This window comes from Parus major, chromosome 5 (assembly GCF_001522545.3).
Source record: "Parus major isolate Abel chromosome 5, Parus_major1.1, whole genome shotgun sequence".
NCBI lineage: Eukaryota > Metazoa > Chordata > Aves > Passeriformes > Paridae > Parus > Parus major.
This window is the reverse complement of record NC_031774.1, coordinates 829,830-1,074,064: the sequence shown is the minus strand read 5'-3', so window position 1 is coordinate 1,074,064 and position 244,235 is coordinate 829,830. Positions and strand designations below refer to the sequence as shown.

Genomic DNA, 244,235 nt, shown 5'->3' with positions numbered 1-244,235 from the left:
AGGCGCCGTGCCCGTGCCCGGGCAGTCCCAGGGTCCTGCCCGTGAAGTGCGGCCAGGGCAGGCGGAGCGGGGAGGGCGCTCCGGCCAGGGAGGTCCGGGCAGGGCGGAGCGGGCAGGGCGGTCGGAGCTCGGGTCCCGCCCGCTCGGCGGAGGGAAGCGGAAGCGGCGCGGCCTGGCGCGGTGGCGGAAGCCGCTCCGCCTTTCCGGAGCGCGGCGTGCTCGGAGCCATGAGCGTCCCGGCCTTCATCGACATCACCGAGGAGGATCAGGTTAGTGTCCCCGGGCAGCGATCGGCCCCGGGCAGGGGGGGCCGGACCGGGCCGTGTCGGGGGGCGGCAGCCGGGGCCGGTCCTGCCCCGCCGTGGGCGCTGCGGCCGCTCCGCGAACTCGTCTGGGCTCTTCCCTACAGAGAGCGAGCAGACGATTAGAGAAACTTGAACATAAGGGCTGAAAGATAACCCTGTGTTCGCTGTTCCCTCTTCAGTGTTCCCCCTCTCCGGCACTTCGTTTTCATCGCTCCTCAGCCCTGCTTTTAATTTAGGAGGAGAAAATGAGTTCACACATGGGGATTACTTGGGTTTTGTGGAATTCTCGGTACTGCGGGCACGGGAAGTGGGAATTCTGGCTTTGAGCTGCTGCTTTGTTGTGCCTTTGGATTTGGGACTGCTTGTTCCCAGTGTCGTTGAAGTATTTATGTGCACATACATGGGTATGTATACACAGTGTGTATACAATGTGTGTGTATACGTATTGGAAATTTGCAACAAATGCACACATGGGCCTTCAGCCCAGTTTTCATTTGCCATAATGCCTAGTACAGCCCCATCATCCTCAGTACAGCAATTTGTCCCAGGGCGTTTAGCTTTTTCTTCTGGTTCCAGAATGATTTGACACTAAACAAGATGTAAATGTCACAGCGGCCTCCTGGTCAGAAGTGCCAAAAGTTATATGGCTTCAGATTGCTTCTGAAGGGTTATGGTTCTGCTGGTGGAGCCCTGAATTTTAGTGAACAGGTGTGTTGCTGAGGGAAAGGTATTTTCTTGGCGTAGGTTTATGTCCTAACAGTGTAAGGCAGCTCATGACATTGTAAGGCTGGGTTGGAAGGGGCTTTAGGCAGCCTGGTTTAGTGGAACATTCCCTGCCCGTGGCAGAGGAGTGGAACAAGATGGAAAAATCTTTAAGATTCCTTCCAAGCCATTCTGCAAATAGATTAGAAACTGTTGTTGTAAAATCGTGAAGACCAAAGTTCTGCCCTCTCTAAAGTGGCTTTGTTTATACATTTTTTCTTTTCTGGTGAAGCAACCAAATGGTTTTAATGTTTGAAGTTTGCAGAGGGAATAAAAATTCTTAAGAAAGTGTCTCTGCCACAAAAACTTGCTAGGCCTGCAGTGCAGTACCCAATTGTAAGGGACACAGCAGCAGGTACAGCATCTGCCAGAACACAAATTCACAAGAAGTTTAATTACTTTGACTTTGTTATTCACAAAACAATTGTTTTGTTTTGTATGTGTTGTCTTTCTCTTTTTTAAGGCTGCAGAACTGCGAGCTTACCTGAAATCCAAAGGAGCAGAAATCTCTGAAGAAAACGCTGAAGGTGGACTTCATGTGGACTTGGCACAGATTATTGAAGTGTGTGATGTGTGCCTGAAAGAGGATGACAAAGGTTTGCATCTCTAAGTCTTGTTGGTTTGGCTAAATTTATTGCCATCACTTTTTTTTCAAACAGTAAGAGTTGGCAGAATTTAGAAGTGTGTAACATTAAAACACAAGCTGTGCATCTTCTTAAGACTGGAAGAGCTTATTTCCATCATTGCCATGGAATATTTGCATGCACTCTGCCCCTCCTTTCTCCAGACATCCAGCGTGCTTTGAAGAAGTCAGAAGCTGAGCTAGACTCTGCTTGTAATGAGGGCGTAGAGACTTGTATGTAAAATAGAGTTTTTGATGCTCAGGTGTCATTTTGGGGAAGAGATTATATTTTCCATATGTAATGAATTTTATTCTTTGCCTTTGCTTGACTGATAATTGGGCAGACTGAAAAGAAAACACAAAACTGCTGTGGTTCTGTTTGGAAAGGATGGAACAACACACTTAAAACAGGAGCTGGGGAGGGTTTGTAATATGCTCCATTGTTCTTGAGGACATTTTCCCTGTGGTCTGGGTATCCCTCGTGCTCCTGGTGAAATGTTTTACTGTGCTTGAGCACTAGGTGTTACTGTTCTCACTGTAGAACTGTGGGCAGTTTCCTGGATGTGCAGGAGGAAGCCACTGTGTAGAACCTCGAGTTCCTCTGATTTCTTCTGTGTGTAAACAGAGAATTCAGAACAAATGTGATATCAAATACCATGTTCTGTGTTGTCCTTCGAGTGGTAATTCTTGTCTTACATGAAGGTGTGTTGGTGTAAGCCCACATGAGCCAAATCTCTGGTACATTCTGCTGAATATCCACCTTGGTATCTTGGCATTTTCATTCTTTTACAATTCTTGCTCATGCAAAGTGGTAATTCATATCAAAAGTATGAATTATTACTATTATCAAAAGTATATCCAGCACAAGGTAGCTACTGATTGCTACTTGCAGTTTCAAAGAGCTGTATGTTTTGGTTTCTGCAGATGTGGAGAGCGTGATGAACAGCGTTGTCTCTCTGCTTCTTATCCTGGAACCTGACAAACAAGAAGCACTGATTGAAAACCTGTGTGAGAAGTTAGTAAAATTTCGGGAAGGAGAGCGCCCATCTCTTAGACTGCAGCTGTGAGTATTGTACAGGGCAAAGTGAGACAGTGGTGGACTTGGCAATGTAATTGTACCTCTGAAGAGGAAGGATTATCTTGCATGTCTTTAAATCAAAGTGTGGGGTGTTGCAGGAAGCACTTTTTAAATTTTCTTTTCTCTGTAATAAAATTGAAGCACCAATATTTTTTTTCCCTTGGGTATTACAAAATAAAATTAATATGCATAGTTTTCAGCTTTGCTGAAGATGACTACAACATTGGAAGCTGTTACAATTAACAGATGCAGGGTGCTGCCAGATGCTTTGTGCTAGCATGTGTCTTAAAAGAACATTTACATGCACTCCAGTAACATTTTTTGAAACCTCTGTAACTCCACTGTTGGTTGTTTGTGGTTTAGCCTGAGCAATCTCTTCCATGGCATGGACAAGAACACTCCTGTGAGATACACAGTGTACTGCAGCCTTCTGAAAGTGGCCTCGTCCTGTGGTGCCATCCAGTACATTCCAACTGAACTAGATCAGGTAATTAAGTGACCCTTCAAGTTGTGGCCTTTGCATGATCAGTGTTGCACCTAAGCATTACTCAGAGCTGATAGAGACCATCTCCTAGAAATTCCCATGAAGCTGATTAGAGAGATGCAACACCTCTCCCGTAAGAGAAAGCTGAGAGCGTTGGGATTGTTCAGCCTGAATAAAAGAAGCCTCCAGGATGCCCTTATTGCAGTACTTTAAAGGGGGCTCATTGAAGAGGGAGAGTGAATTTTGACATGGGCAAATAGTGATAGAGCAAGGGGCAATGGAAGCATGAGAATCAGAAGGCTTAAAAGAGAAGTTTCTGCAAGACATTTTTAATCCTTTTCTGTTTGGGAGAAAGTGAGAAGTATTTGTAGTGCTATTTTAATCTTTTCCTGAATGCTTCTTTTTCACTTGTATTCTACCTAGGTCCGAAAATGGATTTCTGACTGGAATCTGGCCACAGAGAAAAAGCACACTCTCCTGAGACTGCTCTATGATGTCCTAGTAGACTGCAAGAAAAGGTATAAAAGACAAGTTATATATACTAGGTAACTCTGTATTTTGATGTACTCTAGGTGATCTGTAGGGAAAGTATTTCTCACAGGACTTCTAAAATTAATATGTAGCCATAATTCAATCCAAGTGTAGTTCTGGTGTTTTTTAAAATATTTTAAGCACTCTCGTATTAAACCAGTGTTGCCAATAAATATTAATATCAAATTAGCTGCAAACCACTGACTCCCAAAATAACACTATTTCTTTCTATAAATAATCATCTTAGTGCATTGTAGCATTATGCCAAGTTTATTATTTAATTGTACTTTTGACATTTTGGTGCATGGTAGTGCTATCTCTTACTTAACGGTGTGGGAAGGCTTATCAATCATGGCTAACAGAATCAGTCCTTTTATGTAAACATTACCTTCAGGACAGAGCTTTCCACTAGTCATGGAAATTAATGTCCACAGACTACCTGCTTGGCCATTTTGAATTATTATCCTGGATCATAAGAAGCATCTTTGATCTAACAAACTTGGCAAAGCACTGTCTTCTGGCATGTAGAAAAATGCAGAGTGTATGGTGCCTGTGAATTAATGCAGGTCTGAACTGAGAGCTGTCATCAGTTTATCTTACAGAAATGATACAGTGGATTGACTGCCCTGGCCAGGGCTGCAGAGATGGGCTGCTGTCCAGTGGTTCAGGGTGTGCAGTTCCACATCAGCTCAAACTTATTTAACCTGTACTTCAGTTTGGAATGGGGATGTGGGGGGTGTGTGTTGCTTCCCTGCCCTTCCACTCTGTTCTCTGAGTTACTTTTTCAAGGTTTTTTTTATTTTCATCATGAGGCGGCATCAGGCCCCCTCCAATTCTGACTCACAGTGGTACCAGAACTGCTCTTGCATTTTCAGCATTTGCATAACCTGGCACTGCTGCAAAAGGAAGGTCTGTCCTGTACCCTCTGTTCCTGTCCCTCCAGCTGCCAGTCTGTGTGTTTGAGCTGGTGCAGGCATTTGTGTGACTGCACAGGGGTTTGGACTGCGGACATGACCTCGCTGGGGGTTTAGAAAGGCAAGTGTGAAGCTGTCACAGGTGGAGAAGAGTTCCTTCTGTCAGGAGAGCTGGCTTATTCTGCCCTGCTGGAATTGTAACCTGGAAATGCTGCATCAGCACAGCAGGATCGTTTTTAACTGACCTCAATTTAGGAGTGATTAATCCTCATGGAATAGTTCCTCTGTGAGCTACATTACTGGGAATTCCTGTTTGTAACACTCAAATGCTTTTGCATCGATGGTTCTGTATGGCAGATTTCAGATGGTCAAAACAAATTCTGAAATATTAGTCACAGATACTTTCCATGGCTTAGTGCTTATTCTCTTTCAGAAATATTACACTGGTAGCATTCCTGCTTTTCCTGACTTCCCATCCTGTTGATTTATTGTGAGCTTTTAACTAGTTTCATTCCCAAACTTCATAGCCAGCTATTTTTAGCTAGTCTTGCTATCAAATCAGTGCATTAAACTTCTAGTTTTTGTTTCCACTGCTACCACTAACCTTGCTAAATGGTTTTTGCTTGTTAACCGTAGGTGATTTTTTTAAGATAAAACCTTCCTCAAACCCTGTAGGAGATGACTCCTGCACTCAGTGTCCTCACCATGGGTTGCAGCAAGCTGTGCACTGAGCAGGGCAGTGTTTCAGAGCGCTTGCACTTCTCTCCAGAAAAGAAAACAAGAAGTGACCCTGGCACCTTTGACCTGGTTCACTCTCCTGGATCAATGGGCAGTGTTTGCAATAGTATGGGAAACTCACAGCAGCATTCCAGCTGTAGCACTCAGGAATGTTGCTCTATCTAGCAGCATGGGAAGATAAGTGGGAACTGAAAAGTACGTGATAAAAATCATACCTCAATTACCATTGTTGATTTATAATCAAGGGAAAATAACTAGATTGTTAAAGACAATTGAATTCTTTCATTTGCTTGATTTATGTTTTAACTTTGCTCAGTGTGAAGAGATGGTTTTCTGTAGCCTGTAGACTTTCTCCCAGTGGATCAGCTGGTAGTCAGTAGATTGGTAGTTCCTAAAAAGTAGATGTACAAAGGTTGTGTGGTGTCCCTTTTGCTGTGGTGACAAGTGAAAGTTTGTTTTCTCAAACCTTTTCCAAACACCTTGATGCAGTTTAAAGCTGGTCTCTGCTGGCAGCATTCAGCAGCTTTGGCCCTGCCCAAGTCAAATTCAAACAGGTCTGGCAAGTCTGGCTATTAGTACTTCTACCAAAAAGCTCAGCATGCCAGGGACCTGCAGAATAATTATTTAATTTAATTTTAGTTCAGTTGCATATCATGTAAAGTAGAGGGACTCAATTCCAGCCTCTCACTAAGTCTCTAAATGCTCTGCTGTGTTTTTTTCCTTCCTTTTATCTACCATCACTCTTAAGCTCTCCCTGGCATTTTGTCACATCTAGACTGGCAGGTGGAGCCAAGAGCACTTGTTCAGGCTGTTTTGCTAGAAAAAATGTTCACATTTGTACCTTAGGTGAGACATATTTAACAACAAGCTCTGGTAAAATACTGATCTGTATTGGTGCTTGAAACAGCCTAATTTACAGTAGTAATCTGCCACTGAATAGAATATGAGACTGAAGGCCTGCCATATCTTTGCTGAGGTTCACAAGAATTTAACACACAAAGTTTGGGAGTAATTGTCATGTAGCATTCTGTTGTTTCCTAGAAATACAAGTGAAAAATTCCACTCCTTCCCCACTTAAAAATGAAAAAAAAAAAAAAGGCAGGGAATTGGAAAGGAATGTTTGAAATTAGTTAAGTGACAGTTTTCAATTTTTGCTGCTAAGGGAAAGGTTAGGAGAGGAAAAGTGCCAGAAAACTCTAACGCAGCTCTGAAGTACACAAGAAACTGCTGAAAAGCTTTTATTAAATGAGGAGTTGTGTATTCTTAGGGTGAAGAGCGCATGAGCTGAGCTTTTTGATTTCAGTCCTTTGATTAAATATCTGTATATTGCCATTCCTGTATTAAACTGGTGCTTTGTCTTCTAGAACATCTAGTTCTGGTAAGATATTACCAGTGCTAAAATCATAGTCACAGACTGATTTACATGCAAATGCTTCTTTCATATGTAAAGCTGCCTAAATTAATTTTTTTTTTGCTGATACAAAACTGTCAGTTCATCTATGTCAATGTTGGTTACCAGGGCAAAACATAAGCTGACGTCTTTAATTTTAAAACAAATGTTTGATTAAAGCTTACATTCCTGAACATGGTTCTGGAATGCTGGGATCTATAGAAAATGTCCCTGCCTGGGGACAAATGTACTTACAGATTCTGTATGCTATTTGCTGTTGCCCATGATGTCTTAATATTTGTGCTGCACATCTCTCAGATCTGGTAAATTCTCTGAGAACAAACTTCACCCTATAGAGTGGCTGTCAAACAGTGGTGTGGTGAGATTTCAAATAAATACCCATATAAAGACAGTGTTACTGTACTACAAAAGCAAAACAAAACCAAAAAGTGTTATTGTAAAACAAAAACCGTGCTGCTGTATGGGTTAAACCTCTGTCACAGCACAGAACCTACTGGGCATGTTGTGTTGGTTTGATCTTCCTTGTGTAGTTTATGCCAATGGCCTAAGTCATTAATGCAAATTGAGACTTTATTCTTGCAGTGTTTTGTTTTAAGGAAGATTGTGTTTGCTTTTAGACCACATGGGATAGCTTGTTGTAAATTTTGCAACAGCCATCAGCGGTTGCTGGCCTTGTTGGTGGTAAAACTGTTAAGTGAAAATAAATCAAAATGTGTTAAAATGGCACAGTGAGGATCTCAGAGCTGGTTTGCAGTAGTTCTGATGTTGTTTACAGGATAATCTGGGTAGACAAGGTTGTGGGTTTGCTCAGCTTTCTGAGAAGGAGCTGCTTGTCTAAAAGCTGTCTGTCAGAACAGTGCTGGAAGCTGTTTCACGGCAGCCTCAGTCTCATTGCTGGCTGCGTAATTTCATCGTTAAAATGAGCAGCTCTCACTCAGAACACTTGAGGAGAGAATCTGTGAAAGAAGAGAGCAGCTTTTATACAGTCATTTTCCTGTCAGGAAAATAAATATTCTTTAAGAGATGCCATTTTACATTTGAAATAAACTCTGCAGCGCTACTTATTGCGCCATGATTAAATCCAGATGTGCATAAGAGGAGCATTCTAGTGAACCATATAAAGCTGTTCCTAGCTCAGAAAGCTTTTTCCATAGCCAGCAGGTAATTTATCAGTTTAAGAGAATGAAATGAAGGGTGAAGATAAACATTTCGTAGAACAAGAACTGAAAGAATACATCCAGTTAATTTATTCTCTCCACTGGAATTAAAATGGATCATCTACATCTTTTTCAAGTGTAATTTAATTTGGCCTGTAACATCATAATGGAATTATTTAAATATTTGAGTGTCTTGTTTGAACTATATTTTTAGCAATCCTGAGGTAACTTTATTTTTTTTTCTATAGTGACACTGCAGCAAAAGTAATGGTGGAGCTATTGGGGAGTTACACAGAGGACAATGCTTCCCAGGCTAGAGTTGATGCTCACAGGTAATACTGATTTCCCAGTTTCCTTAAAAGTAACTTTTCCTCAGTTGCCAACACCCTTTGATCCCCTTACTATTAAGAGTATTGAATGTCCTGGCAGGCCAGGGGCCCTGCCAAGGTCTCTTCTGTAGCATTGCTCAGTCAAGAATTTGTCTCTGCAGTCTGCTGTAGGTCTGGTTGTAGGCACAGCCAGGTTTATTGCAGTGTGCAAGTGCACAGGAGTGTTCCTGCTCACTGCTGAGAGATCAGCCTTGGGTAGGGACTTCTTTACATCATCTCTGCACTCAAAATCTGTCCTGGAGTCCTTTATTTCAGATTGTTTTACTTTTTGTCTGTTTTATTATCAGCATTCTTTTCAAATAGCACTTTCTCTTGAAAAACCATTGTTGCTGTCTTCTCTCTGAGCAAGTACAAAGGATGTGAACTGCACAGAAATAAGCTTACCTGTTGAACAAGCTGGGACTAAATTGATTCATAACAGTGCATTTTCCCCACTGGCCAAAATGAGTAAATACCTGTGTTTTGATGTTCTAACTACCATGATTTTTCTTAGGAATTAGTTCTTTAAGTTCTGCCAGATGTGCACTACCAGTAGTTCTCAAGGGAGCTGTTTATACTTAACCATGGAGGAAAATCAGCATGACTCCTTTGGAAAATTAGTGTTTGTGCATAAGTGGGAAGTTCACTGGCTACCCTAGAGCAACCTGCAGCATGTTCCCTCTGAGAGAACTCGTGTGTCCAGGGCTGTGTCCCTGCAGAGCTCGGGTTCTGCTGGTGTCCTCGTGTGGCAGAGCCAGCCAAGGCTTCTCGTGTGCTGCTGAGAAAAGCTTTCATCTGGAGTTCTTTCCAGCCTGGAGCTGCAACTGATAAATCCTGGGCTGTTTGGTGTTGGGGATTTCTCTGTTTTGTGTCACATATTCAAGTATAATTAAATCTTCCAGAACAACTTAATTCTATGAAATTTTAGGAGTAAAAGTACGTCTAGGAATAAAGGCTGTGCTGGAAATAAATGCATAGATGGAAACTGTAGGGTGATCTATGGTTTGACCACCTGACACATTTCATTTGGGATAGTGGACAAAGTACTTAATGCTTCCTGTTCCTTGGTTTTTCCACCTGTAAAATGAATTTTAAAATTGGAATGTGACATATGTTACTTCTAATAATAATTGAAAACCCTTATGTGTTTCCTAGAAAGCAAGGAACAACAAATTGAGCTGCTCTTGGTCATAAAGATGTGTATTGCTTTGAAAATAATAATTTTCCTTGTCTCATCAGGTGTATTGTACGAGCATTGAAGGATCCAAATACCTTTCTCTTTGATCATCTTCTTGCCTTAAAACCAGTGAAATTCTTGGAAGGGGAACTTATTCATGATGTAAGTAACTTTGTTTTTAGTGAGATGGTTTGATAGCAGTAGACTGCTCTGTTTCAATGTTTCTTTTGAAATCCATTAGAATAGTTATCTGTGTCAGTAATCCTGAGCTGCAATGTGCTATTTCTTTTACAGCCTTTAAAATGAAAATTGCATGTGAAACAATTTCCCTTTCAAAGTTTCAGAAACTCAGTTACAAGTCCTGCCCTCACCATAAGTTCTGTAGCAAATCTAAAGTCTGGGGGAAGGAAGTAAGCTCAGCACAGTCTGCCCACCACTATTGACAGAAGACAGAATTTCAGCTCTTAACAGCTTATTTTTCTGTTCAGTATTCATAGTTTCTATCTACATCTGTCCAGCCTGCAAAGAGGGAAACCAAGATAATATTTAAACTGTTTTCATGTTTGCTTTCCATCTTCTAGCTTTTGACAATTTTTGTAAGTGCTAAACTAGCATCCTACGTCAAGTTTTATCAGAACAACAAAGACTTCATTGACTCCCTGGGTGAGTTTTCAGATCATTACATTTCTGACTATTTACATGGCTTAAGGTATGGAAGCCTCAGAGTAATTCAGTTTGAATCCATGTATTGAAGCAAGTTAATTTCATAACAGGTTAGAGTTTGTAGATGATAACCTCTGGTAAATAGTGAGGGCTATCTAACTGTGGTTTGTTCTTTGAAAACAAGCTGCTTTATGGCTTTGGAAGAAAGCTGTGGTTTTACCCAGTGTTTTTTCCTCTTAGAACTCCCCTCCTGCAAGGTTTAACACATTCATACTCTAGGCTAAGCCAGAAATCACAACTGCATTGAGGAAACCACAAACTTGTATAAATCTCCTATATTTTTTTAATGATAAATAACTTTATAACAGTAAATACTTCTGAGCAGCAAGATAAAGCATGCAAATTGTGTGAGTCTGCATGTGCTGATGCATTAGACCCAGCAAGCCACAGTCTGTCCCAGTTAATTTGTTTCATCACATGAAGCAATGTGATGGAATGTTAATGTCAGCACCCTCTTTATTTACACACTGTGGAAAAAAGGAGTAGTAATTAACACTTTGACACTCCCCCGTTGATGTGTAATTGACTGTTTCAAAGGAGCACTGGTTCATAAGCTATTGCATGCATTAAAATTACGTTTTTTATATTCCAGCTTTTTAGGACAGGGGTCAGTGACAATGCAGAAATTGCTCAATGATGCAGATTTTTTTATTACTGCATTAAGGTTTTGACATATTAGTAATGAATAAATGTTTCCATAAAAATACGATTTTTTTTTTTTTATAACTTTGATTTTCAAATGACACTTAAACACTGCCTTGGATGCATTTGAGGAAAGCCATAGTTTTGCTAAAACAAGAGTTTAGTGCAACTTTTTTTTTTTAATTTTATTTTGTTTACTGGAGTGTGACACAATTCTTAGAATAATTGCCCTCAGAGCTTTAAAACTGTGGTATTTTGGGTATTGAGATGATGGAAATACCAGTGGGATATTTTGGTGGATAAAATTAGCAGCAATTTTTTGGTAGCTTGTAAATGATTGTATAGGATAAGTGTATCTTTAGTCACTTGCATCTGAACATCAGTTATACAGACATCTTATGGTTTTCTTTCTCAGGGGAAAGTGGTCTGGGGCTTATCTTTTAGGTACTTGTTCACAGAAGTATTTGCTGAAATTGCTGTTACACCAACATTTGAATAAATTTATGGCAGAGCAGTAATTGTTTTATACTCAGTTGTTGTGGTTTCTTTTGCCTTGCTTACCAGTGTCTGTGCTTCCCTCCATGAATTAATTCAGTGTGTGAACTTTCAATATATCTAAGATTCATACAATCTTAGTAAAATCCTTAAATACCTGTGTAGCTGTTTTGGAAAGGCAGTCTGAACTTCCACTTACACTGATTTCTTTGTGCTGTGCTCAGAAACTCTCTGTGTCTTTGAGCAGTGGACAAGCAGAGATTTGGAGACAGCAAGGATGGAAATGCTGGGAACTGAGTGGCTCAGCCATGGCTTTGAAAAGCAAGGGCAGTTTGTTACACAACAACAATGCAGTTATTAGATGAACCAATCAAAAACTATCCGTTCCCAAAAGCAATGAGGCTTTTAACCATACTTTAGATAATTTTTTTTAATAACTTGCCAAAATACCTTTGTTTTAAAGGCTGTTTAGAATAGAATTCCAATGGCAGCAGAAAGTTGTAAGCTTTCCTGGACCACGACCAGTTAGAATTGGCCCAGGAAAGCTGTGGCAGCATCAGTTTGTTACAATTTGTTGTTTTATTAATGCTGACAACTTAGGCCAGCAGTAGCATTATCTGTGTCAACTGCATCGCCCTAACATGGCCACAGTTAATCTGGTATTATCAGCAGTCTTCTTCCAAAGTTCATCAGCATCTCATTTGCATTTGTTAATTAGGGTTAATGTGTGCTAATTGATTTCTTGATGCTTGTAGAGTTCCATTAAACCCAGTTAGGTTTAGTTGCTGGTGCTCCTCGTTGGTGTGAATTATGGTGATCGTGTTTTTGTTGAATGGGTGCCAAATAGGGAACCTGCATCATAATTACAGCTAATTAACACAACATGATGTCCTGCACTAATGTGCTTCCCTGCTAGTGTATGGGTGTTGTAAATTCCAAACTCACGTATTTACTGAAGCTATGGGAATGTTTATAATGTCATTTTAGAACACAAAGATTGACACTCATTTTTAAGGAACTTCCAGTGGATTTTGGTTGGTATCTCATGGACCTTGGGATTAAGACAATTGATGGTTTCAATCATCTTGGTTGACCTAGATGTTTTTCCAGGAAAATGGTCTCTGATTTAGACATGCAAGGCCTTGCCTCAGTTCCTTGTGTTGGCATTTATGCAGTCATGTATAAATGGTTGCTTTTCTCAGCCACACTGGCTGCTCACATGGGCCTCTTGATGCTTTTTTTTTGCTGTGGACAAACAAATTCAGTAGCAAAATGCTTTCTTCTGGCACCACAATGTTCTGGCACCATCACTGTGAGAGGTTTCTTTTCCAGAAGCTACAGGAGAATGAGTGGTGAGGCTTTAAGAAGATCTTTGGCCATAACCAGCTATTTTGTTGCATTGCTGTTCTTCCAGGTGATGCAACTGAAAAATTCACTTGCACTCTCACCACCTCAAATTCTGTTTAGGTTTTACACAACTTTTGTAGATAATACATTCTTGCTAAAAAACAACTGAGTCTTGATGAATTCACAATGAAACTTGCTGTTTTAGCAAAAGACAAGGCAGATGCAGGATTTGATATTTTACCTCAAAAAGACTCTTGATAAGGAAAAGTAGAATAGATTTCAATGTGAAATAAATTTTGAACAATTGGAAGCATATGTAGCAAAAATAACACGAAAAGCAATTTGTATGAATTGTAATTAAATCATTAATTAAACTATCAACACTTTTCCTCAGGCTTGTTGCACGAACACAATATGGCCAAGATGAGGCTCCTTACTTTCATGGGAATGGCTGTAGAGAATAAAGAAATCTCATTTGACACAATGCAGCAGGAACTCCAGATCGGGGCTGATGATGTAGAAGCGTTTGTCATTGACGGTAGGAACTGTGGTTCTGCACACAGTGCTCATCAACAAGACCTTTATAATCTTCTAAGCTAATGTTGAATATTAAGAACAATATTAATTTTAATTCCTGTGCTTTATACAGGCTGCACAACTTCATTTTTAAAGACAGGCCCAACTGTTGTGTTTTAACCAGTGTTTCTCTTCTCAGTGACAGGGACTGTATCTCATGTAATTCTTTACAGAGCTAATAAATTGTTTGCAGGTTTAATTTGTCATCTGGTTTTGTTTGCTGTCACTAAAACAGGATCTGTTTGTAGGGGAGAGAAGTTCATAAAATCTGTACAGGATATTGCTTTAATAGATTGGCACCAAACAATAGGATTTGTGCATGACCTTCATCTTGTTACATCATTTTGCTTTTCTGCCTGCTAGGCCATTAAAACCAACAGCAAAACAGATTAAGTGAACTGCTGTGTTCTTATGTTTGTATTGATCTCATTTTGAACCTTTTTTTGTGCAGTTTAATGCCTTTGCACTATCAGGAAAATGTTGCTCAAAACAGCATTGGTTTTTTTGCAGCTGTAAAGACAAAGATGGTGTACTGCAAAATAGATCAGACACAGAGGAAAGTCGTTGTCAGGTAAGACAATTCTGCATGGCATTTTGCAGAACTTGGTGTCTTCTAATTATTTCACTTACCTTTGTAGAATATTCTAAATAGAAGCAAGGTATTGTTCCTATCAGTTGCTGGTAGTTAAATAGTTGCTATTTATCATAATTTTATTAAAGCTCACACTGAATGTGATTAGCTTATTTAATGAAAGAGTCCTACTTTCCAGGACATTTCATTTAATGACCTACTAGTGACAAGAATACTAATGACTCTTGTTGCTTTAAATATTTGGGAAGGCTACAGAATTCACTTCACTGGTGAAGTGCAGCCCTTTCTGGAGAGAAAATAAGAATTTTCCTATTTGCTCATGAGAGTAAAGTAATGCTATAGAAGAATGATTGATGTGTGTGACATCTCCAGTAATCTTCTGCCTGTTTTGTTTTACTCCTCCAGTCACAGCACACATCGGACTTTTGGAAAGCAGCAGTGGCAGCAATTGTATGACACTCTAAACACCTGGAAACAAAATTTGAATCAAGTGAAGAACAGTCTCCTCAGTCTCTCAGACACCTAAGAACTTTTTTTTTTTTTTGACCTAGTAATATTGCTATAGATAAATTTTATTCAAAACTTTGACAATTTGTGAACGTTTCCAAAAAAAAAAAAAAATGTATGCAATTGATTTAAAGAAGCTAAATATTCCAAATTGCCCAACACCAAAAAAAAAAAAAAAAGAGGCAATAAAACTAACACAGGAAAATGTCTTCTGTTTATTTTCTTATATAATCAACAACAACAAACTGGAAATATTGGTTATGCTTCTTTTGTTTGTTTTACAGTATGAGGACTTTCTTTGCAAGAGGTGTGGGGAGGAATGGGAAGGAGGTCAGAAAAATGATAGTGCAAGTATTTTTAAAGTGAGAGAAAATTTCCCTTAGACACAAGGGAGGAGAAACATGACCCAATAGAAGGGAAGCTTCACAAAGCCAGATCTGCTGTCTTATCTCTCTAATCATACCTGATCCTTCAGTGTTGAAAGAGACCTCACTGATGCAGAAACTACAACAGATATATTTAATTTGGCAGTAAAGGTAAGCAGAAGATTTTTCTGTTCTTCTGCCACTTAGAACTGCTGGAAGGGGCTGTAAATGTTTGCAGAACCCATTGTATTCTGAAACAGTTGGAGGTGAATTTTGCCTGAAAACTGAGTGAACAGTCTGTCAGAGAAAAGGAATTGAACTATTTCAGCCAAAACTCCTGAGGAGCAGGAGAAGGGTACAGTTTAGTGATTATTTCATTTTACTAAACATATATAAAAACATTAACTTAACAAACTTTTTAACTTTGGGCAAAGCAAATAATAACTTGAATTTGATTGCAGAACCTGAACTAACACTAGAATTAGGAATTGTATACATTTTTGAACATAAGAATTGTTAATATGTCATATTAAACATGAAACTACACCTATATACCAAGTTCTGTAGGAACACCTCTATGAATCTGGGTTAGGCAAGTGATCTGTCTATGCCTACAAGAAATCTGATGTCCTATTATCTTCACTGGCCTTCTTCATATTTTCTCTTTCTTGCTGAATGAAGTCTCTCCAAAGTCAGCAATTTCTCAGTTCCTCCTATTTGGTTTTGTATGATGGAGTTCTGAAGAGAGCAGCTGTCATCATCTTTGAGTGCTTTTTCACTTGCTGGAGTGACAGTCATGTGAGGAGACTCCTGCTTGTTCTGTGAAGCAGCAAATCCTTCTTTAACCTGACAGAATACAAATGTTAGCAGTTGGTAACTCAGTGAAATTCACGTACAAAGGTTCAGATTGTTGGATTTTGCCGAACATTAAGCAAGTGAGGAAATGTTAACAGAAAAATTAATCAATTGGAAGAAAACACTTTAAGTGTTTGCATTGTATTTCATTTAGAAAACTTTATAATGACAATTACACTTTTATAAACCAAACCTTAACATAAGACTCAGTACAAGAGTATGATTTTAAAAGGACAAGCTTGTATTAGAATGTAGATTAGCAAAAGAAATAGCTTAATTAAAGAGTTTAATGTTGCAATTGACATTTCTATTGCTATGCAAGCATTTGATTAACAAAACCCAAAATCATGAGGAGGTTTATAGTGTTAACTCCCTCTCCACTGTATAGATTGAAAAGCAAACATCAGTAATGCAAGGTCTGTAATAGGCTGGCTTTTTATGTTAAAGATCTTTTTGTTCTTTTAATAGTTTTAATTACTCTTTGATATATTGCTGTTAGTTACTTCATATCTATCCAAATCAAAGACAGATGGCAACACAGTAGGGAAACAGGTTTTTTGCCTGATGAGCAAAAACCTTGCATTTGAGTGATGAGTTCTCCACTTGTAATGTGGGATTGTGTGGCTCTTGGGGAGCAGCACACAGCAGCAGCAGCAGCCACCTGCCTGAGCAAGGTGCAGCACAAAGCCAGAGCTGCAGGGGACCTGCAAGGTGACCCCAGACTCTGCTCCTGTGCTCGGGGACTCCTCTTGGAAGGATCACGAGATGAGACCTTCCCCCTCTGCTCATCAGGCAACTGTGGCCCAGCCAACTCTAAGGCTTTGTCAGGCCTACATTAATTTAGTGCTAATGCTTTTCTTCCCTAGTGTACAAGCATTTCTTAAAATTTGAAATATGAACAATAAAATTCAAGCAAATTGTTCATTATTGCGTTTGTAAGGATGTTGCTGCTGTGCAGCTGAGGTGATACTCCAGGTCAGTAATGACTGGCATCTCCCTTTCAGTGAGGAAGTAACTTTTCCATTTGAGCAGTGAAAGTTTCAATCTGTTAATGCTCTCAGCAACAAACAGATCAGACTTCACTGCAAGCCAAAATCTCTGGAATATCATGTGGGAATATGGAATGAACCTGTCTGGTACTGAAAACTTCATGTTTAAACTGAGCTGGGGGGCTTATTCATCCTTCCTATGGTACTTTAGCATGGACTGACTGATGTCTAAACAGTTCTTAGTATTTTTACTAGAATTGTAAGCATACCTGTAGCATTTGTTTATAATTTTTACCCCTTTTTAAGATTACTGTGGTTGAATGAGATTACCCAAATTGCAGAAGGCCTAAATCTGCTCTAGTTGCAATCATACATGTTAGTCAAAGCAAACAAAGCAGAAAAAAAGACTGTTGAGCCTATTTTTAATCTCCCATCAGCTTGTTGCATTAAAATGACAAAGTTGAAACCAGAAGATATTAGAATGACACCAACACAGAAAGGAGGGAGTGCTCTGCATTATTGCAGGGTGAAGTTTCATAGATTAAGGATTTGGAAAACCTAAGGGGAAACCAGCAGGGCGCTGTTCTTATCCATCTCTGCTTTTCCTTAGCTAGCAGGAGCTTTAGTTTGGAGGTGACAAAGCAGACACAGCCACACCCAGATAATGAAATACAGCTTTGCTTCAGCAAAGGTTACACAGTGGAGTTCACTCAGCTCCTGGCTCCACCTCTGAGAAAAAGCAAGAGACACACAGTAAATACCACCACTGTGTTTGGTGAAAAATCCACCTCGGTGTCATTCACAAAGACAGAATTAGAAAAGTCAATTAATTTAAAACATCCGTCTTGTGAATTTCAGGGAATGTGGATGCTGATGACATCAAGACCTGATTATCTGCTGAAGTCAGCCAACTTTGTCACTTGAAACCACTGTACACCTCATCCAGAGACAGCCCTAACTACCTGAGAAATACCTCTAGAACCTCTTCTAAAAATGAAAGGTGAACTGCAGCTGTAAATTGCTTATCACTTTTGAATGATACATTCAGCATTGGGTCAAATTCTAATAGAGCAGTTGGAGCTGTTCAAGCTCCAGAGTCTAACACAGATCTGAAAATGCTGTGATGAGCCATTGGGAAACAACAGGTTTTTACATGTTTGTGTAAAGTTACCCTACAAAAGAATAAGATTACTCTAAATAGGGCATCACATAACTACAGTGTGTGATAAATGAACAGGCTCTAATTCATGGATGTGCTGAATTTTTATTATTTCATGGATTCTTTTAAATGACATGGTCTACCAAGTAATAGAGGAAATAATGTTTTTATACTTTTACATACTACTGTTTTCCTTACTCTTTTTTTTCCTTAACTTCTACTTTTACTGTAGGTGATGATTTTTATTAGGGTACACAATGGACTAGCCTCTTCCTCCCCTCCCAAACAGACTGGTTAGCATCTGTTTGATTCATATGCTGTGACTTTTTCCTGCTGCTTTCTATCAACCTTAATTGTGAAAAATGGTGTCTTGTTGCCCTTTTGATATTATTTTGGAGATTGACTCAGCCTTAAAGTATCCAGATGGGTACAGTTGTACAAATATCTGTGGAATTAGCTCACTGAGGTCTGGTCTGCAATATTTTTAATTGACTTACATGTTCTGTGGGAAAAAAAGAATCATAAAAAGCCTTTGCTGTAGCATTCCATTCCTCACTAGGCTCTCCCTGGGGCTCTCGGTGGATACCAGAGGTATTCAAAGTGTTGGCAGCTCTGTTCAAACTGCTAGAACCTGATTGACAAAAAGGAAATGGTAACAACTGCAATTTAGTCTCCAGGCACTAATTGTGAGTAACTAAACTGGTTTACCTCTGATCTTAAAAAATCAAATATTTTTGTTTTAAATCACTGGATCTTTGTTGTAGGCTTTTGCCCTTAGTTTTTTTCCTTTCACATGCTTCATTTCTTTTTTCTCTAAATATGAGGTACTACTTTATCCCTACTCTGATTAAAAATGTTTCTTCTTATTTTCACATATTAAGGTAATGACAGAAAAGTGATTTATAGAAAGCATATGCATTCTAAATATTCTAACTGAATATATTTTTCAAACACTATTACTTTAAACTCACCTTCTGATATCACTAATAAAATGCATAATTAATGCCTTTATCACATGATATTGCAGGGTGACTTGTAATAAAAGAAGACATGAATACAAAGCTTTTCAGACAATCAAAAACCATTTTAAATAAGGAGTTTTTGTGTTAATGGCTACATCTGATGTTTCAGGTGGTCAGGCAATAGCCATCTATCAAAATTAGGAAAGGCAGGTGAGTAAATTAATCTTTTTAATTAATACTTCTAGCCAAGTATAAGCCTCCACTCCTGCAGCAGCTTCATGCAGCACCAGTAGATTGTGTTGAAACCAGTATCAAATTCCTCACAAGATGAAAATAAAAGCATGCTTTCACAATTCCTCACAATGCAAACAGGAGTTGTTTTGTCATTACAGTAAAATCTTGTTTTGCTATGAAAATGCATGTTACCTCATGGTTGTGTAACAGTTACTCCAGAATAGTGACATTTTCTTTTGGGAGGAAAATGGTTATGTGTTTGTTTTCTTTTTTAAGCACCTGCCAGGAAGATCTTGCCCATTCCCAGTTCATTCCATCATTTACTGATGTGGAGTGTCTGCTCTCTGGGAACCTGAGCAAATAAATTTACTATTTATTATTTAAATAGTAAATTGCACTGTGGTGAGGCAGGAAAAGGAATTCCCTCAGACAGATTTACTAAACTCTTCCACCAGTTCTCTTCACCTCTAGGTCTTCTATATGGCTAAATGGTTTGTGCTACAGTCAGTAAAAAAAATATATAATTTCAAATGTAGGTCTGGTATCCACATGGGTTCCACTGCAGGTTTGCCATTTGGGAAGAGATGTGCAGATAAAACAACACAAACCCCAAGCACAGCAAGCACTGGAGCTGCAGGGCTGTGCACCACCATGACTTGGAGGAGGAGGAACTCACAGGGAAGAAATTCAGATAGCACTGTCTGTTCTTACAGAAATGATACATGCAGAACATCATGTAACTAGGTGTTCAGTTTACTGAAACACACTAAAATTCACATTATTAAAAGAAATAATGTGCCATCTGAGATCAGGGTTCTGCTACCTTGCTGCCACTACTACTGTTTTAGGAACAAAGACATTTCTGAAACCGAAGTTCAGAAAATGTGCACCTGAACACAAAGATCCAAGGACAGAAACAAAATTGCCTGTAGAGCTAAATTCATACCAACAGAACAATGTAAAGAAACCAGACTGCTGGCTTTGTGTCTGCCACTGGCTGCAAAACAAAGGATGGGAGTTCACTCTGCTCTTGGTATGTTCAAGGGCCAAAGGTGAAAACACTGCACCAACAAAAACTCAATAGACACAAACACCCTGTCCTGTGGATCCTGCTCTTTGGAAAACATCCAGGGCCCCAGTTTTGGGGGAATCTACCAGCTCATTTTACTGCAAAACAAATCTAAAATACAATTTTTCCACATTTCAGTAATGATTTAGAAACCCATAGAATAAAGTTAACGTTTACTATTTTGTATGTGCAAAATATTGCTCAACAAGTAATAACTTAGTGTCAATAGTAGATTAAAAGGTTCCATATTTTCCAATCCTGACAGAATATAAAGTCCTTTCACACACTCAACACATTCAGATTCAGTTGGTTTTAAGTGTCCATCTAAATTAGAGATGTACAATAAAATAAAATTTCTGTAAGCCCCATTCAAATTATGTCAGTATTCTGGCAAATGGTTCCAAATCTACCCTTATTTTGGTGCAAAAGGAGAACACTGCATAATTTGCAAAAGCTCCTCAGTGCTTTTCAGATCCATGCAGAGCCCTGATAGAATATGCTCTACATTAGGGTTAGAAATGCCTATCAAAATTCAGTTTGTAATTGCACTGCTATTAATTCACAAAGGGAAATATGAGAAAAAAATCTTTAATCAACTAATTGACTGATAAGCTAACAAAAGCTGTTTAGTTACATTTATAATATACAGAAAAATCCCATCTTTTTGCAATATAACTAAAATGTCAGGTTTATGTTTTTCTACACTAAGCTTAGATATAGAAATTTCACATTCACATTCATGATAATTTTTCTCAGCACTACATGGTTCAGAACATTAATGCTTGTATTTTCTTACCTTGTCCTGTTCCTTCACTGTGCACATTCTCACTGAGATTTTGACTCTGTGTGTTTGAAACAATGTTTGTGTTTTCCACTAAGCATGGTGGTTTGTCTTTCAAAAGGGAAGGCTCCTTGGAAGCTGAAGTCCATGTAGCTTGACCTCTCATTTGATTTATTCTTAAACAAGAACTGAGAGCTAAAAAATTCAAGTATAGTGGAGTTTTCTCAGCTTTTTTATCTGAGGTTGAAAGATCAAAGGATGACCTTACACTTGTGTTTACTAAATTTCCAGATGTTCTCATGGGTAAAGAGCTTGATTCTTTCAGGTCACCCTCAGCAAACTTCATTCCTGGAACTGTACTATTCAGAGAGTCCTTTTTCTCTTTTAACAATGTGTTAGTTGTTGAAGTATTCATCTCCAGGGAATGTCTACTTTTGATGGAGTGTACCTGAGCACCATTGTTAACATTTTTACATGGAAGTATTTTATCTATACTTGCCCTATTTATTAGGGGGGTTTCAGGAGCAATTTTGAGACCATCAGCCTTTACTGGAGATTTGGTTTCAGCATTTGAAGTCCATGTATTTGCAGCATTCTCTGTTTGTTTAGCACTGCCTTGTTCAGGTTGCTTGCTGGGCATGTCATTTGCATTTATTCCTCTCTCAGATTTTGGGGGGAATAAATTAAAAGTACCTAAGAGAGACTTAGTATCTCTGCATTCTTTTGCAGCAGCATCATCACCACTTGCATTATCACAACAAACAGCTGGTGGATGTTGAGCATCAGCTGCCAGAACACCAGTGCTGTTCATGTTTCTGGCATTATCATCATTTCTGCCTTCAGCATCTATGTGTGTCTGTTCCAGGGGAAGTTTATCTCCATGTAAACCACTCAGATTTAAGGTTTTTTCTGTTTTGTGTAATCCACTGCTTACAGAATTGTCACTATTCAGCAAATTACATTTTTGGTATTCTGCTTGAGAATTACCTTTAGTACAAGGCAGAACTCCAAAACTTAACTCCTGCAGAGCACTCTTCTCAGGGCAAAGAACAGCTTCAGACTCGGGGTTGGGTGCTTCAGGTGGAAGGACAGGTTTGTTGTGCTGTCTGGTGTCTGAGTTTGCATCTGCCTTGGCACAACTTGATTCATCTGCAGTATTGCACAGTTCTTCCTTGCCAGTGTTGTTCTCCTGACTTCTGCTTTTCCTGGCAGCACCTACAGTCTCAGCACTGGCTGAAAAGTCCTTCCTTGTTTGTGTGTGGTGTGCTGCCAAAGGCTCAGCACTGTCCTGTGGCTTTTGATCTAAATTTGCTTTGTTTTCATCTGGTAACGTCCTGTGTGTTGTTCTTGCATCTTCTGCCTCTCTGCATCCAGTGACATGCATTTCTGAGGTGTGTCCTTGGGTAATTAAATCAGCATCTGTGCAGAGGGTGTTCCTGGGAGGAGCCTCCCTTTGCTTTACTTCACAAGGGCTAGCAACATTAATTTCACCCTTAAAACTGTCTTCAAGAACTTGTGAATCTGTAGAGTGAGTGTATTCTCTAGTTAGTGACTAATAACCCAGAGGTTATGGGATGCTTTATTTTTACAGTTTAGAATTTCCAGAGAGAGGGACTCAGCATATCTTATATTATCTGATATCTTATATTACACACACAAGCCTGTCAAAAAGTTACTGAAGGTAAGTACTGCACTATGGTAACTTGAAAAATATTTATAAACTGAGAGAGCAGAGAATATATTAATGTTCTGTAGATTTTAGATATGACCATTTAATTCAGGATTTAAGCCCTCTCTTGTCATATACTGTATCTGAAAACATTCATCCTTTCTCAACAATACTACTTATCTCTATTATCCATGGAAGGTTATTACTTTGTTCCATCTTTAATTCCTCAATGCTTGAAGACTGGTCCTTTGTGGTTTTTACTTCAGTTTCTTCTTTATCTCCACAATTACCATATTTTCTTATTATAGACTGCATAAACTCATTTTCTTTCTGAATAGCCTGTATTTCACTGTCTTTTGAGTGTCCTTGACCACTCTAGCATAAGAAGGAACAAAATATTATAGGCATTTTATTAATTTACTATACTCATTGATTAGGTAAATAGTTCAGGACTGAGATTTAAAATTATTTTACAATTCTGACAGAAAACAAAGACCTGAAGTATAAGAAATAAATGTAAACAGAGAAAGAGAAAAAAGCAGACTAATGCCCTAGAAGAGTAGGAAAGAAATCAGGTCCTGCTATATTACAGTCCACAAAGTTATACATTTGACAGAATTCCTCAGTGGAAGGAATTAGTGTTGTACATGTGGTGACTGGATCACTCCCTCTCTCTGCTGGCCCACTCACTGACCTCTCAGTAATTCCATGTAAAAAAATACTGCATGATTGCTGTTCACACCCAAACACATACACACATAAACAACACATCCACATATAAACAACATTTTTTTCCTAGCAAACTGCCCAGGACTTTTGAACTTCATTTCACAAGCAAATAAGGCTTCTAAATTTGCAATCCCTGACATTCACTTCCTCATTCCCCCCCAAATAGCTTTTTAACATGAATTTGAATCAAATTCAACAAGAATAGAAGCCTGAAAGATTCATCTAAAGTCTAAATCACTGGTCTGTATTTGTGTTCAGTTTTGAAAGCTGCAGTCAAGTGTGGAAACTAGGGCCTGAATAGTGAAGATAGTAAAATCCCACCAAAATAAAAGGAAAAGGAGATGCATCCTTTATCATCATCAACTGTTTGGCAGCTGAAGACAGGAGCACGTGCTGGCTCTTGCCCTAAAGATAGGATATTAAAGTAGGCAGATGTGGGAGGGAGCTCAGTCCATAAAAGATGTGGGAAAAAGCTGAAGATACTTGGGTGACTGGAGGTGTTGCAGAAGGAAGGCTGGGATGTGGGAGGGAGGTACAAGAGCTGTGCTTGGGCACTGGGGGTGTGGGGAGGACAGAGAATATTGCAGGGTGGAGGGAGGCAGGGAGACAGCACTGCTGAGGAATGGGGCTGTTGCAGTGCTGGCAGAGCAGGGGATGTAGAACACAAATCTGCCAGAAACGCTTTCCTGCAGGTCACAGAAACATCCTGATGCTCCCAGCTTTGCTGATCTGGGGGAGGGAGGAGTCATGGTAAATAGAGGAGGGTCCCAACATCATTTTTCTCTGCCAAATATTCCACCCTCCACTTGAAGATTCAGTTGAAATTTCTTGCTCTTTTACTCATGCTTTATCATTATTTTCCCTGTCACTCTGACTCAGAAATTGTATATATTTGCACCTTTTTCTTTTCTAGGTTTTGAATTAATTTTGCTTCTTTGCTCTATATAGCCCTGGCATCACATTTTCAAGTTTTTGAATGCAAATAGTAGAAATTGCCTTTTTCTTTCATGAAAGCTGTAATTATCTTACAATCTTTTGTTTCTAGGAGCTCTTTTTTTCAGACAGAAACACCAAACACCTCTCTATAACCATGGACATTACCCCTTTGTACAGTTCTAAGACAGCCACTGCAGTAAAACTTACCACATCTGTTGGTATGGGCTGAGCTGGTGACTGCATCTGAAACAAACAGGACAAAGTGTTCATAGAAAGGCAAAAAGGTTTCATGATTCCTTTCCAGATTTTGAGATGGGCTGAAGAAACCTACTTTTCAATAAATTCAAATGGCTGTTCAGCTCTTAAAAATAGGTCCAAGGTGGATAAACTAAAATACCTAAAAAACAATACTTTTAAACTTGGATTTTAGTTTTCTGCCTGTGATTTAGTAAGAAACACATATATCCCTAAATATCCTTTCCCTCAACAGACTATTTCATAATATGAAATTCAAATATGAAATTCAAAACCTTCTGAAGAGAAGATCTCCCTGTACATACACCCACAGAAGGATTACAGCAAGCCATTGCTGGGTGTAACTCTATTCTAATACTACACAGCTGAATTACAAATGATATCAAACTAAATATGAAGAATTGTAAGGTTAAATTAAATTGCAATCCAAGTCTGTAGTGAGGTCTGACATTTTACCTTTCTTTTAAAAATGTCTTTTGTTTAATTACTGTTCCAGAGGTGATCAGTGTGAAGTTTAAGCACATTCTGAATTTCATGCCTCACAAATAACCACATGGACTTCAGATTGCACTAGGAGTAAAAATCAGTATAAGCATATTTCCTTAGAACACTTGGAACCACAGTTAAGTTCTAAATCCAAGCCAACACCTTTCCCTTTAATGTGTCACTAGATGCTGACTCATTAGTGATACAAGGTGAAATCCCACAAATCAGAATAACCAATATGATCAGCTTCAGTTTCTTGGCAGTGTTCCACTCAGTCCAACCTGCCTAGCTTTTGGAAATGTAATGATTGTACAACACAAAGTGGTGTGGCAATTTGCCATAGGATAATGTAAGATGTATATTTGGAAGACACCTGACTTCTTCTGCATTTATGAGCATATCCTTTAAGCTTTTCTGCTTCCAAACCCACGGGGTTATCTTAGTAAGCACCAGTATTGTTTATCATGAATGCCTGATCACTTTGATTCTGCATCCCAAACAAAATCAATATTCCATTTCCATTCAAGGAAATGGAATTCCATTAAAAGATATACAATTTGCTTTACTCCTTGTAGAGTTCAGCTTTGGCACAATAAGTAATAATTTCAAGTCTAATTTCCCTTGCATTTTTAAGCCCATAGCACAGCCATGTGTATGTTTGAGTGTGAGCTATAAATATCCATATGCATGTGCATTGTGAAGAAATTAATTTTAAGTTCTTCCAAATCCTAAAATATTTTTACTGTTTGTCATTTTATTGAAAATTCACGGACTAGTTCTAATATAGTTACCAGTCTTTATAGTTCCTAGTGTCTTCCTATTTTCTTAACATTAAAACCAGATTGTACACAAGAAAGATGAGTTTTCTGTTCTTTGAAGGCTAGATCATTACTTGTTTGGAAAAGTTAATGGGAAATTGGTATAACCAATACTCAACAGAACAACAGAACACAATGCACAGAGAAGATTTTTTATGGTTTCTGACTCTACCCAATTTTTTCAATCTTATAGAAGCCTGGAATACAAATTTGCAATCCAGTTTGATCACACAGAGCTGCAGGACTACTTCCTTTTGCTCCAAAACCATCTTTGTGTGCTTAACCACTTGCTGACTTCCCACATGTGCCCTGCACCTAGAGCTGAACATGGATTTGGTTCACCCAACAATCCAAGCTCAATTCTAGCTCAGCCTGTGCTCCATAAAAGTCTTTTACCTCCTGCATTCAACACCTGATGAGCTTGCTGTGCCAGTCATGACTCTTAAAGATGTTATGAGACATAATGGTTGGTGTTTCTTAAACTAAAACTGAAGAACTTAGGTAAGCTGTGTATTGATAAAAACAACCTCCTGATCTGTCCCATATTACAGATTTTAGAGAAGATGAAGTTAGTTCCTCTGAGTAGAAGTGGACCTACTTCCACACCTCCAGGGAACTTATATACATATAAAGGCAATTGGATCTGCCCCAGAATTTGAGAAATACCCTTGGAAAATATGTCTGTGAAATAGGATTTAGTTAAGATAAGTTAACAGCTGTCTGTTAGGTAAAAATTTATTTAGTAAGTACTTTGTCAGGTTTCCATGATATAAGCAACCCTCTTGATGAAAGGAGGACATTCTGTGGGTAAAATAATTTTCAGTGATATTTAGGGTCATTGTCACATAAATTTTTAGGTTAAGCCATGTCAAAGGAGGATCACTGCTCATGACAGACAAGATTATAAAAACTGTTGTATCTTTAGTTCTCTGGCATTTTTACAAGACACACTGCAGCTAGTAAAGACACTTACCTGCAGATTTTCCACTTGCTCAGAACACTGATTTCCTTGAGGAGGATGATAATCTTCAAGATGTCTGTGAAGTCCTTTAAGGGAATTCAGCTCATTTTTAATAGTGTGTATTTCCCTTCTCATGTTTTCCTCCTGAAATAATTGCAAGTACATAAGGCACACACACATACTTTACTGTATGTTCAAATAGGTAAACCAGCATTTTTCAAAGGCATCAGCAGCTTAGGAAATGAAACCTCATCCTTTAAAGAAAGTATGCTAAGGAATTTCTTTGTACAAAGCAATTGAGCTCTTTCATTCAAACCAAAATTTTAACCATTATTTCCATTACAGATTATAGCTTTTATTAACTGATTTGGGATTTTTTTTTTCAACATTTACTGCTAGTAGTGCTGCTCCAAAAATATGAGATTTGTATTTGTAGCTTTCTTCCTTTTTGGCTCAAAGATAAATGTAGTATTCAACATTCATCCTTTACCTACACTGTCAAGACACCACGACAGCAAAAAGTTGGCTTAGCACTTTACTTCTGTAAATAGCCTCAGTAAATATGTAACAACTAAATTTTTGTATTTAGAATTAACTGAATGGTCCAAAGTACAACTTGTAAAAAGAAGCAAAGGGCAATTTTAAAGAAATACCTTCACTTAATTTACAAAGATTTCCACACCAGTGTTAACTTTATCCTTGATGATTTACTTTAGGAGACAGAATTTCTAGTTAGCCATAGCAGAAATATGAAAAGGAGTAACAATTATCTTCTAGAGAATAGATGCAAACTTTCCTGAGAAATAGGCAGGGCAAATGCCCATATCTGTAGAGGAAATGGTATAAAATTCTCCAAGGAATCAGGGAGATCCAACCTCAGGGAACTGAGAACAGTTCAGCTATTTTGTAGTCTCATGATTGCAGTCATCCTCATAGTGGCTGCACTCAAAGGAGTCAGACAACAGGATAACAAGCACAACTTCACATTATTTCCCCACAGCTTCCCTGGAAATCTATCTACCAAAATCAAAACCTTTCTGGCAGTAGGTGCCAAGCACATAGAAATAAAAAAGACAGACTATTAAACAAATGCTGCTTAGTGTCTGGTTTCCACACATTAAGCAGATCTTGTCTTATTGAAGTGCTATTAATCTTTCCTAAAACTAAACATGCATTTATTATTGCAGACAATTTTTAAGGCTACCATGTTTTGCTAATTGTTTTGGATTAAATAATTACTGAAGTATTCTTTAAAAGTAATAGAAAGAATGTCAAATATAGAAGACAAACTATTGTTTAGGCGTCCACAGAAGTGAATTCACTAGAGGGACATACCAGACACCCTCAGTCCACACTGAAGAATTCTTTTCAAATCAGAACTGCAGAAAGAGCAGTGACCTTTTAGAACACAGAAGTCTACCTAAATCTACCTTTAAAAAGTTTTCATTTCTAGAAGTGTCTGTATTACTGGAGAAGAAATGAGTTGTTTTTATTACATTATTTCTGCAATATTTTCTTGGCTTTTAGGAATTACCTGAAATGCTTGACAACTATTCCAAAAAAACTTTTCATACTATAGCATATAATTTAATAAACCTACATCATTTTTCCAAGTTCTTAGTGCCTTGTCGTGCTCATTCTGAAGATTAAGGAACTTTTGTTCATTTTCCTTTGCCTTCTCCCTTTGCAGCTCATTATCTCTTTCAAGGGCCTGCAATAAAATTAATTATCCAAAAAATAATCAATACCGCATTAATGAATTTTGATGTGTTTTATGTTGCTTGGACCTTTGCTTCTAACATGCTGCAAGTGCCATACAGATCAGTGATAATGTGCTATCTCAACAATAATTTTCATAAATTAACAGAAAGGTGCTTATAGTTTAGCTAACAGGAAACAGGGGGAGGTTATGAAAAAAGAAATGGCTATAAAAGGGCATAAAAACACTTGCCATTATTCAGTTTCACTGCATAAGTTTTAATGTGCTGAAAAAGTAATATAAAGTCCAGAGATGAGAGATATGAAATGTAGCATAATCCTGAGCCACTGTACTTAAAGATAAAACTACTGTATATTGACAGGAAAAAAATATTTTTATAATCAGTTTTTCTGTCCTAAATTGTTTATTAACCTCTCTTATAAATTATACAATCATTGCATTTTAAAACATATCTACTGCAACATGAAGTATATATCTGATTATGCTTTAATTTATTTTTATTAGGTCACTGAAATAGGAGTGCATTGAAATAACAGTAATATTAAGTTTTATACTACCATAACTGTACTTGCAAAGTTTTGGGGTTAACTCTTTCAGCTTTCCTGTGCTAAATTAAAGGAGTCTTGTGTAAATCAACTTCACACATGTATCAGGTACCCTTGGAATTTTTATCCTATCGTATTTTTATGGCAAACAATGTGGAAGATAAGACTCACTGCATTCCATTACCTGCTGTATAGATGACAAAAGTATATTTGATAATGTAAGCATAACTTGAATGCATGAAGCTGAATGACCAGCTAGATATTTATGATTCTGCTGAGCTTCTTTGAAAGTCCACTTGAAAAATACTATGGAGGTAACACTCCAAAGCAATTCCTTTTTACTAAATCTTTTAACCAAAAATGAGTCCACTTTTTGATTCACTTAGCACTGATTTTAAAATGCCTAAGTTAATTTAGCTCCACTGTTAATAAAATTATATTTTATAGGTACTAACACTAGGAAAATTCAAACCACCTTGCACTTTTGTAGACATGGGAAAAGTTGTGCATAACAATATAATGGATCTTCTCTGATAGATTATGTATTTCAAAAATGGGACAATTTAGCAATACATTGTCTGAATAATCCCACTCTGATGTAGCATCTTTCACCCAGTTGTATACAACAAAAATGTAAGACCTCTCTTCAGTGAACCTGCTCTTAACTCCAAGGATGCTTTCACTTGCACCTGAAATGCCAACTCCTTGGTGATGGATTATTATAGTTATTCACAGCATAGCTCTTAGGGCAAAAAATCAGAAGTAGCAGATGCATGGAATTGATCACAAGTTAAATCCAGTTGTACAGACAGGGGAATACCTGAATTCCTTGCATTCACAAGCATTCTGTCATCTGCTAAAGAATATTTTATTTTTTTTTCAAAGTGACATACTCAGCTTCCCATTTGCTAAGTTCCATTTGATGTTTTAAAAAAATGCAAAATAAGAAGTTAACATTGTCTCATTCCTTGGAATATCATGGTAATTGTATCAAACTGAAAAAGAAGAAAAAGGTCAATTTACATCAGTTTAAGTAGTGAAGGTTGAACCAAGGTCTTATTGGTTATCCATGCCTTGTAAAACCCATTTCATCTGAAGGATTTATGCCTGAAGTTACCTTTGAGGACTGCACTGAAGCTTTGATGACCAGCAGTGGTTTGTGCTGTACTTAGAACAATAGAAAACAGTGATACATTCCCAATGCCTAATATAATCAGACCCAAATCAGAGCAGACTCTCATCAGAATTAGCATAATTGCAACCAGAAATCAACTTTTGGCCTTCATGGGCTGCAAAACAGAGACTTGTCCTCCATTCATACCTTAACAAGAAGAAAACAAGGCATACTTGTAGACATTTATGTGCAGGCTTCAAAGAGAAGATTCACAGATACCATTTACTGTTTGAGCTGGAACTTTAAGGCATACTATAAACTTTATCTGAGAGGGGAAACAATAGCTCAGAAATACCATCAGAAAAAAGCACTTTAAAATAAAATACATTTGCTATTCAATAGTCATGACACAAAGCACTAAAGGGTTCCTGTATTATGAAAGTCATCATCAGTAAGGTTATATATGAATTATCTCCAGCCTCTATCTTAATCTACAAAGCAATTCCAATTATCTTAAAAAATTTAAATTACCTTACCTTATTACTTTAACAAAACCCAGGATTGTATGAATAACAAGTAATCCAGCTGTTTCACTGGCCCCAATATATAAATAATAGAAGCTACAGAAAATCATGCTACTTTAGGCAATTCTACAGCCAAAGGGTTATTCAGTTAATCTTTGTGAAAATTGTTGCAGATGTTTTAATTCCTAGGGAGATTTTAGCCACTTTCTGATGGAGAGCATAGCTCACCTTCAACCTTATTTGTTTCATCAAAATACAGAAGTCCTATATTTATATTGTGGCAGAAGGCAGACTACTTAAACCTGTTAAGAGTAAAGTCTTAGGGGAAGTGAATAATTTCAAATTAGCATAGAAGCATTTATTTGGAAACAAAAGTATTCATCCACACTGGAAGCTCAATTTGCAATTAACTGAAGTCCTAGTTCAAAACCTTGGCTTCAAAGAGTGCAATATTTGTTATGTTTGGGCAAACAGTAGATGATAATTTTTTAACAGTCCAGTCAGTGGATGTACCTGAACTCTGCATGGCACCTCTGATGGGAATGGATACGACCTTAATCTTCAGTGCACTGATTGCTATTGAAATGTGGAATCTGAACTGTTCTGAGCTGCCTTTATATGCTGCAAAAGTGTCCTAGAGTGAATTTATGATGCTTGTATCCCCAATCTTCTGTTCTGTTTACACTGGATATTAAATGCTACACCTTTAAGACTGGTTCTGGGAGCGCAGGTGGGGAGAGAAGCGCAGTCTGTTTTCAGGAACTGCACTTGCTCCCCTGCATCCCCCGCACAGACAGGGAGAGAGCTTTCCTTTGCTTTTAGTTAGGGGTTTTTTTTTAGTTAGTTAGCTGAGGCCAGAAGTTTTTTGGAACTGTTCAGCTATTGTTTGGTCTGAGAACAGCAAGACTATTGTCTGGGTGCCCTCCAAGCTACACTGCAGCCAGGACAGCAGACCTGAGTCCTGGGGAGACTGAGAAAAATACACACCCACAAAAAGGACTCTGAACTAGAGAAAGACTTTCTGAATTTGCCATCTCTTCAGAACAATGAGAACATTCATTGTTTAATATTATTCATTTTTTCATGTTTGTGAGTGCTTTGCTTGTTAAATAAACAGGTTTTTTCCACTTTTCTCAAAGGAAATTTATGTCTCCTGAACTGATGGGAGGAGAGGCCACTTAAATTTGCTTCTAAAGGGACCACTTCAAAAGTTTCCTCCCTGAATTTGCTCCAAACCAAGACAAAGAGGAACTAAGGAGTGCTGCAACTCCACACTCTCCAGCGTGACTACTTCCCACCTCTAGCATAAATCTGATGCCAGAAAACACAGCAAGGAAGGGCTAAAGGTAATTCTCTTTCTTAGGCCTTCTGCTTTAATAAAACTGAGGACAAGCTCCAGCTATGAATGAAGATCTGAAATTTGAAATGTTGCCCAGAAACATGTACCTGTATGAAAATTACAAAGAAACAAAATTCATTAAATAATTTGATTTCAGTATTTGAAAGCAGCCCTGTTCTGGTTTTGCCCTCTAGAAATGGCTGCTAAGAATGGCAACCATGATTTACTTTAGGGGGAGAAGAGGGAAAGCACAGCCTGCGCTTCAAGGTTTGTGCTGACAGTTAAGGAGCTGAGGGAGCAATGGAAGTGAGGTCAAAAGTTCTGAAAGGCACACAGATGTCTTTAACAGCCCTGGACTTAAAAAATACATAACAGATAGTAACAGCTTGTCTAATGGAGAAAAATCTGACCTGATAGTCTTCTTTCAGTGCATTTAATTCACTTTCCATCCTAACATTCGTTTGGGTTATTCGCTGAAGCAGCTCCTGCATGCACTGAAGAGAGCTGAGAATTTCCTTATTAATACAAAGAGAACAGAATATATTGAGCAAGATTTTGTTTCTGGAGTTCAACCATTAGATATTTATCTCTTTTATATTAATTTTTCTTTTTAGTCTGTCAGTGTTTACAAAATAATGTCTGTAAAAAAAAAAGTACTCCAACCTCAATATTGGGGAAAATTTGTAGGGAGAATCAGAACAACACCCATTTTTTCTGACCCCTCACCTTGGAGAAGTTATCATTATTATAAGTCATTATAACATTCTTTGTCAGAGAATTTTCCTATCATTAAAATGAAATCCACCCAAATTTTATACATTCTTCAGTGCAAATTGGGATAAAATATATTAAATCCAATGCCACTGTGATTTCAATTCAGGACAAACAGAATAACAAGGTATTCACAGGTCTGAAAAATATGGAAAATCCAAATGAAATGATTCCATTAATTGACCACCCTAACATGAAATTATTCTGTCTCCTGAATTAAATCCTAATAGATGTGAACTACCACCCATTAGCTTTGCATCATATGGTGATATGATAAATATAAATATAAATAAAATTCAATATTTTACTGTCAGGGTGTGAACTTTTGTGGTACCTTCCTCAACACTGTATTATTACTTCATGAAGAGGAAGTTTTAAAAAAAGAGCCACCCAAAGTGAGCTGATTTGAGTTGATGAAGGTGATGTGAGTGCTGTCACAAGGTGTGTTGAAGTCTGCTGGAAACTGAGCCATTTTTTATTGAACTCCACAAAACACATTTCCAAAGTTTCAAAGACTGAGTGAATGACCCAGACAAGGCAATCATCTCCCCCTCAACACCACTTACAGCAGTTACTAGAAGACCTGAACAGAAAAAATCCTTGAGTTTCAGGCAGAAAGGAATCTAAAATGTGCTCAGTTGCTTCCAAATACATTGAGAGAGGAACATAATATTAAAACAAAGTACTTTGCCATCCTTGCAAAGTATTTTCAAATCATTCTAGCTTTAGCTCTACTGGACACACAAATACAGTGATCTAATAAAAATAAAATCAATATTTTAGTGTACTCTCATTCCTTTTCATGCATGTATAAATAATATTTTTTCACTGAAGCTTAATTTATTTTTAGTTCAATTTTACATCCAGAAGACTGAACTGCAGAGCTGTGGAATGGCTTGGCCAGTGTCATCTGACAGGTCAGTAGTAAAGCTGGCCACAACTTTTTAAATCTAGGACAGTTTTCTCTCAAATAGACCAGACTGTTTCTCTATTACAGTTTAGTACAAATCAGCTCTAATTTAGATGGTATTTTCAGCCTAAATCCAAGAACCACTGAAGCCAACATTTCAGTTAATTGAGAAGAATTATTAGTGTTCCACAACACAGAAATCCACATCTTATAACACAAGCACTTGGAGGAAACATGAAGCTCATCTCTATATTAGAGCCCTCCCCAGACTATACCAAACCTACCAAACAAACCCCAGAAATTCACACAGAACAAGAGAGACACAATCCAGAATCCTTCTCATTAGATATTCCCAGCATTCAGGGCTGGGAGTGTCATGAGGCCTGAGTACATCTCTCATTTTTTGTCATGTGTTTATTGGCAAGTATTTTTTAAAAGCAATTCAAAATGCAAATAGGCTTTTATAAATTGGAAGAGTGCTGCTGGATAAGTGCTCTATGGGCATGCCAGCAAGATTTTGTCCCTCCCTGGCACCAAGAGTGATAGACTTCTCTGACCTGTTCCCTTTTGTGAACTGCAGAGTGAAAATTCCCCAACTGTTCGAGAAAAGGAAAAAAACCAACCACCCTTTTCAGGCTTAATATTCTGCCAAGCAGTGAATTATGCTGTTATTAGGGGGAACAAATTTTTTTTTCTGCTATGTTTGATACTTGATTCCATAGCCACAGATTTTTTTCTGGAACATACATGAATCAGCAAGAGAAAACAGTCCAAATTCTGTTCAGGGATGTAAAGGTGTTGCTTAATAGTCCAATTTAAGTTCTGTATGAATGGAACATCATTTTCATTGTCTATCATTGACACATTATTCCCATTTACCTGGTTTCAATACCAGCAATGTTAGAATAAACTGGCAACCAGAAAGCAGAAGAGCCAGCATGTTCTGGCAGCCTCACTGCTTATTTGTACTGAACCCAGAAGTAGGCAAGTGTTTCATGGGAATACCAAATTTCTCACATCTGAATTCAAAGACAAAATGTAAGATGTGGAATAAAGTGTCAAACAATGGGCTTTGTTCTGGTAATACTTTTTATAAAAACTGAGCAGTAAGATACCACTTATGCCAGTATTAAAATATTTCTGAAGTGTAAATAAGTGAAATTAACTAGTTTTTGTAGCTTAGTATAATAAGAAACCTATGTATGTATGAAATATTGCACCTATATTCTTAAGTGACTTTTAAATAGCCCTGTATTAACAACTCACCAGCTTTTCTTCTTTAATGTGAGTGTTTTCTTCTTGAACTTTTTTACTGACTTCTGTCTCCTTAAAATAAGGAAAGAGCATAAATAAGAAAAGAGCACAAGGAATAGTAAAAAGCATTTAAAATGAATGTCTATTTTCTTTAACAATATTGTATTAATGTGATATAGTGAATCATCATGAGGCTATTTAATGAAATTGATTTTTTTTTCTTACCCATTTTTTTTTTACTATGAAATTATACTGACATTCACAGCACATTTATTTCCCTAGAAAACATTATAGTGGAAATAGTTTAATTATATTGTATATGCAATATAGTAAAAAGGAATCACTAATTTGTATCCATCAGAGATCATTGCCAGGAGGTTTGCTGAGTGAAGAACAGAAAATGTTCACCAAAACTTTAATTTGTTTAAAATCCAAAATACCATTCTGATTTTCTGTTGCATTTCTTGAAACTGTTTTTCCTTCATTGCAAGATTGATGTTTTCTTCTCCCACCCTGCACTGAGAGGTGACCTTGGACCTTATCAAGTCTGTAGTTACTTTCTTCAGTTCCTTAACACAGGAAACACATATAAATAGTTCATCCAGTATAGGCATTGCAATTCAAAACAGAGACAAATCTTTTAAACTATCCTGGTCATGCCCTACTTCGAAATAATGTATGGAAACAACAGCAAAAGTGAGAGGTACTGAAATGTGTTAGTAAACTTCCAACTTGTCATGCGTGGCTAAAAGTTTATTTTTACAGGTAAAATGTTACTGTTCCAATTTTATTCTGTTTGAAGTATTTAATAATTTTGTTCTTTTCTCTTCCAAGAGGTATATTAGAAGTGGACATTGAGTTGATATTGGTAAAACATGCTTTACCATATATACAATAGGAATTCCTATTGTAACCGCTGTGAACATTCATGGGAATGAGGAGGGAAAAAAGGGAGAACAGTGATTATCTGGTAAAAACAGGAACTGGCTATAAATTTGGAGGATCTTTGCTTTTCCTGAAACATTAATTACTTAATCTCAAGAGAATGCTAAATTAATTTTATATTAGAAGTTTCTACAACATGATGCCTATGTTTTTATCCTCTTTTAAATATCCTGTGGCTATTTTTTTGAGGGGGGGGAGTGATTTTTTATTTTTATTTTTTTTGTATCTGTTTTGTAACCAGTTTATTCAGAGCTCCTAGCACAGCAAATAAACAGCAAACGCTTTGATCTCATTAAATTACAACTTATAGTTCCTGGAGCCATAAATATTGTGCCCTGCTCTCCCCCTCCCCTCCCATCCTGGTGCAAGGTAGTCTGTTTAATATCGCTCTCTCCTTGAGCGCTCTGACGTTTACTCAGACAAATAGCAGAGGTTATGAATGCTGCTCACAGATAGCATCAAGAATTCTCTGTGATGCCATAGTGGTGAACCAAGAATTCAGAATGCTCATGGTTTTATCTAACAACTAAATTTGGTCTGTTTAACTTTTCTTCACAAAACTGGAATTTTGGTTATCGCAGACAGAATTATCACAGGCCGGTGGTTTAACCGTTCTGGATAAAATCATACAACAGTACAAAAGAAGAAAGGAAGATTACATTGTAACTGAAATTCACAAAGTTTTATGGAAAATACTAGGTATTTATAGAAAATTATAGGTAGTACTTTTAAATAAATCATTTTTTTGCTAGAGGTTTTATTTCTAAAATCTAAAATCTATTTCTAAATCTAAAATGATTTAGTAAGTCCTAAGTGTAATTGCAGAATCAATTACAGAACTGAAAGCTTTACAATTACTCTATTCCATAAGCTAGTGAGGTTTTTCCCATCTTTTGCAATAAAGACATATCTTAGTTGTACTAAGAAGGCTCTGTAATGAACCATGCAAGGAGAGCTCCTGCTGTTAAGTGGCAGAAGGTGCAAGCAGCTCCAACTTGATGAAAGTGCAAAGGTGCAATGTGCCAGCCTGCAGAGAGCAGCAGATGAATGGGACAGAGAGCACAGCTCACAGGCTGGGGGCCACACCAGCAGGTGCAAAATCCTGCCATGGAGCTGATGCCAGGGGTTTTCCAAAATTCAGGCTTTATATTGTGCAGAAAAAACTTATTTTGTCATGGAGAAAGCATGAGTCACACAAAGTAAATCATGCCCTTGAGGTAGAAAAGTTGACTGTATTTTCTTCTTTGTAATGGCAGGTGGGTGTGTACAATCCATCTGGAAGCAAACCCAAATCTCCTAATGCAAAGATGTAGGCAGGAAAAAACAAAACCAATAAACAACCAGAACTCAACACAAACTCGCCAAAAAACCCACAGATAAAACCACCAAAAGTAAAGGCAAAAATTTTCATGGTGAGTAAAATCATAAGGTTTGAGGCCACCATAAAAAAAAAATTTAAACATACATACATGTATTTTCTTGTACTCAGAAATTAATTAAAATGTCACCCCAGAGCTTTTGCTTTTTTTTTTTCTAGTAGCTTTATCTCATTAGTAAAATCACAAGTAGTATCCAAAAATCTATAAAATATGTTGAATGTGGAAAAAAAATTATCAGTTCTGGGGTGTGCTGAGAGAATGATAAGGCTTTAAATCCATTACCTTGATCTGAAGCTAGCAGCCAATGCCTGGGGACATGACTTCAAAAACACTTCATGCCAGTGTAAGTCAAGAGTGTCCCAAAATCCCAGTCCTGCTCCTTAAACCCATTTTCCTTCTCTGAGCTGGTCTAAGCTAAAACTTCCAGTTTTTTGGTTGGGTTTTTTGGTGGGTTTGGGGGGGATTTTTGTTTGGGTTCTTTTGTTTTGTTTTTGTTTGTAAAATCTAGTATTGTTCAATGCAAAATATTAATTCCAATCTCTCTTGAGGCCACACAAATACATGTTCCAGCATAAAGAAGTGGTGTGGGACTGCAAAAGCAGCCAGCAGAGGAAGATGTAACCACTTCCCAAGACTGATAACCCTATGAAAAATTTACCTGTATTCAAAATTACACCTATATCTGTTTTCTCTCTTCTGAAATTGCTGCAACACTCTTGTAGTCTTTTGGGTCTTGAGCAGCAGAGTTGTTTTTTAAGCAGTAGAATGACATAAATCTTTTTCTTGGCCAGATATCAATGCAAGCATTTTCACAGTGGTTGAAAAGAATACTACCACACTGAATATCAAAATGTTCAAATCCAAAACCAAATGTTACTAAAAGGAGATTTTGCCACAGTCCATTACATTACAATTTAGGAACTGGACTTGAAGCAGGCAATGTTAAGAGAAAATTATAACCTCCTAAATAATATTTCTTTCCTGAAACCCCAGAAGAATAAACCTGTGCAGAACAGACCTTAATTTCACTCAAGTTTACTGTTGGACATATTTAACACTCCCATAACACACTTGCAATTTCATTAAAATTGGAGATTAGTTTCCTTTTATCCATAAATGTTAAACAGCATTCACTAACTTCACATTCCCATTAAGAACAAATGTGTGAGATCATCCAGGTCTGAGTGAAAGTAATGGCTGTGATAAGAGCTGACAGCCAAATTAAGATTTTTAGTACCATGGATAGTCATTCCCATTCCAGCACTGAGGCTACAGAGGAAAGAAGTTTGAACCCAGAAATTGTTAGAGGTCAGTCAAGCCTCCAAGGCAGATAAAACCAGCTTTAGAAGTTTAGAAGTTGTCCCAAATTGTGCTGTTGATATCATGACTTCTTTCAGCTATGTAGCAAGTGAAAACAGCCTGGTAATCCCTTTTCAAAACTCTTCTAAATATCCCATCTCAGATTGTTCAGAATAGCTTGGTCAAATGCTAAAAACCAATAAGAAATTCAGAAATAACCACAGAAAAGGCATTTCCTCCTGGACTGAGGAAGACAGATTAAGTTTCAATTTGCCTCCTTTTTCTGCTTATCTAACAGTATTTTATTTAAAATTCATAACTGTTCATGACCTTAAGAATCAAGAGTACACCTGAAAAAAAGAGTGGATCAAATAACATGTTTGATTGCTGGAGTACATAAATCTCAATTTCTCTCTCATACCTGTGTTGCTCACAAATTTCACTATGTAAAACTTCCTTAAACACTGATGTTTTACCTCTCACATTACTTACCCTCAGAAAATGCTAAGTAATTAATTATTCTTGGTTTCTCATCAAAAGCAACAAATCCAAATTACTGTGATGCTGAAATATTTCTAAAATTCTCTCAATTTTTTATTTACAATATACTGCAGGAATGATATGCACCATTTTAGATGAATGCTCCTGTTTCTGCCACATACAAATTATTTCCTATTTTTTTAAAGGAATTGCACAATTGGAGTATTCACAATGCACAAAGTTGCTCTCAGTTATGATGATATCAGCATCCTAACAAGCATGGCTTTCCTACAGAGGAAAGTTTTTACCACTGACACCTTCCAATATTTTTCTCTTCCATCCATCAAATATTCCAGATAAATATATATAATTTTTATATATAACCTATCATTTGAACTAAGTAGATAAATAAACATTTTTAAATACTGTAAGACCTAATTGTGATATAGAAATTAGATATATAATATATATTTCTATCTATAGATATATATATTAGATATATATACTATATACAATATGTAATATGTAACACATATATAATATATATATTTATAATTATGATATATAAATTAATTTTAGAATTTTTCCAGTGTTCTGCTTTACTGTTACTGTGGATTTAAGTCTGCTTTTATGATAGTAAGAGTTCTGAAATCTTTGATCACTTCAAAACTTGATCTTTTTGACACTGTGGTTTGGTATGTTAGATTCTAGTATGTGACTAAAAAAAGCCAAATTGAATTCCTGATTGATTTTTACTGTGGCTGCAATATCTCCATGTAATAAGTATAAAAATTAAGTAAAGCACTAAAGAAGGTAAGAATGAAAAAAAATAAAAAAAACCCTAAAGATATCTGTATTTCAAGATAAAACTAAATTTTAAGTCTGACTATTAGTGGAATCATACTCCAAAGAACCTTAACAATAAGAGGCTACATGGTCTTAAGAAGCAAAGAAACAACAGTAGATTCAGGGAGAATTTTTAAGAACTTTTGTACCTTCAAATCCCATTTTTCAGGCAAAGATAGGTAAACAGGTAAACATCCATTTTTTTACCAATATAACCTAAATATAAAATGGTCATAGTCCCTTATCCTCATGTATACATTATCTTCTTCCCCTGTCCCTTTTTGTTTTCAAAAACATTCATGAACTTGGCAAGGATTCCATGGTAATTCAAAGCAATCATCTGGAAACTGGGAATTAACATTAGGCCAAGAAGTTGAGATAATCATGCATTTGATCCCTACATAAAATCATTACAGAATCTAGAGGAGTAAAAAAAAAATTAAAAGGAGAGAAATAAAATGAAAAGGAGATATAGAAAAGAGATGTAGTGTGGAATTCTGACTTATGAGTGTCCTTTTGTTTTTCTCTTGTCAGCTCTTAAGAACCCCAAAGGGAAAAGAACATGATTCTTCTCATTATTACCTATGTTCAGGAGTGCAACCCAAAAATGATCTAGGCAAAGAGGAGTTTCTGAATAGAGGCAGGAGAAAAGAGCTCAGTGACAAGTTCCTTGTAAATAGAATCACCATAATCTGATTTCTCAGCTTCCTTGTCACAGAACTCTCCCACTTCAGGGATTCAGTTACACATTTTATCCCATGTTCAAGCTGGCTTCCATGGCAACTGCTCTTCATGTTGTATTTCTGACTAAACAGAAATCATCACTGCTACTACCTTCCTCATAGATGGAGAAGAGACAGCAACACAACCCAGGAAGAAGAGAGGTTATTAATAATTAGCAAGAAACAAGGAGGATGCTGTAGAGGTAAATAAAAATTCACAGGTTAAAGAAAATTCTCAGAGCTGCTCCAGTTTTAACTGAAGTGTCTGTGGAAGCTAATTTAGCCATTAGTCATAGAATGAAAAACAGTTCTGCTGCTTGTCCACTACTTCTGTTAATACATCAGCAGCTGTTGGAAGGCCCAAAGAGTCACAGAATTACAGAATATTCTGAGTTGGAAGGGACCCACAAGGATCATTGTCCATTCAGAAATGTGCACTGTACTTACTTCCTTCAGATTACTTATTTCAGTCTCTTGTCTTTTATTCACTGAAGCTAGTTTCTTATTGAGCTGTATGGCTTCCTGCACTTTAAACAAAAACATGTTAACAAATGATTTCACATTTGAATGAATATTTGATTTATAACTGCAATATATGTGCATATAATTTATTTTTTTAAAAAAAAACCTAAAACTGCAAATATGATTCAACTACATTTTCTGTATAGTTTGATACCACACTGGAGGATTATAACAGGTGGTACCAGTTGTCTATACCTCAAACAATGACTTAAAACTTTTTTCTATATGTTGTCTTGCCTTTTTTAAACTGTAATTTAATTACTATTATCTGTAATTAACTGTCATTTTATTATTATTATTATATCATAGTGTCTTATGATGTCATTTTAGTAGAACTTTTAATTTTGGTTTTATTTTTTAAAGCTTTGTCTGTAATTTTCTGATTAGTTTAATTACTTTCAGACTAACACAATACAATGGGCACAAAAAAATTAATAACTGAGCTAACAGATGTACAGAGTTATATGTATGTAGGCCATGGAAGACAGAAAAACAGCATTTTTAAATTAAAATACTGATTAATGTAACCACTATCTTCTGACACAATTTAGGAAAACCCACCAGAAAAACAAGCAGGCCAAAACTGGTAAAACTCCAATCTTTCAGCAAAACTCATGTGCACAGTCTCTAGCTTTGTAGTACAATCAGCAGATATTGGTTAGCCAGTAATGTTCTGGATTTAAAATTTTAAGAATTGAATACAACAAGTAACTTGAGGTACTCCACAAATATACATAGAATATGTTACCAGTTTACTCAAACTAGATTTCAAAAAAATTTTTAGTTTCAGGCAGAAATAAAAAATTGAATAAGATTCAATAATTGAAAAGGGGGTCTTTTTGTGTTTTGGGGGTGGGGTTTTTTGTTAGTTCCTCAATATAATTTCCTGTGAGGTCACACACCTGACAGTAGCAGTGGATCAGCAAAGAGCATTGAGGAACCTACCAAGATATTTGATGCTTGGCATTGGATATCTGCTATTTTTCTGAGTTTTCAAGTATCTCCAATTCGGTGTTGTCAGAGGACAGCAAAACCAAATGCTGGAGGACATTTAAGACATACATACCACTGTGCTCCAGTTTGCCATGAACACCTTTTACAATTCCAAACCGAGATGTAATAGTAGCATAACACCTCTCAACTTCGTTCAGTTTCTTATGATGCTCCTCTTTTGCTGTTAAGTGCATCTGCAATTTTTGATCCTGGTAGGAACATAAATGAAGCACCCATTTAATGACAGTAAGTAGTTCTCCAAGAGCTTTTGAATATAAAAGCATAAATGTAAAATGATTCCCAGATTTTTTCAGTTGTCTGTATCATATCTGATGATGTTTCACATTCCCAAATAGCAGGAGGAGAGACAGAGTCATCATGATAATCAGAGGATTTGAGCACCTGATGTTTGAGGAGAGGCTGAGGGACCTGTGACAGTTCAACCTGGAGAGGAGTTGATAAATGTGTAAATACCAGGGGAGGTGTGTGTGTGAAAGGAATAAAGAAATCACAGCCAGACTCCTTTTAGTGCTGCTCACTGACACAAAGTGAAAGAGAGGAAATTTCACTTAAACTTCAGGGGAAAGACATTTATTGTAAGGGTGGGCAAACACTGGAACAGGTTGCACAGGCAGGCTACAAAAGCTGTTCATGGAGATACTAAAAACCACTGGACATTGGCTCTGGGACACTGATTCCACTGGCCCTGCTTGACAGCCTCCTCCATTCCAGTTCTGGGCTTGTAAAAAATGACACAACCAAGGGCAATTAGGAAAGAGTTGATGTATCTGACACATCTTAATAAATGAATTTCAACACACTTGCTAAAAATCAGAACTGTATCAACTACTTCTAGAGTAGAGGTGACTTTGATTTAGGTGAGTGGGACTAATGCAGATTAATACCCCATGCTTCCCAGAAAAATATAAATAACCTTTCAATGAGGAATTCTTAATTCTTCAGTATTAATTAGCTGTTCTAGTATCTTGAAATATGATGAAGCCACTTTGTGTATCTGTAGGGGAAGTTTCTAACTACTTCTGTAAGCATCTAACACTTTATTTTACTTCTATTCTCATGCTGGCTTAAGTAATACCACAGAAAAACCCTTGTAGTAATTAAGTACAATATATTTAATGAATTTTACTGATCTCTCTCATTTTGTGGAAACTGTTCAGTGATACATTTTTTTAAAGCTACTTGTTATCCTTGTAACAGTAAGATTTTTGTGTTCTTCTTTTACAGTATTTTTGTTAACAGTTTTGTAGGTACTATTTGGTGAATTTTAATTTTCTCTGAAGAGAATGGGTTAAATTACTTCCTCAGAAAGGATAACGATTTGTTTAGATATCTAATCTATTCCTAATCTACAGTAGAGCAACACAGCAATTAAAATGAACTGGGCCAAATTGATTCCTGTGTGTAAATTCAAGTTACACCAGGATGCATCTGGCCCAGTCTGTTTGGCTTTGGCAAGGCTCCATTTCCACACAGTAACAAATGCAATACATGTCCAGGCATCAGAGGATAATAAAAGCTGATAGTAATCAAAAGAAATGACCACCATAAGACTAGCAAAACAGGATATACAATACAAATTTCTCATGTTTTATAAGGTATGAAATTAAACACACTACAGCAAATGGAAAGTCATAATGGAAGCACTGGTAAAGAAACACCACTACTTACAGAAATCACTGCAAGGAATGTAGGTTGAAAATGTTCTTGTACTTTCTCTTTTTCCTAATCACAAATTAACTGTTGAAGATCTGTGTTTAACTGATGCTAGCAGGGGAATTTTATAACAAAAATATTAAAAGGAATTATTTTCTTTGTTTTTCCTGGTAGCTTCCTCAGGTATATTTCTTCTAAGAGACTGATGGACAGGGAGACAGCCCTAATTTGAGACTTGAACAGCTTGTGGCAAGATCTGAGGGGTTTGCAGTTTTCTTAGTGTTATCCCAACTCCTTTCTTTAGTCAGCCAGATAGTGTTAGTCCCTCCTCCTCTTTCATAAAGTTGAAATATGCTATTCTACTTCACAGGGCTCTTTCCAGAGGAAAAAAAAAAGGACTGGCCTGCTCTATCTGCAAGAGTTTTATTAAGAGCTTAACACTTGCCTAAATGTGATTTTTGATGGCAGACTGCTCACCAGGTTTAATGTGCATAGAAATAAAAGCCTGAGTATGTGATTCGTCTCCTCACAGTGAAAAGGTTGTAAAACATTCCTCCATAGACAACAATCAAGAAACACCAGGAGACACTGCAGGATAGGGAGTGGATGACCCTGGAGTTGGAGTAAGACCCACAGAATCTTGGTTCTTCTTCCTTATGTCTGATACTGCAAGAACAGGAATTACTGCCTTGCCCTCCACCAGTAATAAAGATAAGCTGGGATGGGGAGTGGAATTGATTGTGGCCATATGGCTTGTTGAGGCACAATGATTTCTTGGTGGAACTAGACCTGAGAAATAGCTCAGGGTCAAGTGGGTGACTGGGGAAACACAAAGAGGGAATTGCTCATATCTCAAAGATATTCTGGAAATGGAGTCACTAGTCAGAGGTACTCAGTGATGCAGGAGGTGGTAACTGGGAGGTGAAAGGGTCAGAGAAAAAAAGGAGATGTAGTGGCACAGATCACGTGAAAAGGGCTACCAACTGTAGATCTTTGAAATAGGAATTTTTTCACAACAGTTCCTCCAGCTCTCAGTGTTTTTCTACTTAAAAATAATTTGGTTTAATTTATATTAAACCTCCTCATTGTGTTTTAAAACCACATAGTATGATTACAGGCAAACTCCTAAAAGACACAGAAAGGAAAAAACAACATTCCTATCTTAGATTATTAGGAACAAACCAACTTCAAAAGTTTATTTACATTTTGCAGTAATTACTTTTTCATTAATTTGATGACTACACCTGTATTAGAAAACTAAATGGTGGCAGGGAAGTTCTCAGGAAATACCTGTACTGTTGTTAAAATATCCCTGACACATTTTGGCCTGTGCCAAGTAGGACTCAAGCAGTTCCTTGGCACAGTTCAGGTGACTGACTGCTGAGAATGATGTGGGTTATTTGAATCCAAATTCCCTCTTTTCTGAAGAGTGGTAGGGTTTAATCAACCTAGACCATTTGACTGCAGCTTCACTAAATGGTTTCACATACATTTAGTTTCCAATAAAAACAGTAAGGGAAGACAAGAACACTTGTCACACGCAGAGAGTTCTGGCATTCTCCATATCATCTGTCAGGAAACCAACACCTGACCATTTCCCTCCAGTTACTTCCTAATTTCAGCAGCAGGAAATCAAATACAATTCAGAGCCCACACTCAAGTGCATTCTATCAATTGTAGTATCAATTGTAGTTTTGTAGTAATCCCCCTGTAGCCTCCTGACTGCATGAGTGCTGCTGTCCATATGCAGTGAGGTGCAAAACCACTGAGCCACATGCAATAATCAACACTTTGATTGTGGGGGAAAAAAAAGACAATAATAAAGACAAATAAATAATAAAAGACAAAAAAATCCTTTCTTTTTTTTTTGTCTCTCTACTGTCTTTCAGCACAAAACAAAACCTGTGGTAAGAATTATATCAGCACTACAGTTTTTGTCTAAATTTAACTGGACAGCATGCTAAAATATGGTGTTTATGTCAAGTATTAACATTGCATGTACTATTCTAAAAGAACAGAATTAAAGGAATGAAAACAGAATAAAAAGCTACATCAGTAAGGCACACCCAGTCCCCAGCACACACAGAAGCTCCATCACTGACTGGCAGGTTTTCTAAGGTGCCAGATATAAACTGATCAACACATCTGCTCACTCTCAAAACACACAACAGAGAACAATCTAATCTGTCTTTAACAAAAGTGAAATAGAAATGGGTCTCAGATAAATGATTGGTGCAGAATTTCATCCATTTCATTTTTAAACACTTTGCCATTGGTGATGACCAAGAGCCTACATGGATGGCTACTCCTCTGATCCCTTGAACATACCGCTTATTTCAGTGCAACCACTCAGGGAGTGAAGTCAGTAGAATTTAACCTGGTGTAAAACTGCATTAGCCCTACTACTGCAAAGGTTGTAAGAAAGAATTGTTTACTTTGTGGGATATTTTGTTTTTATCATTTCATATCACAGCATTTTCCATAAATAAGTCCCAACTGTAGGTGTTCTGTTTAGTGTTATATGCAAAAGAGGATTTCTAGTATCTTGCCCCCACTCAATGCCATTTTTGTATCAAAGCAAATGCTTTCAAAATATTCAAATGATCAATTAATGAAAAGTTTATGAACATAAGAAATATATTTGTTTAAGCAGCACAGATGCATTTCCAGCTTACAGAAAAGGTGTTGTCCTTTAAATATTCTCATTCATATGGAAGACTGAGCTTGTAAGTTATGAAAGAAAGATAATATGTGAAATGACCTAAATCTAAGTCCAATTATTCTGTATATTTTCAACACATTTTTAGATCAGTTGCATTTTAGGAATAAATACAAGTTAAAAGTGAAGTAAGACAAAACACATTTTATGTTGCCTTTGATCTTTAACTTGTAGCCTTATCTCCCAGGTCAGAGGGCACATTATTCAATTTCACCATATTTTGTGTAAAACCACTGTAGCGTTGAAGATGACTTTCAGTACAAATGTCATGGTACTTAAAGCTAAGCTGGACTCTAGTTTTTTGAGCTTCTTAATTAAAATCACAGTTTGTAATGGTCTGACAATATTATCTTTATTCTTTCCAGTTGAGCAGCAGCAGAATTTTCACAGCATTTATTCAATCAAGCCTAGCAATGTTTCTGTGGCTCACTCTTTCACTTCCTAAAACAGACAACAGGGTTCAGAGCCACTATGCTGTCACTCTGGGTAAATTTATTCCCTGTGTCAAAGGGAGTAAGCTGCACTGGATGAAATCTAAACTGTTCAGGGAAACTGATGTTAAGAACTAATTCTGAGGAGTAAAAAAGAGGGAGAGGAAAACCACCAGTTTTTCTTAAAAACAAACCCAGGAACTGCTAAGAATTCTCTATTACTTTTTGAGATTATTATGCTAGATCATATCAGAGTAATAAAATTACATTATTTAAATGACAGCCTTTTAAAAAATCTTTAATCTATAAAGAGAACAAATGTACCAATTCTATTTCAATTCAGTGAGAAAAAAATATCACACGCTGAACAGTAGCTATCAGACTATCAAAACCTAAAAAACATTGCATTTGTAATATTTTCAGATTTGAAGCTGATACTTCTTTGTGTTACTTGTAATAATTATCATATATCATTTAAGTATTAAAGCCAGTTAGTAGTGGATTACACCCTAAGCATACTTTTCTCATTGAAGCTTTTCCTTCTTTTTTACTTTTATTATTTTCTTACCATTTCATTCAGTTTCTTTTGTAAAGTGTATTTTGAAATCTGTAAAACAACAGAGAATTATTCATTAAATGGTACTTACATTTTTTCTGACAACAAACTGCATAATTAAGTATTGTTATAACTAGGATTTAGTTGCATTTGTTATTAATCCATCCAATACAGTAATGTCAGTTTTTAATTAATGATGGCAAAATTTCAGTTATTATTAGATTCACCTTTATTCATAATTTTATTTCAATATTTAAATTATGTAAAACTACTTTACACTGATTTGTTACTAGAGGAGTTTTGGAAAAGTGCATAAATAGACCCTTATAAATAAACAGAGAAGAAGAAAAAGATAGAAATGAAAAGTATTCTGTCAACTCCTACAGGAATAGAAGTGTGTTCCCTGTTGGAAAAAAATCCCAAAACTATCTGATTAGATATTCCAAATGGTGGCACTTAAAGATAAAATGCACCAATCTCACGTGCTTTAATAATATAAAGCTGACATTAGAAGATATTAATGCTATTTAATACCCCACTGACAGAGTGTTTTGATTTGCATAACACTGAAGTATAAGAGGGAAAAAGAGAGTAAAGAACCCAGAGTGTACAAATCTTGGAAAATATTATTTCTAGGAAAAAACCATTTTAAGGTAGGGTTCTGACTCTACAGAGAAGAAAACAGAACTGGATTAAAAATTCTTCACTCTTGTATTAGGCCATTTCCAAACAACTTCCCTGGGGCCATATGTCCATTGTGACCTCCTGCATCCTTTAGCTACAGCAGAATTTCCTAGATCTGAACAGTACTGTGACACAAATGCTTGCTCTGTGAATGTTCAATATTTAAGATAATTTTTTTTTTTCAAATTTGTGATTTATCTTACAAAAGAAAGGCCAGTGGGATCTTTCATTACTCTTGCTGTCCACATACTATGTTCAGCAGACCATGGAGGGATGGATATTCTACATCATCTGTGTTATGCCAAGGTTTGAGCAAGGCAACAAAATCCTTACAGCTATTGCTCAAAAGGCCAGCCATGGGAATCAATTTCTAGATTCATGGCAATCTAAAATATATTCACTGTTAACTAAGTGGTTAAACAGACTGCTACCAAGTAAATGCATTCCATTACAGGAGAATGTTAATAAGAACCAACACAAAGTTTCAAAATCATAGTAAAAATCCATTATAACCATTTTGTTTTTGATAGAATTATTTTCCCACTCAGTTCTGGGTAGAAAAAAAATTAGTTCCTGGTAGTACCTGAAATCTGGGAATGCATTGCAATACTAGTGATCAATTTTCAACATTTCTGCCTTGGTCTGAAGCCATGGATCAAGTGCAAATACAGAAACCTTCCAGTGAAACAGAGGAAAATAGTGAAAAACACAGGGAGCACTGGAAGTTGGAGGCCCAGGGTGAATACTTAGTTATTTTTAAGAATCCAAAACTAGGGACCCCAGACAGGTGAGAAGTAAGAAAGCAAGAATTTGAAGGAAGAGGAAGGCTGTATAAATGAAAAGAAAGTACATTTCACACATTATTTGGACTTTTGAGTCTTCTTCTGGAGGAAAAGAACATTAGACAGAAAGTTAACTTAAAGTAGTCTTGACACTGAACACTGGAACAGAAACTCAGAGTTACAAAGTGTCCTAAAGGATTAAAGGTGTCCTAGACAAGGAGGTGTCCTAGAAAGACTAAACAATAAAGCCTTAAAGATCCTCTTAAAACCAACAATTTTCTTACTAGTAAAGAACCTAAAACCAAAACACTTGCATTCCAAGAAATGTTATTTTACAGAAGCAATAGTTTACCTGTAATGCTTTTAATGTTTCTTTCAGTCCATCAATTTCTTTTTCTCTTGTTTCTGCAGCAAGTTGGTATTTTCCCTTTCAACAAAAGCTGTACTTCAGGATTTGGGCAGAATAAATGCATTTACAATAAGAATTTATCAAAAAGAATGTTACAAAAATAAAGTGTTACTCCGCTATGACAGAACAATTCATTGGTGAATAATTCAGCTACATAATTTTAAAGTGTAGCTATATATTGCTATAAAAAGGGAAAACACAATAGTATCTTTTCACTACTTATGACTCTATTCATCAAATCTTAAAACTGGCTGTTCTGGGAGAGACAAGTGTGATAAATGCAGAACTAATCCATTATTTAGAACAAAGATACTAAATTTTAAAACAGAATGTATCAGGTAAATCCACTTTCTTATCTGCAGTAGCAGGATCTTTACAGAAACAACATGCTTAGTTTTCCTAGCCCACAAAGAGTGAACTGAAACCTGCTACTGCTAGAATCACTAAATACATGCAAGAACATTTTATATCTATATCTATATTTATATATGCATATGTGTGTGTGTGTGAATGCACAGATAGACAAACATATAGAATGTGCACATGAGAAAATGAAAGGACTTCAATAAACAAAATCTGATAAGAATCACTGGCTGCAGTCAATCCAATGCAGACCAGAATTGAAATAGCAGGGAATATGCCAGAAAACACAAATACACCCATTCAAGCACCCCTGCATGTTCCAGTCACTTCCAACATAGTCTGGCTCTGCAATCTTCCAAATCCTGATCACTCATAGTACATATAATCTAAATTGGTGCAAAAATTGGTCTTTCAACTCTGTCTTGACTTTAATTTACTCTTTCAGTTACTTTGGTATAAAGTACTGGAAGTACTATCCAATTCAATGGAAATAGAAGGAAAAATTAATCAGCATACAGTTTAATTCTGAAGCTGTCATTGAAAATACAAATCAGAGAGTAATAAATGGATATATTTGAACAAATGAATTGTCTTAACAAAAAACCTCCAGACTCCAATCAAGAAAATTACTCAACCAGAAAATGAAAAATAAACATAAAATAAATATCAATGCTGCAAATATAGAGTTTACTTTGATACACTTTCAAGCCATTTAACCAATTTGTAAATTTCTGTGCCAGTTCTTATGCCACATCCAGCACATTCATCTGCTCTAAACCACTGGGAAATTTAAATTAAACAATTGAGGCCACATGCAGACATTCACTGACTTCACTGTTTGAAACAGGTTCACTGTAAAGCAAATGTAAATCCTTCATTCAGAGGAAGAATTGAGCATTGAGCCTGGTATATAAAGACTTATGTAGCCAACAAAATCCACATAAATTCAGGCCAAAATTTATCTTATTTCAGATTAGGTCAATTACTTTAGGAAACTAGCCCAGCTAAATCAATAAAATCCCTATTAAAATCTGATTTCTCTAAGGTAGTTAGAAACGTTACTTTTCAGTACTACTTGTAAAGGCAAATTATCCCAATTTATCCCAATCCTCTAGAATAAAGTATATTTTGTATAGCTGCAATATGGAGCTATCAAAAAATACTCTTTCCTCAACTGATTTTTAGCATAAGCAGTGATACTTCACAAGTTCTACAGTCTATGAACAAAAAAACAGAAATAACAAAATTATTAAGACATTTCTTTTGCAAAGGCAAGAAACATAATGTAAGTGTAATATACTTAGTTTATATTTAGGAAGTGTTTGGTAATTTGGATATCATTATCATTTTCTTATTTTCCTCTTTGGATGACAAACAGCAAATAATTGTAGAGTACCTTTTCTTCTTCCATGGCAAACATCCTTGCCTGTAACTTGGTTGTCAGTCACATAAAAATACAAAACAGACAAATCAGAACAGCACATGGTAATAATTTCATTCATGCAATTTAACATAAAAAATATGGTTATATTAACCTGCATAGTATAGCTCCTGCTTTTTTGTAAACTATAGAAACTGTAGAGTTACAAGAAGTTTGTGATTCTCAAATTATTTTTTCAAGGAAGAAACCTAATTGCTTGATGGTTTCTTTTTTGTGTGGCATGATTGTGATACAGCATTAATGACAAATTCCTCATCACCATGGGCAACAGTTTCAGTTCCTATGAACGTTCTCTGAAAGGTCTCTCAGCATTTGTGTGTGCTCACTTTAATATGGAGAATAAAATGCAAGAGTGAAACACACTTTCAAATGTTGAGCAGGGTAATTTGTGTGGCAGATCTTTTACAGAGGTTTATGAATCTACCCTTGCAGAGGTCATGCTAAATTAGAGGGAAAAACCAAACAAAGCAAAACAGAATAAGGAAAGTATTAGAAGAAGCATTATTTTCTCTAGGAGGTTTTTGAAATATAAAAATTAAAAATGCCAGGAAGAGTGGCATCTGGAAAAAACTGCCAACATACAAGTATAATGCTGTGGCCAGAAGAAAAAACATGATTTTATTATTTTTTTTTTTTGAGCTGTATATTCTAACATTTTCTGGCAACAGAAAAATATTTTCATACCAACTGATAACTTGCTATGATGCCATCATAGTTTAAAATCCTGCAGTCAAAGCCAAAGGCTTCATTTTGTTACCTGTTTTTTAAAAGCTGCCATAGCTTCTTTGTTTTGTTGTTGCAGTGTGTCAATCTGATGCTGCAGAGTTTCCTGCTCATGTGAAATAAACAGTGTGAGTTAAATATTGTCTTAGAGAAAATCATATATAAAGTATTTCATGAAAAGGCTGACTTACTGCTAAATATTTTTATAAAGACACAACTGACTAAAAAGACACATTTTTTTAACTGGTAATTGTCTTTTTGGTAGCAGCTTTTCTCTTAACAGGTAACAATTCTCCTCTCTGGAATACAGACCTTTTGCTAGGCCTTCTGCAAGGAACTGCTACCCATCCCATCAGCCTGCAGAAACAATCCACATCCACTGTCCTCTTACGACAGCACCTTCACACTGGTCCAGATAGTTACAATAGAATTTTATTACTCATTAAAAATAGAATCCCATTGAAAAATAACTACCTGTTATTCTGCTTTATAGTTAAATCTTAGTCATTTAACAAGCTACCTGAAAGAGCTGAAGGCCAGCAGAAAAGACTAAGTGTAAGGCAATAGTATGAGATTTTTATTACCCTACTACCTGGCTTTACTCTCATCCATAAAACAAATGACTGAAGATGTATTTTCTTTTGTGGTATTATTTAATATCATAATCTCATAGGCTAACACAATTCTCTACAAGTTGGAAATCTCCAGCATCTTTAAGCATCATGCTTCTCTATAAGATACTTCACCTTTACCATGGAAGGTAGATATGGAAGACCAGTTTTTTCCAGTTCTAAACACTGAAATACATTAGGTAAAGATAGTTAAGAGGCTCTGTCCTTGAACAGCTATCTCAAAATATAGGTGGTTAGCTTAGAAATATTAGTGTGAAGCAGGAAAAAATCCAGTAATGACCACAGAAAAATAAATATAATTTGAGACTATTAAAAAGAATGAATGGAAGAAAATAAATTGAAAATCTGTTTCACACACAAGGAGTCAAATGTCTTCTTCTGCCTTAATAGAAATTGAGAGGTTTTAAGCATGAAGTCCATTCAAAAATTGCTGTTTTCTCCAGCAAGTTGGTGTTGCTTTCACACTGTACAAGGGAGAGGCTGTTGCCTTTTGATAGAAGACAAGAATCCATGGAGATAGGGAGCTCCATATCCATTTACATATTAACTCATCATCAGATGAGCAGAGAAAGTTTTGATTTGTGTGTAACAAACAATGAATGAATATCATAAATGAATATCCAGAAGCACATAAAAGTCTAGAGAAATGTTTTCCTCAGGTTGTCCCTTAGCCCTGTGTCCAAGGACAGGTTCTCCAGGGGGTGACAGCACCAGTGAGGCAGAGGCAGGACTGCAGGGACAGCAAATCAACTATTCCCACTGCAGTACTCCTGCTCACCACAGGAATAAAATTTTATATCCACAGCACTACCAAATTAAGATGGCACTATAAAATACAAGAATTCAAGCCAATATCATGGAATGAATTATGCATATATCAGTCTGGTTTCATTGAATAATCATCCTTTATGCAACTTTATCATAGATGTAATGGAAAAAAAAAATGAACTCTTTATAACATACCACTTTCTTGTACTGTATATTCAAGTGAGGTATTTTACTTTCAAAAAGACAGGAGAGTGTCTACAAATACTCATTTTCTAACAAGCCTTGCATACAAGACTAACAGATAAAATTATTATATTATCTCTGCCAGAAATTCAGGCTTGGAAGAAATCTGCCATATATGCCATGTATGTATGGTGCAGGGAGACTGAAAAAAAAAAAGCAGGGTTTTTTTTTAATATGAACAAAATCTAGTATAGCCACTAGATTTAAAGGAATATCTTCTCCAGTTATTCTGTTTTCCCCGCTTGAGTGTATTTTTTTCAAGAACAGCAGCAGTATATTTATAAAATGCAGACTAATTGTAATATGGCTTAGCTGAGGTAATGTCTTTATTTCAAACTAGCTTGTTAAATTTAAGGTAAATGAAAATGAATGACAGAAATGTTGACTGAAAGGGACATCTATGAAGGAAATGGTAAGACAGAACCTTTGACAAGCCAGAGGAAGATGTCTACTTATTGAACTGCTGCTGTGTTCAATATGATCCTGCATCTAGAAACAATCAGGTCACAAATTCAATTTAAATGTCATACTTAGAATTTTCATCTTACTGAAATCTTCAGGACTGGAATGTCATATTAGCTTGTTCCATTGAAGTTCCCAAATTCTACCACTCATTATTTACATCAGCTCTGTCATGTGCCAATGTTAAGTGCAAAGTACAGAGTTTGCCTCACTACCTATAAGTCCCATCCTTTTATGAGTGGTAAATTAAATTGCTCTTAAGGTCTTAGAATGGTGGAAATTCTCCCTTTTGAACCCAGAATATTAAGCACTGCAATGCTAGGTTAAGAAAAGCAAAGAAGGGTTACAAATGGAAAGCACTCTTGCTTTTACAAATATAAAACATTTCCTGTTTCTGTGTGCACATATATATATCTTTCAAGAAAGAAAAGCACAGAGTTAGGATTATTAATTTAAGATGGTTAGGATGAACTCCAAGATGAAATAGCCTTCCTTTACAACTAAGATGTTAAATATCCCAAGATCAAGGATAGAAATGAAATTATTGTTTTTTCTGGGGTCGTAAAATATACGGAGTGAAGCCTTTTATCTTGTGCCCTAGTGACAGGGGTCATAGGTTTGATTGTATTAAAGAAGGGAATGCATTTCCTAGGAAAGCATAACCTCAGGAGCCCTAACTCTGAGAAGAATGTTAGACTTATGTTGCTGAATACTTCATTCTCAACAGTCAAAAGCTGACAAACTACTTCTGAGTACGGATAACATACAAGCTAATGTTCAAAATAACTTTTTGGAAAAATTACCCTTTCCAAAAGATTGCAAGTGAAGTTGTTTGCTGCACTGATATTTGCACTTGCTAAAACCAAGCACCACACAGAGAAGCTGCTACACAGCTACCCCCACACTGATGTGCCAACATGCCTCATATTCAGCTAAATGTCTTCTTGCTTCAGTATTTCCATCTCTTTTGACTGAAGATTGCCAAGTCATGCCAAATATTATTATATTCTCTTGTTAAAAACATTTCTAAGCTGGGCACAATCCAAATCAAAATAAAAGCTACAGATGTTCATGACTAAATAATAAGCTACTGGCTAGCACATATTACTACTGAAATAAAAATAGCTCTAAAAAGAGGAATTGTAACAAATTGCAATTTATATTAACATATTAAAATTAAATCTCAGCTGGTAAAACACTAAAAGCATGCAGGAAAGTTACCTTCTGCCATTCAAGTTCTTGTTTCTCTATAACAATTTTATTTATTTGGTCTTCATAATTAGATTCTGTTTCCTAGTTAAAAAACAAACATAAAAAAAAGTCAAAACACTGAGATGAAGAGAAATTCGGTGAGATGCAAAAGTGCTTCAAGTATCCATTTTAGTCAATGATACAGATAATCATAATTAATGACTCAGAATCTTTGGGACATCTTAAATATTCAGCTCAAAGCATCTGAATCTTTATTCTTTGTGACATTTCCTAGGACTACTGAAAAGTTTGTGTCAGCAATTACTGCTGTTATTATGGAAAAAGTGAAATATTTATCATTATCTTCTGTGCCAAGAAGCCTTCTGACCTACTAAATAAATTTAAACAGAATCATGGGTAATCAACACATATTTCTGATATGATGAGCTACCAGAAAATCAGAGAAGACCATTGCTGAAGTCCAAAATTTCCTCAATGATCCACAACAGGTACTAATAGAAGGAAGGTTTCTTGCAGTTCTTGTTCTTGCAGAAGCACTTAGTCAAGAATCAAACTTTTGATAATAAATGAGAGTTACCTTCTGATAATCACATTTGTTAAATATTTATGAGAATTTTCCGGAAACATTCTGGTATTAAAGTTAAATTTTCCCAATAGGAATTAGCTTCCCTTTGGAGTCCAATTTTTATGAGCATTGGCCTTCCTTCACAAATCCAGTAATTATTAAAAAAGGAAGAAAAAGGTTCCCTTTTGAGGAGCTGGAGAGTTACACTGATGTGCCACTGAGCTTCAAAAGGCTGCTTTCCTGCCTTTGTTCTGCACACTGATAACCAGCTTGGAAAAGTGACCACTTTAAGGTAAGCCTGACTTCTCTTTGATGAATCGTTGCATTAATAACATTTACTGAGGTCTTGTGTTGGACACACTTCAGCAAGGGCCAAACTGACTGTGTGAGGGTAAAAGAATATTCCCAATACTTGAACTGTGCATTTTGATATATTATGTGCAAATTTATGCTTTAAGTTTAAAATTTAATCTTAAAATTTAATCTAATTTAAAATTTAATCTTTGAGTTCAATTTCACTACAGTTTAAATCTTGCAATTTTAGTTGTTGAAAAATTAAAGCACTGTCAAAGTGACTCACCCCTCAAAAATTGGTTAGAACCTTTAGGAAACAGTCAAAATGTGTAAAAAAAGACCATGGATCTCTCTAATGAAAAATAAAACAAGGCCTCAAAAGGATCATTCTCTTAATACTGGGGTTTAAGTAAAATTCTACTGAATTGCAATACCATGAACAACTGTTATTTGCCATGAGACTAAAAAGATCCCACATCTGGATGAAGCAAAACCTTTTCTGACCACTGAAAGAGCAAATGGAGGCTCTTTCTCCTTCCCAAGTGAAGGAGGTAACAAGTTTTTTTGGCTATAAACATACTGCAGCTTTAAAAATGCAATTCTTTCTGAAGCCAAATATGAATAAGGGTTCCAAGTTTCTGATTCAAGGATAATTACAACACTTCAATAATTGATGAAAAACAGTTTTGACGATTTTTGCAACCCTTTCTCAGTAAAATATTTGATTGATAGTCCCACTATTTATCAATAGAAACAAAAGAGCAAAACATGTCCCAGCTGATTCAAAATAGCTTTTTGACATTGATACCTTTTATAGGGTTTTAGGATCAAAACTGAATTCCTTGATTAGCAGAGTTTACAGGCACACATGTGGAGAGAACCACACTTCTTTCCATAGGAAGCTACTCCCAAACATTTCAAGATATTCTTGCAGGTTCTAAATATATGCCTCAGCACTCATGTGAATTTTACATATAAAATACAAAATTGGCATTTAAAATTTAAATTAAATTTTAAAATTAAAATTTGGCTGACAGAGAACTACAGTAAAGTTCTTTAGCTTTTGATTCTCTGACTTGTACTGGTAGAATACAGATGGAGAAGAGACCTAAAGATTTCATATGACTTATAGTAAAAAAAAAAAAAAAAAGAGAGAGCTTGAAAGGTTATCAATGATTTCCAGTTCTTCTTTAACAAATAGTGCTGCACAGTTGCAATGACAATTTTTTTTTCTGGTACTATTCTATAAGTACTGAAGGAAAATACACCCCCCTAATTTCCCTGGAGTGATAAAACCAAATAGATTGGCTTGGAGCTTTTAAAAAGGTGTAATTATTAGCCATTTCTGCCATTAACCAACAAATGATATATTATTTCCAGAAGTTTTGCTCCAAATTGTAAGAAAATGGGATTAAATTCCATTTTAAGCAACCCTTTGCTGGGAATACTTTAGAGGATAAGAACAAAAGTTCTGTGTGAACAACACTCCTGCAACTTACTCCCAAATTATAAAGGTGTATCTGGAAGCTATCAAAAATGTGCATGTATGTAACTACTGTTGAAAAAAATAAACATCATAAATACTTAAACTGAGAATGGCAATTACATGATAAAAATGTTCTCACGTGAAATCACTAACAGTTATAAACCTTATCCATCATTTTTACATCTTCCAAAGGACGTTTATAGTTTACCCATTTGGAATTGAAAGCTTTTAAAACTTGTGTGAAACACATTTTTTTTCAGAAGTTCTATCAGCTGTTTAATAAGACAAAAACATTTTTGTTATACTTAGGAGAATGATATTGTATATAACTCTGATGAGGGATCAAAAACCCACAAAACCTTAAAAGTGTTCATTTTTTATTAGATGCCTTAGGACTACATGGATTTAAGTGTTTTTATAAAAAAAGACTACCATAACAATAAAAGAGGAGTAATTTGATGGTTTATTTACTCGTTATAACCTTTCAAAAGTGTCAAGCCTTCTTTAAAGTGTTTGCTTCAGGCTGTAGTTTTACAAGATGGGCTGTGGATTGGTCAAGCCCCCTCGATTCTTGACCCTGAACAGATTTAGGAACAGAGTACAGCTGGCTCATGTCCAAGCAGCCAAAACTGCTGCTAGGTACTTTTATTATCTTTTTTTGAACTTACAGTCTCCCTCCTACAAAATTGCACATCCAATTTTCATGCAGGTCAAACAGTACTCACAGAAACTACTATTTCTGATTGTTTCATACTATAATTAGAAATTCTTTCATGAACAAAGCAGACCACTACAATTTTTAATCGATCTTATGGATATTGTTCTTAAGCCTTGTTTCCAGGACAAATGTTAAAGGAAAAAAAAGGTATTTATAGCAGCATTATTGTAATTTTAGTTCCTGATAAAACACTGTTGGATTTTCATAGTTATGACAGTTAACAACAAATAACAACAAACTATAATCGGAATCTATTCTCAAAAAGTTTCCTTTTTCAGATGCAGAGACACAGAAATTTTTTACCAACTGTTGTATTTCCTTTGGAAATTTTTCACTTGTCTCCTTGACTCCACTGCATAGCTACAATTACCCTATATTTAAATAAATCTCTTATATCAAAATATATTCCCAGAAAGGCCTGCACTGATACTCACAACACTCTCCTCTCCAACTGCAAGTAATTGGCTCCTAATCAAAAGCCAAGTTATTCACTAACACAGAAATTACCATTTAACACAATAGAGAAATTACCATTTAACTCACTGCTTGCTGGCTCAAACATCACAGGATGTCAGTCATGAGATCTGAAACTTCAGAGCTGTTTATTGTCTTAAATCCACAAACTTACTTTTTTTTTTCCCAATACTCAGCTCCTTGCTTCTGTCATTTTACTAAAAAAAGTTTCTCGTTTCTTTGTATAACAATTACCCTAATTTACATTTAGGTATAAAATCCAGTTACAAGTCTATCAGGAAGAAAACACACTGAGTTTACTGCAGAGCAAACTGATAGACATGGCAGTAAGTGAAGGGGATATCCAGCACAAAAGAATCACTGGCTTGGTCACTGATGAGTGGCCTGATGAGTGGGAAAGCTAAACTGGAAAAAATAGAAGACATGTAACTATTGGAGTGTGAAGTAATCACTGCAGGGAAGGGGAAAGAGAATTTTTTTGTGGATTTTAATTACTTACATATTCATATTATGTCAATTCCTATGGAGAACAAAGACCCTGTGAATAGCCAGAGGAATAAAGTGAAGCTGTATCAAGTATAATCATTTAGAATAAACTTGCAGAGCTATCAAGGACTGGGATTTCCTCTGGAAGACGAAACAGATGAACAGTCCCTTACTCTGAGCAACTCTGCTAAACTATTTTTGAAAGTTTAACTACAGCATGATGACACTGAGTAAGGATTGCAACAAATCTCTCAAAATATTATCATTTAGGAGTTTGCTTTTAATTAGCTTCACACAGATAATTTCATCCACAAATTTATTTTTATTGATCTGAATTTATACTGCAGCTTAACCAACCATTCCAGGCAGTTTATTAAACTCAAAATACACAATAGGTCCTGTCCCAAAGAGTCTCCTGGTGAAGTGACAAGACCAAGAACAGGAAGAAAAACAGAATCAAATAGAGGTAAAATAATCTCATCTGAGGCCAAGCCAGAGGTGAAAGACAAAACTGAGAGTAAAATCCATGGTACTGGCTCTGGTGCCTCCCTCAGGTTATCCCTCTACTGAACCTCAAAAGCAACCTGGGAAGGAAGTGGGAAAAGTAGTAAGAAACCTGCAAAATTTTCACTTTTACTCCACTTTCTGATGGAGCAGATGATGGAGTTTGTGTGTTTCATTCTTGGCCATGGAAAAATTAGCATGGTGCAAGACAAGCACTGTAATTCTTCTCTGAGTTACCCCTGTATTTTGGTCTATGGACTACCTTTCTCTCAGGGCTGATTAAAAGTTTACAGAATAACCTCACATTGACTGAATTTGTAAGAAATTCATAGCTAAAATGGGAAAAGGGTTTTTTAGGGGTATTTGAAAGCAAAAACATCCATACAAAATTCCACTTAAAAAGATAAAAATGAATGCCACTAGGCACAAGCCACATTATTACAACTCTTGCTTCTTCAAAATACTAATGTTTTCTTCAAAATACTCCAAACTTCAAACATACTAAGCAATCTGCCCTGAACTGATTGTTAAATCAAAACCAATCAAAAATGCATTCAAGGACACTCTAAGATTTCAAGTTGGCTGTCTTTAAAATGCTTACTATTTTTACCTAAATTTCTAACTTAACAGGTGAATATATATATATCTATATATATTTTTAGGAAAAAGGAAAGCACAGCTATTTTAGAAACTAAGGCATGGTCATGTCTTAACTGTGAAATTGGCTCTTAGCATTTGCATCAATTTTGAAACTAGAAACAGTTTTAAGGCAAAAAATTACTCATCCTTCTGACACAGCTTTTACAAAATCACAGTCACAAACTCTTGTAGCACAGCAGACACAAAACAGGCATAAAAACCCAAAGAAAAACACCAAAAGATGAAATTCCCTGGCACTCCATGAACACTTTAGGCTCTGACCAAGTGCATTAAAAATGCAACATCAAGTTAACCATGTAAATTCAGTTAAATGGTCTTATAAAGAAAAGTATTCTGATTATTATAATAAAAGCTAAATGATTCAGTCTTTACTTTTAATACTAAAATAGTTTGGCTAGACTAAACACTACCATTGTAACACAGGTCTGGGGGTCACACCATGCACCAAGAAAGTAGCATCATGCAGCCTTTCTTTTTTTTTTTTTCCTTCTTAATGGCAGTCATTCTTTTGTTTATGGCTTTTAAAGAGAGGATTATAGCATTTCACTTAGATCAAAATAAGCATAAATCAAGCATGTCATCAATACTAATATTTTAAAAGTAATAATACACATCTTTTGAACAGGTCAAATTCATCAGATGAAGAAAAATACACTTTAGGTCTTTGAATACACACAACAGTTCAGAAACCTTTCTCCTAAGGGGAGAAATAGACAGAAATGTTTACATATACAACTGAAACAGTAACCACAGAAAAATACAAGTGAAACATTACCTACAAGAAAAACCAGCTGCCTTTAGCAGTACAGAAACAATTTTACCTTGGTACTACTACAAGATGATTTCATCTCATGATTCAGCTCATTTCAAAAACAAAACACCCCCGCCCCCATACTCAATACACTATTATTTAGGGGTCTAGCTTCATAGCTCAGCAATGTAAAAATAGTGAAATAAAGTGGTTTATAGTGGTATATAGCTCTTTGCCCTCATAAGTAATTCTGAAAAGCACAAGTAAACAGCCCCAGTCACCACTTTTCTGGCCAATGGCAAGTCAGTTATGAAATGAGAATGACTTAGGGACTTGGCAAATACTTGGATTCTTTCTTTTCATTTTGTACCAAAGGCTGCTCTTTAAGAGAACACCTGTAATGAAAGATAATATTTTAACATAGCTTATTTTCTCAATAGCCTGATTATCAACTCTAGCAACTTCTTATGCTGTTACAGAAAAACCAAATTCAATCCCATACAACCCTGTTGTCTTTGTGCTGTCTACAGGGAAATTTGTAATATACCCAATACCTAAACCCATTATATTTTTAAACAAAACCCTGGTTAGTGAATCACTTAAAATAAGAATAAGGTTTAGCCACACTAATGAAGCATTTTCCATGATTACCTACAGAGAGACAGAAAAAAGACAAAGACCAAATCCAAGATAAACGAGTTTACCCTTCTTATACGCAGCTCTTCTATTGCCTCCAATAAACTTGTTTTAAAATCTAACAGTCGAATGGAAAGTAAAGTCTCTGATGGACTTGGAAGAGTAGAGTCAAGTGCCTGTGCTTTAAAGTCTTCATCCATCCTTTGAGCTTCCTTCTGCAAAATAAAGACAGGCATTTCCTCTCCAGTTTATCTGTAAGAGAATACTCAAACTGCAAAACCTGTAAATATGGGGGCATTCTTTTTGCAAAGAGTAAAATTACTACTTATAGACACTATGTAATTACTAATATTTTCATTTTAAAGTGACATGCAATACTGTAGAAAGAAAACAAACAGATTTTTAAGTAATTCACAATATTCCTCTGCTTCTCCTCTGTATTTCTTGGCTTGGTTTTAGTTTTAAGCAAAAACTTTGATGAGCAGACAGAAGTAGTAGAGCTTTTTCCCAGAATTACTGCTCTGCACTGACATGAAGGTGCTGCAACATCATCGTGCCATGAAAAAGTTGCTGCCTACATGTCAAAGACCACAAGGCAGGCTCAATTTTAAAAGAGATCTTTGGCCTGAAATTAGGGACTTAAGGTAATTCTTTGTCTCTGCATCTGAATTTTTACAAGAAGTCTTTCTGATTCTCTTCATACAAGATCCTGTATCAAAATGTTGTACTCTGAGCCAGCTGCATCAACTGCTGTCAAGCGAGGGGTTACACAAACAGGAGCCCCAGGGGTCCCTGTGAGGACACAGCAGGTTTGTTAGAGACACCAGGGGTGACTACAACACTCAGCATTTTATTCACAAAAAAGTAACAACTGTACATATTTCACCTGTTTTTCCCAGATAATACTCTTTTAATCCTTGAGGCTGAATTTTCAGCAGTGCACTGGAACACACGATGCTGTCCCTGTCAGACACACCCTGTGTGTGTTTCTGCACTAAGAATTACTGAGGCAGGGGTAGAGCACAGGAGTTATGACTGACCTGGCTGCTGCCTCAGAACCCTTAGGAAGGAATTCCTGCAGGAAGAGCAGAGACCTGGTCTGTATCATGGGGCCATAACAACTACAAATCAGGGCTCACCACTTTTTCTTCTGTTGTCTAAATAAAACCCTAACATAGATCACATTTAAGCTGCTTGCTCATGGATAATAGATTGACTCCTTGCTTAGCTGCCCCACCACAAGTTATTCTGTTAGTAAAACAAAGGTTTTGCTAAAACCAAAAAAAAAATCAGGCTCATTTTTGTCTTTCATTTTAAAACACACAACTAATACTGAGCTGTTCAATATGAAGTATATGAATTCTTTTGTCAGTGTCAAAATGTGTATATTTCAAGGACTTCTGAAGAGGCAGCAAATAAAGCCTGAATAAAAACCATGTACAAACATGTAGCAAATCAGGCAACAAATCTGTTGTGTCAATGTGCCAACATGAATCAGGCATTGTGCAGGCAATCTGCAGACACTGTAGACTGAATCTGGATTTTAGACTATTTGGATTTTTTTTAAAAATAATACATTAGGATAAAAAGCCACTATTTATATTTTAGACAAAGAACTTAGAATAAATGAAGTCCAACTCTCCCAAAAGCACACTAAAAAATTTTGTTTCTTTCACTCAAGTTTTCAAAATTGTTTCCTTAATGATACATGTTGTACCACTACATGAAAAACTACCACAAATGTTTGATATCAAGTACTGGGAGATGACCATAACCACAAATCTAATGAAAATGCCAATATTATGCACAATAAACTAGTGGCAGAGCCATTTGATTTCACCGTTCATCATGCTAAGGGTAAGATTTTTACAAGCATAATGTTAAAACATCACAAACGGTCTAATTCTATTGCTGTCAGCTGATGTTCCAGGTCTGGAGTTGGCAGAATCCTACAGTGATGAATTTCTATGAGACTGTGCCATTATCAAATGAAAATCAAATGAAAATCAAATGGCAGCCTGTGTTAATAAGGGAAAAAATAAGGGATATACTTGATTCAGAAAAAGGATTCATCCTACAAGGACAGGAGTGCTTGAAGAAGTGCACTTCAGTTAGGAAATGATTCCTATTCAGGCCAACCAGTAGAAGAGTGTACATTAACTGATACACACTGGGGCTTGTGATTTTTTCTTCCCATCACAGAAGCAATCTTTTGAATTATTTTCCCAAGGGGATATTTTCAAACCAATGCTATACTCCAAGGAGCAGAAGCAAAGGGGCTGCAGGCATCCAGGGCTTTCTCTCAGCTCAGTGATCTCAGCAGGAGCACTTGACAAACAAGACTTTCCCTCCCCATCACGGTGAGTGTGGATAACCGCTTTGTGAGTGAAGCTCATTGAGTCTTCACCCAGCCCCTCATGGTGACAGCGCTGTTTTCTCACGGGCAATTTGCACTCAGACTGCTTTGCCAGGACTGCCACAAAATGCTTCCCAGCCTGCTGCTGAACCCTGCCAGGTACAGGGGGGTCACACACACTCCCCCTGCCTTCCTCGGATATCAGCACCACACACCCCTGCGGTCTCTTCCACCTCTGAGAGCTCAAAAAACTCAGTACCTGCCAGCAAGTTTACACTGTGCCTGACTGGAAACAAAAATACACAACATATAATAAATATAATAATAAATAATATTGTGTGTATATATATATAATATGTAATAATAAAGTTTATAAATCTATTAAATTATCTTTCATATCAATAAAATACTTACTTCTGGTATCATATATTAATACAACAATCTGGAGCTACTGTAAAGATACAGGATAAATAATAAATGCTCTTCACCACAGAAAATACAAAAAAAAATCTTGTATAATCCCAGGCATTTCCAAATAATGCATTTTTGCTTTAGCAACTGGTATTTGTCAGAATACCTATAAAGTAATTTTTAAAAAATCTAAAGCATACATGTGATAATGTTTTAAAAGTGAAAGGCTGAAGTTCCTATTTTGAAGCATTTACTGTGTTTGCTTTCCTATTACTCGCTTTACATTTAACAAAATAAGGACAAAAATTAATTTCTAAAAAGCACATTAAAAAATCCATTTTAACACAATTTTAAGTGCCATAAAGGGCTTTATATCTTTGAAAAGCACTTATTAAAAATTACATCTTAAATACCCTACACTAGAAAGTAAGTTAGCCTATAAGCCTGATAGGGGTCAGGGTAATAACACAGAATGAACAAATTACACTGTCATTCCACTTAAATTATTTAAGTTATTTAATTTGACCTGTAGATAGTCTCTTGTCTTCTCATCATGCCTGACTTTTAAGTGGGAGGTCTTCATTCATGATGATCCTTTAATGGAAGCAAAGCTTTCTCCATTTAACCCATGGTGTTATCAATCATGTACAGGGATAAATGAGGCTGTAAGATTTTGCCAGTATCACAAATGACACTGTGACCTGAGGCCAACATCTTTATTTGCTTCTCCAGTGATTCACTTCAGCAGATATTAACCAATTTTATAATCCATGAAAGGCAAAATTAAAGGACACCATCCATAAAACAGAATAATTCCTATCAGCAACAAAGTGATGTCTGTATTATCTTATAAATTATATGGCCATACAGTGTGGTAATGTAATGAAGTAAAGATGGTAATAATCAAATGCCTAGGGCAAATGCTAATATGCATTTAATCACACAGCATGAAGCCATTTGTCACTACAGTTGAATGCATGTGTACATAAAATACATGAGTCACGTCCTTATTGTTATAGTATAACAGCATCAATTTCACACTATCACTTTACCACAATAACAACTGCAGGGTTTGATATTAACTAAACCATTCAAATGCCAGAAGTGCGACCGAGAGCAATATCTTACAAAAACTGCTTGGAAATATCTTCCCCCTACTATTTAACTTAACACATTCCAACAGTGCATGTGTGCAGAATTTGATAGTATTTCTCTAGAAAACCCCCTTCAGGTACATTTTTGCAACACTCTCGAGTTTCTTTTTAGGAACAGGTAATTTTTGGCATTTTCAGGCTGCATCAGTTTTTAAAACTGTTTCTACCTTAATAAATAATAATTGATTTTATTTGTTTGTTTATCAGTACTTACCTACACACAAGGAGACCAAACATCTGCTCCAACATAACCTAAGGTGTTTGCAAATGTTGCCTCCAGAAAAATTACACTGAAGCATAAGTATTAAATTCTGTGCTAGGTGAAACTCAGGAATGAAAATATTAATGGACAAAATTTACCTGCTTAAGTCTAACAACTTCTTATTAAAAGGATGGCAATAAAAACATATCTATCCCCACCAGATGCAGACACTCCAGTTATAAGAATCAACACTACCACCTCTGAATTTCAGATCCAGCCCACAAAAACTGATGTTTTAGCTGAAAGAAACATTTCTATGACTATCTGTGAAAAACAGTACAAAAGTTTATGCAACTGAAATGAATTAATCCAGGCACAGTGTGTACCTAATACACCCACATACACAGTTGTGTCCAGTCAAGAGCTAGGATTTAAATCTAAATATACTGAGTTTCTCGATGGTCAAGATGTTAGTGCTGCTGTGAAACCACCAAATCAGATTACTGGGCAACAAGTATAATCCAGGTTTTTTGTCATGTTAAACTGAAGAGTATAAAACATTGTTTGCTTTTAAGTAAAATTATTCTTAAAAATATTTATGCACAAAAATGGCACAGTATGACTGAATTTTATACAAGACCTAAGTATTATAAGGAAATAAGTAATCCCCCTACACAGGTTCCCCTTATGATCATTAAAGGCTGAAATACATTTGGTGGTTCTGCCTGTTTGACAAAAAACAAAACAATAAGTTTTACATACATTTTCACTTTTCGAGGAAATGTCTTTGATACTGCTCAAACATCTTCTTGTATTGGAGACAACTAAAAGCAGATTTGTCTAGAATCTTAAATCCTTAAATTCTGCTGTAATTTTCTGAAGTTATAGCTCAGATGCAAATTTAGGAATTAGAAAACAAGCAGCCAGCTGTATCAAAGGAGCATAAAAGCCCAGATCCCATGATTCTTCTAGGAAGAGCTCACCAGAAAGAACTCGGAAAACAAATCAGATGTTCACAGTTTCCCAGATTCCACACATCATGTCTGTCTCACATAAGCCAGGTGGGATTCCTGAATGATAAGAAAATCTACTGGCACCCAGTGCCATAAAATGTGGACTATGAAACATTTTGGTACGTGGCCTCTGTAAAGACAGCTACAGAAAAGACATCTAGAGAAAGCTACATTTTTTAAGAACCATTGCTAAGAGCCTGTATGTAAAGGTTTAGGTAGCCTAACGTGTTTTACTAGGTCTTAAATTTCTTGGGCTCAATTTGATTTAAAAAAATAAAAATAGTTTTTGAAGGCTGCTTTCTCCCTATCACTATTGGTGTTTGGGTTTTTTTCTGCTTTAAATGTAGAGATTTTCCACAGGTAGGAGTATTTATTTTTAAACTCCTTAAGTTTATTTAACTTATTTTAAACTTCTTAATTTTATTTTTAAACTTCTACAGGCTGAAAAATATTTAATGCAGTTATGTTTGATCTTACCTGAAGTTGGATCCTTCAATTTAGGGACTGATAGACAAACACTATTTTTCATTTTCTCCTTTATCCCACATCTTCCTACAAGAATTATAGCACCCTTGCTAGGAAAAGCAGCAATTTGTGTGCACCAGACATCACCCAAACCCACCCAGATCAACTGGATTTGTCCATCTGTACAGCTCCAGAAGTGCAACTCTTCAGAGCTGTGGAAGAGCCACCACGCCAGGAGCTGATTTGGGGATCCAGAGGGGTAAAAGTGGTACCCTGAGGTGCACACACCAGACCTCGAGGTGTAACACACCCTCCTCAGTGAGCTGTGCTGGGTTAAATCTCTGGTTTCCCTCTTTCGAGGTCATGTCTTTTGGCAGCTCTTTTGGGTTTTAGTTGAGAGTGGCTCCATTCACACATACAAATGAAAGCAAACAAGTGAAGCCTTTCAGGAGAATGAAGGTTCTCAGAAAGGCAGTGATACCCCCAGCAATTCCAGAAATTACATTTCTGTATACAACATGGGGCTATTTAACAAAATTTCTTCCTTCCTAAATGGGGATCTGCCATGCAACTTATATTTTAAAGATGCTTTCTACAATTTTATTAAATAAATCATTGTATTTACTCATTGTCATCTGTAATTATGATGATCTACAAATCATTATAGAATCACACAAGACAAAAAAAATTTCCTTCACACACCTGAAAAACTTCAGAAGTTCATCACTTTTCAAAATATCCCCAAAGTTTTCAATTTTCAAAAATATATTGCCAATCCTATAAAACAATTTATTCTAAAAGTTAAGATCAATACACCATTGTTGTGGTGTTCATTTATAAACAATTATGTTTTTCCTAAAAATAGAACATTAATATGTGGACTCTGTAAAAAGACTTAAAACCAGAAGACAATAAAAATCAAAATTTTTATTTTTGTAGACCAACCATATAGAATCAAAAAACATTTGAAGGAGAGACAAAACAGACTTGTGGCTTTTGAATGCAGACGATTATATTATTTTTTTTTAATTTTACAGTAAATCAGGAAGCATTGTCAATGCAAATTTCTTATTTTAAAGGACTGCTTTATATTGATTTTACTATAAATTTCGTTTCATAATATTCATTCCATAGAATCTTTTTTTATTCATACATTATATAAGCACACACAATGTCAGAACACATGTCCAAGGTCTTTCTACCTCACTGTCTGATCAATAACAAACAAAAATCCAGTTAAAATTCTCTTCTACTGAATTAAAGTGAGCAGTAAATCTCTTCCTTACCTTGCAGCTACAGGATTTTTAAATCTGTCCCAAGCACAAATCTGGATAATGTGCTGCTTTTTATCCTGTAAGAGTCAAGTACAACATGACCAGCAGTGTGCAATTTATGTTGGGACAATACACCTTTGGAGACTGCTGGATCCAGACTGGTTCTTCAGGGCTTTTCTGGAGAACATTCTCCAACCTTTTACTGGTGCATTAACACTACTTTGCTGCACCTACTCCTATTAAGTAGCTCTACCTTTTCCATGTTCTTCACAATATTTTGAGTTTATATTTTTATTAGCTTACCTTAACAACACAGGACAGAATCATCCAAAGGGCTCGTGACAGAAATTCTGAAACAGAGCATAAAATACAAAGCCTTTTAGTAAAGGAAGCAAAGATTATGTTCTTTGCCACTCTAGCAGCCAAAGATTTTAAATAACAGATGTACTCCATATGATATCCTACAATTCAGCACAGTTTATCCAAGGAAAAGATTTGTGAACCTGCTTGTTTGTTGTTTTCCAAAAATAAAGCAGCCCTAGTCACATCAAAATGTCCTTATCTCTGGTACTAGCAGTTTCTGATCCTAAAATCAATGGCATTTGTTTAACTTTTAGAAAAGTGTAAAGATTTTAAGTGTGGAAGCTGTACACTTGCTCTAAAGTTACCTTTCTCAAAGCCTAGGAAAGCATTGTGTCCTTTCAGGGTGGGAGACCAACATTGGACCCATAAGAGAGCAAAACAATTGTCATTAGAAACCTGCTTTGGGATCTTTGCTGACAAAACTGTTGTTAGATAGCAGCAAACTGAAACAATCTGCTGGATGACAATGCTTTTCAAAGTTTCAGACTTTAGCAGAATTGTGGGAAAAGTATTAAACAAAGAACTCTCAGCTGCTAGAACCCCCAGATTTTCATTGTCAAGAAGCAATGGGTCTTGGTTGGCTGCTCTGCTTTTCCCGATTTCCTATAAGGTTTTAAGTGTATTTTTTACTCTTTTTTTTTTTTTTTTTTCCCTCATTTCCAGGTCTGTTTCAACATGTGAATTTAAAAAAAAAAAAAAAAACCAAAAAAAAGGAAAGCTGAANAAAAAAAAAAAAAAAACCAAAAAAAAGGAAAGCTGAACAACACATTCCTGAGAAGAGCAAACTGATGATCCAGAAAGCATATGGGAAAAGCCCTCTGAGAGGCCTTTTTTATTCAACCTGTAATACTTCATGTTGATGTGATAACTGGGGTTCCAAGCAATTATTGCACTGCTCCAAAACAGCTTCTGAGATCATAATGCAGTAAAGATTATTTCCATCAAATACAGAGCTACAGAAAATGTAATTGAAGGGTGAAGTTTTAAAGAATTTTGTCAGTTGCTCCAAAGTCTGTGTTAGCTGCCTGTTGAATTTTGGATGAAATTTAAAAGACTGGAGCTGCTGACCCAAGTACTGCATTGCCTGGGATCTGCATTTCTGCCTCCACTACAAGAGGCTGCCTTCAGTAACCTGAATTCTTCTAATGAAGACATATTATCTTTCACAAGTTAGCCAGCATGTTCCAAAAATGGGTGATTAAGTTTTTATATCCTATAATCTGGTTAGTAGGGCAAACACAGATATATATTATCAGGATCCTTACTTTCTGTAATCAAAAACAATTACATATTATACTGTATTTGTCTATTATAGGATGTTATTATAATAGGACCATAAATAATAACTGAAGGTTTTTTTCAACCACAAGTAAAAGATTACTTATAAACTAGAAAAATATAACTAATTTCAGCTGAAATTGAAAGAGGAAGCCATAAGCAGCAGCACTCTGATTAAGACTATAAAACTATTTTCTTCTTGCAGCATGTTTGTATGTGGGATTAATTCTCCTCCCTAGCCTTTCCATCCTAACACTTTCCAGTATTTAGTCAGCATCCTCTTAACTATTAGTACAGAGATACTAAGTGTTAAAGGGATTAACATTAGTCAGGTTTACCCAAATTTTACAGGCACAGAATGAGACTGGAGGTGTTTTAGCGAGCCGAAAAGCAGCTTGTGTCCTTTTCAAACACCATGCTGCCACCTAGTCGACATCCAACTGAACTGTGCTGTCCTGGATGCACTGTGCTTGCAGCCACAGCCATGGAATACAAATCAAATTGTTTTCCAGAAGAGATCAGTGCAAGACTAAGTTACCAGAAGCACTGAGAGCTTCATCTGAATTCCAGCACAAAGCAGGCACAACTGCAACGCTCAGTGCTCACATTTGCAACACTGCAAAAAGCGTGCGTGTGTTCAGGGAGCACTCCAAGCTGCTGCTTGTTTGTAGTTATATTGTGAAATACCTCTACCAAGTGTAAAGAAGGAAATAATTAATACCACCAAGTAGGGGTTCAGTCCAAAATAATATAATATGAGCAATTAACAGATTTATGCTGTGCCAGCAAGTTCAGGCACTACTGATCTTTAACCTCTTTCCAATGCTTTGGGAGCATCTACTTTATATCCAGATTTCCCTGAAGGCCGATTTGCTTCCTTTTTTTATCCCTTCTCTTCATTTAAATGTGTCTGGTTTGTGGAGGAAAAAGTAATACTTTTGTCATTCTTCAACACAACTTATATTAACTTCAACATAACTTATACTAATATTGCTATTAAATATTTGGTATCCCTATGATAAAGCTTCAAAAGGAATTATATTATTATCATCTCAGTGGGGCATAATGTATGAAAATTGCTTCTTTGTTGCCTGAGCATCATAGATAAAGTCAATATTAGCGACAAAAAAACCTACTCTCATTGGAAAAATGTCCTCATTTTTTGCGTTTGCATCTCACTCTAGGTTAGGGTAAGGATGTCTCTGCAGCACCAGGTTTGGAACAGCTCCCACAGGAGGCCAAGAATGGCAGGAGAAGGCGAGGAGCAGCCTTGCACCAGAACAAAATGTTTTATGCCTCCACTCCATGCCAGAGAATCCCCAAAATCCCAGAACAGCAGAGACTGCAGAGAGCAGGCAAGAGTTCTCCTCTTTATTTGGGCACCCAGCCTAATACACGATCAACAGGTACAGGATTTTTGCAGGATAAAAGGCAGGATGTACGAGCTTTCTGTAAAAATGCATTAGAAGACCATAATTACATTACACTGTGATAAAAACTTGAATGCAAAAGGCAGAAAAAAAAAATAACCAGCAACACTGTCAAGATGACACAAATATCCTGAACATGGTACTTTTAGAGCTCTTTTTCATGCCAGCCTTCATCATGAACATCAAAGATATGAATGAGATCTTACTAGGAATCATCAGTAATTGTGGATGTCTTACGTATTTGTTCTAATTCTTAAGTGAATGACAAATTAGAACTGCCCTAATTTTGCTGCTCGAAGCACTCTACTATTGTCTACACATTTAGTTTGAGGAATTTTTTAGATAAAACATACATTGCAACAGCGGTGGCAAAAGATGTCCTGGGCGTCCACGTATTTTCCTCACAGCCCTGTGGCAGGATGAAATTGCTCATATGCCCAGAGGCAAGCAGCATGGCTAAACTCAATTAGTATTTCCAGACTCTGGATGGGGCATCGCATAAATAATCCATATGGCAAACAGACACTAAACCCTACATATTAAAAAGAAAGAAAGACACCGCCCCCCTCGGGGCGGGATCAAAATATTAAGAGCGCTGCGGCTGCCCAGACACAGCCGGAAAACAGCTGTTTTAGTTTGGGGTTTTTTTTTAAAAAAAAAACAAATAAAACTACACACACCTTGTTTTCCCCAGAACCAAGGGGGAGGTTGTTCTCAAGCAGAACCGGCACCGAGCCCTTGCCCCGAACCCTGCGGCTTCAGCGCGACGCTCTCCGGCAGCGGAGCCCGCTCCCCTCAGGGCCCGGCGGGGCACGGGCAGAGACAGCGCAGGGCTGTGCAATGCCAATTCCCCGTTGTTCCAGGACAATTAGAGCAGGACGCCTCACCCTGCCCCGTCTAGGCGCAAATCTCCCTGGAAAAAGCCGTAAAGTTCCCTATTTCCAAGCCCCCGCCCCTCTCCTAGGCCCGGGGCCGGCCGCACTCACGCGGGAGCGGGACGGGCACCGTGAGGGCTTTGAGCTGGGCACGCTCACAAAGTATCAAAGTACTAAAACGCAGCTAAATATTCCCCACATCCTTCACTCTGCCCTCTGCTGACACCATGGAAATTCGTTTTAAAGTGTACAGAAGCCAGAAGACCACTTGTTTTTCAAGACATAGCAGACACTTACCTCACACGCCCCACCACACAGTTATTTTGCCCCAAGTCTGTATTACTTTTTCCCACACATTTTTGGGTTCGTTCTTCGGGTTTGTTTTGTTTGGGGTTCAGGCTTTTTGACATAATAAATTAGATTTGTCTGTTTGACTTTGTTTAAGCCATGACAACATCGCTCAATTTCATGTCTGGTTAAAATGCACACAAAGCTAAGGAGATTTGAGTTTTGGGCTGTACACAACCAAACTTTGCTGAAATACACAAGATAAAGAAAATGCTTCATAATAAAATCAACATTTCCAAAGCACTCAAGTTGTAAAAGACATATTTTTTATGAGTTACCTGAAAGAACATCATTAAAATGATAAGCAGAATGATAATGATGATGTTCAGAACCGTGCTTTTGCTCAGTCCAAATAATTTGCAATTAAAGTTTTGTTTTCTTGGCTGGGCAGCATCATCAACACAGAACACCAAAGGAATATTCTCAGGTTTGTCAAACTCTGCAACATTCACAGAAAATACTAAGATAATTAATACTCCGAGTAGTATATTTAAAATAGCACTATATAATGAAACACCACAACATTTTAAAGTTTCATTCACAACAATTTCAAAATCATATGCTGTTAGTTGTTACCATAGTGTCAGCTTATGATATGACTTTACCAACTGAATAGTTCTCTGCCAAACTTAACATTCATTATCATAATTATCAACATATCATTAATAAATCAACACTGAACAGCTGCATGGAAGAAGGCCTCGACATAAGAGGAAAAAAGGGGATACAAAGTCATACAAGTCAGGCAAGGCATAAGAGAAGTATAATGTGAAAATGAGTGTTATAATGAAAAATTATGCAGCAACTTATTTGTCAAGGATTTGTATTTAACATGGACTGTAAGCTGAAGTTATCTAATAACTGCTTGGTAGGTTACATTAATTTTTTTTGATCAAACTTAAAAGAGGTAAAAATAAATGGGATAAAGAACATGATAAATAAATATATTTCCAGCAATTATTTCCTGGACAACAGGGAATAGAGCTGACTTGCAGAAATACATATGCTACTTTAAAAAAAACCAAAAAATATAAATTTGAAGGCAATACAAGAAATTTTTACTTATTTTCCTCTTTGTGATAAAATTCAAATATAAATAAATTCAATATAAATTCAAATATATTTTTTTTTAATTTTGTTCTTATTTAAGATGGTTTGTACTTCACTGGATTATTGTCATCAACAGCAGCATGAAAACATCATTTCCTTAAGTTTTATGTCCTTCACTAAAATCCATAGCAAATAATTAAGCGTATTTCATCTTCTACATAAATCACACTTTATGAAAACGTAATAGAGTCACTGTGGAATGAGTTGCCTTTTTTCCCCCCTGAAATCCTGTGATTTACTCGGCAAAACCTGAAATATTAATTTGACACAACAGTACCTGGAAACATAACATTTTCCAAAGCACAAGTCAGAAAACATTCCTCTGCAGAAATCTTTAAATAGGTGATCTGGATCTCCCAGACAGGGACAGAATTTGGATTTCCACCAGTAAAATGAGGTTTATTACTGGCAGGAAATAAACAGTGTGAGTGGATTAATATACGAAGCAGACCTTTGTCATCCCTCTAATGGTTTTCATCAGGAGTTCCAAGTGTTAATCACGTAAGTGTATACTTAAAAAGAAAAAAAAAATACATTTTTTTGAGGAAAAAACAAGTTAATTTTAAAATCTTCAGATGTCATCTCAAATCTGCATCCATCTTTATTGTACATGCCTGCTTTAGATCATGTGCCCATTTTTTGTCCACAGTGTATACTTGATAGTGAAACATGCCAACCAAATGCTATGTTTCAATAAATCTCTTTCTCAGCAAAATGTTATTGCTAAATTTAACCCAAATAGAAATGATTTATACTTAAAACCAACAGTATCATTGTTGAGGTATTTCACACAACAGTTACTTAGCAATTTTGGACTCCATCAAATCTTATTTTTAGGAAGTAACATTTGCAGTTATTTCAGTTTATGTTGCATGGGTTGAGTTTGCTTGTTTGTTTTAAAGTTCCTTATGTACAAATATATTTCTGTGGTAATTTGAACATAGTCCACCAAAGAAAACTTCGTATTTGCACTTTAAATTATTTTAAAATTAGAGAATGGAAGCACAAATTCTTATAGATAATAAGAATTATCTATAAGATATAATTATTATTATTATCAATCGGTGTTTTTTTTAGTTTAATTCAGTAACAACCAGATACACTTCCAAACTTTACATGTTAGTATCTCCACATTCTTGAAGTTGTGCTCTGATAGGAGTTTCCCATATAACTAAAAAAAAACCCCATACTGAGATGGTATTTAATGCTGAGCTTCCCTTAATGTGTTATACAAGCAATTCAGAAATGGTGAAGCCATCCAAGTAAGAAAATGGGAACAGTCCCCCTATTCCCCAAAAATTTTTGCTATGTTTCTCCAAATTATCAACTACTGCATTTAGACTGTTGCTTCTTAATTCAGCATCAGTCTTTTTGTGATGGTTTTTGACTAAGTAAAAGTAAGTGAAGTATATTTACTTACAGATCTACTTTTACTCAGTAAAGTATATCTGTTTGACTAAGTGTATCTATAGAAGAAAATACTGAAGCATTTATGAACTGAAATATTGTGAATGAGACCTACCAGAAGTATTAAAAGAATTAATCACTGGGATTCATTTTTGAAAACAATTAATACAGCTGCCTACAAATATCAAGATGATAACAGAGGAAAACCAGGAGTACAGCCCTGAAAGACATGCTGCTCCTCTCCTGTTGAATATAAGAATCAATTGTTCTTATAGATAATAAAAGATAAATACTGAGCCATTGTGCTGCACATGATATGGAAAAAGAACAAAATAAAATATTCCCTTCATGGAAAGAATAAAAACTTCTCTCTTCTTCCCATGTTAAATGAATCTGTTACTTTTGCTCAAATCAAAACATGGAGAAAGGAACACAAGGGAGGGAATTTTATTCCTTTTCATGATCCCTACAGACCAAAAACATGTTTGTGGACTCCTGTCTTTGATTTATAAATCAAATTTCAGTTTCTATGGTCTCAACTCTTCCCAAAAAGCTTTATGTATTAGATCTCCTTAGAGCAGCTGTATTTTCAATGCTTCTTGCTCTGGACATCTCCCCATTTTCTGAATTATGCCACATTCACGCCAACCAACCAAGCAGTGATGGATAATAAAGCTCCATTGTTCTGCCTGTTGCAGAAGCATTCCTGATCAAGAAATCAATTAAATGTATACTTACCCTGTAGCTTTTTGCTATCAATGATGCTATTCACAAGCTGTGTACACAATGAGCTGCTTCACTGAACATTACTCACCATCAAAAAAAGATTAACCCCCCAAAATATCTGCTACAAGTGACAAGTTTCAAAATAAGGGGTTTTTTATGTGAACTGCCTCCTTAATGGAACATTTACATCACCTCATGGTTTTCTTACATTAAGGACAAACTGCATTCACATTCTCACTTGTGCAGGAAGTGTCATTTAATAAATAAAACAATAAACCTGCTTATGTGGGTCAAAAATCTGTCTTAAGAACATAATTCTCAACACCTATCTCTCAACTACCCATGTCCAGTACCTTAAAATAACATCTTGACCTCTATATCAATTATAAAATTCTGTTCACACATATTCCTAGAATTACAAAATACTATTAGTTTTTTAAAAATTTAAAGGAACATAAGGAAATACATTTATTCTGTATTTAGCTCAAATAAAATGGCTACTTTTTGATTACACAAAACCCCACAAAGGTATATAAAGCCTGTCACAATACTTTCATAATATTTTTCTGGCATTTTTTTAAAATGGGTGTGGGATTAAAAATATATATATTGTTATTATAAACATAAAATTTCTTCTTCTCTTAAAAGAAAACCAAAACTAGCAAACACCATCAAAGTCAACAGATGATATTACTAGAAATAACAACAGATCTAAAACTAGCATGTAATGAAATCTGAAAGACTTAAAAGGACTTATGTCTCCTCCAGTTTTGTTTTTCAGAACTGTGTTGTACAAAATAAGCCAGTGTAAGAGATTAGGGGGAGGGGAAGACTCAGAGACTCTTTGGCTGACTGGATGCGTTACATTAATTTCTTAATATGTGAAGGAGTGGATTGCCCCTCTAACAGCAATGGGAAATTAGTTCCTTTATTTCTTCATTAAGACTGTGGGAGGGAAATTAATTTTCTACTCTGGTTTTCAAAATTAATTGAATATATCTTTATTAAAGTGATAAATATATACACCTACTTTTTGGTTGAAAGGATTCTCTAAATTAATCCTAAACAGACGTTTTCGTAGCAGTTTGGTAGCACATGATCATTTTTTGTTTCTCAAAAAACCTTGAAAAAACAGATCACCCAATGTAATAAAGATAGCGATAAAAAAAATCATCTGAAAGGAGTTTTTATAGAAGAATTTTAGTTGCATTAAATAGCATATTGTTTAATTTTCCTTGCTTCCTACTCTGTATTATTTTTTTTTCCTATGTTCCTGCAAGTTTTGTTGTGCACTTCAATGTCAATGCTTTCCAACATATAGATAAAAGCATTAAAAAATTGTTTTGATTGCTTTTACAAGAAACCAGTTTTTAAAAGCATCACCCACCTAGCTTGAAGTTGAGGCAAAGTGTCTTGAGGTGCTTTCTTCTGTGTATTGGTTCTTGGAGGAATTTACAGAGCATCCAAAAGTTGCTCACTTTACTTCCTATACCTGCAGTTTTTACACCTGTTTGGATTGTCAGTGTATTTCCTATGGTGTACTTACATCATGCCATCATTATTTTCTTTTATTTAAATGCTTTTCTTTTATTTACTATTTTTTACTTTTATTTACTATTTAGATCTGTGCAAAATCAACCACCTCAGAGTGACCTTATGCCAGCAATATTTTTATTCAGCCTTCCCTTACATAATTGATATAATCATTTTTGTAACATCTTTCTTATATAAAAAAGTAAATTATTTTTCTGGAGAACTCAGACAGTTAAGCATTGGGGAAAAAAATCAAAATCTACTCTTGGCAATGGTGATTCCATCCAAGCAAAATCTAAGAGCTTATCAAGGAAAGTCAAATTTGCCAGGCCTTTAAAACCGTCACATCCTTCATGTACTTATGGCCCAGAGGTTCAAAAGAGTAAGAAAATTCATAACAGAATCCTAAAATTTAATTTTTCTTGTGTGCCTTAAATGCATTTAAAAAGAACAGAATTTCTCATCTCTTGTTCAATGACAATTAAAAGTCCCTCCTATTCCATGGGATATCTATCAACTCTATCAACACAGAGGTTATTTAAATTTCTTTTTTTTGTTGTTTTTAAACTCAAATGGTCAACTTTTCAACTTCTACCATCTTTCACATGATTTACTGTATTATTCTTTTCTTAGAGAAAAATCTAAGAAATAAATCAGAAGACCATAATTTCTGAAATTGAACTGCAGTCACTATAAACGCAAACTTGTGGTATAAAAGGAAAAGTAGGATACAGTAAATAATTAAACAATGGGGGGAAATTCAGCTGATTTCCTTACTAGAAGTTAATAGTAGTTAGTTGTTGTTTGTTAATTAGTAAAACAAACAATCTTAATTACAGGCACAAAGGGTATAGGGATTAAATACGCAAGATTTATGTTGAACAAAAGCGAGACTGTCTCAAAAACATTCACACACCATGATTCAACCCACTTGTTTATTAATCCATTCCAGTAGAATAGCTCTTCTCTTTCAAAATTGTCAAACAAAAACTTGCAAAATGCACCTGGGAAAAGAGGAAGAACAAGTTATTCACTTGATTATATAATTTACTGCTTGATCACTAGCTTATTAAGAAAAAATTTGAGTGAGTCCACAGAGCATCTTCATGAATACGTTAATCATAATTTACAAAGACAAAATAAAATGCATCTTTGTCCAGAGAAACAATTTAATATTAATGTGTAGTGGCAAAAAAGTTTCAACTCCAGCTCCTCTTTAGGGGATCACGAAGAAGCAGAACAAAAGGAAGTCTGGATAAAAATTAAGTAGCAGACAAGATCTCAGGTACTTGAGGAAATGAGTCAATGGTGAAATAATCAAAGAAAGCAACACCAAAACCCCTGTTCATTAGAGAAGAAAACGTATGAACCACACCATGATTAACATGGCCCCTTCTGTTGTGGAAACCCCTTCCAATGTGAAAGATTGAAGGCTCTTCCAACTGTTTATTGCTGTTTTAATTGCCTCATGCATTTATGGAGGAGGCTGTTGAAGGCCCAGCCATCTTCCACATCACACAGTAAAACCACGTTAAGTCCCTTCTTCCAAGACATCTTTTTAAATTAAAAAAAAACAACAAAATTGATCCCCAAGATCCAGAAGCAAGGAAACTCCAGAAGACTTTTCATATTCAATTCTGCAATCTCCAGACAAAAAAGAAAACAAGGAAATAAAGACTTTTATAGAAAGCATCCTCAAACCATCCTGAGCCAGGGCTCAGTAACCTTCTCCAATACACACCAATAGCTTTGTATGAATGGGACAACAGATTCTCCTAAAGCACAGGTCAATTAATTGCTTGTTCTCCTGCCCAGAGTAATACTGATTATATTCCCAAGAAGGGACTCTCACTAAACATTAGAGTTTGGCATCCACTGTGAAATATTTTGCCTTTGATAGAAATGTCAAGAATTGTATGAAGACCTGAGATGTGGTGACTAAAACTAGTCTGCTACAAACAAGGAGGGATTCGTAAAGCAAAAAGGGACAGAATTTGTATCACTACTCCTTGCTGGAACACTCACCATAGGGAGACTGCTTAACTAAATTTTCTGCATATTTTCTTAGCCAGAGAGACTATTTAGGCAGCTTGTCATCACTGATCTTAATAACATTTTTCAGAAAAACTTCTGTCTAGTCTACAAATGTTTTTAGAACCAGGTTTTACAACACAGCAAAAAATGACTGCATCCTCAACAGAGCAGTGTTGGCTTTTCCTCACATGTGGAATTCTCTCATTTGGACTAAAAATCCCAAAACTTTCATTTGATTACTTCTTCAAAATCAGTAATATTCACTTCACTCTTTATATGTGTGTTATGTTCATTTTTGGTCATTTTCCAGAAACTGTAATCAATATAAAAAGAACAGCACAATATCCAGGGAAAAGAAATATGCGTGGAAAACAGTAAAAACGTGATCTATTATCAACCCTAGTAACCATTCCATCTGCTTAGATAAAAGCACCTCTCTCAGTTAAAGGTGTCTTCTACTCACCACTGCAAATAAGATGAATTTTTAAGATTACATATCTAATGAAAACTTTAAAATCCCTTTCTCACCGTAAGTCTTCAAGCAACTCTCCCACAATCACAAACAAGTTCCTTGTGGATCAGCTAAATCCATACCAAATAGAAACTGCCTGTATCACAGCAACAAAGTTTACAAATATATCTCCACAGCTACCAGTATAAGTGCCAAGCATAATAGAAACATCAATATCTTTTGCATTAGTGCACGTCAGGAGCTGCATCGCTGCTGCAGCTGAGCAGGATTAAAACACAGCCAAAGCTGCTGCTACATCGCTTCACCTACAAACAACTCACAAACTCAATTTTGTTAGAAGATGAAACCTTTCCAGGACATGGCTTTGTCTTCTCTGCTTTGGTAACAGACCCTCAGTCGGAATGTTCCAAATTTTAAATGAAAATGTTGCAGGAGAAAGCTGAGAGGCCACCACACAGCTCCCTCTACTGAGGAGAGGAAAATGGTTAAATCCAAGATCTCAGCTCCACAGAGAAATGGGTTACTGAGGGAAACAAGGGAATGCAACAGAAGTAGCTAAGGAGCTAAATAGAAACCTCAGAAAATTGAGATAAAGTGGAAACATCAGGGCTTGGGCTCTGCTAGAAGACAGTATCACAGAATGAGAGGATGGCTGAGGCTGGGAGGAGGTCACTCATTGAGTCCATCCCACCCCCAAATGGGGACACTTCTGTCAGCTTTGTGTATCTCCACCAACAGAGACTCCACAATCTCTCTGGGCAGCCTGTGCCACCACCCAGTCACCTCCTCAGCAGAACAAAAGAGTTTCCTTACACTCAGAAGGCACCTCCTGTGTTTCAGTTTGTAGCAGCTGCCTCTGGTCCTGGCACTGGGCAGGGAGCTCCTCCACATCCTCCCCTCAACCATGGGGCTGTTCCACCCCTGGAGGCCAAGAGCCCTTAAACACCAAACCCAAACAGGCTCCTTTCACTAATCAAAAAGTACCTCACCAAAACACAACAAAGCAATATCAAGAAAAGCCAGAAGCAGATTTTCATCACGCTGCTAGAAAATTTTGACATTTTTTTTTAACCCTGCGTGTATTTGGGAGCAGAGCTTCAAATGAACCAACTTATGGTCACCAGAAACCATTTTGTGGAAGTCTCACATGGAGAAGGAGTCTCACATGGAGAAGGAGTCTCACATGGAGAAGGAGTCTCACATGGAGAAGGAGTCTCACATGGAGAAGGAGTCTCACAACCTAATAGTCTTTTTCATGGCAAAAAAAAAAAAAAAAAATTGGTCTTATTAAACTTGCTGCATCTAAAACAAATTTGAGCAAGTGACAATGCAGCATTTTAATCCTGTTAGATGAGCAGCATTCTCAGTGCCTGCACAGGGAGCTGACAGCACTGGGCCAATAGAAATCAGAGAGGTGACATTTCTGTTCACTTCCAAATAAATACAAAGGCAATTGTGTGTGAAGCTAAGCCCTGAAATGGTTTTACCGACCCTCTGTAAGCATTTTTAGTTGAATAACTTTCCCATAAAGGTTCAAATATAATGACAGTAGCCAACATTATTAATTGCATGTATAATTACTTTTGTTATTTATGGGTTATTACAAGTGTCTATGGTTACTTCTGACCAATACAAATGATCTCACAGCCTAGTGGTTAATAACCAAATATTTAAATTATGTGTAGGCTTTCTTAAAATATTTTTGAAAAATCCTGCCTGAAACTTAAATTTCATTCTGAAACTTAACAACTGACATTAATCTATCAACCTGTCCCTAAAATCCTAGTTATTTTAATACTAAATCACTCTCTTTTTTTCATGTTTCTTGCTTTTCCCCTTACACTGCCATAGGTTATTTGTGCCGGAGTTTTATTTTTTCAGTTGGAAAAATCACTGGCAGTCTTCTGAAGGAGAAAAGCAACAACTTCAGCAGAAGTTAATCAGCTAAATTCAACTTTTTAATTGTAAAGAATCTCATGATGAACACTTAAAAGACTCCATCCTGTCTTGTTGGGATGAAACAATAGCCTTAGCTAAAAATTAAGTGATTTGTGTATCTGAATTCAAGGCATATTTAAAATACTACTATAACATCATTAAAATATTCCAAGTGATTCCAAGTACAGATTTACTTGATGATAGATTTGTCAAACAACATAATTTCTGATATCTTTTATTAGGCCAACCAATTTAACTGAAAAACCAAGCATTTTTACAGGAAGATGAAAAGGACACCAGGGAGTACACAAAAAACAAGATGACCTGGTCTAGAAAAACCCTTCCCTTCTGCATGTAGTGTGTGGAATGGAACACAGATTTCTTCAAGATACTTTCTTCAAGATGGTTCACTTACTTGTTGACATTTTATTGCTGAATATGACAGTCAAAGCCCTTTGATATTAATTGTAGAAAACAAATAATTAAAATCTGTTGCATTCAATTACCTCTAGCAAAAAAAACCATTACTCTTAAATCAAGCTACCTGGACAGGATTTCAAATAGTTTTGTATAAAGGACAAATCTATGCCATATGATTCAGGATATCAAATAAACCATTGCAGAGAAGAGACCAGATACACACAGCTCCACATGTCCTTGATGAGAGGATTTGTAATTCTCAATTACATATTTATGTCATTTCATTATCAGATCAACTGATAAATACTGCATGAGAAACTGAACAGTAAGGAATTTATTACTTGAATTATAATAGAATATATTTACATCCAAAGTCCTCCTAATCAAAAATCAGTTAAGTCTATTATTCTTTACTATACTGAAGTGAATAACTGAAGAGTAAAAATGAATACAGCACTATTTATTTGCTGCAAAATAATCAGTATATTCAAAATCAAATGATCAGTGCATGAACATCTTAGATTGGTATCATCCTCCTTTTGTGAGGAATCCACAGTCCTGGTTCAATTCAACAGTGCAACATTAATTTCTCCAACAAAATTTTACCAAACATCATGGCAACAAGTGAAGTTCTAAAATACAGGTAAATAAGTGTAGTAGCTAGTATGGCAAATAATTTAGAGATATTTTTAGAAATATGAATTATATATTCACCCAATGTTAAAACCAATGATATAAATTAATTTCCTATTTTCCACCTCTGAGAATATTTTTAATTATATATCTACTATAATACATACTGGCATTTATCTGAAAAGGTTGATGAAATAATACCTTATTTGATGTTTCCATCCTTCTGAGCATCTTCATCACACAGCTTGCTAAATCAAAGCTATTTTACCTGAAAAAATACTTCACAAGTAGGAAAGTTACATGCAAAAGGCACTTATTGCTCTGCCATGCTAAAAACTGCATATTCATGGGAAATACTCTATCTCAAACATTTGCTGCACCCTTTTTCACTTATCTTTATATTTTCTATGATCTGCATAGCACACTTCTAGTCATTATCTATAGCAGAAGTCTTCACACATCTGTTTACCAGTGGAGCCACCCCAAGTGGGGATTTCACTGCCAGTCCTCAAAATAAGAGTTGGAAACCCAGGCTGAGCTCAGAGGGACACACAGGACAAAGTCACAGTCTTCTCTAAAGCAGGACTGTGCTGTCCTGTTTTCTCAATGCATAATAACTTGATTTTTTTTGTTACATCTCAATAATAAATCAGCTATGGTGGTTTTGTGTCACATGGTTTTGAAAAACCTCCACCACACCTGCACACACACAGACAGAAGACCCTTACAAATATTTTGCTAAAAGCTGCACAGTCAGAAACATTTGGATAACCACTGGTGAGTGTTAAAGCTCTGAGGGCTTCTCCCAGTGGAGTTCTGCATTGCTCCTCCATCTTCAGAGCAGGGATGAGTTCCAGCAGAGTTTGGATGGGGCTGATCCATCACTCCCAGTCCACACCTGGAGCCTTCTCCTGGGATATGGGCAGGGCCAGGGGATGGAGTCACATCCACTCTCCAGGAGGCATACATGAACAATTCCAAAAATCTTTTTCCCCTTCTATTAACAGTGATTAATTAATTAACAATGCTGACATAACACAATGGAGATTACCTGCTACTTGTACAGCAGTTTCCTCACACAAAGCTCTTGTTACGACACAAAAGAAGTTCCCACAGTGGCATGCAGGTATTTTACTTACACTTAAATGCACCACAGACTCCTTGTACATTCATGCCCTTGCACTGGAGCTGTCAGCAGCTATTTCACAGCTGGCACCACCCTCTGAGACACTCAGCTTGGAACTCAGGGTGAGGGTTGAGTAGACGGGCATGACACAAAGCTGGAAGGTCCTTTACGAAGTAATGGTAGTTTCTCCTGCCTTCCAACAAGAAGCAGCTAAGTATTCTTGTTGCCTTTGTATTATCTAGATAATAAACAATCTATACTGCTTTCTTCTAAAATATTCTTATCTTAGTTCTTCACTGTCTTTATGAGCACATACACAATCAGAATGCAGAATTTTCTGTTGAGATCTCCAGCAGGTAGAAAGCATTAGAGTCATCCCAGCTTGTAAGTTATATTCATCAAGTACCTCTTAACTACAGCATGTTGATGTCATAAAGTAAATATTTAACTGCAGACATCATTCCTCCAAACAGTTCTCCTTATTTCACACATCAGAAGTTTCTGGTTTTCTCCAGGGAGTTTCTGATCACTTCCACTGGTGTTATCCAATACCCCCTCATTCTGCACTTTCCTGCTTCTGTATATACAAGTCACTCCAGCACTTAAATGAAGAATACAATCCAAAATCACTACTGGAGACACACAAGCACAAATCATTGTCAGTCCCTGGATTTCCTAGTAGCAAAAACATTCCGCTCATGTATCCCGACAGTTTCTTTGGTGTGCAGCTTTTAACCCAGCCCAGCCTATCCCAAAATTTTTCACATAGTTAAGGTTCCCAGCACGCAGTATTAAACAAATCCTTAAAGCAAAAAAGCACTTAATTGTTTCTATTTAGTCCTTTGGAGAAGCCTGAAGGGGCACAGATCCATGTGCTCAGCCTGGCCTCTGCTCTGGGAAGGAGAGTGATGGGAGTTTCTGAATGGGTGTGTGCTGGTACAAACCAGCCTCATGCATCTCAGGAAACCACTTCTCCCCCTTCTAGCCTGTAAGGTTAAGGTTTACCATCGCTGACCAAAAACAAACAGACAAACTCAAAGAGTAAAACGCACAAACAAATCAAAAATCCAAACAAAACAAAAAGAAACCAACAAAACTATTGTTTTCACACGTGTAAAACTACTGCTGGTCCTTTCAGCTGCCTGGCTGGGAAAGTTTGGTGGAGATAAGGCTCTGATAGCTGGGTAAATGCTTACTTCATCGTGGAGCAGCAGCTGGGGAGGCACACCCTGCCCCGCTCTTGCTCAGCAGGCAGCCTGCCATCAGCACACCGTGCGCTTTCCTCCGGGGGAGCAAAACCCCAACCAGCCTCTCAGCACCGCGATTAACCCGGGCCACGAAAAGCCAGGCTCAACAGGAGGGACTTACAGGAGCAGGAAGAACCTGCTGCCTACGCACCGGGGTCCGGGCGGGGGCTGAGAGCTCAGGCAGGTGTCTGGAAACAAAGCGCAGAGCAGTGTCCGAGGGAGAGCCCGAGCAGCGCCGCTCCAGCGCTCCCCTGACCCCGCTTTGCCCTGGCCCCAGGGGCGTTTCTGCCCCCGCCCCAGGGCGGCCCCAGCCGGGGTTCGGGTGCAGCCCCGTGACTGCACCGCGCCCTTCCAGGAAGGAAGCGCCTGGGAGAGGCTGTCCCGGCACCTGATCCACCGGGAGAGGCCGTCCCGGCACCTGATCCACCGGGATCCCGCTGGTCATCCCGGGAGAGGCTGTCCCGGCACCTGATCCACCGGGAGAGGCTGTCCCGGCACCTGATCCATCGAGATCCCGTCTCTCAGCTCGGGAGGGGCTGTCCCAGTACCTGATCCACTGACTGGATCCCGCCGCACAGCCCAAGAGAGGCCGTCCCGGCACCTGATCCACCGGGAGACGCTGTCCCATCACCTGATCCACCGGGAAAGGCTATCCCAGCACCCGATCCACCGGGAAAGGCTATCCCAGCACCCGATCCACCGGGAAAGGCTATCCCAGCACCCGATCCACCGGGAAAGGCTATCCCAGCACCCGATCCACCGGGAAAGGCTATCCCAGCACCCGATCCATCGAGATCCCGTCGCTCAGCCCGGGAGGGGCTGCCTGCCCCGTGAGCCGCTCCGCCCGGGTCGCAGCGGGACAGGTAGGGCAGCGCTGGGGAGCGGGATGAGCTGCTCCTCCTGCACGGGCGCTCCCCGGGACCTCGTCCTGCTGGCCCGGAGCTGCCCGGGCCGGGGGAGGCCGAGAGCTGTGCCCCGGGCACGGTGGCACAGCCCAGCCCCCAGTGGCTGTCGCACGTCCCCGCCTCGGGCAGCCATCGAGTTTGGACCTGTGTCGGGTGACACCGTGCCGAGTTACAGATTTACTCCGTGCCTCTGACAAAACGGGTTTTGTAGCTGTTCCCCTCGGGGAGATTTTATTACCTCCTCTGGCAGCAAAGGCGTAGCTCTGCAGTTTCAGAGCCGACCTGGGGCACCCTGCGGGGGCTCTCTCCCCGTCGATTCGCTCTGTTTGGCCGGGAGAGGAGAGCAGGAGGCGGCGAGAGCGGCCCCGGTGACTTTGTGTGGATGTTACACAACGAGAGCTTCGCCAGAGACAGGCAGGACCAGTTCGGCTCGGTGTCTCTTCAAGGGACCCATCAGCCTGGAGTGCGTGTAGGAGCTTGCGCTGGATGACTTCATTGCCAGGATTCACTCAGGGTTCATCGCTGCCACTTGAGAGGATTGCGCTGTCATTCTTTGTTAACTCACCTCGGTTTCTGTCTCACAGATCCCGACCATGTTCGCGATTTTGGTGGTGCTGTGTCAACTCCACGTGATGATGTTGGCGTTTCCTCACTGCCCTGGGAGATTAAGTAACTTGAAGCAACCTGAATGGAAAGATGGTAACTTACTTCTAACCTGTGCTTTCCACATTTGTGGAAATTTGTGCTTTCCAAAATTGCTTCTAACTTTGCTTTGCTTGCTTCTTCAATTGTTGTTTTGGGTTTGGTTTTTCTTTTTGGTGGTTTTGTTGTTTGAGTTTGTTTGGGTTTTTTTACTTTATGTAAAAAATTAAGCTCTTTTATGCTTAATTTCAGATTATTTTAATAGCTTTTGCTGAAATTATTGATAATTGACTTTGGTGTTAATATCAAGTATTTATCAGATCTAGTGGCAAGTGCAGATTGGGAAAACTGAACTTTTTCCAGGCCTCTGGGATTATTGTGGTTGATAAAACCAGAATCCTTAAAGTAACATTAAAATTCAAGAAGTACAAAACTTCTGTTAAGACAGTATTGTTTTGGTACTATTTGAGCACATCACAGTTGTGTTTGTATATCTGAAATTGCTTTGTATTTGAAAGGGTTTATTTGGTTGTCTTTTGAAATTCATATTTTCTCGCAGTTCCTGGAATTTTTCTTACAACACCTGGAAAGATAAGCATAGTGCTGCTTTTGCAGTTCTTCCTTGTGGAGGAAGAGGTGAGGAGCTCACATAAAAACAAATATGTTCCCCAGAGGAACTCAAGTGCTTCGAAGCAAAGCCATGTGATGCTAAACATTTTAAAATTCCTTCAAAAAGGAATTTCTAACTTAGCTGTGTGGTCTTCTCAATGGCCAAGGAGTGCTGAAACCTTAAAACAGACTTTAAAAAGTCATCACATCGAGCAAGAGGCTCCTTCAGGGCAGTGTGGAGCACAAACCATGGCTAGCAGAAAAATGTTTGCTGTGATGATTTGTTAAAATCCATATTGCTCTGGGCAGAAAATGTCAGGCTGCCTCTTTCCTGTGAGAATTCTCTCCTCACAATAGGCCCAAACCATTCCTCATTTAAAGACAGAGTTGGAAAGAAAGGACCAAACCCTTTATCCAATAATTTAGCAAGTAGAACAGTTACCAAAGGTTGGGGTAACTGCATTGAGAGGTCGTCCTTCAGCATTTTCTGAACATCCTTTACCAGCAGAGCTGCTTTACTGAGCATATTGTGTGGTTGCATTTTTAATTAAATGCTGGGCATCCTAAAACTGTGTGGATCATTTTATCAAACCAAGGACTGCAGAATTGCATCCAGGTCCCTCACATTTAGGATACAATTCAAATCCATCTGTTTCATTCTTCAAATACTGTTTGAATCAGCAGGTAGCAAGTAAGTTGGAGATGGAGATACAGAGATACTTGACAAACTGAAAAAAGTGCAGATAAATGGATAAAAATTCTTGATAAGAAAAAAATGATCCATGAATTCCTAGAAATTGAGGGTTCTAGGCTCCAGGCAGCTTGCTTATGCATTCCATTTTTTTTAAAAAAGGCATGAGTTCTCTAAGTTAATTCAAAGGACAGCTAATACTACTTTTCATGGTAAAGAGTGAAACGCTACTTGACAAAACTGAAGATCTCTGCTTCAGAAGACTGAAGTTATTTTTGTAATTTGCACTGAGCCAAGAATATTGATAATATTTTTCTTTTCCATGTAATCTTTTTCCCTTTCCACTTGTGGATTTGAGGGAATTTTGATCTGGTTTTGGCTTCTGGTTTTTGGGGTTTTTTTGTTGCTGTTGTTAAGTCCTTTTCTCTGGTTATTCTTTAGATATATATAAATATTTTAAGCTTAGATTTTCTTGCAATTGCTTTAGAATAACAAAAACAAATGCATGTGCACATGTGTAGCTACTTCAGTATGCAGTGTAGCAGTATGCAAATTATATAAAATATATGCTGTCATATTCCTTAAATATACTATAATACTAAAGACATAATCAATATGTAAGTTATGCTGCAGTTTTCTCAGTTTTCAGGGAGCAAAGTGTTATGAGGTACCACTGCAAGATCTAACAGTAACTATTAGGGTGAAAATTCCAGAGCAATGTGATAATCTTGCCAAACAGGCTAACAAGAACACAAAGCTAATTTGTAGCTGAATAACTTTATCCTGAATCTCATCTCCTTTTTTAGCCATCTGGCTTGGTATGTAACAATGCTGTTTCTGCATTACACTTGCAAATATAATCCTCTAGTCATTTTGTTTAAGCAAATAGCCTGAATTTCATGGACATAGATTAGGCTTTCACTAGAAACCTAGGTTTACTCTATAACTTTTTTTTTTTTTTTATAAGAAACTGTAGCAAGAGCAGGCTAAAACTTGAATATGGAAAATGCCTAGTGAGGAAATACATTCTGTATTCCAAAGCTTTTATAATTTCACTCACTGTTCTGGAATCTCACCTCACAACTTACTCCATGAGGCCTCATAGAACATAAACAAGAGAATAAGTAAATGTCTTCAGAAATGAATGTTGTCAGTAAAATTTATATCATTTACAACAAATCAACTTGGCAATATGGCACCTTTATGTAAAGTTGGTGCCACAACTGTGGAAATAGAACAATTGTAGAATGAATAGGAATCTGGTGATGAGATTTAAAAACTAAATTCTCTAAATAAAATTTGGTGCTCACAGATACCAGAATACTGATAAATGTATATTTTGGTTTTACCTTCTCTCATCCTTGCCTCCTTCCTCCACTAGGTCAGGGTGTTTCTTACTTTAGGTCTGACTGAATTCTGCTTTATGTGACAATTACTTTGTTGTTAAAAGCTCCAGTAAAAACTGATGCTCACATCCCAGAAGAGCTCACACCAAAACTTGACCAACAGTTCTCATCTCAAATTCTCTTGGCCAGGATAAGGAATAGCTGAGATGGCTTATGAGAAAGGCAAATATGTTTATTTTATGTTACATAGAAAAGATAGTAGTGAAGAAGACATTTTAGGAGTAGACTTTGATATTTCTGTCCCTTGTAGGTAGCCGTGAGATGCTAGGGAAAGAAATTATCCCAATGTGCTCCTTTAAGATCTTTACCATTCTTTAAAAATACCGAATTTTGCCTTCCTAACTTGTTTTAAATCAACTTGTTTGGTTGTTTTTTTTCATTAGTGTTCACATCTGCTAGGGAGGCCAATTTATTCATTGGACGACATCTTCTGAACAACAGATTTGATTTTGAAGCATTCACAGCTGATAATCTGGAAAGGGAATGCTATGAAGAACTGTGCAATTATGAAGAAGCAAGAGAAATTTTTGAAGATCCAGAAAAAACGGTAGCAGTTCAAATTTAATTTAATATAGTGAGGGAGGTTATTGGCTATAAAACCTTATTTTTGTACACAAATTATTCTAACACAAATTTTTGTACACAAATAATGTAACTCCTCTAACAGAGCACTAAGAAATGAGTACTTAATTTGTTCTAAAAGTAGATATCCCAGTTACATGGGATTCTTGCTTTAGATGCATGCACTTGAATATGTGTTATTGTCTTAAAGACTTTAGATGTGGACTTTAATTCTGCAAACAAATAGAAATGAAGCTTCAGAAGTCCTGCTTGCAGATATTCCTATATTTTCAGACTTCTGGATTTTATAGTAACTTCTCAGCATCCAATTTAAATGTTTCACATGCTCTCTGTATTAACTCTAATATGTAACTAATATTACATCCTTGTGTCATGGCAAAGAAGTATTTTTGTAAGAGGCCACTATGGAGCAAATCTGCAGTTCAGCTATTGCTGAGTATTCCTATAGCACCATATTCTGATTCCCCCCCTAGACTTAGCTGTGAAGAAGCCTGAGATATATATATATAGATATAGATATATATAGATATATATATATTTATATTTATATGTAAAGAAACAATAAGAAACCTTTCAGCTCAATAAAGGAATGTGAAGATTATCTGGATATTCATTCTTGCACATGCAGCAAGACTTTGTGATTCTAGGTGTGCTCTGTAGGAAGAGCAAGGAATAACACCCCTGTTCTAAGGGTGGAAGTGTTAGCTTGCTGTTGCTAACACTCTCCTAAGAAAAAGGTCAAATTGCTGAATTGAAATCTTCCTGCAGTCTTTTCCTAGGCTGCAAAAGTGAAAATTGTTTCTCAACAATAACTCATTTCAGGCATACAACATAAATGTTTTTCTCTTAAATGAATCCCAATTATTTTTCCTAGCTGATATGAATTCAAATGCTGTTCAGGCAAATGTCAGAATCTTAAGAACTTAACTTTGTCTCAAATACTGTTTTGTAGGGATTTGCAAAAAAATAATTATAAGCATTTGTTTGGTGTCAGAACATACCCTAACTTCTACTGTAATCAGTCAGAAATATGAGGTAACACTGGATGGTTAAATACACTTTTTTCTTTTAATTTAATTTTTTAAAATTTTAATGCAAAGTTGTAGAAGAAAAATATCATAGGATGAGCAAATACAAATCCCTCAGCAGGAGTTATTTCTGTTTATGCCATTGTTAAATTCTGCCCAAGGTACCCTATTAAATAAGTCAATAGGCCTGTCACTTATGTATCTTATATAAATCTGATTCTTTTTGGGTTTTATAGATGGATTTTTGGAAAGACTATTCAACTAAAGGTACTAAAATAAAAATAGGTAGGTCATCTTTTTACTTTTTTATTATATTGCAATATTTTCTGGTTGTTATAATAATACATTCTTAATAGATCATTAATCCAGTTAAGGAAATCAGAAATTATCTTTTTACTGAAGATCACTGTGAACAATAAAAATATGTTCAATTACCTGATACTATAAAACTGTAGCATCTTAAAGTGGGATCCATTATAGGTCTGTAGGTGAAAACTATAATTTCCTTGACCATTCCTGTATCACACAATTGGTAAACTCTGCAGTAATTCTGTGGCTGCTCTCTGTGGTTTAATTTTGTTTTTTCTCACCTTCATTTCTTTAATAGTAATATATAATAGCCTGATTTAGGCTCAGAGTAGTCTGATGCCAGATGTTTAATAAAAAGTGGTCAGTTAGACTTGAGGAAAGAACTACAGCCTGATCAAGGTCACAAATACATGAAGGAATATTTGGAAGGCATTAGAAGACAGGCATCTCAACAGTTTCATGTAGAGAAAAGGAGACATCGACTCCCTTTTGCTTTAAGCTGCTTGTGAATGATACTTTTGGGTTGTGTTGTACAGATTTACAGCAAGTTAGAGATTTGTGGAAGGAACAGCTTTATAGCAGTGCAAAAGTAGTATTTTACAGTATTTACAATATTTGACTGCAGGCTGGATGGAAAGAACACATAATGAAAATCACCAATGTTTCCTCTCCAGGTGATGAGGCACTACAGAAGATCAACGTCACGGGACTGCTCATCAGCCTGGTTGCTGCTGGAGTGCTGCTGGTTACAATTACACTGATTATCTTCTACTGCTGCAAGAGCAGATGCAAATCAAGGCAACCACCAGGGTAAGGAATTTCACTGCTTAAAAAATCCAAACACACACCAAAACAAACTCTTGCTTAAGAGTGGCATGTAAAAATCACTGTGGGTTGGTTTAACTCGGAAAATCCAGTGGAAGTTCTAGTTTTTACTTGCCCAGAAGCAAAGTTAAGTGAGCACCAACAGTAGTTTTGCTGCAGTTAATAACACAAAAACATAAAACAATATTGCACACCCAAACCTTTGGGTTTGCTTTTATTTTATTGCATGCATGTGTGTTCTTGGTTTCCAAATAGTCTTACTAAGATGATGGAATAATTTTAGTAGGTGGGGGCCTGCAGTGGGAAGCCAAATGTGTTCTGTTGGCACTTTCAAATAAGCTGTGTGCCCTTCATGGCATGTGCTCCACCTCAGATCTGAAGCAGTTGTAGTAGTAGATGGTGAAGCAGTTTGGAGTAAATGCTTTTTTACCAACTCTCTAATCCTGAGTACTCCTTTGTCCCAAACCTGAAAGGAACATAAGAGGATTCTGTGCTTTCTCTTCACTATTAATTTCAGTTCACTGAGCTATTCTTACCCTGTGGTTTGAAGAGAGTATTTGCCTTCTGGTCTTTGTGATCACTGAAGGCACGTTTTTTTCTCTTGTGGGTATTTTTGGGTTGTTTGGGGTTTTGGGTTTTTTTATGATCAAGACTTTATCTTCTTGCTTCCCTTTAAAGCAGAAGTTTCCACTTACCTGCTGTTACCTTTGTTTAGGTACTTGGATTATGTGAGAAGCAGAAGACGTAATTCAGCCAACATCTTCAGGAGGCACGAAGAGTTTTCTTTAAACCCCCTTCCTCTCCGAGCTGATGATTCAGGACTACCCACTTATGAGCAAGCAGTTAATTCAGATGGACTACACCATGTGCCCCCACCCCCTTACCCAGGGCCCCCCAGAAATGCACGAGTCTTTCAAAAGTCCATGTCTCTTCCTGGCCCCTAGGCACAAACCTCCTGCTGGGGTCAGGGAGGGGATCACTGGAACATATAACATACTTTTGAAAAAGTGTGTGCTACCTTGCATATTGCAAGATGATTTATAAAAATGTGAAAGATCTTTTGGACAACTAGGAACAAGTGAAGTTCCCATTTGGGAAGAGAGGTCATGTGTTGGAAAGGCTGCAGGACTGTTCTCTGCACAAAGTCACTGTGCTAAGAGGAGAGAATGCATAAAGAGCAACTTCTTGTACTGCTGCCCTCTTCCATATGAGCCATCCCATCAAGCTATTGATGTTTTATTAATAATTTCATCTTACTTTTTCTTCAGAAAGAACAGTATTTTAATTGCTCATATTGACACTAAACATTTTTTGTGACTTTATACTTAAAATTACCATAAGAAGTCTTTGTTGTTTTGACATATTCACTTTACTGGGTGATTTTTCTATTCATTCTTGTAATAGATTTGAGTGTGAAAATTATTCCATGACTTGACCTTCCAAATACATATATATAAATATATATAGTACTGCTATTGGATTACACTGGTTTGTTTTAGACATTGCTGATGACATGCCTTCATTTGTTGTATTTTTATGATCATAATTCTGCATCAAAAGAAGCATTCATTACATGGTACACTACCAATTCAGACAAAGTATGCTTGCATCAAATTGTCTTGATGTTCAACAGTAAATTCCAGGTCAAGGAGAGCAAATAGAATACTGTGGGCCAGAGGATGTTGAGGAGAAAAATAGAGATTTGTCCCTTTTGAAAAGCTACCCAGGTTTCACAGCTAATGTTTCTTTCATAGTTTAAAATCTGAAAAGTAGAGAGAGACATTTAACTTTCAAACCAAAGCCCAAACTGCCCCCTAGAAGCACTTTAATAAGTGTGTTGGCACTACAGGGATGACAAAATGACCCCTAAAATAGAATGAAACATCAGATCAAAAATCAAACATCAACAACTTTTGGGAGTTATTGGTGTCAAGACAGTTTCTGTATTTACAGCTGTAGCCACCATTAATTTTACATCTTATTAAAATATCAACCCCAGCATTATGCAGCCTATAGATCTTACTGAGCAAATTGCTGTTCACCACTGGTGTCCCTTGTCCTCCTCACCACAGGAAGCTGTAGCAGAGGGTGTCACAGGAAACATGTCAGGCTCTTTTCTTGTTTGACAGTGGCTGTATGGTTAAGGCACACACAATTCAGTTTTTTAAGAAGAAACAACCCCTCCATTTTTCCCCCTCATTGAGTCAATGCTGACAACAGCAAATTATATTTCAATTTGGTGCCTACAATCCACTTTGTAATATAAGTTAAAGGATTAAGGGTTGAGATGAACATGTAATATTTCACTGAATCTTACTGTTTTTAGCACACTAGAAGCTACGGTGTTGTTGACTGAGATGCAGAAGATTGGTCTGAGATTTTCAATCTGTAAATGTCTTTGTAATCATGAAAACACTTCAAAACTTGGAATCTGGAGAGGGTACACTGACAGTGCTACACAGTGAAGTCTTGCACTTTGAAAAACAAATGCAATGCAGTTGATAGCAGTGCCATTGATGTTCCTGTTCACAAAACTTCACCATGGAATTTGGCTTTTGGCGAGTCACAAATCGCTCTCCAGCTTCTTTTTTCGTTGAGAGATGGGGGAATCCCCACGTTTGGGGTGTTTCCATTCACTTTTGCCCTACTTGTAAAAGCATTTTGAAGTTTTTGAAGTTCTGTAAGACTGAAATAAATGAACTGTGCGAGGTCACTATTAACAATCAAAAGGTTACAAGAAGCTATGCAATAATAAGCTTGCAAAAACATTCTCCCATATTTCCCTTTCATTCAGCTAACAGTTTTTAAATTTTTTAATTTAATTAAAATAATTTTTTAATTTCAAGCTGTAGAGCACACTTATACCTAGATTTTTCCTGGGATTCAAAAATTATTTACTAATGGAACTGACAGGAACACTTGCAAGGAAAGGGATTTCACAGGGCTTGTGAGCATTCAGAGATTTTTTAATATTACCACAGACATCTGGCAAAACCACATTTTAAATACACTACTGAAATTGTATAGAATCCCATTCAATCACTGCAAATTTGCTTTTTCTACTGTTCCTACAAATTATTTGCAATTGACTCCATGCAATACAAGCAAAAATCTCATCCTTCATAATTAATCAAAAAAGAGATTGATTAAGATTTAGAAGGTATAACTGTGAAACATCAATGGTGTAGTGCTTAGGGCAGTAAAGTGTCCTTTCAGTAGAGTAAAACACTCAAATTTAATCAAGGAGTCTGCACCTTAGACCCTAAGAAAAAGTGCAGGGACTGACATTCACACACTGGTTGCACACAAATGATCATTTGGAAGACACATCCTGCCTTTTACAAAGAAGGAGCAAAGTTTAAAATTTAGTTGAATACAGTGTAAGTTTACCTCTCCTTGCAGAGGGAGAAAATTCCCTTGAATGGGAGTTTTTTGGGTTGAGTTTGTTTTCCTTCCTTCATCCACTGTCTCCTGGCCCATTCTTACCTGGTATCTTGTGTCTTTTTAGAACTCATGATTCAACAGGGTTAAGAGAGGGAAAATCAACAAGAGACAGACTATGGGGAGTTATTAATTTACAAGTGTTGCCACACTTTCTAGTATTACATGCAGCTTCTTTTGAAAATGGAGTTGCTATTAGAATATATAAAGCAGCAAACAATTTGTACTTCAGAGGCTTTTACAAGGCCATGTGATAGGACCAGGGGAAATGGCTTTAAAATGACACAGGCCAGGGTTAGATTGGATATTGGGAAGAAATTCTCATTGTGAAGGTGCTGAGGCCCTGGCACAGTTGCCCTGAGCAGCTGTGGCTGCTCCATCCCTGGAAATGTTCCAGGCCAGGTTGGATGGGGCTCTGAGCAAGCTGGTCCTGTGGAAAGGTGTCCCTGGCCATGGCAGGGTGTCTGGAACTGGATGGTCTTTAAGGTCCCTTCCAATCCAAAGCATTTTGTGCTGAAGTAGGAAGAGGGAGAAGATTTTTGAGGAGCAAAGCAGCAGCAAGTTAACTTGTGTACAGATGTACATTATCAGTGTTTTCATTTTGGTGTTTCTTTCCAAGACCTTTAGGACACACAGTGGATTCTAAGTGATTTAAAGATCTACTAAGAGAGAAATGAAAACAGAAATGTCTAAACAAAACACTGGTAAACACACACATTCTGTTTTAAACACTCTAAGTGCTGTTAGCCATTGCCTTGAACAATTTTCCAGATCAGCCTTTTCAGCATCACAGAAGATTACAACATACAAGTTTTAATAAAACAAGACAGTTTATTAATTAGGGCAAATAATAAGGGTCAGGAAAGTGATCTCTGTGTTAGTTGAAAAATAAATCATTGAACCTGCTAACTGCTGCAATAAGAAACTCTGCTGTGTGATCCATCAATTATGCATTTATAAGTTGGGGGATTGTTGGGGTTTTTGTGAATTCATTAGAGCAGCAAAACCAAAATACCACACAGAAGTGCACTTCCTCACCACACTGATGAAAATGTGAGTTGTGAAGCATTTGATTCTGGTCCTGTCAAAATCTATGGCAAGGTTTTTATTCCCTTCAGCTGAACTGGGATTGGATCAAAAAATGAGATAACTGATCACTTCAGGTAATAAAAAGTATAATGCTCTGCCAAATTATTTACCACAATGCTGTTGCCAAAGCCAGTTTAGACTATTCTATAGTTATAATGATGCCCACTTCTGTTAATTAGAATGTTTCAGTCTGATCTGCCCTTAAAAGTTTTATTTGAAATTTGAAAAACCTAGCAAAAATCCTTATCATTCCTGAGATTACCAGCTGTCAATAAGATTAATTTATTACCTGCATCTTATTAGCAACACTGCTTATAGCTTTTAATAAACCATCAAAATAATAAAAAAAAAGCCAAAATACAGCAACAAAACAAACTTTTCTATCCACAGTCCCTCCAGCCATCAAAAGTTTTACTGCTGCTACCCTCACTTGTTCCATGTGGTAGAGAAAAGGAAGGAAATTCCAGATTTAAAAGCCATTTTCAAACATGGTCTTTCTATACTGTAAACATATTTCAATTAATTCCTATCACTGCAAATTTATCACTATCATTTCCAGAATCAAGAACTTGCATGTATTTTCCTCCCAGGAATCTTAAGCAGAGCTTCTCAAATAACCTGCTCTTTATTTAGTTATTTTTGACTATTTCCAGTCATTTCTGAACTGTATAAAAATTTACTTAAGCTTATCAACATATTTCCTTCTACTCATATGTGAGAATATTTTGAATAAACTTGTCACTGGCTATATTTAATTCTAACTTTGATGTTAAATGCTGTGATATTTTTGGGTGATGGGTAGCAATATTTAAAGCTCTGCTAGTCTCTACCTTATTTTGTAAAACTATTTCCAAATAAATATTTATATAAATTAATAACAGCAAAAGAGAAAATGCTAATTAAGCCTACAATTAAAAAATGAAAAAACCTCAGACCACCCTTTTGATTTCTTTTAAATGGAGTTGGTAACAACATGCCCTCTTCTGAAAGCATTTAAAAGGAGTTTACAAGAAAAATGGAGACAAACTTATTAGCAGGGCCTGTTGTGACAAGACAAGTGGTAATGGTTTTAAACTAAAAGAGGGCAGATTTAGATAGATACAAGGAAGATTATTTTTTTTTTTTACCATAAGGGTGATGAAACACTGGCACAAGTTGCCCAAAGAACTTTAGGATCCATCCCTGGAAACATTCAAGGCCACGTTGGATGGGGCTCCATCCATGAAGGTGCTCCTTGGAATTAGATGACCTTTAAAGCTCCCTTCCAACCCAAACCATTTTACTTTTACATGATTCTTCATGACATATAGGCATTTATTGGTAGAGAAAAAGGCCCATGGTCTGTTTTCTTTAACACTGACAATTTCTACTCTGGACAAAATCTTCCTGCTCCACTTCAGTTTACCTGAGCATCTGAGGTCCATGAGCTGCAGTCACTGAAAATGAACTCTTCAAGACAAAAACCAGCTTAACCAGTGTTAACCCTTCCATCTGCCTTGACTTTTGTCAGGCTTTTGGTGAGAAGATTTAACACAATGGTATGGCCAAAAAAATACCACTTTCCTAGGGGTAGTGAAGTAAGCAAGATCCCTGCAGTGAGGACCAGAACAGGCATGCAAAAGCAAGGCAGGAAGCAGGAGTTCCTCATTTGGTAATGGCAATTTCAATCTGGAGGCACACGATGCAGTGTGAATGGACTTCCACAGAGAAGCAGGAGGGCAGCTAGACAGAGCAAATATGGAGCACAGCAATTCACTCAATTAAGCCACTCTTGATTTACCCTCTGGAAAAAAATAGTCACAGCTGTGCTTTTTCTTCCAAAAAACCTGAGCTCCTCATGGAATACCTGATCTCCTCCTATATTTGAACATCCAATGAAGCTTTTTAACCAGTCAACTGAACTGATATTTGAAATACAGCTGATGGGACAGATGATTCATTAAGTGTTTTGGGATAACAATTCCTTCTTTCACTTCTGCTCTTTTCCACAGCACCTAGACTACTGAAACACTGAAGTGGTAGGGGCCATCAGAAGCAGGCATCTTGCTGCCTACATCCTGGGAGCCTCCAGGAACTCACACTTTAAAGAGAGCAAACAGATTTCAAAGCACCTGGAAAAATATTTCAGTCTAGAAACCGGTGGAGTTATACATAAGTTTTGAAATGGGCTCATTTTAGTTTCTGAAGCAGTGCCTACTTCATTTAAGAAACAAGAAACACCCCTGATTGCTCAGTAATTCAAGCTTCAGTTTAATTTCTCTAAAGATCAGCAAGTACCGAACACATCAACATCCAATATTTCACGTTAAGCATCCAGCATTGATATCATACAAAGGAAAATATCTTCTAGTAAAAATGAAAATAAAATACTCCCTATTAAAAATACGAGTTTGTTCAAGATGAAAGGTTTTGTTTAAGAGGTTTTTTTCCTACATGTCGTTGCATGTTTCTCCCACTTACCTTACACTAGTTCTGGTCCTTACCAGATCCCTTCATAAATCATCCAGTGAAAACACAGACAGCTTTCTCAAGAGTGGGTGAGTTGAGACAACACAAATGCCTGTGGTGGCACATTGGAAGGAGTGGAACTACAGGACCAGGAGGAGGACTGGGAACATAAAGGAAACAAGACTTTTCACCTCATTGCTGCAGTGAGCTTTCTACCAGCTCAAGATGATCTCAATAATCTTTTGTCATGTCAGAAGTCAAGCTTTCATTGACCAACTTTAGTTCAATAAAATGAATTTGGAAGATTTTGCTTCATTTATTCGTATATATACTCAAGTTTTCAAATAAATGCAGAGAGCAATGTAAGGGAATTCAAAGGAGAAGAGTTTTTGTTGTCAGATTTCAAGATAGTGCTCTTTGAAAGGCAGCACTCTCTTCCCTATTCACACTTCAAGCTTAGCTGTATCTTAATGCTTAGCTTTATGTTTAAAGAGGCCATGTGCCAAATTAAATGCAAAATCTAATCTGTTAAAGCAACTGCAATTTTCTGCTTTGGTCAGAATCACAATTACAACAACAAACAACGCAATCAGTGATTAATAACAAGCCTAACCAAGATTCATATTATTACTGCCTATCTGATCTACTCACTCATTCCTGCTCCTGCAGGATACCACAGGCTGGCAGCAGCCAAAGCCTGCACAAAGGTGCTGCATCCAGGATGTGTAGCTGTCCAACAGTGCTCAACAGAAACATGTGCTGCAGAAATCTGGTTTTGTACACTTTTTACAATGTGTTGATACATCAGACCCAATTCAGCTTTGGCCTGAACCTTCTTCAAACTTCATCTGATTAGACACATTCAAGTTATTTGATTGTTTTATCTTTGAAACATAAATTTTTGAAAAAGAATGTCCCCACTGTTTCAAACTATTGTGAAGATTCATTCTCTCAGCACAAGGCTATTTGTTAAACTTATTGCTAGAGCTTTTGTTGACAAATGGTTAGTCACTGAAAGCTAACCACTAAGACATTTGTGTATGTTAGCAAACTATGATATTGTGATAGTTCTAAAATAAAGTACTTTTATGTGCTGAAATACAATTATTTTTATTCACTTGCAATAACCAAGCTCTAATCTTAGACCTGCACCATTACCTGCATGTTCTGGCTTTAACTACTTTCTTCCATCAACAAACAGCTGATCCAGCATGTACATCTGACTATTCTTCCATGATTCTTTTCAGCCCATCAAAAATTGCCCTAAAGCATACTAAGAATTTTGCTGCAAAGCCCAGTTTACAGGATTAGCTGAAAGCCTTTTAAAGGAAGAAGAAAATAGTTTGGCACTAAAATACAAAGGAAGAGCCAGAACAAGACCAAAACCAGGCATCATCTGTTATGGAAAAGCAAAGTACAGGAACAATGCTTTCTGTGAAAGAAGAGGGTACTGGGGATAGAGAGACATTGGAAGAAGAATGTACAACAGGTTTGCAGTACCTGCAGTAAAAAGGATTCCTAAAACACAGGCAACAACTGCTGGCCCTGTGAAGAATCACCACATGTTGCCCCATGCACAAGGACTCCCAGTGGTGCTGTCCTGGTATTTTGGCATCCATGGCACCATTAAAGCTGTAACATACCCTATAGCCTTCTGCATGGCCAGTCTTGTACATCCCATCCTTTAGTGGAGCAGCTGACACTCCTGAAGGATGGGATGACATCCAGAGGGACCTGGACAAGCTCAAGAAGTGGGCCCATGGAAATCTCCTGTGGTTTAACAAGACCAAGGGCTGGTGCTGCACCTGGATCAGGGCAGCCCCTGGTGTCAGTCCAGGCTGGGGATGAGCAGATCCAGAGCAGCCCTGGGGAGAAGGACTTGGGTGCTGGTGGGTGAGAGGCTGGACATGAGCCAGCAATGTGGACCTGGAGCCCAGAAAGCCCAGACCATCCTGGGCTGCATCCAGAGCAGCGAGAGCAGGTAGGGAGGGGATCCTGCCCCTCTGCTCTGCTGAGACCCCACCTGCAGCTCTGCACCCAGCTCTGGGGCACAGCACAGGAAGGACAGGGACCTGCTGGAGTGAGTCCAGAGGAGACCACCAAGAGCAGAGGATGGAGCACCTCTTGTATGAGGACAGGCTGAGAGAATTGGGATTGTTCAGCCTGGAAAGGAGAAGGCTTTGGGGTCACCCAATTGTGGCCTTCCAGTATCTGAAGGGAGCCTGCAAGGGCAGTGGAGAGGGACTTTCACAAGGCCATGTAGTGACAGAACAAGGGGGAAGGCTTTACAACGAAAAGGAGTAGCTTTGTACCAGATTTAGGGGGAAATTCTTTGTTGTGTGAGTGGGGAGGCCCTGGCACAGTTGCCCAGAGAAGCTGTGGCTGCCCCATCCCTGGAAATGTTCAAAGCCAGGCTGGGTGGAGCTCTGAGCAACCTGGGATAGTGGAAGGAGTCCCTGCCATGGCATAGGAGTTGGAACTGGATCATCTTCAAGGTCCCTTCCAACCCAGGCCATTCTATGATTCTGTGATCTACAATATAAAATACAATCACATTCAACTCAAACTGGCTGACATTTTTCTGTTAACACATGTAATAATTCTAGTACACTAAGCAACAAAGAAGCTAATAAATAAATACATCAGTTACAAATAAATACACTGATGCCAATCGTGGACTGGAGCATGATTTTGGCCCTGGATCTGTGATTATATATTGCTTTAATTATGATAAAAATCACAGAAAACTGCCAACTTCCCGTTAGCTTGATTCTGTATTTCATTTGGTATATTCTAAACATGTAAGTAGACCTCAGAAAGCAATATTGCCTTTCTGCATCATGTAACAGTGAGTGATTTAAAGAGGAACCAGGTAAGTTTCTCTAAGGGGCAGTGTGTATTAGCTAACACAGTTCTGCAACAGAGCTGGTGTGATGCTGGTTGAAGTCTCACACAGGCAGAAGGGCCCATCACTGTCTGCAAGTGCACTCTTAGACCCTAGAGATTTCCATATGGAATGTACCAGGAGCCAAGACAACATCTCATCATCAGAAGTACAACTTCCCTGTCATCTCCTCTGGCTGCACACCACTGCTGCTCCCCTGATCCAGCTCTCATTTCACACAAAGGCAAGCTGACTCAGCAAAATCACAGAAAAAATGACCTCCAGCAGAAAAAGGTAAACATGGAAAAGGTAAGCCAGTGGAGCGAATTCATTACTCACCCTGTGGCCAGAGCTCATCACTAGAAGTGAGAGGGTGAAGCAGGGAAGGAGGGACAGTCAGGCTTTCTCCTTTGGGTGTCAGCAAGCAGCTGAGGCAGCCCAGCCCTGCTGCCACACATCTGGAGGCAGCAGCACATGCTGCAGCACTGGAGAGCATTCCTCGGACTTTAAGCAGATGATTCCCATTAAAGTGTTACCTTAAGTACTTATATCTGTCTCCTAAATATCAAATGACATTTTTGAGTCTATAAATGATTGATTTTTTTCCAAGTGGAAACTCTTTGTTTAGGGAAAGAAATGAGAAACAAAAATATCAGTACTGCTCCAGGCTGGTATGCAGCACAGATCGTGTCACAGTGCTTCAATTTAAGATTTTGGTCTTAAATAGAGAGAAAAATTGTGTTAGCTTGTGTTTCAGCAAGGTATTTTTATTATATTAAATTCTTGACTTCAGAGAGAAGCACATACAATATCACTACTGGCTACAGGCACTAAGTTATGAACTACAGTTCTGAAGGCACTTTAGCCCATCAAAGCTCAGTTCCTAAATAGCAGGTAACAGCTGCATTTGAAACAAAACCATTCCTTATTAAGACAAGAATCCAAGTTTCAGAATCATTAACACACCTAACATGACTTCTAAATATACATTTTAATATGTTCACTTTAATCTAAACATTAAAAAGAATCTAATCAACTTTCTAATGATAATTACTACATTACATTACTATTAATTACTACTATTACATTGACTAATGATTAATGATCTATCAAAGGAATTTTTCTATCCCTGAACAGAACCTTCAGAAAAGCTGCTCATATGTATCCTAGATACCAGGATACTGTAAAAGCAGTTACTCTCAACATACTCCTTTGTTGTCTTAGAGAAAAGTGTCACAAAATACCATTTGGTTACAAAAAGATAAAATGCACAAACTTTGAGAAAGATTTCCTAGACAGAGGACAGCAACGAGCAACAGGGGTCAGTTTAATGAGAAAACTGGAGAAGTCTCACAGGCTGATATCAGGATAAGATTTATCTCATACACAGGAAAAGCAAATCACTGGATAAACTGACTTTATCTGATGGTTATGGACATTAGTGATTAAGCTTTCAGTCTACTCCACCTCTATTAAAACCATGTAAAAGAAATTAAGCTTAACAGCTGTCACAATTTCTGTTTCACTCAACTTCATTGTTTGATTGCCAGAAAAAAGGATCTACTCCAGCAATGTTCGGGGAAACACTGTGTCTGTGGTTCATTTAGTGGTATAAAAGCATTGTCTATATTTCCCTGCCTGTAAATCTGGACGGGTGCTTGTGATTTCTCGTGTAACATGATTTTACAGCCATGTACCCACCCCCACACTCTCTTTAGAGCGGTTCTGTAATGGAAATAAACAACATAATGGTACTCTTTACAGTTCATGTTGCCATTGCTTGAGAAAAGAAACAAACAAGACATTAGCAGTTTTACAATTTATTAGTAAAATAATCCAAATCTGGGACAAGAAACTCCACAGCAACACATTCACTCTAGAAAACCAAACTAGATGGAAAAGGCATTTCATATCAGTTTTATGTATCGGCCTCCTCTCAGGCCCACTTGAGGGAAACAATGTGCTCTAAGTGTAATAAAATAATGGAGATTAGTGGAGATCCTGCAGGGAAATGAAAAACTGTGGGTCCTTCCCCACTGGAAATGGCACTTTCAACAGTATCAGCAGGAAAACGCTTCACTATTAGCATACAACTGGAGTAATTTTCTGTCATCACGCCTCGTTCATATGTAAAACAGCAACCCTCCTGTTTCCCAGGGAAAGGTCTCCCACCCCCCACATGTGCTCCTCCAGCTGCAAGCAATACAGGTGCTAACTTATGCAAACACAAGGAAAACTCACTCTGCTGGTTTCTGGCTTTGGTGAGCTGCTGCTTCTCCCTCCGCCCTCTGCCCTGGCCTCTGGGTGACTTCGCTCCTCTCCTCAGTGCTGATGACTTTCACACTTACCTTTCTTTCCCTCCCCATCCACGGCTGCATTTCTTCCTGCTGCTTCTTGAAATTAGGCATGAGAAAAGCAGAACTTCACTTTTTCCTCCTGAAGTGTCTCATACCTTTCTGCTTTCTCATTTAATACTGATCACTCCATCTTTTCATTCCAATGTTGAGGCTTTTTGTAACTTTTTTTTTTTCAACATCTAATCTGATTGGCTGTAGCCAAGTTTCTAAATGCATTTCACTACAGAATTCATTTCACTCTGTGGTTCAGAATTGCCTGGAGTGCTACAAACTGAATCTTCAAAAGACTTACTCGCTCATTAGCATACACCTTCCTCTTCTGAGCAATGCCTTCAGGTGCAGTCACCTTCTCTTCAAGAGTGTATTCCTCATCTTTACCTCTGAGGCACATTCCTCCTGCTCATCTTGGCCTGCCTATCTTCAATCTGCAGGAAAAGCAAGACACCACAGTTCATCATCCCCCTGCACAACGCTGATGTCTCCTTTGCTCCTACCCTGTTCTCTGCAGATGGTGCCCGTTTCCCTTATTCTTTGTTTTAACAAGCATTCAGCGAAAGACATGAATTCACTGTCTACAAACCAGGTGGCTTAGACTGTTCTAAATAAAAATAAACTGCTTTAGCTAGTCCTCGCTAAAGTAGGCCTCTGGAATCTCTCTGGAGTTTTACTTTAAATTTAGACTAAATAAAAATAAAAAAAGAATAAATAGATATTCTCTCTCTTCTCTTGCTAACTGACTTTTGGCATATACAAGAAATCTGGAAAGAGACTTTTTACAAGGGCGTGTGACAGGACAAGGGGTAATGGTTTTAAACTGGAAGTAGGTTTAGATTAGATATTAAGATGAGATTATTTAGTGTGAGGAGGGTGAGGCACTGGAATGCATTGCCCAGAGAAATTGTGGCTGCTCCATCCCTGGAAGTGTTCAACGCCAGGTTGGATGGGGCCTTGAACAACCTCACCTAGTGGAAGCTGTCCCTGCCCATGGCAGGGGGGATCGAACTGGATCATCTTTAAAGTCCCTTCCCATCCAAAGCATTCCGTGATCCCATTATACGATTCCATCCAGGCCGCAGGCCTGCAGTCACTTACTGATGGGGAATGCCCGAGTCTTTAGGAAAGGTCTAACATACAGACACACAGAAGCGGAGGCGGCGGGTGGCGAGCCCCGCCGCGGGGGGAGGCGGAGGGGCGCGGGGATCGCCCTCAGGGCTCGGTGCCGGGGCCAGGCGGGCGGGCCGCCCTGCACAGCGCCCTACAATGGGGCGGCCGTCGGGCTCCATCTTGGCGGCGGCGGCCGCCCCGGAGCCCGCGGCTGGCGGCGCTTCCCCTCCGCGGGAACAACATGGCCCCGCCCCGGTTCCTCCAACAAAGCGCCAGCGCTTCACTTCACCGAGGAACCGGCCTCCCCCATACCCGACACCGCCACCCCGCCCGTCCCCGCCTTCAGCCCCCCACCCCGCCCCGGTGGCGGCTACCGCCCCCCGCCACGCTCCGCTCCCGCCGCCGCGCTTCCCCCTCGGGCCGCGGCCGCCCGTCCGCGAGTCACAGACCTCCTCCTCTTCCTCCTCCTCCTGCTCCCGCTCCCCCGGCCGCCGCTGCTGCCGGCGGCCCCGGCGGCCCCTCCGCCGCGGCCTCCCTGCCCCCGGACACGGAGCCCGCGAGCCCCAGTGCGCTGGCGGGGGAGGAGCATCCTGGGAACGCGCAGCCCGACATGGGTCCGGCGGCCGCGCAGCCCCCGCCGCCGCCCGCAGCTCCGCCCGCCGCCCGCCGCTGAGCGGGAGCGGAGCGCAGGGGGCCGCACGGGGCCGCGGCGCTGCCCGCCCCGGATGAGGCGCCGCTCCCCCCCCGCCCCGCTCGGTCCCCGCCGCCCTCTTGCGCGCAGGGCCCCCGCGGAGCCCCCGCGGCCGCGGCCCCGATGATGGACAGGAATTACCCCACGACCCCCGGCTTCGCCGAGCCCCTGGCCCCGGGCACCGCGCCGCCCGCCGCCTCCTGGGCCTACGAGCGCGGCGCCGGCAGCCTGAAGCCCAGGTGAGGAGGGTCCGCCGAGGGGGCTGCGGCAGGAAAGGCCGGGGGCCGCGCCGGGGCCTGGCCGAGGGCGGCCGAGGGGGGCCCCGGCGGCGGGGCAGGGCAGGGCAGGGCGGGGGGCGAGCGGGGCCCGGCGGCCCCGGGGCGGCCGGGCCGGGCGGGGCGGGAGAGGCCGCGTCCCGGCGGGCGGGGGGCGGCGGCGAGGGCTCCCCGCTGTCCCCGGCGGCCCGCGGCGGCGGCGGGGCGGGCGGTCTCTCCGCCCCGGAGGCTCGCGTCGGGCTGCGGCGCGGGTTCAAGAGTTCACGCGTCCCTGGCCGGCTCCCGGAGGGAAGCGGGGCCGCGGGCACCGGCGCTGCCCGCCCGAACAATGCTGCCCGCCGGGACACCGGGCCGGCGGAGGCGGCCGCGCCGCGCCAGCATCCCCCCGCGCCCTTCCATTTCTCCGCTGAGCCGGGCGAACCTCGTTCCTCTAAAGCGCTGCTCCGGGGCGTGCGGAGCCTCCTCGCAGCCAAAACTTGACTGGAGCGATTCAGTCCCACGGAGAGTTCTGCAAAGTTCCGGGAAGTGCGGGGAAAATACAGGATATCTTATTGGCTTCGGGTTGCTTTTAGATTGTGTAACTCTGCCAACTGAAACGAGTATTCTCTAGGCGATGGGATTTTCGTTATCGCCTGCCTTTTATGTCTCTAGCTTGATTTATCTGCGGTTCCCATCTCGACGACGTTTAAAGGTAAAAGAGAGTCTCGGGCTAAAAATATCCCGTCGAAATAGGTGCGCTAATAGATGACTTTGCACTTGCTTCTGAAAGTAGTCAGACATGTCTGATAAGATTAATAGATTATCAAGTCAGAAGGACTGTTGCAATCTAGTCTGACCTCTTCATAATGCAGGCCATAGAACTTTTTTTTTTTTTTCCCCAATCTGTGTTTGAAAATAGAGCTTATGTTTTAGGAAGGTGTAGTTAAAAAATTCCAATGAAGCAAAATTCAGCACAATTCTTAATAAAGTATACAAGGGACTGACTTATATATTATTTCTGATATCAGGAGGGCTACCTTTAGTTTCTGGCCACTGAGTCTTGTTTGTAGCCTCATCAACACTGAAAATCCCATTATATGTTGAGTATGAATTCTTAAATTAATTTCTTGCTTTACTTATTTTTCTTAATAAAAAGAACATGATCTTTTGAAGTTTATTACCAGAGATTTTTTTCTTTTTCTTTTTTTTTTTTTCTACTTTAGTTTATCTCCCAGATTTCTTTTAGATTTCCTTCAAGTTATTGTCACCCTTCCTGAATTGTGCACATTGCATTTGAGGGACAATTGAGCCAATGTTCAGTGAGAAGATCACAGGACTTTTCTGGGATGTGAGGCTGTATATTCCCTGTTTCACAGAGAATTGCAAGGACAGGTAGCTTTTTGGCCAAATGCTTTTTGCCTCATGAAGTTTTTTTCTCTAAGGAGTTGCCTGCCTGGCAAAGTAAGGTCTCCGTATTGTTCTTTCCAGTTTTTCTTCCTAATCATTGAACAGCTTTTGGTCATGTTGCTGTGTTGATTTCAGTGGAAGACAGTGACTTGTCCTTTCTATATTGCTTTTTCCAGTTCTCATCATCTCTTGAGGGTCATGCCAGCTATTCCATAGGGCAGGTTTGGATTTCCCAGGTAATTTAAGAATAGGTAGTGCAGAATCAGAAGTGGATTTCTCTTGAATTTTACAAGAAACACAACTGCTTGATGATTTCTTTTATTTTTCTAAGTATTTAAAAGAGTCCTCTGGTTTTACAACACATCCTTCAATTTTTGTTTTTTTTTAATAGCTGCTATATTAATGCCATCTTAAATGTACATTTTGGGAGTTCTTTAAAAGAAATGGCATGGAGAAAAGTCCCAAGACAGGTACCATGCAGAAGCTCATTAGATTAATACCTGCTGCCTATACCAATCAAATTAGTATTACTGCATCCATGTATGATATGGCAATATTTATGTTTTGCTTCAGGAAACAATGTGAAGAAGACTTTGTTTTAATTCTTTGAAGTTTCATCTCCAGGTCATGGAGAGATATATATCTTCTCTACACATGGTGACAAATGATTAATTTAAAATTTGTTGTCTGAAAACGTGTAAATTTTTTTTTTTATCCCTACCAAGAACAGGGAAAATGCTATGAATCATATTTTGTACTTGAAATTCTCCTGAACTGGCTACTTTGGGTTTGTGTCATTTTAATCAGAATTAGTATACTCTGTCTTTGGCCAGATTTAAAGAATTGAACCATGTTGGACACAGTGATAAGAAGAGTCTGGGTTTTAGGTGCTTGTGGTTTCCTCTATTGCTGATAGCATTTGTCTTTATATGGGTGGAGTTGCTGAGGAATTGGGATGGAAGAGTCATTCCTGTCACTGCCAAGGCTTGCACCAGCCTGGATGGAAATTGTGAAGGTATAGATGTACTGTAAAGGAATATGCTGTCCATGCCCTCGACTTGTGTTACAGCTCACATCACATTTTTCAAAATGGTGTTTTTGATTGTGGTTGACAGGTAGTCATCATAACAGTTGAAGCTGCATGAGCCTGATGTTAAATTTAAAAATGTGTGTCATTTTCATCTGGTACTTTCTTGAAAAGAATTCAGCCTTTAGGTGATATAGATAACAATATTTCATTCAAATTTCATATTTACGCTGTTGCAGGCTATGTTCCCTTTGTGTGGAGAGCCATGTTCACAGTCTCAGCTCATCAAAATGATTTCTTCTCCCTACAAGCGTTGCTCCTGTCTTCCTGCGCTTCACTTCAGCCATCTGGTTTTTATCCTGCTCCTTATTTCTTGCAGGCACTGTTTTGTCTGTTCAATGGCACTATTCTTATCAACTAAAAGGAAATGTGTGGTGAAGTGTTACAAGGACATGGCTACCAGGCCTGCTGTGCCATAATGTTCCCATGGAATAGGAGAGGATGGGGAACTGGGGATGGGAGCTGATGGAAATCGCTGGGATCACTGCATTGACTAAGCAGGGACCGCTCTGCTGAGCAGCATTTTGGGACAGTGCAGCCACTGCAGCCTTGTGACAAGTGGCTCCTGTCCTCTGCATCCCCCAGACCCCTTACACAGCCTGGCAGCATCTTGAAGGAATTTCTGGTGGTTCTAGGAGTGCACTGCCACTTTTGGCCTTTTACTGTAGCTGTCAGAAAACCTTACCTCCGTGCTTAACCCTCTTTTTGTCAAAAGCTGTTGAATAGCAGATAAGGTATGTCATGCTTACCTGCTACTTGCTCAGGAATTACTGAGTATTCAGAAAACAGGTGATGTGTAATAGTGTGAGAGACTGTTGTAATTGCTTAGAAAGAGACATGGAGACAGGTGATAATGGATGAGGTTTCTGATTGAGTTTCTCTGACTTGGGGGTACTCCTAGGGTTTCATTTAGAGAAGAATTTTTGCTAGTGGAAAGATCTCACTGTTCCTGTTATTTTTTTTACCACAGCTCTAAGACTCACGTTTTTTACATGTGATTAAAAGTCAGTCACAATTATTTTGTTGATTTAAATTTTATGGTGCTTGCCATGGTGTCTGATGTTCCTTTTTGCCTGGTAGTCTGTATCCATCTCTGCCCTACCCAAGCAGTTGGGGTTTTATATCATTTAAAGCTAAGATAAAGTGTTAGTTACTGTGGTAGTTCATTTGCAAAGTTACATAAATGAGAGACTTATACTTTTATGATAAATTATTATGATGGGTTTTTTAACTCATTTTTGCATAGCTGTCAAACTAATGCATATTGTAACAGCTGTATGGTAATTGTGTTTTAGTTAAGGCTCAATTTTCAATTCTAATGGATTTTTGCATAGCTATAGGAACTCTGTAAGTGCAGAGTGTTTTAGAAAAGCAGAGAACATTTTCTTTCATCAAAAGAAATTGTTCTGAGAGGTGAAACCAATGTTTGTTGTTAAACACATTCTACAGAAAGTTCCCTATGGCATAGTATTTCAAGTGTTGAAAGGAAAGCTCATAATCTGGGAATATACTTAGAATTTTTGTATTAAAAGGCACAGAAAGATTAAATAAATTTTACAAACATATAGAAGGGCAGGTCACTTTTAAAATGTTACCAAATTTTCTGTCATAGTTTATATCTGAAACATTTTTACATGCAAAATATACACAGGTAGTCTGTGGTATACCACAGATACCTTACAGGGACTTGCTGGCCTTTGTTGGCCTTCTATTCTTTTTCTTTTTTTCACCTGCATTCAGCACACACTGAAATCCCAGCTGTGGGGAGGTCAAAGATTGACTGAACAGAGGCTGAATACATTCTTGCTCTGTCCCCTGTAGCTTTCTCCTGGTGCAGATGTGTGGTCATCTTGCAAAATCTTTGCTAAAGTTTCAAAACGAGCCAGCCAGGCTTGTTTGGGTTTATATGCTGCTTACCTGTGTAAGATTTAATGCCAGCTTTACATGAAAGATTTCAAGCAGCGTGTGTCATTCTGCTGCGGTGAGAAATGGTGATAAAGAGCTGTGTGCAGAAGGAATGAGCTGAAGCTTAGTCTGAAGTTACCTGAGAAGGCTGAACTGGCTGCTCGGGCTCACTGCTGCTGAAAGGGGCTCCCTTCCTCTCCCCTTGTCTTGGCTCTGGTGTTTGTGCAACTGCACAGGGAGCTGCTCTCTTTTGTTAATCCATGAGAAAACTCTCCTGGCCGAAACAGTGAATGGCTTGAGCTGGGTAGCCGTGCTGCTGTACCTGTGCTGTCATCCTGGAACACAGAGGTGGCACCTGGGGGCAAGCAGGGAGCAGAGCTGTAAGGAGTGAGCTGTGTGGCCTTGGCAGGGATTCTTCCCAGGAGATTCTTCCCATCTAAACCCTTCCCCTTCTGGACAGGGTTTAGATGGGCTCAGTCTTGCCATGTCACTCTCTTCAGTGAACATCCCATAGAAATTGTGTTGCCTGCTTCCCTGCCAGGAGCACTGGTGACTGTCTGTTTTCTGGGTGCCAGATCTCTCTTGAGATCACCCACAATGATATTTCAGATGTGAGCCCTTTCCCATGGAGCCAGTATTTTCAACACAAGGTACAGAATACATTGTTCTGCAAGAAAGAGGGGTTGTGTTCCACCACCTATGTAAAAAGTGTTTCAGTCCCATGTGTGTATTTTGCCTTTCATCCTGTTAACTTTAATCATAGGTGTGTTTACCTTATACCAACAGAGAGCAACCTTTTCACCTTGTTTCTCCTGTACTTTTGCCCACCTTTTATTTTTTTCTTGGAGTTGCTGCTGATTCTGGTATAATGCTGTCATAGGAAGGAGGCTGTTTTTAGAAAAATCTTTGTTCCTGTCAGGAAAAATGCACCTATGCCTGAACTATATTAATTCTAAACAACACTAGCGCTCTTATAGAGTGGGTGTATTTTGCATGGATATCTTTCTTTGTTGTATTTTGTCAAACCTTTCACAAATTTGCATGTCAAGAAGTTACTTTGCATAGTGAGTGCCTATTCCATACATTAAACAAACAAAGAAAAGGCAAACCAAAACAAAAAACGGTTAAAAGGCAGTACATTAATAGTTTCACTTCAGACTTTCCTTAGCAGCCTTAACTGTGACAAAAATAACTTTGAGCAGCGTGCAGAGTTCAGCCTTTCCAGCACAGCATTTCTTGCTGTACCATGCAAGTGGCAGAGAAAAGAAAATTCTTTGAATTTTTAGGCAAGGAGAAATGCTTTCAGAGAGGACAGAGTGCTTGGTTATTAAGTACTGGATTTACTTGTCTCACTGGGCAGATTTCATAGTTTTTGAGTTTACTTCTGCTTGTTATTCTGTCATTATTACATGGCTTCTTTTGTTTCATTGCCCTGGACAGACCTGGGACTAGGTAGTGAATTTATATTCATTATATTATATTCATTAGAGCCTCCTCAGAACCTCTGATGATGGGCTGCAAAAAGGGTCAAGTCTTTATTTCTATCCTATCTATATCCTCTTATTCCTGGATTTCTGCATACTTGAAAATTTCTTATTCCAAAACAATTCAACAAGAACCTACATATGTTTAGACAAGCTTTTACTTTCCCATATTGCTTTTCTTGCTTTTCATCTTCCTTCTACATGCCTACCTGTGTTGCTTGCTTAGGACTTGGAAAAGTGCAACCAATTATGCTCAGCAGGAAGAAGGCACCCTTAGGCATCCTTATCTTAGAGAAATAGTGTTTACACAGCAGGATACTAAGGAGCATTTATTCCTTAATAATCCTGTAGGAGTTATACTTGGGGCACTCATACATTTAGATTTTGTTGGAGATATCCCTCATTTTTCAGCTGGCAGTGTTGTGTGAGAAGAGTTGGAGGGCTCTAGCCATCCGTCTAGCGTTTCCAGATGTCTGGCAAGTTGTTCTGAGAGCTTTTGGTCATCCAGAACATGCCAGACAAAGAGTCACATACATGGGCAAAACTGAGTGTACCAGCCTGTGCTGCACCTTCCACCCTGCCCTTTTTCCTGACCAGGAAATCCCTCTCAGAAATATGGCAGCTTGGTGTTTCACACCACATCCTGTTTACTTTCTCTCGTCTTCGTGTCAAAAATTCCAGTGCTAGACAGTGAATAATCCTTCAATCCTGATGTTCATCCCATTTCATTATGTTCTGCCGAGTCTGCCAAGAACAGGATTTCTAATAAGTTTTTCTTGAATCTGAACATTTGTTCATTTGCTGTGCAAAGAGTGATTGTGGAAAGCCAACTCCTCCATACACTGAACACAACCATGTGTTAACTACCTTCAGCTGCTGGCACTGGTGAGCTGGAGTTTGCTGATAGTCAGCACCACTGGAGAGAGATAGGATTTTCATCTTTTTCCCTTCAAAAAACTACTTTTTGATATTGCTTTTAAGAGAATTTGGGTGTTTTTTACCATTTAAAGGATTTTTATTTTTTTTTAGTTCGTGTGTGTACGTCATTTTGATCTTTATTAATACTTGGTTTTGTTTAGACATTTGTATGATCATTATGAAAGCTCAAATCAATATCTGGGGCATATTCAAGGAATTTGTTTAATGTAGTGTAGTTTTTCAAACTCTCTCAAAGTAAATGCCACGTAGCTGTAACTGCATTTCTACAGTTTCGAAAAATGCACGTTTTCTGGTTGAAGCATTCACAAGCAAGTGGGTTCATCTGGTATTTTCAGCTAAATAGTGACATGTGACAAATGAAATGATAGCCAGGGTCCCCTTTGCAGGATTAAAAATGTAGATCTAAACCTGTTTTAGGATAAGGAGAGCACATGTGTAGAGGTATAAGAACTAAATTCAAGAGCTATGCTAATTTCCCTTATAAACTTGGTTAATAACACCCTGTAATGCTTCCTTTAAAGTAAAGGACTCTTCTGCTGTGTTTTATGATGGACTGCATTGTTAATATGGTAGATCTTTCCTGGGCACACCTCCTAAATTGGGATGGAATTGGAGTTAGTCATAGGGATGGATACCTCTTTTGCTTTGAATCTAAAATAGCTCATAAGAGCAGCTTAGCCCTTGCAGCATGTTGTGGGATGTGGAAAAAAACACTGTGTTGGACATGTGGACATGCTGCAAGGCTTGGAATCCATTGAATGACCCTGAGTTTTTGGCTATAGGGTGGCAGGGTGTGTGATCTCAGATGTGGTCCCTGGGTAGATGCCCCTATTCCATGCCAGTGGCTGTGGGCCATCAGGCCACTGCTCTTCACAGGGCTGCATTTTAACTTCACAAAACCTTGAGAAGTTATTTCAGTACTTATTGAGTGCTTATTTCAGTACTCATTTGAGTAGTTATTTCAATACTGAGACTCAGTGGTGAGGGCTGTAAATCAGAGTGGGTTATTATTTGTGCCTGGTTTTCCCTGGAATGAAGCTCAAGGTATTTCATGAGTTATGGAACTGGCAAGTGCTTCAAGGTTTGGTAATGAAAAGGAGCCCACTGACAGCATAAGATGACTCTGTTGGTGTACAGCACACATGTATTGGCATTTCTTATCTCCTGTGATGAAAATCTTAACTTCAGCATCATCCTTTCCATATAAATGGAAAATAAAGGGCTTATTAAGAAATGGGATATCAAGTGTTCCTGCAGTACCCTAAATGTAAGACTCAAGCTTGCCACAAAATACAATGCTGTAATAACTGTAGGAGGATGAGGGTCCAAAAACATTTCAATAGGTAAAATGAATTGTAATTTTATTAAGGCTCTGATGTGGCTGACCCACATCTTGAGATAACGCTCTGCTGATTATTATATTTTGAAATAAAATTTTGTTATTAAAAGTAATGGAATCTTTTTGTGTGTATTTCAGCTGTAATAGAGGATTATGCTGTGTGTTCAACCATTAATACTGGAATGATCTTGAGAGGAGTTTTGAGCATGCCCTAAATGCACTTTTGACAACAGAATAGCATCACATTTCAGAGAAAAAGTGTTATATTTCCATTACTGTCTGTTACAAAAATCTTTTGAAATTGTAAGTAAAACTCTAGGAGAGAAGTATTTATAATTTTAAAAATCACAGCTATTTTCTTTATGCTGGGTAAAGCAAAAGTTCTTTCATAGAGGGAAGATAAGAGAAGAGGATAAGTAAATGCAGTGACAAAATAATCCAGTGTCTCAAAAAGCAAGAAAATAAGATTGCAGATCTTACAGTGATGGAAACTACACAGACCATAATGGTACTCCTGTTTCTGCAGGCACTGATAGAGTAGAAGCTGTCAGGGAAGATGTATGAATCCCCAAAACACTGCTTGGCAAACAAATGTCTTAAAATTATTTCTGACACTACATTATAATGCAAATTGGGAGGAATTTGTTACAGTGTCTGTTGAAATGATACTGTGTTAATAAGGACATCAAAGTTAGTCTTGAATATTCAGAGCAGGAAAGCACTGAAACCTCTTAAAACATGCATCAGGAGCTCTACTTGTATAGTCAAATTGTTTTAGTTTCTTTTTTGTAAGCTGCAAAATTTTTGTTAGAAAGTTGTTTTGGTTAAGTTACAAATGTTTTTTGTCAAAGGTAAGAGAAACGGCTCCAAATTTACCAGTTCTGATTTTTTTAAAAAAATATTTTGTTAAATGTACTGCGTTTCAGCCATAAATAACCTCACAAAGAAAGCTGATTTAGGTTGTATGTGTTTAAAAATGACATAAAGTAGTTTGTCCAGTCCTTTAGTAGTAACTGAAGTTGAAGTTTATAAATAGCTCATTTTTATCTGAATATTAGTTTTCGCATAGATATTTTCAAGACAGAGTTTAACTGATTTTTTTGAAAACAGAATTATATTGTCTTTGTTACTAAGAACTCCACAGATTACTTAATCATACAAGCCAGCACTTGCACTCAGGTATTGAAGTCCCAGTAAGAGTATTTTTGCTTTCCTGTTTTTCATTTTTAAAAGGATCGAGCAGGAGGAGTTCAGACATATTAACATAGGAATAAAAGGGAGATGGACCTTCTGTGTCATAAAATCTCTTTATTCCCTTAAGATGTGATATCTATTCTGGTGAAGAATCACAGGAACAGCATGAACTTTTGCTGATTGAGACAGCTCCCTGCATGTATTTTCTACCTCAAAAATCTATTTCTTAGAAGCTCCTTATCTCTGCTCCTAGAAAGCGAGGATGTAATGAGTGTTTCCTCTTGCAAGTACCTCCAGGCAGTCCTTGGCCCACATTGTGACAGTCTTAGCCATGCTCTTGGTGGCTCTGCCTTTGAATTGAAGGGGGAAATTAACATTATAGCTTCATTTTTAATGAAAGAGTGGAGGATTATTGCCTTTGGTGTGCTAGGATGGGATATATTCTCCACTGGCTATGTAGTGTGTGATTGCATTGAAAGGGAGAATGTGCCATGACCAACAAACAGTGGAACTTGTCAGTAAAATGCTACTCCTCTGTGGTTTACTCTCTTACCTTTGTACTGGAGTCTGATTCTGTATTTTCCATCTTCCCAAAAGTCATCTGTCTTGAAGAATAATGTTAATAATACTTAAAAACATTGACATCCATTTTTTTATTTGCTATAATAAAAGAACAGGCTGGGCAAAATGCTAAAGATGTATGCTATTCTTAAAAAGAATGCATTATGTACCTTGAGGTATTAGCTTTAGAGATGATTTTCTTTTGACTTTTCAGCAGTGAATTTCATTTTTCAAGCAGCAATTCGTTTTTTTCTTTTGTTTCTTGGTAGCGTGGGGCAAACAGATCTGTGAAAAAATTCCACCCCTTTCCCTTCTCCCCCGCTTCAGCTCTCAGAACTAAGTTTAAAGGCACAAAAATGGGGGTACAATTCAGCATCATAAAGTTACCCCAGGACACATGGACACTGCAGCTGTTCTGGATTGTTAAATATTCTTTCTCTTCGTGCAAATACAGTGTTAAGGTTTGTCTTGTCTTGTATAATCTAATGAGAGGATCAAGGGAATTAGATGCAGGGTGTAGGCTGGTTTCCTATTTTTCTTGAACCTGCCAACATTTTCAGGCTTCAGACCAAATTTGTGCTTGCACTGTCTTCCACCTCCCCCCAGTATGTCTGTGGCTGGGAAATAGAAATGAAAATTGACATATTGTATACATTTTAAAAATATTTTGCACTGAAATGAGTTTCTGGGCTGAGAAGGCATTTGTTTCCCATTAGAATTAATTTCTGAAACATTATTGTTTCTGTTTTCTGTTGGCTTTAAGGGCTTTCTGTGCTTTTAAACTTGCAGAAGTGTTTTGGACAGGAGTGACTTGGTGTTACTAATGGTATTGAGCTCATTTAAGTAGCAACTTTGTTCCTGGGCAACTCCCTCCTCTGCTTCTTAGAGTAATGACTTTTTTAAAGTACAAAATTAAACCCATTTCTGGATTGAAGTAATCTACCTGTAACACTGCTTTTAAAGCTTAATTTTATTAAAAATTATTATATGTTATAAAATTATTAATTTTATCTGAAAATAGCCCGTAGGTCCTGAATTACATTCTAGTTTGACTGTGGCAAATGGGGAACTCTTGCTGTTACAATGGGCAGCTGAAAGGCCATTTACCCTCCATTTAATCTCTATTAAATTCAAGTAATGTTTTCAAGTAATACTCTTCCATTCTTTCTTTACGAGACATTTGAGTAAAGGCAAAATAACAAAGATAAGTATTTAAAGAAAGTAATAAATGTTGTATCTAATATTAAAGCAATCCTAACTGTGCACTTGCCAGCGAGTAATAAAACCTGGAACTGCATTTTACCTGTCTAAAAATCAAATACAGTGGACAAAAAGAGACGTAAGCTGTGTGTCAGCTTCTACATCTTATATTTAGGATGACATTTTTAATATTTAGAAGCACATTTGTTGGGTTTATGGCTTTGCTTTCTGTCTCTGAGTGGAATTTGCTATAGCACAGCTGGGTAGCTGGTTGGAGAGAGACTTCTTTGCCAAGTGTCTGAGCTTTGGGATAGAAAGGGAAACCTGAGTGGTATTTCCCCTATTTCACATATATCTCAAGTAAGATAAAATGCAAAGTGTGAGTTTAAAGGTATTTTCTTGCCAGTACGAGACTATCACTGTTCTTTTTAATCTCCTTTCTGGTGATTTAATTAGAAGGGGGCTGTGGCCGAGTCATCTTCTCACAGGAGCTCTTGTTTTCAGTAAGGCAGTACAGACAGACAAAAATGAGATCAAATTTCCTGGTCTGCCTCAAATCTGATGCCTTGTGTGCATGCTGGCTTGTTGGCTTTTGTTGTTTAGGTTTGGTTGTTTTGGTGTCAGACTTGTCAGCCTGTGCAGGACCCCGGTGCTGGGGCACTGAGTTCCCTTCTCAGAGTGGTGGGAGCACCTCTGGGATCTGGAGCCAGGAGTTTCCTGGGCACCCACTTGTCCTGCAGGTGTCCAGTTTCACTTGGAGCACAGCCCACACACCATTTGAATGCTTTAAAAGTGCTCTGTGATTTGATGTGGGGGTTTCTGTAGTAATTTTCCTATTTATATGAGAGGCAGGAGTTCCAAGTGCCTAAGAATATGGGATTGCCCCCAGATGTATCCTTTGATCCTGAGGAGTTCTGGTCTGCTTTCCATGTAAGCATTGTGAGTTTCCCTGGTACTTGAATGATTGCTATTACTAAACTAAACACAACCCAAACACCTCCCCCAGAAAACACCAAATGCAAAAAAAATCAATCAATCAAAAACTTTAAAAATTGCTGAGTTGTAATGAAGATTTATCTGGAAAATAAAGTAGAAAGATGAAAAAAATTACTTAATAGTTAGTAAAAGGAGTATCATAACATGGAAAGGGGACAAAAATACTTATGTAAAGTGCTTATTTTCCATTTCAGTGTTTTATTCTGTATGGATGTCACAGAGAGCAAGGTTATTGGAAAAAAGTAAAAGAAATAACAGTACTTACTTGTATGTCCAGTGTTTATTGCAGCTAAATTTTGTTTCCATGTAAAAATGATACTTCCATCTGAGTTTGAAGCTGCAAAATGCTTCCCTTGCTTGTGTGAAGCATAAACCTGATAATTGTCTTGGCAAGTGAGGAGGGTGGTGAGTGCAATGGGTCTCGATAACCTTTTGCAGATGGAAACCTGAATTTTTACGAAGCTGTTGGATTGAAGAACGCTTTGGAAAGAAATGGTTGTGATAATAGCAATGCAAACAGATGTGTGAAGGGTCAATTCCTGACAGACTTAATCTGGGCTAACAAAAAGGAGTTGTAAATCAAGGTTGAGGCATTTTAGTAACAGTGAAGTGCAATGACTACAGTTTTCTTCCAGAATTTTTACTGGAGAAGTAAAAATCTTCTATTAGCCCAGTTGATGTAGCTGGAAAAAATCAGATTTCACTTACATTGTCATACACTTTTTTTTTTGATTGCATTATTACAGCAATAACAAATAATGATAACTTTACAGGCTATCTCTTAAATATTACTCTAAAATTAATTGTATCTTTTCAGTGAAAAATACTTTGTGAGGAACTATATTCCAAATTTGTGTGTCAAATTAATATTATTTCCTAGCAGTAATCACTCCATTGTGCAATTCAGTATGAGAGTGGAAGTGGGGAATCTCTGTGATAATCAGTGATAAGAACTAAGTGCTTTGGGAACTGAGTAATGTGAATGTTTCTTCAGTAACTTATCTGACATTTCAATACAAGTAAGAACTTGCCCAATTGTAACAAACTTCCAAACAAGAGCACACAGAGCTTGGTAGCCGTAAGGCTATTTGCCATGCTGGATGTATTTTTGATATGTGAATTACATGCTGTGTAAGTTCATCTGTTTAAAAGTTAAATTTTATAAAAAGAAACCCTAAGGCGGTAATCTCTCAGATTGCTGTGCTTGTTTAGGATAAGCTTATGTAAACTTGAGGCATATATGCAAGGCTTTTTGAGATAAGAATCTACATTCCAGCAAGCAGTAATTATACAATAAACAACTGCTCAAATAAATACAGTGTTTTTTATTGAAAGACAGATTCATTTTTGAGGTTGTGGTTGCATTAACTATGAGCTAGGAGTCTGTATTAAAAAAAAAAGGCACCATCATATATTCACAGTGTTTTAAGATGTCCATCTTTACTAGAATTTTGAGGTTCTAGTAATTAACAATGTTTCTGAGTGCTGCTAGAGGTTATTTTGTATCCAAGTGCTAATTCTAGTTCCCTCTTTGTTACACAGTTTTGTCCAAGTTTGTTTTACGAGTTACTTTTATCTTCCAGAGCATTCTGCCTTTGGTGTGCAGGCTTGTGTATTAGGCTGTCTTGTGGTATTTGTGTGTACTGTACCTGCCCTATACAAAAAAAGGTGTTTATTGTAGAGGAGTGAAGAGGGGGGAAATTAATCACAATCATCACTGAACTACCAGAATAAATAGAAATTTAAAATAAATAATAAAAAACCCAAACAAACAAAAAAACCCCCTCACAACAAATTTTTAAATTTCCAAAACTTTTACGTGGTTAATTAAAGTTCATTCAATTTTTGCTGGTGACCTTTTGCTTTTACAATTGAAGAGGAGGAATGAGGTGATATTGCTTGATATACTGTACTGGGTTTGGGGGTCTTGCCTCATATGGAAGAGTTTTTGCTGCCAAAATAGCCCCAGTTGCCTGGAACACCACCAGAGTGCCTCTCAGCCTGAAAATACAGATAAAAAAAAGGAAGCTGTGCTGCTGTAGGATTTTGGAGTTTGCCTTTAAAACATGTATGAAAGAGAAGTTAGCATCACATACCTTTATATAGGTAAAAGCTTAAAAGTAAACTTGCATGAAAACCTAAATACAACCTATTGCTGCTGCAGGAAAGTTTTCAAAGGTCAGTGTTTTTGTGAGTGAAAATAATTCTTGCCAACAATGCGTGCACTGCCGTGCTTCAGTTTAGAAACTTATTTTTTCATGTAGTGCTTCTTTATTTATTTAAAAGACCTGAATAAAGCTTTATGTCTCTGAAGTTCTGTATTTGGGGCTTTTTTTCCCTGCTATGCAAGTTTGTTCAAAAACACCAAACCACCTTAACTTTAAAATTTTTCTTGTGAAAATACTTGCATTTCAATTAATTTTTTTACTTGCATAATGTTTTATGTGCAGAATAATGTTGCAATTCCTATTTTTTTTTTTTTTTGTCTGGAAATAATAGAAAATATTTAATGCTGTAAATAACACAATTACCTACAGTGTCATGCAATCATGTCTGCCAGTTGTCCATAGCTGTGATGCAAATAGTTAGATTTCAGTCAGCATATAATAGAAATCAGTTGCTGATGCATAGTGTTGAACTTCACAAAGATCTGTCCTCTACAGCATGAGCACAGGGATCTGCTGACTTTGAATTTAGGTTTGGCAATTCTCTAAATTGCAATTATTGCTGTGAGAGGTGTTAAAGTGCTAGACAATGAGCACAACTGGGAAAAGCAGTAGCTGAGGTTCTTTGTTTTTTCAAAGGATTTTGGTTCATTCTTTAGGCTAGTGCTGTAGCCTGGCATGCTGACTGTAGAGCATTGCTGAAGTGGAAAATACATCCCCTGTTTGTGCATCTCAGGCAGGGAAGTGCTGCACAGACAGGCTCTTGCTGGTTCATGATGTGTGTGGGTCACAGTGCTCTAAGAGGCTCGTCTGGCTCCTCTCATCCTCTTAATGAAAATGAAGCAAACCCAGCAATGTTGCCAGTTTTTATATTATTTGGTGTGTTCTATAAAAGTTTCCCATGATGTCATGATTCCTGGCACCGAGAATTCAGTTTTTCCTTATGCAGAGTGACTGCCCCTCATCCCCAGGGATGAAAGATAAGGGAATTCTCCCTTGCAGCAGGCAGCAGGGAGGGCTGTGCGTTTCGTTGTTTGGGTTGTTTTGGCATTTGTTTACATTTGAATTTTGAAATTAAAGCAGTCTCACATGTGCACTGGAGTAAGTAGCAGCTACCTATAAGCTTTGTGTCCAAAAGGCAAGAAAAGAAGAAGGTAAATGGTTACTTGGTCATGCTGGCCTTCATTTTTTTCCATTTGACAGGTGCTATGCAGAGCCTAGTCTGGGGAAGCTTGAAATTCTGGGGATTTTGTTTTGCTTCCCCCTGTTTTCTGCTTTTTAAACTGGAAATCATTAGGGCTTTTGGCAAGATCTTTAGGTTGCTTGATGTTTAGATTACATTTATTTGTTTTCTGCATTATTGGTTTTACACAGACAATGTATATTTTCAGTTTGCTTCTATTAAGCCTGATTGCAACATCATGTTCATTTAGGTGACTCACTTAAAAATGTTAAATAAAAGCTGTGAATCATTAACTTACATTTAATGCTAGGAGGTCTGAAGATGGATTTGTCCCTTGGTAATGCTTTCACTGTCAATTTTATTAAATCATACCAAAAGTACCAAAATCCTTTTAAAAACTGTTGCCCCCACAGCTTCCTAGTCATTTCAGCCTTTGAAGTAAATGAGGTCCTGTAAGTTTTAATGGAATTAAAAATGTAAATGCTAGAGTAATGTATTGATAGTTATGTGCTTTGCAGACTTTATATCAGTAAATCATTACAAATAGTGTCCAGTGTCTCTTACAGTTGAACTCTGTCTTTCTGACCTAGTCCTTTATAAACTTTTCTGTGATCAGCTCTGATTTTTGTAAGGTTTCCCCCTACCTCCACCCTTTGGCTTTTTAGGTTTCAATAGTACTTTTTTAATCTACTTAACATTTTTTGTAATATCCTAGCAGAACTAGATCTGTCTGATTTTAAGCTTTTGTTTTCTTGTATTTCTGTAACTTTTTGGCTTGTTATTGAAATTTCATGATTGTTCTTTGTTTCTATAGCTGTACATTTTGTTAATAATATTTATTCTTTAAGTATTTATTATTATTAATATTAATTATTAATCTTTTCCTTAGTTTAAGCTATGGAGGAGGACATTCATCACATTCAGAAACAGACCTTCACAGACAGACATACACAGCTTCTCATCAGCTTCCTGGATACTCAACTACGCAACATCCTGCTGGTAACTGTCCTTATCATGAGAATACTGCTTAAGTAGCTGCAGAGGAAAAAGAAAAACTAACTGTTCTGTAATTTAGATGAAAGTTAATGTATTTTATAATCAAAGGGAGTTTGTCATATAAGTGGTGGCAACTGTTGTTAGAAAAGCTGAGTGTTTAGCAGAAAGTTAACAATTGTTTGCTTTTATCTAAATGTCTTAACTAGGAAGGAATCTCGTATCTTGGTATCTTGTTTTTTTGAAAAAGCTGCACTTATTCTTTAAAATACAGATTTTTGGGATTTGGCCTATGCATAAGAGCCAAATGTTGTGTGCCTCCAAGCCAGCACAGAAATGCTGCCAGCTCCTCCAGACTAAAGCAAACAGCAAAACTGGTGTGAGCTGGAGCCCACTGCTGCTGGTACTTCCATGTGCACGCTCAGGCCATGCTGGATAGAAGTTAAAATTAATTTAAAATGCAGCAGTGGCTTGGGGTGTGTTACATCTGCACTGGGGTCTGTCTTTGAGCCTGATATCCTGTCTCTGTGTCAGAAGATGGGGCTTGACCTCTTCATGCTCACTTTGCCAGTTTCCAAAGGTGATTGAACTTCGGAGTGTGTGGTCTCCTGGCCAGGCCCTTGATCAGGATGATGGAGGGTCAGAATTGCAGGCTTGACATAATCTCAGTTACAACTCTGGATCCCACCAGTCCTTCCCATTGAAATCCCTGCTATTGAAAGGTCTGAGCAATGGGAAACACATAAAGGTGTTTCTTGGAATGCAACCAAAACCCCATTTCATGTGCCAGTCCTGTAGAGGTGTCCAAACTTCCATAAGCTGCCTAAAAGGGAGAAACTGGATATAGAAAAGTTGAACATGTTTCAGGAGGAATTCTGAATGTTTAACCAGGTGAAAATAGAACAGTGAATCTTCAGAGATGCATTTTACTTGTGTACCTAAATACTGTTATAAGCATCAGATTTGACATACATTTAGTAATGGGTTTTAAAATGTATACCGAAGCTTCAATTTACACTTCTAACACTGCATAACAGTTAAACACAGAAAAATCAATGTACTTGCTAATATTTCTTAAAGTGGGAGTTTTTTAGTGAATTATGAACATATATCTTTGTTATTTGATTTTGCTTTTTTGAAGGTCATCTGAATTATTTGTTTTGTTTCATCATCTAGGTCTTTCAGGAATATTTGATACCAGTATGCACAGTGCTGGAGGTAACACTAAGGAAACTTCTTCAGTTATGAATTTTCTCTCTGCTATTGAGTCTCGTACTGCTCAGGCAGTCTCTTCAGGATCTACCCTTTTACCACAATTCAGGGCTCCTTCCTGGCAGACAGGTGAATATTTTCTCTTGAAATAAAATTTTGTCATTGTTATATTGAGTGTTTTGGAGCATTTGAAACAGAAATATTCTGAGTAACTGAGAAGGCTGCATGTTTTCTACCTCTTTTACATCTCAATATTTAAATATATCAAAATCAATGAAGTTATGTTATCATAAGATTTATATGAGCAGAAGTTCTGGTTGTTTAGGAGGAATTTAGATGCATAGGGTATTATTTAGTCTGTTGAGTCAAATTTATTTTCCCAGCTTTGTTTGGAATTAGTCTCACTATCACTATAAGCATTTTCAGGCACACTACCTGTACCTCCTAGCAAATCTTTCACTCTCAAACTCTGTTCCCTGTGATAATTTTTTCTGTGATATTAGTACTAAAAGTCTATGAGTAGCTTTGGCCCCTTTGTACACAGAACTAATGAGCAAGGTGTTCTCAAAAAGAAGGTGCATGCCACATAGAAATAAGGGATCTAATTTACAACTAAACAAATGTGCCATCTCTTTTGGCAGACTGACTGCCTTCAACAAACCTCCCCCATCTGTCAAGCCTTCTGTGCAGAGCAGGAAACTGCAGATTTTGAGCTCACTGTAGACAGTCACACCAAGATAAGTGTTGCTACTGCATCTGTGGGTAGCTTCAAGTTCTGGTTAATCTTATGGAGCGTTTGTGCAGCTGTGCAGTGAATTGGATCCATTCACTGATCTGGCAGAAAATGTTTGAGTGGCTTTTTTCCTTTGGTGGGATGGTTTTCCTCTGTATCAGCAGGCTGCTGTGTTTCTCAGTGCAGCTGTATGATTGCTGTTCTGATTTGGGGAGGAGGCACAAGGTAGCAAGAGTGGAGCAGTTCTTTTGTTGACAGTTTGCACTCATTCTGTTAAGGGTAATGTGCAGCTGCATTTTGTGAAGAGCTGCTCAAAAAGTTGAGAATAGAGACTGGCTTTTAACTCACCATTGACAAAAGCAGAAATGTGGGAGCACAGATGAAGATGCACACTGGTAACCTGGCAAACAATATAAATCAGTTATGAGTTTAGAGTTATGATGACCCATCCTCACAATAGAGTGTCAGCTGGGAAGAAATCTTTTTTTCTCTTCGTCCTAGCATTTTCTCCATTGCAGCCTGCCTAACAGTGAATTGTGAAGAATGGGGAGACATGCTGTGGGTCGGGTTTGATGTTGGTACCAGTGATTGAGAGACTTCTCAGTACTCATTACTAAGAACTCATCAGTAAGCCCATTTTTCAATATTACCAGTTCTCTGAGCTTTCTGTTGTCCTTAAGTACTTTTGCTGCTTTTCTGTAACCCTCAATCCTCCCAGGTGTCTTTGGAGAGCTTTGTCTTCTACAAACTTTTTTGATGAGGGAAAGCAAAAAAAAAAAGCTTCTCTTTTTTAGAAGGGTTTCTTACTTTGGGCTTTTTTTTTCCAAACCCCACAAGTGCTGATTTTGGGGGAAAAAAGAAGAACATTGTGTTTGTTATATTTGTCCTTCCAAGTGTTCCTTTGATCTGTGAGTTGTGTTATCAGTGTTCTGATTTCTTAGGGTAGTGAGGGTGTGTCTGTGCATGCAACTTAGTACCTTTGCCATACCTTTTGTCTGCTCCTGAACAAATATTAGAATATAAAGCCCAGTTCTGCCCTAGTGGTGCTCCTGTGACTGGCTCTTGTCTGGTTTAAGAAGTCACGGGTGTGTTTGGAAGGGTTTTGATTTATGGAAGAGAAAGGTAAAATGCAGGTTAGATGAGAAATGAACATCTGCAGTTAAAACAGGTTTAAATTCTTCCCTTTCTTTAGTGCTTCTGGATGGCCCTTCCTTTGTGTTAGCAGTAGGGATCAGTAAAAGAGAATCCAGTTGTACATGATGTTGCAGTTTTTTAGAATGGGGGGGGGGAAAGTGCATTAAAACACTGATTTTGCTTTCTCACTCAGAAAGACCTTATTGTTGACTAAGGAAAAATACCTTGGCATTCCTTCACTATCACATCTCTTCATATCAGCTTGTCTTGGATTGAAAGAGAGAAACAAAGAATTTATTTCTCAGCTTCACCTGAAACTTCAAAAGCAATTGTATGATTAAGTTGCAATCAGCTTAAGAAGACTTACTGTATTGTAAAATGAAATATTTTTTTTAACTGAAGTATTTGTTTCAAAACAAGCTATATTTAGTGAGAATTTTTATTTATTCTTAAATGATGCTAAGCTAAAAACTGTTTTAAGAGCGCAAGAAGAACCGAAAAAAGTCAAATCATTCCCCTGATTTTATTTTTTTCTGATTTGCATACCCTGGTAAATTTCCCAGAGGAAACTGATTCCCTTACAAGAATTTTAAGCTTCTCTGGGAATAAACTTACCTTCTTAGCATTTCTTGGTAGACTTTGGAAACATTACACAAACTTCACCAGTGTCTGCAAGTTTACAGGGTGAAAAGCACTGAATTCTGTGGATCACTGCTCTGAGCCTCAAAGCTTGCAAGAGAATTTCATACTCCTATTTCAGCTGGAGTAGTGTATTCTGGTGAGAAATCTTCTTTAAGCCAGGATGTCATACCAATGGCTGGATACAAATAAGAAATACACTTTTCAGTTGGATAGTTGCTACTGCACCGTGCAGATAATTGCTGTCTGTGGATATTTGGGACTCTCACTTCAGAAAGCATACAAATTATATTTATTGCTTGTACTGAAAGTCAAACCACTCCTTTAGGAAAATGAATTACAGAGCGTATAGGCCATTAGCTATTTCACTGTATGCTCTGAAATGTTTCCCATAAAGTGAGTTATAAAATTATTGGTGAGGGTAAATCCAGGAGATGGGATTACTTCTTAAATTATGTATTACAACTGCTAAGGTGTAATTTTGCCTTTTTACTGTTTATTAAAGGTGGCCAGGGCTTTTGATCAGTTTACTAAATTTTGATAAGTTTGTTTCTTTTTTCAACTGAAATAAAAACTAATAAAGAGCCTTCAATTTCAAAGCAGAATTAATCTTGTACAATTTTTTTTAGCCACAATTCGCATCTTAAGGATATGAATTTTTCCCTCTGCAGTTCACTGCAGGTATAGAGTTGGGCATTTTAAAAAAACCCTGCCACTTCCATTTTGAAAATGACCCTTGATAAGTGCCTCCCTATGTATGTTTGGGTTTTTTTAAAGGGTGGTGATTCTGAAGAACCTTATATTTATAAATGCTGTAAGAGCTAGCAGTTAAATGACTTACAGAAATGCAATGTTGTAACTTGTGAAGCTCCCTTATGCTCCTTTTTCCTTCTTGTTTTGTTTTTGTTTTTTCCAGGTATGCATTCCTCGACAGCCACAGAACTATTTGTTACTGGAGCTTTGCCAACCTCTGGAACATTTCCACCAACCTCTGCTTTATCAGCGTATCAGCATCCCAACACCTTCAGCAGCAGAAACTTTGCTACTGCCCCTTCTCTTACTCTTCAAGATGCTACTTTCAGTGCTACATCCAACGGTCTCTTGACTACCCACGATCCTTTATTACAGATTAAAACATCCCAAGGCACCGTTCCAGCTGCTTTGACATTCGAGCGCCTGGGCAGCTCTGTTCTGAGTACCAGTGTACCCCCCCAGTCATCAACATATCGTTCTGCTCAAGAATCTGCACCCCATCTTTTGCAGCCTCAGTTCAGTTTGTTGCCTTCGACCCTTGGAGGAGCTCAGCAGGTGTCTCAGGCCTACAGCACATCTGTCTTCACTGGTTCCACTGCTTCCATGGATAGAGCACTTCAGCGAGAATGTAGTGTTATTAAACACCACCAGCGGCCTTCAAGTACTCAGTCTGTCCAGCCTCAACTGACTGTTTCACAGCATTCCTTACACAGCTATTTAACAAGTACAAGTGGAGTTAACTTTCAGGATACATCTAGGCACTCAGCATTATCCTGCAGTCCAGTTGGAGATGTTACTCAGGTGAGCAATGGAGGACCACAGCAGAAGACTTCTCAAGTCACAGTGGAACTTGCTCAGTCGTACACGTCTGCAATTCCATCACCTGGTTTTCCGTCTGCTTCCACAGCAAAAGTGAAAAACTGTTCCATGAAGCAGCCTCCGAGGTCAACAAAGACCCCCAAACCTCAGAGTGTAGCTCCCACTGTGCAGACACAGAGCTATGCCAAAACTGCACAAAACCAGAGTTCTGTCATTACAGGCCAAGCACAGATCTATTCTACAGCACAGCTCCCCAGCCTCTTGTCAGTTAGTCAGTCCCAGAATTATGTTTCATGCCAGGCTCAGAATGTGCCACCTGTCAGCCACTCACAGGATTTCTCTTCCAGCAAGGTTGAGAAGCTGCCCTCACTGTATAAAACATTGACTTTTTCTGGGCAATCACAAGCTATTACTTCTGACAGTCAGACTCTAAATTACTCCTCAGAGGAACAGGTATTGACCTCGGTTCCAAATGAGAACTACTCTGGGCAAATGAGGGAACTTACTTCAGTCAGCCAAGCTCAGAGCTACTCTTCTAGTCACTCTCAGGGTTTATCTCCAGTTACCCAGTCCCAAGTTAATTTTTCATCTCAATCACAAGTTTTAGCAGCTGTTAGTCCTTCAGAAAGCTATTCTTCAGGGCAGTCTTTAACGTTAACATCGCCTTCTCTTTCCTTTAACGCCTCTCCTCGGGTACAAACTCTTCCAGCCTCGAGTCCTAATCAAAGCTATATTTCTTTACATTCTTCTCAGAACTCTCAGTCACAAGAATCCTCCTCTCCGCAGTCTCAAAAGTTTTTGCCATCTGTCCAGTCTCCTTTTGCATCCCCAGCTCACTCCCAGACGCTGCAGAACAACAGACCTTCCTCAGAAACCAAGTCCTACGTTAAAAGGAAGTCTGACTCTAACTTGTATGCCTCATCAAAACAGGAGGAGGAATTATCGATGCAGGACATGCAGGCATTGCAACAGCAAGCCACTCTGGAGTCTTCCACTCAAAGCCTAGCGGAGGACGAGATCAGTGCTCAGGATGCATCCTATAGGGTCTCAAAAGCAAATGACAGATACTCTCAAAGCGTAATCAGAAGCAACTCTCGTCTTGAAGATCAAGTTGTTGGACTTACTCTTCAAGGAGCAAAAAAAGATGAAAGAATGGTCAGTTCTGTGGAGCAGCTTTCCCAACACATTGGCCATATCAGCAGCCTAAGCCATGATATCAAAAAGACAGCTAATTTAATGCGAACAGCACAGGGAACCGTGAGTGCTAAGGAGATAAACCAACAGCATTCTCTCATGCATAAGGTACATGAAAATAAAGCTCAAGAGCAGCAGGGCCAGGTCATTAGATTCTCTCATGCATAAGGTACATGAAAATAAAGCTCAAGAGCAGCAGGGCCAGGTCATTAGCACGCCACCACAGCCTCATGCTTTAAGACATGGTCATCAGCTGTGTTTGCCAAGTGCACAGGTACTGCTGGAGTCGACCTGTGACTTGCAGATTCTTCACCAGTCAATCCTGCAGTCGGGTTTAGCGCAAGCAAAGGCGTCGCCGCAGGTGCAAAGAATACAGAGTCCTCAGCAGGTGACACATCCCTTCCTTCAGATGGATGGCCACATTGTTCAAAGTAATGGGGGTCATTCTCAGCAACAGCTTCATAGTCAGAATTCAGAAGTAATGAAAATGGACATTTCTGAGTCTTCAAAACCACTACAGCAGCATTTGACAGCAAAAGATCATTTTACTCAGACAAATCAACACGATGCAAAAAATCAGTTTGTTTCTCTTAGTTCAATATGCTTCCCAGAATCTATACTTCTCAGTGATGAGAGGAATATATTATCCAATGTAGATGACATCTTAGCAGCAACAGCAGCAGCCTGTGGAGTGACACCATCTGACTTTGCCAAATCAGCTTCTAATGAAGAGGAAATCCAAACTGTTGAAAATAGTGAGGAGTCCAAAACGCAGTTCCGATCGTTGGATTCCAGACACGTGTCTTCTGTTTTCAGTGCCTCACCTACTGTAGTTGGAAAGCCAGCAAGCAGAAATAATATTTCTCTGAATGGAGGCCAAATTACTCTAAATCTTACCCCAGTGTCAACAATACAGACAAAAACTGTGAACCTGGATCAGCAGCACCTTGAAACTTCTGATCAGAGTGTACCAATAAGAATGACCTCTCCCACCCTCGGTCCTGGTCAAGAAGAGCAAGAGGCTGTTCGAGTGAAGAAACAATCCAGCATCAGTCACGAATCTGAAGAAGATAATGATGCTTCTGTTGATGGTACACTGAATGCAAGGGACACAGAGTTTGTTTCAAGTGGTAGGAGCCTAAGTGAGGAAAGTGCTGCTTCAGAGAATGATTTTAATATGGGTGGTGATGATGGTACAGTAGCAGGGAGCCAGTCAAAGGTTCCATTGCAGCCGCTGTCTGTGCCCCAAAGTGCAGATGGAGCCATTAATAGAACTGAAGAAGAATGCCAAGATTTAACTCAAGGGAACCTTCAGAAGAAAAAAAGCAAAGGAAAAAGCCAAAACAAAAATGCTGCAGAAGATGACAGTGCAACTCAGAAACAGGTAAAAAGAAGTGGACAGTGTAAACGTCAAAATTCAAGAGGAAATGATTCGTGTTTCACATACTCTTCTCCTGTTTCTGAAGGTTGTTATGATACTTACCAACATCAGGAAAGAATGAGGCAAAAAATTAAAGAAGTTGAAGAAAAACAGCCTGAAGTCAGAACAGGATTTATTGCATCTTTTTTAGACTTTCTAAAGTCTGGGCCTAGGCAACAGTTTTCCACTCCAGCTGTACGAATGCCAAACAGGACTAGGAGACCAGTCACACAAATAGTTCGTACCCCTTGCCTGCAGCCCTCTGCCAAGCCTCAGCCAGCAGCAGCACCACCTGTGGCTGCTGAGGTCAGTGGAGAAAGTCCAACCAAAAAAGCCGATGAGGAACTTAAGAAAAATTTAGAAACGTTGCCTTCGTTTTCTTCTGACGAAGATGATTCTGTGGGTGGTAACCATGATCTTCAAAAGAGCATCTCTACTGCATTGTCAGCCCTGGATGAAACATCTGACAAAAAGATCAAATCAGGTAAAATGGTTACTACAAGTGCATATGTTGAAGGAGATTTTTGTAGCTGATGGGGCAAAAAAAAGAATAATTTTATCTCTCTTCAGGTAAAGGTTTTGATTTGGTTGGTTTTGGCCACAATTAAGAGTTTTCTTCAAAAGGTGTATTGATTATGGACTACAACAGTGTTTTCCACAATTAGAAAAGGTGTAAATAAACATTTTAATGCTACTTAAGTAGGACTAATGCCAAAAAGTTATTTTAGCCTGGAGTTGGAATAATGTGTATGTTCTCTTTGATTCTGGCTTGAAATACTAAATATGATTTTCATCTGGTAACATCAACAAAACGTGTCAGAGGCTCTAAACCTGTTTTTAAAAAATTCTAGCAGGAGAATATATTAATAATTGTCATCAGCAGGTAATAAGTTCTTTTTAGGTAAACAGGAATTTTCTCTGACGATGAAGTTGCACTGGATATTTTGTGAAACAACTTTTGCACTTGTAAACTGCACTCATTTGGCTGGGCTGGTCCAAGGTAGGAGTGATTTGAGCCACAATGATCAGAATGTTTTAGCTCCATGTGTGTTGCTAGCTTGCTAACAGAAGAACAAAATCTGGGAAGGATTGATTTGGGAAGGGAGGGGCAGGCAGCAACCACTGATCACAGTAGTAATTAGCTTTTCACACACTTTGGAGTTCCAGTTGTGTTACATCCACGTTGTACATCCATGTTCAGAGCTTTTAAGTGCTGCTGCTTTATTTTGGAGTATTATCAGCATATAGAATGTTTTTGCCTAGACAGGTCTCTTCAGTAAAGATTGGTTTTTTCCCCTCTGGTAAGCAATTAGAAACTATCCAGCCAATCACATAATTGTACTGATTCCAGAGAAAAGCCATTGTCTTCCAAAATAATCGCAGGGAGAAAATGAAACATTTCTTTAATTCTTCTCAGGATTCAGAATCCATGACCCGTAAGCTGATTCTTAACAAGAGAGAATGAAGTAATGGTTTCCCTTTTTAGATTAAAGGAGAGAGAGAGATATTTTTTTTCTCTAGGTGTGACATGATTTACTGAAAAAATACATAGCAAAATTAAACTTGAATTGTAATAATCACACCTAAGATGCTGGAAAAATATTGCAGAATACGTGAGATGCTGAACAATACTTCATCTTAATTACTATTCTATTTTTTTCTGTGGCTATTTCTATGTAATTATGTTAAGTGCTTGCATTTCAAAAAGGCTGTTACAGAGGATGAAGTTCCTTCCCTGTCTTTCAGTTGAATATATATTTAAAATAAGTAGTGATTGTTTTTCTTCCCAGAAAGCTGAAATCTGGACAGTGCCATGGTGTGAGCCTATTGCTGAAGTCTGTTAATTTTAATAAGCCATCTCTATTTACAATGTCCAAAGAAATATTTCAAATGGTTCTTTTTGTTGGGTGAGCACTTCCATGAGTGTTTTATTTGCAGTGATTTCTTTTACAATATTATTGTGTCTTCTTTGTTATCCATGAGGATTTAATACATATGTCACCAGTTTCTTGAGTTCACCTTCCTGTTTTGTGACACACGAGATTGTTTGTACAGGATGCTTAATAATGAGTTATTTCTTTCTTGCTGGTGTTCTGCAGCTTTTCTAATTCCCTCTTCTGTCTGTTTTTGCAAATAAGTATAGACAGGCAAATACTAAAATATAGTTTTTTGTTGATAGTATTAAGTAGTACATGTACCTTTATCTGCTGTTCTGACAAATATGTAAATATACCTGAGCAACTAATAATGGTGTGTCTAATTAAAGCTGTCAGAGCTCTCTCTTACTGAAGAAATAGAATCTGTTTGCAATAATGTGAGGTGATGTATCTGGAAAAACACATTTCACATTTCAAATTAATAATTTTACTGAATGGATTTAATGAATCTTCACTTACTTGGTACGTGGCTTTTATATTGACACATTAATCTGACCTTTAACTCATTTGTTTGGAGTCACTTTTGTTAAAATATGTTACATCATCTTTTTTATAATTTTTCAAGTCAACAATTAACAGTGAATGTAACAAAACTGTAAAGTGGTTTAAAGTTTCCTGAGTGATATTAGTAATTGTGTTATAGTTAATTTAATTTGATTTCTTTTAGAGCAGCAAGTGACTGATTAAACTAAAATGCATAGAAGACTGTAAAGTAATATCTAAAAAAGATTCTAATTTTTTTCAGGTGGGAAAGAATAATTTGGAAAGGTGGGACCTCTCTTTGGCTCTTTGGAATAGAAGAGGAAAGGAATGTTCTTTTCCCTTCTTTGTTTTTTTATCATCAGTTCTCATTGCTCACCTCTGTTAATATTAAAAAATAGGCTATTAAAATAAGGCTGTTAATAAAAAAATATGGCTATTGCTAAAGTTTTAATCTGGAACTTCCTGTTACATTATCACAAGATATAAATGATAAATGTCCAAAAGTCACACAGAAGATGTTTTCATATTTCATGTGTTTTTCTCTTTCTGCAATCCAATTTCAAAAGACTTGACTTATCAGCAGGTAACAAGATTCAGTGTTGTAACATTTACTGTTGTATTTGCTTATTGACACAAAGTACAACAGTATTACCTGGTGATCATGTCTCTAACTATCAAATTGTTTTCTAAAGCATCCAGTTTTATTAATTCCATATGCTAACAGATGCAGAAGTTTAATACAAACAGAGGTATATTAGCTACAGTATTTTGGTTTTGTTTAAGATTTAGCTGTGGTCAAATACTGCTTCTGTTTTAACTCCTAGAACAGGTGTTTTTCCTAGAATAGTTGCTTTTAATATAAATTGTAACAGAAAAGAAGAAAAACATAGTTCCATATTACATTGCTAATCCTCGATAATTTAACTAAAATTTGGGGTTTTTTTCTTCAGAAACTGAAAAAGTAACAGTTGTTACTGCTGCTGCCACCACCACCAGTGCTGTAATAAAGCAGGAATCTCCACAGACAGCTGTTCCTGTAGGCAACGTGCAGGAGAAAATCAACCCAGCTGACCCCTCCAAAGTAGCTCAGCAGGATGCTGTGACTTCAGAACAACTGGCAAAAATACAGGAGACTGTTGCAATAGAAGGATGTACTGATGAGGAGAACATGGACAGTGAAGGAGAGGGCATGTACAGAGAACGTGATGAATTTGTAGTGAAGATTGAAGATATAGAGACGCTAAAGGTAATCTGAATATTTGCTGGGGGTGAAACACAGCACAAAACACCTGCATATGAGTTTAGCCTCAGGAAACTACCAGAAGAGGAAAGGCTGCAGATTAGTTTTCTCTTTCTATTCTAATATTCCCTGATTGCTGCCAAAATGCCTTAAAGGTGTCTTTCTAGTGAAGATTACAAACATGTTTTGAATGTACATGACCCATTTTATGCTACATACATAATAAAGTAAATCGGTGTGCTAGTAACCTCTGTAAGAACTTGGAATTACCTGTTTTAATATTAAAAGGCATAAATTTTTCAGAGGCAGTTGACTACATTTTTTTGAAAAACAAAGGAGTAGACTTTTAAGTGTAACTTTGCAAAAGAACTTGAATGGAGTTGGCATCTGGTTTTTTGTAAGAAGTTCTGCTTTGTATTTCAACAAGAAATTATTTGCATAAGCAACCAGTACAACTCTTCACATGAGTTTATGTGAATTTCCTTGTTGTCTTGGATTTTTTTGTTTTGGTTTGGTTTTGTTGCTTCACCATTTTAATTCTTCTGCATGTTAACCTTTCCTTTTGTGGCTTTCATAACCAGCAATATTCTTACTGTTTGAGAATTTCTAGTATTTTTGATTACTTGTCTCTGTGCTCATCCTCTCAAGCTGCAGTTTTAAATTAATTAATGCAGCTTTGTCACATAAGACAGGTGTTATCAGTTTGAAATATTCCCCTAATTGTAACTTGTAAAATGGATTAGTGTATGTTAGGAGATATTTTGAATTTTAACTTTGTTAGTTCAAGAGTCACGAAAAAATAATCAGTGTTTGATGACATTTTCCAAAAGGTTTATTTGAGTGAGTAATTTGTTTGTAGGATCTATAGAAAATTCTCATTCAAGCTGATAATTGCAAACAGGACTTAATAAACTATAGTGTTGGAATTTTAAATGACTTATTTACATTTTATTCTTGGGTAACTTCCTTAAAAAATATGACGTACAAACAGATTTCTGGAAGAAAAATAAGCACTGTTTTTAGCAAACAATTTTATGTTCTTCCAGGTTGCTTTGCAGACAGGAAAAGAGCCTCCAGCTATCTGGAAAGTACAGAAGGCTTTATTGCAAAAGTTTGTTCCTGAAGTGCGTGACGGACACAGAGAGTTTGCTGCTACTAACAGTGTGAGTCTTCAAAATTCCTTGGGAAGCCTCATGGGAGCTGCTTTCCTTAATGCAAGTCTAGGAAACTAAATATGATTCTGGCATACATTCTTAGCAATCATCCTAGAGGGAGGAAAAACCCCTCCAACCCAAACTCTCCCTAAATACATCCATGGGCTGATTTTTTGCTTTCCAGGGTGGGGTCTTTGGGATTGTTTCAGCTGCATAAAGGACCAAGTTTTCCTGACCAGGATAAAATCAGTGGAGGAGAGAGGCTTGTGTAACAACTGCTTTCTGCAGTAGGAGTGATACAGAGAGGATACAATTTTAACAGGCAGATAATGCTTTTGGGATAACTCAAGTGGAGAATGAAATAAAGGCAGAAAAAGATGCCCAGAGTACCTCCCCTTACCTTATTGTCTTTGGTTTTAATTATTATTTGGAAATCTGATGGAGAATTTTGCTTTAAATATAAATGCTGTAGAATATCTTACCATTGTATTTAAACATGGGGGGTTTAAACTGATTTTTTTTTCTTTAGCATTGAAATTTTTACTTGTTAAAACAGACAAATTTTGCTTAACAGAAACACTTGTGATTTGGTTTGTTTGTTTTGTTTTTTTCTTTTAGTATCTTGGGTACTTTGGGGATGCAAAGACAAAATACAAACGAGTGTATGTGAAGTTTGTTGAAAATGCAAACAAAAAGGAATATGTCAGAGTATGCTCAAAAAAACCACGAATCAAGCCTGTCCAGTCAGCCAGGTATTTTATTTCAATTTGTTTTCCAATTTGCCATATTGTTTTCATATTAAGAACACACCTACTTAAATAAACAGGAGTTATAACTTGGAAGTATATTAATTGTGCTTTAATATGGAAACTGAGAACTGTCTGGTTTGCTTTAAGAAATTAAATATAAATTACTGCTTATCTTCCCTACTCTATTCTGTTCCATAATCAGTTATTTTGAAGGTGTTAGGGTTCTACATGTTATTTCTATGTTATTTGCTCTACAAGCCTGCTAGTGTAATGATTTTAATTTTCTGTTTATTGTTTTCTCATGTCCTGTGGACTTTGCTAGTTTAGGTAGTTTTCCCAGTATAGTGCAAGTACCATGCTTTCTTCAGAATCCTGGAAAGTAAATTTAAAAACATTTAAAAATGTTCATGACAGTGCTTTTCATTCAGGAAAATACTGGAGTTTTAAGTGTAGTTTGTTCTCAAAGAAAGCAGTGCCATCAGATAATCAATTTTATGAAATAATCCTGCTCTATTAAAAGCAGCTAGGATTTGGATGCTCCTTTTTTTGGGGCTATGGAAGACTGTTCCTGTAGCTTCTTCCAGTGCTCTGAAGCAGCCCCCTCTTTTATCAAATCACGATTGTGATGAGCTTGTTATGCTTGTACTGATCTCTCAACACTGCTTTTGGCCTTTCTTTCTGTTTATACTGCATGTTGTATTTCTGGAGAAGTCAGATCCCACCTCTGTCTGTGTTTCACTGAGCTCCATGAAGTGAGGTCTTTCAGCTTCCTCCTTTGGGGCAGACTTTCCATTCCTCTCATCCTTCTACTGTCTGTTGTCTCCATCCGTTTTGATTTGAAATCTCCATTTATGTCAGATGTCTAGAATTATTCTGTGTTCCAGAAGATTCTGACAGTGTTTCTGCTGTACATATCACTGCTTTGATTGAACATATCACTGCTTTCCCATCTTGACAAAACTCTTCTCCAGTACTTTTCAGGATTGTGTTCCCTGCTATGCTCTCAAAGCTGTATTGTGTTATTAGTCTTGAAGTAGAGAACTTCTTATTTCTGGTATTAAAATTCCTGTTTTGAGAGGTGGGAAGAGAAAGGGGTTGTCTGGTTAAGTATTATTTCAAAAATATAGTAGTATGTAAAGGGTGTACAGCCTAATACCCAGTTACAGTGAAATAAGTGTATATAATCAGTGGGGAGTATATTCTTGTTAAAATAAGATTATAGCTATTTTATTACTGCCAAAACTTGTGTGGTCATTATATTCATAAACATTTTATTCATAATACTGCAGGACTATTCACTGCAAACCTAGTAATAGCAACATCAAACCCCCTGATCCACCAACACCAAAACCAACAGCAGCAAAAGTCTCTTCTGTGAAACCCAAAGCTAAACAGCCAAAGGTAAAGGCTGAACCACCACCAAAGAAAAGGAAAAAGTGGAAAGAAGAATTTTCATCTTCCCAGTCTGATTCTTCACCTGAGGCCCAGAGTGAAGAAGATGGTGAGTGAGATACCATTGCTGGCACCTAGGCTCGTTTGAACTGAACTGAGAAGAGTATTATAAAATTACACTGTTTGATCTTGCACATCTTTCTGCACAAGCCTCAGAAAGAAAACAAAAAATCTGACAATGCTGTGTAAAATGAGCTGCTTCAAACTTTTCAGTTGCTGTTGGTGTATAAGCAAATGTGTACAATTGATTTCAACTGTAGCTTAACTCCATAAATACATATTTTTCCCCTTGCTGTCTGTGAGGAGTACAATTGTAGAAGGAGAAGCCAATTTCATTTTTGAATACATCTTAAGAATGAGATTCCTCATTAGTTTTCCATTCCAACTGAATGTCACATCTGAAGTAACATTCCTGTAATGTTTGCCTGCATGCAGATGTGGGCAGAATTTGGATGCTGCTGTTTTTTCAGAACCCAAGGAGAAAAAGCAGTTGACTTTTTGGCTGCTGCATTGCTTGTCTGAATGCCTGCTGTTCAAATGTAGCCTGCTGAGCAGATTTGCTATTATGACATCCATAGAACATTGAGGTTCTGGAATTCTCCAGAAGAGAAAGGGATTTCTGGAGCTTACAGTGTTGATAGGGGTTATCTGTGGTAGCAGATTTACCATGCATTTTGCAGGGTTCTTTTTGTTTATTTCCATTGTTTATTTATTATTTTTATTTCATGTTTGAAGCAAAGCTGTGTATTGCTCATACTTAATTCTTGCTGCATTTCTAAAGCATCTTGGTGACTTTTAAACTTAGATAAACTATCACTGATGTGCTGGCACACTTCCTCTGTGAGGACAGCACCTTTCAAATATTTTTCAAGTGAACTTGTCCAAGGAGCACTGTCCATTTTTAAGATCTCAAGTGACCTGGTGATAAAGGTCATCCCTGAGGAAATTTAACAGCCTTGCTGGCTGAATCACTGCAAAACCCTGGTGTCAGACATGGAGCCTATAAAAAGCTGCAGAATTCTTACCAGTACTGATGGCTGCTCTGTGTGCATGTTAAAATTGCTGTCTATGAAAAAATAAAAGCTTCTTTAGAGTAAACATGCATATGCCAACATTGCTTCACTGATAATCTTGTTTTACTTTTTTTTTTTTACTTTTGTGTGAGTTTAAAAATTAGCTGTGATTGAATTCAGTGGTATGCAGGCTCCTAAGTGACATAAGTACTTAGATATTCTTTTTCCTATTGGATGACTTCAGATTTTGCAATTTTGGGAGGTACTTGCCTTGATGTGAAAATTAGGGCATTTCACTTGACTGAAGTTATTAATTATCCTGTTTCTCTGAACTTTCATCTACAGTAATAGAAAAATGTTTAAATTCCTTAAATATATAATCTAAATGCTGAGAGTTAAAAAAATTGAACCATTTGTACCATATTTGATTGATTGCACTGAATTTTAATCTCTTGGGGTACCAGTAGGGGTCACTTGTGTTTTAAGAGAAACCTTCAGTTTTGCAAAGCAAAAGTATTTTTAGGATATTGAAGGAAAAAAATCATTCTATCCTGTTTATTTTTCAGAGGTTGTACCTCCAGCTCCACTTGTTACTCGCTTTTTGAATACAAGAGCTATGAAAGAGACTTTCAAGAGCTACATGGAGTTGCTTGTTAGCATTGCCTTGGATCCAGACACAATGCAAGCCCTGGAAAAGAGCAATGGTACAGTATGTTTAACATTTGTGTGTTCTTACTAGATTTTAAAGTTATTAAACAATAAAGCAAGTGTTCTTTTAAAAAAACCTCACAAACCTAACAAAATTTGAGTTACATAACCTCATCTGAAGAATCTACATATACTGTGAGTGTGTATATATATATATATATTTTTGCATTACCTCTTTGAACAGTCAAAGTAACTTGGAAATATTGTTTTATCTTCTTTGCTGAATTAGAATTTTGCTGTGAATTTCAGAATTGAGCTATTTGTTCCTATAGTTACTGTACTTCAAACCTTAGCAAACATTTATGGAAAATTACAGTTTCAAACATGTTTGCCTTCTTATGAAGAAATAGGCAAATAACTATATGTAGATATGATTCCTTCTACTATTAAAAATTCTGCTTTTTAAACTATGAAATCTTGAAAGAAAATTATATTAATGCACGCTTTTTCTTTGAAGCCAAAATATTTGGATTTGTTTATCCTAGTAGACTCCAGGGTACAAGTCAAAACTCCTATTCCTCAAAATTTACTAAAACACTCACATTCATAGATAAAAGTTCCAATAGAAAAATTGTTTCATGTATTATTTAGTTGCAAGCTGTTGGTTTGTACTACATTCTGTTTGCTTGTTTAAAAAAAAATCTTTTCTATCCTCTCCTCTCCTGCCTCTCTTGATTTGAGTGTGCAACAGTGCACACTTCCCTTAAGATTTCACACCCATGCATTATGTCAGTAGTCCCACTAAAATCAAAATAATTGACTTTATAAATAAAAGGCTCCATACTGAGCTGTAAATTTTCATTCCTGGCCACATATCTATGTTCAGCTGTGTATTGTGCAATTCACAGTGGTTTATCAGATAACTTTTATCAGCAAGCACTTCCCTCAATTTTTTTTTGTTGTTATAAATGCCAGCAGGATCATTTCTTGTAAAATGGAATAACAAATGTCAAAACCACATACTTGTCTTCATAAAACTGCCAGATGTGTTGCACAGAAGAGGATTATCTAGGAATTGGTGTAAAATTGTCTCTAATATTTATTCTTTGTATTGCTCTATCTTAATTTTTCCTTGCAGCAAAGGAAGAAGAGAAGAGAAGGAGCAGGATTGCAGTCAGCAATTAAATTTCATACTATCTACACCAGCTTAGTGGGCTGATCAAAAAACAAAAAGATTTTTCTCTCACGTTTGAAATTAGATTATGTGCCAATTGCTTTATTTATTACTTTCCACATTGTATATTAATGGGTCAAAATAGAGAATGCATATGAATCTCATTATTGTGTGTCTCTTAATAATCATCTGCTGTGGGTTTTTAATGTGTCTTTTAGATGAGCTACTTTTGCCTCACATGAGAAAAATTGATGGGATGCTGAATGACAATAGGAAAAGGCTGCTTTCCAAATTGCGCTTGGATCATGCTTTCAAGGTATTCTCTTTCAAATTCCAGGCTTTTAAAAGTGGTGTTTTAAGTAAATCACTGAATTCATACCATGCAGGAACAGCTTAAAACCCATTTGTAACAGAAGTGAATATGGATTTGAAAGAGATGCTGTAAATTTAGTGCTTTTGTATGTGGCATTTGGAGAACATTTTGGGATGGAGGAGTTTATACTGCTAAGGTAAAGTTCTAGTTTTACTCCCCTTGCTTTCCAGTTCATTCTCAGGCATTTTTTCCTTTAATTTTTTCAAGTTTGCCAAAAGAAAATCTCTTTCCTATCCTTCTAGAACTTTTGGTTAAGCGATTGTGTTGCCTAAAAATAAACTTTTACATGAAATAGCTATGCTGTGGAGCAGATGTCTGAACCTCTTTGAAGTAGAGAACATGATCAGAGGGTATAAAACCAGGACAGAGGGATGCAAGAACAACTCATTTGTGTGCTCTTTCATGTATCTTCAGCATGGAAGGTTGAGAAAAGTGTGGATAACAAGCCCATATTACAGCAGCTTTGACGTGGTAATAAAAAAACAGGTCTGGATGTGGACAGGGAAGAGAGAAGCCGTACCATCTCAGTAGAGAGAAGGTAAACAGGAGGATAATCACTGTGCTTCCTACTGTTCCCACTCACCCTCCAAGCAACAATGCAGAGCCTGCAAGTACAGGAAGGTTATTTTCACTCATGGAGACACGTAGGTTAGAAAAGATAATTCCAGCTGTTAAGCCAGCACTGCCAAGTCCACCACAGAACCCCATCCCAAAGTGCCACATCTGCTGCAGATGTCATCTTTCAGAGACCTCCAGGGGTGGTGACTTCACCACTTCCCTGGGCAGCCTGTTCCAGTACTTCACAACCCTTCTTGTGCAGAAATCTTTCATAATATCCACTCTAAATCTCCTCTAGCACACCATGAGGCCATTTCCTCTTGTCCTACTGCTTGGGAATAAAGTACCCTTTTATCAGTGTCTGTAATCAGCCTGATGATTTGTTCTTGTAACAGTTCTGAGGCCAACAACAGTAAAGCAGGCCTGACTATAAACACCCATCACCAAACTTGCTCTTTGCCTCTCTTTTCCTGTCCCCTTACACCACAGTACAGAGACACTTGGAGAATTTGTGCAGTTCTTTGTACTGCTGTGATCTCATTTTTGAGAACTAGGTGAGGAGGGAGAGATAATAACAGGCTTGAAAGTTCTTCTCTTTTCCATCAGGAAACCTTTTTCCCCATCCCATTTCTAGTAAATTTTGTGGGACATAAGGCAGCCTTGATTCAGGGAGGAGACCACCATCAACCAGTGAAACAGCTCTAATTCACATGCTTCTTGAACTTTTTAAATGTTAGTTATGCTGTTTTCCCAACAGCTGAACAATTTGTACCTCCTTGAACAGAATTTCTTGTGGCTTCTTCAATTTCAAATGCACTGAGTCTTAGAGGGATAGCATGTATTAACCCTCCATTTTTGTTTTTCTGTTGTGGTAAGAATTTTGTGCTAATAATTATTAATATAGATACCTCTTTTTGGCCTGTCTGTTCTGAGATGATAGACCAGTTAAGGGAAGATAGAAATTTGTAGAATTTCAGTTACATTCACAGAACACAAAAAGTGAGAGGTAGTCACACTTGATTTTTTTTTTCCAGTTTAAGAGGAAAAAGCTGCTATAATTCTCTGTAATACCAACATGTAATTCCAGCTGCTGATTAAGTTGGAGTTCATAGTGAATACAATAGCTCTGCTGTGTGTTCACTTAGAAGCAGATTATGTATCATATCTCTAAAGTTAACTTAAGACTGTATTCCATCATGTCATCTGCAAGACATTAATGGAATTCATGGATGTGAGGAAGGGATCTGCTTGTGATGTCATCTGCAAGATAGAAAACCTTTTATGTTTTTCTTCTGATGTGACAGTGCCAACTTGTGCCATCCTTGGGTCAATGTCTTGGACAAAAATGAAATGCCTACTTGTCATCATAAGTGTTTGTGTTGGTTAGGAAAATGTGTTTGGTGCTCTTAAAGATACAGGAGGTTTCTGTTCCACCTTTAATGAAATAACTAGTTCAGATATAAGAGCTGAATGAGGCACTGAAGAAAGCAGTAAGTTAAAAGTATCATTTGGTTTGAATGATTTTACTGTTCTGCATTGATAGGCATGGGTGAATTTAATACTGTTTTCCACTGGATACAGTTAGCACTGCAATACAAACCAAAGCAATCACCAAAGTTAGCAGTCAGTGTTTGGTAGTTTTGCCTGTAACATTTTTTATAGTTCTAACATTGCATTCTTTGGTAATAGTTGTTAGAAACAAAATTATAAAATATTATTGTTGCTTTAGTTGAAGCTCAGTAATTGAAGCATCTCAGCTGAATTGCATAAACTTCATTCAAAAATAATGATGTGTCTCATGCTCCCAAAGATGCAGAAATCACTAGTATATACTTCTTCATTCCAGTTCACATTTGTCTGGTGTAGGTAAGTGGTGTGGCCATGGAACTGTTCTTAGGTTCTTAGAATTCTTAGGAATTCTCCAGAGGTGGCCAGAGCCCTTTGACACTCCAAATCAGCATTGAGGAAAGCTGTTATAATGGATAGCAAAACTAAATGATTCCAACCTAAGTTGTTCCACTTTGGAAGTATTGCAAGAAAGACTGGATATGGACAGATTGGCTGTCAAGGTTACTGCTACCACTGTGCAGGAGATTTAATAGCTCTTTACTGAGAGGTTTGTTTAATAAAGTAAAAATGGCTGATATAGATAAAGAGCTAATAAATAATAGGCTGGGGAGGTTGTTGTAGTCAGGTACTGTTTTTTAAAAGAAAATATAAAAAGAGTCAATTTCATATTTTAACCCAATAGTCCCAGTAAGGTCCTTAAGCTGCAGCATTGATTCATTTTTTCCATATGTGTATTTTTCTGCCTCATACTGGAGTGTAATACAAAGATGCATGTTTATTTAATGTGAAACATTTTTTTCAGGGCTAGATTATGTAGCAGAGCAGCTACTCTTTCAAAGCAGCTGCTGACATAATGCTGTATTTGTTCAACAAAATTGTACTCAAATTTACTCATGCAAATAATGTAGAATTGAAGCAAACAGAAATGCAGTTCACTCTCAGGAGTTAAAATGTCTTAAACTTGTACTTTTTTGAACCAGCTTTCTACTTCACTGTGCCTAAGCTTTTCTATCTTACAGATCTGATAAGATGCAATTGTAAGTTGCAAAATCTAGGACAAAACCTATGAAGATATTTAGGCATCTAATCCCTGCCTGCCTGACTATGCAGGAAGCACTTAGAGAACTTCAAATAACTTATCCTTAGAGATTCTTGGGTAGAAATGGAATGGAAAGCAGTTTAGAAGTTAAAAATTGCCCTGTGAAGCCTTTTTTTCCTCTCTCTTCGTAGAGATAGAATCATAGATGTTAATCTGACATACAGTGAAAGGATGTGCTGATCTTGAAAAATTACAGTAGTCAAGAACAGGTGGTCATGATTTCCTAACCAGATTTGGTTGTATGATATGATTAAGATGCTTTATCAGGTCTGTGTGGAAGAGTATTTTTTTGCCTGATAGGCTGCACTCTCATATTTTCAAAGAAATGCAGCCAATTTATCATCTTGATTTTTTTTTCATAATCCTTTGTCTTTATACTTTCTGTTAAAGAACGCTTTGGAAAACTTCCCTGAACTGACAGTGGTCACTCGGGATTCCAAGACAAAGTGTGGAGGGACATCTGTGTCTAAGATCAAAATGAATGGTAAAGCTTACAACAAGAAAACACTGAGGGCTTCTAAATCAACCACTAAATCAGCACAGGTGAGTGTTCACAGGGATTGTTGCTGCCAGCATCTGACTTGTGCTGTGATAACCATGTTTATATAAAACATTGCTTCGTGTATTAGCTGGTTTGGTTGGTTTATCAAAATATCAAATCTTTTGAGAGAGGTGTTTTTAACAAGGGAATGTTAAATAACAACATCTAAAAGGAGTACATTACATCATTATTATATGTGAAATATAGTTTGTCAACTTCCTGGGCTGTTGCTGGAGCAGCAACAATTTGCCTTCAGCATTGCTGATGTAGATCATAGTAATAAAAGTTTCTTGCTCTTGCTGAACTGATCTAGAAGCACTTGCTTCTAGATCAAAAATTTAATAAATTTAGATTTAATGAATTTAATAAAATTTATATTTAATTTTGATAAAATAATTTTCTATTTATAATAATAAATTTAAATTTAATGCAATTTAAATAAATTTAATAAAAATAATTAAAAGAATTAATAAAAATAGTGTTAATACTGTAAAATCTGAGATCAGATAACACTTCTTTAAAACTGAGTTCTATCTTGTACTGTTCCTCATTCTCAACAGCAGAATGAAGCTGTTTTTAAAAAAAAATTAAAAACAACATGGAAAAAATTTGAGAAGCACATATTGTTTATTTCCATAGAATTCCTGGGGAACTAATTCTAACTAGATTTGCCTTGCTTGGCCCCATCTCTCTGCATTAAATAGTGGCTTGACAAATGACTTGTACATATAGCTCACACTCATATTTCTTGCCAAATTAACCTAATTTTTGGGTAAGTATAAATCAGCCTTCTCAAGGACCAAGTCTGTGTCTTTTGCAATGTCTTGGAGTACTTCTTGAGAAGGGGGTGTTGTACCCATTTGGGGCTTGCAGTGCATTCAGGATGACTGAAAGCATTCTCACACCTGGTTTTGATAATAAAACAACATGGGAAGTGGAGCTGGGAGATAATTATGATATAATGGGAATTACAGTTTGCCAGATATGTCACAATAATGGTTTGAATGAAGCACTTCATTTCTGAATTGTTGAAAAAAATGGTTTACAGAAGAAAATGTCTGTCATGTCTCTTGGTAAATAACATGAATTTTCCTAAAATAATTGTTCTTTTTGCAGGAGTTTACAGTAGATCCAGAAAAAATACAGTTGTATTCTTTGTATCACTCACTCCATCATTACAAATACCACATATATCTAACATGTAAAGAAGAGGTAAGTATTATTCTCATTTTTTGCATTCCTTGAGGGAATTTATTGAGGGAATTGAGTCCAACTTGAGAGATTGTTCTCTCATTCTTGGTAAATGAGTATGGATTGAGGCCTCCTATTTTAATTAATTCTTTATGGCAAACACAGGCTACACTGACCACATGGGTTGCCCCTAATGGGAACTTCTGCTCAGAACATTCAGATGTGAGGCTTGCAAGGTTTGTGGGATTCCCTGAATTGTTCTTCACTGTTACCCAAAATAAACAAAACAAATGTTATCAGTGAATTTAACTCCTTGGATCTAAAAGGTGGTTTTTTGCCTTAGAATGCCACACCTTTATTTCTTCTGCAAACCCTTGGTGGAAATATTTCAGGTAGCAGAAATACAAGAGTTGAGCTCCAGCTTAGTTGTTAAGAAATGCATTTTAGGGATCATTACCCTTATTTTTAAAACTTAAATGTTTTCTGGCAGACAAGGTTCATATTTAACTGCAGACTTTTATAAAAATGAAAATTCTCCAATTCTGGCAGCCTAACATGTGTGTGTGTGCATCTCTTTCTCCCCCTCCTTCTCTTTTTTAAATAGATTTCTTCTGTTCAGAAGACGAGTGCAGATCTAGGCCAGGAAGAGATTGTGCAGCTGTGCATGAAAAACATAAAATGGGTGGAGGATCTTTTTGAAAAGTTTGGTGAACTTTTGAATCGTGTCCAGCAGAAATGCTCATAACAAAAATGTATCCCAAATCCCACATTTTTCTACGGCACTAACCTGATGGAACAGAAAGCTCAGAGAGAGGCTCTGATTTCTTTTACAATGCCAGACTGCATTCTTGTTCGTAGCCATTTTTATTTCTCTTTATGGAACTTTGTGCCTTGGCTCGTGCTAAGGAAAAGTGATGCTGCCAAGGAAATCAGTCCTTTGGAGATGGAACTAAACATAAACCTAACCACATTTTTAACCTGAAGAGTTATTTTCTATTTTGTAAACTATTGGATAACTTAGTTTTATTTTCAGAAATGTTTTTGACAAGTGATAAAAGCATGCACTACATATACTTTTTTCTTTTTTATTGCTCAACAGATAACAACACTTAAAATACTACAGATTTTTCCATCCCTGACTAAGTGAGAGAAAAGTCAGCGTTGGGGTGAACTAATTTTTACATGTCTGGCCACCAAATTTAGAGTTTTGTACATTTTGAGAACAGAGCCGGAGTGACATCAGTTTCTGCATACATATATTGCCATCCTAAAAATCCAGAAATTTCATTATGCTTTATGGACTCCTTTTACTATTGTCATGCTCGGGAGACCGAACATGGAGTTGGTGCAATCCTATGACTGCTTTTGTGTCAAATTATATTGTAATGAAAGACAATGACCTTAACTATTTTCCCTGTTTTGAAGAAAAAAATATTTTCCTTTATACTGTGTTTCGTTTTTTTTTTTTTCTTTTGGAAAAAAAAAAAATCAATTGTACATTTTATCTCACTAATAGTTGTATTTTTCACAGAGGAAATATTGTGGTTAAAATTGTTACATGTATCTTTGTAATACACTTTCCATTGTTTTCAGTAAATCCTATTCATTTATATGTTGATTTTATATTGTAAACTATGTATCTCGAGGTAACCCTTTTGTTTATACAGGTTTGCTTCAGTGTTAACCAGAATAATGCATAATGCATACTAGACTAGTTTTGCTTTAAGTGTAGTTGTGTTAGACACTGCAATTATTTTCTGGTATGTGAAAATAAATTTCTTACTAAACTAGCACTTGATTAACTGAGAGTTTAAATGAAGAGCTACTACACTTTATCTTGGTCAACAAAGATTGTTGATTGAAAAATAGAACTATATGCAGTGTTAAACACAGCTTACATAATTGTTTGTAGAACTGGCAGTTGCAGAGCTGTTCTCTTTTCGGTGCCTTTCGAGTCTTCAGACATCTTTGTAGCTTTTCTCCTCCTCCAGGTTGTTAACACTTTGTAGTGCCACTAGTCACACTCAGACAATGAATGTAATGGGCTCTAATCAGGAGAACATTTTCTTTAAATTTGCCAATAGAATGCCTTACTGAGTCATTCAGAATAGAGATGTACTCTACTGGCGTCCTAAAAAAAAATAAAGTCACGTTGGTCTTTTTTCAGATAATGTCGAAAAAAAAACTTCATTCCTTTATCCTTTTACTGCCACTTAGTGCCTTAATTTCAGCCAAGAGAGCAGGGTTCACTATTCATTGGCCAAATGAAATAATGTTCATTGCCATGTGACCTTTCCCCCATGTTTTGATCCTATTTAGTTGTTAAATATTCATTAGACCGTAGAACTATGAAGAGTTTAATGAATAGATGTGAAAATGAAATTATTTGATCTTGAGTAAGCAGATAGAGGCTTGAATATTAAAGTATGTACAGAATTTTAGCTGATTAGATTTAGAACCTTGTAGGATGTTTACCATATTCCCAAAGCTTTTCATCCTTAAAAAGCAATAATTCTCCTTTACAATTTGTGTGCAGACTACGATGAACAGAAATGGGCATGTGCCCTTGCCTTTCTTAAAGCCTCTTCCTCGTGGTTTTGCTTTAAAAAGGGAGGTCACTGTCGTGTTAATGACACATTGTGCTACTGCTCTGTCTGCAATTATCAAGGAGAGCGAGGTGGGTTTGGGGTTAGGCAGAATGTGCAGATTGTTAGAGCAATCATGGAGCTAATTAATTCCCACATTGAAAAGAAGGGTAGCCGTGGGGGTAAGGAATTTCTGTCGTTTCAGTCCTGCTGGGTCTGGTAGAGTTTATAGGGTGAAAGCAAACACAGAGGAGTTACCAGCCTTGGCAGCAATCAGATAAAATGGTTTTGATGTAAATGTGCACACTGGAGGTGCAGTAGAAACGTGCCTGGCACGCTCTTCAATCACTAGTGGGCATTCCCAAATTTACTCAGTGCATTCTCTTGCTGGGATAGATTCATGACAGGGGATTACTTACCCAGGCAGAGATCTGTAGGCACACCTTGGAAATTCCTAGTCTGTGGTTTTAAAAGTCATTAGGATACAGACTGAGGGAACAAATGGAATGGGCTCCTTGATGATGTAGTGAAGAGCTGGTCAGACTTTGTCTCTCTCACACCCCTTCCTATTCAAGCAGAGAGTTGAGAGAGTTGTCAGTGCTTTCTAGAAGATTACCACTACTGTGTACTTTGGATTTTTCAAATCTAGAAGTAGCTTTAGAAAGCTGCTTTCAGTCCTTAGAAGCTGAAACAAAAACAAACAAAACAACAAAAAAAAAAGAGAGGCTTTTGGAGTAGCTGATCCCTATTTAAAAAGGAAGTAATTTTACCAACAACCATTAAAAATAAAAGGGGGTGGGGGGGCCAGGATGCTCTGCACTGCCATAGAAAGTGACCTGGCTTATTTTTGGCTGTTTTGTTCCCAAGGCCAGCTAAACAAGCACTGTGCCTGTAGAAGACAGGAAAAAATTGTCTTGAATAAAAGTAACTGCCCCAGACTATTAAAGATTAATGTAATGGAACTTCCATCTTTGTCTCGGGGTGCAAAAATGGTGGCTGGATTGTTAATTTACCAAATTAGAATAAGTAAAAACATGGAACTCTTTGAGTGTGTTGAAGGGTCATAAATCAAAGCAAAGCTTTGTTAGTAGGATTGAAGAGGTTTTTTTATACTGAAGCAAACTTAATGAAAAAAGTCAATGTACAAATTACTTTTTTTGCACAAATACTTTGTTTTGTTGCATTTTAGATAATGAAGTCTGCACCCACACCTCATTTTTTTTCCCCTTGGAGTAACAGGGAGGTCTTCATCCCTTAATATGACAGTGGAAATTGAGCACTGATTTGACTGGAAGAGAAGATGCACTGGGAAGGAACAAAGCCCTCCTTAGACTATGAATTAGCAAAACAAGAATGAAACAAATTGCATAATCTGTTATTTGGCTTTTAATTCCACTATTCTTTCCTTTGGCATGGCATCCCAATTTACACTGGGTTTGGTTTTATTCAAATACAGCATTTCTCTTAAAGGCAGGTTTGCTTTGAGATGCTACTCCCAAAGTTTTGCTAGCAAAAAATCAGAGACAAAATTGGATTGAGAAATGGTTTCTGAAAACAGCTAAGGACTTTAGGGTCTTTGAGGTTCTGTGGCATGTATTGTATTCATATATTGTCCAAATGAAATACTACTTTTTCAAAAAAAAAAAAGTCAGATCTTACAGGCTGTCTTCCAAGTAAATGATTTCCATAGGAAATATATTTTAAATATTATTTAAATATTTACTACTATTTAAAACAATTTTAAAGCAGAAAAGCTAATACTATGGTCACAAAATGTCAGTGTGTCATCAACCATTTCTTATTTCGTTGCCAGCACTTGACATTTGGTCTCTCTTACCCTATTATGAGCCTGTGCATTTCACATTGCACATGCTGCCATATTTTATTATTTAAGCTAATATTAACATGTCATTGGTAATAAATGCATGTTTTTCTGCATATCTGTTCTACATATGGCAAAAATGAAGCTAGGGCTAATTAAGAGACACTATGCATTCTTAGTCCAGATTTTCAGGTGGTCCATAATGCAATGTATGGAAATGTGAAAAAGGACAGTTTTGTACCATTCATGATGTTATTAACTAAACCCATTAAAGTGAAAACACTTTTTAAACAAAAACCTTATAATGCTTAGTCATTTGTTATTAAAATATTATGCCTCAAAAAGTTAAAATTGTTGGAAATAAATTGGCAATTTGGACTTTATTTTCTGCTTGAAACATGAAGAAATACAGTTCTAGGGTTTGGGGGGGATGTTTCCATTATGTTGCCTGAATTGAGGATGTCTGGTTGATCTGGATTTTTTAGTTCTGGGTTCTAAATGTTCTGAATTAATTTGTACAATACAGCTGCCAGATCTTAAACTGCTGTGGTGAGTGAGGAGCCAGACTGTTGGCTAAGAGAGAATCTGCTGCTGTGATTTACCTGAATTTTAGTATTTTCATTTGTTCTGTTTCTTGCCAGATTAGAATGTCATCTCTGTGTACCTTAGGGGAAGAAATGGTGCTCCACAGAGTTTTGGAATTTTTTGCCCCCCAGCTAAAATTAATTACCCTGGATATTCTTACACTGTTTTTCCCTCAGAGGGCTGAACCCCCCATGCTGTGGATATTGTCCATAAAATCCACAGCAGGCCTTCTATGAGCAACTTATTTGCAGAAAAAGGAGACTGTGGAGGCTGGAATATATTTTTTTTTAATGGCCCTCTGTTTAAGCTTCTTCCCAAACCAAGGGAATATAAAATATAATATAAATATAAAATTAATAAAAATATAAAAATTGATTATTTGTATTTAAAATACAATTTATATATATATATATTTATAAAATATTTTACCATGAAATTGATTATTGTTTTCTCAAAAAAACACTTTGGAAAGCAGGTAGGCAGAAAATGTCCTGTTGCAGTCCTGAAGATTTCAATGCTGCGTTTCAGATACAACTTTTGATTTCTGAAGGTTTGTGGTTTTTTAAAATAAAGAAAAAGCAAGGCAAAAAGCTGAATGCACACAGCTTTTTAAAAGGAAAGCAGCTCCTACTATCAGTAGTTTGTGGGTAAGTATCTTAGGCAATCAAAATCAACTTTCTCTGCATTAGCCTTTTCCATAGATAACTTAACAAATCTTTGTTTAATTTCCAGAAACAGATTTAGAGAAAACCATCTTAAAATTCTTTCTATTTGATCTCTTACAAGAATACACTAAGTACAGAGAACAAGCTGTTTATAAAAGAGAAAAAATAAATGCTGAGTGAGGGAAAACAACAAACAGAATTTCAGGGCTGTACCATCTCATTTGTCCTGAATGTGTCTTAGGTTTTTGCTTTTAAGATTCCACTGGGCATTTTCTTTTTTTTTTTTTTTTTTGTATGGGCTTCATTTTGGTTGTTTTTTGGGGGCATTTTTGGTTTTTTTAGCTACCTGATGCTCAGAGGGTAGAAGGAAGCAGCAGTAACAGCAGAGCCCATGAGCAGGACTGAAGGAGCAGCTGAGGTCCTTCATTTTAGTTTTTAGTTCAATTTATGAATAAATGAAGTCCTTTATTCTACACGTGACATTTGAAATCATAAACTTTATAATTGGGAATACATGTTGTAGCCTTCTCAGACTTCCAGAACATGTGATAGCAAGACCTTTTAAGTAAAATTATGTTGGTTTTCATCACCCTTTCCTTTCTAACCGTGGTGGCTGCTAGTGTGATTTGTCTGTGCATTATTTATGTATCTGATATTTTTGCTGTGGCAACAGAAGGTAAGTGATATGATAATTGAATAAAAGCTGGAGCATCAATATTTTATTATGTTGTTAGGTCAAATGGGCAACCTGTTCAAAGCTCTGGGAGAATGAGGATTTAGAGCTCTTCCCTAAGTAAATCAGCTTGGGTGGCTTCTGAAACCTCCCAGATTCTTGCTGAAATTCCTGTCCCTACAGCTTTCCTAACAAACTGCAGTAAAGGAACACTTACTTCTTCCAGTGCAGCATCCAGCAGCTTTGTTTGGAGTTGGTTTGACCACAATCAATGGACTTTGCACTGAAGGGAGTTGAAGAGAGTGCTCACGTGTTCTGGGAGAAGCCAAGTGTTGCAATTCCAGCTGCCTTAAATAAACCCCAGAAACCAGGTAACAAGAAATGCTTGGCCAGGGACTGTCACTTTCTTTTTGATGTGAATTGTGTAAGTTCCCTTTGAGTTTAGTGGGGTAATAAAATTCTGCAGGACATTTTCCTATCCTAAACCGTGGGCCTGGCAAAATAATTGAGTTAGGTGGGGCCAGCACATTGTACAGTCATATAAAATATAAATTATAGATTCCTGCTTTTAACATACATAAACAATAAGCCTGATTCTCTGCCCTGGAGGATAAAGAAAATTAAGAAAATTTAAACAAATGGTCAAAGTCAGTCAGTGTGGGAAGAGGAGCATGGAACTTGTCCCACAGAGAAGTTACCACCTCAGCATGCTTCAGGTGGGCATCACTGCTCCTTCAGGCTCTCCACAGCTATGGATTGATGAGAGCTGCTCCCCTAATTCTTTCTGAGCTCACCTAAAGCCCCGTTCAGTAGTGACAAGGTCAGTGTTTGCTTTTATGGTGCAAAATAGCGGCGTTACCATTGGAAATGGCACCTTCCAGAGTGACTTCTGCCACCTGAATTATTCCAAATGTGTGATTGCACTCTGCTCACTGTGGCTGAGCAGGTTTCTGGTGTGCAGAGAACACTGAGCCCTCACTGTTCTGAGAGGAGTCTTCATCCAGACAGCGGTGCCAGGGCCTCTGTGCCAGGACTCTTTGGACCTGGTGGAGTCAGGCTCTGGTTACGGTGTGTAATCGTGCTTGAAGTCCCAGGAAACCTCCACTAGAGGGAAAAGCTGGAAAATCCATGAGACAAAATCCTTTTATCTTTATGAAGCCTGAGAAATGGGGGCTTGAGATGCCACGAGTTGTGTTTGTGGTGAGGTTGCTCCACTCCCACTTGCTGTGGGCCACTTTGAGGGATGATGTCTCCTCATCCTCATCCTGCATCCAGAAGCTTCTGTCCTGAGAGCTTGTTTATTGTTCCAGGCTCTTCAGAAATTCCAGGCTGGAATCCTTACACATTTCACTTCACCTTTAAATTCCAGAGCTGCCCTCCAGGAGTAAACCATGCCCTTCCCAGGCCAGGTGCACTCTGCAGCAGCCGCTCCTCTCCGTGGTGGAGCAGCTGCTGTGGCTTCCACGGTGCCAGGTGGCATCGCTGTATCCCACAGAATCCTCCTTTTTAGTTCAAATGTAGCTGGGAAATGGGACTGAGTGTGAATAACCTGCTCTGCATGCTCAGGGAGAGTGTCTGTCCTCTCCAGCCCGTGGAGCTCAGCCCTGAGCAATCCCCATGCTCTGAGCTACAGATGGCAGAACCTGTTGGGCACTACCAGGGGAATTCCCTGTGGCAGCTCTGGAATCTGCCTTCAGAGCCTCCAGCTTTTCAAAGCCCTCTGCAAGCTGATACTGTGTGAACAGCTGTCCATGCTCTTAAATCTGACCAGAAAAGAGAATTTTCCAATTTTTATAGGTCCATTTCATCACTGAAAACCTTTTGCACTGGCCTTTGTGTCTTCAGGCATCCAAGCAGAGCAGATTTGATAATGCCATGATAATTGTGGCAATTTCTGTAAGAGGAGCTGTTGATTTTCCCTTCCATGAGGATCTCTGTGCCACAGAGAGCTGTATGCTGAACTTTAATTTGTCTCGACATTTGTGAATGGAATGGAGCAACATTTTAAGGGTTACTCTTTATAATGTTCTCCTTTCATCAACTTCACCACTGCAGTGAATACAGGCATTGTTGATATTTAAGTGGGGAAAAAACAGAAGTGTCACTGTTCTAAATAACTGGAATATTTTTCTGAATTTTTATGGTAATTATTAATTGCTGTGCTGTTTCAGAAACAGGCAGAAAGGTTGGGTTCAACAGATTCTGATGATAATGGTGAAAAATTGATGTATTTATACATTTAAGCTGTGTTGATATACACTTAATCTTTAAAGCTTTATTGTTATGGGAAGACATTTGAAATCTAAAGAATAGTTTGGTAGAGAAGAGAGAGCCTTCTGATGTGTTTGAGATGTAAGAGAAGCATTTGAAATGCAGAGTTTTATGTTAACCATTTGAAAAAGTCTGCTCTAAATTCGTTTGAAAGTAAGAAATTGGATGGTATTGTTCTGTAAAAATCCCTCTTTATTACCTAGTCAATTTTCAGTGACAAGTATCAATGTTGCCATTAAAAAATTGAATAATAATTGGAACAGTGAATAATTCTGGGTTTTAGAACAGCTAATGCTCCAGTTTTGGTGTCCTTCCAGTTTTTTTTAAAACTTAAAAAATTAAAACTTCTTCTTGTGTTTTTTTCAACACATTTCCCAGTCACTGAACCAATCATTGATTTGTTTTAGATATAACAGCAGCACCTCACCTTTTCTATTAATATACTTTCATCTCTTTTGGACAACACAGCCTCCAGCTTTTGTCTTTTTGAGAGTGATCATGAAATACTTAATCAAACACTCATGTTTTTTACTTTGTAAGGTCTTATTGTGCTTGTAGAATTTAAATACTGTTTCTGCTTTTTTCTTCTAATTAAACCCTACAGGTCTTACATGAGACTCAGAATTTCTTGAAAACTGAAGATTTGAAGTTCTTCAAAACATAACCACTCTTGATCTTTTTGTAGCTGGTAGGAGAATTTCTAGATGACCTGGAAATAAATGAAAATAGATTTTTATTTCGCTGTTCCTTGCTATTAAAGTTCTTTGTAACAGTTGCAAAGAATCTGACATGACTGTACAAGCTAGGACTTTTGTTAAAAAATACATTGGTCTCTTTATTTAATGAATAAATTATGTTAATTTTGTCTTGTAATTCAGATTGAACTTGAAAATGTTTGTGGCTTTAAATTCTCTCAAGATGAGGTGAACAGCTGCAGGATGATTGACAGCATCATTTTATTTCAACTCTGCAAAAATATATATTCAGAAATATATTCAGCTGTGCAAAAATAAACAATTGTTTAAAATGAGAACTAATTTCAATGTTTACTGATTTGCAGTAATATTTTGGCAATGTATCAAAACTCCTAGCATCAAACTGCTAGGAAAGGGAAATAATAAAATTATAATCATAAATATAAATATTATAATATTTATATAATATTTAATCTATATTATATAATAAATATGTAATTTATTATAGACTCACATATTAAATTATATAATAATATAGTAATGTATAAATATATATAATATAAATAATATATATTATATATATTATATATTATATATAATATATATTATATAATATATAATACAATAATATATATAATAAATATATTTTTAAAATAAATTGCTATAAATGTATAATACATTTATATATTACTATTTAATATATATTTTATGTAATATTATATAATAAAATCAAATAATAAAACAGTGCATCATGGAAATCCCCACTGACCTATGCATTACATGTTATTTGATTGGGTTCTTATTGGCACCTGTGAATGAAAACTACTTTTTTTTAAACATCTTCCTGTCTTTCCCCAACAAATAAATCTCTGTTAGTCACTTCCTTTGGTTCAGGAAACAAGATGAACTTTCATTTTGGTAGGCTGGCATTTTGCTACAGCTTGAATGGTTTCCTTTCTCTGTTCCCAGGGACTTAAGACTTCCTTATCTGAAAAACTTCACAAAAACTTCCACTTTTAGAACTCCCTTTATCAACTACTTTCAATATTTTCCAATATTTTCATTTCAGGCAATGAAACATGAAGAAATGTTTGTCTGCCACAAGTCTGTGGTACCTTAGCTGCCTGTAGTAATTTTTCACAGCTTCCAATGAAGTGTATTGTTTATTTATTTGCATATAATGAACAAACTTGCAGTGTAAGTGTGGCAAATGAGGATAAAAAAAGGCTGCCCTGAGCTTCAGTGGATAGCAAACATGCTGCATTTGCACCTGCTAGCACAGAATTTGACATAGAGCAGGCTGAAGTTCAATAATCTGAGGATTTAATGTGAATTTTTAAATCACTTGTAATATTGTATTATTTGGTCTTTAATGTGCATTACATCCTTCTGTGTACCACGGAGATCCTATGGAAATCAATCCAAAAACCATGATTTTATGTTGTTCTAATACACATCCACTGAGTAGGAATATCAAAATACTCAATTCTTAGTAGAAAATTATACTTTCTAAAAGTAGAAAATGATGTTGGATCTCTCAGCAGTTTGCTGCAGGCAGTTGAAAAAACATTTATTACTCTGAAAATGAATTTATTATTTCATTTCATTGCAATGAGAAATGGCAGCTGCTGTAATGAGCAGCTCATAGAGGACATAAAAAGAAAACTTCAACCACAAGGCCTGTGCTTAGGTTAGCCCACAGAAACAGATCTGACCTTTCTGGGCTTTTAAATGACACAGTAAATACGGGGAAAATAAAGAGAATTGTTTAGGAGAGACATGAAGCTCCTGGAGTGGGTCCAGCCGAGGACAATGAGGATGATTTGGGGACTGGAGAATCTCTGCTCAAGGAAAGGCAGAGGGAGCTGGGTCTGTTCAGCCTGGAGAAGAGAGCAGAGGGGATCTCATCCATGTGTAAAAATGTCTAAAGGCAAGAGGAGGGAGCCAGGCACTTCTCAGCAGTGCCAAGCAATGGGACAAGGATGGGCAGGAACTGATGGACAGGAGGTTCCAGCTGAAGCTGAGGAAGAATTTCTGCACTGTGCAGTGATCACAGATTGCCCAGAGAGGCTGTGGAGCCTCCCTGGCTGAGACATCCCAGATCCATCTGGGCACAATCCTGGGCCACGTGCAGGGAGGCTGGAGCAGGGGTTCACTGTGGGCCTCTCCAGCCTGCCCCACCTGGGATTCTGTGAAATCCAGCATTTTTTGTGCTCTGTCACCAGGGACACCCCAGTGTCCTGCTGCCAGGAATGCAGGTGGAGCTCCCAGTGCTGCAGGAAGTGCCAGGGCTGCTCTCTCCCGTAGGTCAGAGCCCAGTTCCCCATCCAGGACCTGTGGTGTTCTCACACCAGGCTCCTGACCTCGAGTAGCACCAGTCCTGTGCAACATTTCTATTCCCTATGGATACTGCCAACCTTATCTGGAATTCTGAGTCCAGTTCTGGGCCCCTCAGGACAAAAGACACACGGGACTACCAGAGAGAGTTCGGTAGGAAGGTCACAAAGATGATGAGGGGTCTGGAGCATCTCTCTTAAGGGCAGAGACTGCAGGAGCTGGGCTGTTTAGTCTGTAGAAAAGACAGAGAAGGGATCTCATTAATGCATAAAAACATCTCAAAGGCAGGTGCCAAGAGGATGGTGCCAGACTCCTGCTGGTGGTGCCCAGAGACAGGATAAGGAGCACTGGCCATGAACTAAATCACCACAAGTTCCACCTCGATATGAGGAAGAGTACACTGAAGGTGGCAGCGCACTGTCACAGACATTCCAAACCCAGCCGAACGCGTTCCTGCGCCGCCCGCTCCGGGTGACCTCGGCAGGGCCATCAGCCTGGCTGCTCTCCAGAGCTGCCTTCCCTCGCTGGGGATCATTCCGGGCTGGCTGGCAGCAGCCGGGGCGGTGCCGGGCGCTCCGTGCCCGCTCTGCCCGGGCCCGCCCAGGGCGGGGCGGCGCCGCCCCCGGGGGCTCCGAGAGCCGCGGCCGCGCCGGGAGCGGCAGATGTGCCCAGCGAGCGCTCGCCATGGCCACGGTGCGGGAGAAGGCGGCGGCTCTGAGCCTCAGTGCGGTCTGCAGCCCCGCCGCCAGGCCACCGGGTACGGCTGGGGAACGGGCTGGGGAACGGGAACGGGAGCGGGAGGAGGGGGCTGCCCGCAGCCCGGGATGGCTCTGCCCGCTGTGGGATGCGGGTTCCGGGCGGCTGCAGCTGCGCTCGGCGCCTTTCCCTGCTCCGGGAGCTTCAAAAATTGGCCGCGCTCCGGGAGCCGCTTCCGCCCGGGAGCCCCGTCCCGGATCCGCCAGCGGCAGCTTCGGGACCCGCGGGTCTGCCGGCATCTGCCCGGTTCTGCCCGGTTCTGCCGGCATCTGCCCGGTTCTGCCGGCATCTGCCCGGTTCTGCCGGCATCTGCCCGGTTCTGCCGGCATCTGCCCGGTTCTGCCCTGCCCAGCCCGGCCCGGTGTCCCTGCCCAGCTGCCCCAGCGAGGCTCGGGCAGCTCCGTGTCCCCAGCGCGGGTCAGGAGCAGGTGCCTCGGTAGCGCAGCCTAAGCTGTAAAAAGGCGCTCGCTGGGAACTGGTTTTGCCTTTTCCTTTTTCCTCCCCTACCTTGAGCACCTTAACTCTGTGGAAATTTGTCTTAATGCCACGCTTAATCCCGCTTCCTTTAGAAGCGATCCGAAGGCTCTGTGTGTGTAAGGAAGCGGTGATAAAGCCGTGAGTAGCATTAAACACATTGTACATGTTGGTATTTATTCTAGCGATAGAAACCAGCCTTGTTGCATGTTTGGTGGTGTCGGGTTTGGGGGTTCTTTTCTCCCAAAGAGCATAGCTGACTATTGGAATGTAGGGCTGGAAACAAATTCTGTGTTGGTTGTGTTTGTTCTGCCTTCCTGAAGGTGTCATCAGGTTAAAGTATCAGCAGTTGTGTTCCTTGTCTGTCTTGTACTTCTAAAGCTTTGGAAACTGGAGGTTCTGGGAGATTTCTACCTTGGCTGGTTCAATGCTGTATATTAAAAAGCTGCACTTTTCTTCTTGTTTTGTTTTGTTTTTTTCCCTGGAGTGAATATTTTCAGAAGGATAACTGTTGCTGTCTTTCTGAAGTGCTGGCGTGTTCAAATGGTATTGTGTTCCTTGCTTTCTCTCCCTCTTCCCAGTCCTTACTGCCCCTCTACCTTTCCTTTTCCCCTTGCTTATTTGCCAGTTTGTGGGTTTTCTTGCAGCTGGGGATCAGCTGAAAACTGGTTCCCCAAATTGGAATACAACTCTCTGACTAAAGCCACTTCAGACTAAACAGAGCAGAGAAAAACACCTCCTGCATCTCTGGAAAATGCTCATGGTAATATGTTCCAGAAGGAGGTGCATGTTGTTGTTTTTTTCAAACACTGCATCACACTGTTAATTCATTTGGTTTGAGGTCTGTCACAATCCCAGCTGGCTTTCTGTAGGATTGCTGCCAGCTCCTCCTTCCGTATTTTGTCCTTCAGCTTTTGATTTCTCTCTTCTTCCCCTGCTTTCACTCTTGGTAAATTATTCATCTGACTAAGAAACATGTTTTAATTCTAGCCTCTCTGCTGGCTGCAGCTCTCCCCAGTTAGGTGCCACCTGTAGACTTGGTGTTGTTTTTAAGTCCTTGTGGAGGCTGAGTGCAGCCTCAGGTCAAACTGTTGGCTGCTGGCATTTTGCTCTAATCAGACTGGTAAATGAGTAATAGTTCAGTGGTTTCACTGGGGAAGGGAAGTGCACAGAGCTGAGGTCTCTGCTGGAGCCGAGGTGGTGAAGGGCTGTCTGGTGGGATAAATGTGGAGTGAGCATCCCAAGAGAATCCGTGGACTCTTGGTGGTGTCAGGTAGCTCGTGTGTGTGCACATTCCTGTAGCAAACAGGGTTCTGATGTGTCTCTTCAGCCCTGTTTCCCTTTTTCCTGCCCAGCTGTGTTGCTCTGTCAGTGCTGGTGGAGGAACCGGGGTGTTACGAGTGTGTACGGCTGGTTTGCGGCTGTGGGAGCGGGGTGCTTGGCAGTGGTTCTGCAAGGGTAACCAAAAGGTGACCGAGGGACACACAAAGGACAGTGCCAAGGTGAGAGGCTGAAAAAACAGGAACTCCTGGTTGCAAAGCTTTAGGCTGGTGCAGTGAGAGGAGCCACCAAAGAGAGTGACAAAGAGCAGACAGACTCGCTGAGGAATTAACCAAGTGTTAATGCCTGAGCAAGCCAAGCCAAAGTGGAAGTCTCAAAGATTTTTAAATCCTTACGAGGTTCATGAAAGCTAGAAGCCAGAAAGGGGGCTGTTCTCTGTGCCTGCAGCATGAATTCAGTCTTTGTCTGCGTTCTCAGGCTTTAGCTTGGCGCAGAAGCCGTTCGGAGCGACGTTCGTCTGGAGCAGCATTATCAGCGCTCTTCAAACTCAAGTGGAAGTGAAAAAGCGCCGCCAGAACCTCAAGTGTTACCATGACTGTTTCATCGGTTCGGATGCAGTGGATGTTGTCTTTGCCCACCTCCTGCAGAACAAGTATTTTGGGGATGTGGATATTTCCCGGGCTAAGGTGGTGCGCGTGTGCCAAGCGCTGATGGATTGCAAAGTGTTCGAGGCTGTCTCGACCAGGGTCTTTGGGAAAGACAAACGCTCCGTGTTTGAAGACAGCAGCAGCAGCCTCTACAGATTCACAAATGCCTCGAACCAGCCAGAGCTTGAGAAGGATTACCAGCAGTGTACCCCACAGAGGTTAGTACACGGAGGTGAAGAGAGGAAATATTCTAGGGGAGAGAAAAGAAAGCTTGTACAGGGTAAAAATAGACACTGCATAGATGTTTGTGGGTGGAAGACAGGTAGGAAAGAGCAATTTGAAGAGAGTAAATCACTCAGCCTACACGGTTACTTGTTTTCTCTGTTATCACATTGCCTTGGGGAAGGGAGGGGAGAGAGTAGAAATTAAGTGGATTTACATACTGATCTAAATCGATACAACCAACTGGAATTCAAGTGCATCAAACAGGGCAATCTTTAGTCACTGCTTGTCTAGCTTTGGCATAAACCAACCATGCAACTTCTAAGGGAAAATTGTTTTCTCCTTTCATCATCTTTGCTTCACTGTGCTTCCAATCTAGCTGTTTTTCAGCTGTTTCTTTTTGCATGTCTGACTTGTTCCCAGGCAGGGTAGCAGGCTGTTCTGCTGTTCTGCTATTGCACTCCATCCTAGAGCCAGAGGGAAGTGCAGTGGTGAGGTTTTGTTTCCCTGTCCCTTCAGGAATGGGCAGAGAAGACCCTGGTACAAACTAAACCCACACAAAGCAGAACGTGTAGATGCCACTTCGCCAAATAACTTCCCTTAAATGGTTTTAGTGAAGTGTTCATCTCCTCACTTACTCTGACATATTCTCACAAGAAACTACGTGTATCTCACAAGAAATACGTTATGTATTTAATGCAGTAGTTTTAGCAATGTGCACTTTTGAAAATTGTAGATGGTGTTGACCCAAAATGGAAATGCCTTATTTGATTGGCACGTTCAGGTGAGTAGCAAATGTGAACTTGAGTGCATCAACCCTGATGAAAAAAGTAGAGGAACAGAGATTAAAAATATTTCCTTTGTCCTGCTTCTCCCCTCTCTCCCATTAGCTCCTGTCCTAAAGCAAACTGTCCCAAGTCTTTCCTTAAAAAGAGAATTCATGAGAAATTAGAACCACTTTAATTATATGTGGTATTTAAAAATATTTTCATCACAAGGGCTGTTAAAGTAAGACTTAAAATATATTGAACAAACAGTCAATAAACAGGATTATTCCTGTTTTATTAGTGTAGAGTGAAGGTGTTTTTCTTCTGGGCAGGGCACAGATCCATCTGGTTATATTTCTTCATTTAGTAAAAGGAATGGAGCTATGGATACATGCAGTTTGTCACATCCATGTCAAAGATAGTGGGCATCAAAAAGATTTTGCAGTGCTCTAAAACGAGGAAGCTCTGGGAATTTAAATCATACAGCTATGCTTGGAGGAGCAGTAATTTTGTGGCTGGAGTGGTTCTGTTACATGCAAATAATTTTTGGAAGTGCCATACATTTTCCTGGGTGACTTGGACAGAGGAAGTGTCGGGCAGGAGAGACGAGGGGGAAAATTATGTAAATATCTATATAGGAGAACGTTTTTGATCTTGGGACAGTTATCCATATCTTTATGTTCCATTATATGTTTGGTTATCCATATATATGTTAATAGATATTTATAAAAACTCTTTTTAATCTCAGATGTGAGAAGAGCACGTTGTTCCACTCTACTCCATTCAAGCCAGAAAACTTGGAGGATCTTTGGGAAAACCTAAGTCTAAAACCTGCAAGCAGCCCTCAAGTAAACATCTCTGATAGCTTGTCCCGTCGAGGTAAGCCAAATAATGTCATTTGTCTGTGGCAGGAGGAAGGAACATCTGTAGGACTGGGAGGACTTGTGCCCCACAGGTTGGAGAGGGAAGCAAACTGACACTCACAGTATTTTGGTTTGAACACCAGGTCATGAAAAAGCAAATTATATTTGTTGCAGGCTTGCCTTTTGCCTTTTTATTTCATCAGACAAGAGGCATTATCTCTTGATGGAAATAAATCAGCGTTGACTTTTGTGGAGAAGAATACCCAATGTACAGAGCTTGATTTGAGTTAGAAATATTCATTATATTCAGTTACCTGCATTACTTGTGTGCTTGTTTTAGTCAGGGCAAACAGTTTGCTGTGAGCCAGAAGGGAATTGTGTATCTGCACTTCCAGCACTCCTTCGGTATTGTGTGAAACTATTCTTGACAATTCATGGCTTTTCTTTCAGACCATATTATCATCTCATGTTTCCTTTAGTTAAAAGTGCTAAGGCATCCTAGAAACTGTGGTTTCATCATATGGAAATATTCAAGGAAGCTGTGATAAGCAGAGTGTCACTGTTGTACTTTTTTTTCCCCCATCCCTTATCTAGAACAAAGATTGTTTGTAAATTAGAGCACAAAGAGTGTAAGGCACTTCAGACTTACCGAAAAGCAGTTCTCCCACACTTGTAGTTAACTAAACAAGTGGGTAGTTCTTGCCTTTTGTGGCGATAAAAGCCACTTCAAGCTGATAAGAGCCTCCTGCTTTGCTACTGCAAGTCTCTGTTTTGGTGAAATCAATCTGCTGGGTTAGGCCTGATGGGAGGAAGGGGAGTTATCTTCCTTGTGATCGTGCCCATGCTGAGTCTCCTGTGCTTTTTGTACCCACCCTTCCCAGTTATTAATGAAGTGTGGCAAGAACAAACAATTGCTCGCCTGCTGCAGCTGGTGGACCTCCCTCTCCTGGAGTCTCTGCTTGAGCAGCAGGAGATCAGACCTCAGCTCCCAGAGCCCAGGAAGGCAGCTGGATATGTCATCACAAGTAACTATCTGGACAGAGAGATCCTCAAGGCTTTCAGTGACTCGCAGTAAGTAATCACTGCAGCTCTGAAGGACTTTCTGCTTTCAGGGGAATGTGCAGCACAGTTGGTCTTTGGGTAGAAATGTAACAGTCTCAGTCTGGCAGAAAGGAGGTGAGCAGGCACTTTTTTCCATGTTGGACTTGACTGGAATAACTGGTAAATAACAATTGTTTAGTGAGAATGTCTGCTGAACACTGGGATGGTTTTTGAATGCAGTGACAGTAGTTAATGGTATTCAGAGGGGAAAATCATTTGCTGCAATAGAGGTTTTATAATCATCATGAATTTTTCCTAGAGACATCACTTGTGAGGAAATAGTTTAGTTCCCCCTCCTGTATTAAAAGAATGCTGAGCTTGAAACTGTGCATAGAGTTAAAAACATGCTCTGAAGGACTTGTACCGGTCTGAATCAGATCAAGGTTCATGTTTCTGTTTATCCAGCGATAATTGTGTCCTTATCTAACAGCAGAGGACATGATTGACTTTGGGTTTTACTGCTTGTGACTGTTTACTTGTGGGTTACTAATTTTTCATCTTGATTAAATACATAACAAAGAGGCTCATGACTGTGATCTACCCGAGTGTGTCAGGTGGAGTGTCTTGTGTGTGAGTTTCTAATGGGTTTAAGTGCCTCCACATGCAGTTTTCCCTGTGATGAAGGAACCAGTTTACCTGCTCTCTGTGGAAAGCCTTGCAGCCAGCTCTGAAAATTAAATCCACAATTAAATTAGATCCACAATTAAAGCTGCAAACTCAAACCCCTGTCTCTTCCAGGACAGATGAATGGCTCTCAGCAGCAATTGACTGTTTGGAATATCTTCCCGATCATATGGTGGTGGATATCAGCAGGAACCTGCCTGATCAGCCAGACAAAGCAGATACCTGGAAACTGCTGCTGTTTGAAAACATTGGTAGATACTACAGCCAAAAAAAGGAGCCACTCTTAAGCCACGCATCTGAAATTCATTTAGGAATTGCAGAACTATTAGGTGAGTAAAACAGAGCTGTGTTCCAATGCTTATGTGAGACATGTACTAAGAAACTGAGTATTTACCTCAGGAGCCAAGATGAAAAACTTACTTCTATAAGTGAGGGTTTTTTGTTGATTTTTGTTTCTTTCTTTCTTTGGGGGTTTTATGTATGTTTGGGGTTTTTTTTTAATTTCTAATTTCAGTCATAGAGACTGTTGTTTGACATTTTGGTTCTTACTTTATGCAGTTCTGTAATTTTTGTTCAGGTCTGTGTAGAATGGCTGTGGAACCACAGTGCTATAATTTGGTACTAGCTGGTATCCATGGAAGTCAGATATCCATGGGAAATGAAATGTAAATATAGCCTAATAGTAAATATTTAGGCTGTAAGAGCTAAACTGAAATCTTTGTGAGTGCTTGGTACCCCATTGACAACTTTTACTTATTTACATAGAAATGTTTCTTAAATTTTCTTTGGACAGCATTTTAGAAAGCTTTTGATGTTTTAGTTCTCAACATTTTATCCTGGCTCTGCTTATTTTTAATAAGTTCTCTGCCTTGATTATTCTTCTTGCTTCATGTTAACTGGAATACTTTGCATTTGTATCCCATTCTTCCTCTCTGCATGATAAAGGATATTAGTACAACTTGCTTCATTTAAACAATTCACAAATCTAAAATGGCTATTCTGCATACTAAGGTAAATTAAAACTTAGCAAAGGTCTACAAAGTAATTTGCAATTAATTCATCAAATTAGCCCATATTCCTCAGTTTTTGTGATATTTTTATTACCACAAGCAGAAGTCATTCATTTTTATTTTTTTTTAATAGAACCATTTCCCTTTTTCAGTATTTCACATCCCCTTTAAGATGTTTGAACTGTAATTGAACTTAATTACAAGGGAGCTTTAATGCCAGGCTGAATGCCTGTGTGTGGGATGTTGTCAGAGTGTCTGCAAGCAGCTCTCCTCAGCCTGGGAGAAGTTTTTGTGAGAATGAATGGCTGTGTTTGGCTGGTTCTGTTTAGAGAGATGGGTGGATGGGTGTCTCTTCAGTGGCTAACCTAGGTGTTTCATGGTGACATTAATTTAAATGAATATGGCAATAAATACCTTTCTCTCTCCCCAGTGAATGGGAAGATGGAGCAATCTCTAGAAGCTGTTCAGCTCTATTTGAAGCTCCTGGACAGCCAAGTCAGGGAGGAGTTCAGGAGGCTGTTGTACTTCATGGCTGTTGCAGCACATCATTCTGAGCTCAAGCTACAGAAAGAGGTAAATCTGCATTCTTAACAGCTGTTTGACACTTTCTGAAATCCAGAGGTCCCAGGCACTGGTCAGAAAATGCCTTTGTAGTTTGAATCTGTGACTGCAGGAAAAGCAGCGTCTCAGAACTTCTTAATGGGGGAGACTAACTCTCCTCTTCTTGTCATTCTTTCTCTTTATTCTTTAGAGTGACAACAGGATGGTTGTGAAAAGGACCTTCTCTAAAGCTATTATCAACAACAAAAACTTATCCAGAGGGAAAACTGACCTCCTGATCTTGTTCCTTGTGGACAACCAGAGAGATGTGTTAAAGGTAAGAGCTTTTAGAAAAGGGCCAGGCTTTGTTTATCTGGTATGCTCATGGAGAGCTGCCTTCTCTAAGCTGCTGTTGCACTCTTTCTGTTCCAGATCCCAGGGGCACTGCACAAAATGGTCAGCAATAAACTCCTGGCTCTGCAGAAGGGCCAGGATCCCAGCAAGATAACAGGTAACGCTTCCCTCTGAGCTGTGTAATCGTGTCATGCCCCAAAATGTGGTGCAAAAAAAGTTTGCTGTAACAGGGACAGATTTGATCTAAAGGAGGGTGGCTCTGTAGAATCTCCAGGGCGGGTGGAGTGTGGTGATAATCCTCTGAATGTCTCACATTTCCTTTCAGGTTATACCTTTTGCCAAAAACTTGATGAAAGAGAGTATCGATCCAACACGGAGAAAACCACAAAAGATGAGCTGTTATCTCTATTGAAAGCTATTGATGAAGATTCAAAGCTCTCTGACAAAGAGAGAAAAAGGCTGCTAGGTCAGTTTCATAGTAGTAATCCGAGTATTTTTATGCAGTATTTTGGAGACAGAGTTACTAATATGTGTGTGTGAGACTTTAAATATTGATTACATTGTATACCCCAGCAGTGAAAACACTAATATATTTGTAAATCTTTTATATTCATGTATCTGCCTAATAAAATTATTTTGTGGAAATGGATGGAATTTATGCAATTATTACCAAAGTCAACAGTACCTGAGTTTAATGTGCATTTATAGTTTAGCTTTTCTCATTCTTAAGTGCTATATCACCTTTTAAACAAAATAATACTTTTCCTCCCCAAAAGCCAAGTCTGTTGACTCCCTCTATTCTATATCAAAATCACAGAGATGGAAGACACCATGAATGAAATCTCTCTGCCACCTTTTGCCCCAGCACTGAATTTTATGCTTTTATTTTTTTTTTCCTAATTTGCCTTGGATTTTGTGATTATCACATAGCATTGATCTTTGACTTGCTGTGTGCTGGAGAGAGCTGAAAAACATGTTCTGCTTGATATTGCACAGCTTTTCTTCAGGCTTGCCAGCTAACTAACCTATGTGTGTGACAAATTACTGTGCTGTTTTAAGCTCAAATGGCACCATATTGAGGAATTGGCTCTCCTGGGGTGGTGAAGTCAGTCTGGCTTTGATTGCCACAGGATGTTCTGATTGTGGTTGCTTATCTTCATCCCTGCAGTGTTTTGCTCTGTCTGTAACTCACTGATGGCACCAGCTGTAATCAGAAAAGTGCTGGAGCAAATGAAGGGCCTTTGGCTTTTCTTGTGGCATTTCTTATCCATGTGTGGTCTACAGTGGAAATACCAAGATTTGCAACACAGACAATCATATATATAGATATATATATATGTATGTAACATGATCACACATCTAATTTTGACTCTTGTGGAGTTACCTTTGGACTGATACCACCAAAACTTTATTACAGCTGCTGTTGGGGAAAAAAAAAACACAAAAAACCACATTTTGTTCCATTTAAAGTACTGAGCTCTGTTCTTTTTAGGAACAAAAGCTAATTTAATTATGACAACGAAGTGTGTTACTGTCACAGGTGGTGACTGTAAAAACACAATCCTAGGTCAGACTCTCATGATTTCTGGTGTCTGATGCCAGGGGCCAGAGTGTTTGTCTGAAATGGAGCTGAGGGACTTGGTGTGTACAGCAGGACAATGTTTTACTGTGTCCTGATGGGGGATGGAAGACAAAAATGTAAAAAGCTTCTTCCAGTTAATTAGAAAGGACTTCTAAAAATAATTGGTTCCTGAAGACTAGCAGGGAACTATAAGCCTTTATAGTAGTCATAGTTCTTAGTTTTAACTGAAAGCTTTTTATTATAAATGCACTTCCTCGTAAAAATTAGCTTAGCTCATACTTTAAAATGTGGGGTTGGAAATCCAAAGTTAGTGGTGGTGTTGGATTGGTTTGCTCTTCAGCAGAAGTATTTTCCCTTTCTAAGGTTAATGGGATGAGGTTCCTATCCTGGAAATGAGCTGCTGCCTGCGGGTCTCACCTGCTACAGCGAGAGTCCCGGGTTAGATCCCCTGCCCTGTGCCTCACTGGGCTGGCTCCGGTGCCGAGTTTGTGTCCGGGCCCCGGAGGAGCAGCCTGGGGCAGCCGAGGGTGGCACAAGGCAGGGCCAGCCCGCTCCTTCCTCTCTTCAGGGCGATCCAGCTCCTCTCAGAGCACCTCACGCTCCCCCTTGGAGCAGCTGGCGGTCACAAAGTGACCTGTACAAGGTGCCTAAGGACGGCAAGGACAATCCGGGACTGCGTTCCCAGGTTCCTGGTGTGGTTAATCTGAATCAGCGTTGTGTAATGGGGAAGACCCCGCTCTGTCCATTGCGGTCCGGGCGCGGGCTGCGAGGGGCTCCGGTTGGAGTCGGGCCCTGCTCCTCGCCCGGCTGCAGCGGGCCGGGTGCGCTGTCCCGGAGCCGTCTGTGCCCCCCGGAGCCGGGCCTGCAGTGCCCCGGAGCCGTCCGTGCCCCCCGAGCCGGGCCTGCGGTGCCTCCCCCGCTGTGCCGCCGGCCGGGCCCGGTGCCGTGCGGGGGCGGCAGGGCCCGAGCCCCGCCCCGGAGCCGCCGCGGCCCGCCCTGCGCTGGGGCTGCGGCGCCGGCCCAGCCCCGCTCCGCGGCCGCAGGAGGGGCCGGGCCCGTCCGAGCCGGCGGCCGCGGCGGCTGCTGCGAGGGCGGTAAGGCGGGGCGGCCCGGCCGGGGGCGGCCCGGGGCGGAGGGCGGCGGCGGGGCCGGGGGCGGCGGGCAGGGCCCGGGTGCAGCAGCGCCGAGCGGGCGGCTCTGGGCCCGGGCGGGCAGCGCTGCGCCGGGGCCGCCGGGCGGGCTCAGCACCGCATCCTCCGGTTCGGCCCAGCGACCCACAGCCCCCCGGGCTCGTTTCTCCCCTTAGCCCACTGATGAAACCCGGAGCTCCCGGGCCTTGCGAAGGGAAAGCGTGGCCGGAGCGGCGGCGCTGCTGCCGGGCCGATGGGGATGGGAACGGTACCCTGTGTGCTCCCGGTAGCGATGGACCTGGGAGGGCCTCACGCAGAACAGGAGCGGAGGGGAAACAGCGGAATTTCATAGCGTAATTCCCCTTTTAATTTGGAAGAGGGACGGGGGACAGGCTGCGGCTTGCCTGCTAGCGGGTTACAAGGGAAAGCAGGTTGTGCTGTGGCAGGTGAGCAGAGGGAAGAGCTGAGGAAAGGCAGCCCGGAGTGCTGGGGCCGCAGGTCAGGGGAGCTGCCGGCTGCTGTCTCATACAGTGGGATCCAGGAGCAGCTGTTCCAACCTTTTGTGTGCTCCAGGTGAGCACAGCGAAGTTTGTTCAGTGCTCCTCACGTGATTCGAGGACCTGTAATGAAAAGAAGATGTGGAAAAATGTTGTGTCTAAATTTTAATTTTCTTGCATTTCTGTTTTCATTAAAAATAAACACAAGGAAAGTGCCAAGAAGTAGACTTTGCTTTATTAAGAATCAGAATTGCTTTTGTGAAAGGAGGGATGATGATCATCCTTCTGGAAGAGGTATTGTCAAGCTTATTTACCCGGTGGAAAGAGGGTATGTTCTAGATGTGTTCTACCAATAATAGCAGTAATCCATCAGAAAAGAGCAGACTATTGCAAACTAAACAACTAAACCAACAAGTGTGCCTGTTTACCTCATCTGCTGAACAGTCATTTGGTAAAATGGCCCAGGAGTTCTAATACCTGCCCCTCCATAGCTGAAATAGGATTTTCCTAAAACAAATGGTAATGAAAATGAAACTTGGGCTGGGTTTGAGGCTGTAGCTCTTGAGCTGAGATTTTATGGAAGGCAACACTTTAGGGTGTAGACTGTGTGGTAGGAATGATGGCCTGCTGGGCAAAGCTGGGGGGTAAGAATCATCAGACTGATGTCCTTGTCCCTGTCATTTATCTTCTGTGAGTCCTCAAGCAGCTGAGCTCAAACCTCTGTTTCCCTTCTGCAAGTAAGATTTATTACAGTTCTCTGCTTTTCTCAGGGTAGTGAGGATAAAGTGCAGTGAGAGATTGCAAGGTACTAGGAAGTGTTGTGTGCATTAAAGACTTAAGTGGGGCTTGCTTGAGTCATCTTTGTGGCTCAGATTTGACTTCAGGAGGATGCTTTGTGGAAGAGAGACCATCTAGTCTGGAATGAATGTGGAAGCCTGTATGATAAAGCTTTTATCCTAGCCAAATTCAACAACAGGTTTCTCTCTCTCTCTCTCTTTAACCATCCTATTCTATATTTTATACTTTACATTGCAACGGTTGCTATGCTCTTCTCTGTGAACAGCCCCTTTATTAACAGAGCTCCTCATCCTTCATCTAGAGCTGGAGTGAGTCTAACAGTACCTGTGCTGATGCCTGTGTGCTGAGGGTGCTCTTCTGTGTCATTTATCCCAAGCTTTTCATGCTGTTTTCACTTCTAAAATAGAAGTGACACAGTGCTGTGGGCAAGTGTTGCATGCTGTTGTCTCTCATGCATCGAGCAAGATGATGATCCTGAGTCATTGCTGTAGAGCAGAACTCTTCCTTACATGCCCTGAGCTTTCCAGCTGTCCTGAGGAATCACACTGTGCAATCAATTTCAGCACTGGTGGAGCAGGGTTAGTTATTACAGCTGTTGTACAAAAATAAATCCCAGTGATGCATTTTATATTTCTACACTGTTGCTGGCTTCTGCTGCATCCTCTTCAGTGCAGTTATTGATGATGTATTTTCTCTCAGTAGCTGTGAGGTGCCCCTGGAGAGTGTCTCTCTTGCTGAGAACTTGGTTTATTTCAGAATATGAATGTGGGGATGGTGGGATACTAGGGGAAAGAGGAAGTTTTTGTTTTTCCAGGAGCTTCTTTTTATTTTGAATGCACACTCTTCTGGACTCCCACTTCACAGAACATCTTAAGTTATTCTAATTTAAAGACATCATATGCTTTCAGAGAGATTTCTGTAAAATTAAAGCCTGAGCAGCAGCTTCCTGCATGATAGTTTTCAGTGGTGGATGCAGAAATTACATTCTTTATAGGGAAATCTGAGAATGAAATAAGTGAAGATAAGGAACAGTGAGACTTGCTTTTCTACTGGTAATTGTTTCAATGTAACTTTGCAGGTATCTGCAATGTGATATAAATATCCTGTAATATGTAATGTCTAATAAAGCAGGATTTTAATTATTCTAATTGTTCTTTACTGTCTAAAAAAAAAAAACAACAAACAACTGTGATATTTTATGCATAAATTAGGACTCTTGAATAATGAAAACATGCGAATATAATTTTATATTAATTTCTCTCTAGTTCTTTTGCTGCTTCTTATTGCTTTTGGATGGCTCAGAGGGAAGTTTTTAAGTTGTGAGCAGTTGGGGCAGGCCATAATTCAGGAATATGTTATGTTCAGGAAGATTTATTGCTGTGTAGTAAGGAAATGTTGTCTCATAATCTTTTGTAAAACACGTTTGTAATATTGCTCTGAAGGTGTTTTTCATCTTTCTTCTAAAAGCAGTGCTAGGAAAGAAAACAATATCTTTGTCTCTCGTCTCTATCATTGTGACAAGGGAACAGTTTGAGATCTTTGAGAACTGACTAGGACTGCAGATTAAATAAATGTTAGCTGTGTTGAAAGCATCCCATTTTGTGGAAGATGGGAAGTGAGTCACTGAGTCCAGGTCCCCTGCCATTAAGGGGATGACATCATACAACTCCTCATAAGAATTATTCTAAATTATTCTTTAATTCTTAATTTATTTTTTTTCTTAATCAAGAGGATTCCTGGTGATGTTTATCCACTCAACCATGTCAGAAAATTCTTATTCATTCCCTTTTTCATATTTTTTCTTTTTGTAAAGAACCACCTGAAAATGTCTCAGAATCCTGACAAGCTAAATTCAAGTGAAGAAAAGTTGAGTGGTTTGGAGGATGATCAGGACGAGAACTTGGACAACTCGGATCAGTCTGTCCGAAAAAGAATACGACAGAGTGCTCCAGGTTCACACAGAGATGATACACCAAAGTGTAAGCAAAACTGCTTTATGAAATACAGTAAAAAGATGGTAAATTCTGTAATTGTTGTTGGAGGCAATCCTAGTGTTTTATAGCATTCTGTGCAAGTTTGTCTTGCAGTTAATTGCAGTGTGACTCTTGATGATATGCCTTGAAACTGTAATACTTCTCTCCCCGTATTCTTTTTATTTCCCTAATTGTACACACAGTGTGTACATTTTCTTAATTGTACACAATGACCACGTTGCTCTGAGCCACATATATCCTAAATATCCTGGTGTGTTTGTGCTCTTGGAATGGATAAACACAACCCCAGTGTGTTCCAGCTAAACTGTCTCTGCTGTTTGCCTTATCAGCTGAACCTTCTGCATTGCTGCAGCCCCTGTTCCTACTGCAGGGCAGAAAAAGCTGTCATTAACAAATATAAATTGACAAATCTTGTCAGCCCCCTCACAAGATAGATGGAAAGTTGTATATTTAATCCTAATACTACTTCCATGTAAGCAGGACTGCTTATTTTTCCTAAGGCATATTTTTCTTTGGCATTCTGCTTTTAACATGAAGGTCTGGATGCAATATGGGAGCCAATATTTCTGGCAAATCTGTAGATAAAACCAAGGGGAAGTTTTCTGGCTCTAGGGATTCAATTCAAAGAAGCCTAAGTGCTCAGGGTTCTAAATTTCTCTAGGGAGTGGCTCAGCAGTAACATTTTGTTGCATTCTTTCTATTTTTTAATTGTGTTTGTTATGACTTGAGGTTTAGGGCTGTGTTTAGTGTCGTGTTAGTCAGAGGAGATGTTCTGAGGGAGTTTCTGTTCCTATGCCTTGCTGGTTGCCTGGTGGGAAATGGGATGTTTGTATGGAGAGAGGCTCTGAACACGTGGAACTAAAAAGCATGGCACAGTCTAGCACTGCACTGTACCACAAAGAAGTGGTTTGGTCTCAAGCCCTTTCCTCGTCTAAGGGAGCAGGTATGAGAATGAAGTGATGTGATTTAGGAGCAATCTTTGGCCAGTGAAAGAGTCTGAGCTCTTAGTGCTCCCACTGCTGGAGTGAAGTCATTTGGCACTTGGACAGGAGCACTGTGAACTTTGCTGTCTGCTGGTTCTTCTCAGAATATCAATCCTTGCTGTGTTCCCAGAGTCACTCTGCAAGGTTAAGCTCCAAGCAGAAGGAAGTAAGGATTTAGGAGGGCTGCATGAAAAGAGCAAGATGTTAATGAGAAACAAGCACATTGGAACCCAACTGTATGAACTCAGAAGGGCTCTGCATGGCAGACAAGTGGTGGACACTTACTTTTTGAAAGACCTTTTCTATGTAATTGCTTAAATCCAATCAACATGGATTATCAAATGAGATGGTCATAATAGTTTGCCCAGAACATTTCTCAGGGAGCCCAGCCTATGAAGAACCCTGCTTGGTTTCTTTCACTTTGGGATTAGTATGTTGCTCCTGTGCCTGAACTGTAGGTGAAGTGAATGAGCTACAGAATGGAATGGATCCATCAGGGCACCAGCCTTTTCACTAGCCCAGGGCCCAGTTTGAGGCTGCTGGCTCATCCTAGTCAGTCCCAAATGCATGCCAGGGGAAGAGCTCTTTAAGCATTGGTGCTGCCACTGCTGCTGTCCTCTGTTTTTTCTGTGATGGCCTCTGGGGGGGAAAAAAGAGTTTGGAGGGGTGCCATTTGCACTGGAGTAGTGAGAATAATTAGCTACTGGTGTGCTGCTGCTTAACAGTGATGGTGATTGTTTGTTGACTGCTTTAATGATGAAATCACTTCCTTGAAAAATGTAAAACTGAAATGGCAATATCTACACAATACTTGTGGAAGTAGTATGGTGAAAATGCTGCTGTTTGTAATTATTTCTTCCTACAGTGTAGAGAAAGATGCCAAGATGTTACTAAATCATCCTAAAGAAGTTTAGGGTTGGGGGGGCTTTGTTTGGAGATGGTTTTTAAAAGAGCTTGATAGAAGCAATTGACATACTGAACCCAGAATATCAACTGGGGTCCACACCTTGGTTTTTTGAAATACTCCAAACCTGTGTTGTCCACCAGATGGGGAAGGAAGGGAAGGAAAGAACAATCTTCAGCTGATGTTGTCACTTGACCCTGTGTATTGTCAATAAGGTGGAAAGGATCCAAAAAGACTCTTTCTGCAGGCTTTTGCTGAGAACTGTCTGACAGTGAAATTGATGTTGCAGCCAGTCCCTCTCGGCCTGTGTCAATAGAAGAGCTCATGGAGACAGCAAAGGCAGTCACCAACATGGCACTGGCACATGAAATTGTGGTGAATGGAGACTTCCAGATAAAACCAGCTGAATTGCCAGAACACAGGTAAGGTTGGTACCAAATAGGTACCTAAATAAAATTGTGTTTGTAGAGCTGCAGAGCAGGTAAAGGCTCTGGCTGGTTCTTGTCTGGCAGTGCCTGGGAGGAGCTAGGAAAGAATATAAGAAGAACTGTACAGTTCTGCTTCCCCAGATATGAGTGTGTGAAAGCCTCTTGGACTAATTGGACATGTGTGGTGCAAATCCCAGAGTTCTGTGGTATCTGATGTGTCCCTTTGTTCATCTGCAGCTTTCCCAGTGTCCCAGCCTGGCTGCAGATGTAGGTAGTGCTTTTAGCAAATTTGAAACTTTCACTGCCTGTGGAAGTAAGATGAAACTGATTATTTTAGCTTTTCCTGTCTGTTTCTTCAGGGATATTTTGGGAAGAGATTCCTGTGTTTTATTAGGTTAGTCCTTGCTCCTTTCAAGTTTGAAGTCTTGCCTTCTCTGTGTGAGTCTACAGAAGTTGTGTGCCCTGCTGAGAGGGGAGAACAGAGGAAATTTCATCTTCTGTTCCTCTCTCTCACACACAGTGAGGTGTGGCTGAGAGCCTCCTGGCTTGATTTGGGAAAGGAGGTGCATATTTCATGGAAGGAACTTGGTCCCCATTGTGGTCAGTGCTGAAGTGACACCTGGTGTGAACAGGAGCTGTATTTTGAATTAGGAATTCATTTATTTTTTTATACAAACTGATCTGGGCCCTTATCTCAGAGTAGGTGCAATACTTATGTATGAAACAGAAGATTTTGTGTCAGGGAAGTTACTTAATTTCTGTTGTGTTTATTAATGAATTTTATGTAGTGGAATTGATTCTACTTAGTGGGGCCTTTAAAAGGAACATGAATACTGGTCTTTTGAAGGCAAAATATATTTTTTGCCATTTTTGTTCTCTTCCAGTTATCTAGATGTAGCACGTGATAAATACTTGGAAGGATTTTAATTTGCAGCCACCTTTGCTCATGTGTAACCCTGTATTAGGACATAAGCCATTCCAAATCCTGTGTCCAGCTTTTCTTGCTTTTCTGAGCAACTTTAAATGACAGATCTCTGTTAATCATCACATAGTTATTATTACATTATATTCACATTATTACGTGCTGTGCTTCAGGAGCTGCAGGTTATCTTTGTGAGGTGGTGCAGAGACCAGTACCATTGTTTTTAACATGTTTATTCACAGCTTAGAGAAGAAAGTCAGAGATATTGTGCATAAAGCTTTCTGGGATTGTCTGGAAGCTCAGCTAAAGGAAGACCCCCCGACATATGATCATGCAATTAAGCTATTGGGAGAAATTAAGGAGGTAAGATGATGTGATATGAAAGGAAATGACTGAATTTGAGTCGCTGCACTGATATGACTGGGCAGAAGTGGTTGGAGTTTGGCTTTTCATAAAAAATCCTCTTGTTCATTTTCATTACTGTATCACTGTGAACATATACAAACTGTATAATCCTAGGGGAGAAATTTGAATGTAAAACCAAATGCAAAACCATGTAAGGTGAATAACAGGTAAGCAATACCAGCTCCATAATTCCAGGCTTCCTGCATCTTATGGCACTGGTATTATTATGGAATCAGTGAGATGCTCCAACACTGGGCTGATAAAACCAAGCATAACAGTCTGAAGTATGATCTGTGCCACAGAGGATTTACCCCTCAGTAACTTCAGTATCACTCAGCATGAGGTGAAACATTTGGAGTTGGTGAGTGGTTGGCTAAAAAAAAAAATAAAAAGATAAATTAAATGATTGAATTGTTTAGATAAGAATCCCTGGTAGTGTTCAAGGCTAAGTTGGATGGGGCATTAAGCAAAATGGTTTAGTGGGAGGTGACCCTGCCCATGGTAGGGGTTTGGAACTGGGTGATCTTTAAGGTCTCTCCTGACCCAAACCATCCTATGATTCTATAATTCTGTAAGAGGTGATTCAGTAGCTGTTTTGATCCTTACAGTCTTTGAAGTGTAGAACTAATGCACTGTTAAAAACTTTCAATTTCAGAGTCTTCTGTCTTTCTTGTTGCCTGGTCATACTAGACTGAGAAGCCAGATTACAGAAGTTCTTGACCTGGATTTGATAAAACAGGAGGCAGAGAATGGGGCCCTTGACATTTCTAAGTTGGTCAAATTTGTTATTGGGATGATGGGGACTCTCTGTGCTCCAGCTCGAGATGAAGACATTAAGAAACTGAAAGATATTCATGAAATTGTTCCTCTTTTCAGGTACTGAAATGTGTTTAGCAGTCATGTTCAGAGTCCCTTAAATAATTTTAGAGGTGGGGGGCGGAGGGGGCAACTTGCAGCTCCTAGAAGAAAAAGAGTGATGGGGAAAAGGGTACAGCTGTGGTGGGAAGGGGAGAGATGCTCCAGGAGTCATTAACAAGGACCATCTCTGACCTGGTGAGTTGGAGTATTTGTCTGGCTCCTGCATGCCACTGAAGGACATTTGCTTAAATGTCAAATGCAAATAAGCTTTAAAGTAGCAGATGAATAGTCAGTTTGTATCAGAATTGAATGTCAAAAGCAGAAGGTGAAAAAAGCACAAGGGGAAAAGCATTATTGGTTTCCAACCAGTTTGTCCTTTCCTCCCAGTTTGAGCTCTCTTTACCCCACTCCCTGTGTAATTCCCTGTCAGTTCCAAAGGGAGTGTGTGTTCCACATCTGGGAGCATCCAGGCTTCTGCTTTGCCACCTTGTTCTCAGTGGCACAGCTCAATAGCTGGGAGAAGCTTCATTAACCTTGCTGTTTTCTAATTTGAAAAGCTTCCAGGAGTTCAAGATTGACTTGGCAGAAATATTGCCAGCAGGAATTAGGTTGCTTTGAAATTAAAATATTTTCCTTTGGTGTTTGTTTGTTTGTTTTTCCTTTTTTGCCTCTTGGGTCTGATTATTCACTTCCCACCGAGGCTGGCTTTCCAGGCTGCCAGCAGCCATGGCATGCAAGCTTGGAAACCCAGATATCTTTTCATATACAGTATTGCACATCCTGGGAGATAAAAATCTATGGAGCTAGTGATGTTAATTCCATGGAGGCATTTTTACAGGAGAGCAAGATTTGTTTCCCACTTGGAAGAGACACATGCATGCATGTACATGCTTGCTCCAGCTTTCTCTGTCTCATGCTCTGAAGTTGTTAAGCTGTTACTGTTTCCCATGCATGTTTTTGCTCTTTCCTTAGACAATCTGTAATAAATCTTGTAAACAGCACCTCTGAAACATCTGCAGCCTTGAATAACTTTTTCTGTTTGTTTGTTTAGAGCAATTTTCTCTGTATTAGACCTAATGAAAATGGATATGGCAAACTTCGCTGTCAGTAGTATTAGGCCAAAATTAATGCAGCAGTCTGCTGAATATGAAAGAAAGAAGTTTCAGGAGTTTCTTGAGAAACAGCCAGGTATGACTTTGTTCCTTTCTTTCTTCCCCTCTGACCTCCCAGTAAACTGCGTGTCTTTGCTTGTAGATCATGAAAAGAGCTCAGATATTTTTATAAGTTCTAGAATTCATATGGTAAGTGACAGCTTGTGCCCCAAAACTATGGTTAGAAAAAAAATCTGCCACAACAATAGTTCTGCCCTTGGTACATTCAGTTTAATTTCAATACAGCATAGGGCATGATTACCCAGCATCATCTCACCTCTGATTTCCTGTAGCTGTGTGGTTTTGTTTTAGACGTTCTGCTTGATGCAATAAATGAAATCATTGTCATACCTGATATCATGGGCATTAGTCATAGTAACTAATGGGATTGTTTGGAAATTATTGGTGGAAAAACCTAACTTTGGAAAGGAATTTTCTTAACAAGATTTTTTCCTCTGCTCTTCCAGATTCTTTAGACCTTGTCACAAAGTGGTTGCAAGAAGCAGCAGATGATCTTGCAAAGCTGGGACATGAAATGTTGCCTCCCCACTGTAGAGATGGTGCCACTGGTGGAGCTTCTGCCTTGTGCTTCACTGCTGTACAAAATCAGGCCTATCTGAAGCTCCTGAAGTGGGATCACGTGAACAGGCCTTTTCCAGAAGTAGGTATTAAACAGAAAAACTGGTTCTGTACTTGTTCCACTCCTCTATTCCCAGGACACACCAGAAGCTCTTTTGATTTGCAGCCTTGCAACATGTACAGTCCTAAACCATTGATCTCTGATTGGGAGATCTGGCAGCTCTCATAGGTGCTTATCTTTCAGTGCTGGAACCTGCTTAGCTGGAAAAGAGGAGTCAATGCTTTTCATTGTGCTCCTGGTGCTGGCCTGCTGTTCCCTGTGCCTTTGCTGCTGCATCCCAGTGTCCCTTCCCAGCCCTGCAAACTGACTCCATGCTGTGCTGGCTCCCTCCCTCCTTGCAGACGGTGCTCATGGACCAGACACGCTTCCTGGAGATCCAGCTGGAGCTGGAGCAGCTGCTGCTGGTGGGGACAGTGCTCCTGGTCACCTTCAGTGCAGCAGGCCCAGCACTCGTCGATGTGCCTGGATTCGCTGAGAAAATCAAAACCATCGTCAAGGTGCTGCTGACGGGAATGCATCTTCCGTGAGTATGGCACAGTGCTGCTCTCAGGGACAGCTGGAGCTCTGGTGTCACCCTGGGAAATGATCAGGTTATGCCTCTTTCTGGCTGGGGACTGCAGGAAATGCAGAGGAGGTGATGAGGGCTTTTCTATGAGCCCAGGCTGACAGTTCTTCAGCTTACACAGAGCTGTCTTTTCTTGCTCTGCTCTTCCATGATTTGTACAAGCTGCTTCTTCCAGAGAGTGCTTTTCATGGTGCCAGGCTGGCACAGGAGAGTGCCAGCAGCTGCCCCTGCTCAGTTTGGGCCAGCCTCTCCAAAAACCTGAGTGTGGCACAGTGAGCTGCCTGCAGATTTAGTGATTACACCTACGGGTTTTGCTTTAGTCAGAGCTGTCCTCAGGCAGAAAGTCAGCTCTTACATGTATGGATTGCTCAGGCTTGAAGTATTGAATGTTCTCCTACTTGCTTGCTTTAGATCCCAGCTTTATTTTTCATGTATATATAATTGTATTAATCTTTATAATTGGCTTTATCTGTGTTATGCTTTTTCCACTACATTTGATAAATTAATTCTAATTGAATGGTTTCTTTTTTAAAAGTGGGAAAACAGTGAATAACTAATACAGCTATGCTGTATCTCCTGTTTTCTAGCTCCTTTAACCTGAAGGAATCCCTGGCCACTGTGGGTGAGAAGGTGTGTGCTGAAGTGAGCAGCTGCCTTTGCCAGCATGGCTTTACCCCGTTCTCAGCTGAGAGAGAGGCTGTGCTGAAGGGACAGATCCAGGCGGTGGCCAGCCCAGATAACTCCATCTGCAAGCTCATCGGTGAGTCTGGAGAGTGCTCTGCTCTCCCTGGCTGTGGAACTGGGGCTGGGGGGTGTGCAGGGCTCCTCTTTCCATTGTTTCCACGTTGTTTCCACGTTGTTTCTATGTTGTTTCCATGTTGTCTGTCCAGCTTCAGGCTTGTTGCATTTTACATGAGGTTACGCTGTTTCTAATTCACCCTCTCTTTTGAAAACAAACCGAACCCATTTTTTTTTTCCCCTCCAGATTCTCGAATTCAAAAGTTTCTGGAGAATTATCTTGCATCCAGTCACCAAAAATCATTGCCTGCCATTCCTGGAGGATTAGGCCCTATCCAGAGGGAGCTGGAGGAGATTGCTGCCAAGTACATTCGTCTTGTCAACTACAACAGAATGGTCTTCAGCCCTTACTACGATGCAGTCCTTGGCAAAATACTGACTAAGGAAGAATCCCAAATTGTAGGGAAGTCAGAAGAATCATAAAACCAGTCCTTGTGCTACCAATACAGTATTGTCAGCTACTAAATAAAACTTGTACCAATATTTGTTTAGGAAAACAGCTTTCCGTGTAAATACTGGTTCCTTTTAACCCACAAGTGGTGACTGGTGAGGGAAATACAGGAGATGCAAAAAGGGTCCTGAGGTAAAAGATGAGAGATGCATTTCTAATATAATTATGCAACCTGGGGGGTGGGAATATCATGGGAGTTTTCTGGCTGCAATTTTTAGATTTTTGAGCTGATGATAGATAGGACAAGTTTAAGAACCAAACTTTGTATTTAAGTGGCTCGTTTTTAGGGCATTTAACTCTTCATTTACAGTGAATTTAGTTGAATTTATCCACAGCTGATTAGCAATGGTTCTTCCCAGAAAGGGTGATTTGTTTTTTAAAAAAAATCTTACTTTAAAGAATTAATAAAGCTAAAATTCAAAAGAAGAACTTTACCAGACAAAACACCAAGCCAAGCAGCACTTTACTGTAACATTATGGTGAGTATGGTGGGCTTACTGGCTTTTTCTGTATTTTACTGCATTTTTAATAGCATTTTTTTGCTGTTTACCTGCAGATGTTACAAAACATAATATATTTTTGTAGCAAATTTTCTGGTTATTGGGTAACTGTCCTCTGCTATGTACAGTACTACCAGAGGTGGCAATCTTATAGATTGCAGCTGTATTTATATCTTGTAAAGATTTCAGAAAGGGCAGAGCTAAAATGTTTTGATAAAAGTGGTATTTCTTACCTTTTTGTTGCTAGTAATTTACTCCTTTTTAGGTGAAACACTAGTTTTAAAGTAAATTGTCATTTGCAGAAAGTGGATTTAAAGTGTGTGAAACTTTAGGTGAAAAATTTGGGGTTTTTAAAAAAAACTACAACAGGAGATGGTTGCATATTCAATCATGTCTTCAAAAATATCTGGGAAGTGCAGAGCACTGTGGGCACTATAAGTGATTTTAATGTACTGTGAGAGGTGAATGGTTTGATGTTAGTTTGAATATACAGGGAATATTTTAGTAGATTTTTTTTCACTTTGTAGATGTGTTCTTGAAACTTAGAATATTTGTATGTCTTGAATTTAATGAGCTACTTGTTGTATAGAGGAGAAGAGCCCAGTGATCTTTTACATTGCATTCTCAGGCTCAGCTGGGAGGTAAGTGAAATTTTCCTCTGGTTGAGTACAACAGTGTATTACAGTAATCAATATTTGATGGCTTTATGAAAGCAAAGTTTGTAGTTACACACAGTAAGTGGCCCAAGCATGAGGTTGTCCAAACCAGAACATGCTGTCTTTAAAAAAAAAACAAGCAAAAAGGTATGTGAAATAAATGAAATAAAGGGGCCCTTGTATTGCCAACAGGCAGGTTAATTTAGGGATCAGCCAAAGTAACAGAACTTGTAGAAGCACTTGATTATGATCCACTGTTGATGCTTCCCTTTCCAGTTTCCTTTAAATGTCAGTGGGGATAAAGATGCACCAACTTTGTGTTTGGAGGGGGATGGAAGAAATAAGACATTTTTTTCTATATTAGCCTATGCAACTCTAAACCAAATCTTTTCTCAATCATTACAAACCCCTTCCCCAAGGGGAAAACCCAGCAAAACCCTGTGAAAGTTCATCAGCTCAGACAAGTGATTTTTCTCTTGGCCAAATGTACTCAGCCAGCAGAATGAATGTCTGTCATCGAATGCTTCTTTGAGAACTCAAGAATGAGGTTGGTTAGCCTGAGAAAAGGGTTCTGAATAGGTTCTATTTCATTGTTTGGATCAGCAAAGGATTCTAAAATCTAAAAGAGATCTTCAGGGCTTGCTGGGCTTTGCTATTAGAACAGGTTCTGTCTCACCACACAGCCTAAAGCTCTGCAGCTGCACAAACTCCCTCAGCCTGTGCTGAACAAGCCACCAGAGCCAAGGAGATCGATCACCAAGGCAAAGCTGGGTTCAGTTTTCTTAACTGAGAGCTGCACAAGTTAGAAATGGCTGCTGTTACTTTATCTCTCAGCAGTGCCAGGAGATTTGCCAGGAGCTGCCTTTGGAGGCAACGGTGCTGCCTGCACAGTGGTAGGTGAGCTACAGCACAAGGGTGTGGGGAGGAACATCGTGGTGAGACCTAGAAAAGCCCTTGAAGGGTGTGTGACTGATGGCAGAGTGCAGGGCACTCCTTTAGCAGTGGCTGAAGCTGCAGCTGAGGAGATGCTGCTCCCAGGGCTGGGAGTCAGGGCCCATGAGGCCATGGCAGCAGGGACTGTGCTTGTATTGCTTGCAGGGTCCACACAGGGAATCCCATCTCTCCTCTCAGGGGGGCTTTGAGCCTAAGCCTTCATGTAGCAGAAATATCCTAGAATGAAGGAACAGAGTGCAGTACTCACCTGTGGCTCCCCTCTCACCTCCAGGGCCCACACAGAAGGAACAAACGCTCCTGGCACAAGTGCTGGGGGCCTTTCAACAGGAAAGATCTAAAGGAAATGCAATAAATGCCCACAAAGCATGGTAATGGTTTTCCCAGGTTGTTCTTTTTAACCAGTGTTTGACAAAACACTCTACATCCTCTCTAAAAGGAACAGGGAGCTGCAATTGAGTGGCAAAGCAAGGAGGATGCTCCAGGATGGCAAAGGCCATCTCTGTGTGCAGGTGCTGCTTCACCCCCTGCCCTGGCAGAGAGGAGCCCTGCCTGAGGCAGCTGGGCTGGGCTGGGAATGGCTTTCATTTGCCCCAGGCTCTGACTGTCCTGTAGTCCAAGGGATCTTATCAGAGTGCAATTCCAAACAGCCAGTTCCAAGTTAAAAGCTGAAGTACGCATAGAAACTGCTTGGAAAGCTCACATAGTGTTTTTTTTTAGCTTGTTTGAAGATAACAAGTGCAATGATGTAGCTGATTATTAACATTTAGCTTTGTACATTACGTGGAAGACCAGTGCAGGTATCCAGGACCAGGCTGTGTGAGCCAGTGCTCCTGGACTACCCACACTGAACTGAGTTAGTCTCACGGTGCTGTCTTCAAACAGTCCTGGAATTACAAGCCAAAGTGTGCTGTATCCTCTAGAAAATGGAAACCAAGCTCATTCTAATATGTATGCTCTGATCAATTTCCTGTGACGGTATAATTAGCATTGCTTTTGAAGTGGCTGAGTAATATTTAAGAAGTATCTTGTTGTGTTTGAATAAAATCAGAATGAGGCATGATGTTATGGATATCCTTTTATTTTAAAGGAATGATGTTTTGTTATTGTTTTTTTTTTTTTTCAATTTTCAACTACAAAACAGATTCCTTACATTCTGCCATAAATAAAAACGAACAATAAGGCAGGACACTACATGAACAAACTGAGAACAACTGTTTTCCAGAAAAATTTGAATTAAAAATGCTTCACAAGTATAAGCCATCCAGTTTTTAAAATAAAACTGTTGAAAACCCACAAGAGTTCAAGTGGTAGATGTGTACACCCTTGAAGAACAAAATACAGTTTTGACATTTTGCACTTTTGGTTTTGAAAACCGAGTTTTGTTCAGAGCACATTCTAAGGTTGTTCGGGCTGTTTTCGGATCAAGAACCATATGGGAGAAGAGGCACCACAGTAACAAAACCATTTTCAAGGATTTTTTTGTTTGCAGCTGTCCCTTTTAAATGCTTGACTTTTAAGAGACTGATTCAATGCAAGTCTTTGTCACAGCAGAACTCCAAACTTGTTTCACCGGATTCTCTTTTGCTGTCGTGCTCTGTAAATGTCATGTACAGGGGGAACTACAGATCCTTTCTCCTCATCGTCATCAGAATCCTCATGTGATCTCTTCACAGCCTTGTTGAGAATGGTGTTGTTTTCCACAGGTCCATTGCCTTCCACAGCTATTTCAGGCAGGCCGCCCGTGATGATCCGTACGGCTTCGTCAACAGCTTCGGGAAGAGACAGAACCGCTCAGTGTGTGCAACCCAGAGCCCTGCCCAGCCATCAGCACCCCAGCAGGGACACCCAGAGACACCTCGGGGACACTTCTGCAACATAAGACACTTTTCCTGTCCTGTTCTACAAATACTAGGCTTCAGCTGTCTGAAACTCAGCTGTGGTGAACACCAATTATAAAGGAAATGCTGCTGCTCCAGCTCGAGCCCTTTACACAGGAATCGAGGTCATTTGTGAGCTTCAGTAAAACAGGAAGGCCTTTTGGGAATCAGGGTAACTAGTTCATGATTCACCAGAAAGGCTGCAGAGCAAGCCAGTTTCTGCTTCTCAACAGAGGAAGTCTCAAAAATACTCTGTGTAATTTAAATAGATATTTTAGTTTCACTCCAAGAAACTAAATCCTACATTTCTTTATGATCATTTTTTCCCTTAAACTAACAAGGAGGGGTGAAGAGGAACATATTATCATCTGCTGTAGGATCTGTGCTGTTTCTCTGTTGCAGAACTCTGCTTCCCTTCTTTGCAGAAGCTCAGAAAGCCCTGCCTGCAGCTTGTGCCCAGGCACTGCAGCACTCAGAGTTATCCCCACCAATGGCCTCACCATGCTGCAAATTTGTGTTTTCATCTTACAGCTGCAATGCTGCTGGAAATGCTGCCTTTAAAGGGTATTCTCAAAATCTTCATTTCTTTCTTTCAATTGATACCAACATATTAAAAGAGCAGCTGGTGATTTGAAGTTTTTTGACTTTTTGTTACCTCCCTCCAGGTAAATGTGCAAACGTCTCTATGCAGATTCCTGCCCAATCTCTCCTGCTCTTAAACACTAATTAGAATCTGTAAATGAGGGCTGGGTTTTAGACAGAAATATCCATATGTAAACCCAAGTCTTATGCAGCACTAGCACAGCCTCCAGAGAAGACAAGTAACTTACTGTCTGGCAGTTTGCATCTTCTGAATATCTCCATGAGCTCATCCACTTGAACAAAGGGACCCTGATTTGGTACCAAAGGGGGGAAAAAAAGAGTTTAGAAGGTTATTTTCAATAGAGTGATAAGCACTGTGATTCTGTCATCACAGAATGTCTTCCACAGCTTTCTGAAATGTTCAGAGTTCTTTAAAACAAACCTGAAAACAAATAGGAGGTGGCAGGAGCTTCATGAGAACTACAGCTGCTGGTGGAACAGGAAATACCCCGCCTGGGACAGGATGTAAACCTGGAGCTGTGGGAAGAAAAGCTGGGTGAAGCCAGTGCAAGACAGCTGGACCAGAGCTGCTTTTGCACTGCATTGTTATTTGATACAAGTAATTAGTACCCTGTCCTCTTTGCCTCTACTAATTCCACATTGTTCACTCAGATCTGCTCTGTGAGCAGTGTAACAGATTATTACCATTTACCAGACCCCAAACTCCTTGTACTTATTTCCATGTGACCTTGGCATTAATTAAAGCACACATGCCTTTAGCAACCCAGTGAAATGACAGCCTAAGAGTTAAGTACAGCTTTAGATGACTGAGGAGTAGGAAAGCCTCTGATTAGGCTGGCTGAACCCCCAGGTTCCTGACTTGCCACAGGTGAAAGACAGCACCTCCCAAAGCCTGACTTACGTGCTAAGTGCCTTGGCTGGAATGGAATCATCTGCTGAGTGTCTGGTTTGGGATATTCAGGTTTCCTGTCGACTTCATCCTTGAGAACAGGCACGATGGAAGGTGCAACCACAGGGTCTGGAATTATTGCTGCTAGCTTGGCACGGGAGACATCCTGTGAAAGCCAATTAGAGAGCGCTGAACTTGGCAGGATCACATTGCTTGCTTCAATTACAGAACAAAACCTCGCTCTGCACCAGTCGCTTATTCTCACTTTGTCTTCATTATCATTTCAGATGTCCTCTCACAAGACCATCTGGGCAAAACTTGCATGGTTTCAGTTAACATTTTAATCCTACAGTGTCCCAGCTGGGCATGGAGACACTTGTTTCTGTTACTGAATGGGACCGTGTTTGTCATTTTCGAGCGGCTCCTTTTTTTAGGTTAAGAGGATTTAGGTGAACAGGTGCAGACCACTAGGCCTTCACAACTATCACTTCCCCCTCATTTCACTCCCTACATTGCTTTAGCTGGAAAAGAAGTAAAGCATAAGGCAGTCAGCAGGCATTCAAAGCATCAGTTCAAACAGGATTATGTTTTGGCATGTTCCAAGCAGCAGGAATCAGTCCCAGGGCTGCCCCATCTTAGGTACACACTGCCCTGCATGCACTTAGCAAAATGTACTTGTTTGTAAGCTCACATCTAACTTCAAAATAACACTGCCCCCACTGCATTCAAAGGAAAGTGTTCAGTGGCTTAGTGTGAATCTGATTTCCACCAATCAGATTATTTTACAGCTCTGTGATGGTCAACAATTCAGCTGCTTTTTAAACTTTGATGGCAGCTGTATTTTTCATAAATTAATTTTACTGGGTAAGAAATTAGTGGAAGCTGAGGCACTGTTTTAAGAAGAATGGATTGAGAGCCATCTTCCTGTCCATGCAAATGGTAATCAGCTGTTTCTGCTTCTCTGGCAGCCCTAAAAAAATATAAACCAACATCCTGTTCTGTTCTAACGATTCCCCAAAGCATTAAATGACAGAAATGGTAAAAATGCAAGTGGGTTAGAAACAGAACAGGAGACCACCAGATACAGGGGTGTGGTCTAGACTTTGAACTCCACATGGCAGCCCCAAAGCACTTTAGCCCAAAGAAACAACTGAAAAAAGAGGCAGCCACTGATCCCTGTCGAGCTTTCCTCAGCCATTCACAGCAAACACTGGGACTGCAGCACGTGGGGTTTGATGTGGTTCCCAGCGAAGTCAGGGGAGCTTTGCCAGCTCAGAGCAGAAGGACAGCCAGCCATATTTCATCCAGATGACCTGATCCTACAGATTTCCCAAAGAATTCTGGTTTTTGAAGGAGCTCAGGTATGAAGTGGAGGCCTGTATGGTGATGGCATTAAGACATTGCCCTCTTCATGGGGAGATGAGAGGTCACCAGGAACACCCAAAGTTGCAGCTGTTACTGATGGTCCTTGCTCCTTTCTGCCCTTGGCCCCTGGCACTTTGCTGCCCAACGAGACCAGGAGGAGGAGGAGGAGGAGGAGGAAGAGGCTTGTTTTACCTGCTTTTCCAGCAAGGGGAAGAGATGTAAGGCAAGTCCTAAACAAGGAATTGCTCAAGATTCCTAGGGCTGAAAAGAACAGCAGTGCACTGAAGTGTTCTTACCCACTCACCTTATAACCAAGGGCCTTCAGCTCGCTGGTAGAGCAGGGGTACAGATCCATGAACTTGTACCTGTCCACCAGCAGAGCTGTTTCTTTGCCCTCATATTCTTCCTTGAACGCTGTAAACCTCCGTTTTTCCACTTTCAGGATGCTGGCCAGATCCCCAATGTTACTTTCAAAGGCTAAAAACCGAGCCCAGATTTCCCTGGAACAGAACAGGAACACTGAGAGTTACTGAAGGAAGGATTACTGAGCATAACCCAATTAAAAACACACGAGAGGACAGACCCAAAGGAGGATATTTCTGTTATTTACTTCAGGTGCATCTAACACAGGCATTACCCTCCCAGTGCCTTCTATATTTCTGTAAGAGCTTTCAGTCTGCTGGACTGCAAATGAATTTTTTACAGAAAGAAAGAATTTCTGCTGTCCAAGACTTCAGCACTTGAGGTGAGTGTTTATCTCTGCTCATCCTGTACACAGAGCTTCACTCTGATGCTGATATGGGAAGGACTTTTTACCATGCATTATGATCTAGTTCCTCTGCATAGACCAACAAGAACACAACAGGCAGTGCTTCAGAATTTTATACAGCCCAAAATATATATAGTTACTGCTGATTTCTCCATGGAAAATCTCATGTATAACTTAAGCAACTTCTGACCATATTTCTGGACTAGATTCATCTTCCATTTTAGCTTTGGAGTTCACCTTTGAAGAAGGTTCAGCTTTTAAGTTCTTGTGTTTTCTCACTTTTAAATTTGGCATAAAAGTATTTCTCACAAAAGATCAGAACTAAAGTGCAGAAGGAATGTGCTCAGCAGTGCCATATTTGATTTCTTAGTTTTGATACTTTTGTCTACCAGAATAATAATGGTGAAATGAACCCTCAGACTGCAAGGCTTTGGTGAGCATTTTCTTGAGAAAGAAACTTAAAAAGTAGCAATGAAAATATGGCAGTGAGCAGTAAATCCAAATCCTTTCTGGTTCTTTCCCTATTTTATTTTCATGGCTGGGAGATGCTCAGTGCCCTCCAACAATTTCCTGACTCACCTCCTCAGCTGAGACCACTGAATCCTCACTGTACAGGAGGATTTTGCACTCTGTCCTCAACAACCCTGCATCAATGAGGTTTTAAAGTCAATAAATTCATGAATTTCACTGGAAGTGGAATAGGGACTTTCCCAAATCTGTTACAGTTGTTGCTATTTTGGACAGCATGAAGAGGGGAAGGAACATCTGTACCTAATTTTGTCCTGCTGTTCATATTTCTGATTTCTTTGGGGTTAGGGATTCTTTAGGGTCTTTAGGGTTGAAAGGGGTTATGTATCTTTTCCAGTGCAGTGAAACTGCTTTTGCAGACATACCCAGATTTCTCAGGTGGAAGGCTCCCTGAAGTTAAAACACGTTCAAATAAAACTCTTGTATTGTTGTCCTCTTTAAAATAGAAAGAAAAAAAAATCACACTGAGTAAAATATATTAAAGACAAGTTAAAAGATGTCCATTCAAAGAGATGTGTACATTGAATTAAGCATAAGGCTGACTTTCATGGATTTGAATATCAGAAAATATAAAAGAGATCTGAGTACCCACATAAAACTTTACTGATGTTAAATTCCAATGTGAATTTGTTCTTTGGAAGTCTGTTTTTATTGATAGTGACAAACTGATCCTAATAGAGGTTCTTTTATAAATTCTTTCATAACAGCACAGCTATTGCTTGGCATCTTTTCAGGATTTCTGGGGGTTTTATTCATTTTCCTTAATTATCTCAATAGCATATGTTGGTGAATTTAAATTTGGCCTTTCAATTCATTATTTCCCTTTTAAATCAGGGCAATATTAATATGCTTGTATAGTCCTCAGAAGTCTTTGCACATTGCCAGTTGAGGGGATGGAGAGGTTGGTGGGTTTGCTCCTCAAACTGCCAACTCCTGCCCTGTGCATTGCAGCACCTCTTGCAGTTCAGAGATCAGTTCTCCTGGGTTCCAGGAGTTCTGCTGGGTTATTAAAATAGAGCAATAAAACAGTGAGTTTTAAGATTATTTTTTCTCCTGGCAACCTACAGAAAGTTATTGTTAATATTCATGTAGACCCACAATAACATAGTGCAAAATTAAATATACTTTAACTTGGATAAAATCTTTCACTTTACAGCTCACAGCAGAAAAAAACCTCAATATCTTTAAACTCCCAGTGCCTGAAAAACCCAGGTACTGAGATGAAGGGTGTCTGGTACTGCAGGACCCACACAGCAGCTTGGGTTTCCTTTTTAAGAAGGCCATTCAGCCCCTGCCTCAGGGAATCCCTCCCAGAGCCCTTCCACCACCACCTCCACCTCCTGCCCGGGTCTCCCCAGCCCCTGTGCCCTTTTCTTCCCACTGCAGCTCCCCAGCACCTTCCAAGCATGACTGATATGCCCAGCATTGATTTAATGTCTTGCTCATCTCATCTACTTGGGGAGGAGTTTAAATTCATTCCAGTCAGGACCAGCTAATCCCTCACTCCTCTCTCTCTGATTGTAAACTCCTTTAGATCTCTTTCCTCAGGATTTAGGTTCCTCAGTGTACTTCCCACTGCTCACAGCAGATGCTGTAAAACTCCTGCACTGCCAGTGAGTTACAATTTGGAAAGTTCACTCTCCTCCCTTCAGCAGAATCAAGATTTAATGTCACTGTACCCCTGGAGCTTTGGTACGGACAGAGCAGCAGGGTTTGTGTTCAGATTAATGCTGAGCTCCATGAAGAGGTTTCATTGCTCTTCAAGAAGAATTTAAATACCAAGAACTTAGCCTGGACCTAAACTCACAGAGTAATGCTTCATTAGACCTCTCAAAGCTTAAAGCTTACCATTAAGGTGGGAAAGGTAGTCGATATATGCCAGTACATATTCTGGAATGTCCCCATATTTTTTCAGCCCTAGCTCAAAAATCTTAAAGGCCACAGACTTATCCTGCAAACATTGGGGAAAAAAAAAAAAAAGTTATTAACTTCAGTGAGCTGTGCACCCTCCTGACACTTGTTTGGGATCAGGGTGAGCACCTGTGATTACCTTACTACAATAATACTCCATTAAAGCTGCAGTAACATAGACATGGTGGCGGGTCCGGGCATCCTCTCTGGCTTTCTTAAATATCGTCCTTCCGGATTTAATGCCTTCTGCTCGCCTTGCAAATTTCATGTACTGGATATAAACCTAAGGTGCACATTAATATTTAAATAGCATCAGTGCTAATGAAGAATACCAGGATATCATTCAGTTTTTTACTAGGTCTGAGATAATCTTGACTCATAAAATAGAGCAAATGAATTGTAATAGAAACAAGGCTGTCGTGTGCCTCTGCGTTGTTTTGCTTTAAATACAAAGGCAAACATTTTTATAGATTTATTTTAATTAAAGAATGGAATACACCTAAGACTGGTCCAATGAAAAGACAGCAGTTAATACACAGATTTTTCAAGGAAGGGGAGGTAAGGAGATGAATGTAATTTACAGAAGCTGGTGCCTTCAGAGAACTCAAGGCTTGTTGTAAAAATGGTAACTTTCCAATAAAGTTAAGATGCCCATGAAGCCAAGGAACATACAAAAATGGTAACTTTCTAATAAAGTTAAGATGCCCATAAAGCCAAGGAACATACAAAAATGGTAACTTCCCAATAAAGTTAAGATGCCCATAAAGCCAAGGAACAGCCAAAAGGCCTGATGAAGCATTTTACTGTACATTATACAATCCAAGATACAAATCATCCTGCCTGCAAGCATTTATACCTGATCAAGGAAATAATGAATGCACTACTTAATTCAGCAGCCAATTTGTGATTTGCATTTCTTTGGGATTCAACTTCCCTTCACTCTGAATTAGAACACAAATAGCAGCATTCCTCAAGCAGGAAGAACTGGTACATGGTTTCCCACAAAATGTGCCTTTGACAAGCATTAGGATGTGTCTCTAAAGAATGGCAAGTGTCAGTAAAGGGATACCTCTCCTCTGACACTGACCTGTTGTTACACTTCCCACCTTCTTTTGCCTCCTCATGCTTTGTTGTGTCTGTTTATAATAAACTAAATAACTTCTTGAGGGCAGGTTACTTCTGGCACTACCAGAGCTGGCACCTGGACAGTGTTTACTGTTTTTCAGCAGAGGTACAGAAAAACTCTGATACCTACATGGTGCATTACAGATTTACTTGCAAACTACATGGCCACAGGATGGCTATGAAGTATTTTAGATCTTTTATCTTCATTACTTGATGGAAAAGACTGTGCAAAAAAGACAGAGGAGGAAAGTGCAGGACTTAGGGTATTTCAGTGGAATAAAGACTGTAATTCTGCCATCTCAGTACTCCACCTGCTCCACCATCCCTGTGACCCAGGGGATGTGCTCATTCTGTGCATGCACTGGTGACAATCCACAGGAATGTGGAGACACTAAGGATGATCTTACCAGCGTGGGATCGATGTCCTCGATAGCCAGGAGCCGGTTGTAGATGCTGTGCACCTTCTCATACTTCATCCGGCTCTGGGTGAAAGCAAACACAGAATTGCTCAGTAATTCCTTTCCAGATCATCTCCCAGAATGCAAAACTCAAGCTGGAGACAGAACTAGAATTTTCCTGTTCCTGTTTTCCCCTGCCTGAACACTGTGTATGTCAGTCCCTTTACTCAGATATTCTGTCTTGTGCAGACATTCTTTACTTCCCACACTCATTTCCCACTAATGGTTACCTATGCACATTTCAGGAGTCTCTGAAGCCTTTTTCTAATGTAATAACACTGCAGCAGAACTGCCACTGGGGGTGTTTGGCATAAAAAGACTGTATCCTTTCCCTCCATGTAAAAGTAATGTGCAGATAGGTAGGAAAAGCACCTTCTTAACTCTCCAGCCTACACATTTCCAACAGTGCTCCCTGCCAGCAGCAGCCCTCCAGGCTGAACTGTGCAGCCTTGCAAAACCAGGACACAGCACACAAGAGGCTGCACTGAAAACCAAGGAAGGACTTTTAAAGGCAAAGCCTTTTCCTCCCCCTCTTGTCCTGAAGTTCTTCCTGCAAAGATTATTTCACAATAAAATTAAGTGGGCAAATTACACCCCTCAGAGGACTCCACAGTCCTCATCTGACCAGTGGGAAACAGCCTTTATTCCTGGTGGAATAAACACCACTGGGGCACTGCTGCTTGTGGAGGCTGTGCAGCAAGCTGGTGGCCTGGGGAAAAGAGATTTCTCCAGAGAGCTGCAGCAAAGGTGGCTCCCATCTTCTATCACAGCCATGCCAAGATAAATACCAACCCCCCCAGGAAGCAGACAGGAAAGGTGCCCTCTATGGCAATTTTAAAGTGATGCTGATGCTGTGAGAAATGGAAATTTGCAAGCATTTGCACCCTTATGATAGTTTCAGAAATACAGTCAATATTGAAATGGAAAGACAATAGATTTTCAGGACTTTTGTAGCTCATACTATGGGCTTTTCCTCTCCATTTTGTCAGCTCCATCTCAGAAACACTGAATGAGAATAAAGCTAGAAGAATCAGTAATTAATTCTAAAGAATTCTGTGTACTCAGTATGTTTCAAATAAATGGCATTATTAATGGGAGATGTGTTTGGATTTTAATGTCAGTGCATCACTATTTTTGCTCACCTCTTCATAATCTGCATATGCAAAATAAAGAAGCATATTCTTCTTTAATAAAGTGCTGATCGCTCTTTCATAAATATTAGCAGCCTCATCACTGAAAAGTTTAGCATTGTTCATGTCCTGTTATAAAATAAGTATAATAATATAATTGTTCAGCATCTGTGACAATGAAAGCAAATTTATGGAATATATTCTGGGTGTGACAAGCCCCAGTGAATTTCCATTCAGTGCTCCAACAAAGAGACAATCATCTCCCCAGTACTTAAGGAATCAAAAAATCAAGCCCAAAAAATCCCCCAAGCCTAAAACTGGCCAAGATTTTTTCACAATTCTTATTTAAAATGCAGTCATTTTTATTTCTTAAAATTTTTAATTTGAAAATTTTAAGAACATGTCACAACCATTTTTTATACCCCCCCCTCCTTGATTCAGAGGAAAAACTGACAATATATCACATCAAAACAAAGAAATAAGAGAAAGCCAGTGGCAAGCTGCTTACCCCTTTCTCAGCCAGCAGCTTGCTGGACTGCTCGAGGTACTGAGCTGCTTCATACCAGATGTCTGGGTGATGGCCCAGCACCAGGAGACACTGCTCATAGGCAAACATCACTGTGGGAAAACACACCAGAAACACTCCTTGGAAAAGGTACCACCATTGTACAACCCAAGTATGGAACACAAAATTCATCAAATAAATCAGATGACATCAACACTAACTGGCTTTGAAGACAATGAGCACTGCTGCAGTTCTTTTATATTGCCAGGAACTTTGTGAACTGTAAACAGCAGCTAAAACCTGCCATGGCCACAGAGGAACAAGCACAGCTCACTCAAAATCAGCCATAAAATCAAGCTGCAATCTACTGTTTCCTGACCTGCAGTGGAGGTTCAGGGACACACAATTATAGCACTGCCTCCCAAAATCCATTTATTACTTTCAGCTTGGCTTTAGCAAACTCTAGATTTTTTTTTTTGTAAAAAAGCACCCACACAATTCAAGAAACTCTATCAACTTCTACTCCAGCACAATCCCTGAACACCAAATCACGTCATGACTTACGCCGGAGCCGAGAAATCCAATTCTCTATGCCCTAGCACGACACCTAATTACCTCTTTTGGTTATGAGAGTTTGATCTTCTGTTCGTAGAGGGTTGCTCTTTTCCCACTGGATGTATTTCTTCCACATGTCCACCTGCTGAGCCTCCTGGGGGGTGTTTTGTGGGGGGACGGAGGGAGCGTTGCGGTCCAGGCCCTTCATCACTGTCTCGTACTCCTGAAACAAGAAGCAATGAAGAACAGATTTAAACACACTGAACTTTAGGTTATGCTGTCTAAAACTAATGGAAATATTTTAATATTAGTCTGACACACTTTTATTTGAAGTAAGAACCAAGTTTAGTGGTGGTTTGTAGAATTAAATAGAACAAAGAAAAGTCAATAGAAGGTTGTACCTTTGCCACACGTCGGGCATTCATATAATCTCTACTCCTGTCCTCGATCATCTTCTTGGCTAAGTGAATATTGATGCCCTGGAGAAGGGTGAAAGAAGGAATTGGGAATGTGCAATTTCACTTTGGACATACTGAATCTTATTTTATACAGAAAAGAGCTTGATAGTGATCAAGAACAAAGTTATTTTAAAATACCAATCTCAAGATATTTATTTCACCTAATAAATACATGGGGAAGAACTTCTATCAGAGGATAAACTCACTACTAAAATTCAAGTGACCTGAAGCACCTCAGCTTATTTTTAATCACTTTCAAAAACACAGTGAACTTCACATGAACTGCTGTGGGTGAAAGTGGGAGGAATGTATTTCTGATTCACAATTTTGCCCTTAAATGATGGTCAGTGACAGCTGCCTGACTGAGAACACATGAGCAATGTGCTTTTCTTGAAGAAGGAGTAGCAGAGATTGACCTCCAGGCTCAAAGCTCTGTTCCTGAACTGACAGCTCTTATTCTACACAACACACACCCTGCCACAGGCGTGCCTTTCTCAGCTGGGACCTGAGAGGTGCCAGCACTGTGTGACACCCGTCCAGGACTGCACACGTGTGCAGAGGGCTCTGCAAGAGCACCAGGGGCTGGGAGCAGCCAGGCCCTGGGCACAGGGCAAGAACAAGACCTCCAAGAACTGCTCTTAGGCAGGAAAAGCAGCCTCCCTTTGGCTGATACCTGTGTGTGGGTGGGCTTTGCTGGCGTGGATGCCAAGATTTTGCAGAAGATGTGCACAGATTTCAGTCTGAGTCCAAAGAGGCACCCGAGCTGGGAAGCAAAGGAAGCTTTGCCTTCACTACAGAAGCAAAGGCACTGTCTGGGTTAGCAAACTGGGCCATGTGGCACACACAAACCAGCAATGCCCCAGTTAACCCAGGAGCAGGCTGAGGGTGCAGGACTCTTCTGGGATGCAGGACTCTCCATGCAGGGCTGTGAGCCAGACTGTCACAAGAGCTCTACCACTTTTGACCGTTCAGTTAATTAAAGACTGATGACTGACAGGCTGGTTTTGTTACCTGGTGGCTACAGCTGAGCTCAAGGAAAGCTGGGATTACAGTGAATGGCCATTAACTTTCCACACTGAGACCTGCACAAGGTCTCCATGTTTGCTGGGCTGCTGACATGGAGAATCACCTCCCCCTCCAAGAGCCCTTCTGGTGAGGAGCATCTCCCTGTGCCAGGACACCCGTGAGCAGCAGCCCTTTCCCTCGAGGTCAGTGTAGCCAGAACAGGACAGGCAGATCCCCATGTCTGAGCAGAGCAATGGCCCCCAGATTCCAGCAGCCTGCAACAGCCTGAGGGACTGCCTGGAGATGCAGTGTGAGCCAGAGCTGCTCAGCTGGGAACTGGACAGGTCTGAGCCGTTGTTTTGGCAGCCTCCCCGTGTATAATGGGAGCAGGAGGAACCAGCAGCGAGAGCCTTCGCTTGCTGTGTGGGAGGGGAAGGGGTGGTTTATGGGGAAGTTGTGTTGGGGATTTTCCTACACTGGAGAAGGTGTGTCCTGGGTATCCTCCCTGGTGACAGCAGGCTCTCTGAGGTGTCCCCAAACACCTATGGGGCAATGAGCTGTCAGGGTACACGCTTGTGGCTGGGGATGCCTGGACTTCTCCCACCCAGAGGTTTTCCCACCTGGAGGTTTTCCCACCAGGAATTCTCCCAGCCAGGGGTTTTCCCACCTGGACTTCTCCCACCCAGAGGTTTTCCCACCCAGAGTACTCCCATCTGGAATTCTCCCACCCAGAGGTTTTCCCACCAGCTAAGCACCATGGCTTTATTAACATGAGAGGGCACCAAGCTCACAACTTGCATAATTAGCAAACAAGGAAAGAGAAACTGGCCCTTCTTTCCTGCTCAGTGACCCACAGTGACCACGCCAGTTCGCAGCCAGCAGGAGAAGTGCTGTATGAGCATCCCTGCTTGGAGTGCTGAGCATGAGGGCATCTACACCAGCTTGGCATTGACACTGCTGCTGCCTGGGGCTGGCTGGTCACCAGCTGTGTTTAAAAATGCACTCGAAAGGTGCAGCTACAAAATGGCCTGAAAGGGCAGTGAGCTGAGCTTACGCTGGCTGAAGGCAGCTCTGAGGAGCAGACTCACCTGAAGGGGGGCTGGAATGGCTTCAGGTGAAGGATGGTGAGGAGCATTTTTAAGCACTATGTAACTTAATGCCGTGGAGGAAATCCAAACCATCCCAGCTGAATGCCATTTGACTCAAAGTGAAAGGAGGGGAGTGCCTCCTTGGGGACACAAGCCCTCACTGCCTGCTGAGCCACTGAGGACAGTGATGTCTCCCTCACCCAGCAGCAATTCCACTGGGCCAGCTGGGAAATGGCACAGTCAAATGTATCTCATGGAGAGTCTTTGAAAGGAATTAAAAAATCACTCAGGCAGCCCAGGAGCCCTAGTAGTCAGGTACCTTTTGCCACAGGAGTTGGAACATACCACACCCAAAAAATGTGTTTATGCTGCTGGTCATCTCTTTTATACATACTTATTTAGTGGATATAGCTTGGGCACCATATTTGATTACATAATAATTATTTCTTTCTGCATGTCCCAAAGAATCCCACTGTTGGTTACCTCTTCGTATTTGTTATAATCTCTCCAGAGCTGCTCTATGTTTATCATGGGGTTCACACAACCACGCTGGTAAACCCTACGGACAGCTGTGATCCTCTGGTTTTCTGCATAAGATCCTACTGCTTCTCTAAACAGTGGGGAGAGAGAGCAACGTCAGCTATGACAGGTCACAACTGGCAGGAACATCAGCATTGCAATAACTGAGCTTAAAAAAAGTTATTTTGAGGTACTTACACGCCTTTCAAAAAATTGATGTAATCCACCCAGATCTAGGTGAGAAAAAATATTACATAGAGTGAAACCAATGGTTAGCTGTATTTGTCATAAAGTTAGAAATAAAATGTGTTTTGATTAAGAAAACATACCTGGTATGACATGATTTCCATGCCAATCTTATCCAGAGCAAAATCATATGCCTGAGCCATTTTTTCTCTGAGGAAAAGAACCACAAAGACCATAAAGCAAGTGTTTAGTATTTTAAAAATTCTTTATTTAAGAGTATTTTTTGGTGCAGGAAATTCTAACCAAACATCAAGGAATGAGAAGTATCATTCAACAGCTGAGAGCAAAAATTGATATTCAGATAGCTTTAAATTCCATATTTAGATTCTGCTGGGGTTTTGGTTGTTTGTTTTATTCAAGAATTATTTAAACCCATTGGTGGCAATCCAGCATTTTAACAGTTCCTGGCCCACCCCAAGTCAGTGGAAATCCATGAATAAAATGAGGTTGAGAAGAAACCAACTGCTCTCCACATCTTCTTAGCTGACAGATGCACCCATTGTTTCTTATTTTTTCCCCTCAGAGTTTCCCAAACCTTTCTGTAATTCTCCAGGAACCCCAAAAGCCTAGAACAATTAGGAGTAACTCCCTTGTGTGGAAACTGCCCAGAATGCTTCACATGATTTCTTATTTGCCCCAAATTCAAAGTATTATCCCTCAAATTTAAAATATTTACAGAATTTCCTTGGTTAAGTTTCAGTGAAAGCTGTGTTTTCCCTGCCCCACTTTTCTCCTAGTTTCCTTTACACAAACACATTTCAGTACCTTATTACCTCCTGGGCCACATTAACAGGACAAACAGAGGAAAAGCAAACTGAATAAACTGACACTTCTAAAATTGTTTCAAAACAGTCTTGTAAAAACAAATTAAATCCCCTTGCTTATTTTCTCTGTTAATGCATTACTCATTTTGCCAATTATAGTGCAAAGAAATTGCAGTGGGCTGGGGAAAAAACAGTTTATAGATGCTGGAAGTCACTGGTATTTTTTGAAGCTCAACCCACAGGAATATAAACAAACAAAATGTAATAACTGAAAAGGGATGAGAGTAACATAACCCAAATTCTGACACCCTAAATTTTGATGGGTTTTTTATGCATTCCAAAACTTCCTCCAATTCCTGAACTCCTTATTGCTACCGGTCTCAGCTGGAATCAGTGTTAAATTTTGTGGAGACTCTAAACAGGACACTGAGGGCAAGGACAAAGAGGAAGAAATGTGTTTCAGGCTGGCTCAAGCACCAATCCCATCTGCAGGGAACTGGCATTGGTACACCAGCTCCTCTTATCCCATCCTGTTAGAGGAATCCAGACTAAGGAACTGATTTTACCCAGCAAGCTCAATTAAAGAGACACTAATGTTTTCTAAATGCAGATTATATTAACCCCAACACTCTGACAGAAAATCCCCAGACAGATTTGTCACCCAGGTTCCTCCCCATCCCCTGGTCAAAAATCAAGAAGATATTCACCACAAAACTGGAATAATTCAGAGCAACTCTGGGAACTTACTTGTAACTAGGTAGCTTCCCCTTGGTTTCTCGTACATAGGAAAGGTAACATTTCCATAAATCAATGTGTAAAACCTTCATAAGGCAGCGCTGAAATAACTGTTTAATACATCAAGAAGACGTGATCAGGATTCCAGATACAGAGATTAGGTTTCTACTTTTAAAGCCATACAAAATGAATTTAAATAACCCTTGTAATTATGACTGAGATTTATAAAAAAGAATAAGTTAAACTACTCATTCTTTTGTTTAAAGCATCTCCATGCTATGCAAGGGAACTGGAAAGAATTAAGCAGAGAAATCCCCCTGCACACTTCACTGATTAGAGCTTGGTAGCAACAACAAGTCAACTTTAGTGATTCTTTTTATCTGTGTTTCACATTCAATGACAGCTACAGCGTTTTTTCAATCTGATTTAGCCCAATCACAAGGTACTCGTTCTTGCTAGAGAGATATATTACATATATTAATATGACTCACCTTTTCCACTTTGTCATAATTTTTTGCTTTAATCTACAGGGAAGCAGAAAAAAAACAAATCACTTAAGAAATTATTTTAGAATAGCAGGAATATATTCTTCATACAGTACTAAAGCATTCCAGTTTGTACTTTGCCTAAACTAATTACACTGAAAAACCACGTAACATTGCAGAAATAGAATTAAACATACAAAAGTCATGTATTTTGTTGCAAAATTAGTAGTTGTTTTATTTTTATTTTTAGTTCTTCAATTCCAAAATGTAGGTACAAGTAAGCAAATTTGCTTTCTGATTTGAACATCCAAGACTTAGCCTTTTATTTCAAGAAATCTGCTTCCTTCAGTGCAGATATAGATTTAGGTACCAGAGCTTCTAGACCGAGATTTAGTAAATTAAGGGTAAAATACTGTTTTTACAAATCTACTAGGCTAATAAATGTATTATACTTGAATACTCATTTCTCAAAGTGCACTTTGCTCCAACCTGCTGATGCTGAATAAGGGAGTAAGAACCATGGAGAGCCTGTTTTCCCCAGCTGCCCCAGCCCTGGTGCTCCCTGAGAGGAGGGAGAAAAGCACACTCATGGGCCAGCAGCAGTTTCATTCATTCAGACACACAGCACAAGGACAGGGGTGAAATTCAGAGCTAACATGTTGCCTTTCAGGCAGGATAAAGGAAAGCACAGGACTGATGAGGAAGGCAGAGCAGCATCCTGCATGTATGTGTTAGCTCCAGCTATGGTAGCATGCCAGGCAATCCCTACAGACACACCCTGATGACACAAAGAAAATCAACAATGCCCTTAAAACACGCCTTGAAATAAAAGCACCTTTAATAAAATAAGGATTTGTTATGCTGTGTTGCATTTCTGTAAAGCACCAAACTCCCTTTTTAAATCTCATTGCTCTTTGCTGGATTCCCAGCCTTGATTGTGGTGTGAAACATGAGCACCTCTCCATTTCCTCGAGGAGCAAACAGCCCCTCTTGCAGCAGGGATTCATGATTTCAGATGATATCATTCCCAAAGCACAGCAGAATTTTTAATGGATGCATCAGGAGACACAGAGTGCAGGAGATCTAAAATAAGCATGCCCCACCTCCCGTTTCCTGAGTGTCTCTACTTCTGCAAAATCCCGGGCCTGAGAGGTTTAAAAGAGCCATCCCCGTTTCTCTCACTCCCAAAAAAGATCAGTTAAAAAGGAGAGAACTGAAATAATTTGGAAAAAAAACTTTATTGGCACACAAGGCAGACTGGACCCTTGTGTCTGTACCATACTCAAACTGGAGCAGGATCCCACCCAGGTTGAAAGAATTCCACACAATCCAGGCTGGCAGGAAGGTAAACCTAATTGTGTCTTGCATAGAGTCCAAAAAGAAAAGAAAAAGGACATTTTTACTTCATCTTTCCTGACAGTAATTTTTCATGTCTCTCAGCACCTCTTATAATATGAAAAAGATTCACTAAAGAGACAGAGCTCTCAGTCTATGACTCCCACTCCCTGAATTCTCCTGCTATCATTGGCTGAGTGAAAAAGAACAAATGAATCTTGGTTTTTATGTCATAGCACACAGGACAGCTGCCTGCACCTTCTTTCCCTTGGACTTAATTCAAGTAAAACCTTCAACAAGATATGCAGGATTAATTTCCTTTTTTAAACAGAGTGAGATAGAAGATAGTATGAATTCTTCTGTGAAAATTATAATTAATTCATGGCTTTGCCACTCTCAAAAGGCATCACCCTCTAGTTACTCAGTAACAAGATGAAAAATAATTTTTAAGAGCTCAGAACGAAAAGCTATAAGCAGACAGAGCAAAAAACGAGTTTGCCTCCCAGGTGCAGCCAGGTAAACAGTGTCAGCAAGTTTAGTAGCTCCTGGCAAGCACTGTCACCAGGCAACATCAAAGGATGGAGCACAAGGAATAGGTATCAATTAGACTGCATGCACTTCCCAGAACCAAACACCTTGAAAAGAAAACTGCTTTGCTAATAAAAGAAGGTATATTCTTTATTTGCATGTGTTATGACTCAAAGTAAAATATTTTCTATGTGATTATCGTATGTTAAAAGCTGCTGACCACATCTGGACTTGAGGTCAGCATTCCATATTCATTAAATCCACACAAGTGGTTTGGTAGCTGAAACTTCAGAAATCTTGGTACCAGTGAAGTTAGAAGGCTGGCAAGCAGGATTTGTTTAAAAAGAAAAGCAAAGCAAAACTGGCTAAGGCTCACTGGGTCTCACAATGGAAAAGCATCTCTCCTGCAGGAATCTGTTTGCATTTCTTGGCTCACCCAAGCAAACTCCCCGGCAGCCCTGGCTCACCCAGCGAGGGCAGGTGCTGCCTCCAGGACCCACCATCACACATTTCTTGGTTTTCCTATGACAGACACTGCAACAGGCAGTGATGAGATGTGGGAAAGCATTAAAGAACTGACATTAACATTGTAATTATGTCCTTAAAAGACAAACATCAAGTCAACTACAAAGATATTTACAGCAGCTTATCCTTCCATTTCTAAGGCTGCTGGGATTCCTATTCTGACTGTTTTACTGCAAGGGGCAGGTCTAATCCTCACAGGCTGACACACAGGAGTGGCTCCACCACAAATCCACCTCAATGAGCTGAGGGATGCCCTCATTCCATGGAATGAATGTCTCCCCTCCATCCTTCAAGACTACACAAAGACCACCCAGACTGAGCAGCTGTGCTTGCACATTCCTATAGCAAAACACACCTGAACCTGCTTTCCTCTGCCTGTGAAAAGGACAAACTCCACCTGTTTTGCTAGAAGAGCAACTTCAGATTTGTTTTTGATGCTCCAATAAAAACTGAAGTTACTACTGTATCATCTTTGTACAAGATGAAATCGTAATATGAGCCAAATTTCTTCCCAGAATACACAATTTAATTCCCTATAACGAGCTTCACAAACACTGAAGGGCAGAACTTAATCCATAAATTACACAGCACTTCACCCTTTTAAACAGACTTTTACAAGACACATGAATCATTTATGATTATGCAAGACAAGTGATTTTACTAATCTAGAGACTTAATGCTAGTTCTAGTTGTCTGGCAACATGCAACACAAGCCCAAAAAGCATCCCTATTTTATTTTAACCTTTTCAGCTTTAGTACCTAGCTTTTCATGGTTAGTACATGATAATTAAGGACTGGCATGGTTTGATTTATTTCTATATCCCAACTCCATTTTCTTTCTATCAACTGTTATTTTCCAGGGGGAAAAAATATTTTCTCCAGCAGAAAATCTGACATTCACTGTCTCCAGCTCTCCCTGTGGTGAGGTAGATCCTCTTGTTCTCTTTGCTGTCCCCACTGTCCCTGAGCTACTCTCCAAGGTTTTTTAGAGTTTTTTTGGACCTGAAGAAAAACACTCTGCACCCCTGAGACTGCAGCAGCTGATGAGGGACAAACTGGGAGAGAAAGAAACACCACAGATACACAGGTGTTACCTTTTTGAGGATTTTCCTAAAATCTGGATTTGTTACACCACTAAAAGGCATGCATCATCCTTAATGTTTGGGTTTGTTGTTTTTTAAAATGGATATATAACATCTGTTTCACAGTATGAATTTACAGCCAGAGTCTAAATATATGTACTTTGAAATATTGCTTTTGTTTGTTAACAGAAGGGAACTCATTGTGAAAGGCCAATATTCATTGACAGTTACACAACTGGGTACTAGATAAATAAAACTGACATTTTAAAAATAAAATCAGACTACATAAACTTTATCATCACTGAATCCATTTGTGTTGACCCTTTTTTTTTTCTTTACATTTTGATTGTTAGGATGAAATAATCAACTCTCCACTGTCAAGCACAGTGGGATGCAATTTGGGCCTCTTGCAGTACAGAACTGTGGGTGCAACAAAATACATTCACATTTCTCTGTTTCCAAAGTACAGGCTAGGGACCACAGCAATTCAAACCACCTCAGAGGAATGGCATCTCTGAAAAGATGGAAATGCCAATTCTCTGTTCTGTCTTCAGCCTTTTGCTGTTTGCTGAGGCTCCCAGTCAGGGATTAATTGTGTGAGCACTTCAAACTCGTTTTCCTACAGGTCAGGGAACAGCAATGACCTTTGCAAAAAGAAACCCCAGTTCTGCCCAGGCACAAGGAATGGACTTCCCCATGGTTATTAACCCAAGGAGGCTGGACTATCACTGTCTGAATAACTGGATGTATTATATTGGACATATCTGTATTTTTATATATATATATATAAATACATATATTACATAAGTATTATAACTTATTTTATGCATACTGAACAAAGCATATATTTAATTTCTGCCAGATATTCCAAATCCTTTATTTAAAAACATGAGCATGTGACTCCAGATGTAATTTCTGTAATATATTGTTTTGCTACAATTTATACCAGATATGGCTTGAATTATTAGGTATTTCTGCTGCCTTTATTCAGAGTTTTAATATTCCCTGTGAAAATACAGGTTTTATCTTGCTATTAGTAAAGCCTGCAAGAAGAGATAGAGTACATTTACCATAGGAAAACTCATTTTCTCAAAAGGCAGCAAGATGAGATTCTGCATGTTTTCATTCAGAACTGTAATTTTTCACATTCACCTGGTTTCAATTTCAAAGTCTGCCATAAAATGAGATTTGAAAAGTTCCTTAAAATTATTCTAAATTAAATGCTTCCAACTACTATTTACAAGGACTATTTCTAGAGCTTCCAGAACCATGGCATTAACATTTAAAAGTCATGTTGTTCCCACTAGATATATCATGTGAAAAACAGGATTCACTCACTGCTGCCAATAAAAGTGCTGTAATGTAGAGGGGGGGAAAACCCCCACTATTTTGCAATCTGCTTCTGAGGAAACCTAAGAATAGAATATTGGAAGGAACCTACCCTGATGACCCAGCCCCACTTCAGGGCTGACAAAAGGCTCAAGGATGTTTTTAATGGCACTGTCCAAAGGACACTGAAACCCCAGCAGGCACTGACCACCTCTCTGGGAAACCTGTCCCAGTTCCACCAACTTCCTAATCCCCATCATCTCTGAGGTGTCACATACACTATATTTACACTTAGTTACACTTTCAATTTGCTCACAGTATTTAAGAATAAAGAACTCTACAGTAACTGAGAATATTGGCTCTGCTATTGAAGCAAAGCTGCAGTTATGTAAATCCAATTAACACTCAAAAATAGTTGAACAGGCACTTACTGAACAGATAGTGAGAAGGATGACTTTTAATAGCAAAATTCTGAGCCCCATTACCATTTTCAACAGAAAAAGGTGGTCATGTCCACAGGAAAAATGATAATTAGGAAATGAAGGGCAGCAATTTTCATAAGGAGCTAAGTGGCAGCAGGCAATGGGGACAGGGCAGTGGCAGAGACACAACCACTGCATGAGTGGGCAGTAATATTCAACACTGATCCTCATTCTCTGAACTTCTTTAAAATTGTCATTACTGCTTCATCACCCCAAGCCTTTCAGAAAACCTGCAACAGCCTCCAAAAACAATTAACCAAAGCACATCAAGTTAACACACTCTACCAACATCTCTCCTCGCAGAGGCAGCAGCCTGGAGATCTCCCTCACTGACTGCAAAAATGAGACTGAAAATTTGAAAAGGCTATTTCTGAAACTAAAAACTTAAAATTAGATTTATCTGGAAGTCTGGTAAAGAAAGGAACCCAGCTGCACCAGCCTGAGGGGGGTGAGGGAGCAGCTCAGAGCAGAAGGCTTAAGAAAAGGAGGCAAGAGAAAAACTTGTAAAATGCCCCTCTTCAGACAGAGTAACATTCTCCACTTAAACAGTGTTAAACAGTGTCATTCTTAATTAGAAAACTATGTAAACAAGTAATTACCAGTTTTAAAAATCTGCAAGTGGAAGCTATCTATTTAATCTATTAAGACTGAAAGACCTAGCACCTTTAATTTTCAGATGCATCAGGAAAGGCATCAATCCATACAAATACTTGAATAGAAAATGCTTAAATATGAGTAAACTGCATTCCAAAAGTGCAGTAAGAGAATATGGACAACCTGTTACTTACAGTAAACATTGATCTAGAAGCAATGAAGGATTTACTGCATTAAATAAACTTTGTTACTAATAATATAGTTTGGAATAAAAAAGAACTACCTACTCCCTCTAATTCCTAAATGCCTTTAGTGTAAAGAGCAAAGGTTTCACTAACAAATAAGAACTCAGAGATAGGGCTACTAAAAACAGTAACTGTGCTTTGGTTTACACCTTAGTGTAATTTGATTAATTTTCACAAATACACAAATCTGCAGGAGTAGCATTTGCCTCTACCCCCTTACAAAAAATGCTGGCCTCTTGGTCCTGCAGGCAGGGCCTTCCTTCACGTCAATATTTGGAAAAGAAAGCGTAATTTTCAGCCACCACTCTCAAGAGACTTGACAGAGGGTGTACAGAGAAATATCTATTCATAGGCAGCCTTAAAAAAAAAACAAACTGTGGTGACAAAACACTTCAGTGATTTTTCTGATTGAAGAATTATTCTGAATTGCAATCACTGATTCACTCCCTACTTCATTTAGTTAGGACATCAAATACATCTCTTTTGTTTTTAATCTGATTATAAAAAAGAAGCAATTTCTCATGCGTCTTTTTCTTCCTATCTACAGCATCCTACTGCTGTCACTTCTCATTTTGCTCTGGAGTTTTACTTCCTTTCCAAAACACTTTCATTAAAAAAAAACCCGAAAACCACCCCCCACCCCAATTTTCAGGAATGTTTAAACACCAAACCCACCTGTTATTACTTGCTCTGATGTTCTTCCTGACTAACTAAGCCTGCAAATACCTCTAATGGATTAGTAGTGAAATGAAGCTGCAAAACCAGCCCTTTTAAAGTCATGATGAAAAGCACTGCTCTTCAAAACAAAAGACAGCATCACTTCTCTGTTACTTTACCACTCTACAGATCTGACATTTAAAAATTGCCCAGAAATTGGGGGTGAAGAGAACTGCTCCATGTCTAAGTTTTCTTTTCCTGTGAGTCTGCTGAAGTGGCAGCTCTTTGATGAAGCTCCCAGACACACAGCTCATGTCAGCACTGCCAGCTTTTTTCCCTTGCTCTGTTCCTACCTATTCTTTAAGGTGTTCTCCAGCTCAGGAAAACCACTGCCTTTTTTATTTAGGCAATTTGCCCATTATGAAATGGAATGTAATATTAGCTGTATGAAGTAATTTACAAATGCTAAGCACCCACTATGTTCTAGCCAGATTCTACTTCACAACCAGATTCTCAATCTCATTTTAATGAAAAGTCAATTTTCAACATGCCCCGTGGCTTGTAATTTCCTTTTCAATTTCACACTCCCTTTAAGCCACAGTAGAAACCAGCACATTCACACCCCTGCAAACTTGCTTCCTTCCCAACTTAGGCATTTTGGTTTTTCCTATGTGCTTTAGTTCACTTACACTTCTCATTCCTTTCTCAATATCTTTTATACTTTACAGAAGCAGTGGCATGTTCTGGGATGTGTTTTTGGATAGCTAACATTCACAGATCTGCTGGGATCCTTTGCAGTTCTTAGGAAATATGCAAAGCAACAGTGACTTCCCTCCTAGAATTAATTTGTTATCATTTAACTCTCAAATTACAGGACTCAAAAGAACATACAGCACACATGGATTGCAAGATAATCTCTAACATGACAAAATGCAATGAGATAAATTAAAGATTTGGAGTCTCAGCTGTTGGACAGATCACTGAAGTTGAAAAATTACATACTGAAGGAAACCTAAAGGTATTTGGCCCATCTCACTGGGCTAGAGATCCTTAATTTGTAAAATCAGACAAATTACACCATTTGAAACTGTTTTTCCAAAGAGATCAGTCCCTCAGCAGGGCCAATGGAACTGGACACAGGCATTACTCTAATGCTTTTTTCAGCAGATTTTAATAAGATAATAGGCACCAGTGCCTATTATCTGAGGAGCACAGATGCACTGCAGTCTGCCAGTGCCACCAGACAGGCTCTACTCCATAATCCCAGCTGGAAATTCCTTGCAACACTCAGACCTAAAAACAAGGCAGGGATCAGAGCAGTGCAACAGATTACATGGAATAAAGGGTATATGAGGCATCACCACCTAAGGGAAAAAAGCCAATTGTTCCACTACACAGATCTCACAACTTACAAGGCTCCAACCTAAGATTTAATTTATTAAGAGTCTTAATTTGAAATCATTGTGTTTTTTCACATCAGAAATCAGTGTCCATTACAGTAATGTACATCTGTTTAAAAAAAAATTCCTGCTTTCATTTTCCTATCCTCACATTTTTTAAGAAATTAGCACTATGTCATTTGAGGGAATAGCTGGGGGAAATGGGTATTTTAGGGGGCACTGAGGTCGCCATTAGGTTTATAGTTTTATAATTTCTCACTACACTCATCACATGGCTACAGTTTTGATGCATTCTTTTCAGAAGGGTTTGCAGAAAAGGGTAAGTTTGGTAAGTATATTTTTTCCAAACTGTCAATTCTAGTATTTCAGAGAATTTGTTTTAGTAAAACACGGCTATCAAATAATAATAACTTTTATGGAAGAAATCTCTGCTCATTTATCAAGCCAGTTAATAGCAGAGCTGAGCAATTTACAGTTTCAAAGAGATCTTGAATATCAAATTTTAAAAAAGCTATAATCTGTAAGGCAGCCTCCACAGTGACTTAGCAGGAAGGGCTGATAGCCCAAATGAAGATATCTTAAGACCAGAAAGAACTGCTGCCCTTTTGAGTGGTCAAATTCATTCAATAATGGCTCACATTTTCTAGCATGGAACTGATCTCATAAAGCTCTCTGCAGTAAAGCCAGCCAAACAAGCAATTCTCCTAAGGAAAAGGAATACAGGTTATTCAAAGAGTAAAATATGGTACTAGATGATGTAATTATATCATACAGCATAATCTTACTCTTGTAATATTAGCACAAGATCAGCTTGGCCAGTTAGTAGAGAACAAATTGTTCTTAATATTTTGCCTCTGTTCTCAGAACATAAGGAGCAATTTTCCAATAATTTGTAGCAGAAATGGCCCAGAGAATGGTTCTCAAAACCATTAGACTGATCCTCAGGCTCCAGAAGTGCCCAAGGGCTCTCATGTCTGACCACACAAGCCAGCTGTCTCATCACAGGAAACCATAAATCAGAAAATCAAAGTTAATAGTCCAGAATAATGCTCAGGCACAAGTAATTCTCTGCAACTGCATCCCAGCATCGATTTGCAGCTGACAAGATGTTGTATATTGTATATTGCTTGATAAAATAAACCCTACCAAAGGTAACCACTAAACCCAAACAAAGCACACTTCAATGGCAGTGCTGCCAAATGAATCTTTAAAGGGATGTGGTTCCTGGGTTTGCTATGGATTTCCTGTGAAATCATTAAGAAACATGATTATGTCAATCATTTACTAAACTAGGATACTAATCTGCCTCAGATGATGACTGAGCTGCTTTTGGTTCATATTAATGAAGTATTCCTGCTGAAGTACAGGGAAGTTATATAGGCAGCTGCTCCCATCAAAAATCTTTCACATGTCTCTCAGAAACCAAAGAAATTCCCCCTTTTTGGAGAATGTATATTCTTAATCAGTTACTGAGAAATCCCATCTATAATATTAACTTAGTATTAGAAAAGGAAAGACTGTATCTGAAGAGTCTATCACAGAATTAAACACACAGATTTCTGTCTTTTGGCCATGCAGAGAAAACAGAATTCACTATAAAAATAGAATTCAGTGGTAAAATAGTTTCCTTTAAGATAGGAGTTTTACTACAGGGTTTCCTCAGTATCTAGATATTACATCTGGACTGATCAACAACCTAATCCAAAAATCATATAAACAATGCAATTCTTTTTTGGTAAAACCTTGATCCAAGAACTTTTTATGGATAGGCTCTGCATAACTACTCTGGATCCTCCTCCCAGAACAGCTGAATTTGAGTGTAATTACTATCTTAGCTAATGAGACTGCTTATATTACAAATACTTCTAGAATATTTAAATGCTATACTGTTTTTCCCCTTCAACACTGTACAAGTAGTTTTTAAAGTGGGTTCTTCTCCTTCCCTAAATTTCAGCTTCATGGCCTCACAGGTTAAAGCTAAGTCTACTCAACTTCCATCCATGGGAATAGTCCCTTTATTCAAAAAACAGGATCAAGACAAAAATATTTGTACAGCTACTTTTAAATCTATGAGTTGATGTTAGTGATTAAATAACTTAGTGACTTGACACTTGAATAATTGGCTATGTAGAGATGCACTGAAGCTGGAAAATAAAACCACAGATCACACATTCCCATGCTTTAGAAATGAAATGTAAGAGACATTGCCACTGAAAGGTGAGAGGGGTTACCTCTACACTAAAGTCTTTTAATTTTACAGGTCAGCTCGAAATGACTGACAATTTATGTGAGATTGGTTCCTGTTTGTGGGCTTTTTCTATACACTCTGTGCTCTCAGAATTACAGGATTAAAACCCATTGAAGTCAGCTGCACTTCTAAGACAAAAGACTTGCAAAGACAATTCACTGTGTTGTTCCTATTTGAAATTCACCGGTGTTGGGTTAGAGAGAAGAGCTGCTCTGATGTCAGATTTCAATGGAACAGTCACGTGCTAATGTTCATTTCCTAAGCAGCCTAAGTAGGTGCATTTGCAGCTTATTTCACCTCTTAGGAGGAAGATGAAATGCAGAAGCCCATGACAAAAGCAGTACAGAAACTCACAGCCCTCATAGCTTAAACAAGAGATGGAACACAGCTGACCTCCCAGCTTCCTCCCATCTATCCCCTTCTCAGCATATTGAGAAGAGACACCAGAGTTTGGGTCACGTATTTAAGCTAAAGATTCTGGTTTTGGAGTAATGAAAAGAAACTTTCCTAAGTTTGCCAAAGAAAGGTCAGTCTTGACCCATATGCTAGAAAGAACACCTGCTTACTGACCAGAAATGTGCTACTTTTACAGACACCTGTACACAACAAATAAATGCTGCTGGCAGTTCTGCTCCCCTCACTAGAGAACACTGAACAATTACAGCTTTTTTTTTTCCAGTAAAGCCCTGTTTGGTACTAATAATCTCATTTCCTTGCTGCTTTTCACAAGGAGAAGCGTGTTTTCTTCTGCCCCCCACCACCACCAAGTGCTGGCCATGCAATATGAGACATCACAGGGAAATGCTGTTCTCAGACATTTACTCAGTTTGATATTTCTCTCCCATACCCCTCTAACCAAGCATTTTGGGGCTTTTCTGCTATAATTGATCATTCAGAAGCCCATGGTTAAGTGTTCTAAAACTTTTTTCAGAAAAAAAGCCTCTTCAGTAGATGGACAGCAGGCAATTATTTGATTCAGAAAGTCAGGACTTGACTTTGACTCCTATTGTTATGTAAATACAGAACACATTCAGACAGCACTTGAATTACAGAATGCTGCAAATGCCTGCAAAAAGAAAATTAAAGCATAGTGTTAAAAATGTAGGCTTCCAGCTAATTTAATTTGCATAGAAGCATGAGGGATCTCAGAAATCCTAAGATAGCTCTTTTTTCTTCTATTTTGCTGCTTTAAGCTAGGATGCCAAGAGCAGGTTTGATATAAAAACACCAAGTACATGACAATACCAAAGCACTCTGTAAAAGTGACACCTAACTAATACAGCAGCTGAGCTGAGAACCCCCAGCACTGGCAGGAAATATTTGGCTAAGTACAAAACATAGACCTGCTTCCAAAACATCATGTAAGCCCTCTAAATTGAGAATGTGCAGCTCCCAGCAAGGAGGCCAAGGCTCCCAAGAAAAGGTGTGGATCTCCCCACTTCCAAACTTAAGCCCAGTTTTGGAAGAGAACAGTGCTTGGCAATGGTGCTTGGCTCGGTTTGGGTCCATGTCGTCATGATGATGCAGCAGGCTTTAAAAATCCTCTCTGGAGGCTCAACAACACGCTGAAACATCACTACAAAACCTCTGTGATTGATTGAGTCAGCCAGCATTTGAAAAGAGAACTGAGCTCCAGTATTGACTGCAGCAGAAACCTCTGCTCAAAGGTGAAAAGCAGCATTTTTCAAGGCAACTACAGCAACTCTGCCAGCCTGGGAGGCAAACACAGGTACTACCACAGGCTTCAAGCAGCTGCAGCAACTCAGCAGCTGCTCAACATTTCTGTGCATTAGAGGCACAAAGGTGCCCTCCAAGAGCAGTGAAAAATGTTTGACTGTGAATCTTGTGCAGAAATGACAGACTGCTAGAAGTCTAATGATGCCTCCTCAGTGCAAGGTCTTCATCTGACTCACACTAAAGATCAATCAGAATTGTCACACTTAATTGTTTGTAAACACCAGTTCTTTTCTCACTGGCAAATAAAAAAACCCACAGCTGACCTTGTAACTTTACTAGGGGTAAACCCAAATTTTGGGAGCATCAGGAAAATGACAAATAAGTATGTTATGTCTTTGTGCCTTTTCTCTTTTGTAAATAGCTGATAATGCAACAGTAATATTTTTTAATGGCTAAGACTACTAGCACAAAACTTACCTCCATTTGCTTAGTGCCAAAAAATATTCCTGAATTCAAGTCTGTCAGCTAATTTTAAAGTTCCACAGTACTTCCCTTTTAGTACCCATCCTGTATACACACAAACAAGAATGTGCTTTTGTATATCAATCTGAAATTGAATTCCCCACCCAAAAAAGTGAGGCCTGAATTAAGTTTAGTCAGATCTTATGTGGGACAACTTCAAATTTTATCCTTTAACAATAAATCATATTGTCTGTTTCCTGCTCAGGTTTACAAGCACTGATATTTTATCAAGAGCAAATACTGTGGAATATTTTGAGGTGCCTGCCCATTCTGCTCAAGTACTACTGTGCATAATTTCAGTCAAGCTAAATTTATTGCTAACATTTCCCTGGGGAATGGTAACTGGTGGACATTAATCATGGACAAGGTACCAGGGGAGCAATTTCTTTCTTAGGGGGTGGAGTAGGGATGGGGACCCTGCTCTGTGTTTAGCTTACACCCATTGCACTTCTTTGGGTAACTCAGACCAACTAGCCATGCATTTGGGACTATTTTAGAAGTGCATTTTTACAAAGAAAACCTTCAATAGCTAGTAGAGTTTTCCAGGGCACCTATGTGTGCTTTTCAACATTTATCTATGTCTATTTATAACATTTGAGCTTTACAGTCTTTTTTATAAATGAACTCTACCTTCCCCTAGTCACTTTTAATCCAATTATTGGTCCTCATCACACGGAGTAAGAATATCTAGCACAATCCTGCAATTAGGCAGAACTTAAAATTCCCAAAGCCACAGTCAGGACAAGAATGACAAAATTCCCCTGGTGCAATGAAACCTGCTAGATTAAGGCTCTCAGTGTAGGGCCTGCTGCTCTGATCTGGTATGAAGGAAATGTTTCCTCATGTATGAACCTGTCAGCGCTGTCAGGTTGTGCAGGGACACTTCCAAAGCACACTGCTTTTAACTAAACTATTAATTACTGCAACACCACGGAAAATCTTGGGAAGGGGTCAACTGACATAGCTGGTGGAAGGAAAACTGCAAGTTAAGCTTCCAAAAGCAAATGTGTTGCAGAAGCAATTTTTGTAAACTTCAGCTTGTATTAATTGTATATTAGAAATGCTTAACACCTTTAAGTAGCTGCAAGCCTACATATATTAAATTACCATCATTCTAGCCCCTGCTGCATTAACATCAATAGCAAGGCTGCTTGGATCTCAAGCTCCTGCATGCTGTAATGCAATCTTCTAATTATCTGTGATACAATATGAAAGAGTAACCTACAGAGACTAACCAAACCATGTTTCAGGGAAAGTTTAAAAGAAATTAATTCAGAACTGTGTCTACAATATAGTGCCCATCATATGCTGTTAAATGTGCTTACACACTTGACAAATGCAATACCATTACTAAATAGCAGCTGTTCAACTGCATAAGCATAATTTAGAGATAGCAAGAGTACCACATTTCCTCTGCAGTAATTACAAAGTGAAAAAGTTTGTCATGGGATTAATTTGAGATTTATTTTTTAGATCCAATCAGCAGTTACCTTTCATTACTAGAGATTCTCCCCCCACCCAGACCCTTTGCTGTCCCATCTGAAATGGTCAGTGCAATTAAAGCACTGGAAGAACACGAGAGTTCACAATTCTTACACTGAACATGCTCCTGCATCTGCCCATAAAAACACACAAAACCACACTGTGATGGGTAGGTAGGAATAGAGAAAAGGCAGGCCAATACTGGGTTTGAGACAACAAAAATAAAGAGGAAATCCAGCTCTATCTTCCCACACCTTTACATACAGCACCAAGTTATGTTTTTGCATTCAGACTGAAACTGCAGATAATTAAATCCCTTTAACTGAAATTCTAAATATATTCTACATACATTATTTTTCTAAGTACCTATAAACTTTTAGGTAGCCTGAGTAGACAATTTGCAGTGATAATTACCCACTCCTATTTCTACTCTACGATTTAAAAAGTACATTATTAATGCTGTGTGACCTTATTATCTAAACATACACACAAATGAACACAGATGCACATACATGGTCTGAGAGATTCCCAAGGAATCCACAGGCATAGAACCTATAGTATGTCTTCATTTAACCCTAAAAATTAAAATAATCAAAATGCTAAATTAAGAGAATGTTTTAAACACAGTTTGGTGTTTAAATGCAGTTCCACTTAACACACTGAAGTTAGCTCACGTGCTAACTTCATATCTGTCTTATCCACAGGACAGCACATACACAACAATACACCTGCCACCCCATTTTTGCAAATCTAAATTTCAAATGGAGAGTTCATTTTTATTTTGTTTAAACAGTTAAAACTGTGTTTGAAAATCTGTACTTCGAGGGTGAACAACAGCTGAAGGAAATTGACTTTGTTGCAGTCTGGACATAGAAAATCCTATAAATTGAACAACTAGGTGTAATTTTAGTCCAAATGCAAGACCTGAAACATATTTTAAGCAATGTACTCATTCTCACAAAAACCAATATAGAAGTATCAGACTGTACAGTTATTTCTTGTTCTAGTTTCACACACTGGTTATTCCTGACTATTTCAAGCACTACTGCAAACCATGAAGAACTGGACAGAGTATGTTGTCCTAAGTTTCATCCAGATACATTAAAGGAATCAAAGGAGGTAAGACACTTGATCCTCCATCACAGTATTAAAACTTCAAATTAGCTGATTAGAGGAATAGTTTGAATTAAGGATAAAAGCTATGTACATTAAACATACATACAAGGTGTTTTACTGAAACTCAGAGCCAGGGTAAAAGCATGAGTAAAATGACCACGCATCCTCAGCATACTAACTCTTTTCCTTTTGGAGTACAGAGATGTTAAAGCTCTGAAAGCCTTGAGCCCAGCAATCTACAAGAGCACTGGTTGCAGCACCTGCCCCCAGATCAGCAGGGTGTTGTGCTCACTGGAACTGGTGCAAACTAAGATGAATGTACAGCCCCTGTCACAGGGCTTGTCCAATCTGCTTCTAAGGGAACAGAGACAGCCCAGTTTTCACACTTCAGGTTAGTAGTGAGGTCTAGCAAACAGTCTTGTCTCAAGATGCAACAGGACTCCAACCTAGAGAAGTTATTACTGAAAATTCTGCACAAACTTTAAAACCAACACCTTTCTACTTCTCTGCCTAACCTAAAATGTAATATTTATGATGTTCAAATGAACCCTGGAAATGCATCCATGCTTTTCTATTATGAATATTTGTCATTACCAAACCAGCTAAACCCCAATACAGATCAGATTCAAGTTACTGTAAGATTTCCTCATGTGTAAACTTCATGTATATAATGTACACAAAGCAAATGCTACCTTTGCACTGTTGTGCAGCTATGGATCAATGCATATTCCTTCTTCTCACTTTTGAATTGTTTTATATAAGAAACAAACGAACAAAAAAAAAAGTCATAGGATATTAGGTACACGTCATTGCAGAAGTCCAAAATTTCACTGGATATGGAGCTCCCAACACTGAAGTGAGAAAAGTCAAGAAAAAATGAGGCAGAAACCCAATGCACACTTGTAAATGAAGACCACTGGTACTAAAAGAACACAGGAATGCCAGGGGGAAGGGCTTGCTCCCACAGACCTCCCAGCTAAGAAAAGTCACTGGACTTCATCCCAGCCACGATTCGTGACAGAGGGAACTGAACTTCTGCACATTCTGCAGCAAATAGTCACATATTTTATGTAGTAGCATTAGCAGAGGTCTAACAGAGAGTGTTCTCTCAACCATCACACTTCTCTAAATCTGAATAAAGAACATCAGGAAACTCAACCAGCTGGCAGTTGGAAGAGATGTAGAAAAGAATCAGAAATTACAATTATAGTTTCCTTCTCCCAAGCAGATGGAGAACCAACCAATAGCAAATACAGGGTATACAAGAAACCTGTTTTTACTTGTGGTTCTTCCAGGTTCAGACGTAAGAAGCCCAAGTTTGTGCCTGACCTGACACACAGATTCACCCCTCAAAATATCAACAAAGAATCAACAAATGACTTCAACAAAAGAAAGCACACAATGAGAGTAAGTTTTCACTGTCCTTGTTACATTTGAAAGTGAGACTTCAGAAGTGTTGTGAACAAGAATACATAGCTACCATGTCTAACAGGGATATATATTTCTGTCACCCCACATGGAAAGAATACAACAGAACAGGAAGTAGTTTGTGTTTATTCATGTGTAAATAGCAACACACTATAGAAGAGGGTTCAGAATAATCTCTTCATTAGGCATCCCTTCCACTTCAAAAACTTGCTAAAACTTCCCCACAGTATTTTTAATGATCAAATACAGAAAACAGAATTCTGAAGAAACCCACTAGCGTTGTACTGCACGCATCTTCTCAAACTACAAATGTCAGTATGTGGGCAACTTTCTGATATTACACAGCTTGTAGGACCAGGGGAACTATGCAAGATGTACACACCTGTATTGACATTTTGAGCAGAAGAGACAGGAAAAGAAGGTGCATTCACTTTCTAGTGCAAGTCTACAATAATCACACAGACAGAACAACATTTATTAACAGGAATGGAACAAGTCCACACATGAATAAGAAAAGATCATAAATAATACAGTTGTAAAAAAGATTGAAAATCTCAGACTGAGGTAGTCAAGACTGTGCATTATGGGTATTTGTACAGAGCACCTGTACAGCAGTTTCTCAAAGCAGAAGCTTACCATGAGAAATGTGGCTGGCTAGTGGGGTGGGCATGGATTATCATGGGGATGCCTTCCGTTAAGAAATTCACTAAGAGCAGCTGGTGATACACACAATAGTTTCAGTTGAAAGTGCCACTAAACAGAATCTCAGCCAAGAAGTCTATTCTACTTTGACTTCTGATTACTTCATCCTGACAGAAGTCTGTTCCCATTTTTCCCCAAGCAGAGTAAGTTTGGTGATATGTACAACATTCTCTTTTCTGAATTCGCAACCAACTAAAGTAAAACAGGGGAAGAAAATGCTTTGAAGAAACACAGACATTTTAAACAAAAACAATCATTTTTCTAAATGGTTTTATTTACATTTTTCATATACAAGTACGTTAAATGATACATTCTGACTAGTATCCACACCAGTGTGAATTACATGGATTAAAGATACTGATGTATTGCATATGATGAAATGCAAAACAATCAACCCTAAGCTGTGGTCCCACCCCTTGAATCCTCATACAGCATCTGGTTTGTTACCAAGACATTTAAAATTCAAAGTGTCCATATGAAAGAAAAATTATCTAAACAAATGTATCTGGTTGCATTTCGTTAGGACAAGCAATTACACAGGAGTCTTACTTGCAAAATTCGCAAGACAAAAAAATACATTTTAACAGCCAAACCTTTTACATGCACGTTACCAGCTTTGTATTTATTGTTTCTAGACTTGGGCTACTTGTCACAACTGTCTTCTGGATATGATTTTTAGGTCTTTAATTATAGCAACCTTTTAACCCCTACTAACAACGGTTCAAAGTGACCAGGATATAATGTACACTCAATAAAAAAGATAAAAGGTGTGGTGTGAACTGGCCTGAAGCATTCAGGAGAATTACAGAGGAAAGTTTCCACTCAGAGTAACTGGAACTTAAAATTCCTTAGATCATTTAAAAAAATGTTGCAGATACCTGAATACAGTTTAATAAATGTGCCTAAAAGGATTTTCAATCTGGTGACTTCTCAAAGGAAACTAGCAGAGAAAAAAATGACAACTTTAAATGCTTGCTTCAGAACTACTGAAGCATTTATGACACTGGTAAAGTAAATGTTCTTTCATGAGCATGAAAAGCATTATCAGGACTTTCTGTGTCTAAAAGATGGCTCAAACAGTCAAAGTGACAAAGGAAATAGTAACAGACAGCTGGGCCTATGGGATCATAGGGTATTAAATTGGATTTATTTTCACATTTCTGTAGCACTTTTTAGCCAGGTGCCAAAAGCACTTTAATCACTAAAGCAGCCTCACAACAACCCTGTGAGGTAGGTAGGTATCTGTTTTGTAATGGCAAACAGGTTAAATAACTTACCCAAGGAGACACAGCACATCAGCAGAGCAGGCTAGAGTCCAGACTGTGTGATCTATGAATTTAACATTATGGAACATGTGGAGCTGAGACTTAGACACTCCTTTATACAACTGTGAAAGAGTCAAGTTTTCTGAGAGGAGGTTTTTTATGAGAAAGGTATCGAGAGAGAAATGTACTTTAAGTAACCAGAAAAAACAAGAGTCTGGGAAGAGTAGCACCACTGTTCCCCTTCCTAAATTTTAAGAGATGCAGGATAGCAAGTTAACTATTTTACTTGTTTAAATACTTATCAAATCCAAAACTCTACTTAGATGTTCAAATAGTACAACCCAAAAACAGCTGTGAACTGGGAGCTGTTTCATCCACTTATATTATTTCTACGTCCTGTAATTCTTCTTTGAAGGTCAGAAGAAATAAGAACCAGCGCAAGAATCCAAACATTTTCATCAGTTTCAACTTTAATAGTGTAATTCCCATTAACAAACTGTCAAAGCATGCTCTTCCTAATTAATCTCCATCTTCTGCTGACTGACCTAACTAGTCCCAATGCAGAGAGCAGAGCGTATAAATGAGGGCCTGGCACAGAAAATGGTAAATGTGAAGTATTTGGTTACTTCAGCACACCCAGTGTATCAGTTGCAGTGAGCTGGATGATACACTAAGAACTGCTCTCCACTGTATTCCACTAGGGAACACAGTCATACACAAAAAGCAGAACAGTCAGTGAGCTGAACAAACACAGCCGTAAAACCGAGAGGTGATCACAGCAGTAAGGCCTGCACTTACAAGTTATACATTACAAAAGGAACTGGCACATGCAGTTCTTGTCCAGATAGTTTCTGTCCAGATAGATATCAACAATTCCTACTGAAGACTGGAAATGACTAAAGGGAACACATTTGTTAAGTCAGACAAAGGGGAATTTAAAGGCTTGGAGAGTACAGCTGTTAAAGGGCTAATTTCTTCTTTGTAAGGCTATTTTCATAACCCTTACCCTGGCTCATCTTCCAATATACCCCAGCTAGTTAATGCTATTCAGCTCTGATTTATGTCTTTCAGAGGGCAAAATTCTCTAGTGAAAGACAACCTTCCAGAAAAGAACCCCAATTTCCCTCCCCCTTCCTGTCTTTCTGGGATTCAAAGAGGAAACTTTTTCATGTTAAAGAGTAAAATACTTGTTTTGATATCAGAGGAAATGCAGGTAACAGACGACTGAAGATTCTGCAATTTTCAGATTTCAATAACAAGGCAGCAAAATAAAAAGCAGTGCTGGAGATCTCCCACAGGTTTATTTTACTAAGTCACGGCTAGAAAGTTCTATACTTCTCAACAGCCCAAGAAAAGCTTTTTAGCAGGAGGAAGACTACTAAAATTGCCATAGAAAAATGCTTTTGGAAAATACTTATACTCCTTTTACATCTTAAGGCTGCAATAAAAGAATTCCACTGCTTAGACAGCCTTCAAAAATTAACTGGTCTTAATTTAACCACAATGTTAAAAGAACATTTGATAAAGTATTTTGATTTGAGCTCACCCAGATGGATTGGAAAAATGATATGCAACTGAAAACAACACTGAGAACAGCACCCAATTGTGTGAGTGCATTGTTTTTAAAGAGAAATTAGGAAATGTTATTTCAGCCTATAGCTATATATGCTCACACATGCTTTAAAAAAAAAAAACAGAGCAAAGTGTATTTCTTCATTTGTAAATTGGCCACTTTATCAGTTGTAGTATGCTACTGTAACCAGGAAAGCTGAAAATTAAGTCATAACTGCGAATTTTAAAATTTGGCTGTTGAGATAAAAGATAAACTTCTGAAAATTACCCTCTTACATTTCTTTGAAATATAACCCTCTTCAGGTGTAACCCCTACCAGAAATTTACAGTTCCTAGTTTTCCACTGTTTTGAATAATAGAACTATATATTCCATTTCTCTAATATTTGAAGTGTATTAATAAGCAGACACACAAGAAATGGTGATGGTTATGACAATTCTTTCCCTCTCAGATTTATCTCGTGTTCCCCTGGTAAACATAAATGCTGAGGTACTGATCTGCCCTCCTTGAAAGAGCAGGGAAAAAATTCTACCCCAGACTGTTACAAGCTTTGCCACTGTTAATGTTTCTAAATACTCTTAGACTATAAATTAGGGGAGGTGATGTCAGTCAGTTCATCTCTGAAGGTGATTTAAGACAGGAAGCTTTACACTGGTAACAGGACTTTCTGCTGAAGGATGTACAGTATAGTGCTGGCTTTCTGAGATGGCCTTACCCAACCCTTAAATTTGAGGCAAGGGAAAGAGAAATGTTTTCAAAAAGCACAGAAATCAGGTAATTTAATGCAATTATGAAATTAGATTAGATTCTGAATACTAGAACCTGTAGCAAACACTTCAGGGTACAAGAGGCTAATGGATTTGGCTGCAGGGTCCAAAAAGGAAAAATATGTATTTGTATGTTAGTCCATCTGCAATCTCCCAAATATGAATAACCACCAACGTTCTACTGCTGCTACAAACCCCCGGAAACAAGATAGTGAAAACTCTATATATTTAATTTGGTAGCATTCAATTTAGATGAGACTATTTTGCACTGTAGCATCTTACTATGAACTGCAATATAAAAATTTCTGTTAGATTCCCATGATCCCAACTTTCCTTATCTTCCAAATTTACTGCCAGACATTTCTGGATACGTAATTTAATGTAAAATAAGATATAATAACTATGCAATGAAATGTCACATCATATGAAAGAAAAAGAGTTCATTTCTCATCTACAGAATACAGGTCCCCACCCCTGAATTTTAACATATACATAAAATCTGTCTCAAGGAAAATGTGCAGCCGGAAGATGCCCACAGAAAACATGTGTTTTAGTATTCAATAACAGCTACAGAAAGGAATCAAACCAAAATGAACACCACCACCCCACCCCATGATCATACAGGGAATTTCATGGCATGTCATTAGAGACAGTTCAACTGATCAATGCACTTAGTGGTAAGTCTTTACCCAGTTATGGAAACAATCACAATTTGTTGGGATTTTTAAAAGCTAATGAGTTGGGCTAATGCATTCTCATTCCAGAAATTAGCTTCCATCCCCACACCCTCCCTGCAAACACTGTTCACAGAAAACACAATTTCCTAAGAAAGCAAAAAAATAAAAAATAAATAAAAGAACCAAATATTTAGAGAAAGTCACTCAAATAAGTTTGTATGTGTAAATAAAAAAAAAGTCCTCTAAGTAAATGACACGGGAGGCAATAAATTGACACGACAAGCAAATAAAAGGCTAAAGCACTCCAATACCATTGAAACAGTTTTAATGTTGTTGCAATTCCATAATGCAACAATCATCAACTCATAAAAGACCCAATACTTGAGAATTCATTTTAATCATTCCTTCATACCTATTTTACAAAATAAAGGCAAGGCATATTTAAAATCCCCTTTCCCCTAGATATTATGTGCCTATTTACTCATGCTTATAAAAATATAAATTTAAAATCCTATGAAATTTTATATAAGAAAAAAATGTAAAAATATTAACCTCTGCTTCAATGTACAGTTTCCAGAATCTGCCAGAACTGGGGAACTGGGCAACAAGGCGTTCATAGGTCTTCCGTGCTTTGTCTATAGGCTGATTCTAAAAATTGAAAATCAAAACAGCATTTACAATATTATGATTTATGTAAATGAATATGTTGATTTTACTCCAGAACCAAAGAGTGTGAGTGGACCATAGATAAGGAAATGTAATCCTATATCACTAAACCTGTGCCTCTCGAATGAGAATGCTCCAAGCGTCAAGGTCATATGGGTTTTCTTCTAGTTTCTTTTCAGCTTTCTTCACTTTTTCTGGGACATATTCCGCAGTCTAGAAAAATTAAAAAGAAGACATAAGAGATCACAAGCAGTGTTTGAAAAGTTCTCTCCCACCTACACAGTCAAGCTAAAGATAACATTTCTGACAGTGTAATATTCCAGAGCTCAGCTTTTAAGATGGAGTTTCTAAACTGGAATTCAGCTGCAAAACAAATTGTCCCAGGAAGATAATGCACACTTAGCACAAGTTCTACATGTTATGGACATCAAGATGTTAGACTAAACCAATTCAATGTCTCTGAAACATGAGAACAAATTTGAGTTTGCCAGAATATTTACTGCACTATGAAACATTTTTACCAACCTGCAACTTTACAATGCAAGAAGTAAATTCAGCCCAGTATTTCTATTACAGAGCTCAGGCAAACAAATCCAGGTTACTGCAGGAGTCATTCTGCACATGGAGAACAGCAGGTATTTGGTATCACATGTTTAACAAGAAAGCTAGGAGATGATTGTTTAGCAGAAACAGATACACACTGCCCAAGCACAATTTCTTTGTTCACTTTCTGACCTCTCAATCCTACTGATGCCTTCCTGAGTTTTGGCACTGAAACCACCTTTTTCTTTTTAACATTAAGGCATTCCTATTGAAGATTATTTCAAAGCTTTTTTTGAGGCTAAAAGCTTTACCAAATTGAATGCAAACTTGTTAACATAGTTAACAGTATAATATAGGTTTAAGAGTTCTTTCAAACACTTTTGGAAATAATCTGCTTTATGATTTTCAGGTTTTTTTTTTTTCCTAGATCTACCATTGTTAAATCAGAGTAGAATAAAAAAAATTACAGTGTCAAGATCACATAGAGACACCCTCAAAATACATGCTTGGTACAGCCCTAAATGATCCAAAGTTTATTATTAAGCCTGAAATATTGTTCTGACCTGGAAGCAACTTATTTACTAACTTTCCAAACCTGGCTCATTTTTAGGCAGATAATAGCAATACAAAAACCACACCAAATAAATTCTTGCCTTTGTGAGATGAAACATTAGTAACCCTTAAATCATTACTCTAAGACCCTGTTGGTGAAATTTTCCAATTTAACTATATAATTACTGTTAGGATATTCATCTGTAATGTATACTGCAGGGGGACTGATTCACTATGCAGGAAATTCTAAAAAAAAAACCCCAAACCCTGGCATTTGCTAGATTATTTCAGGGAACTGATTTTAGCTCTTAATATCAAATCTAGATCCCAGAATCACAGGATGGGAGGGATCACAGTGGGTCAACTGGTCCAACCTCCCTGCCCCACCAGGGCCATCCCAGAACATCCTTCTGAAGCTGAAAAACACAAACAGCACAGAGAGAACCAGCACATCTCTCTCAAAGGTGCCATCACCACTCCAGAATGAGAAGGTAACTATACTAGTTCTGAATATTTTATGGTATTGCTGGTTTTGTGTCAGTCCTATTAGGAAGATATTATTCAAAGCATACGCCTTTAAAGGTATTTTTTAATAAAGCTACTTATAAAATGGAAAAAGTATCAAAAATGCTGCAGAACTGTTAAATGGACATGTAGTGACAGATATTCAATAAAGGGAAAAGCAAAGAATCAGTAGGCTGGGATTTATAGGAGTTTAAAGATTATTATTCCTCTTGATTCACTTCTCAAGGAATTTTTAACACTAATTAATGCAAAGCAGCATAGCTTGGAAGTCAAATATCAAATCCCACAGCAAACTATTATAAAATTAATTTGATTTAAAAAATCTAAGTAGCTCAAAGCTGTCAGCTCTAAAGTAGTAAATTTAAAAACTGCCATATGAATAGTTTCACACCCCCTAAGTCCATCAAAATTTTGATTTTGTAGTACCAGGCTGTAGTTCAACTGGTACAGGCTGAAGATTTAAAACAGTATAAAATGAACTAGTAGTTTTATTTCTTCCTAAATGACATGCATAAACATAATTCAGTTTCCAGAAACAGCACTGAAGCAGAAATTTCTGAAGTTTATTTCTATAAGCTACCCCTACACGTGACCCAAAGCTGAAATGCTGCTTATCAATAAAGCACTAACTCTAATACATCAGTGGGAAGCACTGCATCTTACTAGAACCATACCAGTGAAATCTGCTTGTCTCAAAGAATTTATTCTGGATACATTCAGACAGAAATGCCTGGCAGATGTGCCATTAATGTCTGCTACAATAAAAAGGACCCCACCCTACAAAAACACAAGGTCCCGCACTGTAAGTACTGACTTTTAAACAAGATAAAGTAGAATGGGCCACTGAGGCACCTTTCAACTATTATAGCAGTAGTTTAGTTGTGTTTCCTCAAATCTTTCCACGTGACAAAAAAACTAGCATTTCACTGCAGTGGCAGCTGAGTTAAGACTTCCAGGAATTTGATTTCACCTATGCAGATACAGGGTCATAAACTCAGAAAGGCAGAAACAGCTCAGGAAAACCAGATGGGGATAAGATTCACAACCATTACCATCCTAAATTAATTTTATATGTTTGATACACGAATCAATCTGTGCAAGAAGAACAATAATTTTACTGGAAAATAAAATGGACCGATTTTCTACGCTGGCAAATGTTTAGCAGCAGCAGGTAAAGCTCTCTATTCAGCTATACAAGACCAATTATAGGCACCCTAGAGAATTGAAAATAACCCTATGATGATCAGTTTTAAACTGGACTGCCTGCACTTGCTTGTACCTTAAGGTCACACAGAATAAAATGCTCAGCTTCTTAGAGGCAGTGAGAACTCCCTCTCCACCTCCAGCACAGATAAAAACCGTCCACATCTCAGGGACACACTGCACTTCAGGCAAATCAGTGTCCTGGTTCTACCTAAGCAAAAATAAGACCTCACTGTATCTTCACAAATAATCATTCTAATATCCTGGAGGAATCAACACCTAGGATTTTCTGGGTGTGAGCAAACACCCCTTGTGAGGACTAACAGCTACTGCAAGCACACAACAAAATGGAAGCAAGAACTTGACTTTTAACCCAACTCAAGTACAGCCAGGAAGACGTGATCTTAGTTTTGAGAACTTTATGTTAACTACTTTTTGTGCTTACAGATGCTGTTATCACAGTTCAAGGCCATATAGCTTCTGATCACGTATTTCTCGTTGTGCTGCCTGCACAATAGCCAATATCCAAACCTGTGAATGTGTAATTCTTGGGTGCACACTGCCATTATCCTGCCACTAGATAAGCATTTCCAGATAAGCTCATCCTGTAACAAGCCAGTTCAGCGAGTTAAATCAGCAGGAAAAATAATCCTGTTAGAAAAGTGATTAACTTCCTAATGGTTCAACCCCCTGGTTTCAGGATGAGATTTAGAAAAAAGAATGCAAAACCATTCAGGACTCTAGCAGCCCCAGCTTACACCACTTTAAATACCATCAAACTGAACCCAATCAGATACTGGATTTTAACTTTTCTTTACTACCTGTGAAAAATATTGCACAGAGACTGTAAAAAAATTTTTTTCCTCTGCTTTTGTTAACTAGAACTGATCTCTACATCATCTGGATCCTATCCCATAAACAACTCTTTGAAGGTCAAAGAATTATTTCAGCACTTAGGGTTTCTACAAATTATTACCACCTAGTCTGGTTCATAACTAACCTTATATTATTTATACATTGACAAATAGCAATAGATTTAAAGTTTCACAGAGACACAGAAATATAAAAAGATCTTTCCAAAATCTGAATGGACCTAAACCCAAATTTTCTAGGAAGAAATCTAGGAACTCCTTTCTGAAAAAGACATCAACTGCATAAAATCCAACTGTGAACTCATAAAGAACGTCTGAGGGAAAAAAACCAAAGGAAATAAAGTTCACTTTTAGCATTTGCTTATTTATCAATCACCACACCAAGGGAATATTCTTAGTTTATACCATATTCATAAAATCAACAGTTTCCTCAGGCCTCTTGAATGAATCTTCATGACTCCAAAGTGTCTTAGAAAACACTTAAACACCTTTAAATTATTTTCAACAGTAAATACATCCAGTTAAGGCATCCTCCTGTTTCCACAAAAGGATCCTCTGCAGTGAAAGGGAAATGTGTTTAAAACAACTGTTATATCCATGGAGTGGCCAGTTCAAGATGCTTTGAGAACTACCACTAATTATGAAATAAAAAACTTCTACAAACCAGATATGAAGGCTGTTGTATACAAAAAGACAATAATTCTAATGGCTAGTTTAATCAAGTTGATTCAATATCCAAAAGGAGTTTTCTGGACATTAAGACAGAAGCCAGTTTGGTGGTTTTGGCTGGATGTTGCACACTTTAGCACAGCCTGGCCTGTAACAGACACAGTGAATAAAATTCCAACTATATTAACATGTAACTTAACAAGTATTAGTTGTTGTCCACTAACAAGACAAGTTAGTTGTCCAAATGGCTAAATTTACAGGTTGGTTTAGTCTAAGGCTTTTTTCCCTTAAAGTTTTTTTTTATAGCTGCCTGTGCAGAGAACAAGTTTTAAAATCTTTTTCTCACATCCCTTCACTGGGGGAACTGCAGTTTGAGTTTATCAATCCTTGCACTTTCTTACAGGTTTTTAAACCACTTCAACTGTGAACAGCCTTGAAATAATTGTATTCTTTAAGACTGGATCTCTATGAACAGACATAGCCCAGCATACTCATCTTGACCAAAAAGAGTACTTTTGTAAGTACTGCCCTATCCCAATATAATCTGGGGTCAAAACTCTACATAAATCAAAAGTTTTAGATTAGTAATGATTACCATTCTTTCCTCATAGAACTATTTCTGAAATGTTGGACTGACACATTTTCACTTGAACTTCTTACCAGTATACCTGGAATTTACTGACTCTGGAAATACACCTAAATTATAATTTATTTATAACTGTGTAAAAATTGTTATTAAACCACTGCATTACAAACTCAGACGCTTTCCTTCACTAATTCTTGTACTCATTCTGACTACTCTTAAAAGAGGTTTCTCTAAAATGGCTCCTTCTATAATGTAAAACTCACACAATCCTGCAAGAAAAATCTTTCAGCACTGCATTCAGTGACATGTATTTATAAAATACTTTGAAGAAGCTAAGTACTAACTACAACATTTACTACTGTCTTTAGCATGCAGAAACTTTCATGATGTACCACATCAAACAGACACAATATAAAGAGAGGAAATAATCAAAAGGAACAAAAGTACCATCAAGAAACCAGAACAAACTGTTTATGAGGTATTTTCTATAGTCACAGAGACAATACAGACATAATTTTTTCCACTACTTAGCCTTAAACCAGATCCATATTCATGTAATAAAAAATGCATCCAGACTGGGGTATGTATCTTAGAAACAGTAACTGGAAGTGTGAAATGCATGCTCTAACCTTAAAAGATTAGAAGGCAACTAATGCAGGGACAAAGCAAATGTTATGTGATCTTCAGATGAAGTTGATGCCTGGCAAGTGTTTATGAAGTGGGGGAAAAGAAGTGGGGAATTTAGGTTTTGTTAACAAGCACATGAAACAACCACCACAACCAAAATGGAGCTGGATGTGTACATTAAGGACCACAAAACATCCACAGGTGCAAGGATGGGCTCTATGTAACCCTGACATGTTAGGTTGGGAAGAGCCTGCCCGGGAAGTTTCTGGTAAACAGTGGCAGATGCAGCCTTTCAGTCTCCAAAAGTGCATTTCTATGATACAGACACAGCTAAGTGTTTGGTATTCCAGAAACTGACGCTGGAAATTCTGGTTTGTTAAACATCATGGAGGCCTTGCCAGGCGTTTGGCAGGGGCCTGACAGTTTTTAAGTCCTCACATGATTTCAGTGTCTCTTCAGGACTAATTTTGGGCCCAGCACAATTAGTATGGAGCAAGAATTTAAAATATACTCAGAGTTGTGGCTGCATTTGTCCTCCTGCTCCAGTCTGTTCTACAATAACAATGAGGAGACAACCTACATAACAGATTAGGCTCCTGACCCACACAGTAAAGCAGCCCAAAAATTCTTGGAGCTAAGCTTGGCCTAGAGGCAGTAAAGCCACGTTTGAACTGCAGTGCACATGGTACAATAAATCCTCCTAAAGCCCACCTATGTCTTAAACCTTACATTGCCCTTTACCCTCCCTCCCTTTCACCCTACAATCAGCATTCCACTCTGCTCCTCCTTTCTACACTACCACAGCTCTGTACTTGCTGCAGACAGCACGGCAATTTGTTATACACCTTGCTGCTTTTTGGCAGTGCCTTCCAAAAGCTGGGATTTGGGAAGCAAGATGCAGAACCCCTTGCCTGAGAATGGGTCTAAGCTAAGAGCTCTGCCTTGTCTAAGATTTCTCACCTGCATCACACACTCTCACATTTACACCTAATGCACAGCACAGATGCAAATTTACTGTGCAGTCCCCGTTTCATATGAAAATGACGCCCAAAACCTCAGAGCTGGGAGCAGCAGATGAAACCTGAAACAGGAAAGGCAGCTGCAATCCCACCTCTGCCCAGCTTCAGCTTCCTACAGCAAAGCATATTTAGAACCCTTAGAACACTGTGCACTCTAAGTTTGAGGCCTTTCAGCCAGCACTAGCTTAGTGTAGAGCAGCTGCAGTGTGAGTGCCCCCATCAGAAGGCTCTGCTGCTCCTGCCTCCAGGGACACTGGATTTAGATCCCTCAAGCCATGTCAGACCACAGCCAAAGTCACTGAAGGGACTGAGTGGGAGCTTCTGTGCTGAAAACTCCATGGCAGGGTTGCTAAAAAAACTGGGATCTGGATGTGGCCTATGGCAACAGCTGGAATCAGAAACACAAGTCTGACAGATGAGAAGAAAACTGTTCTTGAAAGTAAGAAAACTGATGGGAGGTAATTGACCATAACAAAATTAGAGACCTGTAGGAAATTAGAATCCAGAGGCCTTCATCAAGAGGATAGAGCAATATAAATAAATTTTTAAAAAAATAAAATTAACCCAACCTATAGGAATACCCAACCTACTTTTTTTTTAATCTGAAGTGCACCCAACAAGAAGACAGCAATAATAATGAGCAAAAAAAGGGCCCAAGTGCCAAATCACAGGTTAGCCTACGTGCCTCACACAGGCTGCAAATAACAATTTACAGGTTTGGAAATGCTAAACCCCTCTGAGATATGGCATAACAGTATTATACCTGCCACTTTTATGCTGTATATAGACAATAACTCAACCTTTTGCTTACCAAATTCTCCCTTGCAAAATAAAAGAAAGCCTAAAGTCTGCATGGTTAAAGTTAAACAGTAACCCTTTATGAGCTATAGAAATACACATGCTAACAAACAGTTTAATTAAGCTATGAAACATCAATGCATTCTTGAAAACATACTGGAGTGGGAAGATTAAACTGGAACATGCTACACAGCAGCATTAACAAAATTTTGCTGTGGCACATTCTTCTTTGCAGCCATGTATCTTGTGAAGAAGGGAGCCATTCTGAAGACCCTCTTGCTCAAAAATACTCCCAGTATACTTTACCAGCCTGATCAACTTGGAGCACACAGGAAATTTTGGGAATTAACCTAACGAGGCAGAAACTAAGTGTTATATACTCTCATCATTACATTTCCTATAGTCACTCCACCAGAGTAGTGATCTTATAAAATTTACACATTACCTTTTAGGGGTGCAGGCCCAGACATTCAGAAATTCACCTGCTTTGTAAGAAACTAACATTCTACAAAAAAAAAAGCCACTTCAAGAAATATTAAGGCATTGGTTTGATTTTAAGTATTTCTAAAGGCTACACTGGCCACTAAGACACATGATTGTTATCAATAACTCTTCCCTCAATCAGGAACTTTAATCTCCACCCCTCCAGTTAATACCGATTTTAAATATAAACCAAACTACTAAAAAGAAAAAGCCATTTTGGAGAAACTCTGCTAGTAAAGTGGAAATCGTTCACAGTAATACCAAATTTAAAAAAGTGTTACCTCCCCAAAAATTTAATAGGGTAAATACATACTATAGTAAAACTAGCAAACAAACAAACCAAACTGAGCTGAAACTAGTTATTTCACAGAATCCCAGAACTATTTGGTTTGGAAGGGAGCTCCGGAGATCCCCTAGTCCAACCCTCCTGCCCAGGGCAAGGTCAGCTGCTGGAGTAGGTTACACAGGAATGCGTCCAGGTGGGTTTTGAATTCGTCCAGAGAGGGAGACTGGAGCCCTCCTGGGCAGTGCTCTGCCACCCTAAACGTAAAGTTCTTCCTCGTGTTGAGGTGGCACTTCTTAGGTTTTACTTTAGTTCCCTGCTGAACTAAATGAACGCTGTACCACAAGGAAGACCCTTTATCATATACACACGTTTGTTGTTTCATGGATTAAGTGTATTTGAACAACGCTTTATTCTAGAGGCCGAACGTATCGTTAAAGAGGCCTTCTCCATTAAACGCCTGAGCTCAGCCAACGCTCACTTTACATAACACCGCAAACTGCCGCTGTAAACAGCTTGTCCGGGTTGCAATCTTCTTCCCGAAAAACTGCGTTGTACTTAGCGAGCACGACCGAGCGAGACCGAGCCCGCGGGGCTGCCCGGGACGAGCACTGTCCACTGGCCCTGAGCCGGGAAGGCGAGGGCTGAGCGAGCCGGAGCTCCCGGAGCGTCACCGCCTGGGCCGGGCCGACTCTGCTCCCCGCTTCCCCCGCTCGCCGACGGGGCACAGCAGCTCCTTCCGACGGACGGGAGGGCAGGGGAGCCTCGGCCGGGCTCAGGGCCCGGGGCAGAGCCGCGCTGCCCTCGGCCCCGCCGCACGCCCGCCCTCGCCGAGCCCACACCGCACCGCTCCCTCAGGGCGCGGCCTGCGCTCACCCGGCCCCCGCTCACCTGATCACCGGCGGTTCCCTCTCCGGACATGGCGCGTTCAAACCGGGCTGGGGCGCGGAGCCCCGAGCGGGTTAAAACCTCTTAAAAACGCTCCTCCGGCCGCAGCCGCCGCGCCCGGAGAGCGGCAGCGAGAGAGCGGCAAAATGGCGGCTGCAGCTCCGGCCCGGGGGCGGGGGAGCGGCGCTGGCGGGAGGAAGTGCGTCATCGCGGCGCGCGGGGGCGGCCGGAAGTGGGCGGGAAAGCGCGCTGAGGGCGTCAGGGCGCGCTGAGCAGCCGCTTCCTCTCCCCGCTCATCTTCATCTTCCCGCTCCTCTTCCTCTCCATTTCCCTCCCATTTCCCTGTCCCTTCCTTCCGTTTCCACATTGAGGGGGCAGAGCGGTCTCCCCGGAGCCGCTCATGCCCCACACGGGCAGGATGAAGCCGCGATACCGTGCCTTGCCCGGCCTGGAGCCGTGCTGAGGGTGGTCCCGGGGGCCGCGCTCATGGCGCTCGCAAAAGGGACGGAGGAAAAGGGGGGAGTCTGGTGACTTCCAGCGGCTCCTCGCTGGCGATTTGTCTTCGCTGGGGTAGCGCCAGCTGCGGCTGCCAGCCGTCCCTTCCACCTCACAAGAGCTCTTGCTGATCGACGCAAGTTCAAAACACAGGCTGAGATCGCGCTCACGAAAGACCTCCAGGGTACCGGAGATGCTTCAAGCGACTTAATTTTGTTTACAAAATGCCCACCAGGCTGTTGATGAGAAAAGGGCCCTGAGTCAGCCGCTGCAGGGAAACTCTGCTGTACGAAAAAAAAAATAAAAAAAAAAATCGGATGAGGCTTGGCAGATACCAAGGTGATTTTGCTGCCTTCACAACAACAGTGTGTTTTTAAAATTGTGTAATACAGAAATACATGAAGTGACTTGCCTTAAGTCCTGGCGTTTCCTTTCTGCCTCATCTTCCAGAAGTCACTATCTAAAATCACAGAAATATGTGGAAAGAGAACATAAGGAAAACAGAATATACAACCTTTTGAAGCTTCACCTGGGAAGAATAAAGGGACCAGAGAGTGAAGAGTTACTGGGCTAATTGTGCACTAACATTTCTCAGAATTTTGATTCTTCAAAAGTGAAATACAAACATGTCTTGGCAGCTAAACTGTCCTGTCCCTGGAGAACAGGGACTTGGTGGTACAAGCCTAATTTATTGAAAATATTTGAGAAATAAATACAATTTCTTTTCAAAAACCCTGTGTGAAAAACAGGTTTCACTCTAGAATTTTTAAAAGTTTAATAAGAAGATAAAAAGTGACAATGTCCAGCACTGGGGTGTTTCTGACTATTGTCCAAAGAACACACCGGTAGATTTAGACAATGTTATCTATATACTGTTATATTACTGAGGTACCTGCATATTCACGTGTTTCATACATTAATCAAGCATTCTTGCAAGCGTTTTGATGTTTCAGGAGCTCTTTTGTTTGGATTTTACGCTCTGACTTATCTGCATGACGGCCCTGTGAGTTAGGTCAATACGTTTTATTTCTTCTAGTGTTTCCATCCTGTTGTTTCACACTCCCTGATAACGAGGTAACAAATTCTTCTCTGGAGCTTTGGTTTGTGTCACCACTTGGAGAGGTCGGTCAGAAGATGTGGGGAAAAAAACATAATTGCCCTACACTATCCCCTTAGTGACATAGGAGCACTTTAACATTTCATATTTTGCTAAGGCCTATGATATAATGCATTCATCACACCACTATTTCTATAAGCTGTGTGGTGTAAAACTAATAGATTGTGTTACACTGATAAGCAGCCAAAAGGAGTTACAAATTGTACCATATCCAAATGCTTATGATCAATAACAACGTGTAAAAGCTAATACATAAATGCAAAAGCAGATATTATATGGTCATTTTTAACACCCTGCAATTTTCCAATTCGTTCTTGTAATTTTTTCCATTTCCTACACAGGAACTAATTCCTTCAAAGTAATTGCTTGAAGTAATGCTGGTGAAACCTCTAATTAGAAAATACTTTGTTATTCCAGGGTTGCAGAGTGTCAGCTGCCTCCCTGGCCTGGCTGAATTATTTTTTTTTTTCTGGTTCTTCAGGTTTACTTTTTGTTGTGAATGCCAGGGCTCCCAGCCTGAGGTAACTGGGTCAGCAAGGACAGGATGACAGGCCTGGCTGCTTGGAAGGGCTTCAATTTTCAGATGGTTTGTGATATCAAAGCAAGAGGACATTGTTAATACCTGCTGTGCTGTGGTGATTCATGCTTAGTTCAGTCATTGATGTGGAACTTCATGGCAAGCCTTGAATTAACGAGAAAACTGTGGATTACACTGCTCTGGGAGGGAATGTGGCAGAAATAAAAAATTTGGAGCTGTTCAGGGATTGAAGACTATGGTACCTACAGATACTTGTGACTGGAAGAAAATGGGAACCTAAACAGATGCTGAACTTTAAAGGCTGCCAGGCCAAGATCTTGGCAAACTGTAAGCAAAGCTAATTTGAAAGGAAGTTGCTTTCACAGAGTTGGGACAGTGGTTATCAAACAGACTCGACATACCTGTCTTCCAAGGCATTTTAGCATCTTTTCTTTAAGGCTAGTTATGAAATCACAGCTTTTGTGCAACTATAACCACAAAAAACATTGTTTGCAACCTTATTCTCAGAAGGATTCAATCACAGATAAAACAATGTTAATTATGTCTGCTCAGTGCTGGAGAGAAAGTTTAAGGCCCTAAGATTTGAACTGCCCTGTTAATTTCTGTGTCAGTGCTGAATCTGAAGCTACCAGAGTGCAGAGGGTGCTGAAGATTGTCCTTCCCACTGTGTCACCAGTGTCACCACATTGTTGGAGGGTGTGGGCTGTCACCCCTCCTCTGAGATGGATTTCAAACACAGGGTAAAGGTAAGGACCTGAAAACTGAGAGACCCCACTTGCTCTTGGTGTGGTGGGTCCTGGTGTTTCCTCAGCTGAGTCTTCTGCAGTGCCTGGGTCTCTCAGAGAATCCATAATCACCCCTTTTGCATTTCTAAATTGACAACACCGTGGGGATTCTGTGAGCTAAAAAAGAGAAGGCAGTCTAAATTTATATTCCCATAATTAAGAATGAAACATCCTTCTGCCAAACTGGTGTTGCTCCCCATCTGACACCCTGTGAGCTGTGTCTCACTAATCGGGTGCATCGATGTCAAACAAGAGGGAAGAAGCAAAACACAAAGAGGCTTTGCTGAGTTTGTTTTCCTGGGCTCTGCACTGGTACTGCTGGGGTTTGTAGTCAAGAGGGAAGGAAGCATTTGGGGGGATTTGGGTGGAGAGGAGGAGAAGGCAGATTGAAATGAGTTTGGAAATTTAGTGAATAAGCAGAAAACAAAGGTGAAAGGACCGGTGAATAGCTAGGGTGATGAGTAGAAAATACAGCAGACTACACAGTTGGAGAAATGTATTTCAATAGTGTAATAAGATGTTAAAATTCTGGATTGAATTCTAGCCTCAACATCAATTCATTTGCTTGAATTGCCTATCATTTAATGCTATTTATTACAGTGTTGCATAATTTATTTTTTGGAAGCAGCTCTTCAGTTTTCTAAGAAAAGTGTAAATAATCCTCATGTCGACTAAACAAGCTTGTTCCAAATCTTGTTCTGTTTTCAGTGCAGAATTCTTTCCCAGTGCAAGTAGTTGTTGCCTTTCTATAACACTTCTTGCTGTTGTGGATCATTATTGGTATTCATCAATGTTTATTTTTATTGCCTTGTGGATTCTTTGGAAAATTTACCATAATGAAATGAAATCTGAAGCTGAATTTTTCTCTCTGGTCAAAGCTGTATTTTAAGGATGAAACACTAAGCAGTGCATACAGTGCAGTAAATTGTTTAAGTCAACAACTGGGCACCCTCAGAGGCAAAGTTACACTGGGGCTTTTTTTCCCTTAAGATTTGTGGTCAGATATTTATGGATGTACCATTTTTAGTGTACATACAGTGGGTCTAACATTTCCCAAATGCCTTGGGTGAATATCCTGTGTGCAGTTCCCCAGTGTGGGCACAGTCAGCCCTACATGTCCAGCAGCCATTCCTCTGGCATTCCTGCCAGGCTGCAGCAGTGTCCGAAAATCACAGAGAGACTGTGAGAGACCAGCTCTGCCTGGGCAAAATTTCTAGGCAGAAAAAGAGTAGAAACCTAAAAAAACCCCTCAAATTACACAGCGAAGTTTAAAAAAACAACACAAAAAAAAAAAAAACAAAAAAAAACCCAAACAAGTAGCAACAAAAGAAAACCAATAGAAAAACGCTTTTCTGGGTTAAAGTGGAGTCCAAATGAAGCCTTGCAGCTGGAGGGAGAAAGATGAGATAATGTATACAAATAACAGCACAGTTCACCGATTGCCATGTTCTCATTTTCTTTTTTGAGTGTTTGTAACCTAGGTATTTTTGAAGTCGTTAAAATGCGCCTGGTGAGCACGTCCACACGAGTTCTTGTGGCTTGTCGTTGTCGGGCTGTGGCCACTCGGTGTCCCCAGCGCTGGGACTCACCCGGGAGGTGGCAGACAAACACCGCTGGGAGCAGGGGACGAGCTGCACCGGCAGCAACCCAGCCGGGGAAAATGGCACAGCACCAACACAGGGGGGTTTGTGTCTGCACTTTTTCCTGCCACATTGCTGCTGGACATCACAAGTGTCTTTCTCAAGTGTCGAGTCACGGCTTGTAATGATGAATCATTTGTAAAGTATTTTGCCTTATTTTAAGAAAAGGTCACGCACGTTTTGGGTGTAAGGGTTTTAATAGTTAATAAGGAGGGCAGAAAGTAGGAGCATATGGAAGGAAAATAGAGTCATCAAAGGATGATTGGAAATCAAAGAGGGAACTTGCCAGTAGGCAGCATAGAGATCATCCAACAAATAAAAGGGAGAACAAAATGAGGTGGGGCAGAACGTACTTACTTGTAATTGGTTTTATGCTTTTGCATACCAGTATTTAGCCTCAGGTGTTTTCTAGTGTATGCTTGCTTACTCTGCTCGCAAATACACAGACAAAGCCTTGTGAAAAACATAGTGGTGATTGCAATTATTTCTCACTTAAAGCCAATGATACAAAATTTATTGTTCATTGTGATTAGTGGATATAATACCATAGTGCTTCCAAAAAATACTAGTGATTAACAATAAATAATTGACTAGCTAAGCATAATGTTGCTTGCACTCAAATGCTTTCTACTTAGCTGAATAATCCAATCATCATAAGATGATGTGTAAGAGTGAGTTTAGAAGACATTACATGCTGTTCATTTTCATAATATACTGGAGAATATGAACACAGAACATCACAGGTTTCCACCGCAGGGTGTTTTGGGCAGAACTCTTGTTTTCTAAAACACGAGATGTCTACAGCTGGGAAGCTCACCCTGCCGACATAAATTCTACCTATGCAAGAGCTGTGTTTGTGCAGCCTGGAGAAACAGGAAAGGTGGAACTGGCCACCCGGTCCACCTGTAGTGGGGGTGGGGAGGTTGCTATGCAACTTTAGTATTTGATGTTTTGCTTGAAAGCTCAGCTCCAGGAAACAAGGGTTTACATAAGAATCAATCAATCTTTCTTTCTTCTAAGTTAGTTTCCTTCTATTATGAAACAAAGCTTGTTTGTGTGATTCAAGTACATCACAAATTCACAGAAACCTAGAAACAATATAAAAGAAACCAATCTTCGGGATTGTTTCAGTCTCCCTATTTTAGGCAAACTCGATTTACAAATCCTGGAAATGCCGGTATAATGGAATAGTAACCACCCCCTCCTCTCATTCATGGTGTACAGCTTAATCCACGAAGTACCCCTTTCTTCAGCTCACCTTCAAAACCTATGGTGACTGTGCTGTGTGTCCCACCTTAAGCTACATTCCTGTCTCTATCGAGGCCATTATTGTTATCAAAGCTAATTTTGAAGAAATGACTGATGTTCCTGACCTCTGTGTGAATCTCCTGTACTGCTGATGTCGCCTCGTCCAGACCTGCACGCTGCATGTGAAATCCCAGCCCCCTCCGAGATTACCCCGTGTAAATTTACCTTGACAGATTGCATGCGCTTTGAATTAAGGGCTGTGTTTTCATATTTATCTCTAAAGCATCTGAGTACCATGGTGATCATACCAGACAAGCAGACAGATACACTTATGCCTAACGGTGACTGCAGTGCTGGGGTCCTTTTCTGTAAGAAGATGAAATTTGTGTTAACAGGGCTGTCTTCTGTAGTTAAACCAGTGATTCCGAGTTTCCTTGTGTGCCATTTTTTAGTAAATTAATCAGGACACAAAGCTAAGGAGATGCTTTTATGTTCTCTTTATTAGCTAAGCTTATACTGCATTTGAACCTGTAATGATACCTCAGCCCAATTGCCACAGGCTATAGTAGAATTTGCTTTGTTGTTGTATTTCTGAAATAGTGTAACACTCCATGTTGAAATCTCATTTAAAAGAAATGTCTCAGCCTAAATATAAGAAAAAGCACCCTTCAGGTCAACAGTCTGAAAAGTATTGCCTCTTCCAGGCAACTCTAATTATATATTGATCATACTTAAATCTTGCATTACAGTTCATTTCATGTTACATTCGTGCATTTGTTATTTTTTTTTCCTTGTGTTGTTTTGACAGTTTTTAAACAATAATACATGGGTGAGTGTTTACTCTGGAATGGCCATTTCATTTTATTTAGCATACAGAGGGCAATGAGGCAGAAAAGGGAATGTCATGCTTATATATTAGTACTTGTTCCAAGTAGCATCTTTCCAAAGACTGGGGACAATTCTGGGGGAAATTACTCAAAATGTAATGATCCTGCAGTGATTTAACATGAAAAAAAATGAGGTGCCTTGGATTTTTATTATATTTGTTTGCTCCTTGACCAGAAATTATGTATCTTTTATTTCTCATCATTCAGGCTTTCTGTTGTCACTCTTGTTGCAGTCGTTTGTCTTGGTTTCGTTCCTTGGAGCAAAGAAGCTGCTGTGTATCAGAAGTATGCGCACATTATATGAAAAACAGATTTTTCAGTGCAAATTTGCTTGGAAACGAATGAATCCCACAACTTTCCCTCTTTTTTCCCCCCTGTGATTCGTTAGAAATCATGAGCACAGAAGGACGTGTATATCCCCGCACAGTTTGGAAGTGCCATCCACTCAGACGCGACAGTAGGTTTGGGAACATTGTCAACACTAATTACCTTGTAAATCCAGGCGCTCATTGCAAGAACTGCAGCTTTCCCAGTTACAAGCATATTGGCAGGAGATTTGGAACAATTAAGCAGTAATTGTTCTCACAGAATGGGAGAAACGAGCCTCTGGGCTGTAGTTTGGATGCTGAAAGGACCAGGGCGCTTTCTCACAAAGCGCGGTATGGGAAGCTCTGGTCCCACCGTGGCTCCAACTCCCAAATTCTTCCAACTCCAAAATGCCTTCTACAGAGTCCGCTCCCGTTCCAGGGAAGAATCTGCCAGGATAGAGCCAGGGAGGTCCATGGGCTGTGTCAGTGCACTCTGACAAAGTTGCTGCTGATGTTTCTGGGCAGCTTCTGGAGCTCCCGTTGCAGTCTCGCAGAAATTCTGCGTGTCTAAAGCTCAACAGGTCCCTAATTAGGGAAGAACATCATCAATTTTATGTGATAACTTTGCTACTATTAAGAAATCCTTTTCAGGAGCCTCCTTTATGTCGTGATCCTCGAGATAAATAGATAAGTTATTCCTATTAATTCCTATTAATCCTATTAATTCCTATTCCTATCCTTAAGGATGCAGTGAAGGAATAACCATGTGCTGCAGTGCTGTGTGAGCAGGAATTCTCGGGATACAGAGCCGGGCTGGTGTCCGGTGAGATCAAACCAGCATCAGTGGTGTGCTATCATCGAGGGATGTCGGAGCGGCGGTGTAAAGCAATTTACTCCTTGGTTCAGCTAATGAGGACAATGTTTAGGCGATATGATACGCGAACTGATGACTGTGCTTGTGTGATAGACTGAAGGATGGCACCGCGATAGTACTTGGGAGTTATTTGCCCATCAAAGGATGTAATTGTTCAGAAGCAGAAAGGCAGCAGGTTGGGCTGGTTGTGTGCAGTACTTCCAGGACTGAGGGCATTGTGTGTGTTATCTAGCTCGCTGTGCTTTTCTCCAGCCCTATCTCGGTCCTCACACTGCCTTTTGTTTCAGCCTTTGCTGTGTGACTCATCTTTAGAATACGCATTTGCTACAATTATCTGCTGGCTTTCGTAATGAATCCCACTCCTTCCTTTTGCCGCTCTTCCTTTCAGGCTTGCTTTGAGAATTCATGTTCATAAATTCACGAGGTCTTTTTTTTTAATTATTATTTTTTCTCGCAGAAGGTACTAGTTAGCAGCGTTAAAGAACCACGCCAAAACTATGTGCTAAATCATGACATATCTTTTATTTTCTGAACAAATTCAAGTCTGTAAGGAAAAGCACTGCTGTATGCACCAGAAAAGGGAGAACACTGTGAGAAATGTTAATACCAAGCAATAATGAAGAAAAATGCCACTGTTTTAAATACAGTGGTAAATGACCCTTACAACCATGATAAATTTCAAACCCATATCTGCTCACATTTTCAAAGGCTTCAGAAGAATACTGTGGATTAAAAACTGTTAATGATGGCTTTATCCCTCTCTTTTGTACTTAAAAGCAGGAGCAGCTGTCACCAGCACTCACACAGAACCACTGCTATATGAAAAGAATTAACTGCTTGGATTAAATACATTTAAAGTGTCTCTATGGCTTTTTAAAATGCCTACATCTACGTGCACATATTAAATTGAGTAAACAGTTTCTCTTTCCCAGCAGAATTTCATTTGTTCTGAGTTTTGCCTTAAACTCCTCTTAAAAAGGAGGACACCCAGCACACGATGGTAACAACATAGACAAAGGCATTTATAAACACCAGACATAAGGTGTCTGGGTGAAAAGATAATTTCAGTCCTGCATCTGGAATTTTTTCTTCTAAATCAATTTTAAATATTTCATATTATTAAAATATATTTTAGCTAAGACTGGCCTTAGGAGCTATTTATATTTATATTTATATTTATATTTATATTTATATTTATATTTATATTTATATTTATATTTATATTTATATTTATATTTATNTATATTTATATTTATATTTATATTTATATTTATATTTATATTTATATTTATATTTATATTTATATTTATATTTATATTTATATTTATATTTATATTTTGTATCTCGCTTCTGTGTATGCAGAACATTGGTTATACATTTTTCTCATATCTTGTGTGCTTGACATGGGGTTCTAGAACACAAACTGAATTGTTACCAAATGTAGGCTAAAAGCTACATTTAGGGTGACAGAGTGAGTTGTCTGAGAGCCATCTGACAGAGCTTGCTGGTAGCATTGCCATCTATTTCAGTAAAACATCCCAGTGACACAGAACAACAAATGACTGAGAAATTCCAGCAGTGTAAGAAAGAGGAATGAGAAACAGGCAACTATCTTGAGAGAAACTGTTTTATCTTTATGTTATTCCTAATGATTACCTGAATATATAGGATTCAATTCAATTAATTTGTTTCATGTTTTAGAAAGATTCTGAATAAACACAGTTTCCTGCTGTAAGCTGAGAATAAAAGGGTAAGTGAATACTTTAGGCACTTGTAAAATGACAAAATTCAGAGAAACATTTGTGTTCCTATTTTGTGATCATGTTTGAAACAATATTTAGAATGCAGTGTCAAAATGTATAAGAATTTAATCTGCCACAGCTTAAAACAGATACCCAGATCTTGAGGGGGATAGAGTAAAAGAAGTGTAGTAGCCCTTTGCTTTCTCTTCTGACAGTTTTGTAAATAAAAAACTGTAAGATACAAAGCTAAAACCTTCAGTGTGTCAAATTTTAGACTTTAAATTTGTCTCCTTCAAATCCTAGGCACCTTTGAATCAGCACTGAAATTTATTGTCATGTTTATCTCCTAGGAGTAATGAATGTTTAATTTGGAATGCCTTTTGAAAAATACTATAAAAATAAACAAAACCCAGACCTGGTTCACCATTAGTAAAGGAAGAATAAGTCCAAACATGCCATCCAAAGAGTTTGTACTTTCCATGTGGCTATCTTGGATCTTTATTTCTTCTCTTCAGATTGTCCTTGTTTTTGGATTAAATTCTGATCCTAGAGAAGTTAGTTGTAAAGCTCACAAAGATCCTACTGTCTTACCCTAAAGAATCATCACTTGCTGGAATTTGCAAAGCTTCAGCTCCAAATGGGGTTACAGTATATTTGAGGTGGCCATCTCATTTCCAAGTGCAATGCTGTTTTCTGCACATCAGCTGTGTCAGATCCTGTAGACTGTTGCATTTGTCTCCTAATTGCAAGAATAATGTCTTGTCCCTAACAATTACTATAAAAATGTGAAGAGGTGCTGTAGTTCCAGAGCAAATCGCTTCCTTGACACCTATTGACCCTTCAAATCCTTTTAGGAACTGGCTATTTTTGAAAAAAAAAAAATCACAAAATCCTTATTGAATTTGCTCTCTGGCCTCCATCTTTCCTCTCTGCCTGTTTCCTGACCAGAAAAACAAAAAGGTATTAAAAAAAAAACAACATTAAAAAGAGGGGAGTTCAGTCCAGACTGGTCTGGCAGCTCTAGGCTGTTTGAGTAGGGGAAAAGTAAACAGCTTTTATAAGAAAGATTACAATTGCTAAGAGTAAAAAGGTAAACCCAGAAGAAGACATATTAGCTTGTTTATTTGCTCACCTCTTAAACTTTCCCAACCAGCTTTTGAGAATCCTGTCACATCCAGCTCTGCTATTCATAAAGCATCTGTGCTGCTTTTTTCTGCTGTTTCTGCTACCAGAGCTGTGCTTGCAGCTCATCAGTTCTCCTTTACTATAGGCTGGTTCTTCTACAAAGGCAGCATGTGAAATCCAGAGCAGGGTTTGGTACTGTAAAGCATCACTAATACTGTGGGTACTGAGCTGGAATGTTTTTCTTACAGGATCAAGGATCTTTCCTATAACATCTCAAGGAAATTACTTATTTTTTTTCCTTTTGTTAAATTTTTTGTCTCTTTTTTCTTACAAAATATTTGATTTAATAAATTGAATTCAGACAGGATTAAAAAACAAAAAGTAGAAGACATTTAAGAAAATACTCCAAACCCAATATTTTGGTCATTTCTCTGGAATAATTTGTGCCACTAACTGTGTCACACCACTGCACATCACTGGGATTTGTAGGTGTGTCACGGGTGACACAGCCTATTTCATATTCTCTTTGAAAATGGGAGGGTAGGGAGTAAACAGGCTCCTCCCAGACACTGCTGAAGTAGCTTTAGGACTGCAGAGTACGTGCCATGGTACTCATTAAGTTGTGCCCTGGTTTCCTCAAGTGTCCCAGTGTAGGAGTTGTTACTGAGGCAACACAGGGACTACTGTGCTACTCCCATAAAAACAAGTCACTGGGGCAGGTCAGGCTGCTACATGTACACACACAGGGCTCTGCATTAACATCTGCTTTTTTTTTTTTTTTTAAAGTTAAGCAACTGAGAAAAGCAAATGGGGATGGAAATAGTAATTTAAGCAGAATACTTGAAGGATTGTTCAATATCTTGATTTTATGTTGCTTTTCTGTGTTCAGCTTTGGGTAGGAGAGAGCAGAAATTCTGCTTGTTTGACCTCAATGTTCACGAGACAGATGGGTGGTGGCTTTACCAAATGGCAGTCGTCTTCTCTGTCGAGTGTGACACTGAAGGTTGGGCAGAATCATTCCAGGTTGGACTGGGAAGAGTAATTTCTCCATTTGATACAGAGAACTCTTTCCATGGAGCCCCCAGTGTTTTGTCCATCATAGCCACACGAATGTGTGGAGTGACCCAGTGAAGGATCCAACCGTGCTGCTCCAAACAAGCGTGGTTGTGGTGGTCAGGGTGCTGTGCTGGAGTCACAGCTTCTCTGTTTGGCTGGAAATAGAAGGGAGGTAGGAACCTGTCCACTTAGCCCCAAATGGAAGAACAGACCCTAGAGCCAGGCAGCAGACACAGTTCTCTCATATTAAGTCACAAGTTGCATATAGTTGTTTGTCTAAACTTTTTGGCCTTTTGTGTCTATAGAGCAGATGTTAATGCACCTGAAAATAGCAAGTCTGAAATGTATTTATTCATCCTTGTTCCATATTTTAAAACTCATGTGTTTATTTATATAAGTATGTATAAAAATATGTCTACAAATATGTCTGACAGGAGCCTTTCATGGTAATCCCTGACCCTCTCATTAGCATCATGCATAGCTGACTCCACATATCTGCTCTGTTCTCCAGAGCCCATTCTGCACATAACATCCACCCTGCTTTTGCTGCTAGGGTGAGCACAGGCTCTTGCTGGAATTACAAGGCACTGACAGGCTTCCTGCATATGCCATCTCCTGGAATAAAAGCCCTGGAATAAATATTCCTGTCCTCCCCTGAAGCAGAATACGTGTAGATTCTGTTCTATGGTGGCTCTTTGAAACTCTTCTTGAAAATCTTTGTCAAACTATAAAAGGCAGGCAAGCCTTACAAGCTGTTACCTAATATAGGTGTACCTCCAGATGAGTTTTCTGTTCAAATCCTTCATTCTAGGGCATCTTTGTTTGTATTAACTAAATGTCCTGATAAGGGGAATCTCAGACAGGTAATGTGAGATCTTCTTGTAGTGGTGCTTGTTGGGTTAGTTAATTTCAAAATTGCTTGTTTTGGCAAGCTGCTCTCTGTTGCCTAACTCTTGTTCTACGGGTGCCACAAACAGATCCCAGAAATGAAAGATTCCTTTGAAATGCACCCAGGGATTTGTTAGGAAGATTTAGAGGAGTTTTGGAATAGCTCAATTTGCTGTGGTGATGAAGTATTGGGACATCTGTGAATTTAAGGCTGGCTTGACAGACCTGGGAGGAAACATGTTTTAGTGAGTTCTTTGACTGGTGTAAATACCTGTTAGGAAAAGTCTATCTTTTCCACCTGCTGCTGGGTTTCCTTGCCAGTTTAGTCAGG

The 244,235-nt window shown here is 39.0% G+C and overlaps 7 protein-coding genes and 2 long non-coding RNA genes across 21 annotated transcripts; 5 read left to right on the top strand and 4 right to left on the bottom strand.

Annotated features, from left to right (window-relative positions):
* The first annotated feature begins 137 nt into the window (after positions 1 to 137).
* On the top strand, positions 138 to 14,620 carry EIF3M (eukaryotic translation initiation factor 3 subunit M). Its single transcript, XM_015630108.2, has 11 exons — positions 138 to 269; positions 1,531 to 1,663; positions 2,614 to 2,752; positions 3,131 to 3,254; positions 3,675 to 3,769; positions 8,251 to 8,334; positions 9,610 to 9,709; positions 10,129 to 10,210; positions 13,149 to 13,292; positions 13,841 to 13,901; positions 14,328 to 14,620. Exons 1-11 carry the CDS (start codon positions 228 to 230, stop codon positions 14,446 to 14,448), a joined length of 1,125 nt encoding a protein of 374 aa, XP_015485594.1. The 5' UTR covers positions 138 to 227; the 3' UTR covers positions 14,449 to 14,620.
* Positions 14,621 to 14,695: 75 nt separating this feature from the next.
* On the bottom strand, positions 14,696 to 73,937 carry CCDC73 (coiled-coil domain containing 73). Of its 5 annotated transcripts, none has more exons than XM_033515250.1 (20): positions 73,181 to 73,937; positions 68,912 to 68,958; positions 61,802 to 61,948; positions 55,169 to 55,240; positions 51,877 to 51,948; positions 51,075 to 51,110; positions 49,259 to 49,333; positions 47,453 to 47,491; positions 42,134 to 42,269; positions 40,993 to 41,072; positions 35,315 to 35,443; positions 34,887 to 34,946; positions 32,350 to 32,454; positions 28,298 to 28,408; positions 26,710 to 26,841; positions 24,385 to 24,420; positions 22,719 to 22,887; positions 20,859 to 22,364; positions 18,295 to 18,428; positions 14,696 to 15,640 (listed from the first exon to the last, which is right to left on the bottom strand). In XM_033515250.1, exons 2-20 carry the CDS (start codon positions 68,933 to 68,935, stop codon positions 15,434 to 15,436), a joined length of 3,270 nt encoding a protein of 1,089 aa, XP_033371141.1. In that variant the 5' UTR covers positions 68,936 to 68,958; positions 73,181 to 73,937; the 3' UTR covers positions 14,696 to 15,433. The 5 variants fall into 5 exon arrangements, with proteins under 5 accessions (XP_033371141.1, XP_015485582.1, XP_033371142.1 ...); XM_015630096.3 differs by lacking the exon at positions 73,181 to 73,937 and adding an exon at positions 72,360 to 73,156; XM_033515251.1 differs by lacking the exons at positions 32,350 to 32,454; positions 73,181 to 73,937 and adding an exon at positions 72,360 to 73,156.
* Positions 73,938 to 82,327: 8,390 nt separating this feature from the next.
* Positions 82,328 to 85,768, bottom strand: LOC117244571. The gene is made up of 2 exons (XR_004497924.1): positions 83,377 to 85,768; positions 82,328 to 82,575 (listed from the first exon to the last, which is right to left on the bottom strand). It is a non-coding gene; the product is annotated as an uncharacterized LOC117244571 (long non-coding RNA).
* A 184-nt stretch (positions 85,769 to 85,952) lies between these two features.
* PRRG4 (proline rich and Gla domain 4) lies at positions 85,953 to 95,680 on the top strand. 2 transcript variants are annotated; one of them, XM_015630110.3, is made up of 6 exons: positions 85,953 to 86,411; positions 87,038 to 87,152; positions 90,185 to 90,348; positions 91,648 to 91,696; positions 92,395 to 92,530; positions 93,261 to 95,680. In XM_015630110.3, exons 2-6 carry the CDS (start codon positions 87,047 to 87,049, stop codon positions 93,487 to 93,489), a joined length of 684 nt encoding a protein of 227 aa, XP_015485596.1. In that variant the 5' UTR covers positions 85,953 to 86,411; positions 87,038 to 87,046; the 3' UTR covers positions 93,490 to 95,680. The 2 variants fall into 2 exon arrangements, with proteins under 2 accessions (XP_015485596.1, XP_015485595.1); XM_015630109.3 differs by lacking the exon at positions 85,953 to 86,411 and adding an exon at positions 86,642 to 86,916.
* An 8,531-nt stretch (positions 95,681 to 104,211) lies between these two features.
* LOC117244572 lies at positions 104,212 to 106,503 on the bottom strand. The gene is made up of 2 exons (XR_004497925.1): positions 106,318 to 106,503; positions 104,212 to 105,189 (listed from the first exon to the last, which is right to left on the bottom strand). It is a non-coding gene; the product is annotated as an uncharacterized LOC117244572 (long non-coding RNA).
* A 117-nt stretch (positions 106,504 to 106,620) lies between these two features.
* QSER1 (glutamine and serine rich 1) lies at positions 106,621 to 151,056 on the top strand. Of its 5 annotated transcripts, none has more exons than XM_019006901.2 (14): positions 106,621 to 106,798; positions 123,163 to 123,272; positions 124,443 to 124,607; positions 127,901 to 129,858; positions 129,920 to 131,654; positions 134,541 to 134,836; positions 135,877 to 135,993; positions 136,603 to 136,736; positions 138,023 to 138,234; positions 139,765 to 139,902; positions 141,239 to 141,336; positions 145,010 to 145,162; positions 146,277 to 146,372; positions 146,956 to 151,056. In XM_019006901.2, exons 1-14 carry the CDS (start codon positions 106,683 to 106,685, stop codon positions 147,094 to 147,096), a joined length of 5,469 nt encoding a protein of 1,822 aa, XP_018862446.1. In that variant the 5' UTR covers positions 106,621 to 106,682; the 3' UTR covers positions 147,097 to 151,056. The 5 variants fall into 5 exon arrangements, with proteins under 5 accessions (XP_018862446.1, XP_015485573.1, XP_018862444.1 ...); XM_015630087.3 differs by having other exon boundaries at positions 127,901 to 129,894; positions 129,956 to 131,654; XM_019006898.2 differs by lacking the exon at positions 106,621 to 106,798 and adding an exon at positions 107,220 to 107,525 and having other exon boundaries at positions 127,901 to 129,894; positions 129,956 to 131,654.
* Positions 151,057 to 158,634: 7,578 nt separating this feature from the next.
* On the top strand, positions 158,635 to 167,272 carry DEPDC7 (DEP domain containing 7). 2 transcript variants are annotated; one of them, XM_015629568.3, is made up of 9 exons: positions 158,635 to 158,741; positions 160,973 to 161,360; positions 162,880 to 163,010; positions 163,876 to 164,065; positions 164,834 to 165,048; positions 166,160 to 166,302; positions 166,481 to 166,606; positions 166,702 to 166,780; positions 166,949 to 167,272. In XM_015629568.3, exons 1-9 carry the CDS (start codon positions 158,669 to 158,671, stop codon positions 167,161 to 167,163), a joined length of 1,560 nt encoding a protein of 519 aa, XP_015485054.1. In that variant the 5' UTR covers positions 158,635 to 158,668; the 3' UTR covers positions 167,164 to 167,272. The 2 variants fall into 2 exon arrangements, with proteins under 2 accessions (XP_015485054.1, XP_015485055.1); XM_015629569.3 differs by lacking the exon at positions 158,635 to 158,741 and adding an exon at positions 160,386 to 160,487.
* Positions 167,273 to 169,219: 1,947 nt separating this feature from the next.
* Positions 169,220 to 183,899, top strand: TCP11L1 (t-complex 11 like 1). 3 transcript variants are annotated; one of them, XM_015630565.3, is made up of 10 exons: positions 169,220 to 169,299; positions 172,444 to 172,609; positions 174,801 to 174,933; positions 176,104 to 176,224; positions 176,922 to 177,142; positions 178,176 to 178,312; positions 178,743 to 178,936; positions 179,257 to 179,438; positions 180,068 to 180,240; positions 180,466 to 183,899. In XM_015630565.3, exons 2-10 carry the CDS (start codon positions 172,456 to 172,458, stop codon positions 180,699 to 180,701), a joined length of 1,551 nt encoding a protein of 516 aa, XP_015486051.1. In that variant the 5' UTR covers positions 169,220 to 169,299; positions 172,444 to 172,455; the 3' UTR covers positions 180,702 to 183,899. The 3 variants fall into 3 exon arrangements, with proteins under 3 accessions (XP_015486051.1, XP_015486053.1, XP_015486052.1); XM_015630567.1 differs by lacking the exon at positions 169,220 to 169,299 and having other exon boundaries at positions 172,521 to 172,609; positions 174,805 to 174,933; XM_015630566.1 differs by lacking the exon at positions 169,220 to 169,299 and having other exon boundaries at positions 172,521 to 172,609; positions 174,759 to 174,933.
* Positions 183,900 to 231,415, bottom strand: CSTF3 (cleavage stimulation factor subunit 3). Its single transcript, XM_015630564.3, has 21 exons — positions 231,205 to 231,415; positions 222,265 to 222,366; positions 222,040 to 222,135; positions 199,861 to 199,893; positions 199,382 to 199,479; positions 197,954 to 198,020; positions 197,823 to 197,857; positions 197,589 to 197,715; positions 194,956 to 195,033; positions 194,615 to 194,777; positions 194,003 to 194,112; positions 193,507 to 193,623; positions 192,314 to 192,388; positions 190,921 to 191,064; positions 190,719 to 190,821; positions 189,236 to 189,305; positions 187,878 to 188,073; positions 186,221 to 186,374; positions 185,741 to 185,835; positions 185,547 to 185,607; positions 183,900 to 184,608 (listed from the first exon to the last, which is right to left on the bottom strand). The coding sequence occupies exons 1-21, from the start codon at positions 231,232 to 231,234 to the stop codon at positions 184,406 to 184,408; spliced, it is 2,157 nt and encodes a 718-aa protein (XP_015486050.1). The 5' UTR covers positions 231,235 to 231,415; the 3' UTR covers positions 183,900 to 184,405.
* Positions 231,416 to 244,235: the final 12,820 nt, after the last annotated feature.

Excerpts from the sequence above, each read along its gene's own strand:
- EIF3M (XM_015630108.2), top strand. The coding sequence starts at position 228 with ATGAGCGTCCCGGCCTTCATCGACATCACCGAGGAGGATCAG. Across the intron at positions 1,664-2,613 it reads CCTGAAAGAGGATGACAAAG|ATGTGGAGAGCGTGATGAAC; the intron begins GTTTGCATCTCT and ends TGGTTTCTGCAG. Across the intron at positions 9,710-10,128 it reads AAGGGGAACTTATTCATGAT|CTTTTGACAATTTTTGTAAG; the intron begins GTAAGTAACTTT and ends TCCATCTTCTAG.
- CCDC73 (XM_033515250.1), bottom strand. The coding sequence starts at position 68,935 with ATGATTCTGTCCTGTGTTGTTAAG. Across the intron at positions 51,949-55,168 it reads AAGAACTTGAATGGCAGAAG|GAAACTCTGCAGCATCAGAT; the intron begins GTAACTTTCCTG and ends TCACATGAGCAG. Across the intron at positions 51,111-51,876 it reads TGGCAGCTTTTAAAAAACAG|TTACAGGCAAGGATGTTTGC; the intron begins GTAACAAAATGA and ends CTGACAACCAAG.
- PRRG4 (XM_015630109.3), top strand. The coding sequence starts at position 86,836 with ATGTTACACAACGAGAGCTTCGCCAGAGACAGGCAGGACCAGTTCGGC. Across the intron at positions 86,917-87,037 it reads AAGGGACCCATCAGCCTGGA|ATCCCGACCATGTTCGCGAT; the intron begins GTGCGTGTAGGA and ends TCTGTCTCACAG. Across the intron at positions 91,697-92,394 it reads AGGTACTAAAATAAAAATAG|GTGATGAGGCACTACAGAAG; the intron begins GTAGGTCATCTT and ends TTTCCTCTCCAG.
- QSER1 (XM_019006901.2), top strand. The coding sequence starts at position 106,683 with ATGATGGACAGGAATTACCCCACGACCCCCGGCTTCGCCGAGCCCCTG. Across the intron at positions 106,799-123,162 it reads GCCGGCAGCCTGAAGCCCAG|TTTAAGCTATGGAGGAGGAC; the intron begins GTGAGGAGGGTC and ends TCTTTTCCTTAG. Across the intron at positions 129,859-129,919 it reads AGCATTCTCTCATGCATAAG|GTACATGAAAATAAAGCTCA; the intron begins GTACATGAAAAT and ends CTCATGCATAAG.
- DEPDC7 (XM_015629568.3), top strand. The coding sequence starts at position 158,669 with ATGGCCACGGTGCGGGAGAAGGCGGCGGCTCTGAGCCTCAGTGCGGTC. Across the intron at positions 163,011-163,875 it reads TGATAGCTTGTCCCGTCGAG|TTATTAATGAAGTGTGGCAA; the intron begins GTAAGCCAAATA and ends CACCCTTCCCAG. Across the intron at positions 166,303-166,480 it reads AGCTCAAGCTACAGAAAGAG|AGTGACAACAGGATGGTTGT; the intron begins GTAAATCTGCAT and ends TTTATTCTTTAG.
- TCP11L1 (XM_015630565.3), top strand. The coding sequence starts at position 172,456 with ATGTCTCAGAATCCTGACAAGCTAAATTCAAGTGAAGAAAAGTTGAGT. Across the intron at positions 179,439-180,067 it reads CTGACGGGAATGCATCTTCC|CTCCTTTAACCTGAAGGAAT; the intron begins GTGAGTATGGCA and ends CCTGTTTTCTAG. Across the intron at positions 180,241-180,465 it reads CTCCATCTGCAAGCTCATCG|ATTCTCGAATTCAAAAGTTT; the intron begins GTGAGTCTGGAG and ends TTTCCCCTCCAG.
- CSTF3 (XM_015630564.3), bottom strand. The coding sequence starts at position 231,234 with ATGTCCGGAGAGGGAACCGCCGGTGATCAG. Across the intron at positions 222,136-222,264 it reads TTCTCATTCGAGAGGCACAG|AATCAGCCTATAGACAAAGC; the intron begins GTTTAGTGATAT and ends TTCAATTTTTAG. Across the intron at positions 197,858-197,953 it reads TGGAAATCATGTCATACCAG|ATCTGGGTGGATTACATCAA; the intron begins GTATGTTTTCTT and ends TTTCTCACCTAG.